Consider the following 259,414-nt stretch of genomic DNA (forward strand, 5'->3'; position numbering starts at 1 on the left):
TGGTTTCAAATTCAGTGCCCCTTCAAGAGCTTAAGACAAATCTATATGAATACTGAGCTGGCTTCGGATCTAATGTCACATTCGGTTTAGGTTAATGGGGTTTCACCTATTAAAATAGTAATTACTTAAGCTGTCACCTCTGAAACAGTTAAGAGACCATAGCTAAAACTTGCTGAATTCTTAATCAAGATGGGAGATCTGAGACCTTCCTTTCACACCTCCACCAGGGTTTCCTCAGAATCAGTCATCTGCTTTCTCAGACCAAAATGTCCATGGCTTGTTGTTCTTTTTTCAACCTTTATTTTTTTTTTGGGTGGGGGGAGGTGCCCCCAGAAGTTGTAAGTGGGTGTTGGACCCCCTGGAGTCGGAATTACTAACCGTGGTGAGCTGTCTGGTGCGGGTGCTGAGAACTGAGCACAGGGCCTCTGCAAGAGCAGCCAGCCCCATAGCAGCCATAACTGCTGAGCCATCTCTCCAGCTCCCAAATGTCTGTTTCTGAGGTAGAAAAATAGGAGGTAGAGAAAAGAAAAGGCTAAGGCTTTGCCTTAATTATAGAACCACTACTTTTGGCTATAAAAGAATACTGTCTTACCATCCTAGGACCAGCTGCTCTTTGGTAAAATTTCTCTGAACCTCACTCTTTTCTTCCTTCTCCTTCCTAAGGAAGAATGATTTTCTTTTATGATGTAGGATGAAGAAAAATCTTAGCATTTTTCTTTTAATCCTCTCTATTTAACCGAAGCCATTAGATGGTCCTGAAGGAACAGTGAGGTCTGTCATCTGACCTCCAGAGACAGCTTGGTTCAGCATTAGATTCTATCAGTGACTCCCCAAGGTGCCACCAACACTCACCTTTTATATAAAATAAATCCAACTCGCCAGGAACAGTAGGAATAGAGCTAACACCAGTAGTTAACGAAAAAAGAGGTGAGAAAAGTGTATCTGGATATTATAAAGCATTTCTGTCATTAAGCAAGTATACGGTATGACCTTTCTGGCTCCCATCCTTCTCAATAAGGCAAATACTTAATTTGGAAATAAGCAAGCATTCTCTAAAAAGTTTTTTTTTTTAATTTATTTATTTTGTGTGAGCACACTGTTGCTGTCTTCAGACACACCAGAAGAGGGCATATAGATGGTTGTGAGCCACCATGTGGTTGCTGGAATTTGAACTCAGGACCTCTGGAAGAGCAGTTGGTGCTTTTAACCACTGAGCCATCTCTCCAGCCCCCTCTCTAAAAAGTTTTAAGCATACTTCTTATCATTATGGATTTGGACACTGTCACCCAGGAGCCACAGCCCCAGAATCTTACCACAGAACATTTCAGTGTAAACTGTCAGAAACATGTTAAAAACAAGAGACCTGGGACTGGAGAGACACGTCAGCAGTTAAAAGCATTTATTGCCCTTGCAGAAAACCTGGGTCCACCCAGCATCCATGTGGCATCTTACAACCACTTGTAACTTCAGTTGCAAAGGATCTGACATCCTCTTCTGGTGACCATGGGCTCTTGCTCATACATAGTATACATAAACTCACACAGGTAAACATACATAGACATAAGTAAAATAAATAATGAAATAAGAAAATACTTTTTTATTTATTTTATGTATATGAATGTTCTACCTGCATTTACACCTGTGTGCCAGAAGAGGGCATCAGATCCCATTACAGATGGTTGTGAGCCACCATGTGGTTGCTGGGAATTGAACTCAGGACCTCTGCAAGAGCAGCCAGTGCGGCTGAGCCATCTCTCTAGCCCCCAATCTTTTCCTTTTGTGAGACGGGGGTCTATCTATGTATCCCTGGCTATCCAGGAACTTGCTATGCACATCAGGCTGGGAAAGGTTGCTGGCTCCCTGCCTTGGCATACCTTTGTCTTTACTTCCCTCGTTCATGTGAGGGGTCAATGGCACCCCCCACACTATACCGTTGTTTCAATGAGAAAGTTTTACATAGGCAACTCAAACTTTACATGAACAACACAATAAACAAGGAGTAAATGCAAGCTCAGTCGGGGAGCTCGCCACAGGGAGCAAGTTTAGAATTAATCAAGAGTTGTGTCAAACACTAAACCATATTTACAAGTCTAATTTGGAACGTGTAAAGTTCCTACATGGAGAAGCTGGGGGAGAAGCCATGAAATAAAAGATATATCTACACAGATATAAACACCCACGGTTTTACACTTTTTCTCCCCATTTTTTGACAAAAGGAACAAATCAAAAGGAAAAGCCGGGTTCCAGAGAGTCCGTCCTTTTACAACGAGTATGTAAGAAAGCACGCCCAGCAAGGGCTTAGACTCAAGGAGACTGACTTCACTCTCCTTGGCTACACTTGTTCCTGACTACTTAACTATGGAATGCCTGAGACACAGGCATGAAAATCCAGAAGGGAAAGAAAACACAGCTCGCTGGACTGATCCATTATATACAAGGGCTCCAGCGTCTCCATGCACTTTCATGCTTTGCTCTTCACTGGGTCCTTGCAGACCTCTAACCTGCAGCAGCAGCAGCAGCAGCAGCAGCGTGCGGTCAAGCTGTAAGACATGAAGGACAGCAGTGTTTTGATCCAGTGCACACTGGGTCCCTCACTTCATCCAGGACAGTCACACATGGCAGCTCTAAGCAAGTCCCCAGGGGCCAGCAGCTGTTTGCTTTGCGCAGTGGAAGTCTGGGCTTTTCCCCCTCTCTGGATTTCTCCTTGCGGCCGGCTGTGCTGTCAAGCTCTCCACTGTTCCCCCTGGGCCCCAGACAGCTGCTTGGCGTATGTGTGTGTAATTTATTGTTCTGCTGCCGCTGGCTCGTCCCTGGCCTCTGGCTTCTCGGCCTGCGACTCAGGAGGGATGAGAAACTGGACCTCCTCTGTGTTGATGGCGACTTTATCTGGCTGAAGCCACCTTTTGAAATGTTCCAAGGTGCTAAAAAAGATCAGAAGAAGGAATGGCTGGGTCAGATCTCACAGATTAACTACTTGATGACCGGCTCAGTTACTCCAGTCCTGCCTCCTGCCCACCACCGATGTCTTCCCACCTCGGCTTTTCCCTGCTGACACGGGGAGAGCCATGCTACTAATACTCTGACAGCTGCACATCCTGGCAGCTCAACTGCATCATTTACCCCCGAGTGGGCACTTTGGCTCTAAGCAGCGCCAGGGCCCCTTCAAAGCAGGGCCTCTGAAGGCTTGATGGGAAGAGCTGAAGAGCTCGTGCCTCAGTCTCAGCTTTTGTTTCCTCAAATCTGAAGAGGAAAAAAAATTGTCAAGGGGACGAAACACTCAAATAAATATCAAATTATGGGTGAGACAGAAAATCTGAGGTCTTTTCTACCTAAGACAGTGTGAGGCTCAATTACACAAACAGAGCTTATTTGTAAGAACTGTAATTTGGGGGTTTGGGGTGGGGTGACACGGAGATTGAGATCCCGAGATAGAAACCCAATGTTCCCACCAAGGAATGGGCACTAGGCCAGGGGGCATTTTCATTTGTCTGCGTAGAGAGGGGAACTGACTGGTTGTCAGATTCATGTCTCCCTCCTACTTCCTTTAAGTACCCAGGATCACACATTCAAAGTAGACTATAAATGGCTACAAGTACTGTAAACCTCACTCTGTGCTCATCAATAACTCACAGAAGCCAGGTATTGGTGGCTCACTCCCAGAATCCTCAGCACTCAGGAGGCTGGGGCAGGAGGACTGTCACAAGTTCAAGGCTAGCCTAGACTACAGAAGGAGACCATATGTGCCTAACCAGCCAATGAAACAAACAGCTAAACAAACAAAAGCAGAAAGCCGTAGGACTATGGTTCAACAGTAGCATCTTTCACCAGACGATTCTCCTACCTGGCTCTCACGGAACACATGATGACCTGTTTAAATGCACAGCTACAGTTTCCCAGAGCTTGCTCTGTATACCAACAGCTGTGTTCCCACAAATGGAGGTAAGAGGAACAGAACCCAGGTCAGAGGTCGGGAGAAGCAGTGGGATGGTGTATGTCCATAAACACAAAGAGAATCAGGTGAAAGAGACGTTTATCCCTTATCAACTGCCTGTTTCATGGAACTGTTCAAATAGTTTAGAAAAGGGAAAATCAGAAAAAACACAGGGAAGGTCACACTGTTTCCTGTACGATCACATAAATTCTGTGATCTGGTTTCAGAAAGAGGAAATTCTTACTTGACTATGCAAGAGAAGGTCTCATCATCTTGGAACTGGAATAGAAGGATATTTTCAGGAAGACAGGACATTATGCCAAGTTATGAACAGGTCAGGAATCTATGAAAAATATATTAGTTTTTGAGCCTTCCAGGGGTATTTTGGCTGCACTGGTTTCTGAAGGACCTGAGGGTATGCCGACTCGAGGCATGAGGACTCGAGTGAAAGGGCTTTGTAAGTTAAATCAGGGTAACTATCAAGTTTTATTTAGACATTCGTCTTGATTCAGGCAATAGCATCTTCACATGACACAATGGGACTCTCAAAATCAACATCAACTATGTGTTGGGAGCTTACGTCATATCCCGCTAAGGCCTTTACTTAAAATGTTAGTTGTTATTCCTTCCATCAATTTTTAAAATTGCGTTTTAATTTTTTTTTAAATTTAATTTTAAAAACGTGTGATGTACATGTGTGGTATGTGTGAGTGCAGGTCTGAAGACCCTTGCGTGTACACTCAGAGGTGAGAAGGAGACATCAGGGTCTTAATCCATCATTCCCCGCCTTATCCCCTTGAGACAGTGTGTCCCACCGAACCTGGAGTAGGTTGGTGATTTTACGGAGGGTTACAGTTAAGGGGCTGCTTTGGATCTCATAAAAGACCTCCATCATTAAAACAGTGTTGAAACCGAAAGACCGTGGGGACTTTTGAAGTTGGACTGAAAGCATTTTGCGTTACGGTTCAGTCACCAGTCTGTGAGCGACAGGGAGTGAAGTGCGGTGGTGTGAATGAATGTCTCTCATATACTCGGGCATTTGAACACTTGGGTCTCCAGCTGTTTGGAAAGATTAGGAGGTCTGGTCTTGCTTGCAAAAAATGCACCCCTGAGGGACAGCTTTGAGGTTTCAAAACCTCCCGAAATTCCAAGTTTACTCTCTCTGCTTCCTGTTTGTGGCTGAAGTTGTAGACCCACAGCTTTCAGCTTCAGCTTTGACTCCAGTCACCATGCTTTCCCTACCATGCATCCCTGCTGTGACGGCAGTGGACTTTTATCCCTCTGAAACCATAAGGTCCAAATAAATCCTCCCTTCTGTGAGTCGCCTTGGCCATGATGTCTTATCACAGCAACAGAAAAGCAACTCAGACACTCTCCCCCAATCACCAGGCACGGTGTTAGCACATAATAGATACTTGACAAATATCTGTTTGTCCCATACGCATTACTGGGCGGCTGGACTAGGACAGAAGTTCTCTGGTACTGAGGATTAGAGGATAAGAAGACATGGTTAGCTGACACTTCAGTACCTATTTCTCCAGGGCACAGCTTGAAGACAGCAGCTTATCCTCAACTCTATTCATCTGTGGCCAAGAGGTAGCTGAGGGTACCTAAAAAATCTACTACTGGGGGCTGGGGATTTAGCTCAGTGGTAGACGCTTACCTAGGAAGTGCAAGGCCCTAGGTTCGGTCCCCAGCTCCGAAAAAAAAAGAACCCAAAAAAAAAAAAAAATCTACTACTGGTCCATACAAGGTCATACTGGACAACCTTCCAAGGGATATCAGTAGTAACTTGTACCAGACCTCTGACATCACTCTACCTGAGTTCTTTAGTGAGTGAGAAGTGTTCTTAGTGAAGCCGGCTGTCAGCCAATTACCTCTCATCGGAATCAAGTCCATCCACAAAAAACTCTGAGGCTAACTTCTCCTGGAGGAATCGATCCCAGCATTCCTTCTTAGCTTGGGCCAGAGTTCGAAGCATGTCCTTGGAAGTTACTTCCTCGTTTAAACCTTTGATTCTTCTTAGTTTCTTCTCTGAAGGGAAAAGAAATGGAGCGTGGCATAGAGACTATGAGATGACATTTTAATCAAGTCTGAAGTACAAAACGCTAAGTGGGCAATTCTCTCCAGTGACAGCACAAGCTCCAGGTTACCTTGTCTCAGATATCCAACCAAACAGACCCCCGCACCCCCAAAATCCTTTTACTGATGAATACAGACCCTGCAAAGTAACTCATTTTTAGAGAAAAAAAAATGAAAGTTGTCTGAATATGCTTCTTTCCCACGTCTTGCACTATATTGAGTAAATGTTTAACTCTGGAAAAAGGAAGAACCACAGGCTCTCATAAGTAAATCAATGGCACAGTTTCTTTGTTTGGTTGTTTGTTTGTTTTTTCCTGAAATCACAGGATCCCAGCAGGTATCTCTCTAAGGAATGCCCGTTTCCGGCATGGCATGTGTATTCTAGCTCCTGTTTCCAACTCCTTGAAAATAACATCTCTGAGGCGCACGTGGGTTTTTTTGTTTGTTTGTTTTCTTCTTGTTAAAAGGACACAACCCTCATGAGAAAGAACTGAGGGGATGGAGAGCCCCAACGGGTCACTAGATGCTGGAACTGACGCAGTAGGAATGCAGTAACAAGAGGCCTTCAGGATCTCTATGTGGGACTGCATTCCTGATTAAAGAGAAATATCGCCCAACATTTCAAAAACTTGCTCAATTTGTGGCCTGGATGTTGGCGCCTGATAAAAGCAAACGTCTTATAACCCTTTGAGAGTGATTCACTGGACTTCCTGGTGCTAGACCTTTAATTTCTCTTCTTTGTGTTTTAATTGTTGAGGAGACCCCTTTAGCAGTACTCAAGAAGTGACATTATCATTTCTTCCCGCCTTAATTTACAGGTCACTTCAACTATATGATTCAGTCATGTTGTAGTCTAGGACAAGCCACAAATGCCACAGTGATTCCGTAAGACAGGTGACGCCATGTGTACCTTGCTTTGAGTAAGTGCGCTCTATCCTGTTCACTGATGAAATCGCCTTTCTCAGACCAAATCCTGATTGTTAAGCAAAGTGTGAGTCTGCATGAGTCACAGAACAAGGTTCTCCAAGCAAAACAGCTGCCCCCTTCAAATCAGATGCCTGCTTCCAGGAGAGCATCACCAGCAACCTGTTCGCTGCTGACATTCCCTTAGAGCAGTGGTTCTGAGCCTGCTTAATGCTGTGGCGCTTTAAAACTGTTCCTCATGCTGTGGTGACCCCCACACAAATTGTTTCAAGTCTACTTCATATCTGTAATTTTGCCTCCGTTATGGATTGTAATGTAGATATCTGATACCCATGTGAAAGGGTCATTTAATCCTCTATGGGGTTGTGACCCACGGGTTGAGAACTACCTTAGAGGAAGGAGGCTGTTGGACGTTCATCTGTGATTCTGGTTCTCCGGCCTGCACTTACAGCCATTCTGCCCTACCCGCATGTGGGTAGCCTCACGGGGTGCTACACTGTATGAGCCAGGGAAGGGAGTTCCAACTATGCAGCTACTAGGAAGCCATCATTCAGACTGCGTGAGGTCTTTCAGGGTTACCTGCTTTGAGGTCATCCATTCTCCTACAAGTAACCCCTCACCCATGCTCTGTAAGTGAGCCCAAGGAATCTCATTGGTTCCCCGGGGTGAAGTATGGTGTTGTAGTACTTAGTATTGTGGTTGGGACCCTAGAAGGAAGGGGTAGGAAAGGATGCTCAAAACAACAAGCAGATGATAGCTGTTTGAGGGATGGCGGTTAATCTTAAAACTAGGAGAAATGTTGTAATCCATAGTCTTGTTTCCATTTCTAAACACGTGACATCAGCTAACAGCTGCTGACCAAAACAATAAACACCTTGTATTTCTGTAAGTCACCAGCAGGAGCCCACCCAAGTAAAACACCTGCAGCTGATAAACGTTAATATTTGTTTCCTTAAGGATATAAAAAGGATAATGCATTTATCTGGCTGGATTTATAATTGTTACTCTTATTGGTAGATTCTTTTTGGCACAGGCTTATTTAGCAATAAAAAACAATCTTCAGATTGTCTGGTCTTAGTTGTCATGGAGATGGGTACTCTTTGGGGCTAGAATGGGCTTCTGGGTGTGCTAAGTTCCCAAGCAGATGTGGTTTTAACAGGCAGGCAGAGCCAGGTACTGTCACACACCCAAACCTGCCTGCCATTATCACCCAGTCCTCTCCTGGGCTGCAAAAAGGCTCTTGGCTTCCTTGAGAAGGAAATCTTTTTTTCCCCTTAAGATTTATTTATTTTATAAGTGTTCTATCTGCATATACACCTGTATGCCAGAAGAGGGCATCAGATCCCATTATAGATGGCTCTAAGCCACTATGTGGTTGCTGGGGTTTGAACTCAGGACCTCTGGAAGAGCAGCCAGTGCTCTTAACCACTGAGCCATCTCTCCAGCCACAAAATGGAACTTTTAATTTCCAGTTAGTTTCTTAACTGATTATAGAAAGGCCAGTAGTAGAGTTTTAACTTTCCGACCAATATTCATCAATCATCACCATCATTTCAAGAGGGCTTCTTAAAAGGCCAGGTCACTTGTTATCAACCAGCCAAGGAATCTGGTTCTTCCCCAGACCAATGCCCTCCCTGTTCCTTATCATCGTGCAGCAGATGTTCTGTCTGCCACAAACGGAACTCTCAGGCCCCTCAGCCACAACTGTGAGCACTGCTATTCCTGCTGGCTTCCTTATCAATTTCACGTGGACCCCACATCTTGCCTTCCACTTTTCCACCACATTTTCCTCAGGACTTTTTCTTCTAATAGTCCTTACTGGAAATCCTCTGTCATCCCATTTCTCAGCACTCATCTAAGCCCTCTTCTGGCTCGTCCTTGTGTCCTTCTACAGAGGATGTCCTCCTCAGTAGCAGAGTGACTGCCTCACAGGGGACTCATATTTGACTCCCGCCAACCGTAAAAATAACAAAAGTATTTAAACAGGCCATAGGACTAGGCTTCTACAAATAATAATTCCCAGATTTAGTTTCACAACGCATGGATCTCTCCACAATGGAAACCACGTGAGGAGATGTATTTATCCTGATTTAAACAGTTACACCACGTACAGATGAACTGAAACATTACATACCACCAATCAAAGCAACAAACACCCAGTTCCTTTAAATTACTAGTAAGAGCTCACCCACAAAACAAAACAAAAGCCCTGCAGGTGATATATGTTAATAGCCAAGGGATTTTCAGTTTTTCCTGAAGGAAGCAAAAAAGAGTGATGTCTCTATAACACATAATTAGCTTTTGTCTTTTAGAAAAAGGGGGATGATTATTTAACACACTGCAAGAAGAGTGGTGGGTGTGGCAGCGGTAGAATTGTCAACCTACTACTGTTTTTGTCAGTGAATTCTCTACAAGGTAGGTTCACTTAACAATATGTTAAGGGGGCTGGAGAGATGGCTCAGTGGTTAAGAGCACTGGATGCTCTTCCAGAGGACCTGAGTTCAATTCCCAGCAACCACATGGTGGCTCACAACCATCTGGAAAGTGATCTGATACTGTCTTCTGGTGTGTCTGAAGACAGTCACAGTGTACTCAGATACATAAAATAAAATAATATGTTAGCTCTTGTTCTCTCTTGCTCTTGCCTTCCTGCTCCTGCTCCTTTTGTCCCTTCCCCTTTCTCTCCCTGTGCTCATGGTGGCCTCTACTTTCTTCTCTTCTTCCTCTTCCTTCTCTTCCTCCCTCTCTCTCTCTCTCTCTCTCTCTCTCTCTCTCTCTCTCTCTCTCTCTCTCTCTCTCTCTGCGCCTACCCTTTTGACTCCCCTTCCCTGAATAAACTGTATTACTACAGAGTCGATACATAGAATGTTTGCATTTTTTATGCACCTATTTAAAAAGTATATTTAAGTGGGGTTGGGGATTTAGCTCAGTGGTAGAGCGCTTGCCTAGGAAGCGCAAGGCCCTGGGTTCGGTCCCCAGCTCCGAAAAAAAAAAAAAAGAAAAGGAAAAAAAAAAGTATATTTAAAAGGGCAGGGAAACCGGAGGTGTTTAATTGCCTAGTAAACCCTATCACGCAGGAGTTGAAGGATCAGAAATTCAAGGTCATCCTCAACTATACAGTAAGTTCAAGGCCAGCCTGGGCTACAGGAGACCTTGTCTAAAAGCAGAAGTATTGGGTGGGGAATAGACTATGGATATGGCTCAAAGGAAGAACTTTGGTTTGACTAGTATGTCTGAAACTCTGGGTTTGAAAGCAGAATAAATGAATAAATAAATATGTCAGTCAGAGTCAGCCTGTGGTAGTTTGAATGAAAATGGCTCCCGTAGGCTCATATATTTAATACCTGGTTACCTTGTTGGAGGAGGTGTGTCAGTGGTGGTGGGTGAGCTTGGAGATTTCAGAAGATTCATGCCATTCCCAGTATTCTCTCTTTCTTCCTCTGTCTCTGTCTCTGTCTCTGTCTCTTTCTACCTTGTAAGATGTAAGCTCTCAAAGCCCCTAAACCCTAACCTCAACCCTAACCTGACTTTATTCTGCCACCATGAACTCTGACCCTCAGAAATGGTAAACCCTAAATTAAACATCTTTCTTTTTCCACGTTTTTTTCATTGTGATGTTTTGTCACAGCCATAGAAAAAGTGTCACTGGGGTTGGGGATTTAGCTCAGTGGTAGAGCGCTTGTCTAGGAAGCGCAAGGCCCTGGGTTCGGTCCCCAGCTCCGAAAAAAAAGAACCAAAAAAAAAAAAAAGAAAAGAAAAAAGAAAAAGTGTTGCTGACACTACCCTAGACAGACTGACAGTCCCCTTTTCCCTTGCATGAAACAGTTTTGATTTCTTGTGTATGGGTTCTCTAGATATTTATTCTATGGCCACAGTACAGGATACTGAAAATGTGTTCAGGAAATGCTTTCTAAATGGCCAACAGGGGCCTGGAGAGATGGCTCATTTATTAAGAATGCATACTGCTCTCTCAGAGCACTAGAATTTGGTTCCCAGCATCCATGTTGGGGATCTCAAAACGACCTGTAACTCAAGATCTGAAGGATTTGAGACCCTCTTCTGCCCTCCAAGGGCACCAACCTGCATGTGCATATACACACATACAGACACACATAAACACTCTTTTAAAAATTGCTATCAGAGACAGAATGACTCTTCTGGCAACATGATTCCATTCCCACCAGTAATCTGTTTAATGGAATCGTTTTTTAAGCTTCAGCCATTGGAAATCCCCATGTACTTAGTACAAAACAGTTTTGACTTACTTCAATGGAAATGGGCAACCATTTATAAACAAGAGGGTTTCTACAGGATGCCAGAAATAAGACAGAATTTACATGAAATGGTCTAAAGCAGAAGTCAACAAAAACAGTTTTAAAGATAGTACAAGAAAAGGCATGGGCTAGGTGGGAGCTCCTTTCCAGCAAACAACCTGAGACTTCCCCTAAAATTACATCTGGCCCACATGGCAAGGGCAAAAAAAAAAAACCCCTAGAAAACACAGGGGCTGGGAATGGGTAGGGAGGAAAGGAGATGAGAGAGAGGGAGGGGGGGAAGGGAGAGAGGCAGACACAGACAGACAGACAGAGAGAAATAGAGACAGACAACTCACCTAGAGATGCTAAATACACTTCTGAATCATGCAAGGGAGCCCAGGGCTTTAAGGCTGGCTGGACAGCAGAGTCTGCTGCCGCCATACTGCCTTCACCTGCAGGATGGGAATCCATAAAGGAGTCCGAGAAGGCATTGTTGGAAACATCTTCTTGGGCAGGATTTGGCAGACAAGAGCAGATTTCGGCCCAGAGATCACGGCCAGATTTTGTAGCTGAAGAGTCAAGGCTCTCAAACATCTTCATTTGGAGCTGGAAAACAAAACCCAAGTGAGTAAAGCCTAGTTCAACACAGTACCATACTGGAGACGGTGGTGAGTGCCTTTAAACCTGGAACTTGGGAGGCAAAAGCAGGCAGATCTCTGTGAGTTCCAGACCAGCCAGGAAGTCTCAAAATAAATACATTTAAAAAAAATAAATGAAAGAAAGAAGAATGCAGTACAGTGGTTGGGGAGATGACTCGGAGTTTGGTTTTCAGCATCCACAAAGAAGTTCACAACCATCCTTAACAAAAGTTCCGGGGCATCCAATGTCCTCTTCTGGCTCTGTGGACACCAGGAATGCATGTAGTGCATAAACATGCATGCGGGAGAAACACACATAAAATAAAAATATTTATATGTGCATGTGTATTGTAGACAAGTCGTAGTACACACCTTTAATCCCAGCATCCCAGAGGCAAAGCAAAGGCAGGAGGATATCTGTGAATTTGAGGCTAGCCTGGACTACCTAAGTTTCAGGTCAGGGCTACATAGTGAGACGCTATCTCACACTCACACACACACACACACACACACACCACAAATTCATAAAGGAGTTTGAGATGTCCATAAAGGAGCCCGGGGCTTTACAGTTGGCTGGACAGTGGAGTCTGCTGCCTTGCAATGGCTTCACCTACAGGATGAGACTCCATAAATGAGTCTGAGACTCCAGCTCCGGCCCTTGCATTTTATATATTCAATGAACACAAGACCTCGTGTTCCCACTGTGCACCAGTGGCTAGCTACTCTGCCTTCTGCAGACCTCCCTCATACAGCTATTCTACCATTCGTCAGTGAGGATCTGTCTTCAGTGGGACACAAACTGGCAGTCTTAAATAGTCCCTTACTTGTGAAAACAGCAGAAATGGTGCTTGGTGAAAGTGTTGGGTCCTATCATAAAGGAAGGTTATGTGCTCATTACAGTAGCAGTGGGCTGTGTACTTCAAGTTCCTCCACACCCCTATTCATACTTTTTTCCACTTTATTACTACTACTTTAATTGCCCATATTTTTGCAGTGAAGTGTGCTAACTCAATAAATGTATGCAATGTGTTCACCCAGATAATTAACCATGAATGCAAATACTGAGAGAGAGGCATTTTCATCATTTTATACACAGTTAGGTGTGGTGGAGCAAATCTGTGACTCCTGCACTCAGGAGAGTATGAATTCCCGGAACTGGTGAGGAAGATGGAAGTAGAACCGGAAAAGGATGAGGAAGAAGCAGGAAGAGGAAATAACAAGATCAAATGAGCAGTTTGCTCAAAGCTGCATTGCTGGTATATGATGGTTTGCTTTCAAATCCTTATTTTCACCCAGCACCAACGGCCTGCTTGAAAAACACACTGAAAGTCGCCCACACCGAGATGGGAGAAGGGCTCTGCGCAGAGCCTAGGGGCTTCCATAACCATCTAGGTTTATAGACTCTGTCAATGCCTTCTTTTAAGAGGGCTTTTAAAGATCAGGAAAGATGACAAGAGCAAAGTCTGAATTCCAGCTAAGTCCAGCCAGCGCGAGGGCCCAAAGTAAAAAAGGTCAGATATGTCACTAAGTCCTTAGAATCTCCACTGAAGTCCTCTACACACCCAAACCCCAAGTCTGTTCTCACTCGCCCCCCCCCCCCCCCCAACCCCCGCGTGTCCCTGACTCCGGAACCTTCAGAACCGTAGAGGAGACGGTGTGTCCAGATACCAGGCCTCAGTCGCCCGGCCCAAACAAATCACTCGCCTTGATGATCCAGTCCCTAATGCCCTCAGTTGTGTTCCGCTGTCAGGCCATATTAAGAGATGCTAAACACTGACACCGCTGCCCCTCACCTACCGCAATCACCTGCCCAGCAGTTTCCAAACACCCGGCTCAGGTTTGTCGCTGGCAGTCAGGAAGAAGCAGGGAGGGGCGGAGTCTCTGAGTGACGGAGCTGAGGAGCCCTCCAATTGATGTCTGATTTTCTGTCGTTCTGTGAGTTGATTGGTAAAATAATTAATGACGCCCAGAGGCGGGCAATCGGTGGGCGGAACTAGTGGTTGCCAGGAAACGATGGAATCGCTTATCCAGAGTTTAGTACCTTCACTCTCCAGGACCGGAGTGATTCTTTGCAGGCTGCAGAGTTCCAGTTTTCCACCACCCATCCCCCAGTCGTATAGGGAAGTCAGTTTTCTAGACTTTTCTTGTTCCCCAGAGATTATGATTTCTAAAGCCCTACTGAAAGAAGGTCCCTGCCTAGCTTGTAAAACTCGATGGTCCTCAAAGCCCCAAGGCTCTAAGCGCACCCCTTTTCAACTGCCCTTGCTTGGATTGTTTTCAGAGTACATCCCAATATTGGGTGAAAATACAGATCTGGGGGGCAGTAAATCGTGTATCAGTTACCACCCAGACAATTCTCTGAATATTTGTGTTACTTTTACCTCTTAACTATCTCAAGTTAGAGCATGCCACAGTGACATAGGACATCCGGGACTCAATTCACTGACTCCTGAGACTTCATTTAGTTGAAGAAAACAAAACAAAACAAAACAAAACAAAACAAAACTAAGCTCCTACTCTGCTGTGTGTATTGTAAGTGTGAATTCAGAACACATAAGACTAGTTATGGAGGAGCCGGATGTAGATCGCTCCTGAGAGACACAGCCAGAATACAGCAAATACAGAGGCGAATGCCAGCAGCAAACCACTGAACTGAGAACGGGACCCCCGTTGAAGGAATCAGAGAAAGAACTCGAAGAGCTTGAAGGAGCTCGAGACCCCTTATGAACAACAATGCCAAGCAACCAGAGCCTCCAGGGACTAAGCCACTACCCAAGGACTATACATGGACTGACCCTGGACTCTGACCTCATAGGTAGCAATGAATATTCTAGTAAGAGCACCAGTGGAAGGGGAAGCCCTGGGTCCTGCTAAGACTGAACCCCCAGTGAACGTGATTGTTGGGGGGGCGGCAATGGGGGGAAGGTGGGGAGGGGAACACCCATAAAGAAGGTGAGGGGGAGGGATTTGGGGGATGTTTGCCCGGAAACCGGGAAAGGGAATAACACTTGAAATGTAAATAAGAAACACTCAAGTTAATAAAAAAAAAAAAAAAAAAAAAAAAAAAAAGGACTAGTTATGGGCCCCAGCTTAGTGGAGGAGAAGAACCACCAGACAGACAGACAAATCTACAAGTGGCACCCAAGACTTATGGAAGATGATGAGAAGAAGGAAGTGGGACACACACACACACACACACACACACACACAGAGAGAGAGAGAGAGAGAGAGAGAGAGAGAGAGAGAGAGAGAGCGACAGAGACAGAGAGACAGAGAGATATAGAGAGAGTTATAACACCTTCAATAGCCAGCTGTAATAGTGCATGCCTGTCACCCTAGTATTCTAAAGCTGAGAGCATGAGGCTGTGGAGTTCATGACTAGCTTGAACTATGTATTTAGTTCCTGGTCAATCTGAACTGCAAGCGAAGATCTTATCTAAAATTAAACTATTGTACAAAGCTTCCAATGACTGTTAACTTGTTTCTTTAGTTATTCCTATTCCCAATGATTAAAAGATGTTGGGGTAACTTTTTTATGTGTATGTCTTCCATTTGTTGTCTGTAGAAGCTAGAAAGGGGTGTTGGATCCCCTAGAACTGGAGTCAGAAGTGGTGTGAGACTCCTGATGGGGATGCTGGGAACTGAACCTGGTTCTCTGGAAGAGCAGCAAGCACTCTTAACAGTTGAGGCCCATTATTCCCAGTTTCTAAAGCTGTTACCCTACCACAAAGAAAGATGCCGAAAGACTTCAGCCAATCACCAGTTACCAGTTACTTGGCTGAGGAGCTGTGTTCCAATTCCATCGGTTGGCAAAGGTTGCAGCAAACTACTGTCATGAGCAAGTATCACCACAGAGTGCTCTGTTCCTCACAGCTGTAAGCATTCTTAGACTATGAATTAAGAGAAGTGGAAAGCAGAGGGACTAGAAAACAACAAAATAAATAACAGACAAGACTGCAGCAATGCTACTCATAGAATAAAAGAAAGAAGTTGGGTGTTACCTGGCTTACAGAAAGGAGCATGAGAATGAGGTTCCCAATGCTTCATTAAGGTGTGCCAAGCCTTCTTGTGTCACATACATTCTTTATACTCGTTTTTTCCTAGACAAGATTTCTCTGTGAATTCCTGGCTATCCTGCAACTCACTTTGTAGACTAGGCTGAACTCAGAAAACCACCTGCGTCTGCCTCCCAGTCACCAGGATCAAAGGTGTGTGTGCCACCACCCCCTCACTCACATTCTTTTTTTTTTTTTTTTTTTTTGGTTCTTTTTTTCGGAGCTGGGGATTGAACCCAGGGCCTTGAGCTTCCTAGGCAAGCGCTCTACCACTGAGCTAAATCCCCAACCCCCTCACTCACATTCTTGATTTCTAATTTGGTCTTTCAGATATCTGGATACCACAATGAGATGCCTTTAAACAGTAGCTGTGAATGACCCAGTTGCTGGAGAAGTACACCTTCTTAAATTTACAATCATAAATTAACAACTTAGAACACTACCAATTCATTCAAGTCCTCCAAATCCAATCCACATGCTGGAGTCGGTTGTCCATCGACAGTAGTTCAGGCTTTCTTCTATTTCTATTTTTTATTCCATCTTTAGCAGGTACATCTTTCCCTCCCAGTTCTGTATCACATATCAACCCTCCTCCCAGAAATGCCCAGGAGTGTGCTAGATAAATACAGACTGATCTCCTGGCTGTCTCTTGATCTTGTAAGGTCAAAATGAACCATCACAGACAGTTTCTGGTTTTCACCTCTTGAAGGCAATAATGTAATGTCAGAAGTTCTCTACTCAAAAGAGGGAGACAGGATCTGGGGGTTTAGCTTAGTGGGAGAGCATTTGCCTAGTTCGTGTAAGACCCTGGGCTTGATCTTCAATACCACAAAAACTCAATGATATTTTAAAATTTTAAATGTTTTCAGATGATGCTAGATGTCCACAAAGTACAAGGAATGCTGGCATGTTGTAAATTAGTGCTTCTCAATCCTGCAGACAAATCACTTGACAATCAGGCTGGAGAGCATATTTCTGTTTAAAAGTCAAGAAGAGTCGGGAAATGAGGTTTTTGACTTGTTTTTACACCCAGCAACTTTGCTAAGCACCATAATATGTGCTTTAATTGAATTAAATTATTAATTATATCAACTCTGTTCTAGAACAGTCCAGTATGAAAGACAGGCTCTAGGTCACATGAGACTGAAGAAAGAAAGAGGCAGAAAGACCTCAGTTCAATTTATTAGAAACTTGTGGATGGAAGTATGGTCCTTTTTGGCAATAAGACCAGGGGATACCTGCCAGAAGAAAGGAAATGTATATTCTGGTAAAAAAAAAAAAAAAGTGAGTTCAAGGTAGAACATACCTGGTTTACCTAACTCAATATCAACATCATCTGGCATTGATTGTGCTGGGATCTAGTTACAAAGCTCCCCATATAATTTAGTTTACTTATAGTTACTAGGAAACTATGTGATGAGAATCAACTAAAGTTACTCGGGGGCAATCATGGTTATCCTCACTGTGTCTATGACCAGGTCAAGCTGAGTCTGTACAAACTCCGTGAAGCAGAAACCCTGCTGATGTAAAATTTTCTTTGGATAAAATGCTTCCCTCCTTGTAAGTTTCTTCCTTTCTTCTCCCTGACTTTGTCTCTATTTGTCTGTTTCTGTATGTCTTTCTGTCTCTGTCTCTGCCTGTCTCTGTCTCTGTCATATCTCTGGTTAAAAGGCAGGAACCACCATGACCAATTCTCAATGTAAATTTCTTTTTCTTTTTTTCCAGAGCTGAGGACCGAACCCAGGGCCTTGAACTTGCTGGGCAAGCCCTCTACCACTGAGCTAAATCCCCAACCCCTGTAAATTTCTTTTTTTTTTTTTTAAGATTTATTCATTTATTATATATAAGTACACTGTAGCTGTCTTCAGATACACCAGAAGAGGGCATCAGATCTCTTTACAGATGGTCGTGAGCCACCATGTGGTTGCTGGGGATTGAACTCAGGACCTCTGGAAGAGCAGTCGGGTCTCTTAACCACTGAGCCATCTCTCCAGCCCTGTAAATTTCTTAATGAGGCAACTCACTCATAGTGTTTTCTTTTTGAAGCAATTATGTTCTATCTACAACCAGTGTAAAATTCAACCTCTATTTTTAAAATTATGTAATTAGGAATCCGACATTCAGCATAAGGATTTTGACAGCTTCGGATATCTCAGTCTGCTCTGAAGTAAAACCACAAGGACATCTTCTGTCCTTCACTTCATTTGGTGAGACTTTTGTTTATGACTTTGAACTCACTAGGTCAAAGATGACCTAAAAATTCTGATCCTGCTATGTCTACCTCCTTTGTGGGACTTTTGATACACAGAATAATTTATCTAAAAATCTTCTCTTGATCTTCTCCAGAAGGCTAATATATAAGATAAGACTAGTCTAAGCTGGGCTGGAGAGATGGCTCAGCCATTAAGAGCACTGACTGCTCTACCAGAGGTCTCAGCAACCACATGGTGGCTCACAACCGTCTGTAATGGGATCTGATGCACTCTTCTGGTGTGTCTGAAGACAGCGACAGTATACTCACATACATAAGGTAAATAAATCTTTTTTTTTTTAAAAAAAGAATAGTCTAAGCCAAAATTAACATTTTGTATAATAAATACCCATGAGAAAGTTCATGTTCACATTCTTGAACTGGGCTAGACACTTGACTTGTTTTTAGATATCCGAATATCTACCTTTTTGGAGGCATCCCACTGTGAAGGATAAGGGGCTTATTGACTATTTTCAGGCACTCTGTAAAATAAGACAGACTTAAACCCTCTTGGCAGAAGGAAGGCTCCCTTGTAGGATTCTGGATCTTGAGATAGGATCACAAAGAAGCTGTGATATTTGGTGATTTTCAAGGGGAAAAGGGTTGTGGGGGCAGAGTAATTTGGCACAACTGTGCATCTCACAGTGGCAGCATCCAAGCGGGTTTCTTCTCAGGCAACCGCTGGTTTTCAGATGCTTTGCTTGCCTCACTTTGGTCTCTTTGCTGAGTCTATACTTCAGCTCTTTTATGACTCCTATGAAGCACTAATGCCCTTCTAGTAATCCCCTCTCTGATGAAGTTAGCAAATTCAGGTCTCGGCATTTTGCATGTAAGAACCCTAGCAAGCAGGGGAGATAGCTCAGTTGTTAAAGTGCTTGTCATGCAACACAGACCTCAGTTTGATCCCCAGAACTGACATTTAAAAGGTGGGCATTGTAGTACATGTTTGTGAGAGACCCTGTCTCAATAAACAAAATGGTTGGCACCAGAGAAAGGTCCTCTGTGGTTGACTTCTGACCTTTATGCACACTCACACATACACCTGCATGCAACTGGCACACATACACAGAAGACTTTGGCAAAAAAATTTTTTTTGACCCATTTGCAGTTCTAATGTGCACTCAGTTCTGGGTAAGAGTTCATGGAAGTCAAGTAGGAAATCTCTAATTCTTTTCATGCTGTTAGTAGGAAGGGCAGGTATGAAAAATATTGCTTCTTTGGAGTGTGTGTATATATATGTATAATAATAGCTTTATCGAGGTATGTAACATACTATAATATGCAGACTTTTAAATTATACAACAGTAGTAGTGGGTATAACTAAATGAATGAGTGCTTGAGATCTAGGATTTCCCTACACTTCCCCTCAAAAGTAAAAGCAAAGTAGACAAGACTGTTGCTAGTACAGTCATAGTTGTAGCAACTTTCATTCCTTTTTAAGGAGATTTATTTATTATATATAAGTACAGTGTAGCTGTCTGACACATCAGAAGAGGGCATCAGATCTCATTACAAATGACTGTGAGCCACCATGTGGTTCTTGAAATTTGAACTCAGGACCTCTGGAAAAGCAGTCAGTGCTCTTAACCACTGAGCCATCTCTCCAACCCACAACTTTCATTCTGATTGATACTGTTTTTTCTGCTTGTTTACCTTCTATTTAAAATAATAACAACAATAATAATTACTATTATTTTGCTTGCCCGCTTTTATTTTGAGACAGGCACTTGAATAACCATAGAACTGAAACTCCTGATGTTCCTGCCTCTGCCTTCTGAGCGCCAGACTACAGGTGAGCTGCCTTGCTGGCGCTGCCTGTTGTAAGTACACCTTTTTTTCTTTTTAAAGATTTATTTATTTACTTTGTGTGTGTGTGAATACATTACTTGTATGCATGTATGTGCAACACATGTATGCCTTTCTGATCCTCTGTAACTGGGTTGCAGAAGAATCTAAGCCATTTTGTGGGTTTTGGAAATTGAACCCAGGTCCTCTGCAAGAGCAAGTGCTCTTAACCACTGAGTCATCTTTCTAGCTTCCTTAAGTACACTTTTACAGACCCAGGAAATACCATATCTATATGAAATGTGCACCATTATCTCCATTCAAGTCTTTTACGTGGAGCACTTCCGAAGATTTCCTTTAGAAATACCGTCTGAACTCGTGGATAAGGGGAGTCTATCTGTGACCTCGGGTAGAAGGGCACTCTGGGGAAGAAGTTCCCCAGACACCTAACTCGAAACAACTCACTAATTCCCTTCTTGCAAACCCCGCCTCTGCACTGGGCCTTCCTGATTGGTTGCTGCCTTATGACGCCATCATATCGCGACCCCGAAGCGGCTTGCCATGCTGTTATGTGGCGAAGTGTCCCGGGCTGCCTACGGTATATTGTGCAGTGGCAGGTGGCGCTCTGGTCCCACAGCTTTGTCCGGACTTGGGGTAGCTGTGGGAAGGCGATGACTGAGGCACTCTCTGCGCAAGCCGAGGCAGCGGGCGGACTGAAGGCTTTGATTGAGCAAAATGGAGATACTGGTAGCGACACCAGGGGAGAGCCGCACCTAGAGCTCCTAGAGCCAGCGACGGTAGGGAAGCAGGTCCCGGAGAGCGGGGAGCAGGCCCAGGGAGGCGAAGAGCAGCTCCCGGGGAACGGAGAGCAGGCCCCAACTCCAGTCGCCGACTCAGGCAAGAGGAAAAAGCGGCGGGGCGCCACTGGGGAACGGGTCGTGCCGCCCCCGAAGAAACGGCGGACTGGGGTGAGCTTTAGCGACGAGCACTTTGCAGAGACCACCTACTACTTCGAGGGCGGCTTGCGCAAGGTGCGGCCCTATTACTTTGACTTCCAGACCTACTGTAAAGGTCGCTGGGTGGGTCGCAGCTTGTTGCACGTCTTCAGCACCGAGTTCCGATCCCAGCCACTGGCTTACTACGAGGCCGCTGTCCGGGCAGGACGCCTGCATCTCAACGAGGAACCAGTCCAGGACCTCAACATCGTCCTCAAGGTGGTATTCGATGGGACTAGCCAGAATCAGAGAAAAGGAGGGAAGGTTATGGGATTTTTGTTTGTTTTCTCAGACACACCTTATAAATAAGGGAATAAAGTGATGGTAACTCAGAAACAATCTCATTATCCCTCGGGACTCTTTTAGTCCCCGCTTCCCACGTCCCCAAATAGGTAGATAGCCTTTCCATGCTCTAGAACTCAACTTGTTCATCCTCCCCAGCAAGGCTGTTTGTTTCAAAGAATCAAAACTGGAAATTTTCTTGTTCCTTTTATATCTGCCTTGTGGCAAGGGCACTGCCTGCTCTCTACCCTTCATGATAAATCTCTGTACAAATAATAACAGCAGATACCTCATTCATGTGTTCTTAACTGCATCAGGAACAAAGTCAAGCATTTTGTGCGCTCTAACATTAAACACAAGTGGCTACGTTGGGGAGCATGCATTGCTTCTCCCTTTTGTGACCAAACTGAACCTCAAAGTAAAGCAATAGTCCGATTTTCAAAGTGTGTGCTCATATTAACACTGAAAGTATTTGTCATAAGTCCTGATGTGTATAGAATTAGAAGTCAAGTCAGGGATAGATACTAAGCATGTGCTTCCCCCCCCCCCCCCCCCATGAAACCCGTGTCATTAACATTGGCTCACAGAGATTTTAAGGAGAAAAGAGGAGGGGTTGGGGATTTAGTACAGTGGTAGAGCGCTTGCCTAGCAAGCTCAAGGCCCTGGGTTCGGTCCCCAGCTCCGAAAAAAAAAAAGAAAAGAAAAGAGAAAAGAAGAATTTCAGGATTTGGGAATAACCTCTCCCCTACAGATTTTGAAAACCATATGTTTTTAAACCGAGTCCTAGAGAGGTTAAAATGACTTATCCAAAAGTATGTAGTGAGCTTGTGTCAAATCTGTGTGTAGAGCTTAGAGCTCTGGACATACAAGTTAGTGTCATTTGTTGAAAGTTCTAGTTGATAACTAATAGAAGTTTCCTTTCTAGGGCATTTACTTTCAAATATATTTGTATCAGGATGGTGAGATGGTTCAGTAGGTAAAGGTCCTTGCCAGTAAAACTCACAACCTCTTGTTGTCTTACCACACTCACTTCTTTTTCTATCAAAGGCTTTACTGTGACCATTCCTCCATGTCAATAAGGAGCTGAGAACTCGGGTGTCTAATTGACTATCTGTAGGTTGCTGGTCCTGGGCTGAATGTTACGTATGTTTTTGACAGGACAATGATTTCTTGCGGAACACAGTGCACAGACATGAGCCACCAGTCACAGCAGAGCCTATTCGCCTGCTAGCTGAGAACGATGATGTGGTTGTTATAGACAAGCCGTCCTCCATTCCTGTCCACCCCTGTGGCCGCTTCCGACACAACACGGTCATCTTCATCCTAGGCAAGGAGCACCAACTAAAGGAACTACACCCGTTGCATCGGCTCGATCGCCTCACCTCAGGAGTGCTCATGTTTGCCAAGACAGCTGCGGTGTCTGAGAAGATCCATGAACAAGTTCGGGATCGGCAGGTGAGCCAGGCTTTTGCCTGCTGTAGACTGCTTCCTGGGTACACAGAGGGCGCATGGTGTTCTAGACTGAGGGGCATCTATAACCTTCCTCCTCTGAGGAGGCTCAGCTCCTAAAGTTCCAAAGACAATTATCCTACATGCTTCAAAAGGTCTTTGGAGATGGCTTTTACTGCTCCTTAGTAGTTTGCTGTTCTGAAAACTTTAGACATTGTTGATTTGGAAGAGAGCTCACTTTGTAGGAAGACTGGATAAAGTTGAAAGAGGTGTGAGTAAGAGTCTTACTGGTGGTTCTGCATCGGGATCCTAACTCATTTGTTGAACACATGCCAGACTTAATCCCAAAAACCTTAGAACCTAATTTACGAAACACTGATGGTAGTCTTGTGAGGTAAATGTTTTCTGATTTCATATTTTCTTTTACAAAATTTTCTATTAGGTGTATTCATTTTATTTTATACGAGTGTTTTGCCTGTGTGTGTGTGTGTGTGTGTGTGTGTGTGTGTGTGTGTGTGTATGTGTGTGTGTATGTGCGCGCGCACACGCAGAGGTTAGAATGAGAATAGCTCTTCTGGAACTGGAATTAGGGATGGTTGTGAACCACCATGTAGATGTTGGGAACTGAACCCAGGTCCTCTGTGAGAACAGCAAGCAATCTTAACTGCTGAGCCATTGCCCCTGACTTCATACTTTCTAGATGAGGTATGGGATATACAGAGCTTAAGCAACTTACCCAGAGTAGTGAAACTGACAATGTGGTGTTAGAATTTGAATCATCATCTCTAAGATACAGTGGTGTACCTGCAGAGAGGACTTACAGTTTGTTTTCATTTTGGACTGACTTTTTTCCTGTTTCCTCTTGTGTAGCTGGAGAAGGAATATGTATGCCGGGTTGCAGGGGAGTTCCCTGACAAGGAGGTAATTTGTAAGGAACCCATCTTAGTGGTATCTTACAAGGTAGGAGTGTGCCGTGTGGATCCCCAGGGCAAACCCTGTGAGACTGTGTTCCAGAGGCTGAGCTACAATGGCCGCTCCAGTGTGGTACAGTGCCGACCACTTACAGGTCGCACTCACCAGATCCGAGTCCACCTCCAGTTCCTGGGCCACCCCATTCTCAATGACCCCATCTACAATTCAACTGCCTGGGGTCCTTCTCGAGGCCAGGGTGGCCACATTCCAAAGACGGACGAGGAACTGCTCCGAGACCTGGTTGCAGAACATCAGGCCAAAGAAAGCCTGAGTATGCTAGATCTCTGTGAGGGTGACCTGGCTCCAGGGCTCATAGACTCTACAGCTCCCTCTTCAGAGTTGGGCAAAGACAGCCTGGAAGGGTTGGCTACGGCAGCCCAGAAGATAGATGGGATGGTGGACGAAGCCTCTCAGCATCCGGACACACCAGGGAAGGCAGCTAAGGCAGACGTGAGTCAACAAACAGATCCGCTCTGTGCCGAGTGCCGGGTGTTAAGACAGGATCCCTCGCCCCAGGACCTTGTAATGTTCCTGCATGCCCTCCGCTATAAAGGGCCAGACTTTGAGTACGTCTCACCCATCCCAGCCTGGGCACAGGCTGACTGGCAAGAAGACTGAGGGATGTGGCCATTGGAAGAATGGCTTTTGGGTTGGAACAAGGATGGGCCTTGAGGCAGGGACTGCTCCCATTGGTTGGAACTCAGGGTTTGGGAAAGAGCGAGGTTCTTCCACAGTAAGGAACCTGCTTGTACTTGCTACCTCCTTCCTTCTGGCTTGTTTGGGGCTTTCAGATCTGTACATATACCATTTTTTATCTAACACCTTTCATGTCCATTTTTACTGGTTTCTTACAATCCCTCCACTCTCCCCCAGTGCTTAGGATAGGGTGTAGGTCCATTGTCAAGGAAGGCAAGTGCTCTACAGCCCCTAAGTATTTTTGAGTTTCTGGAGCTCAGGCCGACCTTGAACCCTGACTCCTACTCTGCCTCCAGAGTGGGAATACAGGTGTGAAGCCCCATGCCTTGCCTTTTTTTTTTTAAATTGAGATAAAATTCACATAGCATAAAATTAACTGCTTTAAGATAAACACTGGATTGGCATTTACTGTGTTCACAAACTTGAGCAACCTTATCTCAAGATTTCAAAACTCATCTCTCATCCCTAAAGGGAATCTGTACCTGTTAGGTACATTCTTCCCTTTATCTCTCTCAGCTCCTGGTGAACAGTTTATTCTTTATTCCACAGAAATGGACTCAGACAATCTGTGTCTTTTTCTTTTTTCTTTTTTTTTTTGTTTGTTTTTTGTTTGTTGTTGTTGTTGTATGTTTGTTTTCTGAGACAGGGTTTCTCAGTGTAACACTGGCTGGTCTTGAATGCACAGAGATCCACCTGCCTCTGCCTCCTGAGTGCTGGGATTCAAGGGGCAATGCCACCACCTCCCGGCTACCCAACACATCCTTTTCTGTTTGTTCTACTGATTGTGTCTCTCCTGGTGTGTGTGGAGTAATCTCTCACAGTGGAGTTTACTCTTTCTGTTGTGTTGTTTATTATATATTCTGGACATGAGGCCTCCCTCAACAACAAAAGAATTAGCAGCCCAATTTTAAAATGTCCAAAAGGATTCTGGTTAACACACACACACACACACACACACACACACACACACACACACACACACGTCGAAGCTGGAGGGCAATTCTACAGTCTGGTTAAGAGCACTCTTTGCTCTTTGAGTGGCTCACAACTACCTGATATCCCAGCATCAGGGGATCCTTCCCCTCTTCTGGCCTCTGCCAGGGCTATATAGTAAGGTATGTTTCAAAATAGCAACAAAGACAGATGCAACTTAACAAAACTGACATGTTTTAGAATGGCATATTCCCTGGAGTCAGGACTGTTAACCACTATGGCACTTACTCAGTTCAAAGCCCTGCCTTCCACAGGTAAGCATTGTGTATATCATGGCTGTCTTTTCACTCCAAATTAACTCTTCTCTCATGTGACGAGTATTGTTATTTTCAAAACCACAATTTATCAGCCATTAGCCACATCAAAATAATTGGATAATGTCTTTCTATTTGCGTGTGTATGAGGATCTATGTCAAACAAACAAGAAACACAAACACACACAAAGCCAATTTTTCCAAATCTGGAATCTGGGGTAACTCTTCCTTTCCTCCATCTCCTTCTCTTTTTTCTCTTTGTTTTTCTTGAGAGCATCTTGTTACATAGCCAGGGTAGCCTCAACATTACTGTGTATCCTAGTTGGCCTCACACTTTACTTTCTTAGCTTTCCAATTGCTTGAGTTATAGACAACCATGTACAAGCTTGGCCTGAACTTTTTTGTTTTTTTAAATCCCAAATGGCAGAATTAAACACGTGCACCACCACTCATGCTTTTGATGATTTCTTGTGTATAATAAGATATAGACTATAAGCAAACATGCACATACAACCATCCATTGCGAGTCTGCCTTCAGCACTAAGTCTTAGAAGAGCTGCGTGGAGTGTCATCAGCTAACCACTGACAATTCTTCCCTGATAAATTCATAATCAACAGGGAATGAGTCTTCCTGAAGCTGGATCTGGAGGATGAAGACCCATTTTTTTGCACTCAAGCAGTAAACGCTGTTAGTCTTAACTAGGTATTTTTGTATCAGTCCTTTCTCATGGTCACCCAGGGACTGGGGGTTGGAGTATCCTGAAATAGTTAGGTTAGTGTGAAGTAACCTTGCTATTTATTGATAGGAGTGTTTTGAGCAGAGGCCTGTTGATGGGGTCTAAAAGGTAAAAAGATGAAACTCTTCTCTCACGAACCTGGAAGTCGCCACTGATCCAGTAGATGGCGCCTCTCACTCTTTTATCAGTCTCTTCTCTTTCTATTACTAATTCAAGTAATTTCCCCCTCCCGTTCTTTAAAATAAAGTGGCATTGTTGATTATTTTCACTCTCTTAGAATATGGGAGCCAGGTACTGGTAGTTATGAGTCGGGAAATCATCAGGAGAGAAAATCTTAGTAGTTTCATAGCAAGCCTCAGTAATTTCACAAGGTAACACCCGAGTTTACAAAGGCGTGGCGGTGAGAGGTTCAGGAGTGAGCCTCTTGAAACTGGATACCTGTATCACACCTGCCAGGCTCAGAACATCAGGGAGAAGACCGGGAAAGAACAGAAGAGCCAGAGGATAAGGAGGGGTGCCTTAAAAAGTCTGGGAGTGACTTTGCAGTTGCACAAGTACAACCATAGTTACTGCTGCAAGCCAAGTGCAAAACTATGTCCACCGTCATTTAAACATGCTTGAGGAAGGGGCTACTGGCAGTTAATGGTTGCTGGGAGATCGAATGTCATTTTCTTCAGTGATCTAACCACTGAAAAGTTACCCAGGCACCAGAAAATCACTTCCCAACCATGCCCAAGCAAGCAGCCTTATTTACCTCAGTGCATCACATATCCAAAGACAAGCGCAAAAGTAGGAGGAACCTCTTGGCAAGAAGGGTTTTGGTGAAAGAGGAAGTGGGAATGAGAGAGAGAGTAAATGTCTAAAATGTATTCTATACATGAAGAAATCCCAGGATAAATATTTTTTAAATGAACTTCCAATTCATTTTTTCACTCTTATGTTTTATTTTAAAGATTTATTTATATTATGTATATGATTATTCTAGCTGAATGTACGCCTGCAGCCCAGAAAAGGGCATCAGATCACATTATAGATAGTTGTGAGCCATCATGTGGTTGCTGGGAATTGAACTCAGGACTTCTGGAAGAGCAGCCGTCTTCTCTTAGAACTGCTAAGTCATCTCTCTAGCCCTGATTTTTGTTTTTAATTAATTATTTTTATTTTGTATGTGAGTGTTTGGTCTACATTTATGTATGTGCACACATGAATACCTGGTACCCAGGGAGTTCAGAGCCCCTGGAACTGGAGTGACAGCACCTGATGTTAGCTGCCATCTGGGCACTGGACACTGAACCCAGTCCTCTGCCGAAAAAGTAAGTGCTTTGAACTGCTGTGCCATCTCTCTAGATTTTTCGAGTGTATTATAAGTTTTCAAAACACCTGAAGATTTTTCCTTTGTGAAAATAACTCACCTGGGGCTGGAGCGATGACTCAGCAACTAAGAATATAGAGAGAACCCAGGTTTGATTCTAGTACTTACCTGCTAGGTCACAACCATCTGTAACTCCAGTTCAAAGGCATTTAAAGCCAGCTTCTGGCCTCAGTAGGCACTGTACACATATGGTGTGCAGGCAAAACACCCAGACACATAAAATACAGATAAAATGTGTAAAAAGGGTCTGGAGTGATGATGACTCAGTAATTAGGAGCAGTGGTTAAGAGCACATACTGCTCTTCAGAAGACTTGAGTTTGTTTCCCAGCATCTACATGGAAGCGTCAATTATCTATAGCTCCATTGCTGAGGATCCAACACGCTCCAGCCTCTAAGGGAAGCAGGCATGGACATGTAGCACAGATGTGCAGCCAGGCGAGGCATTTCTGCACATAGAGTAAAAGTAAATAATGAATTAGGAATAACAAGCATAGAGCCCAGGCTCATGTTCCTCCTATTTCTACATCCTTAAATGCTGAGATTACAGGCCTGCAACTGCCCCTCCTCCAGCTTCAACTAACTTTTATTTGTAGAAACTGGACCCAAAACAAGCCATCAATTCTAGAAGCTGGTAAAACTCAGGAGATGATTCAGCCTACTCTACTGGTCTGCAGAGGGCGTGCAGCAGTAGCCGCTGACTTAAGCACTGCCTCCTCATGATGCTGGGTAAGGGCAGAGGACTCTGTTTAGAAGATGTGCAAAGGCTCAGAAGCAAGCGAGAGCAGACCGACAGAAGGAGATGGGGATGTACAGCACACAGGGCTAGGGATGCTTGTTGATGAAAATGACTTCTGTCCTAGTTTCTTTTCAGTTGTGATAAAGCACTCACCAAAAGCAACTTTTGGAAGCAGAGGGTGTATGTACTTCAGCTCATAGGTTACAGTCTAACTTCAAGAGAAGGAAGGGTAGGAACTTGGAGAAACTAGAGAAATGCTACTTGCAAACCAACCAGTCAACCTATAATCCATATACATACATATGCATATTTATGCTCAACAAAAATATTTTAAAATTGTGGAACAGTAATTCATGTATTAATTTTTTTCAATCAAAAATTTTTATTCATCTTTTTTATTTATATGAGTACACTGTTGCTGTCTTCAGACACACCAGAAGAGGACATCAGATCCCTGATGGTTGTGAGCTACCATGTGGTTGCTGAGAATTGAGCTCAGGACCTCTGGAAGAGCAGTCAGTGTTCTTAACCACTGAGCCATCTTTCCGGCCCTCATGCATTTATTTTTTAGACTTTTCTTTTAAAGGCAGAGTCTTATATAGCCCTACTGCCTAGGGAATGGTGTCACACAAGGTGGGCTGAACCCCTCTGCACCAACTAATAATTAAGAAAACCCACAGAAAAATCTACTCTGGGCAATTCCTCAGCTAAGTCTCCTTTCTCAGGTGATTCTAGGCTGTGTTGAGTTGACAGTTAATGCTAACTGAGATCAGAAGGAGAGACAATAAAAGTTACAGGTTAAGGAATGGGAGAGTAGAAGCCTGTTTTAGGAAGAAGGTAGTGCCAGGCCTGATGGTGCAGGCTGGACGGTAAGCCAAGCTACTCTGGAAGTTGAAGCAAGAGGATCAAAAGTTAAAGTCTATCCAGGTGGTCGATGAATCTAACATTGTGGAGGCAGTTGGATCTCTGTGAGTTCAAGGCCAGTCTTGTCTACAGAGCAAGTTCTGTGGCAGTCAGGGTTATACAGACTCAACAAACAAAACCAACCAACCAACCAACCAACCAGCCCAAAATCCACATATATACTTATACATACTTATGCACAAAAGTATTTTAAAACTGTGGGACAGTAGTTAATGTATTTATTTTTAGACTTTTTAAAAAGACTTATTAATGTATATATAGGTACACTGTCACTGTCCTCAGATGCACCAGAAGAGGGCATCAGATCTCATTACAGATGGTTGTGACCCCCTAGCTGGTTGACTGGGATTTGAAATCAAGACCTCTAGAAGAACAGTCAGTGCTTTTAACCACTGAGCCATCTCTCCAGCCCCAGACCCTCTCTCTAATTTTTTTTTTTAAAGGCAGAGTCTCATAGCCCAGGCTGGCGAAAAACTGACTAAATAGTTGAGGATATCCTTGAACTCCTGATCTCCAAGTGATGAGACGACAGACATGTGTCACCACATCCAGACCCATTTTTATAAAAGTCTAATGGCAGGTCTAATGATGACCATAGTTTTGAAGTAGTAAATACTGTCTTAGGCTGCTTTCTGTTACTACAATAAAATACACAAAACTGAATGATTTATAAAGAACATAAACTTCTCTGGGTGTGGTTATGGTGGCACATCTCTGTAACCCAGGCCTAGGGAGGCTGAAGCAGGATGTAAAGAGTGAGTCTCAGGCTACTCTTGGCTTCACAAACAGAGGAGTCTGTGGGAGGCACTTTGTCTCAGTTCTGGAGGCTGAAAAATCTAAGAGAACGATGCTCTGTCTGCTGCACTAGGTCAAATTTATTCTGTTTTGTTTTGATTCTCTAGACAGGTTTTACTGGCTCTGTCGACCAGACTGGCCTGGAGCTCAGAGATGCCTGCCTCTGCCTCCTGAGTGCCAAGATTAAAGGCATGTACCACTACCCAGCTTGGGCCAAATTTTTGACACACGAAATTTGACAGACACTTTCAAACCATAGGAATTCTAAAGCTGTCAAATAATATAAAATACATGATTTCTATTGGAGGCAAATTCACAGGCAAGATTAATATCACCAAAGCTCACTGCCTTATTTAAAAGTATTTTTAATGAGAGATTATGAGAATGATTGCCTCCATCCTTCTCCCCACACCTCCCCACCCCACCCTCTCAAAAAATAGCCTACTAAATTGCCTACAAGGACCCTGAAGGGATGTATGTCCCACCAGGACAGAAAATGAACAGTAAGACATGGCCGAAGAGAAGTGACCAAAAGTGCTCAGAGTGTGGGGGTATCAACATTCCCAAGGGATTTGGACCCAAAATGGAGGAACCAGGAGAAAGGCAACTGCTTTCCAACCATCAGCGCCACAAATCTTGCTGAAGCACCTGCCAGGTGCTGGGTTCTTGAACATTGAGCATTCCCAGTGAGGGGAATGTAAAACCGCCACCCCAGGGGATCATTAAGAATCTTAACGATCTGGTACCTTACAGGTTAAAAGTCAGAGTCCAGAGATCTGGGTTACACTGTCCTGTCTGCGCCTTAGAAGCTGTATAGCCTTGCACAAGTTAACCTATCAGTGTCACAAGTTAACCTTTCAGTGTAAAACAGCAACAAACAACAACAGAATATAAAAATATCTGTCATGATCACAGGGTCGCAGAGTTGGAGAGACATAAGTCATATAAAATGTACGGTGCTTTTAGTTATGTATAAAAAATTAAAGGTTTTTAAGTGTGAGTTGGATGAATTTGCCTGATGATTTTACAAGAGGAAAATCTCTGTTCTTTTTTTTTTTTCCTAATCCTCTTCTCTGGTTAAATCCAGAAGACTCAGCTCCTCGTCTTCTGGAAAGGTAGTCATGTTCTTGTTCTTCAGTAGTTTCCGGATCGTATCAAGATTTCAAATGTCACAGGTATCATCTTAATGTATACATTGAAAACAAACCCCACAGCCTGCTTGAGGGCTGGAAGAAGTAGCGTTTGTAATGCAATATGGTACTTCCGGACCAGAACAGGTCTTAAAAACCCTAAAACAGCCAGTGTGGTGGGTTAGTTTTGTAATCCTAGCATTTGGGAAGGTGAGACGGGATGATTTTGAACTTGAAACCTGCCTAGACTCCACGATGAGACCGGGTCTCAAAATAACAAAAAACAAAACAAAGCCTTCCGAGTAAGAGCTCATTAAACAACTGAAACCGTTCATGTCAGAGCTAGGTCAATTCATGTTACAGACCACCACGGAACACGAGAGCTATAGTTATATTCTTTGTCCTATTATTTTACTTTGTAAGAAATTAAAGTCATAGAAAAAGTCTCTTTATCTGCTTTTTTCTTCATCTGTGAGTCATAACGTTCCAAAAAATGCCTTAAAAAATCTCAATTCCTTCAACTGATTTTAAATATCAAATTTCTTCAAATTCCAATATCATATACAAAAACACTTCCGTGCGGGACTAATTGTGTTAGATAAAATCTGATTGGAATTAAAACCCGAATATTCAACTATTTCCATCCTGTAAATTATAAAATCACATTAAGCAAAAGACACCTTCGACGAGGATGGGATTCGAACCCACGCGTGCAGAGCACAATGGATTAGCAGTCCATCGCCTTAACCACTCGGCCACCTCGTCCCAGAAGCTCACTCCTTCCTGGCAGCTATAGGGAGTAGTAACAGACTGATGTGACGCAATATGGGAGTCGCCATTTCGTACGGAAGCCAACAGTGCGATTGTTTACTATGCAAACAATCGAAAGAAGATGGCCGTTCTCAGAATAATAGAGGCGAAAAAATTCTGTAGAAAAGGAGAAAAACCAGAAGGAACTTAAGTGAGCGCAGAGGAGGACAGAAAAGTCTAAGTAAGTCTTAGGGGTGGGGCCGGCCTGGGGCCGAAGGGGTGGGGCCTGCGCGGCGTGCGGCATTGAGCATGCGCATCACTCTGGCGGTTAGATTTGAATACTTCACGAACAGTGGCGGGATGTTGTGAGGTGACGTCCAATGCGGAGGAGCGCGCGGACCCCAGACAAGTCAAGCAGGTGCTCTGTGGCGGGTTAGAACGCTCTTTTTTGTTCTGGGGTCCTGAGAGGGCTTGGGTTTTGTCTGAGCGCTGAAGGGCGGGCGCGGGTTGCTGAGGGTCGCTCAGTCGGCCGGGCGATCTCAGAAAGGCCCTGCAGCCTACCGGAACGCACGAGCACCAACGGCCGGCTCTCCTCTTCGCCTGGAACGCCGCGTTTTGCGTCTCCTTTCCCAACGCCGCTCCATTCCCGACTGGGGCTGGTTTCTGTTCTCTGCGCGGTGCACTGTGGGCGTCCGGGCTCGCCCCACCCACCATCTTTCGTCAGGTCTTAGGGTTTCGCTCCACTGTCTCTCTCCATCTCCCTGTGGTAAGTGTTTCTGACCCAAGCTCCCCGCTTCGGTGGTTCTAGGTTCCGTCTGAGCACAGTAGTAAGAGTTAAGGGTTTCTGCAGGTCTAACATTAATAAAGACATCATCGGTGTGTTAGATTACATAAAATTCCTTTTCCATCGTCAGGCTTTGGATTTAAGCCCTCTGGATGGAAAGAAAAAATATTGTCGACTGTATTAGACGTTGTGGTTTGACTAAGGATAGCTACCCTAAGCTCATATATTTGAATGCCTCGAGAGTGGCACTGTTTGAGGAGATGAGCTTTGAGGTTTCAAAAGCTCAGCCTGCTGTTTGTGGACATTTTCGGCTACTCCTTCAGCATTGTGTTTGATGCCAGGTTCTCTATGATGACTGCTGTGTAAGTCTCTGAAACTGTAAGCAAACCCCCCAATTAGCTGCTTCCTGTTAGAAAAGTTTTGGTCTTGGTGTCTCTTCATAGCAATAAAACGGTGACTAAGGCAGAAGTTAACAGGGATATAGCATGTGGCTAAAACCAAAGTAGCAGCTTATTCTAGACACTAAGGTTGACGTTAGTTTTCATTTCAGTTAAATTGGTTCAGTTGAGTTTCTTGTATGTCTTATAGGTTCATTGTCTTGTGCTAAAGTAGACTTCGTGGAGATGGCATTTCATTGTTTAGATTGTTGGAGGGATGATTTATCGATATGGAAGGAAATAATATTGTCAGATCTTTGGTCATTAAAGGTTAGGTTCAAGCAATGTAATTCTTGACTATATGAATGATATATACATGATGACAGATGTAAATGGAGTAAAGTGTTTGGAGTGGCGATATAAATGATGTGTTTGATGCTGCGAATAAAAGAAGATACTGACTCCAGATACCGCATGGGATAAGCCTTTCCAATAGAATTTTCTGTGATAATGATATTTTATATCTGCATTGTCCTACATGGTATCCATTAGCAATTATTTTTGGAACACTTAAAATGTGGTTATCAAAGAAATGTAGTATGGTTACCAAAAACTTGAATTTTAATTTGTTCCCTTTTAATTTAATTGTATATAATCATTGAATTTGAGAGCATAGGTCTAGAGTCTATATCAGTGGTGAATGTGGAAAATATTTGCTGTAGATTTTGGTTGTGTAAATTCAGGAATGGACAAAGAACCAGGTATTATTTTAGAATTTGCTTGCTGCTGCAGATCAGTAGTGGTCTCTGCTACATGATATTTTGCTGCTGTTGTTTATTTTCTTAAGTTAAAAGAAAGTTCTTGAACACTGCTTTGGTCCTCTGTTGATGATCTGCAGACCCCTGGATTATTTAAACAAGTGAATCTCAAATTTTTGGTTCAAACAGTCCAAAAGAAATACTTAATAGCTTTATTTTTATATAGCTATGTTCGTTAATATAATGAGTATGTCCCAACAACTTGGTAGCCATTTGATAAATGTAAGTTGAAGGAAAATATAATAAACTTTTTTCTTAAGTAATCAAGTTACTAATTAAGCCCATTAGCTTTTATTCATACCAATTGCCAAAACTTTTACTTCACAATGATACATTATTATAATTGATGGTAATATCGATAGATACTATTTTGAATTATTTCACACAATGCCTGCTAGATTTCAAGAATGAATGTTTAAAAAACTAGTACTATTAAAAAACCTCTATAAATATGCTATAAGTATAACCCTAAATGCCAAATGTATAGTTTTCTAGACAATCAATAACTAGTGTGAATGTGATCAAAAGCATTTTATAAGTAAGGTTCATTACAATGGTCTGGGGGGTTGGCCTGTTTTGTTAAAAGTGTAACATATGTGTTATATAATAAAATACACATTTAATGAAATTAGAGACTTCCAGAAAGTTTTGAATCTCATTGGTTAAGTGGTCTAGTCCACAAGTTGGAGAGGAATGATTCTCAAAGACTTTCAAACAACAATGTTTAGTTTACCCTGAATTAATATTTCCTAGTACTGTTTTGAGTACAGAACTTGAAACTATTCCTATAAAAGGATAAGCTGAACTTGAAATTATTCCTATAGAGCAGTGGTTCTCAACCTTGCTAATACTGCAACCCATTAATACAGTTCCTCAGGTTGTGGTGACTCTCAACCATAAAACTATTTTGTTGCAGCTGGGTGATGTGGTTGGCACACACCTTTAATCCCAGGACTTGGTAGGAAGAGGCAAATTCCAGGTCAGTCTGGATTATAGAGCTAGTTCTAAGACAGGCAAGTCTACACAGGAAACCCTGTGCTGAAAAACAAAAACAAACAAAAATTTGTTGCTACTTTATAACTGTAATTTTGCTACTGTTATGAGTTGTATAATCTATGATATGCTGGGTATCTGATATGGGACCTTTGTCAAAGGGGTTTTGATCCCCAAAGGGGTCGCAACCCAGAGGCTGAGAACCACTTCTATAGACAAATGTACTAGTAAATAGTTGTAAGTGTAACATGCTTACTTGTGAAGGATACTTCTTCAGGAAATCGTCATTGAGTTCTTACCATTTAAAAGCACTTCTAGTCTGTAACAGGAAACTTAAGACACACTTTATTTTCATAATTTTATGCTGTGGCAAAGGTAGTTGGAGAGGTGCTAGAGACACCTGTTAATATATAACAAGTTCTAGAACAGATTTTTGAAATGCAGTTGTAACGCTCAGAGAAGATATGCATAGTGCTACCAAGAAAACTTTGCCTTTTTTTCCAAGAGATAATAGCTCTTTATTAATACACTAATTTGGGGAAGAACTCTGCATAGAAGTAGAAAGCTAGTGTGGCTACTAAAATCAGGAAGTAGTAAGGAATAACAAAGTCTAAGAGGCAACCAGAGACCATATCCCCTAAGCCTTATAGGTCCCAGTGAAGAATGTCAAAGCAAGCCACTGAAATATTTTAAGTAGAAATTTCTTTAAATACATAGATTTATGAGCCAAAGAGATGGTTCAATAGTTAAGAGCACTGGCTGATCTTGAGAGGAAGAACCTTGATTCAATTTGTTTTTGTTTTGTTTTGTTTTGTTTTGTTTTTTAATGATTTTTTGTGTCTCACATTTATGTACCCCAGTGCTTTTGCCCTTGAATCCTCCCCCCAAAATAAAAAATACACACACAAATAACAACAGCCAAAAAACAAAGCAAAGCATAGAAAACATCTCATTGTGGAAACTGTAGTGGTATGTCATAGTGTACCCTACAGAATTTCCCTCTGTCCACACTTTTCCCTTGCAAATGTTCATTGCAATGAGTCACTGGTCTGGTTCAAGGTCTCTGGCTTCTGTGACACCATCAATATTGAATCCTAATTGGGACTTCTTCCATTTATTCTGTTGTCCTGTGTCATGGAGATCCTGCAGCTTTGGAACGGTAGGACTGACCCTTATAGATTCTGGGGTGGGGCATCTCAGAACCTTGGATCTGGACCTAAGTGGTAACAGCTGGTCAGCTCACCAGTTCTCCCTTATCCACACCACCAGTTCGAGCTTTCTAGCCCTGCTCTGGCTAGGCCAGCCAATGCCACCATCAGCAGGAGGCAAGGTTAGTCTTTCTGCTTTCATACCCTTGGGTCCTGCTTCTCCATATCCCCACCATCAGGGCCAGCTTTAATCTGCTGCCTGGGCAAGGCTCAGGGCCCACTCTACTGAGTGAGGCCAGCTGTGAGAGATGAGACCACCTATCTAGAGCACTGCAGCCAATGAGGGGCAGGACCAGTTTGGCACATCCAAGTGGTCCCCGTTGTCACCGACCAAGGACTTCCTCATGTTTTCTAGTGAAAATATGAGCCACAGACATGGACACCGACCCCTGCTACAAATCCCTTGCCACTGCTTAGGCACAAAGTCAGAAATGGCCCCAGTGGCAGGGCTGGTCACTCACAACAGGCTACTTTTATCTTCCCTCAGGTATGCAGTTCCATCCTTCTTCATGGTGTTCAAACTGTCCCACTTCTCTCTCTCTCTCCCATCTGACCACCAAATACATATACATTGTGGTGGTTCCAGCTGCAGGCTGGCCACGTGACTGGCAGGTTCCTGGGTGACATCCTCCATCTATACTGTATGGCCTGTCTGCAAGCTGGTGTCTGTCCCCTCTGTGCCTGTGCACTGGAGGGCAGGTCTATGGATGTCATGATGGTCCACAGGTCTCTGTCTTTCTTCTTCCTCCCTGTGCTCTCTGGATTTGATTTGATTTGATTTTTATGAGTCCTAGGCATAAAACAGCTTTTGATTATCAAGCTAGGATGAGCAAAGGGTTGCCATCTACTTGGCCCCTGCCTAATATAAGAACAATAACACCAACCAGGTGTCTCTTCGCCCCTTGGCAGGGGGTTGATTCAACTTCTAGTGCTTACCATGGCATCTCACAACTGTCCCTAACACAACTGTCCCTAATTCCAGTAGTTCTAGGACATTCCGTTTCCTTTTCTGGTCTCCACAGATAACTAGGTGCAAATGTGCTGCAATCAAAGCACTCATGTACATTTTGTTTAAAGCATCCAAGATCCAAGCCTGTTGTGGTGATCCTTGCTTTAAACTTCAACACTCAGGAGGCAAAAGCAGAAAGGTCATCTGTGAGTTTGAGGCCAGTATGGTCTATATATAATGAATTCCAGGCCAGGTAGAGCTACATAGTGAGACTATCTTTTTTTTTTTTTTTTTTTTTTGGAGCTAGGGACCGAACCCAGGGCCTTGTGCTTTCTAGGCAAGCGCTCTACCGCTGAGCTAAATCCCCAACCCCATAGTGAGACTATCTTAAGACCCAAAAAACGGATGGAGAGATAGATGGCTCAGTGGTTAAGAGTACTGGCTGCTCTTTCAGAGGACTTGGGTTCAATTCCCAGCACCTACAGGGCAGCTCATAACTTCTGTAATTATAGTTCCAGGAGATCTGACACCCTCACACTAATGCACATAAAATTAAATGAATTTTTAAAACAAACAAACAAACAAACAACAACAAAAACTCCAAACCCAAATACTTATTTCAGACTTAAATTCAGACTTACTATGAAGATCTGTCCCCTAAATTTGGCTTTTACCGTATGTGGAAAAAAAAAGTGAAATAAAATATTATCTTTGGGCTGGAGAGATGGGTCAGGGGTTAAGAGCACTGACTGCTCTTCCAGAAGTCCTGAGTTCAATTCCCAGCAACCACATGGTGGCTCACAACCATCTGTCATGGACTCCATGTCTTCTGGTGTGTCTGAAGACAGCTACAGTGTACTCACATACATAAAATAAAGAAATATTAAAAAATATTATTTTTTAGGTATATATTTTTCCTTATTGTTAAAAGTAAGAATATTGACTATTAGTAGTTCATGTATATGGTATTGATTTAACGTTATGATAGAAATGGCTAGGAGTAGTTATCAAACCTGAGATGTCTTTTCTTAGCTGAAAGCTAGGTTCTAGTTAATGCATGCAGTGAAAAAAAAACTTATATGTATTTATTTTGTGTGTGTGTTATACTGTACATGTGGAGGTCAGAGGCAAACTTAATGGGAGTCTGTTTAGGTTCTCTCCTACCATGTGGGTTCCAGCAATTGGGCTTGGGTAGCCTAATGACAAGTGCCTTTTCTTGCTGAGCTAGCTTACTTAACTGAGTAGATTTCCATTTCCAATGCTATCCAATACATATTGAGTAGCATTCCAATTTGAATAATTGACTGCAGTATTAAAACATTAATATTGTTGGATTTAGTTGTACTTTCCAGTAATCAAGTTTGCTTAGGAGACTGAGATAGGAGAATTAAAAGTTCAAGGTCAGCCTTGTACAGAATGAGTTCAAGGGTACCCAGGCAACTTAGAGAATGTGAATTGTGCTGTCACCCTTGGGTTTTCAAGAAAAACTGAAAACCTAATTATTCTATGAAATGAAAAAAATCCTGAGATTTTTGCAATTTGGGCAATTAACTAAAAAAATTAAGCATCATTGCTTGGGTTTGTGCTTGTGCTTGGTTCTTCTTGAGGCAGCGGAGGGTGAAGAGCATCGGCGGGATTAAGATTTGGTTTTATGGGTTGGGGATTTAGCTCAGTGGTAGAACTCTTGCCTAGCAAGCGCAAGGCCCTGGGTTCAGTCCCCAGCTCAGAAAAATAGAAAAGAAAAAAAAAAAAGATTTGGTTTTATGAGATATTTAAGTTTGCTGTTAATAATAAAACATTTTCCTATCTTAAGTCTAAATCACTTAGCTGCAGTAGCTGACCTGCCTTCTGAGTTCCTGAGGCCAGAAATTGTTTAGCCCCTCATCTTAGGAAGATCACTTGCTAGTTATTAGCTTGCTGACTCCTGACATATCATGTATATGTTAAAATTTAGGGACAGGTATGGTGGCACATGCTTCTAATCCCAGTACTTGTAGCAACTCTCCTGCCTCTTATCTCCTGAGTTCTGGGATTATAGGTATGTGCTATGATACCCAGCATATTTTCCTAAGATATATCTACTATTTTAGGTATCTTTTTGACTTCCATTTAGAGGTTGAATTATTATATAATCCAAGTATTGTATTATTTGATTGTCATGCAAACTAGGCCAGGTTTTTATTGGAAAGTTCATATCATCGTGCTCAGAATTAGTCTATAAATTTTATTTTGATTTGGGCGGGGGTAGGGGTAGGGATGGAGGGCAAGAGGGATGGCTTCTTGATAGAGCCCAGACTGACTTGAAACTTGATATGTAACTGAGACTAGCTTTGAACTCTTACTCCTCCTGCCTACACTCCCAAGTACTAAGATTATAAGGATGGCCATAATACCTGGCCTAGATTTTTACTTTGAGTATAAAAATTCCAGTATTAAGTATAACGTGGTACTGTCCTAAATTTCTCATGTTTTAGAGTTCACAATGTAGTGTTTGCTTCTTATTTTTGATCTTCTTTACAGAATAACTCTAAAGTCATACCCAAGGTCCTACTCTCTCATAGACTGTATTTTTTCATCTTTTTTACTTGTTAATACTATGTGTCTTTTTTTTTTTTTCAGAAAAACGTTTTCAAAAATGGATGGGATATATTCAGAGGCTAATGAAGAGAAGTAAGTTGATTCAGTGCTATTAAAATGTTATTTTCTAGTACAGAAAGGCCATTTTAAATTAGTTAAGAACTATCAGTAATGTCTGAAATTGTTTTCTGTTTTGTTCCAAGTAAAAGAAGTCAGTGTTACAAAGTGATAGCCTTTCTGCCATATGTCTGTATAAGTTCATTTAGAGTAAGAACTTAGGACCTGAAGGACTTTCATAGACACCACCTCCCATCTTATTGAGGCCTTATGAGATGAATTGATTTCTCTAAAATTGGTACCATAAACTAGTGACCTGTTTGCAGCCTACCAAACATTTTTGTTTGAGATGGAGTCTTACTATAAAGCCCTGGGCTGGGCTGGGCTGGGCTGAAACTCCTATGTAGACCAGGCTGGCCTCAAACTCAGAGATTCACCTGCCTCCACCTTCAGAGTACTGAGATGAAAGGCATGTGCCACCATACATATATACTTCATTTTGCAGATGATTACTAAAATTACAAATATCTCAAGATTTCATATAATAATTAGGTTTTTAGGGTTTTGTTTTTGGTTTTGTTTTGTTTTGTTTTGTTTTTTTTGAAAAACCATGTTGGCAACAAATCTCATATTCTTCCTTGGAAGAGTTAACTAGTAGAATGTAATGGCAGTGATCTTTAGACTAGGCAAGAAAGAACCACCACTAAACTATACTCCCAGCTTCTTCTAGGCCCACCTCTTTGGTGTACTAGAGATTGAATTTAGGATTCCATACCTGCTAGGTGAGTGTTCTACCACTGAGCCTTGGCCCTCAGTCTTTTATGTTGTAGTGTGAGACAGGGTCTTATTAAATTGCTAAAACTGTCCTTGCACTTACTTGGTGTCTGAGTCAGGCACCACATTTGTGATCCTTCTGCTTCAGCCTCTGAAAACCACCAGGCTTGACCACAGCATGCTTTTTAAATGCAGAATTTTATGTCTTATAACACATAAGGGATGAAGTGATGATAGCTTTTAGAAATTCAGTTGTTTATCTACAGATATATAACTTTCCCTTTTTTCTTTTAGTGACAATACACAGAGGCCTGTTAGAAGACAGCATTCCTCAGTAAGAAATGTTTTTATTTAAATTAATAGATGTTACTTTTTTTTTTTTAAAGATTTGTTCATTTATTATATACAAGTACACTGTAGCTATCTTCTGGCACACCAGAAGAGGGCATCGGATCTCTTTACAGATGGTTGTGAGCCACCATGTGGTTGCTGGGAATTGAACTCAGGACCTCTGGAAGCACAGTCGGGGCTCTTAACCACTGAGCCATCTCTCCAGCCCCTAGATGTTACTTTTTACTGAATACAATTATAGGAATTTTGATTGTGTCTTTACCTTGGCATCCCAGCTATCTTCTTACTGCTTTCTGGATAAAGACTCAAAAATAATCTGGTTATACACTTCAGTAAATGTACTAAAATCCATATTTTTATACTTTTTTTATAATTTGATAAATTTGTTAGCATATTTCTATAGCAATGTGATATTTTTAAGTGTTTATGTAATGAATTTTATTTCAATATTTTATGTGCTTAAATGTATAACTTTCTTTTTAACACACACACACACCTATACACACACACACATTCAAACTATTGCAAGACAAAAGTTCACCCAAGTTGGTTTACATAGCAAATTCATGTTAGATTATAAAACTGAAAAATACAAGGGTATAGGGTGCCTATATACAAAAAATTACTCATAAGGGATTCTAACACAACTCTGCTGGGATTTTCTTTCCTTTTTTCTATTTCAACTGCTTTTGGGTAGTTTTTGCTAACAGACATAATTGATGTAATTATCTCTGAGCCCTGATATATCTAGCGCTTATTTCTATGTTTAAGTTCTATGTGAAGAGTTTGATATATTTTCTTAAGATACGAAAATAGGACTTAGAACTGAATTGTGTTAATGTAATTATCCTATTAGAGCATGCCCTCATTCCTGAATTGCACATTATGAGAAAACAAACTGCAGACTGTTAGATGGTCTCTATACCCTTGAGTTGGTGTGGAGCATTACCTAAAACACTTAGATAATTTTGTTCAAAAGAATTTGGGTGAGTGGGTCAGGAGAAGGCATAAATGTCAGATATTTAAATCAGTTACATATCAGTGCATAATATGACTCTGAAGAGTCTCAGGGATTTTAATTGAAATTTTAGCTCTTGACTCATATAACTTAAATTGACTAGTAGCTACATCAAATTTTTTTGACTAATTCTAATTATTGACTCTAGATTTTGAAACCCCCAAGGAGTCCTCTTCAGGACCTCAAATGTGGAAATGAAATAGTTCAGGTAAGTCTCTTGTGCAAATGCTTTGTAATTTCAGTGATTTTATTTTGGAGGATTTGGTTGGCTGAGATTAGGTTTCACTTACATAAAACGGAGAGACCTTGAACCTGTGACAGTTCTCCTGCTTGAGCTTTCCAAGTGCTAGGATTATAGATTTCTGTCATCATGCCTGGCTTCAGAGAGCATGATGAATTTTATTAGTTATGTGAGGAGATAATACTATAAATGATTCCCATTTGAATGTGTACAAGTAAGTATCGCTCCATGTCCTTGTCCAAATACTTCTGGGCTAGATATGGACTCAGTGATGAAATGTTTACCTACTGTACATGAGGCCCTGGGGCACAGTGCTTTTTAAAAAGTCCAAATTATTGAATAAGTTGGCATTTATAATTTTACAATTCCATTTGTTGCTAATAATTTAACCTCTGCTAGGATTAGAATAGAGAATAGTACTTTGACTCTTTAACCTAGAACAGGATCTACTACATGCCTTTACCTGTTGAGCTATGTGGTCTCCATGTATAACTTTTTACATGGATGTTAGGGATTGAGAATTTAGTTCTCTCACTTATGTGGCAAGCTCTTTATCTACTATCTGTCATGCCTGCTGTGACTGGTTAGACTTTTGTCCATATAGGCTGTTTAATATAGATGGCATACTATTCCTGGTTCTTTTTAAGATATATTTTTAATTTATGTGTATATGTGAATGCCTGCACACAGTAGGTATTTTATATTCCTGGAGCCCACAGAAGTCAGAAGAGATGACCAGATCCTCTGGAGATGTACATGCAGCCAGTTATGAGCGTCCCGATTGGAGTGCTAGAAACCACACCTGAGTTCTCTGCATGAGCTGTACATATTGCTAACCACTGGGCTGTCTCTCCAGCCCCTCAGAGACACAGTCAGAGCAGCACTAATCACAGTAGTCAAGAGTAGGAAAAATCAAGTGTCCATCTAGTTTGTTTAATAAACAAAATGTGCTATTTATAAATAATGAGATTCGGTATTAAAAATCTGACACACAACAGCATGCAATCATTTTAAAGAACTAAATGAAAAGAAAAAGTCTCAAAAAGACAAATTCTATTTGTTACCACTGATATGAGGTATTGTCAAATTGATAGAGGCCAAAATAGAATGTTAGTTGCCAAACATTTGGAGGAAGGATCTAATGTGTATTTTGTTTGTTTGTTTGTTTTAATTTTGTGTGTCATAGGCACTAATGTGTGAAAGTGTCCATGGAGGCCACAGAGGCATCAAATAACCTCCTGGAGTTATAGGTGGTTGTGAACCTCCTAGCATGGGCAATGAACTCTGATACGTAAGAGCTGTGTGTGCTCTTAACTACTGAGCCGTCTCTCCAGTCTCAATATGTATAGTTCTCTTTCTGTAATGTGGAAGTCTTGAGAGTAGTTATACAGCAAGATGTTTTCATCACTGTTAAACAGTATACTTTAAAGGTGTTAAGATGAGGGCGGTGAGATGACTTCAGTGGTTAAGAACACTTTCTGGCCTTGCAGAAACACAAATTCAGTTCCAGCTGGGAAGCCCACAAGTACCTGTAACTTTAGTTCCAGATGATCTGATACCCTTTCCTGACTTCCATGGCACCTGCATGTATTTGATACACATAAACTCACACAAGCACACATAAACACCTTTTGTTTTTAATGGTAAAGATGGTAAATTTAACTTTATGTGGTTTTTACCACTAACAAAGAAATGTAAGTACTTATCAAGGCAGAGTGGTTAAGATGATACATTATGTTATAGCTGGGTATGATGGCATAGGCCTGTAATTTCAGCACTAGGAAAATGAAATTTCAAATTCATCCTTGGGCTTTATAGCAAATTCAATGTAGCCTGGACGATGGACTATAATAACTATAACAGTCACAAGAGATAGTAACTTACGTGCATTTCACTATAATGAAAACTTTTTAGATGGACATGGTGCTGCATGCTTTTAATCCCAGCACAAGGGAGGCAGAGGCAGGCTGATATCTATGAGTTCTATCTAGTCTGGTCTACATAGAGAGTTCCAGGCTAGTCATAGCTACATAGTAAGACCTTGTGCTACAAACAAACAAAAAGCTGTTTATTTGTACTTTTAGAAGAATGCATTGTAATGAGAAAACCAATAATAACTCTTACTGAAAATCATGCTCTAGGAGTGGTGATACATAACTAAAATCCCAGCAATCAGAAAGTTGAAACCCAAGGATTATGAATTTGAGATCATTATGGGTTATATATTGAGGTCTTGTCTCAAGACAAGCAAAACAATAATAAAAGAAAATACATATTTACATGAGCCACTGTTTCCATCCGTAGTACTGCAGCCACACAAAAAGAATTTGGAAAACCATATTCATGTTCATTAAGTGCTTCTATATCGGGATGTTTGGAAATCTTACATTATTAATTCAAAATAAGACTTGATCCCTGCTTCTAACAGTCCGGAGAGCTAATTCACAGTGATTTATGTTAAGAATTGTATCCTATACTGTTTTCTCTTAGGAATCTAATGCTCCGAGAACCAGGAAAAGCTCTCGTCGGGTCAGCTTTGCAGATACTATAAAGTAAGTTGAAAAGAAAATTAAGTAAAATGTTATAGGTTTTCTCCTGTCAAATACATTGGTGGTAACTTATTTGGATAATCTGTTTTTGTTTTGCTTAAATTTATTTTCTCTCTCTCTCTTTTTCTCTCTCTCTCTCTCTCTTGTGTATGTGTGTGTGTGTAGGTATGCACATGTAGAAGCCAGAGGTTAATTTCAAGTATCTCCTTCACTCTCTTCTCCTTACTTTTTGAGACAGGGTCTCTCTTTGAACATAGAACTTACTGACTCAGCTAGACTGGTTTACAGGACTCAGGGAGCCTCTAGTCTCTACTTCCCAGCACTGGAAGATTTATTATGTGCACCCTGGGAGTCTAAACTCAGGACTTCATGTTTAGACTGGAAGCACTTTACCGACTGAGCTAGCTTCTCAGAATGAGAGTATTGCTTTATTTTGAAAAAATACTTTTTACTTAAAATTTATTAATGTGTGCACTTATCATTCCCTAGCATGTGTGTAGAGATCAGGGGATAACTTTTTGGCAATTACTTCTCTTCTTCCACTTTGGGTTCTGGGGATTGAACTCAGGGTGTTAGCTTTCACATTAAGTACTTTAATATGCTGAGACATCTTGCTGGCACATTTTTTTATTCCTTTTAAAAAATATATTTATGGGACTGGAGACATGGCTCAACAATTAAGAGCACTGGCTGCTCTTGAGAGGACCTGGGTTTGATTCCTAGCACTTAGATGGCAGCTCAAAACCATCTATAACTTGAGCTCCAGAATACTAAGCTCTCTCTTCTTGCCTTTATGGGCATGATATACGTGGAGTCCACAAACACCCATACACATAACATAAAAAAAATTAAATGTATTTCTTATTATTAGTGGGAGTGCTACGAATGTCTGATGTATCTGTGTGGGTGCAAAATTGTTTTTTTTTTTTTTTTTTTTTGGTTCTTTTTTTCGGAGCTGGGGATCGAACCCAGGGCCTTGCGCTTCCTAGGCAAGCGCTCTACCACTGAGCTAAATCCCCAACCCCGCAAAATTGTTTTTTAAATGTTATTCAGCATTTTCTATATATGAGAAGCAGAAAGAGTCCTTAAAGGCAGTAACAAACGAATAACTACTAATATTGCTACTATTTAACATAGTATTAGAGGTTCCAGCCAACAAAAGAAGAAATTTTAAAAATTAGAAATATGGAGGTTGATGCTATAGCTTCATGGTTAAGAGCGCTGATTGTCCTTCCAGAGGACACAGGTCCTGTGTCCATCACCCACATGGCTGTTCCTAATTGCCTATAGTTCCAACTCTAGCAGATCTGATGGTCCTCTTTTAGTCTCCATGAGTACCAGGCACACATGTGGTACATGAACATTCCTGAAGGCATAAGTAAACATAAACATAAGCTTAAAAATCAGAAACATGGGATAAATGTATTACCTTTGCAAAATAGTTATAGTGTGTTTCCAGTTGTGTCTTAAGTATGTGGTTATAATTTTTTATTGTTTCTTTCATGAGCTTAATTTTTGCTGTCTTAACTTTCTTGACTTTTTTGTGTATTTCTCTTTTGTATTCTTTCACAGAAGTAATTGCTTTATGTTTTGAAATCCATAACAAGCTAGATATATGATTTTAGACTGCTTTGGCACATAGTTCTGGCGAATGTTTTCTTTTTGTTATTTTTTTTAATCTTATGATTCCTTTTATAGGCTTCTGTTTTGTTTGGTTGTTATGTAGAACAAGCCTCTGACTCACAGACATTTAGGAAGAGATCATATTTGTTTTATGTTCAGAAATGTTAGCAAAGCCCTAGGGTTCGATCTGCATTCTTTCTCATTCCTCATTTATATTTCTCCAACCTTTTAAAGTCCATATCTTTCTGTTATTGGGTTTGTTTGCTTGCTTACTTACTTGCTTGTTTTAAGATGGAGTCTCACCATTTGCCTTGCTAGTCTGGAACTCACTTGATAGCTTTCAGAGGCTTTGAGTACCTGGGATCTACATGACTACCCTATGGACACTGGCATGTGCTTAGTAACATGTGTGCATGCACACACATATTACATACTTACACATTATAAAGTGAATGTAAGAAAACATTACTGAAAGAAGAGGCTCAAATATATTATTTGATTTATTATCAACCGCCACTACTAAGCCAAGTGTGATGGCACACATCTGTAATTCCAACATTTAGGGGTCTGAAGCCAAGGGTCACTCCAAGTTTAAGGCCAGTTTGACTACATAGTGAGTTCAAGGGTTACCTGAGCTACAAAGTGAGACCCTGTTGTATGTGTTTTAGCTCTAAGGGAACATTTTTTCCCAATATAAGTGTTTCAGCTTTGAGCGGAAATCCCCATTGTACATGATACGGTTCTGAGGGGAAAGGTTTCCTCTATGTGAGTGTTAGAGCTTTGAAGGGAGAGGTATCCTGGCATTTGGGGGCCAAGGTATACCACAAAGTCACTGTACAACAAACCTCATACAAGAGATTTGTTGGGAAAGACACAGGAAGGAAACTGTCTCTGCTGGAGCAAGAAGCAGCATTGAACTGAACAGGAAATATATAGGGTTTCCTGGGGGAGAGTTTTCCAGGGTGGAAATTTCCAGGGAATGGTGGGTTTTGGTAGGTTTTCAAACCCAGAAGTAGGTTCACATCTTTTATTCTACACCTATCTCAATAAATAAATAAATAAAACCACTAGTAAATATTTCTAGTATGACAGATACTATGTTAAATACATGCATTGTCTTATTGGATATGCAAAACAAAAAAACCTAAGTAACAGATAGAGATTGTCAAATGATTAAGATTATTTATGTTGGGCTGCAGAGATGGGTCAGCAGCAGCTCAGCACTGACTGCTCTTCCAGAGGTCCTGAGTTCAATTCCCAGTAACCCAGTGATGGCTCCCAACCATATGGAATGGGATCCAATGCCCTCTTTTGGTGTGTCTGAAGACAGCTACAGTGTACTCATAAATGAAATAATTAATCTTTTTTAAAAAGGTTATATTGAATGTGTTGGTGCAGGTCTGTAATTCCATTATTTGAGAGGTGGAGACAGGAGTATCAGGGGTTTGGAGTTAGAAGCTATCCTAAGACTCTGTTTCCAGGAAAAATGAAGCAAAACATTTATTGGAGAATAGCAGTGTTACAATGAGAATATACAAGCCAAAGTGAAGCAAATGTATATTCAAAAGGCTGCTTAGGTGCAAAGCTCATTGGGTTTTTTGATGTTTTTGTTTTTGTTTGAGATAGGGTTTCTCTGTGTAGTTATTGATATTCTGCAACTCACAAAGATCTGTCAGCCTCTGCCTCCCAAATGCTTCGACCTCCTGAGTGCTGGGATTAACGGCGTGCACTAGCACAGCTGGGCAAGTTCATTGTTAGAGACAAGAGGCTGGAGTTGGTACCATCTCATTGTTGGAGGTGTACTACATTGCTGGCTAAAGGCTATTGGGAATCCCATTTAAATAGCTGTATTTTAGAGTTTGTTTTAGTTTATGCTTTGAGGGACTAAAGGCTGTCCTTACAGCTGGAACCTGAGGTGGCTGCTCTTCTAGAGGCCAGAAGAGGGCGCTAGGTACTCTATATCCAGAGTGCATTATTACTTGTAGAATTAGATTGTATATATTTCTAGGTCTTTCTGGTTGGTATTGTTTTTATTCTTTGATTTCCAAATTTGCTACCTATACGCCCTTTTAAAAATTTTGGTTTTTTGAGACAGGGGCTCACCATGTAATTCTGACTAGCCTGGAACTCACTAGTAGACCAGGCTTGCTTTAAACTAATGGAGATCCACCCGCTGAACCACACTCCCCCACCCCAAACACTGGGACTAAAGGTGTGCTCTACGGCATCTGGCCAGGAGTTAGGAGGCAGAGTCAGGTAGACATCTTCATGTTTAGGGACAGCCTCTTTTTGTTTTGTTGGGTTTTTTTGTTTGTTTGTTTGTTTCTTGGGATTTTTTTGTTTGTTTTTTGTTTTTTCAAGACAAAGTTTCTCTGTGTAGCCCTGGCTCTTAAAGCTTATTCTGTAGACCAGTTTGACCCCGAACTCAGAAATCTCTCGCCTCTGCCTCCAGAGTGGTGGGATCACAGGTTTGTGCTCCTTCTTCCCAGCTCAGCCTGTTCTATATGGCTATAGGTTAGGCTAGGTAAAGCTCCACAGCCAAACCCAGCTCACTAAATAAACCAGTAAAGTAAGACGAGTCTGTGGAATACATCAAATTATACAACTTTAAAATTTATTAAAGAGAGAAGCAAATTTGCACTAACAAAAAGCACTTTATGCCATCAATAATAAAACTATAGGAAATTTTTTTTAAAAAAATAAAGGTTTTTCAGTATTCTTTTTCTGTTCTAGAGTATTCCAGACAGAGTCCCATATGAAAACGGAAAAAAATTCAGAAATTTCAGGTAAATATGTAGTTTCAGTCCCTGCTAATCTGTTTTCTTTATAACTTTTCTGTGGTTATGTAATCATAACTTCGCTCTCTCTCTCTCTCTCTCTCTCTCTCTCTCTCTCTGTGTGTGTGTGAAGAAAGCATACATCTGAAGATATGTCGAGGTCAAGAAACAGTTGAGATTCTATTTTCTTTCCACCATGTGGTCTCCTGAGACTGAGTTTGGGGCCTACTTGGCAGCAAATGCCTTTGCCTACTAAGCCATAGATGCAGCTCTAGCTTACTGTTTAAATATTTGCTCTTAAGGGATAGAGAAGTAGCTCTGTTGGTAGGGTGAGTCTATACCTACATGAGGCCCAGTGCAGCCTAGTTGGGGAGGATGCCAGGAGTAGTAGTGCACACCTTGTACTGGTTACTTTTCTGTTGCTGCAATGAAGCACCATGACCAAGCCAGTTTATGGAAGAAATAGTTTATAATAGAGTCTGTTGTGGCAGGATAGTGACAGGCACAGAGGCTAGGGTTGTGGCTTAGAGCTTACATCTTGAACTTTGAACATGAAGTAGATCCAAATGGCATTAGGTGAGCCTGTTTTACTCTGAAAGCCTGCCTCTAGAGACATGCTTCCTCTAGCAGGCCACACTTCCTAAACCTATCAAACACTGCTACCAACTGGGGACCAAGTATTGAAATGCCGAAGACTATGAGGAACATCTCTCATTCAAATACTATGCCTATAATTTTATCACTGAGGAGACTAAGGCAGGAGGATCCCTGGAACTCATTGACTAACTATGCTCACCAAATCAGTGAGCTTCAGGTTAAGTTAAAGATACCACCTCAGAGGTAAAGTGGAGAGTGATAGAGGACAACATAGAACATTGGCCTCTGGCTTACATATAGGTGTCCACACCTGTGCATGTATATGTATACACACCCACGTAAATATATACATGTAACAGACACAAAGTATATCTTTAGCTGGTTGTGTGGGAACTCAAATCTGTAATGCCTGCATCTCAGGGCTGAGGAAGAAGGATAACAAGTTCAACACCAGCTTGGACTTCATAGCAAATTCTAGACCCCTTTGTACTTAAAACTATCTCAGGAGAAAAAATTAAGGTCACAAGATCCTCACTAAACAACAACAAAAAGTAGGGAGAAAAATAAATGAATTATTCCTTTAATTATGAGGACAGAAAGGCTAAATGATAATTTCTTTTTCAACTTTTGCTGTTAACAATCTTATTTATCTTTTCTAATACTTGATCAGGTACCTTTGAACAACTTTGTATTTTTACTTTATTTTTAGAGACAGAAGCCAGAAAAAATGTGTTGACCCTACAGTAAGTAAAAGACATGTACTAACTATATTTAAATAGTTGTTTAGATTTTTGTTATTTTAGCATTCCTTCTGTCAGGTATTTAACATTTTCCCTATATCTGAGAAATAAGTCTATAGAGTAGTCTTAGTAGTGATGACAAACTCCATTTTCCTGTAGATTTTCTTAAATTTATCATGTAGTGTAAATTTAACTTCTGGAAGTTTATTTCACCCATCAACTTGTGAATGTTTTAAATGATGACTATGTAAGATTCACTGAAGTTTATTGTAATAGTAGGCAATGCAAAGGATCCTAAAGATGGCATAAAGATCCTTTATGAGGGCATAAAGGAGCTCATTAAATAAATCACACATTTTTCTAGAACAACATGGACATATGCATGCGTTCATATTTACTTCTGTGTGCATATATTCACTACAAATGTGTAACATGTTTATAAGTACATGTCTTTAACTTTAATACATGCATGAAACATCTCTGAAGAGAATTTTGATTTTTTTTTTGCATTTAATTTTATTGGATTTTTTTATTTACATTTCAAATGTTATCCCCTTTCCTGGTTTCCTGTCCATAAGCCCCCTATACTCTCCCCCTCCCCTTTTTCTATAAAGGCATTCCCCTCCCCGTCCACTCCCCATTCCTGCCCCCTATGACATTTCCTTACACTTGGGGTCCAACCTTGGCAGGACCAAGGACTTCTCCTTCCCTTGGTCCCCAACAAGGCCATCCTCTGCTACATATGCAGCTGGAGGCATGGGTCAGTCCATTTATAGTCTTTGGGTAGTAGTTTAGTCCCTGGAAGCTCTGATTTTTTGGCATTGTTGTTCCTATGGGTTGCAAGCCTCTTGAGCTCTCAATCCTTCCTCTAACTCTTCCAACGGGGGTTCTGTTCTCAGCTCAGTGGTTTGCTGCTAGCATTCACCTCTGTATTTGACATGCTCTGGCTGTGTCTCTCAGGAGACATCTATATCCAGTTCCTGTCAGCATGCACTTCTTAGCTTCATCAATCTTATCTAGTTTGGTGGCTGTATATATATGGGCCACATGTAGGGCAGGCTCTGAATGGCCGTTCCTTCAGTCTCTGCTCCAAACTTTGCCTCCATATCCCCTGCCATGAATATTTTTGTTCCCCCTTTTAAGAAGGAGTGAAGCATCCACATTTTGGTCATCCTTCTTCCTGTGGTCTGTGGATTATATCTTGGTTAATTCGAGTTTTGGGCTAATATCCACTTATCCGTGAGTGTATACCATCTGTATTTTTCTGTGATTGGGTTACTTCACTCAGGATGATATTTTCCAGTTCCATCCATTTGCCTGTGAATTTCATAAAGTCATTGTTTTTGATAGCTGAGAAGTACTCCATTGTGTAGATGCACCACATTTTCTGTATCTATTCCTCTGTTGGAGGGCATCTGGGTTCTTTCCAGCTTCTGGCTATTATAAATAAGGCTGCTATGAACATAGTGAAGTATATGTCTTTGTTGTATGTTGGAGCAGAATTTTGATTTTCTTTTGTGTTTGTGTTCTTGTTTGTTTTATTTTATGTATATGAGAGTTTTGCCAGGATGTGTGAATGTGTACTATGTGTATGCAGTGTTTGCAGAAGCCAGAAGGCATCAGATTCCCTAGAACTGGAATTTCAAACAGTTCTGAGCTGCCATGTGGGTCCTAGGAACATTGGTCCTCTGGAAGAGCAGTCAGTGTTCTTAACCACTGAGCCATCTCTTGTCCTGCTTGCTTTTTTAATGTTAAGGTTTTGGAAAATGAATTGACTTACAGTCTTTTGTTTCTGTTTTGTTTTTTAAGTGAGAAAGCATGCCTTTAATCCCATCACCCAGAAGGTAGAGCAGGCATATACCTGAGTTCCAGGCCAGCATGGTCTACATAGCAAGTTCCAGGACAGCCAAGGCTACAAAGACCCTGTCTCAGGAAGGGAGGGAGGGAGGGAGGAAGAGAGGAAGAGGGAGAGAGAGAAGGGGGGGGGGGAGAGCATATTTTTATGTTTTTAGTTTAGCACACTATTAAGACCATTTAAGTAAGGGACTGAAATTTTCTACTAGTTACCCTATGAAAAAATTTCAACTTCCTCAGTTTTTTGTTTTTTGTTTGTTTGCTTGCTTGCTTGAGAAAGAATTTTACCATGTATAGGTCTGTCCTGGAGCTCACTATGTAGACCAGGCTGGTCTAGAATTTGTAGAGATCCACCTGCCTCTTCCTCCCAAATGCTAGGATTAAAGGCTGCATTTACAATGCCTGTCTGTCTTCCTAAGTCTTTCAACTGTTGTGGTTCTTCATAATTATTTGGAATATAATATATGACATTTTCTTTTAGGAACAAGAATTTAGATGATAACTATTGTGCAATTACTGGTGAGTATGACCAAGATATGTCTCTTCTTCATATACCTTTTGCTTCATCTAGACTGTTTGATGCAGGCAAAACACTCATACATAAAAATAAATAACATTTATTTATTAAATAACATATATTATTAAATAAATAATAAATTTAAAAAATTAGCACATACACAAACGTGGTATACCCCTGTAATCCTGTCATTCTGGAGGTGAATGTGAGAGGGTCAGAACTCTAAGGTCATCCTTGGTTACATAGCAAGTGTAAGTCCAACCTGGGATACACGAGTTAAAATATAAACAATAGTGCCAGGTGTGGTGGCACACACCTTTAATTCTAGCACTTGAAAGGCAGAGGTAGTTGGATCTCTATGAGTTCGAGGTCAGTCTGAGCTATATAGTGAGTTCCATCCAGGCCAACCAAGGATACATAAACATTGTCTCAAAAAACAAGCAGATAAAATAAAATTGCTAATACAGACAAAATATTTTTTTCCAAAACAGATATAATAATCACTGTTTTCTATTGTTAGAAAAGGTTCTTAGGGACTACAATATAACTCAGTAATAGAATGCTTGCTTGCCATGTTTTGGGTTTGATCTCCAGCATTGGAGGAGGAAAATATCAGTTCAAAATCTTTTTTATTTAATTTTTTAGTTTTCTGAGACAGGGTTTCCCTTTGTATCCCTAGCTGTCCTGGAACTCAATCTGTAGACTAGGCTGCCCTTGAACTCAGAAATCCACCTATATGCCACCTGAGTGCTGGGATTAAAGGCATGTGCCACTACTGCCAATCTTAAAGATATTTAATTATTAGTCTGTATGAAGAACTTAATAACTATTATCTTAGGTTTTTGTTTTGTTTTGTTTTGTTTTGTTTTGTTTTCAGAGCTGAGGACTGAACCCAGGGCCTTGTGCTTGCTAGGCAAGTGCTCTACCACTGAGCTAAATCCCCAACCCCTTATCTTAGGTTTTTATTGTTCAGTTAAACACCATGACCAAAAACAACTTGGCAAGGAAAGGGTTTATTTTTGTTTGTAGTTGTAGTTCATTATGATGGGAAGTCAGGATAGGAACTCAAGACAGGAACAACATGGAGGCAGGAACTGAAGCAGAGACCAAGGAGGAACACTGCTTACTGGTTTGCTCAACATGGCTTGCGCAACTTGCTTTCTTATGCAGTGCAGGTCCACCTGGTCAGGAATGCCACGACCCGCAGTAAGCTGGGCCTTTTCACATTACTCATTAATCTAGGAAAGGCCCTGCAAACTTGCATATTCTCAACTGAGGTTCCCCTTTCCCGAGAACTCAAGCTTATGTCAAGTTGACAACCAAACAATCAGGATACTGGTAAATACTTCTAACTGATTACGGTCTTAAAAAGGGAAAAGACTCCTGGCGTGCTGTCCTGGCATGCTGTTTTTCTTACAATAATCTTTTTCTTATTGTTCTATAGGAATGAACACTTTGCTTTGTGCTCCAATTCAGACTCAGATGCAACAAAAGGAGGTATGAGATTGTGCAAGTATCTTCATAATTTAATCTCTCACAGTTAAAATAAAATTTTATCGTAATGGTATAATTTTGAAATAACTTACCAAAGTGAATCATCATAACCTATTAAAACTTCCTATATTTTCAGTTGAGGACAGTTAAGTCATTGCCAATTTAAATAATACCAAGACCTTTCAAACTTTAATGAGCTCATGAAATATCACAGAATTTTATTAATTATAGAGGGTTTTTTTTTGACTGAAGATATAGCTCAGTGGTAGTTTATCTAGCATATGCAAGGATCTATATTCAATACCCAGCATCACACACACATGGAAAATATGTATATGTATTGTGTAGGTAGACAGACAAATCTGTGTCCAGTTGAAAAGGGTAAACTCTTCAGAGATGATATATATTTTTTAAATATTTATTTTGTTACAAGATGTATGAGTGTTTCACTTCATGTATGTATGCACGGTGTACATGCTGGGTGCCCAAAGACTCCAGAAGAAGATACCAGATTCCCCGGAACTGGAGTTAGAAACAGTTGCTGGTACTGAACCCAGGTCCTCTGGAAGAGTAGAGAATGCTCTTAACTGCTGAGGCATTTTTCTAGCCCCAAGAATCTGTACTTATAACCATCTCTTGAAAAGCACTGACATGCAGGTATACAGACTGTACTTTAAATAACAAGGAATTAGAGACTATCTTCGAAAACAAGACCTCTGAAGTATAGAGTGTAATATGAATTAGCCATCGGCCTATGCTTCTCTAACATTTTACTTTGGGTTGGAGTGACTATTCAACACAGATGCCTTTTAAGATTTTTTTATTTAGGGTTGGAGTGACTATTCAATACAGAATTTTCATTATGGTTGCATTTCATACATTCAGTGCTTTTTATTTTTTTAGTGTAGAAGACATATAATTTATTTACAGACTTCAGCTTTTAAAAAAATGTTTGAGACAGGTCTCCAGCTCAGTCTGGCCTGAAACTTATTATGTAACTAAGGATGAATTTGAAATTTTTTTGTTGTTTGAGACAAGACCTCACTGTGTTATGTAGCCTTGGCTATCTTGGAGATACTATTTAAACTTGGTTGACCTCAAAAGTCACTGAGATCCCCTACCTCAGCCTCCCAGAGTGCTGAGATGAAAGGCATGCACCACTATGCCCAGCGCCCTTGAACTGCTTGCTGATCCTCCTGCCTCCATTATAGGTGTGAATTAACATATCTGGTCTATATTGTGCTGGGGATTGATCATAGGGTTTTATAATAGCATGGTAAGCAAGTACTCTACCAAATGAACTATATCCCTATCCCTAGGGAAAAAAATATAATAACAAATTACATATAATAGACTACACCAAGTAAAGCAATATAGCTTGAAACCATTACTAATTGTGCTTATATAGTACATGTTAGGGGCTGGAGAGGTGGCCCAGCAATTACAAGCACTGTCCACTCTTCCAGAGTTCAATCTCCAGCAACCAACCACTTGGTGGCTCAGTCATCTATAATGAGATCTGATGCCTTCTTCTGGCATGCAGGTGTACATGCAGATAAAACACTCATTCATAAAATGAACAAATCTTTAAAAAATGCATATAGTACATGTTATAACATACTTTTTTCAAAATTTATATTTTGGGGCTAGAGAATTGGTTTAGTTGGTAAGTGTTTTGGCTGCTCTTCCAGAGGACCTGGGTTTAATTCCTAGGCACTTACATGGCAGCTCGCAACCAGGTATAACTGCAGTTCTAGGGAACCTTGTGGTTTCCACAGGCATCAAGCAAGCAAGTGGTTCATAGGTACACATGCAGGTAGAAGACCCTTATACATAAAATAATAAAATAATAAGATACAAAAAAAATTACATTTGGTCTAATTTTTATATTTTTTATTATAGTTTTCAATTACAGACTGCAACCCTGAAAGGAAACATGCAAATGATCAAACAGTCATCTTTTCAGATGAAAATCAGATGGATCTGACAGCAAGTCACACGGTGATGATTGCCAAAGGTCTTGTAGACTGTACCAAACATGAAAATTCCACAAAAATAGATACCACATCCTTTCTGGAGAATTTAAAGCATCGTGCTGCGAATTCAAGAGTTAAAAACGATTTAGCATGTCCAATAATTTCTATAAATCAAAACATTTTTTCAGAAAAGAAAAATTCTGACAACTTCATAAAAAGATTGAAAATGGGGAAATATAATACTTCTTCTACAGAACTTGATAAGGAAAATGCTGAAATACCTGTTCATTCCAAAGACTCAAACAGTGCCTCTTCCACGTGTCAAATACATGCATCGCTTAGTGTCGATGAACATAGTAGTAATAAGACTAGACTCTTTACAGAACAAGATGATGGGATGAATTTGACCCAGTGTCATACAGCCTGTATTCAGACTTGGATTCCTCCATCCAGGGAGGCCACCTTGGGAGAGGTTAAAGGTGATAATACAATTTATGGCAATGAGTGTATGGAGTTGACAACTAACTACACGATACAGGTGTTGTCATCAGAAAATAACTTACCTGAAAGAGAAAATCAAGCTCAAAATGATGTGATTGATGTTACAACAGTCGATGGAGCTACAGCTCCAGAGAAAAAAACAGCCCTTAAGGATAAACTAAATGCTGCTTTTCACAGCTCTTTCCCAAACCCTGAAAATAAACTTCATATTACCAAATGTCATCCTATAGAGTCAGAAACTCATACAGTCACACAGATTTCTAATCAAAATGCCAACACATTGGCTATGACCTCAGAATCTGTATGTTCTAGCCCAGCTATTCAAGGGTATAAAACAATTTTTTACTCTAGTAGCAATGATGCAATGGAACTGACTAAGTGTCTATCAATTATGCAAGAGGAAAAAAAATTGCTGAAGACTGATGATAAGTATTCTAAAATATGTACCAATTCAGATGCTAGCCCACTCAGAGAGAAAACTATTTATTCAGAAGAGGATAGCATGGACATTACCAAAAGTCACACAGTTGCAATAGATAATAAGATATTTAAACATGATCAAGAAAACATTAAAAAAGAAATAACAGCTCTACCAATATTTGAAAAAGAAATGATGCTCCAAAATCTTAAAACTATGTCCAAAGATGAGAAAATGAATGTGAATTCTATTACAGTTCCTCAAGTATCTAAAGAAAGTTTACAACAGAGTCTGACAAATGCCTTATCTATTTCATTGGCTGATAAAACAATGGAATTCTTAGCAGGTGAAGATATGGATTTGACTAAAAGTCACACAACTAAGTTAAGTCAAGTTATTCCTACAACTTTTGACTTAGCATCAAAGAATGTCACCAAATCTTCCTCTCACAGCAAAAGCCCTTCAGATGAGTGGGAAGGCCTGGAAAAACAAATTGTGCTAGGCCAGCATTCTAAACTTCCTTCACCACAGAGGAAAGATTTAGATGATCCTGACTGTTCTCATCATAAGATAATGTATTCAGAGGAGGTACAAACTATGGATCTAACCAAGAGCCACACTATTGTGATTGGGTTTGGTTCTTCTGAGGTACAAGAACACAGTAAGATTAATTTAGAACACAAAAGCAGCCAACTTACAGCAGAAAACAGACAAACAGCTGTGAACATTCCTGGAATAAACTTTAGAGTAGTAACAACTAATGATATGGACATGTTAAAGGACAGAAGTATACATAAGCCAGAATTGCTGGAGGAAAAGCAAAACGTCAAAATTTATGGAAGAAAAAGTATGGGTGGACTGAAGATTGATAAAACTATATTATTTTCAGAGGGTAATGAGGATGATATGGATATCACTAAGAGTTGCACAGTCAAAATAAACCATCGGTCTTTATTAGATAAACATGATTCTCATTTAGTATCTTTGGCAGGAACTTCTAAAACCATTTTGCATGCACGTGGACAGGATGAAATGGAAATTAATAGAAATCACACGACTCCTTTAGAGTGTAAAATTATCTCACCCAGTGATATAACTTCTGGTGATCTGAGTAAGACTGTGATGTCTATAGATGATCATGAGGAACTAGAAATGACTAAGTCCCATACTGTTTTCATTGACTACCAAGCAGAGGCAAAAGGTGTACTTCCAGACAGACTTGACTTTCAATTATCCAAAAAGAAAAGCCTACAGAAGCCAAAAATGACATCTACTCATGCTGAAGAGATTGTTTCCATCTCAAAAAATAGTGAAAGCAACTATCTACCAGCCAAAGGCAGCCAGGTAACAATATTAGAGGAAGGATCTAATAGTGGGCCTGGGGAAGAAACTAATGATGCACAAAAGCCTGGATTTCTGAATGAACCTCTGTCAGGCAAAACTCAAAGAAGAGAAAGCCTTAAGCTCAAAAATAAGACTATTACATTTTCAGGAAATGATAAAAGTAATAGAGATATCACTCAGAGTTCTGTGGTAGAAATAAATAATGAAACTAACCTGGAAGATAGAAAGGGCTTCAGTTTTGTGCCATTGGCAGGAACTTCCAAGCCAGTTTTATCTGCATATCGGCCAGAGGACATGGAGATCTCTATAAGTCAAACCTCTGCTTCGGAGTATAAAACTATCCCACCAGATGAAATGACTACTATACCTATGGATAAAACTGTAATGTTTGTAGATAATCTCAGTGATCTGGGTGTCACCAGATCCCATACGTCTTTCATCGATTGTCAAGCCAAAGAGAAAGTACTTCATGAATATACCAACTTGGGAATACCAAAACCACAAAACTTGAGTGGTTCTGAAGATAATTCCTGTATTCAAGAAATCACCAAAAAACCAGTAGCTGAATACAAACACCATATGACAACTGTTATTCCTTCTAATACATTATTTAGTGATCAAAGTACAATGAAAATCAAGATGCATAAAGCTGATATAGATGAAGAGGGCATAGGAAAGGAAGTGGAGGCCGATACATTGAAACAAACTAAACTTGAAAGGTGTCTGTTAAATAGAACTGATGGAAAAAATGTGGATTTTACAAGTAGTCATATAGCTGATGTTTGTACATCCAGAGACAAGTATTCCTCTTTACCAAATGTTATTTCTTCTTCTGATAATTTAGATAGTAATACTAAGTCCTTGTGTGATAAAAGTAGGGAGAAAGCTTATAATTGCCAAGTGCCAAATGAGTTTACTTTTGCAGATAATTTACCAAGTAGATATCACCTGGATTCTGAAATACCATCTGTCTTTGTATCATGTCCTTCAAAAGAAGTTACTCAAACTGAAAGTGCCATAGCACTACTTCAAGATCAAGATCAAGAGCCTCTGGGACTCTCAAAGTGTGCATCTCTTAAGTGTGCAAAGGATCAAATGGAGGCCTTTGTTGATGTTAGTGTTGCTTCTCAGCCTCATCTCTCAGCCCAACAACCTCCATCAACTCAAAAAGGGCAGGATGCCGCCAATAGAGATGAAGGAATGCTATCTAAAGCTGGGAAGAAGACTTTACCTTTTCTTATAGGAAATGTCTCTGCACCCACATGTGAAAATGCGTCCAAAATGCCTACTAATGAGGAACACTTTGCTGTAACCTATAACAAAGAACTGGAAAAAAGTATTCAAACAGATAAATGTAATACAAATGTACACAACCATAGTAACTCAGTCCTGACAACACAAGTCATTCAAACACATGCCAGTGCCGAAGCAGCATCAGACTCTATAGTTCCATCTAATGGTTCCTGTTTTAGTAGTGCCAAACCAAGTCTGAGTAATTTGAATAGAAAAACTGGGAAGGTTTTAGACTTTAATACTGTTCATATATTACCTCCTGCAGAACAGTTACTTGAAGCAGGAAATCAGGCACATAGTATGAGTATAGTACAAGGTACAGAAATACATAGCCTAGGTTCCAGCAATGACAGAGATAAAGAAAGTAAAACTCTGCATAATGAGGCCGAAGCTACATCTGTACCACTAAAAGCAGTTGTTAAAGACAAAGCAAGAAGATGTTCATTGGGAATATTTTTACCCAAATTACCAAACAAGAAAAGTTGTAGTATCACTGGTGTTGATGATGTGGAACAGATTCTAGCAGATGCAACTGACTTAACTCACCTAGAAACTCAGCCAGTCTGTAGTCAAGATCCGGGCATTGGCTCTGTTGCAGCCAAACTGAACTTGAGTCCATCTCAGTATATAAATGAGGAGAATCTCCCTGTATATCCCGGTGAGATACTTTCATCAGATTCTGTCATCCTGGACATTGAGGAAAGTGCTCCGATCGACACATATCATAAAGAGATTTTACCATCTGAAAACAAAACAGAAACCTGCAGGGCCCAAAAAAGAGCCTGGGTTCAAGAAAATGAGGTTAAAAATGAGAAAAAAATCAGAACACATGATGGTGCACAAGATCAAGAGGTAAGCTATCTTGAACCAAAAAATGTTCTTGAATTTTAAGTTTCTAAGCAATAGAAACTATTTTTACTTACTGTAGATAAGTGAAACATTCCTGTGTAGAATTATTAGAGGGCACCTGGTAAAGAATTTAACATTATGGCGTGGTGGCCTATACCTGTAATCCCAGCACTCTGAAGGTCAAGGCAAGAGGACTACTGTGACTTTGAGGCTAGCTGAGGTTACATGACAAGACCTTATCTAAAAACAACAATGTGGCAAATACCCACAAAAATAGAATTAAAATTGTATAAATGCCAAATATTATAATTGTGTCTTGACTTTTGCGACAGTATCTTACTTTATTGTCCTGAATAGGCTCAAGCTTGTAGACAGACCTCTTGCCTCTACCTCCCAACTGCTGAAACTACAGATGTACTCTATAATGCCAGATCAAACTTGTATGATTCTACATATCTAGTCACTCTTGCTGGTGATTTGTCACTATCGCTTTGTGTATAAGAATCTCTTGGGGTTGGGGATTTAGCTCAGTGGTAGAGCGCTTGCCTAGCAAGTGCAAGGCCCTGGGTTTGGTCCTCAGCTCTGGAAAAAAAAGAAAAAAAAATCTCTTGGGAGGGTTATATGTAGTTTGAGATGTGGGGGTGGTGTATGAGGGAAAGGGCACAGCACTTGTATGCAGGTCAGAGGACAACTATGTGAAGTTGGTTCTCTCCTACTTTGATATGGATTCTAGGGATCAAGTTGAAGTCATTAGACTTGCACAGTATGTGTTTTACTTACTGAGTCATCTCCCTAACACATTTGTTTCTTTTTTTTTTTTTCCGGAGCTGGGGATCGAACCCAGGGCCTTGCGCTTCCTAGGCAAGCGCTTTACCACTGAGCTAAATCCCCAACCCCTAACACATTTGTTTCTTAAGGTAATGTCTAACTATGTAATCAACACTGATTTCATCCTCTTACATGCTGGGATTATAGGCATGTGCTATCATGTCTACCTTGAAAAGAGTCTTCTATGTTATAAATATTTGAGGTATAAAAATTTTCTACTATTCAAAATGTGAAAAGCAAAGCTTGACAAGGTTTGTTTGGTATATCAAGACATGTCAAAGAGCTGATTTCTCTAGTGACTGGAAGACTACCTAGGTTAAGCCTAGGTTGAAAATGAACCAAGATTTATTTATCTATTTATCTCTTTCTTTGTTTTTGGCTTTCTCAATGTAGCCCTGGGTGTCCTAGAACTCTCTCTGTAGACCAGGCTGGCCTTGAAAGCATAGCCATCTGTCTGCTTCTGCCTTCCAAGTGCTGTGATTAAAGGCATGCACTACCACTGATGGTAATTTGTTTTATCTATTGAAAGGCTTTTTATTTATTTACTTATTTGTTTAATTATATGAGTGCTCTGTTGCATGTATACCTCCATGTCAGCCTGAGTTGTAAGTTGAAGTAAGGCTTGTGTGCACACATGCATGTGTGTGTGTGTGTATACACAAAATTGATATAAATAAGTACAGAAGATGACTCAGTGGCCCTTTGTTGCTGGAATTTGCTCTGAGGTGTGGTGATGAGAAAATAGCCTAAGCTTTGAGAAGCCAATAATAGTAATATACCACTTAAATCTGACTAGATTTTATAAAAATTAGTATTCTGTTAAAATATGGTATATCTACTATACACTAGATCAGTGGTTCTTAACCATCCTTAATGTTGTGACTATATTTATTTTGTGTATATGAGTGTTTCGTCTGTATGTACATTTATACACCAAAAGAGGACATCAGATTCTATGAGACAACAGTTATAGATGGTTGGGAATTGAGCTCAGGACCTCTGAATGAACAACCAGTCCTCTTAACCACTGAACCATGTCTCCAGCTCCCAGCTTTGACCCTTTAATAGAGTAGTTCTTCATGTTGTGTCCCCAACCATAGAATTATCTGCATTGCTACTTCAAAACTGTAATTATGCTACTGCTATGAATCCCTGTATTTTCTGATGGTGTCAGGCAACCTCTGTGAAAGTGTCCATTCTAAACTCCCAAAGGGATGTAGCTCAGTTTTTAAGACTTTTTTTTTTTTTTTTTTTTTTTTTTTTTGGTTCTTTTTTTCAGAGCTGGGGACCGAACCCAGGGCCTTGCGCTTCCTAGGCAAGCGCTCTACCACTGAGCTAAATCCCCAACCCCTTAAGACTTTTTTAAAAACACCTTTTTAAAGGTTATTAATCTTTTAAATCTTAGGCCTTAGCAGAGCAGTCTCCCAGCTACTCTAAACCTACTAATCCTGGTTTCATGTCCTGCCATGTGGCCACGTGTACCTCTCTGCTCAGCTCTGGTCCATGCCTTCACCTCTGTGTCCCCTGGCTGAATCTCCCAGCTCTGATTCTTCTCCCAGAGTTCCCCTCTCTGCCCAGAGGATCCACCTTTCACGTCCTGCCCAGCTATTGGCTATCATATCTTTATTAAAGCTAATTAGATCTAATTCTTGATTACCTTAGGCAGGTGAGGAAGGAACAAATATTTACAAAGTATGAGACTGGTGATAGGCCATAGAAATAACAATACTAAGATCTGGCTAATATTTGGCTCTGTATAGGTGCAAAATTAAGAATTGAATATACAGAGATATAAATTCATATACCATATCCTAACAAAATTAAACGCTTTTGTTTTGAGGTGGGGTTCTCATTAAGTAGCCCTGGCTAGCCTGGAATTTGCTATATAGACCAAGCTAGCCTTGAACTCAGAGTCATAACTGCCTGTCTTCTGAGTGCTGGGATTGAAACACTGATACTTGCTGTGATGGCTAACAGGTTTAATCCCAGCACTTTTGGAAGGCAGAGGCAGGTGGATCTTTCTTGAGTTTGAGGCTGACCGTCTACAGCTAGTTCTAAAACAACCAAGGCTACACATAGAAACCCTGTCTTGAAAAACCAAAATAAATAAAATTCTACTCTGCATTTCTTTAGTATACGGTGAGAAATACATTTTTGTATGGGTATATTTGCATGTTAGTGTGTATGCATGTGTGTATAGGCAATAAGTCAATGTCAGTTGTCTCCCTTTATCATTCTCCACCTTATTCTGAAACCAGGTCTCTCACTAACTCTAGAGCTCATCACCAGTTCAACTATGCTGGCTGGCCATTGAGCTAATCTCCACCTCTCTCCCTCCCTTTTCTGCCCTTCACTCCTGGGATGATAGGTGCATGCCCCTGTGGACACTAGGGATCTAAACTCACATCTTCATTGAACTCTCTCCTTAGACTGTAGTTTCTTCCTCTTCTAAAGTAGCTCCACTATTGGTGACTAGCAGCTAAATAATTGGATAAGTTGATTTATGGTATCTTTCTATAACTGAGATACAACTAAGAAACAATTTGTTTATACTGTGTACAACACATTAACTACCATTAAGACTTAAACTGCCTGATATTCTACTTCTTTTTTTAAATTTTTCTTTTTTTTTACTTTTTTTATTTTGAGACCCAATTTTTCTGTGTAACCCTGACTGTCATGGAACTTGTTCGGTCTATAGACCAGGCTAGCCTCAAATTCACAGAGATCCACCTGCCTTTTCCTCCCAAGTGCTCCCAAGGGCATGTGCCACCACTGCCCAGAGATATTCTACTTCTTTAATAAGTTATTGTACAGTAGTTATGTAGATAAATTTTGTTAGAAATAGTATTTTTGGCTGGATGGTGATGTAGTGGGCCTTTAATCCCAGCACTCAGGAGCCAGAGGCAGGTGGATTTCTGACTTCAAGGCTAGCCTGTTCTACACAGCAGGTTCTAGGACAGAGAAGGCCGAATAGAGAAACCCTATCTCAGAAAACAAAAAGGTTTTGCTAGTGTTCAAAATTTAGTCACAGTAAGTACCAAGCTCATAACTTTATGCTGATGTTTTTTAATTATGTACATGAGGACACATTTGTGCATACGTATGGTGTGGAAGGAGGAACATGCCACAGCACGCATGTGGATGTCATGAGAACAAAATTGATGTTTCAACTTTGTGTGGCCAGTTATCTTCTTTTCCCTTTTTTTTTTTTTTTTTTGGTTCTTTTTTTCGGAGCTGGGGACCGAACCCAGGGCCTTGCGCTTCCTAGGTAAGCGCTCTACCACTGAGCTAAATCCCCAGCCCCTTCTTTTCCCTTTAAATGGGTTCTGGGGATGGAACTCAGGCCCTAAACTTGCATAGTAAGTGTCTTTACTTTTAACTGGTTCTTATGGTGATGTTTGTTTGATAATTCCAGATTTTTGATCATTATACTGAAGAGGACATCAATAAAAGTATTAACAATGTATTTCTAAAAAGCCTGAGCAGGACACCGTCTAGTTCTAGCAGCTCTCTGGATTCAATCAAGGCTGATGGAATCTCTCTGGATGCCAGCAGTAAGACTTTTATAAAGGCTAAATAATAACATTATTTGATCCTTGATTAATAAGTGTATTTCAATTTAGGAAGTATATGGATGTTGTATAAGTCCTTTCAGTGTTGTCAAGTTGATAATATTTCACTTTTGATTTTTTAAAAAAAATTTAAAGAAATGACAAGTGTTATATTATAGAGGAATAGTTGATTTCCTCCAAAAGCTTATCAGTGGGGAAACACTGAATGGAACCTTATGAAAAACTTCCCAGAAACATCCTAGTACATGGGATGCATCAGGTTTATGAACACATAAATCTGAAAGATAATTAAAATTTACTCTACATTTTAGTGTTCGTTCATTTGTTTTTGGTACAGGATCTCATACCTGTAGTTTTGGCAGCCTAGAATTGTGATGTGGACCAGGCTAGCCTTAAAGTCAGAGGTCTGCCTGCCTCTGCCTATCCAGTGTTGGGACTAAAGGTGTGCACCACTATTTCAAGCCCTACAGTTTAGCTTTGACTTGCTTACCATTTACATACGTTTTGCTTTGTTTCTAGCACAGCGTAATAGCCAAATGGAATCACAGTTTCTTGGTGACACTATCTGTGAAGAGAGTTTGAGGGAGGTATGGCTATATATTTCTTATTTTAGTTATTTTTACATTTATTTATTTGTGTGTGTGTGTGTGTGTGTGTGGGTATTTGAGTGCATGTAGTATTTGAGTGCATGTATGCCAAACTACAGATGTGACAGTCTGAGGACAACTTGCAGAAATTGATCTCTGTTTCCATCATGTGGGTCTCAGGGGTTGAACTCAGTCTGTCAGGCTTGGTGTTGAATGCCCTTGTTAGCTGAGCCATCCCATGGGCTACTATTTCTCACTAAGATTTTTATTTTGTTTCTTTCTTTGTATGGAAACATCATCTTTCTTTGTGGCCCTGGCTAGCTTTGAACTCACTATGTAGATTAGACTGACCTCAAACTCCCTGAGATCTGTCTGCATCTGCCTCTGAAGTCCTGGAATTAAAGGCATGTACACCGCCACATTGGCTTATGTTTTGCCGTGTTTTTTGTTTTTTCTGAGACAGGATTTCTCTGTGTATCCCTTACTGACCTGGAACTCTCTCTCTATACCAGGCTAGCCTGGAACTCAGAGATTTACCTACCTCTGCCTCTCAGAGCACTGATATCAAAGTCATATACCACCACCCCTCACCTTTATTTCTCACCTTTAATACACTATTTTTAAGTGTCTTTTGTTAGTTCTTTTTCCTATTTATTTATTTTTTATGTATGTAAGTATATTGTCACTCTCTTAAGACACACCCGAAGAGGGCATCAGATCCCATTATAGATGGCTGTGAGCTGAGCTACCATGTAATTGCTGGGAATTGAACTTAGGACCTCTGGAAGAGCAGCCAGTGCTCTTTCTTAACTGCTGAGGCATCTCTCTAGCCCTATTGTTTTTTTGTTGTTGTTGTTGTTGTTGTTGTTTTGTTTTTTTTTTTTTTTTTTTTGAGACAAGATCTCAGGCATTAGTTAAGGCCAAGTATTAGAATTACAGAAGTGTGCTACCATACCTGGCTTAGTTTTTGTTTTGTTTTGTTCTTAAGGTTGCCTCCATATGTGACAGCTGACCTCAAACTTAATATGTATATCTGAAAGTGACCTCAAACTTTTGATCTTCCTGCCTCTACCTCCTGAGTGTTAGGATTACATACAAGGGCCACATGCCAAATTTTATGTAGTACTAGGAATCCAGCCTAGAGCTTCATGAATGCTAGGCAAGAACTTTACCAACCGGGTTGTATCTCCAGCCTTAGAATTTTTAAAATTATAAAGTATTTCAAATGTATAGAAGGCTCATTTTCTTTGTTAAGGATTCAACATAGTAGTTATATCAAATATTATCTTAGTCTGTTCTCTCTTGTAATAACTGAATACCACAAACTGGGGAGTTTAGACAGCCAGCTTGTGGTTCATTAAGCCTTGTCAGGTATATATAGTACTGCCACAAGTTCAGCATGTGATGAGGCTGCCAGACTGGAGGTACTGTGCAGAATCTCTGGGTGACCCATAGCATCTCATGGCTATAGCTTACCAAGTATCTCACTGGCTATAGCTTATAGCTCATTTTCTTCTTACAAAGCCATTAATGCAGTCCTGGGCGCCATAATATTATGACTTCATCCAGTTATCTTCTGCCACATACTATTGACATATGACCTTGGGAATTAGTGTGAGTTTTGGAGAGATCAAGCACCTTGACTTTAATAAGTAGAAATTAAGAACAAATGTTTTGTACTTTGAAAACTATATTGAATAACCTTAAAAATTTGTTAGACTGGGTTTGGTGGTTGGCACCTTTCATTCCATCACTCTATAGAGAGACCAAGATTGTGAATTCCAGGCCATACTGAGCTGCATAGCAAATTTGAACTACAGAGGGATATCTTTCGGGTTTATTTTAAGGATTTATTTATTTCATATATATGAGTGCCTTATCTGCATATACACCTGCATGCCAGAAGCGGGCTTCAGATCCTATTAGAGATGGTTAAGAACCACCATTTGATTGCTGGGAATTGAACTCAGGACTTCTGAAAGAAGTTTGGTTATTACCATAACTTGGTAGATAAAGCTGTTTAGAAATGAATGGTGTTGGGGTTGGGGATTTAGCTCAGCGGTAGAGCGCTTGCCTAGCCTGCACAAGGCCCTGGGTCCGGTCCTCAGCTCCAAAAAAAAAAAAAAAAAGAAATGAGGGGCTGGGGATTTAGCTCAGTGGTAGAGCGCTTACCTAGGAAGCGCAAGGCCCTGGGTTCGGTCCCCAGCTCCGAAAAAAAAAAAAGAACCAAAAAAGAAAAAAAAAAAAAAAAAAAAAAAGAAATGAATGGTGTTAAAGTCGGAGTGAATGTACTTTGAGTGAGCGTTCATATAAAGTCCTTTTCTTTCTTTTTTTTTTAGAAACTGAAGGATGGACAAATTACAATCAAAGAGTTCTTCATACTTCTTCAAGTTCATATCTTAATACAGAAACCTAGGCAGAGCACTCTCCCAGCCAAAGTAAGTGCAATTTCTTGGCAAAATATTCATCCTAGCTAAAATATATCATACTTTGTTGTTGTCATTGTTGGTGTTGATTAAGTTAGGTTGCACCACAGCAAGCATTTATTAAAAGATAAAATCATGAACTGGGGATGTAGCTCAGTTGGTAGAGGCTTGTCTACCACGCTTGAAGCCTTAAAGCTGCCAAGTCTAACAACCTGAGTTTGTATCCCCTCACACTGATGCACTTGTAATACCAGCTGTAGTCTCCAGCATTCCAGTGATGCTTTTGGAGGCAAGATCTCAGATCAGTATCCAGCTTGCAGCTCTCCCAGTTTGACATCCATGAGTTTTTTTCCTCCATCAGTGGTTTAACTAACATCTTCAAGTCTTGACGAATGTCAGTAGAGCCAAGTCATGCTCAAGAAGAAAAGAGACTTGAAAAATCTTAGATATCACAAGAAATGGGTTATATGTAGATCCTGGGGAATGAGGTTCATAGCTGTGGGCATCTGTCCCAAAATTTGGATGACTGTGAGTCTCTGAAGAGTAGAAGTGGGAAACGTGTTTGGTGGGAGTGGAGATGTTTCTAACCTTCGTAGACAATGTTTGTAGCTACCTCATATTTCTGTGTGTTGTAGGAACTCAGCTGCCTGCACTGGCAGAGGGTGCTTTTATAGTCATCCCCAATACTTGCTGTTTATGGAGAGGTTCAAGCTAAAGTTCTGTAACCCACAAAGTATAATTAGGCTGAAGAACTCCTTGGCCAGAAATACCAAGTGTTGTTTATATAGAAGTTGTACACTTATTCAAAATGAGTAAAAATGGCTTGTACCCAGAATCTCTAATTCAAGATGCAACAAATTACTCCGCCCACTAAGTACAACAATAAAAACTATCCAATCTGTTCCACAGTGCATGAACCTTTTATTCACTGGCACCTCTGCCATTTACTAGCATGATTGTAGGCTTTACCTTTTTAAAACTTATTTTTCTTTTATGTTTATTGATTTTTTTTTCATGCATGTTCTGTGGATCACATTTATGCAATGCCTGAGGAGGAGAGAAGAGGTCATTAGGTACCCTGGGGCAGCAGTTAACAGATAGTTGTAAGCTGCCATATGGTACTCGGAACCAAATCTGTGTCCCCTATAAGAGCAACAAGGGCTCTTAACTAGCAAGCAAAAAAAGAAAGAAAAAGAGATTGGCCTTATATTGAATGGAGATGTCATGTAATATTTTTATAACTTTCTTTTCTTGTTCTTTTACAGAGAACCTTGATTTCATTTAGTACCAGTGTTTAGAAAACACAATCAACATTTTACTATCGCCATTTTGTTTTGAGTCAGTACACATAGTTTTGATTTTTATGCATTAAAAATTTTTTTTTTTTTTTTTTTTTGAGCTGGGGACCAAACCCAGGGCCTTACGCTTGCTAGGCAAGCGCTCTACCACTGAGCTAAATCCCCAAGTTTTTAAGAACTCTAAGAAGTTCTTAAAGAAGATTGTAGCCGGGGCTGGGGATTTAGCTCAGTGGTAGAGCGCTTACCTAGGAAGCGCAAGGCCCTGGGTTCGGTCCCCAGCTCCGAAAAAAAGAACCAAAAAAAAAAAAAAGAAGAAGATTGTAGCCAATTTTTAACTTCAACACTTACAGGCAAAGACATTGCCCATCTCTGTGAGTTTAAGGCCAGCCAGGGCTTCACAGTGAAACCATTTCTCAAACAAACAAACAAACAAACAAATAAGAACCTGATAATTGAGCCAGTGAGATGACATATTGGGTAAAGGTGTCTGACACTAAGCTGACTGCCTAAGTTTGATTCTGCAGAACCTACATGGTAGAAGAAAAGTGACTTATACATCCGTGCTGTGGCTTGCAAGCCACACATATAATAAATAAATATAATTTAAAATAAAAAATAATTTTGACACTATGCTGGATGTGGTGGCCCACATCTATAATCCCTGTTCCTGATAGATACAACCAGGAGGATTACAAGTTCAAGGTCATCCTTGACTACATGTATATTTCAAGGGCCACCAACTCTCTGTGAGACCTTGTCTGAAAAGAAATAGCTGGAGGGGCCCAAGGAGATGGAATAGTGGTTAAAAGCAGTCTCTCCTGTTGCCGATGATCTAGGTTTGAGTCCCAGCTCCAATATGGCTGTTCACAACTGTATAGCTCCATTCCCAGGGGATTTGACAGCCTCTTCTGGCTATTTAGGGCACCAGGCATTAATGATGGACATACATACATACATGCAAACGAAATATACACACCTAGGTCATGGGGACTGAACACAGTCCTCATGCTTACTTATCTCCCAGCTTTTTAATAGATAAGTCCAAGGTTTAGAGTGTTGAAATAACATATTATGTGCTGTACTGCTTGTAAGTAATGAATGAAGTGGTATTTGATTTTTTTATAGTAATGAAATTAAAAGGCTTATTTAGGTTAATTTTTTCCAAAACAAGATTATGTTTATTTGTCTTTAAACTAGAGTTGTAAAACATAACAAACTGTTCTTTAATGGGTGGATGGATTGGTTGGTTGAGATAAGGTCTCTAGTTTAAGGTACCCTGGAATTTACTATGTAGCAGAAGATGGCTTTGAACTCACAAAGACAAGGTCCTTTTGCGTCAGTCTCCTAAATACTGGATGGCAGGCATGAGCCACTACTACTGCCTTTTTGTTTTGTTTTGTTTTTTGTTTTTTCCTCCTTTCTAAGTAAAGTAGTTCCTGGTTAGCTTAATTTTGAGGTATTGATTTTTAAATTACATTTATCTATTGCATGTATATGTATATGTGTACATGCATGTACATGCTTTGAGGTCAGAGGACAATTTATGGGAGCCACCTTGCTAACCCTTGATTTTTCTTAAAATAATTCATGATTATTTTTAAACCACTTTCAGTCCTATAAGTCAATATTCTTAGCTTAACTGAACATCTGTGGAAGAGTGGATTTTGAACCAAGAACCTCATGTTCCCTATACTGAACTGTTTGTTTGACTTTAAGAAATAGACACTCGGGCTGGGGATTTAGCTCAGTGGTAGAGCGCTTACCTAGGAAGCGCAAGGCCCTGGGTTCGGTCCCCAGCTCCGAAAAAAAAGAACCAAAAAAAAAAAAAAAAAAAGAAATAGACACTCTAAAACTTGAATTTGTTCTTGTATCTGTTTTTGTCCTTAAAATGCCAATTTTGAGCTAGGTATAAGTCAGGTACTTCTATAATTCCAGTACTTGGGAGGATCAGGAGATCAGTGAGAGTTCCGTATAGACCCTCTATTTAAAAACAAAAAACAAAAAAAAACAAAATTGTACAAGAACAAAAATCAACATCTGGTTTTGCCAGACATGGTGTTATAAGCAAGAGGCCAAGATCACACGTTCCAGGCCAGCCTAAACTACATAGTAAGGTTCTATCTTAGATTTTAAAATAAAAAGGTATCAATTCTGATTCATTGATTCATTGATTACTTTTTTTAAAGTTTACTATAAACACATTACCTACCACAGAAGATCTGATGTTGAGACAATATGTTTACGGACCCAAGATACAAATTTACAGAGAAGATTGTGAGCTTCTTCGACAGAAGATTGAAGAGTAAGGAAGTTTACATTTATTTCCCTGTAATTGTGTTTTGAGGGTCTGTGTGGTATTTTAATTAGAATAACAGCACTGTGAAAAAAATGAATGGAATTAACAACCAGTATGACAGGAATAGAAACCCAGTTCAACCTACAATATTGTATAGCCTTGAATAGTTATTTACTTTTCTTTTCCTCTTCATAAAGTAGTAGTGATATCTATTTAATGGATACCATGAGCAATAGCCATTATTTACACAAAATGTTTTATATCATGAATGAATATATGATGAATAAAAAGATAAACTGAAATTATTATGTTATGATAAAAATTAGTTAAAACAGAACATCTTCAAAAGAATATAATATGCTGCTGTTCACCTCCCATGAAAGACAGGGTTTCTCTGTGAATCCCTGGCTGTCCTGGAACTCTCTATGTAGACCAGGCTGGACTCAAAACAGGATATCCCCTTACCCTTGCTTTGTGAGTGCCAGATTCAAGTTGTAAACTGCCACACTTTAATTTTGGGTTTGTAAACTGGGTGTTATGGTTCATGACTATAATACCAGCATTTAGGAAGGGAGGTGGAGAGAGGAGGATCCTGAGTTTAAGGCCATGAGGTTGTAGAGATGACTTTAATGGTTAAGAGCACTTGCTGTGCGGTCATGAGGGTAAGAGCTCTGATTCCAATATCCACATAGTAAGTCAGACATCACGCCCATTTGGCCTTCAAGCCCAAAGATACACACATCTATTCATGCAAATAGATAAATAAATCTTAAGAAACAGAAAAGCCAGGCCATTCTGGTCTACATATCTTTTCTGCAAAAAATAATTGTATATATAACTTGATATGCTGGCATAGGCCTTTTCGTTTTAATACTTAGGAAGCAGAGGCAGGGCAGATCTCTGAATTCAAGGCCACCCAGGGTTGCAAAGCGAGATCTTGTCTCAAAAATATAGTAATAACAACTGTATAGTATTCAAAATCAAAGTTATTTTGGTGTTTCTAATTTTTGCTACATGTTCCCTCAATTTACATACATAAAAGAATATAATTTTACTTAGAAGATAGCTCAATCTTGGATCTTTGTAAGTAGTAAGATTTATAATTATAAATCTACTTTTCTTAAGATAAACTAAAATTCAAAATAATGTTTATTTCATGCTATTTTAGTACTTTCCAATTACTTTTGACACAATCTAAAAAATAACTTTTAAGTGTCATGGTTTTTTGTTTTGTTCAATTTGTGTGTGATACTGGGCATTGCTTGACTTAAGGACTTAGAGAGTGCTAGGCATTTAATTTCCCTACTGCTGAGCTGTAAAAATCATGTAAAAATCATGTAGTTTTGAAGTTATTTATTTTATGTGCGTGGGTATTTTGTCTGCATGTATGCATGTGTGCCTAGTACCCATGGAGGCCAGAAAGGGCTTCAAATTCCCTGAAATTGAAATTGCATGGTGAGCTGCCATGCGGGTGGATTTGGAACTGGTCCTCTGGAAGAACAGTCAGTGCTCTTAACCATTGGACCGTCTCTCCAGCCTTACTTATGTAGTTTTAAAAGAAATTTAAAATAAAACTGTTAAGTCAGTATTTCATCTGGATATAAGGCATATACCTATAATCTTCATACTAACGAAAAAAGATGGTGAGTTCATAGCCGTCCAGTGATAACTATATTCCAGGTCAGCCGGGGCCATGTAATCAGACCCTATCTCCTGAAGAACAAACAAATGCAGCGAGGTCCTCTGGTGTGGTTAAAGGACCTGAGGTCAGACCTCTAACACCAGTGTGAAAGCCGTGAGAATAATAGCACAAGCATCTTTAATTCAGAACCTCCTACCGGAAGATGGGAGGCAGAGACAAGAGACTCTAGCTGTTCAAGGGTCATGTAACCCGCTATATACAGCATCAGAAAGCAAAGAAGGGACTTGGGCCTTAAACAGCTGGTATCTGAGGGTGTCCTCTGACCTCCACACATGCCCATAGACACACTAATGTGCACATATACACACTGTATACTCACACAATCAAGGGGAAAAGAAGGAACAAACAAAAATTATGGTACACCAATTTTGTCTGATTCTACTTGGTCATTCAGCATATCTATCTATTCAGCACTGCCACAATCTATATTAGTTCTAGGGTTCATCACTGAATAAGACAGATAAGATTCTTAATGTTGTAAAGTGTGAACTGGCGGAACCTCAACAGGTGGCTCAGTGAGGAAGAGCATAAGCGGCTCACGGCCGCCTGCAACTCCAGTTCAGGGCATCGATGCCCTAATAATTGTTTAGTTTCTTTCATGCACCTAGTGTACATAAGCTCCTTCAAGTACACACAAATATAGATAATACATAAAGCTTTAAAAAAAAAAGAAAATTAATCTAACCTTAAAAAGAAGCAGCTCACCAACCAGAGCTCCCATGGACTAAACCACTACCCCAAAGGCTATACATGGACTGACCCATGGCTCCAGCTGCATATGTAGCAGAGGATGGCCTTGCTGGGCACCAATGGAAAGAGAAGCTTTGGTCCTGCCAAGCTTGGACCCCCAGTGTAGTGGAATGTGGAGGAGGGGACAGGAGGGGGGTGGATGGGGAAGGCAACACCCTTATAGAAGAAGGGGAGGAGGATGAGATAGGGGGCTTATGTCAGGGAAACCAGGAAAGGGAATAACATTTGAAATGTAAATTTAAAAAAAAGATCCAATTTAAAAAAAAAAAAGAGTTGGTTTAGATTTGCTCTGTTTGATTTTTTTGTACCTATGTGTCGAGGTTATAGTTCAGTGGAACATTTTCATAAATATGCATAAGGGTATACCTAATTCTCGGTATCACAAATATCTTTATTAGAGATTTACTTCCTCTATTTATTAGTGAATATTGAAATTATAGCAGCTTTCTTATTGAACAGTGTCTCATTGTGCCAGGCTAGTCAGGAACTCATGTTTCATAGCTCATACTATCTAAGAATCACAGCTTAACTTTGCTGTGTTTTATAAATTCTATTTTGTTAAAGTTTGATAAACTTTGGGGTAAATTGAGAACTTTTACTTAAAACACCAACTACAACTTCACAGCAGTTATACAATGACATCTTAAACTTGAAAGCAATGTGTTTCCACTTACAGAAAGCAAATAGTGTGATGTAGGACTCCTTGTTAGAAAGCTTTTGATTTGTAACACTTCTTTTTTTTTTTTTTACTTTAAAATTTTTATTGTTTTAAATTGTGTGTGTGTATGAGAGAAGGGGGAGGGGGAGCGAGTACAGATGCCCAAAGAAGCCAGATGTTGGTGTCTCTAGAACTGGAGTTAATAACATTGTGAGCCGTCCAGCATGGGTGCTGGGAACTGAACTCAGGTCCTCTGAATAGCAAGCTCTTAACCACTAAAATTAGTACTTATTTATAAGTACTTTTCTATCTTGTTCTTTTGAGACAGTGCCTCAAGAGACTAAAGTCTAGGCTGACTATTCTGGGCAATCTTCCTGCCCTGGTCTCTGAAGTATTAAGAGTACAAGTGTATACCATTCCTCAATTGCAAATGCAGCCGTCTTATATAATTCAATATGTGCAGTATCTGCTTTGCATAAAACAATAAATAATACAGGCAATGGACAGGTAGTAGTAGGAAGGTGCCTTCCTGGAGGGGGTTGGGATTTTGTAAGTATTAGCCTTGACATATGTAGTATGGAGAACCAGGGGCAGTCATTTCTGGAAAAGCCAAATCCCTGTACTGAGGGGGAAGGAAAAACAAAAGAAAACCAAAAAACTCTAAGAGCAGATGGATGTGCAGAGTAGTACAGTGGGTGTCCAGGTGTGGGTGGGGAGCCTGCAAGGGTGGGAAGCTTGAATTTTCAGAGTGATTGGCCAGAGTTATGGAGAGGAGACCCTAGTGAGTGAGGGCTGATATTATCTGTCAAGGTCTCTAGAGGATCTTGGTTAGCTGCTGGCTGAGTGAAGATTGGTGGTCTGGTGAAGTGAGCCTGAACTGCCTCCAGAGGCTGCTGCACTTGCTGGGATGCTGACCTCTTGAGTTTAGAACCTAAGCTGCAAGGAAGTGGTGGATCCCAAAATGTATTGGGGAGACAGAGCAAGCAGAAGGAAACCTTCATGGGCTGTGGGAGTAAGCCATTGAGGGAATTTTGGGAATTCAAGGGTGGGAGGACGAGAGTTTGGGACCCCTGGCCTGATTTACCAGGCCCAAAAGGCTGAAAGTTTCGGGGGCTCAGCCTAGAGCTGTCCTAAGACTCAAAATCAAGTCTTTGCCCCCTTTTTTTTCTTGCTGAAGACCCTGGAAACTAGAACCTTAGTAATTGGGTGCTACCCTCTCCTACTGCCTTCTCCAACCCCTCCAAGTCCTGCCATCCCCCAAAGGTACCAAGGCCCCCTGGGTTCTCCAGTGGACTCTGGCCTCTCTGACCCTGAGATCTATCCCTCTTCCCAGCATCATCGGGACATTGTCTGTCTGTCTGTCTGTCTGTCTGTCTGTCTGTCTGTCTGTCTGTCTGTTTTTCAAGATAGGGTTTGTTTTTGTAGCCCTGGCTATCCTGGAACTCATTCTGTAGGCAAGGTTGTCCTCGAATTTACAGAGATCAGACTGTCTCTGCTTTCCAAGTGCTGGTACTAAAGGTGTGCCTAACTACATTAGGCTCATTATGACATTCTTAACTTTTGTTCTTCAAATGTTGAATAATCGTCTAGCTATGTTTTCTGAGTGAATTAGTCCTCCTGTGTAGAAAAAAAAAACCCTAGAAATAATTGTTTGGCTGTATGTTTAAGCTGGCTTATTCAAGCAGAATTCTAAATCTTGTACTAACATTGTTTATTTTAGATTGAAGGTATCTGCGTTGAACCAAGATAAACTATTGGTGGATGTAAATAGGAACTTGTGGGAAAAAATGAAAGACTACTCTGACGAAGAGGTATTTTTGTTCTATTTTCTGAATAAGAATTGACACGTTTTGATACATTTGGAACTGTTGCCTAGCCTACTGTGGTGGCACACTCAACCTTTAATTCTAGCATTTGGAAGGCAGAGGAAAGTGGATCTCTGAGTTCAAGGCCAGCCTGAACTATAGAGCTAGTTCCAGTATAGCCAGGACTACACAAGGAAACCCTGTCTCCAAAACAAACAAACAAACAAACAAACATATAAACAAAAAAGAACTGTTACTTGATAGTATGGAGTTCTTTAGTCTTAGATCTAATGTGTTGCTGTGGTCTTATCTAATTATTACCAAGTAATTGTTAAATATAACCTTTCTAATGCTTGATGTTTAATTTAACATGTAAGAAATATATAGGATGTTCCCAGCCTTTTATTTGCATTTTCCTTAGATTTAAATGAAGATTTTCTTTAATTGGTTAGCTACTTATTAGTTCATTTTACTTATGTCCTCATATATAATCATGTTTTGTTAATTAAGAGCCAGTCATTTTCTAGTTTATAAAATGAATAAGTGAAAGAATCAAAACTGAAGTTTTTATATTTTTAAATCGATACGCAGATCCTAAGTGTGGTGGCAAGCACCTGTGATCGCAGCTCTTTAACGGCAGGAGCTGGAAGAACATGCGTATAAGACCAACCTGGTCCATATGACTTCAGATCTACCAATTTGCAAATGAAAAGTTCTTGCCTTAGGATCAGAATCTAGATTAGGCAAAGCATAGCACAGGCAATTGAACAGAGCTTACTTACCTTATCTGACTTTTTTTTTTTTTTTTAGTAAAATGTATTCTTTAACTTTCTCATACAGCTGAAGACCTATGGAATTTACCTTAACAAAATAAAATCACGTTATACCAAGATGACGAAAGTCTTCACTCACCAAGGAAAAGTGGATCTGTATAGCAAATTGGTGCACTCAGCTGAGGTAATTTGGGATGGTTGACATATAGTAATGTATAGTAGATATAAAATATGAAATGCTTCTTAGGAGATATATAAGTGAGGCTTGGATAAAAGTTTGTTTCTAAAAAGTGAGGTTCTAGTAACCAAAAACTTCAACCTTGGACATTAGAAGTAAAATGAAATATAGTTACTATTATGGGCTATGTCTCATATATTGTCCATTTTACATATTGAAATAAAATACTTGTGATTCTGTGTCCCTATGCATACAGAAGGCAGTATCATCTTCTTTATATCCATATTCAGTTGCATATGTTTGTGCATGTGTTTATCCTTTTTCTTTTACAAAGGCTTTACACATGGAGCTGAGAGTATAGCTCAGTGTAGATCATTTGCTTAGCATTTGTTCAGTCTCCCATTTGAGAGACAGAAGTAGGGCGCTCATGCCGGTGAGCGGGAGCATGTACACGTGTACATAAGACCAAGCACAATAGCCTAGCTCTGCTTAGTAAGTACCAGCAAATACGTACAGGAAGTATGGTATACAGTGTCATCTGTATAGAAATAAAAATGCAAAAATAGCTGTGCCTGGTGCATAGACCTACAGGAAGCTGAGCAGGAGGATTGCCATAAGTTCTGGATCACATAGCAAGAACCTGTCTCAATAGCAGCAGCACAGACAGAGCCATCCGTTAGAGAAAACCAGCCCTTCTCACACAGTGAACTCAAGGCAGTTCATGAAACACGCATAGAAAAGAAATGCTATAATAAAGAGAAAGACAAAATTCATTTGTCTTTTAAAATTAAAAATTTTAAGTCCAGACTAAAAGTCGTAACCTCAAGATTTGCCTTCATGCCAGTGTGGTGGCGCAGGAAGTCCAAGGCAGGAATATCACAAGTTCAGCGTCAGCCTAGGCAATTTTAATTGTAAGCCTGGCTTTAGTTGGAAATAAATGGATAGGGATAAAGGGCAGCAGTAGATCATGTGACCAGCATGTTCAGTCACTGTTATTGCCAAATTAAAAAGGGAAACAAGATTTGCCCATTCACAGTCGTGACAGTAATTGAACTATTAAAGGATTCTTCGGAGCTTCAGCTTTACAATCTATAACGTTTTTGTGTTTAGACTGAGAAGAGGAAACTTCAGATAAAAATCAACGAGATGGACACCATACTTAAGAAGATCAATAACTGTCTCACTGCAGTGGAAATAGGTAAAGTAATGCTTTCCTTCAGGGGCTGAGGACAGAGCTCAGTGACAGACTACTTACCTGGTATGCAAAAGGCCTTAGGCTCAACTTCTGAAAGTACACAAACTTAAAGGATAATTTTCTATAAATGGTACTATAAGTTAGAAAATTTGGTCTTAACTATGCTATTTTAGCAGCCTGAGTTCTTAAATTGGAACAAAGTAATACCCTTTTTTTGGGCTAATGAGTTAGTTCAGTGCATAAAGGTACTTGCCATCAAGCCTGATGAGCTGGGTTTGATTCCTGGGCCCACATGATGGAAGAAGAGAACTGGTTCTCATGTGTTCCCTCTGTTCTCCATAGGCATGCTGTGGTGCACACCCCACACCCCAGAATAAATCAGCGCAATAAAAAATACTAGAAGCTGGTTTCCTATCATCATCCATGATAGTAAAGAAGAGATGTCCAAAGAAATAAGTTCTTTTGCAAAGCTCTTCATAACCTATGCCATAATCTTGTATGGTTTTGTTTATTTGGGGGACAGAGTCTGTGTAGCCCAGGGTGGCCTGGAATTTGCCTGAGCTACTCTTGAACTTGTGGTCCTCCTGCCTTGCCTCCTAAGTGCTGGCATTACAATGTGTGCCTCAATGCTCAGTATTCTGGGGTTTTGATTTTTTTTGTTTTTCAATCACACTTGTTTGTGTTCGTTTCTTAGTGTACGTACTTTTAAGGTTATGTATTTATGAGATTTTTTAAATTTTACTTTAAGTGTATGAGTGTTTGCCTACATGAGTTTGCACCATGGAGGCTAGAAGAGGGTGTCAGATCCCCAGAACTGGAGTGACAGATGATTGTGAGCTGAAGTGAGTGTGCTGGGAATTGAACCTGGTACTCTGGAAGAGCAGTCAGTGCTCTCAACTACTGGGGCAGTTCTCCGGCCCCACCCACACTTTTCTCTTGTGTGTGTTCCCAGGGTGTGTGTGCCACGGGGGACATATGGAGGTCAGATGATAGCTTTTGGGTGTCAGTTCTCATATGTCTCCATTCTGGGTTTCTGAGCTCTAACTTGGGCTTACGTTACTGCTGAACTGTCTCATTGGCCCATGTTTTTAATAGATAAATTATCTCTATGTGGAAATTACTTAACCATCTTCTTTGGCCACTTCAACTCCCAACTTTTAGTTTTGCTTTCCTTTGTCCTCTCAAAGATCACAAAATTCCACATACTCATACTCACATACTCATGTTCCTAGTCTTTAGTCTGTTTCCTTTTTTTGACACTGCTGATTGTTCTTTTCTTCCTAAAACATTTATTTAACTTACCCTCTGAGGCATTACAACACCTGACTCTAATTCTATTCTTTACTTCTGGGCTGTCCTTTTAGCTCCCGTATGGGCCTCTCTTACCCAAACTAACCCATCAACACCTAGGCCAGGTATGACTGCCCATAACTCTAGTTCCAGGGGGTTCAACATCCTTTTCTGGCATCCTCAGGCATACACATATACACACAGGCACATGCACATTTGTGCACACCTGTTACTGTACACACACACACACACAGATAGACATAAAATAAAAATAAATTGTTAAAAAATTGTAAGCTGTGCTCGCTTCGGCAGCACATATACTAAAAAAAAAAACTATAAGCTTCATGGAGGTAAAATTAGCATGTTTTCTTCCATTTTTTTTAACATCTCTAGCATTGTGAATTGCATAGAAAAATTGTCTAATACATGCATTCTGCATTTAATTGAAAACAAATATATGAATATCATAGTTTTAAATTAACTTACTGTCTCTTTTCAAAAACACATAAATTAATGATTTCTATTATGTCTTCACAGTAATCTTAAATTACTGATTCCTTCCCTTTATCATTTTCATTCCCATTGAATTTATTTACCTCACTGTCATCTTTAGCGTGTGCCTAGGGGTATGGCTTAGTTTGTGGTTTGCTTAGCATGCACAGAACCCTGAGTTCCATCTCCAACAGCATCTCCTGAAGTCAGATATGAATGCACATGCCTGTGACCCCAGCAGTCTGAAGGTTAAGGCAGGCAGAACAGAAGTTCAAGATCATCCTGAAGTACTTGAGGTTTTCAAAAGGAGAAAAACAAAAAATAGTTGTGTATTGGTGGCTCAACAATTGCAGTCCCAGCATTTGGGAGGTCAAGGCGAGAAGACTGCCTTGATTTCAGGACTGGCATGTGTTGCATTGTTGTGTTCTAGGCTAACCTGAATAGTATGAGGTCCTTCAGAAAGGGAGAGAGAAGGGCTAGAGAGATGACTAAACAGTTTGTGAACACTGGTTACTCTTCCACAGGACCTCAAATTCTATTTCCAATACCCACATAGTGGCTATAACTAAATTCCCAGGGGACCTAATGCCCTCTTCTGACCTCAGAGGGCATCAGATATGCATGTGGTACACAGACATACATGCAGACAAATCACCCATTTACAAATAGTAATAAATTTGTTTAGAAGTCTCTCTACACCCCATATAAAGAGCAAATAGAAATAACAAGGCTGGGGGTGGAGTTCAGTGGCAGAGTATTCTCAGGTCCATGGATTTGATCTTCTCAGGACTGAAGAAAAAAAAAAAAAATCCACAACAGAAGAAAAACCCAACAGCTATGCTTCTTTTCTCATTACTTACTTTACAAATTTGCTGAGTTTGTTCCTTTTGTATGATAGTACTCAGAAATAAGAACATACTAGTAACCAAAACCAAACATGATTTGTGCCCTTGTGGAACTTTTTTTCCTCAGACAGGGTAACATGTAGAATATACTGACCTCTAAAGTGCTCCAGAGTATCCTTAAACACCTGATGCTTCTTCCTGTACCTCCACAATATTAAGATTACGTATATATGGAACTTTTAATATGAAGTAACTATTGACACTAAACAAATAAGCTGGGTGTGGTATTATACGCTTGGCATCTCAACCTGTAGGAGATGGAGACAGGAGGATCAGGAGTCTGAGGCTAGCCTATGTTACATAAGACCTTTGTTCAAAAAAACAAAAACACCGAAACACCCTTCCCTCAAAAGTAATTTTATAGTAAGTTTTGTAGAAGATCTTATAAGTTACTGAGATACTTCAATAGAAATCTGATCTAGTTAAGAGGTCAAAGCAGCCTTACCTATACAGAAGAGACTTTTCAGCTAAAATATGAAAGATTAATAGGAGTAAAAAGACAAAAAGAGAAGCCAGGCATGGTTCACATCACTAATCTCATAACTTGAAAAGCTGAGGCAGGAGGATTGCAGTGTGTCTGAGGCCAGCCTGAACTACAGAGTAAAACAGTTTCTTTAAAACACGTACACAGATAAATGTGTGTTCAAGCGCATACACAAAGAACAACAGACTATTAAAAATTAATACACATAGAAAACTCATAGCAATTACATGTGTTTGAAGATAGAGATAAAGTAACAGAGAACAAAAGGGAATGTCTTCTAAAAGGTAGATTTGTTAAAGACTAGGCATAGAACAGCCTCCCAAGGAGCTCTAAATAGTTTTATAAGAAGTGAATTAGCCATGTGTTTATTAAGCACTAATGGTGGTAAAGAGCTTGGGTTTGGATAGATAAGTAAATGCAAGCTGTTTGTCCTGGTGCACATCTGTAATCTCAAGCACTATGAAGGTTGAATTAGAGTCTGCATAATGAATTCCAAACCAACCTGAGCTACATAGTGAAACCTAACCTCAAAAGAAGGTGGGAAGTATTTTTGAGGTAAAATTCAAGCTTGGAGTAGGTACTTTAATCCCAGTCCTTAGAAGGCAAAGACAGGAGGATCAAGAGTTATCATCAGCTTACTCGGTGGGGCCAGCTTGGGCTACATGAGACCCTGTTGCAAAAAGGAAAAAATTGTCAATGCTAACTTGAGACAAACTGGGCAGCTGGTGCCCCTGTAATTTTAGCTACTTGGGAGACTTTGGCAGGAAGATTGCAGGGCTATGGCTGGCCTCAGCCAGACTCTCGGGTACTAGGGAAGCATCGGCAGTGCTTGCTGCATGAGCTGACGATGACCCATTAGAGGAGACCTGACTCGAAAGGGTCTGCTGACCTCTAGTGCTCACCACTCCCCCCCACAGAGAGAGAGAGAGAGAGAGAGAGAGAGAGAGAGAGAGAGAGAGAGAGAGAGAGAGGATAATAATAATAAATGTTTTAAGTATAAGATGAGATCACTGTCATTTGCTCTGAGTTCACTTATCTGATACCAAAAGTCTTTGAAATAATAGCCCAGGTCTTTAATGGCAGATGTGTATTTGTGAAATATTCCCAATGCTTCATTTGACCTCTAATGCTTGATGTTTACCTTAGAAACTAAGAATTTGGAGGCTGAAGAGAAAGATGATGCCATGGAAGATTGGGATTCTGAAATACGAGATGCAGAGAAAGGTAACTAAAGGTTAACTAAGGTTAACTAAGGTGTTAAAGCCAGAGAGAAATGCACTGTTGAGCTCATTTACGTGTTAGATGAGATTAGGTTAGGTCAGAATTTTCAGTAAAGTAAGTGATGTGTTTCAGGTTTCTCCTGGTGTCCTCTTTATGCTTGTTTTGTTTTTGTTTTCATAGAACTGGAAAGGCTGAAAACTGAGGAAGAGGAGCTTCAAAGGTCAGCTAACCGTTGAATGTTAAAAAAAAAATATGATGTTGCCAGATATGGTGGCTCATACGATTTGATCCCAGTGCGTTTTAGGCCTAGCCAAAGCTACATATTCATTCTCTCTCTCTCTCTCTCTCTCTCTCTCTCTCTCTCTCTCTCTCTCTCTCTCTCACACACACACACACACACACACACACACACACACAACACACACACACACACACACAAACAGCAATGCACATAAAATTTGAATTGACAAACATTAACTTGACAGATAGTAATGTTCGACTGAAATTAAGTTGACAGAACTCTGGGTATGTTGGTACATGCTTATAATCTTAGCAGTCAGAAGGCTGAGACATAAAGATTGCTGTAATTCAAGGTTAGTATGTAGACTTTGAATTCATAGAGATCTGCTTACCTCTGCCATCAGTGCTGGGGTCAAAGGTGTGCACCACTGTAGCACCACTGTAGCCAACCTCTGCCTTAGCCTTTAAGACAGAAGTTCTGATTGAACCCGGAGCCTACCAATTGGTTAGACTGACTGACCAGCAAGACCAGGGTTCATCTGTCTCTGAAGCACCTGTCCCAGCACTATTACAACACCTTGCTTGTCTTTCCTGGGTGCCAGGGATCCAAACTCAACTCCCTAAGCTTTCACAGGGGAACTTTTTATCAACTGAGTCATCTCCTCATCCCTGAAACATTTTGTTACTATTCTGAACTCACTAACAAATACTTGTTTTTCTGTGAATACCTGATTTTATTTGCAGAAAGTTCTTAGAAGTAGAGACACAGAAAACGCAGACCCTTGCTCAGATAGAATTTATAAAAGAACAAACAACTGAAACAGAAGAATTATTGGATCAATTGAGGTAAGAAAAAGCAGATGTCACCAGTTTCTGGTCTATCCTGTACCTTATATGTTGCTATAGATTTTTGGAGGATTTGGGGGTTTATTATTAATGTTTTAAGTTAGATTTTACCTGTGTTGCCCAGGCTGGCCTAGAATTTCTGGGTCCAAGCAGTTGTCAGCCTCAGCTTCTGAAGAATATCCACATTCTAACACCACAATACCCAGCAATTGTTATGGCCTTTAAACACCTAGAGCTGCAGTTCTTACCTTCCTTATGCAGCAGCTGCCCTTCAGTAAAGTTCCTCACATTGTGTGACTCCCCCAGCCATAAATTATGTTATTGCTACTTCATAACTGTAATTTTGTTACTGTAATGAATTATAATGTAAATATCTGTGTTTTACAATGGTCTTACTTAACCACTGTGAAAGAGTTGTTTGACCCTCAAAGACTGAGAACCGTTAACCAACCTTTCAAAAAAGTCATTATACTTCAAACCTAAGGTAAAAAAACATATAGGGCCATGAGTTAGGTTAAAATATTTTAAAATATTTTTGTATTTCTGGAAAGCTGGTTCAATGGTTAAATATACTGTTCTTGCAGAAGATCTAGTTCATTTCTCAGTACCCACATGGTAGCTCACAACTGCCTATAATCCAGTTCTAGGGGATCTGATGTTTAACATTTTATCAAATAGATCCCCTTCCCCTCCAATATATGATTCGAGATCGAGTCATATACATAAGATTGAATCAAGTGTTGTTGAACATAGCAGTAATCCCAGCACTTAGGAGCAGAGGAAAGAGAGTTGTTGTAAGTTCTTTATCAGCCTCATCTACACAGCAAGTTCTCAGCTAGCCAGAGTATACAGTAAGACCTTGACTCAAAACAGAAAACAAAAACAAACAAACAAAAAAACCAAAGGAACAAGAAAAAGCAAGACTGTGTAATCATATATTTTTCCCAGGGTTTTGTTTTATGTTGTTTTTCCTCAAAAGGTCCTTATTGCTCACAAAGATTCCATTGGTGATAGGTTTCCATGTGTATGTGTGAATGGAATCATAAAGTTTTGCATTATCCTTGCACAAGGGTTAATTTGTTCTTATTTTAGTATATGTGTTGCCAACGTGCTTGTCTGGTGTTTTGAGATACCATCTCACTGTGTAACACAGGCCAACCTAAATCTCAAGATGATCTGCCTACTTCAGCGTCCCAAGGGCTAGGACTGAAAATGTATGTCCTTCTCCCAACCTGACCATTCAAATTATTTAAATAAAAATATTATTTTCCAATCCAGTGGAGAACAAGAACAGTAGCTACTATTGGTTCTATTTGAATGATATCATAAATTCTTTATTTGGGCTAGTAATTTCTTGGATTGAACCCCCAGCATTGGGAAGGGACGAAGGAAGGAAGGAAGGAAGGAAGGAAGGAAGGAAGGAAGGAAGGAAGGAAGGAAGGAGGGAGGGAGGGAGGGAGGAAAGAAGGAAGGAAGGAAGGAAGAATAGACTTACTTGTTTTTCTTGTTTATTCTCTAGTTTTTCTGAGTGGGATATCATCGAGTGGAGTGATGAACAAGCGGTATTTACCTTTGTTTATGATTCAATAGAACTTATCATCACTTTTGGAGAGCCTCAGGGTAAGCAGTAAAGCTAAAATGATCCTCTACAGACAAATGAATGCCCTAAAGATAAAAGCCTACATTCTATTGTAATAGTAACTATTGACATATGACGATACTGCTGAGAATCTCAGAAGAATACGTTACTTTAATGATAATAGTTTGGGGAAGTTTGCTAGAGTTTGAACCCAGGAACTCCTACATGCTAAGTTTAAGCTATCCCAGTACAAACACATTTTGTGTTATAGAACTAAGACTATAGTAGAGCAGAGTGTGGTGGCATGGCTGGACAGGGTCACCTGCTCCCTGGTGAGACCCTGTCTCAGAAGACAACGAACAGTAACAATGAAAATACACTGGTTTTGAGTTCTTTTAGATAATAAAATTATCTCTAACCAAATAATATTTTTCCCGTGTGTGTGTGTGTGTGTGTGTGTGTGTGTGTGTGTGTGTGTGTGTGTTAGAAAATTTACTTGAATGGCTGTTATTCTTGATTGATTTTAGCCTGAGAATACAGCTCAGTGGTAAAGCACTTAGACTGCTATACCTGATTCCTTGGGTTCCATCTGGAGCATTGGCGGGGAGGGTAAAATTGTAATCCCCTAAAAAGTTCTCTATATAATAAGCCATCGGAGTAGCTAGAAATCTGTAGACACTACATAGTTACTGTACAGAATATGTCATGATCATGTCTTTTTTTTTACGTTTTAATTTTAATATGTCTATGTTTTCAGCATGTGTGTATATGTATGTGTGTGTGGGTACCCATAGGGATGAGAAGAACCTGTTGGATGCCCTGAAGCTGGGAATCACAAGAGATTGTGAGCCTGATGTGTGTGCTGGGAACCAAACCTCTACACCTCATATCTGTTTTCCTCATGCACCTGTAGTACCTAGGACATAGCAAGTAATAATAAACCATTCAACATAAAGAGTTGGAATCTGAGAAGCAAGGAGAAGCAAGAAGTAACTTAAAATTTTGACGAATTAGCAGCTAGTAGATTAGGAGATGTTGGCCCCACCGTTCTCATAAGGTTTTACTTGATGTTTTGTTTGTTTGAGACAAGGTCTCAGAATGTATATATACTTAACTGGCCCCAAATTCAGAGATCTACCTGCCTCTGCCTCCTGAATGCTGCTGCTGTGCACCTTGTGCCTATTTGATTCTTGAGGGGAAAATGTTTGCACAGAAATCATAGTCGAGGGAGGAGCTCTTAATATTTTCAGTTGTAAAATATAGTCTCTGGGTACTGATGGTAACCCAGGACCCAGACTTGTTGGCTTGGCTTTTTTTTCCTTCCTGTTGTTAGTGTTGACTTTATTTCCCATAATTTGTTTGGGTTTTTTTTTTTTTGTTTGTTTGTTTTATTTTGTTTGTGGGGTGTGGTGTTGTGCTTTTAGTTTATCAAGATAAGCTCTCTATTTAGCCATGGCTGTGCTAAAACTCATTCTGTAGACCAGGCTAGCTTCAGACTCAGATTTGCCCAAGTGCTAGGATTAATGACATTTACTACTAAGCCTGGATCATAAATTGGTTTGATGTACCCAAGCCTGAAGACAGGCACAATAGCATAGTCCTTTAATTCTAGCACTCAGAAGCTGTAGCAGATGATCTCTGAGTTCAAGGCCAGGCTGCTATACAAGTTCCAAGACAGTCATAAGTACATAGAAAAAAAATCTACCTCAAAAAAAGGAAAAAGGAAAAGAAGCAGCAGCAGCAGCAAAACTAAGATACCCCACCACAGTCCTAAAGTTTCTTTTAAAATAAAAACAAAAAACAAAAAACAAAAACTGAGCTGGTCATGGACGTAGAGGTCTTCTTTAATCCTGTCACATAGGAGGCAGTGACAGACAGATCTCTGTGAGTTTTAGGCCAGCCTGGTCTACAGAGATAGTTCCAGGACAGAACGGCTCTGTTACACAGAGAAAGCATGTCTTGAAAAAGAAAAACAAAAATCAAAAGAAGAAGGAAAATGTTATGAATAAATAAACAAACAAACAAATAAATCTATGTTTTACACTTTAATTTCTTTCAAGGGCCTACTAAGCCAATATTATTGAATGATATCAGGGGATCTTTGCCATATACAGAGAAAAATGTGATTCAGAAATAACCTTCAGTGGAATTCTAAAGTATTGGAAAACGTTTAGGAGACAGCTCAGTTAATAGAGCGCATGCCTGGCATTCATGAAAGTCTAGGTTCCATCCTCTGCACTGCATAAACCAGCTATGATAGTATATGCCTATGATTCAGGAGGTGAAGTTAGGACAAGAGCATCTGAACTCCAGAGCTGTCCTCAGCTACACACGATTTTGATGCCAGCATAGGTTATGTAAGGATGTGGAGGAAATAAGAAAGAATAATCTCCTATTTTGTTTCTCCTTAGTTGGTCTCCCTTTCTTGGACAAGGCTTACAGGACGATTAATGAACTCAGTTTTCAGTCTCTGTTAGACGGTAAGTTCTAAATATTTAAGCCTCTAAATTGTATTGGTAATCTACAGGTATAATAATGTCCTTAAAATGTGTTTTGAGACATAAAACTGCTTGTATAGTATTCTAAATTCTGATTAGACTTTAAGAGAAATTATTGTATTACTTCTAGATATTAAATAATGATTAATAAATATTTTTATTTTTGAAATTAGCACTATGGGTACTCAGTCTATACCATATATTATATTATTTATATCAATGCTATAAGTAGATATTATTTTCTGCTTTACCAGTTAGGAAACTACAGATCATAAAAATTAAGTGCTATGGGGCTGGGGATTTAGCTCAGTGGTAGAGCGCTTACCTAGGAAGCGCAAGGCCCTGGGTTCGGTCCCCAGCTCCGAAAAAAAAGAACCAAAAAAAAAAAAAAAAAAAAATTAAGTGCTATGCTTATAATTACTTAGATAGTAAAGAAAGCCTAGCTTTGAACTCAGAAATTTCATGATCCATTTAAATTTATGCTTTCACCAAAAATTTGTTATATATGCTTAGGCTTAAACTTTTATAGAGTGGCTTCTATAACTCCATATGTTATGCTCATGTTTGAAAATAAAAAAATAAAGAAGGCATCTAGTTTGAAATGTTTCTAGCTTATATAACATTATATTCATACAGTAAGGTGATGAATAAATAATATCATTTTCATTTTTTCCTTATTCAGAAGATAAAGCGCCTCCTTCCTCCCTCTTGGTCCACAAGCTTATTTTCCAGTACATTGAAGAGCAGGAGTTCTGGAAGAAGAAGTGCACAACACAGCATCAGGTGCCCCAGGTAAAGTCTACTGAAGCTTTCAGATCTTGCCTCTTAGTCACAAACAGCAGAACTGAAATTCTACATATGTAATAATACCCTGAAATTATAAATATATTCAGTTGTCCACATGTGGGGGATTATAATAGCCTCTGAACCTCAAAAGGTTTTCTTTTTGCGTGTGTTGAGCAATGGGATTAAAGGCACATGTCACCATTGATCATTTTATTTTACTTCTTTAGTTCATATTCAAAATAATGTAGTGTTGTTTTTGTTCTTGTTCTTTGGGGTTTTTTTTTTTGGTTTTTTGTTTTTTTTTTCCCAGAGCTGGGGACCGAACCCAGGGCCTTGCACATGCTAGGCAAGCGCTCTACCACTGAGCTAAATCCCCAACCCCTTTGGTTTTGTTTTGAGACTATGTCTCTGTAGCCTAGTCTGATTTGTGTAGCCAAGGTTAACCATGAACTTTTTATTTATTATTTATTCATTCATTTTATGTATATAAGTACACTGTTGCTATGTACAAACACACAAGAGGGCATCAGATCTAATTACAGATGGTGGTGAGCCACCATGTGGTTGCTGGGAATTGAACTCCAGATCTCTGAAAGAGCAGTCAGTGCTCTTAACCACTGAGCCATCTCTCCAGCTCAACCATGAACTTTTGATCTACTTGTCTTCAGTGCCCAAGTGCTGGGATTCCAGATATGCACTATGATTTACGCAGTGCTGGGAATCAAACTCTGGGCTTTATGCATAGTAGGCCCAGACTTTTTATTCATTCATTTATTTATCTATTTATTTTATGTATATGATAATACTGTCACTGTCTTTCAGACATACCAATTAGGGCATCAGATCCCATTGTGGATGGTTGTGAGCCACTGTGTGGTTGCTGGGAATTGAACCCAGGACTTCTGGAAAAGCACCCAGTGCTCTTTCTTAACTACCAAGCCATCTCTCTAGCCCCAACTTTGTTTTTTTAAGTTTTATTTTTTTATTTTATGTGTTTAGGTGTTTTTCCTACATATATATCTGAGCCAGATGTGTGCAGTGCCTGAGGATGCCAGCAGAGGGCGTCCGAGTCCTCTTAAATTGGAGTTACACATGATTTTTGACCATCATGTGGATACAGGATTCAAACCCAGATCCTTTAAAAATTCAGCTAGTGCCCTTAACTACTGAGCCATCTCTCTAGCCACTAGAGCTGGACTCCTGACTAAGCTTCATCCCTAAGTCCCAAAATAAAGTGTTTCAGTATGATCTTTTCATACACACACATACTTACAAAGTCTATTTGTTTGTTTATTTTTCTAGATGCTTCAAGAACTCTCATTGGTAGTTAACCATTGTAGGCTTCTTGGAGAAGAGATTGAATTTTTAAAGCGATGGGGACCAAATTATAGCCTAATGCATATAAATGTGAATAATACTGAGTGAGTATGTTCAGTTCCTAGGCTCTGTTATAATAAAGTATAAGTTGAGTGGCTTAAATAGCAGAAACATAATTGACTTAATATTCTGGAGGCTAGAAGTCTGTGGTCAGTATTAGTAGGGGTGATGACATCACTAGCCATTGAAAGACCATGTTTCAAACGAAAAGGTTGAAGGTGCCTGAGATCTGGATCACATGCTCACCTCCAGCCGCGCCATGAATATGCATACTTGTGCAATCTTTCCCTGTCCTGTGCAATAACTATCACGGTGTCTTGCTCCAGATGCTTCCCTTTTTTATTTTTCCTATTTGATAAGGACACGAAATTATAGCCACATAAGTTTCTTACACAAGTATAAAAGAAAAATCTGTTTTTACTTGTGTCTGTCTTTTATAGATTACGGCTTCTATTCTCCAGTTCTGCAGCATTTGCAAAGTTTGAGATAACTTTGTTTCCCTCGGCCCATTATCCCTTGGTCCCACTACCATTCACCATTCAAAATCACCTTGGGAAGACTGGGTAAGTAAACATTCTCAGCAAGAGGTCCAACTACTTTTGTACTCTTCTTAATTCATTCCAAAAGTCCTTGAGAGTGTCAGCAAATACATTGCAAAATGTGTCACTTGTTTCTGTCTTCCTTTTCCAGTATTTGTTCTTTTTAAAGTCAGTGGTATTATTACTGTTTCGAGTGGATGCCAGAGTCCTGTCTTTTATGATGGCTTCAGGTTTTCAATGCTTCTCTGTAAAACAGGCAAGATTTTATAACTGGAGATGTGCTCAGTTGGTAGCATGCAGAAAGTCTTGGCTTGCATTCTCAGTACCATGTAAATCAACCATGGTGGTGCTGCACACCTGTACTCCAGCCACTTTAGAGGAAGAGGGAGCAGGATCAGAAGTTCAAGCTCATCCCCATTAGACCATGATCTACTTTAGAATTATTTTTGATAATACTGTGATATATTAGAAGCTGTCCTTCTTAAAGTCATCAGCAAACAATAGTTTAGGATTTGTAGCTGACAAAATTAACTTGGAGACCAGATGGCTCAGTTGGTAAAGAGCCTGCACAGAAAACATGAAGACCTATGATCCCATGCCTAGCACACAGGTAAAATCAGGGTGAGGTTGGTACACACCCCTAACCCCAGTTCTGGGAAGGGTAGAGACAGCCCAACCTGAGAATCACTAGCCAGCCCATCTAGCCAATCAGTAAAAGACCTGTCTCAAAAAATAAGTTGGAGAGCAACTGAGGAAAACATAGTTTGTCTACCTCTGGTCTACACCCACACACACAGGAACACACATGTGCATGCATGCAAACACAAAAACAGGGTAGGGATTGTGGAAGGGGTTGGAGAGATGGCTCAGTAGTTGAGAATGCTTGCTGTTCTTTCAGGAGTCCTGGGTTTAGCTCCTAGCACTCACCTAGTGGTGACATATTAGAACAAAGAGTACAGCAGCCTACAACCATCTGTAACTAACTCCAGGGCACTCACTGCCCTCTTCAGGGTGGCGCCAGCACCTGCCCTCCCATGTGCCCATTCCTATACACACATAATTAAATCAGAATCTTTTGTTTTTGTTTTTTTTTTAAGCCATTAGTGGGGTTGAAGATATAGCCAAGTGGTAGAATGCTCGTCTAGCCTGTACAAAGGCCTAGGTTTAATCTCTAGCGTTATAGGCAAACAACAACAAAAAAAGCAACTAGACCAGGATATTTACAATTATATATAGAATTGGTTATTCTGCCTTATTTTAGAATACAGTTTCAAGTAATGTTCTGCTTATTTACAGAAATATACATTTGTGCTTCCTAGGAACTTAAGAGAGAATGTCCAAGGACATGAGTAGCCCTGAATTGGAGAGAAGTATAAGTTTCTCAGGAAAAGTAATTAAAATACCCTTTTGTCTTTTCTAGCCATGATGAAATTGCTGCCGTTATCTCTAAAGTGCCCTTAGAGGAAAACTACCTGAAGAATGTAGTCAAGCAGATTTACCAAGATCTACTTAAGGACTGAAACTTTTGCCATAAACCACAGATCACAGCTATAACAACCAAGAAAAAAATATCCATTTACCCAGGCATAGAGGTGAACTCTTGAAATCTCAGGATTCCAGTAAGAGATGATCAAGGCCAGCCTATGAGAACTGGTTGAAAAACAGAGTACTTAAATGGTACATCAGAGTCAATATTGATATTTACCCTTTGTCTTAATATCATATAAAACTAGCAAAATTCCTCCCCATGATGTCATAGTTAATTTGTATCATAAGTTTTAAAATACCTAGTCAAAAATGATGAGGTCTCAAATAACATATTATCTACTTGCTATTATACCTATAGGTTAAATGATCAGACGTGTGAAAATTTTCCCCTAAAGTAGCTTATTGATAGAACACTTATCTTGTGTGTATGAAGCCCTACATTTAATACCACAAAAAAAAATTTTTTTTTAAGAAAGTCGAAAGTTGTGCTCTTGCCTTAATACAAGCTCTAAGAGTAACATTTATGAGGAAAGATTAGTAATTCCTCCTACCTGGAGCTGTGTATTTATGGTTTTTGCATAGCAGATCTATCTACAGTAGAAACATTTCTATCAGTTTCTCCTAGTAGATACCTATAGCACAGCTACTCAGAAGACTGAAACGGGGGGACCACATGACCTCATGCTTTAGGACCACTCAACGTAGTCAGTGGATTTGTCTCAAAACCAAAAGAATATGTCTATTCACAAACTACTCATACTTCTCCATTTCAGAAAGCTGTTAAAGAAAGTAGAAGCACTCAGCTATTGGAATGGTTGCCATATTTTCTTGAGAGTCTTGGTATTTTCTTTACAGTGTTTATTAATGTTTTCTCTTTCTAATGTGTACTCTTTCCAGGAAAAGTTCACTAATTTTGGCCTGATATATTATGTAAATATATGACTGGTTTTGTATTTGTGATGTATGTGATAATGAAATAGTATGCCTTCAGTGCAGGTCATTTCCTTTTCTATAAAGAATGCTTTACAGCAAGATTTTCAATCTTTTTTTTCTAGTGGAATTTAAACAATATCACATTGCATCACTAGTTTCTCACAATCATAAAAAACTTGCTTTCTGAAACCACATTTTTCTCATATACAAAAACAATATATAGATTGTTTAATAAATTAACAGTATTGTCTCTGAAGCAGAAAGTGTGAAGGACTTCCCCCACATACTTGTCAATTGTAATCACGCTGACTTTGTTTACGCTTAATTCTAAACTGTGTTTACATTTTTTAAATTAATTTATCTTAAATTTTTTCTTTTTATATCATGGTAAAGCCATTTAGTTCCACAAATGTTTTTATCTTATTTTTCTGCTAGGTTGTACTTATGATCTATACATCAAAAGGTCACACACTCTGAAGGCTTTCAAAAGTCAACTCAAAACCCTTTTGACTTAGAAAGTAAGCCAAAGTAGCCATAAAAAAACTTGTAAAGTCATCAGTATGATTTGCTTCCTATAAAATTTAATTCATCCTTCTGACGAATTTTTTTACCTATATATCTAAAAATTAGAGGTTTTCTTTTATTTTTTCTCTTAAACTTGAAAAAACTGCTCCAAGAATTTTTCTTATAATGGCTTATAATGGTTTTTTGGCTTTTGATAATGTAATTATGTTTATATAGGTGTTTGTGTTTTTCAATGTTTATAGTTTTGACAACTTTCATAATTTCTAAGTTTTTCTTTTCATTTAAAGATTTTTTTCATTATTAAAGTACATTCATTACGTGTAAGCCTTCATAATTTATATCTCTATTAAGAGTATTCTGTAGTGGGACTGGCGAGGTGGCTCAGCACTTAGGAGTACCTGTTGTGCCTAGCGGCTTTCATCCAATTCTAATCTTGGGAAGCAGAGGCCAGTGAATCCCTGAGTTCAAGGCTGGCCTGGTTTATAGAAGGAGTTGCAGCAGGACAACTAGGGCTACACAGAGCAACCCTGTCTCAGAGAGGGGGTGAAAAAACAACACTTGCTACTCTTGTAGCATTAGTTCCCAGTACCCACGTGGTAGCTCATAACTGTCTGTAACTTCAGTTCTAGCACATCCAATACCTACCTCTTCTAGCCTCCATGAGCACTAAGCACACACCCGGCACACGTGCATACACCGGTAAAACACTCATACACATGAAATAAAAATATGTCTTCTTTTTAAAAAAGGGTAATCTTGCCTGGTATAGTGGTGCAGGTCTTTAATTCTAGCATTCAGGAGGCAAAGGCAGGTGGACCCCTCTGAATTAAAGAGACCAGCCTGGGCTACAGAGCCTAGTCCCAGGATAACCAGGGCTATACAGAGAAATCCTGTCTCCAAAAAAGCAAACAAAAACATGTATTTTGTAGAAGGTGTCTGGTGGTACAGATCTGTGATTCTAATTGTTTGGATACAAAAGAGGACACATTATATGTTTAAGGCTAATCTGAACTACAAAAGTAATTTTCAGACAGCCTGAGCAACTTAGTGAGACGATTCTTAAAAGTAAAAAAAGGACTGTGGCTATAGCATGGTGGTAGAGCATTACCCTAGCAGGCATGCACACACAACACCTATGTTTAACCTTCAATATTACAAAAAGAAGAAGGGAAATACTTAGCCTTTTGAGATAGCACAAGTCTGATGTCTGTTCTAGAAACCTCAAAGGTCATCTTTATTGAAACGGCAAGTGCCATGCCAACCTAGATGCAAAAGGTGCTGTCTCGAAATTAAATAACTAAATAAGAATTAATTAAATAAGTGATCTAGCTTATTTGTTAGAATGCTTCTCAGTATAGGTGACCTTAAATTTAATTCCCAACTCTACAAAATAAAAGCCATTAGCCTTAGTTCATAAAATTTTCAGGGTCAGCCTGGACTGACCCTGGAAATTATGAACTAATTATGAAATTATGTTAGATCCTGTCTCAAATAACAAGAAAAAAGGAGGAAATGGAAGAAATGAAGAACTCAGCTGAGGGGGCTGGAGAGATGGCTCAGTGGTTAAGAGCACCGACTGCTCTTCCTGAGGTCCTGAGTTCAATTCCCAGCAACCACATGGTGGCTCACAACCATCTGTAAAGGGATCTGATGCCCTCTGGTGTGTCTGAAGACAGCTACAGTGTACTCATATATATATAATAAATAAATAAAATATTTAAAAAAAAAAAAGAAAGAACTCAGCTGAGAATGGTTGCCCGTTCTAGATTCCCAGCACTCAGGAAGCAGAAGCAATAGGGTCTCATGGTGAGATCTGTCGAGAAAAAGAACACATTGAAATGGCCCAGCAGGTAAAGGCATAAGTTTGGTCTCTGAAATATACATGGTTCAAAGGAGGAACTAACACTAAGTAAACAAATAATTTTTTTTAATTTAAAAAGAACGCAGAAGAGTGATGATTGCAGTTAAGAGTTACAACTGGGGGCTGGAGAGATGACTCAGCAGATAAGAGCACTGACTGCTCTTCCTGAGGTCCTGATTTCAATTCCCAGCAACCACATGGTGGCTCACAATCATCTGTAATGGGATCTGATGCCCTCTTCTGCCGTGTCTGAAGATAGCTACAGTGTACTCATATACATAAAATAAATAAGTAATTCTTTTTTAAAAAAAGTTAACTGCCCTGTGTTTGAGAAATAGTTAGCTGTTCAGAGTACTAGCTTCTCTTGTAGAAGACCTGGGTTTAATTATCAGCACTCTTACAGTAGCTTACAGCTTTCTGTAACTCCTGTGCCAAAAAATCTGATACCTTCTTCCAACCTTCGGAGGGACCAGGCACACATATGGCACACAAACATACATGTATGCAAATAATTTATTCAATAAAAATAAAGATATAATAAAAATTAAACAAGTATTGTCACACGGCAGAATGATAATACTATAAGTCAGAGGAACTTCAGTTGGCCCTGACAGTCTTCCCACTCCCCTGCCTCCAAACTGAATAGCAATAGAGCTGCCTGTAGAGACCTCGCATAATAAACCCCCAAGTGGCTTATTTAGACCACCCTCCCTACACATACTTACTTTTGTGTTTGAGGGGTTTTGTTAGTTTTGTTTTGTGATAGTCATCTATCTATTCCAGACTTGGCCTGTAACTCATGTAGCCAAGGATGATCATAAACTTATCTTAATGCCTCCATGTTAAACACTATATATTTGTATATATTTGGGGAGGGCAGGGAGGAAACAAAGACTTTCTGTAGCTGTGTCTGTCTTGGAACTGACACAGAGCTCCCCCGGCTCTGTTTTTTAGTTTTTTAAAGCTACATTCTAGCCCGTTTGTTTGGTATATAATTGGGGAATAGAGCCTAGGCTACCTTATCATCAACAGCAAATCATAACTTCTTTTTATTGCTGTTGGGTTTTCTTTTTATTGTTTGGGTTTTCTGAGACAGTTTCTTGATAAGTAACTTAGACTTATTGTGAAATCACTTTGAAGCTCAAGGTTGGCTTCAAACTTCAAACTCCCTCAGCCTCTTAAGTGTTCCTCACCATGCACTACTTCGAAGGGCTTTGGGGGTTTTTTGTTTTTGTTTTTTTGAGACAGGATTTTACTGTGTCACTCTGGCTGGCCTGGAATTCAGAGATCTTCCTGTTTCTTTTGGAGTGCTGAGATTAAAGGTATGCACCCCAATACCCAGCTTTTTCCATGACTCTTAGTTTCTCTGACTCATTTGTTCATGTGTGCAGTGAGGGGGAGGGTGTGTGTGTTCACCAAAATGCCATGGTGCACATGCTGTGACAACACATATAGATGTTAGGAGTGCTAGCTCTGGAGTTAGTGCTCCTTGGCCGGAGAGGATCAAGGAGCTTTGCCTGTGCTTCCCACCTCTGTAGCCATGTTGATAATATCTGTCTAGATTTAAGAGGGTTTGATGGATAAATTTCACCTGCTGAGTCAGTTCCCTAGCTTACATCATTTTGTTTGGGTGGTTGGTTTTGAGATAGGTTTTTACTGTGTATTCCTGGTTGGCATGAAGCTTACAATGTGATTTATTTTATGTACCTGGCCCTTTAAAGATTCCCCAATAACTAGTCAGCTGACTCTTTAGCAGTGCTTAGCAGTTAGAACTGCCTGAGCAAATGACCTTTAGCTTTGACTGCCTCTTGGACTTCTGGGAACAGGAGAGGATATAAAAAGCCAGAAGATGCTTGCAGAAAGATGGTGGGGTCCAGTAGATGGAGGATTAGGGTCCAGGAGACAGGCATTGGATTGGAGAGAGAGAAAGTAATTGAGCCAGGAAAAACTGAGCTGAGACAGAGAAGATTCTGATAGGAGACAGGAGGAGAATGGGCACAGATCCCAGATGATATACTGAAAAGAAAGATTGAAGCTACAGAAACTTCATATGTTGACCATGCATGCTGTCTACAAATTCAGAGAACCACCTGCCTATGCCTCCTAAATGCTTCCCACCTGTAATCCCAGCACTTGAAATGTGGCGACAGGTGACCAGGCGTTTAAGATCAATATCCCCTGTAAACATTCCTTCTTGGATGGAAGGGTATCTTGGGATTCTGAAGTACAAGGACTGCAAGAACTCTGAGGGAAGATGGTATCACAATGGAATGGCATCCCGAGACACTGGAGCTCAGGAAGCACACAGCTCTGAGAGCCTCAGCAGAGGCACTGCTGCTCCTATGGGAGGGTATCCCCAGCTAGATGGTTCAGGAGCCTTAGCCTACCCCCCTCCCCGCCCCGGCCAAGCACAGGAGCTCAGGAGCCTCAGCCCTGCTCCACTGCTTTGCCTCTCACCTCCTAAAGTGCTTCTTGACTTCTTCCCATGAGAGAGTTACTCCAGGCAGCCAATACCATAAAAGATTTATTGGAGGGTCCAGGAACGGGAGGGATGAATCCAGGAGTGGCTGCTTCTGCTCCTGGGAGAGGATAGAAGGGCATTGAACAAGGGGAGGTGGGGACAGCTTATATAGGATTTCTTAGGGGGCAGAGCTTTTCAGAGCTGAGATTTCCAGATTTGACAGTTGGCAAGAGTCCGAGTTCTAGGTTTGGGGAACTCAAGAACTGGTGGGTTTACCTGTTCATGGTTTGGTGGGTTTACCTGTTCATGGTTTGGTGGGTTTTTGTGGGAAGCTCAGAGATTGGTAGGTTTTCTGGCTCAGGGATTGGTGGCTTTTTTTTTTTTTCACCCTCTTTTTCCTGCATCAGGCTTGTGGGTTAGGATAGGAAGTCCTTCTCAGCTGCCAGTGGCTTTGGCCGAGGTGCCATTTCTGTGGAGCTACTCAAGAGAAGTCTGAGAAGAGACGTTGCCACTGTGGACAGCTCCTGTGGTGCTAATTCATATCATAGGCTGAGGTAGGAAAGGAGCCACCACCGTGGACAGCTCCTTTAGCTGTACCCCTAGATAGTGGCAGGCAGAATTGGGAAAGGATGTGTTGCCACTGTGGAAAGCTCCCCATGATAGCAGCAGGTTGAGACATGGCTGTTTGGCAGGTGATGGCATTTTGACAGCTCGTGTTGAGGTGTCTTATGGGTAGCTGTAGGTTGAGGTAGGAAGGAGCCAGCAACTGCTTTGACAGCTTGCCCAGGGTCTCTATTCTACTACATAGCAAGTCGAAGGCCAGCCTGGGCTACACAAGATCCTATTTCAAAAACAGGCTGGGGATTTAATTCAGGAGAGTGTTCATCTAGCATTTGCCTAAACTTACTGTGGTGCATACCTGTAATCCCACCCCTCATGAAGTAGAGGCAAGAATATCAAACAAAAGTCATTCTTGGCAATAGAGCAAGTTTGGGCTGTATGAGACTATCTTTAAAAAGCTATTCCCAAACCTATAATTACAGTGGTTATACTTTTTATTGTCATTCAGACAACTGGTCAAGTTCTTTCGGCCATAGACACCACCAGCTACTCCCTACTCCCAAACTGTGATATGAACACATGGATCTTGTCAACAAAATTAACAGAGCAAATGTAGCAAGGCTTGTGTTGACCCAGAATTGCTAGTGAAAAAACTTAAGAGGCCAGGTGTTTTTTTAACAAAATCTCATTTGTGCACAGGGATTATCCCAAAATTTCCCCTTTATAGTACAATAAAAGTCCAATTTCTATAATAACAATTAACTACATACAATAAGAACAATAATGAGAACTGTTAGGTAGGAATTACATTCACAACCTCTAGTCATTTCTGTTTAGCAACCTTGGAGAAAGTACCCCACTATCCTAACTTGGAGAATCTAAAGTTCTGTACTTTCTATCATAATTTGTATTAATCAACCTAAGAACATATTGTTCTTATTGTATCATGGTATCAGTTGTGCTAAGGTCTGGGGCCGTAGCAATGAAAAGATGGCTATCTATGCAGCTATCCATTTAATAAAAGATTTTGCCACTATTGATTGGTGACACATTGATTATCATATACTAAATTGTTTATTTGTATCTATTTCAGTTTGTGGAGGGCAGAACAATGAACCCTTAAGGATGTCTACATTGTAACCTTGAAATGTAATAATGCTACTCTATTTGGCCATAGAGATTTTGCAGATGTATTAGCCTGGCAGGTATGCTATCTCACACCCAGCACTCAGGGGGCTAAGCAGAGAGGATTGTTCCCCAGGCTACATACTGAGACTGCCTTTAAGAAGCAAAAAAGAAAAAAAACAACAACAACAACAAAAAAAAACAACATTTTTTTCAGAAAGAAGATTACATTGCTGCTGGTTCAAATCTGATTTTATTAGAACTTGCTTCCCTGAAATTTCAGGTCATTATTGGGTTGTAGATGTGGGTGAGTTGAGTGCTTACATAGTTCATGAACCCAGAGTTTGATGCTCAGTACCACATACACCAGTCATAGTGGTAAATCCCAGTAATCTCAACACTCAGAAAGATCCAAGTATCTTCACCTACATAGCAAATTTGAGGTCAGCCTGGGCTACATATACCCGTTAAACAACAGACATCACTAAGATTGTGTAGTTCAATATTATTTCCAATTACAGTTATATTTTCAAGAATTGTTGCTTCTCTGTTAGAAATCTAGTTCATCTTTTTTCCCAGTTCTTAGGGGTTTTTTTTGTTGTTGTTGTTGTTGTTGTTGTTGGTTTTTGAAGAAAAGTACTGAGTAGTTTAAACATTATTTTAAAAAATGGACGTTGGCCACTGACTCATTCTATTTTGGAATGCATGGGTCGCTAATTGATCCAAAGCAACATCCATGCTGCTGGGCATCTAAAGAATTGGAAAGATCTGAAAAGATACCAGAATACAAAACAAGTTTTTCGTTTTGTTGGGTATTTGTTTCTTCTCCTGCTTTCTGTCTCAATTTACCTGAGAATGAATAAACCTTTTTGTGTTTGACAGCCACTGGTGGCCTTTGCCTCTTAGATTTCTAAGCTTAGATTTGCCCAGATTGCAATCCTAATTTCCAGGAGCAATTCATTATTACCTGCTATCTACTAATCAGCTTGGTTGTTCCTACAACCAAAATGCTTTTTTTTTTTTTTGGAGCTGAGGACCGAACCCAGGGCCTTGCACTTGCTAGGCAAGCGCTCTACCACTGAGCTAAATCCCCAACCCCACCAAAATGCTTCTTAAACTGTTCTGTCATTGTCAAATATTTAACTCAAACCTCTGTCTCACCTGAAATATTTTAGAAGTTTCACGAAAGAGATGGCTGCTGCCACCAAGCCTGACAACCTGAGTTGAATCTTGAACACACACGTGGTGGAAGGAGATGACTGGCTTTCAAGTTGCCTTCCTGCCCTCTATTTTCGAACACCCATACACACACAAACACACACACCATCTTTTTAAAAAATGTTTTTGATGTCCTCATCTCCAGAAATCTATACTTTGATGTAACAATAGTGTAAAGATAAAAATTTTGTCCACTTTAAAGCACCTCACAATCAGCTCTGGTGGCACACACCTGTACGGGAGAAAAAAAGCAGCTATATGGTAAATTTATCCAGAGAAACTTATCTAAGGTGTCTCTCAAAATATATACATCAAGAATGATGGCTTTTTCATGTAACCCCAGCCATTAGGGAGCAAGTCCAATCTGGGTTACAAAGAATCAGTCTCAAAAATAAGTACCTAGGGCTGAAGAAATGGCTCAGCGGTTAAGAGCACTAATTGATCTTCTAGAGGTCTTGAGTTCAATTTCCAGCAACTTTGTGGTGGCTCACAACCATCTGTAATGGAATCTGATGACCTCTTCTGGTGTGTCTGAAGACAGCTACAGTGTGCTCATATTAAATATAAGTAATTTCCAGCTGGGCATGCAGCCACGTTGTTGAAGTGCTTGTGTGGTATGCTTACAATGCCGGGCTCAATCCCCAAAACAGTAGTAATGCATCACTCCTACAATCCCAGCACAGGAAAAAAAAAAAGGTGGGGGAAGGATTAAGGTCATTCTTGGCACTAAGAGTTTAAGGAATATTGATATCTTGTCTGAAAACACCTAGATGTATAAAGAAAAACACAAAGTTCCTGGCAAACTACACAGACCTTTACTTGATTCAATTTTGCGCCTACTCTTCTGGAGCCCCAATAACCACTACAAAGCGAGAGAGGGAAAAATACACTAGAGAGTTATTTCACTTTAGTCTTTGGTAGTTTTAATAATGTATATATTTGGATTCTATCCACCCTCCTAGACCGCCTCTCCCAACAAAGTTTTTTTCACCTCGCTGATTCCCACACTAGTTTTCTTTTTTTTTTTTTTTAAGATTTTATTTGTTTATTATATAAGTACATTGTAGCTGTCTTCGGACACACCAGAAGAGGGCATCAGATCCCATTACAGATGGTTGTGAGCCACTATGTGGTTGCTGGGAATTGAACTCAGAACCTCTGGAAGAACCACTGCACCATCTCTCAAGCCCACACTAATTTTCTAGTCGCTGGCTCCGTTCGCAGGTTTTATCTTTATTCCAGCTTCTTCACGTCTGCCGCCTACAGACACCAGAACTCCCAGCTGCCAAAGAACCGCATTCTGACAAAATGGTACAACGCAAAGACCTTTCCGACCCGAGTCCACACCCGATGCGCAAGAATTTTTCAGAGGCGCTTCCGCAGTAGTGCATTATGGGTTATGTAGTCCTGGACCGATCACTTCGTCTTTGCAGACTTGTAGTCTTCAATCAGGTAACAAGAAAGGCTTGGTCAGAACAGTCCTAAAGAGGGGAAGAGTGACTTACGAAAACACTCGGCTTCAAAGCCGTCAGGCCTGTCCGTCAGCAGAAGCGGAAGTAGGTATAAGGCGGGTCGGAAAAAGGCGTGATGACGTTGCAGCGATGCGAGCGTGAGGATTTGGCGGGATTTCTGAAAGTCGCGCGCCCATCGCGTATCTGCGCCTGGGCAAAGCTGAGGCGTTCCCAGAAGTGTGGTTAGGAGGACTGAAACTTTCATAGAAGAACTGACAGGAGCTGCGAAGTGTGTTTGAGCCGTGTGACGGGAGTGAGCGTGGTGTGTGCAGAACCGACTGCCGGAAGGAGCGAGCGGCCCACGGCTGCGAGACAGGTGAGTGTGAGGCGCGGGCGGACTCCTCCCCACTGCCGCTCGGCATCTTGAGCCAACTCAAGGCCAGTGCTCCCACAGTCAGCTCCACGGGTCCCCTCTACGCCTAGAAACCGGAGAAAGGCGGAGCAAGGCGACCAACCGACCGACGCTAACTGACGCACTGAATTCGTTGTGGAGAGAACCGACCTGCACTTCAAACTTTTGTTTTAAGACCCGAGCTCACTACCTAGGCTAGGCTTGGTCGGGCTCGAACTCCCGCCTACGGCCTCCCAAATGCTGAAATTTACAAACTTTCAGGTTCATTTCTGTGGTCCGGACGCAGGAAGCTGAGATCCAGAGAAAAGTGCTCACAGCTGTTAAATAGGGCCAGAGCTAACACGTTCTTGGTTACTTTAGTGCTGTAGTGGCTGGTCTCTCTGGAGACTGAAGTAGGAGGCATAAGCAAAAGCGTAGTAAAAACTGAGAAATATAACACAAATTTCTATATAGAATCCTGGCTAGATGACTCACACCTATAGCACTTGGAAGAGGCAGGAGGATGACAGTTTCAAGACCAACCTGAGCTAGAAATGGAAGAGCTGTCTCAGAAGAAAGAAAAGTGAAGTACAGGGGCTGGACAGATGGCTCAGTCGTTAAGAGCATTTGTTGCTCTTGCAAAGAAGCTGAGTTCAGTTCCCAACATCCACATGGTGACTCACATCGAACCATAACTCCAGTTCCAGGAATCCAGTACCACCTTCTGACCTCATGTACCAAGCATGCTTGTGGTACACATAAACGTATGCAGGCAAAACACTCATGCACAAAAAAATAAATCTAAAGTGAAGTATAAAATACAAAGATCGCAAGTGTACACATGAATTATTACAAAATTAATATACCTCTATAATCACTAATAGAATGCTACCATGCTAAAAACCTCCCATTATCCTGGTTTTAGTATTTTTCCCTCACTCTGATGGCTAAACAGTGATTTCTAAAACTATTCACTAACATGGGCTACCTTTAAAAAACTGTATTTAGGCGGGGTCAGACTTTGTAACCCAGAAGCTAGTTTGAAACTCAGGATCCTACTATCTCTGCCTTGTAGGTGCTGGGACTGTGGGAGAGGGTTACTGTGCAGACCATTTTTTTGGTGTTTTTTTTTTTAATCCAGGATCTTGTTTTTTTATCATAAGCTGACCTTGTACTCACCATCCTGACTGCTTCCCTTGCTGTCTTTGCCTGTTTTTAAGTCTCATGTAAATATGCTGGTGGTATGGAATGTTTTATTGTTACACAAGCTTGCCAACACTTGATTTTTTTTAATAGTTTATTTTATATGCATTGGTGTTTTGTCTGCATGTATGTCTGGTTGAAAGTGTTTAATCATGGAGTTATAGACAGTTGGGAGCTGTCAAGTGGGTGCTGGGAATTGAACTCAGGATCTCTGGAAGAGCAGCCAGTGCTCTCAACTGCTGAGCCATCTCTCCAGTACCAACACTTGGTATTTTATGAAGGTCATCTAGTATCTGATGAACTTTGGATAGGGAGTGGGGGCTGATTTTTGAGATAATCTACCTATGCAGCCCAGCCTGACCTTGAATTTGTGGTAGTCTGCCTGCCTCAGCCTCCCAAGTGCTAGGGCAGTCATGGGCCTTCATACCAGGCTCTCTCCTCTTGTGGTTCTAATTCTCCTGATGAATGGGATGCTTGTTCGTGGTTTTGGTTGTGGAGACATCTCCCTCTTGAATCTGATTTCTCTTGTCCTTTTTTTTTTTTTTTTCTTATTTGAATGAGTTCTCTATGTTCGTAGTCTGATTGTCCACCTCTGACTATGCATGTGGCAAATAGTTTTTCTCTACAGTTTTGATTATTTTTTCCTTTTGGAGATAGGGTTTTAGGTAATCCAGGACAATCTCAAACTTGCTATACAACAGAGGATGGCCTGGAAGCTCTAGTCTCCCTACCTACCTCCTAAATGCTGGGATTACAGACATAACTACCATGCCTGGTTTTATGCATAGCATAAAATTGATCTACCTCCCAAAGCCCAAAGTTGTAAGTTCAAATGTAGTCAGAGCTAAGGGTTTATTTCGGTAGTTACTTAACCCGTTCAGGGACCTGAATTCCATCTTCAGCTCTGACAGTAAAATAAATATACTCAGTGTCTTGTTTGCTTTGTTGTGTGAGGACTCACTCTAGTGCCTCTTTTTCATATGCTAGGCAAGGCCTGTGCCCCAGGCTTCTGTATTCCCAGCCTGTGTTTGCAAGGCTGGAGGTACTGTTCACTGTTAGTTGTTGCTTTGTGTATCCAGCTCAACATTTCCTCTATTCCAAGAAGAGATTCTATTTCGGAATTTTACTCACCCTCTAGTATGGGAAAGCTTAGAACTTGCTGCCTTATAAAAATATTTTTTTAATCTGTTTTGAATAAGCTATCCTTGGCAGCATGCAGCACACCACTGTAAGTTAGATATGTCTGGGTTGGTTTTCGTTTAAGCTTACTTTTATGTTTGTGTTTGAATGTTTTGTCTCTGTGCCTATAAGCATAACACTCCTGTCCAGTGCCTACGTGGTCAGAAGAGGGTGCTGGACCTCCTAGAACTGAAGTTATAAACACTCATGAGTTCCCATGTGGGTACTAAGAACTGAACCTGGATCCTCTGCAAGAACAGCAGTTGGTCCTAACCTGTGGCTAGGGAGGGCCAGCTCCAGTCCTTCAAAGGTGTGTTGGAAACTGAACGTGCAGGTCTTTATTACCCCAGAGTATCTCTCTAGTGTTCACTCACACTGATGCCTCTATTTTTTAGTAATGGCTATGCAAATGCAGCTTGAAGCAAATGCAGATACTTCAGTGGAAGAAGAAAGCTTTGGTCCACAGCCTATTTCTCGGTTAGAGGTATGTTCTCAGTTGCTAAGTATTTACTTATAGTGCTGTAATGCATTCTTCTATGTAATGGAACAAAATAACCTTTACAGAAATTAAATTGGGGTTTCAGGAAATTGTCAAGGTTTCTACAGAAAAGCATAGGATTGTTGCTAGAAGTCTCTTCCTACTCTGTTTTCTAAGAGCTGAACTTTAGAAACTAAGGCCTAGGATCCCAAAGTGGAATCTCAGTGTTACTTATACTAAGTATAAAAATGCTAATGGGGAATTAGTGGTGTAACCCAGGAATGCAGGGGGCAAAGGGGATCAGCCTCTCCACTGGCCCAGGCTGTCATTAGGCTGAAGAGTGTGGGGTTGTTAAGATGTCAGACCCACCTCCATTTTAGGACTCAACATTAAGAATATGAAGCATTAGCTGGGTATGGTGGCCCACTCACACCTGTAATTCTAGCAGTTGGAAGACTGAGGCAGAATTCTTTTGGAGCCCAGCCTGGTCTAGATAGCAAGAAGTTCCAGGACAACAAGGGCTACATAGTTGAAACCTGCCTCAAACAAGCACAAAAAAAGGAGCAGCAGCAGAACAAACAAGAGGCTTGGGGAGATGGCTCTGTGGATAAAGTCCATGCTGTGCAAACAGTGAGGGCCTCAGTGGATCCCCAGTACACACAGAATCCAGGCAGAGTGGCAAATGCCGGTAATCTGAGAATCACTGGGACTTTTAGGTGAGCCAGCCTAGCCAGTCAGTGAGAGCCAGGTTTAGTGAGAGACCCTGTCTCCTAAAGTAGGGTTAAAAATGGCTGAGGTAGGCATCCTGGCCTCCATGGAGTTAGAGGTGGTTGTGAGCCACCAGAATTGGGTTCTGGGAACAGAATTTCAGTTCTCTACAACAGCAACAAACACTCTTAACTGCCGAGCCAGCTGGCCTTCATTTTGTTTGTTTAAGATTTATTCATTTTTCACAGGAAGATGAAATATATTTTTCTACCCAGTAACTTTTTAAATAGGACTTTTAAAGGCACTGAGGCTAGTTCTGCACAATCATTGTTTAATATATTTGTTTAAATATATTGAAATGAAGACTTCTTGAGGGAAATGGTGCTGGGTAAACCATTTTAGTTCCTAGCTCTTCATTATAAATACACAATTATTATCTCTAACAAGCTGTGTTGTCTGTCGATTATTTAATTCATCTTATTGGGGCTTTTTTTTTCTCCTTTTATTATTATTTATCTATTTATTTATTTATTTATTTATTTATTTATTTATTTATTTATTTATTTAGAGAGGGCCTCTACATAACCCTGGCTATCCTGGAACTCACTATATAGGGCAGGGTGGCCTCTAATTCACAGAGATCCTCCTGACCGTTCCTCCCTAGATTTTTTTATTTTATTTTATTTGAGACTGGGTTTCACTATGTGGCCTTGGCCGGCCTAGAGCTCACTATGTAGAGCAGGCTAGTCTGTAACTCATACAGATTCATGTGCCTCTGCCTCCCCTGCTGGAATCCACCCCTGGCCTAGATTTATCTATTTTTATTTAATATGTGTTCTGGGTGATTTTTGTCAGCTTGATACAAGCAATAAAATATGAGAAGAGAGAACCTTAATTGAGATATAAGATCAGACTGCAGGTAAGCCTGTAGGGCATTTTCGTAGTGATTGATATGGGAGGGCCCAGCCCATTGTATGTTGTGCCACCCCTGGACTGGTAGTTCTGAGTTCAGTAAGAAAGCCATGGACAACAAGCCAGTCAGCAGCACTTCTCCATCCCCTCTGTAGCAGCTTCTGTCTCTTAAGTTCTTGACCCTGTTTAAGTTCCTGTCCTGACTTTCTTCAGTGATAAATGGTCATGTGGGAAAGTAAGCCAAATAAACCTCTTCCTCCCTGAGTTGCTTTAGTCATAGTGTTTATCACAGCAATGGTAACCCTAAGACAATACGTATGCGTGTTCTGCCTGCATGTGTGTATCTATCCAGCATTTGAATACCTTGTGTTTGAGGAGGTCAGAAGGCATGGGATTCCCTGGAACTGGAGTTAATGGTGATGATGCCACATGGGTCCTGCAAGAACAACAAATGCTCTTAACCACCGAGCTACCTCTATAGACTCCCATCCCCATAATGTTTTATTTTAATGCTTTTGGTTTTGCTTTTTAGTAGTCCTAGGCTTTGAACCTGAGGCCCTTCTGCATTCAAGGCGAGTGTGCTGGTTAGTTTTTAATAAACTTGACACAACCTAGAGTCATCTGGGAAGAGGAGACCTCAATTGAGAAAATGCCTTCATTGGATTTGCCTGTAGCTAACTAAGTCTTTGGGGTGTTGAAGGACATTTGATCACATGGTGAACCCCAAGATTGCATTATTTACTGAAAAAAAATCTACTTCTAGTTATGGTGTGGCTCAGCCTTAGAACATACTGTTAATCCATCTGGCTGGAATACAGACACTCCTTTAATCCCAAATATTGAAGGTAAAATTATTTTGCAGAAGGAAGCACCCTTGTTTGAAGGTGGTATCTAATTGACTGCCAAAGTCACAAATCAGGGAAAGATTTTTCAGAATAATATATGCCCAACACTTACAACAAGAGAGAGGAATACAAGGCTACTTAAGAGAGAAGGTAGGGAAAAGAAGGCAGTTTTACCAGGACAGTTGTATAGGGACAAGTTGCAGAGAGGAAATAAGCTAAATACAGGTCAAGACAAAATGAGTCAGCGAATATGAAGGAGCCAGAAGATTAGAACATACTGCCAAAGTTAGCATGAGGGCAAGCAGAGCAATTCAGTAAGAAACTGAGAGAAGCCAAATTGAATCAGTCAGCTTGGAGAAGTGTTTGAGCCAGCTGAGTTGAACCAGCCAGCCAGAGTTCAGAAAGAACAAGAAAGGGTGTGAGCTTATTCAGTAGCAAGTCTCAGACTGAAAACTTCCTAGGCCTAGATAAGATTGTATGAAGGCTTCCAGAACTGGGCCTAGGTTAGCAGAGGCAGTAAGCCACAGAGATAACAGTTACATCAGGTGATTAAAAGTTACTTTTACAGTGGGGGCATTTTCTTAATGATTAATGTGGGAGGGCCCAGCCATGGCACGTGGTCCCAAGCTGTGTACAAAAGCAAACTGAGGAAGCCATTACACACAAATCAGTAAGTAGTGCTCCTCCATGGTCTGTATTTCAGTTCCTGTCCCATCTTCCCTTCAGGACAGACTGTATGCTATAAAGTAAAATAAACACTTTCTCCCCAAGTTGCTTTGGGTCATGGTATTTAAAAAAGCAATAGAGGGGCTGGGGATTTAGCTCAGTGGTAGAGCACTTACCTAGGAAGCGCAAGGCCCTGGGTTCGGTCCCCAGCTCCTAAAAAAAAGAACCAAAAGAAAAAAAAAAAAAGCAATAGAAAGCAAGTTAGGACAGCAAGTATTCTACCAGTGAGCTTCACTTTTAAGACTAGGTTTCGGGGTTGGAGATTTAGCTCAGTGGTAGAGAGCTTGCCTAGCAAGCAAGGCCCTGGGTTCAGTCCCCAGCTCCAAAAATAAAAAAAAGAAAAGAAAAAAAGACTAGGTCTCATGTAACTTAGCATGGCCTAGAATTCACTGTGTAAATGAGAATAACCTTGATTGCTAATCTTAATTTCACCTCCTGAGTGTGATTATAGGTGTGTAACCAGTATTACCTGTCGTTTTGTGTGTTGTATTTTACTTTTTAATTTTTAGATTTACTATTTTTTGTATATAAGTGTCTGGCTTTCATGACTCTGTACACCACCTCTGTGCCTAGAGCCCAGAGAGGTCAGAAATGAGCTTCAGATCCTCCTGGAACTGGAGGTGAAGGCAGTTATAAGCACCATGTGGGTGCTGGAAACCCAGGCTGGCCCAAAAGTCACGCCTGTTTCCCAGGGCCTCCTTTTGTGTGTGTGTTGGGGGTGTGTATGTGTGATTTTTTTTAAAATTAGCCTGTGTTAAGTTGCATAATGATATGTTTTGTTATGTTTATGATGTATTGATTGGCTCCCTGTCACCTTCACTTGCCCTCCTCCTACTGATCCCTTTCTCTTCCCAGCACATCCCCTTCTTTCATCTGTTTCTGTTTGTTTTGTTGACAGTTTTTGGTATGGAGCTCACTGACTAGGCTGCCTGGCTAGTGAGTCTCAAGGGTCTACCTGCCCTTGCCTCCCCAGGTGATGGTAAACACTGCCACATCTCACGGTCTCTCCAGCCCAAAACTATAACTTTGATAATGAAAACATTGATAATTTGGTGTTTGGGGTTTTTTTTCTTTAGACATAATGATATTTTTGTACTATGTAATTCAAATGTTGATTTCTGAGCTTCCATATCTAGTTACAGTATTCTATCTCCTGCCTCAGTGTTGTATGAGCATTGCTCCCATTTATTCTTTGGTCAATAAAGCTAGTCAATCAGCCAATGACTGAGCAGGAGAGAAGATGGGGCTGAACTTCCTTCCTTCCTTCCATCCAAGGGAGAGGGCATCAGAGAGAGGAGGTAGGAATTAGCCATGGGGAGACAGTCTAGGAGACACCATGAGAAAACAACTAGAGCGGAGAAAGCCATAGAATGCAAGTATCTCCGAGATTCTGGCTCGGAAGTGGCCAGATTAGCATAGAGGATTAAAATAGAGTAATAAAAAAGTTGTCATGTCATTACAGATTTGGTAAATAAAAATACAGTCCAGTCTTAGTTATTTGGGATCTAGCTGGCTTAAGAGGAAAATTGTAACACACTTATTAAAAAACCATTAGCAGGTGGGAGGGGGAGTTTAAAAAAAAAGCCATTAACAGGTTTTAGTTTTGTTGAGACAGTGGTTTTTTTTTTGGGGGGGGGGGGGAGTAACAGCCCTGGCTATCCTGGAACTTACTCTATAGACCAGACTATTCCCAAACTCAGAGCTCCACCCGCCTCTGTCTTCCACCTGATAGTATTAAAGGTATATGCCTTTAATTTGTTATTAATAACTCATGTGTAGTCAAACTTTTCAGGGGTTTTGCATATATTTGTGATCTTCAAACATGTCTCTGAGTGTAATTAATTAATATCCGCATTAGACAAGAGACCTAACTTTATTCATTGTTTTCTTACAGCAATGTGGCATAAATGCCAATGATGTGAAGAAATTAGAAGAAGCTGGTTACCACACGGTGGAGGCTGTTGCTTATGCACCAAAGAAGGAACTGATAAATATTAAAGGAATTAGTGAAGCCAAAGCTGACAAAATCCTGGTAAGTACCTATGTGATGGCGGAGAGGCGGAGGCATTAGTGAGAATAATTAGTACAGGGTGCTGTACAGTGATTGGTCCTTAGTCCCCTTCCTCCCCCTTGTCACCTGGTTTCCATTCTGGAAGTGACTGCTGACAGCTTTTATTTTAAAATCTCCCCCCCCCCCCCCCCCCCCCAGAGCTGGGGACCGAACCCAGGGCCTTGCGCTTCCTAGGTATGCGCTCTACCACTGAGCTAAATCCCCAGCCCCTTATTTTAAATTCTTATTTCCTGTGGAGAATTGCAGTATCGTGGAAATTGATATAAATACTGCCAAAAACACATTCCCACCAGCCCACAGTAAAGTTGTTTATCTTATCATTTTGAATGTGATCTCACCTCAGAGGGATATTTAAAATTATTATGTTATGTATATGCTGTTGTGGTCTGTGTAAATAAATTTTTATAAATAAATTTTTATTTATTTATTATATATAAGTACACTGTAGCTGTCTTCAGATACACCAGAAGAGGGCATCGGATCTCTTTACAGATGGTTGTGAGCCACCATGTGGTTGCTGGGAATTGAACTCATGACCTCTGGAAGAGCAGTCGGGTGCTCTTAACCGCTGAGCCATCTCTCCAGCCCTAAATAAATAAATCTTTAAAAAAAAAAAAAAACTGTAGAAAGAGAGGCTGAGTACATGTTTCAGTGGAAAGTACTCACCTAGCATGTGCTAGGCTCCAGTTAATAGTCAGTACCACCAGAGAGGGGGAAAGAGAATGATATTGGTAGAATGTTGATATAAAAGTCACATGGTGACTCAAGCATGCTCAAAGTCATAGGTTCCATCTCAACAGCCACTGAAATGCCAAGATAACAGTGCACATCCACAGTACCTCTTAATGTTTTTATTAACCTATATTAATACGTAATATTCCGGGGGCTGGGGTGCAGTGTGAAGGGTCTAGAGAGATGTTCGTGGTTAAGAGTATAATCTGATCTTGCAGACGACCTGAGCTTAGTTTCCAGCACCTATGTTGAGTTATCTTACAACTTCCTTTAAGCTTCAATATAGAGATTTGTTAGAGGGCTACCAGTATGCCTTTTCTGGCCTTGGGACGGATGTGTGAGAAGATACTCAAACATGAGACTCTTCTCTGCCAAATATAAGATCAAAGGCACCAGCTCTCCTCCCCTCCCCCCCCCCAAAATTCCACTTTTTATTCACCTTTTTTTTTTTTTTTGAGCTGGGGACCGAACCCAGGGCCTTGCGCTTCCTAGGCAAGCGCTCTACCACTGAGCTAAATCCCCAGCCCTTTTTATTCACCTTTAATCCCAGCATTCAGGAGATAGAGGCAGGTGGATCTCGGAGTTCCCTCACAGCCAGAGCTACATAGTGAGACCATGTCTCAAAAAAAAAAAGGGGGGGGGGGGACAGAAGGAAATTGAAGGCAAGCATGGTGATACACACTGTAATCTCAGCAGTCTGGTTTATGTAAGTTCATGCTGACATTCAAATTCTAAATACATGGATGATTTTAGGATGTATTTAATTTACGTGTGTGAGTATTTCACTTGCCTGTATATATGTGCATCATGTCCTGGTGCCTGCAGAGATCAGAAGAAGGTAGTGGGTCCCTGGCTCTGGAGTTTTGGTGATTGTGAGTTACCACGTGGGTTCTGGGAACTGAACCTGGGTCCTCTGTAAGAACAAGAACTCTTAACCACTCTCCAGCCTCTAGATGTTACTGTTGATTGCTGTTACTGTTGCAAAGATTTATTTCCTTATATATGTATGAGTGTTTTTCTTGCATGTATTTAAGTGTACTATATGCATGCCTGGTGCCTGTGGAAGCCAGAAAATGGTGCTGGGTCCCCTAGAACTGGAATTATGGCAGTTGTAAGCTTCCATGTGAGTCCTCTGCAAGAGCAGCAAGTGCTTTTCACCACCGAGCCATCTCTCTAGACCCCCAGGTGTTTAGTTTTATTGTCCTGTCATATTGACTGATTTTTTTTTTCAAACTAAAGTCTCATTTTTGTTGCTAAGTGTTATTTGTATATACTTGGAAAATAAACAATAAAGAGAAAAGCTGCGAATAGCATCCTGGTTTTACAAGGCAGGAGAATCTGAAGGGATGACAGATAGGAAGTAAGGTAGGAAGACATGCTACCTTGTCTTTTCGGCTCCTGTGGTGGTGCGCTCCTGTCATACTAGCATAAGAGTGTTTTCCTGTTGTGTTCCTGGGCTTGTCTTACAACACATGTAGGTTGAGCATCTCCACTACAAAAATAAGGTTATATGCACAGAAGTCTGAATTTTTTTTTTTTTTTTTTTATCAAAAACCTCACACTCAAGAAGATTCAGATTTTGGGATATTTGGAATTTTCAGTGAAGGATATTAAACTGTTAGTCTACCCAAGTGCCCAAAAATATACAAAACTCACAGTCTAAAGCATTTTGGGTCCCAACTTTCCCAGATAGTGGTTTCTTTACCTGTGTACCTGTGTTACATTACTACTTTAACCTGTCCTATTGTTTTCTTAGGCTGAGGCAGCGAAATTAGTTCCAATGGGTTTCACCACTGCAACCGAATTTCACCAACGCCGGTCAGAAATCATCCAGATTACTACTGGCTCCAAAGAGCTTGACAAACTACTTCAAGGTATAGTAACCCCTCATCCTATTTTATAAACCCTAACTAATTAACACAGATGGGAGGTGAAAACAAAGCCAGACTATTACTATAGAATTCATCCTAGGGGAGAATACTACATAGAGACGTATGAATAGTAGATTTCTTCAGGGTCTTGACTGGCTGATTCTGTAGGTTTGCTTTTGTAAAGATTTTTTTTTTTTTTTTTCGGAGCTGGGGACCGAACCCAGGGCCTAGGGCTTGCTAGGCAAGCGCTCTACCACTGAGCTAAATCCCCAACCCCTGTAAAGATTTTTAGTTTAGATTTTTCTTTGTTTTGAGGGGAACTGTTTTTGGGGGGGGTGGGTTGTTTTGTTTTGTTTTTTGGTTTTGTTGTTGTTTTGTGGGTTTTCTTGTTTGTTTTGTTTATTTTTGATTCCTTGGCTTGTATCAACAGATCTAAGATTCAGGCTGAATCGAATGTATTTTGGACTGTAGGAATATCAGCTTCTCATAGATCCTTTATTACAGTTAGGAAAGATTAAGGTAACATCGGAGAAAGCCAGGTGACGTGTACCCAAAACTTCCTTGTATATTTCTTTATAACATTCTACAAATGTAACATTTTTAAAATAAGACATTTTTATTTTTTAATTATGTTTAGTGGTTTTAGGAATTGATTCAGGAGCTAACAATATACTTACATTCCCCGTCTTCTGCACCTATACTCCAGGTGTGAAGATTTGACATACGCATTAGTTACTCATTCTGGCTCTGATTTATAAAATACTAAAATTACCTATCTATAAATTAACTTTTGGCTTTGTTTTGTTTTGTTGAAACAGTGTCTTTGTAGCTCTGACTATATATAAAGAATTAGTTCCCCCTGTTTAAGGAAATAAGTATTATATGTATATTATATCTTAAGTGTTAATTTTTTTTAAGGATTTATTTATTCATTATATAAGTACACTGTAGCTGTCTTCAGACACACACCAGAAGAGGGCATCGGATCCTATTACAGATGGTTGAGCCACCATGTAGTTGCTGGGATTTGAACTCAGGACCTCTGGAAGAACAGTTGGTCCTCTTAACCGCTGAGCCATCTCTCCAGCCCTGTTTATTTTCTAATTTTAACACAAGATTGGAAACTTGATGGCTGGTAATGCAAATGGTTGTCTTACAACTCTGATGACCTGAATCCAATCCCTAGAACCCACAGTAGAGGGAGATAACCCATTCTCCCAAGTTATCCTCTGCCCTCTACCTGTGAGCTGTGGCACATGCCTGCCCAACCTCACACATGTCATACACACAGTACAATAATAACAAACTTAGAAACAGAAGAAGTATATGGGAAGGGGGTGAGCCCAGAGACTCACATCTCCTACCACTGAGCTATGCTTCCTGCCACAAAACACTGTTTAAATACTACTCAGTGTAGTACATATTAGTATGTATGCATGTATGTATGTATGTATGTATGTATGTATCTGTTTGTTTATTGTGTAGTACCAGCTAGCCTGAAACTCACAGAGCTCCCACTGCTTCTATTCCGTAAGTGCTGGGATTACACCTTGTCTGGGAGGTTTTAAACTTTTGAAAACATAGTTGTCCTCATTGTTGAAAAGTTTTTAAGTTTGGTTCTTGCTGTTTTTCTAGTTATTTGATTATTTACTTTTTCTTCCTTCTTGGGATACAAAATAGCCTGGGTTCAGGAATCATGCAGAATTTGAGTTTTAAACCCTCTAAGAAGATCCCCTTCCCTCCAGGACACAAAGGCTGTGTAGAGAGACCATGGCTCCTGCCTGAAATTCCAGCACTTGGGGTGTGGAGGGAAAGGGGTTAGATGTTTAGTGTTATCCTCAGGTATGGGATGAGTTTGCGGCTAGCCTAAACTACATAAAAGCCTGTCTCATTAAAGATAAATAAAAGAATTCTCATTTCTAGTATTTACTTAATGTGCCTATGCCTGTTTTCTTCAAGATGAGGATAAGTCTTCTTATCGCCTAGGCTTTTAGAACTACATGAATGGTACGTTTAAGTAAATTGGACAAGGAGGTTCACAAAAAAATAGTAAATACCAGGTTATATTAAAGCAGCTGAAGCCCTTGTTGGCTTTTCTTGGTTGAGTTCTGTAACTTCATTATGGTAGCAATTACTTGAAGCTGTACATGCAATAAAATTGCCTGAGAACTATAGCAACACCAAATGAGTGCATATGGAGAGATGTGAACATACTGAGGGCTAAGGAATGTAAGGCTAAGCCTGGGAGACTCAGGGATGAGTGCCCAGACCTCCAATTTACAAATAACCTATACTTATTTAAAAATAAGTGTGACTTTTATTTTTGTCGATATTGGGAGTTGAATGTAGGCCTTTTATCTAAGGAGCATTCTACGATTGAGCTGCATTGCCAGACCCAGTGTCTCATTGTACTGTGCGGATTGGTCTTGAACATCCCAGGCAGGTTTTAAACCTTAGAACTTTCTGTTTCATCTTCCCACATAGCTGGCTTACGGGTGTGAACTAGTAAGCCTAGACAAAAAGAAAAGAAGCAAATTAATGAATTGCTGATTATTGAAAATGGGAGTTTAAATTATGGAACATTAGTATGCTCCAAGAACAATTTCCTGATTGTAGTTTGTAAGCAGTTATTCTATGTGACGGACTTGTCAATTTCATAGGTGGAATTGAGACTGGGTCTATCACAGAGATGTTTGGAGAATTCCGAACTGGGAAGACACAGATCTGTCATACATTGGCTGTAACATGCCAGGTGAGTTGTTGGGGTTCGGGCTAATCAGATCAGCAAGTATTGGTTGACCCATGATACCTGCAAGCATCTGTTAGGATGGATGTAAAAGGTACTTCCTCAAGAATCCCATATGTGGTTAGAGGTTAATTCCTACTGAAAAACATTCCACATCAGAGAAACTTTCCAAATGCTTGATTCAGAATATTTCCTACCATATCTTCTTTCCCTGAATTTACTTGCCCTTCTTTCATTGGCCTGTTTGGTTGGTTGGTTGGTTGGTTTGTTTATATGTGTGGGTGAATTGCTCCCATGGATGTCTATTCCTGGTACCACCACCTTACCCTGAGCTGGAGTTAACAATAGTTATGAGCTTCCATGTGGTTGCTGGGAATGAAACCCCATCATCTGGAAGAGTAGCCAGAGTGTACTTAACTGATAAGCCATGTCTCTAGCCACACAGTCTACACTTTATGTCTCAAAAAATATATGTATAACAATAGTAACCTGACATGATTCATTAACACTGTATCTGGTCTTTTTAAATAGAAATGTTTTCTCTATAACTTTTTATTTTCTGTATGTGGCACACATGTGTATTTCTGAGGGGTATATGCCTGTGTAGGCTTAGAGACCAGAAGGTACCAGGTCTCTTCCTCTATTACTCTCCACTTTGCTTCTGAAAGGCAGGGTCTCTCCCTGGACTTTTACAGCTCCTGTTTTTTGACTAGACTAACAGTCAGCACACTTGGGTTATTCTGTCTCTATTTTTCATAGCACTAGAATTGCAAAGTCCTTTGAGACTATACCTGGCTTGTTAAATTAGTCCCGAGATACAAATTCAGGTCTTCAGGATTGTATAAGAAGTACTCTTAACCTCCTCTAGCCAGCTACCCATGTCATTTTGACAGATATTATGTAGAATAGATGTTTATATCTATGGTTTCTATGGCAACTCTGCATACACTGCTAATTCTTTAAAATGCAAATAGAGTTCTAGCCTGGCAGTGTTTATTAAGTAGTAAGGTGATTCTGTTGACACTAAACAAAGTCTTCAGTAACATTCTAGGTGCTCACAGCAATAGGTCTTTCTTACTTTTTCCCCCAAGAATGCTAATTCATTAACAGTCAAAACAGTTGCATGTTATTAGTCTAAGAGCCAGAACCAGAATATGAGCGAGTGTTGGATCACTACTTAAATTCAAAATCTGTTATCATTGTTCAGATTTTCCCAGCTTAATGAAATGAAACCTCACTGCATTAGATCTCTAATAATTTAAGTTCTAGAATGCTTCACATTTGTCCAAGAATAAATAGATGTCTGAAGAACTTATACTGTAGCATATTAAAATAGTAAGAGTGATAAAATGACATGCATCTCTATAAACTAGAGATGAATCACAGCACTAAACTGTATGGAAAACTCCTAACCCAGCCAAGCATTATGGTGCAAACCTATAATCCTAGCACTCAGGAGATCATGAGTTTGAAATCAGCATAGCTACACAGTGAACTCTGTATTAAAGCACCACTAAGAACATCCACCACCTGCTAACTTCATAATGTCTGCATCTCCACCTTATTCCTTGGAGACAGAGTCTTTCCTTGAACCTGGAACTTACTTGGTTTTTTGTTGTTGCTGTAAAACTCAGCATGCTGAAGTAATCCTTCTCTGCTTCTGGCAGTGCTGGGATTAGGGTCTTAGAGCCACCATACTCAAGGTGGATGAGTTTATTTTGAAACAGTGTTTTCATGTTGCCAAGGCCGGCCTCAAATTTACTGCATAGCTGACCTTGAACTCCTGATCCTTTTCAGAGCCATCATTGCCAGTTGTCAAATGATTGACCTTTGAACTAATCTGTCTTAACGTTCAGTTTTATCTCATAGTTTGGACTGTTTCAAAGCCGTTCAACTCCAGCAAAACACTAACTTCATGTTCTCTGTGTATGTTATTAATTTGTATTTCTATCCAAAGAGAATATGTCCTATTGCCTCTAATTCTCCTGTTTGTTTGTTTTACTATGTATGTATGTCTAGGGCTTATGTAAGCCAGAGTACTATGTTGGACCCTGGAATTAAAGTCACAGGGTTGTGAGTCACCAGGTATGTCCCGGGAATGAAACCTGGCCCTCCGGAAGCACAAGCAGTGCTCTTAACCATGGAGCGGTCTTTATAGGTCCTGCTGCCTTCTTTTCTCTTTTAAATTATGGCTTGTTTTTATGTGCTTTGCCTAAATATGTCTGTGTGAGGGTGTCAGATCCCCTGGAACTGTAGTTACAGACAGTTGTGAGCTGCCATGTGGGTGCTGGGAATTGAATCCATGTCCTCTGGAAGAGCAGCCAGTGCTCTTAACCTCTGATCTCATACTATAACCCAGGCTGTCCTGGATCTTAATATGTGGTCCAAGCTGGCTTCAAACTCATGGAGATGCCTCTGCCTCCTAGATGTGAGCTACTATTCCAAGTTAATGATCTTAAAGGGTTTTTTGTTTGTTTTGTTTTTTTAAAGATTTATTTATTTATTATATTTATATATATACTATGTACACTGTAGCTGTCTTCAAACACACCAGAAGAGGGCATCAGATCTCATTACAGATGGTTGTGAGCCACCATGTGGTTGCTGGGATTTGAACTCAGGACCTCTGGAAGAGCAGTCAGTGCTCTTAACCGCTGAGCCATCTCTCCAGCCCTTAAAGGTTTTTTTAATTATGATAGTTTTTATGTTTTGAGATTATAATATATGTTATATAGTATAATATGTGTACTATATATATGTAATATATAGGGCTAAAGTGTTTTAACCCTTATTTAGAGTGGAGGAGGTTAGATTTATCATGGGGAACTTGGAGTCTGTATCAGAAGAGTGGGTGTTTCCACCGTTTCTTTTCCCCCCCGCAGCTCCCCATTGACCGAGGTGGAGGTGAAGGGAAAGCAATGTACATTGACACCGAGGGCACCTTTAGGCCGGAGCGGCTGCTGGCGGTAGCTGAGAGGTGGGTCATGAAACTTGAATGTGTTTAGCAAGTTTAACTTGCCTGAAATGTCTCGTTACGCTACACTTCAGTTGTGTGTGTGGTTGAAAACAACAATCTTTAATGGAAAACATTCTTTTTTTTTTTTCCTTTTTTTATTTACATAGGAAAACATTCTTTACTCGGCAATCTAACTATCTCAGATGGAATAAAAAGCAAGATCCAGGGCTGGAGAGATGGCTCAGTGGTTAAGAGCACTGACTGCTCTTCCAGAGGTCCTGAGTTCAAATCCCAGCAACCACATGGTGGCTCAACCATCTGTAATGGGATCCGATGCCCTCTTCTGATGTGTCCAAAGACAGCTACCGTGTACTCATATACATAAAATAAATCTTTAAAAAAAAAAAAAAAAGCAAGATCCAACTATATATTTCTTTCAAAGAAACACTTTAAAGTTGGTTGCAAATAAAAGACTTGAAAAGATAATCAGGAACCCTAAGAGCAATTAAAAGACTGCACCAGGCTACCCCCTGATCCTTTGGTTTTCAAGATCAGTTTTCTCCATGTAGCCCTGACTGGCCTAGAACTCACTCTATAGACCAGGCTGGCCTAGAACCCACAGAGATCCACTGTCTTTGCCTTCCGAGTGTGGGGACTAAATGTGTGTCATCACTGCCTAGTGAGGAAACACTTGTATGTGTATAGGCGTGGACAGGCCCATACATGATGATATGCATGTGGAGGTCAGAGAACATTTTCCGGGAGTCAGTTCCACCATGTGGGCTCCAGGAGTTGAGTTCAGGTGTGATGGCAAGAGTCTTCTGAGCCTCTCACTTGCCCAGGCAGAACATTGATCATTAAAATTAGTTTCCCAGGAAGGTGTAGTCATTATAGACATCGTTAAGTTGTTTTATTTTATGTATATGAGTGTTGTCTACATGTATGGCTGTGTACCAAGTGTGAGAATTTCCTGTGGAGGCCAGAAGAGGTATCGGATCCTCTAGAACTAGAATTATAAATGGTTGTGAGGCATCATGTGGATGTTGGAAAGTAAGCCCAGACAGGTCTCTGCAAGGGCAGCAATCACCAATATCTTTTCATCCAAGAGGGCATCACAAAAGTCTAAATCATGTCAAAATTCTAGCGATTTTTTTTTTTTGCAAATTGATAAATGCAAGGTTCATATGGAAAAATCTAGAGCTCCATTTATTTATCTGTTATTTATTTGCATGGGGGAGGGGTGGGCATTGCCTGCTTGTGTCTGTTCACCAGACACCAGAATATGTACCTGTTGCCTTCAGAGGCCGAAAAGGGCATTAGATATCAAACTGGAATTTTGGTGACTATTATAGTTGAGCTGATGTATGAGTGTTGAGAATCATACTTAGGACCTAGAAGAACAGCCACCGTTCTTAAACCACTGAGCCCTCTCTGCACCCCAAGTCCTGAACTGAAAACTCCTTATAAAACTACAGTAGCTATTACAGGTGGTCATGACTTAAACATAGATTTGCAGCTAGGTATAGCACAGTGGTAAAGTACTTGTCTGGTATATAAAAGACCCTAAGGTCAATTCTCAGTACTGGAACCAAAAAAAAAAAGGTGTGTGTGGGGAGAGTTACTCATTCAAGAGACAGAAGCAGCAGCTGTCTCTGAGCCGAAGGCTAGCTTAGTCTGAAAGCTACATAATGAAACCGTCTCCAAAAAAACAGAGCAGTAAATAGATAACTAAACTATGGATCAATGGCCCAGAATATAACCTTCAAAAACACTTGCACCAACATGCCCAGCCCCTTGGTTTTGCTTTTGAGACAGGGTCTAACCATGTATCTCAGGCTTGATCAACTCTTACGTAGCCTGAGGTATCCTGAGCTTTCTATACTTTCCTCTCTGCCTCTGGTGGTTAGCTCATGATGTGTTATCATCCCTGCCTTATTTGAGACTCTCGTAGACCTAGGTGGCCTCAAATGCACTGTGTAGCTGAGGTTAACATAGAATTCCCGATCCTTCTGCACCTTCAAGTTATGGGAGTTATAAGCTTGTAAGACCATGCAAGAGCTGCATGCGCTCTACCACTCATGATCGACGACCCCCCCCCCCGTCCGTCACTCCCTACCTCCCTCCCTCTCTCTCTCTTTCTCTCTTTCTCTCTCTCTCTCTCTCCCCCTCCCTCCTCTCTCCCTTCCTCCCTCCTTCCCTCCCTCTCTCTCTTGCCTTCTGAGTGCATGGGTTAAAGGTGTATACAACTTTGTTTAGCCTTTGAGTTTCTTTCTTGAGACAGTCTTACCATATATATAACTCTTTATGAGAGAATCATGGACACACGCTCTCAAAGAATTAGCGCCCATTTAAGTAACTTAAACTTAAAAAGGGAAATCGTACTTTGCTACTGTGCACGTTGGTGCACACTCCACAGCACATGTGTGGAAATCAGAGAACAACCCACAGGGCTCTGTTTTCTCACTCTACTACATGGGTTCTGGAGATTGAACTGAGGTAGTCAGGCTTGGCAGCAAGTGCCTTTACCTACGAAACCATTTTGTCAGCCCTAACATTATCTTTTGAATTATTACAAGACAACGGCTGTAAACAACAGAAGGTGACTTGGGTCAAAAGTGACTGCACATGTTCTCGTTGGCGTGTGGATGAAAACAACAGTACTCAGTGCTTGTCTAGCACAAAACACACCAGAAAGTGTTCATAGCCATGTAAAAGAAGGTGTCTCACGAGCACCTGACAGACAGGCAGGAGAGTCTCCGTGGTTTCCAGGCCAGCCCAAGATACAGAAACCAGGGGCTGGAGAGATGGCTCAGTGGTTAAGAGCACCCGACTGCTCTTCCAGAGGTCCTGAGTTCAATTCCCAGCAACCACATGGTGGCTCACAACCATCTGTAAGGAGACCCGATGCCCTCTTCTGGTGTGTCTGAAGACAGCTACAGTGTACTTATATATAATAAATGAATAAAAAAAAAAAAAAAGATACAGAAACCAGGAATGATGGATTCTCTGCCATGTTTCTCCCTGCACTTTGTTCTGTGTCAGTCCTTCACCTCTGCCTCAGTATCCTCATCTCAAGTAAGAACTAGTAAAAAAAGTAGAATCATCTGAACATTTCTGGAAAGCCTTTTCTCTCAGTGAAGAAACCCTTTAATGCCAGCAAGGTATTTAACTAACACTTGTATTGTATTTGGAGAGTTGAGAATTTCAGAGGCCTTGAACATGGTGAGACCCTGTCTCAAAAATGGGTTTGGCATATGGCAAAGCAAATTTTATTTCCACTTGTTCTTCTCCAGCATTTAGACTCTAGCCAAGTTTTAGAAATGCAAAAGGAAGAGAATCCAATCTATTTTAGATGTGAGGGGAGGCTGGCAAAGTATGGTTTCTAGATTCTTGTTATCCAGCTACTGTGGAGGCTAGGTCTTGAGATGACTATAACCTGGGAATTTCGGTTTAACCTAGAAAACACAGTCATTACCTCCCCACCCCCACCCTCACCCCCCAAAAAAAAATCTCAGAAAGATTTACAACAGGCACTTGGTTAAATCCTCAGGTGAATACATCAAACTTACTGCCTTCAAACAAGGAGTCCCTCCTGTTGTTACAGATTCAATAAGAATGAAATTGTTGGGCCAGGCATATTGAGATACACCTTTAATTCTACCACTCCAGACATAGCCAAGCAATTATCTGAGTCCCAGGGGATAGCTGGAGTGACAACATAGTAAGAGCCATAAAGAGACATAGAGAGAAAAAGAGAGTGCCTTACTTCACCTGTCTTTGTGTCTTAGGTTACAAAGTTGAGAAAATACAGATCATACTATGAAAACAGGAAATACATAGTTGGCTGTTTTTAAGTGCAAAAGAAAATAATCATCGAGGCCTGAGAAATACTAACATAATAAATGACATTCATTTAACATAATCTTTGAATGGTTTGTTATTTTTGTTTATGCTAACTCTTGAGTGTAGTTCTTTGCTTTTCTGACTTGAAAATTTCTCATAGTTTGAAGGCCTCAGAGAATAAATTTGATGTATCCTTAGGTCTCACTTAGTTTAAAATAGTTGTTGCTGTCATCTCGAGTTGGCTTGGCCACACTTCTACTAGAGCAGGAAGCCTATCTGTGGGTCCTAAAGCCAGTGGGAGTACTGCTGCTTATCTTTGTAGATGAGAGAAATATTGGGTATTAATTCTCACCTGACTGAGCACTGTCTACAGCCTAAAATCTCCTCTTCTCTAGATACGGCCTCTCTGGAAGTGACGTCCTCGATAATGTAGCATACGCTCGAGGGTTCAACACAGACCACCAGACCCAGCTCCTTTACCAAGCGTCAGCCATGATGGTAGAATCCAGGTATGTCCTCAGCAAGACACTCAGTGTGCCTGTGGCCCTTCCCTGAATCTGGATGACAGTTTGAATAGAAATGAAGGGATTCACATTTTAAGGGTTGATTTTCTTTTTTAAACAGGATCTCTCTATCTAGTCTTGGCTGTCTTAGATCAGGCTGGCCTCAAACTCAGGGAAATCCTCCTGCCTCTGCCTTCCCAAGTAGTAGCATTAAAGGCATGTGCTACCATACCTGGACGCAGGGAGTTTTGTTGATTGATTCTCCTTTTTTTTTTTTTTTTTTTTTTAAAAAGATCTATTTATTTTATGTATATAAGTAGCTGCCTTCAGACACACCTGAAGAGGGTATCAGATCCCATTACAGATGGTTGTGAGCCACCATGTGGTTGCTGGGAATTGAACTCAGGACCTCTGGAAGAGCAGCCAGTGCTCTTAACCTCTGAGCCATCTCTCCAACCCCCGATTCTCCTTTTTTTTTTTTTTAATATGAAAAACAATTAAAGATTTATTTTTACTTATATGTGTGTTTCCGTGAATGTCTGCCTCATGTGTCGAGGTACAACAGGGCATCAGATTCCCTGGGGCTGGAGATAGAGGTGGTTATGAGCCAGCTACCTAGTGTGGGTGCTGGGGAAACAAACTTGGGTTCTCTGAAAGAGCAGAAAGTATTTTTAACAACTGAGCCATCTCTCAACCCCCAATTTCCTTTCTTTAAAAAATATTCTCTATGCATTTTGTGTGTGCTATGATTGTGTTTATGTGTACACACACATTTATATGAGAGTGTGGACATGCATATGAAGTGGCTTATGTTCAAGTTGGAGGACAAGCTTGGACAAGTTCTCACTCCACTTTATTTGAGGCCTCATCTCTTTATTGGTCCCTGTTGTGATAACCAGGCCAGCTGGTCCACAGGCTTCTAGAGACACTTGCCATCTCACTGAGACTACAAGCACATGCTACCTTGACTAGCTTCACATGGGGTCTTGGGATTCAAACTCAGATCCTCCCACTTATATGGCAAATACTTTACCCACCATATCATCTTCTCTGCATCTTCAGTTCTTATATACTTTAAGATTCCAGTCACATCACTCATAAAAATTCTTTTCTGTAATGCCTGAGGCCCTGTGTTTACTCTCAAATATAGTGAAAAACAAAAACCCCAGGGCTTCTTTTGGTCACATCTGCCAAAACCATCAAAAGTCACCATGATCCACAACAGATCCACCATGCAACAGATTGAACATTTTATAAACATTTTAAGAAAATGTGTATAAAGGCGTGTGTGTGTGTGTGTGTGTGTGTGTGTGTGTGTGTGTGTGTGTGTGTGTGTGTACGTACTCGCCTGCTCATGAGGTCACATACTAGGAAGTCAGTGTCAGTTACTCATGTTTTATCTTGAGGAGACTGAAGCAGGACGATCATACATTTCATGACTTTACAAGTATTTGCTGCTCTTCCAGAGGACTGGAGTTCAATTCCCAACATTGACATGCATGGCAGCTTACAACTGTTGGGTATTTGACACCCTCACATAGCCACGAATGCAGACAAAAACACGAATGCATATAAAATAAGTTATTTTTAAAAAGGTATAGGGTTGTAAGGGAGACAAAATTGACAATTCTTGTTTCTTATAGGTATGCACTGCTTATTGTAGACAGTGCTACTGCCCTTTACAGAACAGACTACTCAGGTCGGGGAGAGCTTTCAGCCAGGCAAATGCATTTGGCCAGATTTCTAAGGATGCTGCTTCGACTTGCTGATGAGGTAAGCTATAGAAAAGAAATGGAAAGTGTTGATTTTCAGTGGCTCCAAATTCCAGGAGTCTTTTGAGGACATTAGTGCCTTGTATTACCAAAGATGAGCATTAGTTGGCCATTTCTTTGTTGTGAGCATTAAGGTTCTTGGTATGTCTGTGGTCACAAAACTGACATTCTTTCCCGTATCAGTTTGGTGTAGCAGTGGTAATCACCAACCAGGTGGTAGCCCAAGTGGATGGAGCAGCCATGTTTGCTGCAGATCCGAAAAAACCCATTGGAGGAAACATCATCGCTCATGCATCAACCACCAGGTATGGTGATGGCAAAATGGATGTCATACAAACTATGATACAGAGATAAAACACACACTAATCCTACTAAAAGTGCGACAGTGCTGACACTCAGGAAGCCTCACTGAATTTGTTGTGCTTTGGTCGATGTTTGCTTTGCAGCTGGAGAGATGGCCCGGTGGTTGCAAGCCCTGTTGTAGATAGAGAACCTGAGTTCCATTCCCAGCACCCCATGAGAGGTTCTCAACCTCCCATAACTCCAGTTCTGGGACCTCCAATAACTCTGGTCTCTGACAGGCACCTACCCACATACACGTACATGTAACTAAAATCTCTCGGTTATGAAAAAGGATGCATGAATAGTTGATATGCTTCCCTAATTATAAAGTATTTGTTTCATAGAGCTTTTCAATAAGGGAGTCATTGGCAGAAATGACCCCTCCATTCTGGAAGTACACTGAAAAACTATCCTAAAAATCCTTTTAGGAAATTGCATGTATCTGAAGCAATTAGTTCTATTATAGGAATAGAATTGTTTATAACTTGGTATTTTTGTTTGCGTCTTTGGGTCAGGCTATACCTGAGGAAAGGAAGAGGGGAAACCAGAATCTGCAAAATCTACGACTCTCCCTGTCTCCCTGAAGCTGAAGCCATGTTTGCCATTAATGCAGATGGAGTGGGAGATGCCAAAGACTGAGTCACTGAGTCCCTGTCCTGTGAGAAGTCTCTAAATGCTGCATTGCTAATGGACAGGACTGCCATTGGGCCGCTTCACAGGCTCATGTCTGACTGACTGCCGGGAGGGCTTCCAGGAAAACAAGGATGGTGTCAGCTGATAGCAGAAACAGGTCTGATTGGAGATGTCAATCTCTTCTTACTGTACTAATAACTTCTGTATTAATAACTTCTTACTGTATTAGTAACTGATTCCTTTGGTTTTGGAGGAGAGGTAGGAAATGACAGGTGTGGGACAGTCTTATGTCTTCAAAAGAAGCAAACTAGAAAGACCTGAGTACTCTTTTCACTTCTCAAGAATGGTAAAATAATGCCTGAGGCTCTGTAAGTGGGAATGGGTGTTTACTCGTTCTTTTTCTCTGTAAGTAAGATGCAAACTTAGAAATTATATGCCTGAACTGTCACATATTTAAAATTTATTTTTTGGTTGAGGAGTCTTGACATGTGGCATGTTAGGCTAACAGCCCTCCAGTTGCATGCTTGTTCTTTTAATTACTGAGACTTCACCTAAGCGAGTTTATTCTGCTGCTGCTAAGTAGTTGTGTGCAGTGGATGTGTTGTTTGCTGGAGATATTCTAGTGCAAACTGAGTACTGCAAAGCAGCGCTTCCAGAACAGCTCTCCCTACTGTGCAGCTATGGTCAGCTGCTATAGTCGTAAGCTGTGAACCCTAAAGAAAGCTCTACACTCAGGTTACTGCATTGTATCCTTTAACCTAAGAATAAGAATTCCAGGCTGATTTACCGTATCGTTCCTGTGCTCTTTGTTCTTATTGTATAAGTTTTGTGTTGCAGAGGTCTGACATTATCCAAACAACTCACTTTGGGAGTATTTCCAAAAACTGTGGTCTCCTTTTGAGTCGTTGAGTCTCATTAATAAAAGAATTTCAAAACAGATTAGGAAAGAAGCTCAAAATCAATTTTATTCAAGCTTGGGAGAAAAGCAATAGAATAGGTAAGCTGAAAGTGTTAGCAGCTGCTAAGGGTTGAAGAGATGAAGACTTTTGTTTTTAAGTTAGGCGAAGGGCTAAGAGAAACAAAAAACCTGAAAGGCCAGGGAAGCACTGGGACCTCCATGGACATGGCTAAGCAGTCAAGATTGCCTGCTGGCTTGTTCTGTGGAAGGACGGAAATTTAGTTCCAGCACCCATATCAGGTAGCTCACAAACAACTTTATCTTCAGCTCCAAAGAAACCTAGCACCTTTCTGACCTCTGGGAGCATTACACGTGTGTCTGTGAGTGTGTGTGTGTGTGTGTGTGTGTGTGTGTGTGTGTGTGTGTGTGGAGGGGGGTGGTGGTAATTAGTTATGGATGCTGAGATAAGAACTGGGCCTGGCCCTCTGTAAGAGCAGCCAGTATCTGTGAGCACTTATAAAGTAATGAAATAAAGATTAGGAATTTTTGCAGTTGGGGATTTAGCTCAGTGGTAGAGCTCTTGCCTAGCAAGCGCAAGGCCCTGGGTTCGGTCCCCAGCTCTGAAAAAAAGAAAAGGAAAGAAAAAAAAAAAAGATTAGGATTTTTTGTCTCAAACCCAAGTTTTATAGTATTTGATAGGAAAAATTTACCCCTTTAGAGATAGCAGTTTAGAGCACGTACTGCTCTTCCAGATAACCTGAGTCTGATACCCAGTTCCCATGAGAGGTGGCTCAGAATGCTTAGAACTCTAGCTTCAGACCCGATTCCCTCTCTGGCCTCCTTCAGGCACACAAGGCATGCGTTCACATGTGAGTGTCTTAAGTGTGCAATGCACTGTTTTTGTTGTCAGTTTCCTCTGGAAGGAAGGAACTCTGAAGTTGTCAAAAATAACAGAAACAGAACATACCTTCTAATCAAATTTAGTTTATTTCTAATTTGTACCAAAAAATATTCCAGGTACCTCTTCAGATAGATCACTTTCAAAATATATTTATAGACCCTTTGCCAGTGCTGTCATCCCAAAAGCTGCCAGAACTCTGGAAGTCCCGTGGTCCAGCCCTCAGCCCAGGAATATAGGTAGAGTCTCCATGATGGGTGGTAAGAGAGCAGTACCTGGGCTGTGCTGGCTCCTTCTTTCCTCATAGGTAAGGTATGACATTAAAGGACAATAAATACGTGTTGAATATTAGCAAAAAAAGATTACAAGTCCTATGCTTTGTTGCCGTGGCTCTTTGAAGTTCATCTACCTCACTGGCAGCTGGAAGACAGTTCTGCTGCTTCGTTCTCAGCTCTTGGCCTTCTGGGCTGTGTCCACACTAAACCCTATGGCTATACTGTCTTGATTTTTCAAGAATTCACTTAAGAGGAAGAAAGCAGAAACCTTAGCTGCAAGTACATTCCCCAATTTAAATTGTGGTAGATTAGTGATAACATGAAAAACTGAGGGATGATGGTGGTACAGTCACATCTCCAGGGGCCAAGACATCTTGCTTGTGAACTCAGTGAGTCACAGGAGGAAAAGCAACTTGATTTTCTCTTCCGCATTAAGTAGTGGCCCCCAGTAATTGAAATGTGATTATTTTCCTAAAATTACTTCCAGTTCTTCCAGGTCTTTTTGGAAAGCTGAATCCTAGAATACAAAGGAAACAAATCTAGTATAGAATCAGAATTAAGCTTTTCCCAAATCACCAGAAGTTGACAAGGGACCCTTTTTTCTGTTTTACTGAGCCATTACCAGTCTTCCTCCTAACTCTCCCCATGATAGCTTAGAGTCTGTGCAATCTGTCTCCTCCCTTGGGAGAGACTGCATGTTGGAGACTCTGCACAAAAAGGTAAACTTTCATTCCTAAGAAAGGTGACTCTGGAGAAACCAGTATTTAAAGGCTCTTTAAAAACCTTACCAGCGTCCGGGAAGATTTGCCATTTTAGTTTTAGGGTGTGAGTGTGCAGAGCTCAGAACCCACATCAAAGCTAAGTGCAGTAACAGCCATTGTGGCCAGTACTCTTAAGGGAGACAAGACAATGTAGAGGACGCCCTGAAGCTCTCTGGCCAGCTAGCTCAGCATGCACAGTGGCCAATAACAAACTGAAGGTGAGAGCTGACACCCAAAGGTTGTCCTGACCTTATGAGTCATGGCCTCCCCGCACAAAGCAATACCACCCAGGTTGTGGCATATTGATATGCTCCTAGTACTTGGGAGGCTTGTGGTCAGACAGAAGCCAGCCTAAACTACATTTTAAACACTGTCTTTTAAAAAAAAAAAAAATTTTTTTTTTACCTCATTAGTGATGTTTGGCAGCTCCTGAGCCAAATTCAGCCACTTTCTAGCTTCAGAGTTTTTTCCTAATTCTCTATAGCACTAAGAAAGAAAGAACAGAAACTTAAGAGATCAGAAAGACCCAGAAGCTGAGCATGATGGGGCCACCGTTACTCTCAGCACTCAGCAAGCCTAAGCAGGTGGGTCTCTTGCATGTTGAGGCAGCCTGGTCTACACATCAAGACCTTGTTTCAAGAGTAAGAAAGGGGGGGAAAAGATATGGTGGCTAATATCTATAACCTCAGCATTTAGGAAGCAGGAGTGAGAGGACTGCTGTGAGATAATGGTTGTCTGAGCTATTGGGACTCTTGTTACTAGCCCACCACTCAATAATAGCTCTCGAAAGCATAGCTTCCTGGCATAGATGGCTCAGTGGCTAAGCATAGACTGTAAGTTCCCAGCATTAAAAGATCCCATAAATACAAAATAATATTTCCTTCTGTGTTAAAGGTGGATTTACCTTAGAAATATATACCCGTCCAGCTTTTGAAAACCCTGGCTGAAGCTCCTCAGCCTGGAAAAAGAAAAACACTTTGTTAAGAGGTTCATAAATTCAATTCAAGCTGAAGTATAGGTGCTAGAAAGCTCTATATCTTCCCCATCACGGGTCCCAGGAACAAGCCATTGTAGCTTCCACCCACCCTTCCCTTCATACCTTGAGGAAGCTCTGCAGGGCATCCTGCACAGTGGCACTAAGGGGGCTTTCAAACAAGGCTGTAGCTGTTTTTTTCTCCAACCAGCTCAAATGAGAAACCTGCCGTCCAAAAGAAAGGGGGGGGGGGTGTTAATGAACTGGCATGTGCCTGTAACCCTAACACACTAGGTACATGAGAAATCAAATCCCATCTCCAAAAAATCAGTTTCAGGTTACCAGGACTGCTCAGCAACATAAGGCTGCCAACCCTAGACCTGAGCAGTACTCATGGGTGAAGGAGAGGATCAACTTCCTTAGGCTGTCCTCTGACTTCCACAGGCTCCCACTGTATGTGTGCACCCACATACGAACACACACAAATGTATATGAAGTTTCTTGGATTGGGACATGTAGCTTAAGTAACAGAAGGCCTAGCACATGTGACTTCTTAGATTTAGTCACCAGTACTATCACAAAATTTCTTTGGGAATGGTAAATACAAAATGTTCTTCATTAAAAGCAATACCTAGACTTGGTATCATTCACCTGTAACCACAGCCCTTAGGCTGGGCTACATACAGCAGGGTCATCTACCAACAGCACGGGCAGTTCAGAGGAAATAAAAAGGCAGACCAAGAAGAACTTGAAGAACTTGCTGGAGATTGGTGTGACAGGAACATCTTGGGCCTTAGATTATAGCTCACCTGGTAGCACCACCTGCCAAGAAGAAAGTGACCCCTGGGGTCTTCTGGCTGAAGTTCAATGGCTTTGTCCACATGTTCCTGAGGAGAAAATACAAGCTAACATCAAACCCAGAGCTGCTCAGAAAAGAACAGCAAAGCCCTGAGGCTGTGGGAAAGCCAATCTAAGGGAGCAAGGAACCGGACTGGGCCAGCACAAGGGAAGGAGAAGCCTGTCCTCACCTTGAAGCTAAAGCCACTCTGGATACGCTTCGAGATGCCCTCATGCTCAGCCAGCTGACCACAAAGCACTGCATACCTAAGGGGGGAAGCAGCAAGCTGAGGGACAAGGACTAGACTATCAGTGCAGAGAATGTATAGTTAGACTTCCACTCCACTTAAGCACAATAGAAATGTATTTCTCATCTGTAAGTAAATCTTTCTTCTTAGACTCATGGTCTCTGTTAATAATTAGTGGTATTTTCTCCCTGCCTGGACACCAACCACCCAGAGTAAATCTCCTTTATTTTGGAACATTTAGTCAGGTGAGATGGCACATTTCAGTAATTACACCACTCACAAAGGCAGAAGGCTTGTCTCAATTTGAAGCCAGCATGTGCTATGTAGCAAGTACCAGACTAGCAAGGGCTACCATAGCAAAGCCCCTGTGTAAAACAAAACATAGACAAGGTCTTGGCCTGGATCTTTAAATGTCCCTATTTTCATAGAGCATAGTCACAAGTATCATTACAACTTGGCAACATAGCTAGATTACAGCTTAGTGATTTGCCATAGTGTAAGCTCCTGAGTTAGACTTGAGCACCACAAACAATCTGAAAAGTAAGCATCAAACCATAAGAGGTCTAGGTGCGTTCTTGTTACTACCTTCTGGCAGTGTATTTAAAGGTCTCTCTAGTTTAAGAAAGACAGGTATCATTAGGCAGGAAGAATTATATTCTCAGCATGGTCAAATGAGATATTCAAGGATTTCTGTTAACTTGAGATCCAATGGAAAAGAGGAAGAAATCTATTTTAGCCCTTCCCCCACATCCTCCCTGCCAGGGGAACAAATCAGTCTTTGTCTTATTGAGGCTGGGAAATGTAGCTCAGGGGTAAAGTATTTGCCTAGCATATGTAAGGTCTTTGTTTAGTGACAAGTGCCATTTGAAAAGCCAGGAGAATCCAACCTTTTTATGTGCATCTGTGTATGGCTATGTGCATATGAACACATGTCCACTGAGGCCAGAAGAAGGTATCAGATTGCATGAGCTGGAGTTACAGTCAGTCTTAGCCACATGATTTGGGAGCAGGGAACTAAACAGGAAACTTCTGGAAAGCACTATGTGCTTCTAACCACTGAACTGTCTCTCTAGCCCTTAATTTAAAAAAAAAAAAAAAAACTTAATGTGTGTTTGTAGACACATCCCATAACACACAATGTGGAGGTCCGTGACAACTTTGTGGAGTCAGTTCTCTCCTTCCACTGTGACATGTATTCTGGGGATGGAACTGGTCCCCAGGCTTGCCCTGCAAGTGCTTTTATCTACTTGAGCCATTTCACCATGCCCAAAACAAACTTAAGGACACTATGGACAACTGAATTCAGTAGTAGGATGCACTCTCACTGTACAAGACCCTGACTTCATTCCCCAGCACCACACAAACATAGACACCAGAAGACCTTACTACCTGAGCTCTGCCCACAATACTCAGTACTAGAAGCAGTTGATGTCATCCCATGCCCAAGTTTCCTCTTCATATATTTGCTAAATATCTTGGGGGCAGGAGGTTGTATTGGACTCATTTCCAAACTGCTGTTCCCTAGGACTAGGTTTTCATTCTTGAGAGCCCAGGGAAAGCAATGATACCTAGAAAGTTACCTGGCTTCTGAGCAGAACCTTTGCACGGAAAGTTTCAGCCATAGATGGAAAAATACAGCCTCTCAGCTTACATCTGAGGGTAGAGATTTGAAAAGCAGAGGACAGTGGAAGAAGAAAGAACCTTTTTTTAAAAACCAAGACAGATGGCTGGAATCAGGGCCCAGGACATGAGGCTTTGGCACTTGCCTGTTGGCAGAATGTCTTCTAGAGACCACAAAAGGACTCACTGTGAGAGTCTTGGGTTTATTTTTGTGTGGTACTGAGTATGGAACCCAGGGCCTTGTGTGTGCTAGGCAAACATTCTAACACTGCACTATTCCCCCAGGCCAATAAACTAATAAATTAACTCTTGAACTTCTTGGGTATAAGCTCTTATCTTTTTCTCATGCAAACCAAGCAAAGAAGCCAATGTCTGCCACCAGCCAGGGATCACAGATGAGGAAAGAGCTTTTGCAGGATAGGAAATGCAAGTTATCCCAGCTTCCCTTGAAGAGCCGAGAACCAAGTCTGTGGCCAGAGTGACTCTTGGAAAGATATCCAATCCTCTTAGCCCCAGCAGAATGCAGCTTGTATATTTCCCTTGCCTTACCCTCCAGAGCACACCTCCCTGATCCCTGACTGGAGTTTGGTGAGGCCCTCAGAAATTCAGAATAGTGTTCCCCTTCCTGGTTCTTGAAGCAATTGCCTCTAGCCAAGTTAAAGAAAAGGGTCTAACTCTGCCTCTTCCTAAAACTGCAGGATATTATTACCACAGGTGGCTTGCAGCACTCTCATCTCCTTTCTTCAGAGCAGCCTCTGCTTCTTCTTTTCCTGGAAGACAGAGGCATATCCAGAGTTAACACAGGCCCAAGCACCACACAAGCAGCCATCCAGGAAAAATGAATGCCCACTTTGACTGCATACAGCTTCTCCCATCTCTCCACCAGTGAAAGCCTAGCTCTGTGTTTTGGTTTTTGTTTGGAGGTTTGGGCTCTCCATGTAGCTCAGACTGGCCCAGAACTTGAGATTCTGAGATTTCCACATGATTTCAGATACTGAGATTACCACATGAGCTATGCCTGGCTTTAACTTACCATCTTTTTATACCTACTTGATGTTCTTGAAATCAATTTTTGCACTTCAAATATGAAAAAGGAACCAACAGAAACTGTCTCCGACAGACTTTATTCTGTAAAGTCTGTAAACAGGCTTAAGGATGTTTATGTATCACTAAGATTGTATATATTGTTCATATTTTATTCATAAAGGTATTTGTGATTTGATAAAAATTCTTTGTTTTTTTATCAAAACAGGGTTTCTCTGCATAGCCCTGGTTGTCCCGGAACTCAGATCTACTTGCCTCTGCCTCCCAAGTGCTAGGATTAAAGGTGTGTGGCACCATCACCAGGCTAATAAAATTCTTTAAAAAGTCAGTTGTGGAAGCAAAAGCCTATAGTCCAAGCATTCAGAGACTGAGGCAGGAAGGTCATAAATTTGAGGTAACCCTGGACTACATAGTGAAACTCTCTTTAAAAAAAAAAAAAGGATTGGGGATGGCTAGAGAGATGACTCAGCAATTAAGAGCACTGGCTGCTCTTTCAGAGGACCCAAGTTCAATTCCTAGCACCCACATGGCAGCTCACAACAGTCTGTACTCTGGTTCCAGAGAATCCATCACCCTCACACAGACACACATATAGGCAAAACACCAATCAGTGCACATAAAAATAAATCTTTAAAAAAAAAAAAAAGTCTGGAAGAGAAGATCTGTAGGGAACGGGACTAATGACTAAGTAGATAAAATGCTTGCTGTGGAAGTGTGAGGACTATAGTTTGGGTCCCCAGCATCCATGCCCTAGATGGACACTGCAGCCTACCTGTAATCCCAGCACTTGGGAGACAGAGATGTCTAAGTGCCTGGCTGGCCTGGAACTCTGTAAACCGAGCTGATCTTACACTTGCCATGGCCCCCTCCAGTGCTGAGATCACAGCCGTATCCAGCTCAAACTTTTAATAAGAATAAAGTTGGGCTGGAGAGATGGCTCAGCGGTTAAGAGCACCCGACTGCTCTTCCAGAGGTCCTGAGTTCAATTCCCAGCAACCATATGGTGGCTCACAACCATCTGTAAAGAGATCCGATGCCCTCTTCTGGTGTATCTGAAGACAGCTACAGTGTACTTATATATAATAAATGAATAAATCTTTAAAAAAAAGAAAAAAAGAATAAAGTCCAGCAGGCAGAGGGGAGAAATGGTCAGAGGAAACCCTTTGGGTTGTTGGTACCAAGAGATCAAACTTCAGCACAAATGCTGGTCAGAAACGTCACCTGAAAACTAACAAGTAAAACAGTCTTTAAAGTCTAGGGATATTTTGCCTACAGATATGTCTGTGCACCACGTGTGTGTCTCATGCCCACAAATGCCAGAAGAGGGCATCTGATCCCCTAGAACTGGAGTTACGATTGTTGAGCCACTATGTGGGTGCTGGAAACTGATCCCAGGTCCACTGGAAGAGCCAGTGGTCTTCACTGCTGAGTCATCTCTTCAACACCCACAACCTTTTCTTTTCCGAGTGTGGTGGTTCTGCCCTAGGGGGCAGAGGCAGAGGTAAAGGATTGCTGATAAGCTGGAGGCCAGTCCAGCTTACGTAGTCAGTTCCAGGACAGCTAAACCTGTCTCCAAGAATTTTACTTTTAAGGCAGGGTCTCATACAGTTCAGGCTGGCCTCAATGATCCTCCTAAATGCTGGGTACTGGTCTATGCTACCAACACCTAGCTGAAAGCAGAAACCTTTGAAGAGAAAACTAATAACTGGACCTGACATTTTCAGGGCAACTTAGGCTGGCCTCACACCCACATCGGTCATCCTGCCTCAGCCCCCAGAATGGGGATTGTGGTGTGAGCTGCTACACCCAGATCATCTTTTTTTCTTTTTTTTTTTTTTTAAGTTCTAGATTCTCTCACTTCGTGACTGACAAGGCCAAGTCCTAAGGCTGGCACAGTTCAGTTGCATGCTTTCTTCCAAAATAGAGACTTAGGAAACAGACTTATGAAATAGATCCTGGAGACTTATATAAACCAGCAATAATCTCTCAAACTGCTTCTTGGGTGCTCATGTACGTACTACAGTCGTCTCAGAACCTCTGCCCTGCTGACTCAGGATTCCTAAGCAGCAGGCAAAAACTTCCTCTGGTTAAGATATGGTGTCCCGGGGTTGGGGATTTAGCTCAGTGGTAGAGCGCTTGCCTAGGAAGCGCAAGGCCCTAGGTTCGGTCCCCAGCTCCGGAAAAAAAAAAAGAACCCAAAAAAAAAAAAAAAAAAGATATGGTGTCCCTTCTTTCTGGTGGGGAAGTCATAGCAAAGACTAATGTGACCACAGGTTAACATTAAACAGGACAAGCACCCATGCTAATCGGTCACTATGATGAGCAGAAAAGCAGACCTTGCTATCTCAAAAACTTTATCTTCAGAGGAAGCCAAGGGCCTTGGAAGCCAGTTTGTCCTTGCTGAGTACACTATTCCTGTCCTGACAGATCTTTGTGGTTCCCCTGGGCCTCAAGCAAATGGGCCAGCTGTATCTGCAGTCAGCTGGTTACATTCCCATCGGGTCCCTGTCAGCATTTACCATTTAGGGCATATGACTTCTTCTCGCTCTCCTCCTCAGTAAGCTCAGTCATGTCACTGTAGGCCCGGGCCAGGCGCCACAGAAAGTCTTGTCGGCTCCCATACTACAGACCAAAAGGGAATAAATGAGTCTCCTCGCCTATGAAGAATGGGGGCCCTGCTCTCCCCCCACAGGTAGGTTTGATTCCAAGACAGTGGTATAATCACTAACATCAGGCACCCCCTCCACGACTGGCACAGTAACTGAAGACATTATCTCTAGTTGACAGCTAGCACAATCACAGGATAAGAACATAAAAAGCCAGGAGGAAAGGTCAACTCCAAGAAGATATGAGATATAGCAAAAGAAGTTTAGGCTGACATGAAACTGTTCATTACAAAGGAGAATTCTGCTAGGCACAGTGGCATGCACTCAAGAGGCAGAGGAAGATGGATCTGTAGGAGTTTGAGGCCAGCCAGGGCTACTTAGTTAAACCTGCCTCAAGGGGTGGAGGATGGTGTCTATTTTAGGGGGATTTACATAATAAATTTGGCTTGTGAGCCTGAGGGAATTGTTGAGTGACCTACACAATGTCACTTGTAATAGAGATTTCAAGTAGGGCATGTAGACTCGACTCTGTCTCAAGGAAAACTGAAGGAACAGGGTGTGGTGGGGTTAGGGAAGTCACAAGTATTCCAGTCCTTTGCACTCTTCCCCCGGTAAAGAGACAGGGCTCCCTGGAATGTACAGGAGGCAGAAACCATGCAAGAAGCGAAGGGACAGGCAGTACACTAGCTTCAGGACCTAGGAGATGCGTGCAGAAGCAGCCATCTCACCCCTCTCCTGCCCCGTGTAGCTTTGTCAGGTAGAAACTCCATGGATCTGTTCCCTGGGAGTGTCAGATTCAAGGAAGGAGGGCAGCCTTACCGCCAGCTTATTGTTGAGCAGCAGCTGGAAACCTTCCTGCTTGTTCTGCTCACTGCCCTGGTGCAGCTCATCCGCCTGCTGCAGGAGCAACTGCACATCCTCAAGACCTGAGGAGTCATCATCCTCCAAGGCAGCAGACGCGGGACTTGAAGCTACCTCCATATCAAGGTCCAGAGAATCCTTCCTCCCCATCTTCACGGTCTCACAGCTTACTTCATCTTCAGCATCCTCACTCTCCTTGTCAGAGTCCCGCTCATAGTCAGATTCTGCATTGGCTGTCGTATAACTGGCAGAGGATTAAGGGACAGGGTTAAAGAAGAGGATTATTTAGCTCGAAACTAGGGTTGTTCTCCAGCCACAGAAGGACTATTTAGCCTTGTCCACTGAGCCAGATCATTTCTTCTACAAGGGCAGAAACTAGTCCTTAAGAGAAGACTTGGGGCTGGAGAGATGGCTCAGCGGTAAGAGCACCCGACTGCTCTTCCAGAGGTCATGAGTTCAATTCCCAGCAACCACATGGTGGCTCACAACCATCTGTAAGAGATCTGATACCCTCTTCTGGTGTATCTGAAGACAGCTACAGTGTATTTATATATAATAAATAAATAAATCTTTAAAAAAAAAAAAAAAAAAAAAAAAGAGAAGACTTGAACTACAAGCTAGGGAGAATGACCAGAGAAGAAAATTTCTAGCCAGCTGGGTATTGTGTGCTGGTCAGGATCAATATACAAGCCTCTGTTCAGCTACTACTCCAACCGCAGAGGGAAGCAAGGAGAAGAGAACAGTTTAGAGCTAATCATCCTTATTCGCTAAATACGTCTGCCAGAAGCTACCTGCGTGGGTAGTAACACATCTATAATCCCAGCACTTGGGGAAGTAGAGGCAAGAGAATCAAGAATTCAAGGTAATCTTTGGTTACACAGAACACTTGAAGCTATCCCGGGCTATATAAGACCAAACAAAAAGACCATCTCCAAAACAAGACTAGTGAGATAGTTTAGTGGGTCAAAGTGCTTGATTTACAAGTCTGATGACCTAAGAAGTCCAACTCGTGTTTGTCCTCTGACCTCCACGCATTTGGCAAGTAAATGCCCATGTTCATTAGACAATAAAAAACTCAATATAATAAAAAAGAACTATGGCTGGGTCAGGTGATATGTGTTGATACTAGATTATCTGCCTGTCATGCACAGAAGGCCCTGGGTTCAATCCTAAGCACTAAGACAACAGAAAAATTGGGGAGGTGGGATGGAAATGATCTTAAAAATACAGGTAGACCTGATCAGAACTATACTGATGAGCTAGGGATTGGATATCAATATATAGGATATCAGGATATTGATCCTTATCAGCCAAACACATCTACCAGGAGCTACCTGCATGAGCAGTACCCACACATTTCTTCCATTTCTTTCTCAAATTTCTACCTGAGACCAAGTCTACAATCAAACCTCAATGGCAGTAAAGGAAGCCCGGGAAATGTGGAAGAGTGGCAGAGGTTTTCCAGATGCAAACAGCCGAGGAAGAAGATACAAACATCCTCTAGAATAATGTCTCTGGGGCTGCTATAAAGCAGGTGGTTTCTAAGAGCCAACACCACAGAGGAAGCCAAGTATCTTAGTTCTCTGTCCACCAGCAGCTAACAAATGCTAGTTAAATCATATAAGATATGGGCCTGGGACAAAGTAGGATTTCCAGGGGCCAGAAACAGACACCCAAGAGCCCTCCAGAAGCATGAGGAAGAGTTTGCATTTCATTTGAGAGCCAACCTTCCTCCCTGGAGAGAAGAATAAAGGCAGGTTGCCTGTGACCACAACAGAAATCAACCAAACAAGAGAGTCTCTGCCCACATGAGACAGCCTAACATCTGGCCGAATGCTGTAGGCAAAAGCACTGCCATCTAGAAAGCCTCATGGAGAGGCTCCACAGGCACCAGGGAGTAGGCTGTTGGAGCCCCAGTCTAAGCACGTGGCTACTACTGCTTAGAGCAGCTTCTATCTGAAAGGCATCCAAAGCATCAATTACAAGAACCTACATGAGCCAGGCAATGGTGGCTCATGCCTTTAATCCCAGTTTAAGGCCAGCCTGGTCTACAGAGAAAGTTGCAGAACAACCAGAGCTACACAGAGAAACCCTGCCTTGAAACCAGACACAGAAAACCATGCATGATATTTGAGGGTCATCCTAGTATCTTTCCTCCTGGGAGCTTGCAGTAAGAACTTGGGAGATTTAAGGACCAAGGAAAAAGTATCAGACTTCAAACCAATCTGAGTACTGAGGAATGAGCCTTTACAAGTGCAAGCTAGGGAAACTCCAGCTGAGCTTGGACAATATCCTGCCCAAGTGAGAAAATCAAGCCAGGGTGCACTCTGCCTAGCCAGGGCCAACGTAAAGTAGGCAATGCAACTGCTGTGAAGAGCTTGAAATCTCTGTGACTTTCTTTGCTACAAGAGGAGAGCTAGGCTGAGGAAGTTCAAACATGAGATTGTGCCTCCAGCACTCCCAGGATACACTGCTCTGGCTCTGTTGCCCTTTCCCTGGGGCTTAAAGGCCAGGACTCTAATAGCCAAGGAGCTAATGGGGTGAAAGCGAGCAGAGCACCATGAAGCAGGAAGTTGAACAAGGGAGAGCTTTGCACCTCAGCTCTACCTCAAGTTCTATCACACAAGCTCAAGCCCCACATCATGGCTTTTAAGGGCCTGAAAAGAGATTTGCTATGCCAGGGTTACTCCTACTACTTACGACATTCCCTTACCTTCTACCTCCAACCCTTGTGAAAATCTACCAGACGGGATTTCAGTGGTTACCATGTCCCAAGGCTTCTGAGGTAAGTGCTCAACAGAAACAGTTCCCACAGTGGACAGGAGACTAAGCTACTTGTTTTTAATTCCTGACAGAGAGCTGAGCCCAGGACACTGAGACAGGAGCAGGCCTAGGTCCTAAGCCTGGGACTCTCAATAGTAAAATAAGCCATTAAGACCTGAAGGAAAGAAGACAAGGAGTGAAGATAGAGGAGAACTTGTGGCTGGGGTGCCAGGGAAGCTGGTATTTAAAGGCATGTTGGGTTCTTCAGAGAAAATATCAAGCCACGTTGGGTACAGTGCCTATGAACTTACAGGGAATAAGTTCATAAGCCTGTACAATGATTCTGCTTTTGCCACCGACAGTCAACATCTGGAAGCACAAACTTGTTATTGGAAGAAAGAAAGAATACAGACAGGGTAAGAGACAGTTTAGCAAGTAAAGTACTAAGCATGGTGACCTGAGTTTGAGCCAAGGACCAGCATGATGAAAGGAAAGAATCCATTGCTCAAAGTTTCCCTCCACACTTGTGTGTGCACACACAAAAGAAATTAAATAAATGTAGAAAGATTTGTAAATAAAAATAAATTTTAAAAAGAGAGACTGCGGTTGGTGGTGGTTGGTGATGGTGGTGGCAAATGCGTTTAATCCTTGTGCTTAGGAGGCAGAAGCAGGTAGATCCCTGAGTTTGAGGACAGCCAGGACTACACAGAAGAAATCGGTCTCAGAAAAGAGAAGAAACAGAAAGTGTAGCCCTCAATAGAATAGCCTACCAAATCATCCCTTAGAGGAACTCCTACTTCCATAAAGTGCGCATGCTTAAAGCCACTTCGGAGTTTGTGACCTCCTCCCAGAATTTCCCTTTCACCTATATGGCACCTTCCATGCCAAAAAAAAAAAAAAAAAATTACTTGCTATGGCCACTGCCCCAGCCAGCAGCGGGCTGAGCCAGAGCTTGCCCACCAGCAGCTTTTATGTGTCACAGGGTCAGTCAGGGGCTGAGCCTAGCGTGGCTATAACTAAGAAAGCCATCCACACCTTTGCTGCCCTACCTGCCCCACTGAACACCACATGCAGCATAGCTCAGCCTGACCCACTGACTCCAGGAGTTAACTCGTTTATGTCACTTCTTGAGACACAGGGCCTTACTAAGTATTCTAAAGTAGCCTCAAACTTACTACTGTAATTCTAGGCTGGCCTTGAACTTCTGATCCTCCAGCCTCAGACTCCTGAGTGCTGAATTACCAGCATGTACCACTGTCATGGTTTGAATATGCTTGGCTAAGGGAATGGCACTATTTAGAGATGTGGCCTTGTTAGAGTAGGTATGTCACTGTAGCTGTGGGCCTTAAGACCCTATCCTAACTGCCTGGAAGCCAGTCTTCTCCTAGCAGCCTTCAGATGAAGAGGTAGAGCTCTCAGCTCCTCCTGCACCATGCCTGCCTGGACACTGCATGCTCCCATCTTGATGATGATAGACTAAACCTCTGAACCTGTGAGCCAGCCCCAATAATGTTGTCCTTTATAAGACTGGCATTTGGTCTTGGTGTCTGTTCACAGCATTAAAACCCTAACTAAGACAATCACCATACTTGGCTGAACCTACAAGTCTGTATAATTTCTTTAAATCATCAGTTAAGAGGGATGTTGGTGGTATTCTTGTTACTGCCCAGTAGTTTTTCTGTATTAAGCTTTTCTTTAAAAAAATAATAATAATAATAACAAAGTAAACAAAAGATCATGAACAGTCTGAGTTTTACATTTTGAACTTGAGAAAAGTTCTCCTTCTGTTCTTGCCTATTAAAAAAGTCAACCAGGGGCTGGAGAGATGGCTCAGTAATAAAGCACACTTGTTGCCCTTGCAGAGAAACTAGGTTTGGTTCCCAGCATCCACAAGATGTCTCACAACCATCCATTAGCTCCAATTCCAAGAGATCTGATGCCCTCTTACCTCTGCAGGCATCAGGCACACAATGCTGTACATAACACATGCAAAAAAAAATTCATACACCTAAAATAAATCTTAAAAACAATTACACTCGGGGTTGGGGATTTAGCTCAGTGGTAGAGCGCTTGCCTAGCAAGTGCAAGGCCCTGGGTTCGGTCCTCAGCTCCAAAAAAAAAAAAAAAAAAAAATTACACTCAAACAGTTGGAGAGATAGGCAGTTTAACTCAGCAGTTAAAAACTCTTTTTTTTTTCTTGGAGCCGAGGACCCAGGATCTTTCAATTGCTAGGCAAGCGCTCTACCACTGAGCTAAATCCCCAACCCATGTAAAAACTCTTAATTGTACTTGCAAAACATCTTGGTTCAGTTCTCAGCACTCACATAGTAGCTCACAATTTCCTGTAAGTCCAGTTCTGAGAGATCCAATGCCTTCCTTCTAATCTACACAGGCTCCTGTATGTGGTACATAAATTTACACAGCCACAGACACACACATAAACACCAATCCTTCAAAACAGGCTCATGGGCTGAAGGATGGCTCAGCCGGTAACAGTGCTTGCTGCACAGTCATAAGGACCTCAGTTCAAATCCCCAGAAGCCAGATGATTTGTGTACCTGTAACCCATGCTATGGGAGGCAAAGACAGGAAGCTCACTGGGACTTGCTAGCCACCAGTCTAGCCCCAAGTCCAGTGAGAGACCCTGTCTGGAGGAAATAAAGCAAAGGGTGATATAACAGAATCAGATATAAGGGCTTAGTCCTCCTCTAACCTCCAGGTACACACGTATACATAGATCATACACATGACTGACTCAATCATCAGTCTCCTTCCAAGTGACCGAGTTCATCAGGTTTTGTAAGCATAACCTTAGTCCCAGTGCTATCTGTTTTTTCTTTGCAACCCAAATGTGTCACTATTGTCCCCTCCTCTAGCATGGTCTAAGGAAGCACCCCTGACATAGCATTGTTAGGTAAACTGAACAGACTAATTCTATCTCAGCACTCAGGAGGCAGAGACAGGTGAGTTTGCGGCCAGTCTAGTCTATAGAGTGAGTTCCAGGATGGCCAGGACTACATAATAAGACCCTGTCTGGAAATAAAACAAAACAAAACAAAAACCCAAAAATCTAGTTCTATTACCCCTCAAATACACAATTAGAAATCAGACCTCCAGACAATAATAAAAGCAAACAAGGGCTGGAGGTCTACAACAAGATTACGCTTGTTTGGGCTGGGGTACTCATTAAAGGGTACACAGCATATGTGAAGCCCTGAGTTCAAGAGGCAACGAAACAGAATCAAATCTGCCAGTAAGCCAAGCAGTGTTGGCACACGCCTTTAATTGGGAGGCAGAGACAGGTGGCTCTCTGCGACCATCCTAGTGTACAGATGGAATTCCAGGACAGCCAGGGCTACACAGAGAAACAGTCTCGGGGTGAAAGAAAAACATCTCCCATTAAAGACCAGTGGCAAGGACATGAAAGAAAAGGGACAGTAAATTTATTCTTAATTTTCGTAGGGAAAAACAAACGAAGGGCTGGGGAGGTAACCCATGGCAGAGCACTTGCTTAGCACATGGGAAGGGCTGGGTTGGTTCCCAGCATGAAGAGAAAATAGGAAGAAGCAGGAAGAAATAACAGCCCCCAACAAGACCAAACTACTCCTGCATTTCTCAAGCCGTGTACTGGGGCACCTGAGTCAATGGCGAGAACTACAAAGGCTACAAGTCCCATTGTATGCCTACAGACGCCCTATGTGCCCTGAAGACCACGCCACTCCTCAGACCACAGACATGCCGGCCAAGGGAACAAGAGGATTCACAGAAGGTGGGCTAAGTCTGAGTATAACACTGCTCTGAGTGTCAAAGCTCACCTTCTCCATCTGAGAAACAGAAGAGCAGAACCTGGGTCACAGAATTACCATAAGGATGAAGTTAAAAAATTCCACTAAGGTGCTTAACACACTATTTGAGGAAATAAAAAAATAAATGGCAGCTAGTGTCACAAGGTGTGCCCGTAAGAGACAAATCTGCCCAAGAGCTTAACTTGTAGCTGCCATAGGCATGCTCTAGTTACCTCAGCCACTCTGTCCTGACAATGTCACTATTCTCTGACTTGTCTATTCCTTAAGGAGAAACAAAGGTCAACAGAGGTCACCCAGTGGAAAAATCAGCCTCTAAGCACCACACACATAGATGCCCCCACCAATGACATCAGACCGTCCTTGAGACCAAAGTTTCTGAATGGCGCTGTAGTTAAAATGTGAAAGCCCTGGCCAACCTTGAAGGAGACCGTCCTGTGTGCCGCTATCTTACTTCACAGTAAATTCTCGAGAGCTGAGCACTCGAGAGCCACCTCCCCAGGGCAATGTCCAGATGCTGCAAGGGTGAGTGGGCCAGACACCCTGAGAGGAAAGTGATGCCGGGGAAAGAGAGCACAGGACAGGCCTACAGATGGGACACACCCTGCTCAGTCACTCAGGGAAAGAAATGAAGTTCTAAAGCAACGCCTGTGATGACACAGAAAATGCCTTAGAACAGCCATGAAAAGAAGAGGCCCCAGGCTGAGGAGGTGGCTTAACGTGGAGAGCACTTGGTGCTCTTGCAGAGGACCCAAGCTCAGCCCCAGAACACACATGACTGCTTACGACAATCTGCATCTGTGGTTCTTGGGGGATCTGGTGCCCTCTTGCAGGCACCAGGTATAAAAGCAGTGCACTTACACATTGGCAAAATATATATATATAAAACAAAATGTGTTTTTAAAAACAATGCAGGGGCTGGAGAGATGGCTCGGTGGTTAAGAGCACTGGTTGCTCTTCCACAGGTTCTGAGTTCAATTCCCAGCAACCACATGGTGGCTCACAACCATCTGTAATGGGATCCGATGCCCTCTTCTGGTATGTCTGAAGACAGGGACAGTGTAATCATATACATACAATAAATAAAAATAAAAAAAAATAAAAATAAAAACAATGCAAAAAAGTCCACTCATAAAAATAGCAGATGTGCCTCATAACCACCACTGACATCCCCATGTCTGCATGACATGAACTGGGAAGTTGCTTCTTCAGCCATACCCCGACTTTTCTTCACAATTATTTATGCACCTGGTTTTGGGTTCTGATAAATACTTTAACAAATACAGTGTAGCTGCAAGCACAGCTGCCCCGGGGAGAGACAACTCACCCTCCTTCACTCTCCGCATCTGTGAGTGTAGCCCCTGAGGAGGCGGTGAAATACACGGAGCTGGAGCCAGTGGAGTCACTCCTCTCCCTGGCAAAAGGGAACCTGCGCCGCCGAGCCACTCTCTGGTTCTCCTCCATATGAGATCTGGGAAGCAGATGTACATCAGGGCCACTCAGCCTGTCCTCCCTTCCTCCCCCTCATTAAGGGATCAAGAGGAGAAAACTCTGAGTATCTGCTCTCAGGAGAGTAAGGGCAGCACCTCAGGCCATGAGGCTCGCTGCTTCAGGAGGCAGCAACATAATCAGGAAAAGGAAGGAACCAGATGTGCAGCCTCCTCTGCCTGGGTTAGCAGCTATAGACTGGGCTTTTTAGAACCACCGAGAGCAGAACACACTCCAATTGAAAAGCCACAGGAGGCAGGAAAAGCTGAGCAAGAGACCCAGGCACTCACCGAACCTCCCCGACAATCTCCCCAGCCAGGCCTTGCAGGCTTCTCTGAAGCTCCTCTACCTCCCGTCGCAGTGCCATAAGACTGGTCAGCACAAAGTCCAGGCGGTCCAGCACCTTCTCCTGTCCTTCTTGTGGGAGGCTGGACAGCATGGCAGCATCTCCAGCTTCACCTGGGATAGCCCGCAACTGTGTCACTGAAGCAAGGGGAACAGGAGACAGAGATACCCATGAGATATAGTGAGAAAAAAAAAAGTTCAAATCTAGAATTCTTAAGCATTTGCTTCTCTTCTCTTGCTGTTTATTATTATTATTATTATTATTATTCATTTATTTTTATTTTATGTATACTGGTGTTTTGTCCACGTGTGGGAATTGAACCCAGGTCCTCTAGTAGAGCATTTAGTGCTCTTAACCTCTAAGCCATCTCTCCAGCCCTCTTGTTGTTGTTGTTTTGTCTGTTTGTTTTGCTGACACAGGGTCTATGTGGCACCAGCTGTCTTGGACTACGAAGGGTTAAAAGCGTGAGTCATTATGCTGGGCCACTTGCATCTCCAGAAGTTCGATTTACAGAAAAGAATTTGAGCCTCAGGGTTGGGGATTTAGCTCAGTGGTAGAGCGCTTGTCTAGCAAGCGCAAGGCCCTGGGTTAGGTCCCCAGCTCCAAAAAAAAAAAAAAAAAAAAAAAAGAACTTGAGCCTCACCTCACAGCTAAGTCATAGACAAGTTCCAAGTCACTATCCAGAATAAAAGAAAGCAAACATAAAAATCTGGACCAACAAAATGACTCAGTGGGTAAAAGTACTTGCTTTTAAGGCTGACAACCTAAGTTCAATGCCCAAAACCTACATGGTGGAGGAAGGGAACCAGCTCCAGCCCGCAGAAGTGCTGTGACACGTTTACACACTGCGGTGTCTGCACATGTATACACAGAGAGAGACACAGACACACACACACAAAACCATTAAGGTGTCGCAAGCTCTAAAGAAATGCTATCTGCTTAAAGAACCTTAGAGCACAGCAAACAGTGTAAATGTCTACAAGGGTGTGGTACTTAGAAAGAAGGGAAGCTGCTATGCTACAGTCAAAGAAAACCTTTGGCCAGGAGTGGTGGCCTCAGAGGTGGAGGTAGAAGTTCAAGACTAAGCGCTTACCTAGGAAGCGCAAGGCCCTGGGTTCAGTCCCCAGCTCCGAAAAAAAAGAACCAAAAAAAAAAAAAAAAAAAAAAAAGAAGTTCAAGACTATCTTCAGCTACATAGTGTTTGAGTTGTAAAGCCCTATCTGAAAAAAATACAAAAAAAAAAAATCTTTAGCCTTATAGTGCCAATACCAACTACCGAGTAAATCAAAACCTGGGTTTGTTCAAATCAATAATTAATATCATCAGAGCAGAGTAAAAAGAAAATGAGCAGTCACCAAGAAAAAAGTCCATGGGGGGAAACTGGCCAAACTCCATAGGAAAAACAGTTACCAAGATGAATCTGTTCATCCTGAACTAAGCATGAATTAGGAACTTGGTAGACATTTAAAGCAATTAGACTAGAATACACAATATGGAAGAACTCAAGAAGGCTGCCCCATGATACAGACAGGCATACATCCCTTGTAAAGGAAGTCTAGGCCAGCAGTGTGCAAGGTCCAGCAAGGAAGATACCTAGAATGTGTAGGCTTTCTCCCAACCCCAGGGGAGGCCAGACTACTAATGAGAATTACAAATGAGCAAAGTACAGGATGGGAGAACATTACCACTATGTTATCAGACACTGCCAGCTGCAAACTAGGGTGATAAGTCTGCAGACACTTGCAGAACTAATATTTCCAGTTAGCACTGAGTCAGAAGATATATGAGGGCAGTGGCCAGAGAAAACATTTTCAACCAGCGTGGAGTGAGGGGAGCTACACGAGCCTCTGTTACCCAAATAAGGGGAGTGATTAGAAGCCCTAGCTGCTTTGCTGAAATGACTTAACCTGAAGACTTTTTACAAAACGGAACCCATTGCATCTGCACTGCTGGCTCTCGACCACTTGGCTTCAGTTACATGAGTGTGCTTTCAGCCCATGTTGTGGAAAGTACACCGGACCAGATGACTAGGTCCAGCTTCGCCGATTACTCTGTAACACCTTGAGAAAGTTACACGATCCTTGTGGATTTTTCTTCATAAAAAGGATTTTTAAAACTTGGATTTCTCTCCAAATACCCTTCACATTTGGATACATATATTCACACCTCTGAAGCTTTTAATTCTTATGGGATTGTTTCTCTTTCCTTCTTTCAGACTCTTCCCCTGTTTAACACACCTCTCACCCAACACTTCTCAAATGCGTTCGGTACACAGTCATGAACATGACCAGAACTAAAAGTGAAAGCTACGGTCTTCTTGCATCAAGCTTTCCTGGAATCGGAGGAAAGGGCATGGCTTTCCTTTTCCATAAGTTTTCCTAAAAGAATGAAACTCAGCCTTGCCACTGCCCCGCCAACCTGCTCTGCGAAAGATAGCCGGAACCTCAGTGCCCTCAGTAGGTAATGACCTGTACTCTTACCCTGGCGTCCACGCTCTGAAGTCTGCGCATAGTCCAGGGAGTTGGGCAGACTCTGGCTCCGGCCATGGCGTTGGGTCCGTTTCCATCGTTGACTGTAGAGGACACACAGGAATCCCAGGCCGGCGGCAGTACCAAGTAACAGTCCCAACCCGGCGCGGGAGCCGCCCAGGGCCCCCAGTCTAGACATAGTGTACCTGCAGCCCGCGTGAGAAACAGGAGCGAACCGAGAGAGTCATGAGCCAGGTCCTCCATCCCCGAGGCAGAACCCGTTAGCCACGGCCTCACCAGGTCCAGCCCTCAGGTGCCGCAACCCCCGGCACAGACAGACGCCCTGCCAAGGGGCAGCAGCGCCGGTCCAACGCGCCCCATCCCAGTGCAGTCGGGCTTCTGCGCCACGGGCCTCCCAGAACATGGCAGCCACACAACCGGCTGCACACTCTCAGCCTTCCGGCGCCCCCGAAACCCACGACGGTCCGCAAGAGACCAACTCAGACCCTTACCCAGCCGCCAGCCACCATGGCAGCAGCAGCCACCACGGATTCACGCTGTCAATGATCTTGACGTCCTTAATCCGCGTCACCAGCTCGGCGCACGGTGAGAGGCGCGTGGAGATGACGCACAAGGCTCTGCCTCCCACCTGGGTTCTGTGGGCGGGGCTACATCTGCAGTAGGACGCTGTACGATTACCAGAGCTGGCAAAGCCGATCTGTCTGCTGAGTGGACTTTACCCTGCCGTGGGTCCCTGGGTGCTGTGCACAGAATGTGCTCTGCAAATCTCACGCTGCCCCCACCTCTTCTTAATCCGGCTGATTTAGTCGTTTACGGATTTTCTAGTCAAACCATTTGCTCAAAACAACAGCGCCACTGCCAGATGAAATTAAGAGTAAATTGTCGGGACTGGGGATTTAGCTCAGTGGTAGAGCGCTTGCCTAGGAAGCGCAAGGCCCTGGGTTCGGTCCCCAGCTCCGGAAAAAAAAAAAAAAAAAAAAAGAACAAAAGAAAAAAAAAAAAGAGTAAATTGTCGGTTATCGATAAGAAGATGTCCCTACATCCCTGGGACTCGATTCTACTAGCTTTCAAAAACCTGCTTCAAGCCAGGGCGGCTGGACTAGGAGGATCATTGCGAGTTCGAAGCTAGTCGGGAAAAAAATTATATATATTATATATTCATTCTACAGAGCAAATAAGGGGAGTGATTATATATATTATATATTCATTCTACAGAGCAAGCTCCAGGACAACAACCAGGACTACACAAAGAAACAGGGTCTGATACATAGCTTTTCTGCTATCATCTTTGTTTTGTTTGTTGTTGCTTTATTAAGTCAGGGGATCGACATACAGCCCAGACTGGCTTCCAAGGTCTCACAAATGCTATGCGAATGCTGTACCCTTAAACCACAATACAAATCTTTTTTTTCCCCCTTGGGAGGTGGGGGGAGCAGTACTTTTAAATTTTGAGACCAGATCTCAAGTTAGCTTCGAACTGACTCTGTAGCACAGGCAGACCTTGAATTTGTGATCCTTTTGAATCCCCAGTCTACCAAAAGCTAGATTATAGGTCTTTGCCATAAAGTGAAGCTTTTGGCATTTCTGGTCTTCTGCTTTGGCCTTCCAAATTCTGAGATTACAGATTTGTCTAGCTACAAATGTATTCATATATATATATATATATATATATATATATATATATATATATATATATATATAGTATCTCACAATGTTAGAGAGAGACACAGGTTTTGCAGGACTTACCTAGATAGTTCCATTGTCTTTTTGTTTGTTGGTTTGTTTGGGGTTTTTTTGTTTTTGTTTTTGTTTTTTTGTTTGTTTGTTGTTTGTTTGCTGAGATGGAGTTCTTCTGTATGGCCCTGGCTGCCTGGGAAGGTTTTTTTTGTAGACCAGGAGGTCTTTGAGATCCTCCTGCCTCTGTCTCTCACCTTTAAAATTTTGGAGCCAAGTGGTAGTCATGCCTGTCTTTAATCTCAGCACTGAGGAGGCAGAGGCAGGAGGGTCTCTGAATTTGAGGTTGTCCTGATTTACAGAGTGAGTTTCAGAACAACCAGGACTACACAAAGAAACCCTGTCTCAACCCCTGTTCCCCCTCCCCCAAATCACACTGTGGCTGAGTGGACATTAGCTATGGCAAAATGGGTAAAGTGCTTGCTAGACAAAGCGTAACAATGCATGTTAAATACCAGAACCCATGTGACAGCATGAGTCTGTAATCCCAGTTCTCCTGCCAGCAGGAGGGCTATGGACATGGGAGACCTTCCAGGGCAGCAACAGAAACCCAGCCTCAACAAGACAGAAGGCGAGAACAGACACTAGTGGTTGTCCTCTGACCTCCATACTCACAGGTTTTGGACACACGAATAAGAACTAATATTTTAGTTAGCATAGAAAATAATGGGTTTCCCCCACATGTGGCCCATACATATACAGCCACCCAATTAGACAAGATGGATGAAGCAAAGAAGTGCAGACCGACAGGAGCCGGATGTAGATCGCTCCTGAGAGACACAGCCAGAATACAGCAAATACAGAGGCGAATGCCAGCAGCAAACCACTGAACTGAGAATAGGACCCCCGTTGAAGGAATCAGAGAAAGAACTGGAAGAGCTTGAAGGGGCTCGAGACCCCATATGTACAACAATGCCAAGCAACCAGAGCTTCCAGGGACTAAGCCACTACCTAAAGACTATACATGGACTAACCCTGGACTCTGACCTCATAGGTAGCAATGAATATCCTAGTAAGAGCACCAGTGGAAGGAGAAGCCCTGGGTCCTGCTAAGACTGAACCCCCAGTGAACTAGACTGGTGGGGGGAGGGCGGCAATGGGGGGGGTCGGGAGGGGAACACCCATAAGGAAGGGGAGGGGGGAGGGGGATGTTTGCCCGGATACCGGGAAAGGGAATAACACTCGAAATGTATATAAGAAATACTCAAGTTAATAAAAAAAAAAAAGAAAATAATGGGTTTCATTGTGACATTTTTGTATGTATATACAGTCATATTTTATTCACATTCTGCCTGTCATTGTCCACTTTCTCCTTATTCTTAAAAATGAGACATGTTACTTTTATTCTGTAATGTAGTCACCCAGGGTTGGAGTGAATCAGTCTGGTCTCCAGGACACTCCCAAGAACCACTTCCCTGAGCATTGAGCAGCTTTAAAGAGTCCTGGGCTAACAGAGCTGATCTGATGGGAGCCTGCCAGGAGCCCTGGTCTCCTGTTCTCCCAGTCGCTGGAATCTGTCCTGTTTCCTGCCACAGACCTGTGAGTGTGGTGTGGAAGAGAAGAGACGGGGAGTCCAGAGCTACGGCTTCCCCTCCTTATGTTCTCTGCTGGACTAGGTGTCTTCCACAAGATGCTGAAACAGGCCATGTGATATCAGTCTTGTGTGGATTTTTCCCAGGAGTAGTAGCGACTGATGGACCTAGTAGAGAATGACTGTATGGAGAGTGACGGTGGGGAAGTCCAACTTCCCTCCAGCCCTCGACTTTATCACCATGATAACCTGGTAGCATCCAGGCCAGAACAAGCAGAAGCACAGATGTTGCAGACCCAGTTGCATCAGGACCTTTCAGATAAAGTCTGAGACTCTAAGTGATCAGGCAGAATAGCATCAGGAAAGCAAGGCAAACTAAAGTCGGCAAAAAGCTGTGACTGTGCAGTTTGGAAAACAGGGTCTTAGCACAAACTATGTGCTCAGAGCGAAATCTTCATGAATGTGGTACGCATGGGAGGGATTTGATGTACAATACAGATGTCACAAGTAATTTTAATAGAAGAAACCCTAGTGGTTTTCATGTACATGGGCAATCATTCCCTCATTCTAAATGTGAAGAAACTCTTTTTTTTTTTTCTTTTTTTTTTTTTTCCGGAGCTGAGGACCAAACCCAGGGCCTTGCGCTTGCTAGGCAAGCGCTCTACCACTGAGCTAAATCCCCAACCCCATGAAGAAACTCTTATTAGAATGAAATACTGAGAAAGGAATGAATCTAGAAGAAAAATTGACATGTATAAAAACTAAGTAAAATGAACAAAAATTGACACATAGTAATTGTGCATATTTGTGGGACACAAGGTAGCACAAGAGCCTATTTCAAAAAGAAAAAGAGGGGCTGGTGAGAATTTTGTGTAGGCAAGGGTGCTGGCTGCAGAGGGTGAACACCTCAGTTCACCCGAGTTTGATTCCTGAAAACCACATAGTGAAAACAGAATTGATTCCTGAATGTTGTCTCAAAACTTGTCCTCAGAACTCTACCTGTGGGCCAGGATTGGGCATGGTGATGCATCCCTGTAATCCCAGCCCAAAGCAGGAGAATCAATCCAGGTTTGAGGCCAGCCCAGCCTACATAATAAGACCCTGTCTCAAAAAGACAAAGGAAGGGCGAGACAGAGAGAGGGGAGGGGAGCAGAGTAGGCTCACATGCTAGATTCAGCCCCAGTGCCCCAGTGCCCTGCTGCAGAAGCCATCCACCAAAGCTGACAGGAAGAAGGAGACAGGGAGGCCAGGCAGGGAATTCATTTCCTCCTGGATATTAAAGATGTTATCTAGCAGGAGTAAGGCTGCCTGGGCGGCTGGTGCTGGGCTGGGCTATTCAGACAGAGATCTGTGCTAAGGTGCATCAGCAGGCTGGTTTTGTAAATGCAACAAAGCAAACCACCCCACCCCCATCCTACCCCCACCCCATCTTAGGTCTCCTCAGCCGGCCACAGTCAGCTAAGAAAGGAAAGCAGAACAGTCTCCGAACTCCTGCCCAGCCCAGAACATCTTGTCATCCAGCTGGCTCTGCCCAAGAGGCGACACTATTGCGCTTCACAATGCAATGGCAGCCTTACCTGGTATATAACTTCTAAGGTTTTTAGCACACACAAACACGTGCACACATACACAGACACACACACACACACACACACACACACACACACGTGCACACACACACAGGCATACACACAAACACACACAAGGTCTCCGAACTGGGGAGATAGATATTTAGTTAAGTGTCTATCATGCAAGCATGAGGACCTGAATTTGGATCCCCTGTACCCAAGAAAAACCTGGCCAAAGTGACCTGGAGCTGGAGTAGGATGGGGACTGAGGGCAGATTACGAACTCATAGGCCAGACAGCCCACCTGAATGGATGAGCTGCAGCCTCCTTTGGAGACCACATCTCAAAAAAGACGATGTAAGGACTGGAAGGGCAGCCCATGAGTGCATGGCTTGGAATGCAACCTGCAATGAATACTTGCCATGAAGAGGAGGGTTTGGATGCCAGAGCATCTGTGGGAACAAGGCAGGTCCCAAGCACACTCACAACCCCAACTCTGAGCACACAGCTGAGAAATCAAGAGCCACAGGCTGGGGAAGAGACCCTGTCTCAAAGGAATAAAAAGAGAGTGACAGGAAAAATCAGAATCCTCTCTGGCCTGTGTATGCACACAGTTCATATATTAGCACACATAGGTGCATGCATACACACACACACACATACACACACAAATAGATACTTAAAAAATAAAGATTCAGAGAGGAAATGCCCAGCATTGACCTCTAGCCTTTAAACACATGTGCAATATCCACATAAATGCATGCATGCATACATACATCACACACATACACACACAGGCACACACACACACACGTTCTTATTTTTACGGCTCAGCTGTCACCCTGTAGGAAGTGCCTAGAATATATAAAGCCCTGAGTTTGATCCCCAGCATAGCTACTGAGGTGGCTCACTCTTGTTATCTCGGGATTTGGAAACCTGAAGAGAAGGATTGCTCAGAGTTTAAAGCCAAGCTGACTACATAATGAACTCCAGGTCTTCCTGGGCTATATAAAGTGAGACTCTGACTGAAACAAGGAAAGAAAGAAAGAGAATTTGAAGTCTCTATTATCTCTCTCTCTCTCTCTCTCTCTCTCTCTCTCTCTCTCTCTCTCTCTCTTTCTCCCCCCCCCCCCACACTCTACCCATTCCTTAGTGTCTCAGAGGTAATGGCTCCCTGCACAGTGTACTTACTTCTCCTGTCCTTTTTGTCACTTGACCACACATTTTGTGGAAATAAAAGGAACACACTTTGGAAGCAATCCTGAAGAATCCTGTCACGTTGGACTGTGCTGACTCCTGACTATAATCTCAGCACTAAAGGCTGAGTCAGGAAGATTGCAAGTTCTAGGATATCTTGGGCTACCTAGGTAGACTTCCTGTATGGAGAAACAGAGAGGAGAGAGAGGGAGGGAAAGGGATAGAGGGAGGGAAGAATGGAAAGAGGGGGAAAGGGGAGGGAAGGAAAGAGAAATGGGGAAGGGTAAAGGGAGGGGATGTAGAGGCTTTCAAAATGAAGTCAGGATGCTTCTGAAGGCTCAGGACTCAGGCATGTCTCAAGCTTCCGCCTAAGAACTTGAGCCCAGCTCTTCAACGGCAGACCTCTGGAGCAGCAGATAATTACAGTGCACCCAAAGATTTGAGATGCTTTTTTTTTTTCTCGGAGCTGGGGACTGAACCCAGGGCCTTGCACTTCCTAGGCAAGCGCTCTACCACTGAGCTAAATCCCCAACCCCAAGATTTGAGATGCTTATCAGGACGCTCAGAGATATTTCCACTGGTTCACACAGTCCTCAGTTCTGTGGGTCACACGGTCCCTGTCAAACAACTTCTGCATTCTTTCTCAGCTTCAGAACTTGTTTCCCTTTACCTCTTTATCTTATTTTTTACATTATTATTATTATTTACATGTGCGTGTGTGTATGTCTGTATATGTGCCTGTGCTGAGGTTAGGGACATCCATCCCTTGGAGCTGCAGTTCAGAGCAGTTGTAAGCTGCCTGACGTCGGTGCTAGGAGTTGAACTCGGGTCCTCTTCAAGAACAGTACAATTGTTCTTAATCACTGAGCCATAGCTCAAGCCTCTCTGTTTTTATTTTAAGACAGGGACTTGATAGCCAAGGCTGACCCTCAACTCAAGGTGATCCTCTTGCCTCAGCCACCCAAGTGCTTACTTAGCTTTTAGTCATAGCTATAGTTTGGCTCAGTGTCCCTCAAATGTAGGTGGCAATGACTGAGTCTGGAGGGTGGCATTACTGGGAAATGATGAAAGTAAAGGATGTGGGGCCTAGGGAAGGTCTCTGGTCATGGGGTCAAGTCCTTGTGGAGAGCAGGAGGCCCAGCCTCAGTCTGTAAGTGGCCTCACCCTGAACCCGGAGTTCACATTTTCTCATTCAGGCTGGAAACAGCAAGGACCAGCGCTCCTCCTGTCTGTGTCCTCCCTGAAGACGCTGCAGGCGTCTGTGGAGACATCCAGCTTGTTACAAGTGTTCTGGGGTCCAAGCTGGAGTTCTCATGATGGCACAGCCACCTGTCACTGCTGGGATGTTCTGTTTTGTTTTCGTCTTCTGAAAGTCTTATGTAGCCCAGGTTGGCCTCGATTTCCAACCCTCCATTTTTTTCACCTCTTGCAGGCTGGATCATTTTTGTGCTTTATAAGCTAAGTGTCGCCTGTGTTTCACTGCAGTGACGTGAGGCTGACTCGTACGCTGATCTTGTAATGAGTTAAGAGCTTTTCCTCACTGTGTGCTTCACTTCCCTACTTGCTTTGAACTCTGACTTAGAGCCTATCCAAACCAAGTCTCCCAAACTGCGGTCCCCAAGACCCCAAAATAAGGGCCTTTCTTTCTTCCTTCCTTTTAACAAAGAGGATGAATGTTTTGTTTGTTTCTCGTGGTGTTGCAAAGCCAGTGTTTCACAGTGGGAAAACAACAGCCATCACAGCACATGGCCAGACACCTGCAGCTGACGCTGTACGACCCGTCCCAGCATGCCCAGGCATTTCCAATGAGAAGACACGAAGGCTCTGACCGAAATCCAGTGGTGGAAATGGGCAAGTTACAAAATTACCTAAGATACACCACTGTTACCTGAATTATGAAATTCTTATAACCAGTAGGTAGGGTGTCACCATGTAACTGTGGCTGGTCTGGAACTTGTTATGTAGACCGACCTTGAACTAACATCTGCCAGTTGAGTACTGGGATTAAATGGTGGTCTGTCACCAAACCCAGCTTCATAATCACTTTTCACTACAGATGATCTTAAGAATTCTAAACACCAGAGCTTAGCCCCTAGTCTAAGTACTTAGTATGGTGATTGTCAAAAATCTGTAAGCTGTGTTTATCTGTGTCCATTAGGAAGTTGGGGGTGGGCCTTAAGTAGCATTGCAAGAAGAGTTCCTTTCCTTCACGATTGCTAAGTTATGTCAAGTCCTCTAGTCTCCACTAATTTAAGACAAGCATGCTAGAGCTTGTCATGTCCCAGTTTTATCTGGGAGTGGAGGGGCACCATGGTCACTCCTCAATGAACTTCACGTATTTCTCATACACTTCTTCACTCATTAATTCATCCAGCTCAGAAGGGTCACTCAGTGTCATCCTGACCAGTGAACAAGCCCTGGGTTTTTGGCAAGTGTTTCATTGACTTTAGTTACCTCTTCTGACCGAGGAGAGTAGGAGTTCACTGGCAGCCTTCACACTCTCCAAAGAACCAAATTCTTCTTGCTTTTAATCTTGTCCCAAATTCAGGCACACAACAGTAAACTACATCTCCCAAAGCTTCCTGTGCAAAGTTGCAGATTCCTGTACCGTCCTCTGCTCTTACCCATTCCTGCTTCTCTTGTGAATTTACCCACTGACAGCAAAGTATCGAGCAGACAGCACAGTGCTTGGCGCCCAAGGCCGAGGCGGACAGGAGGCCAGGGCAATGCACAGGCTGCATGCCACAGTCGGCCCATGCTTCTCGACACTCGCAGCAACACAGGATCCTCAGGACCTTGGGTTACTGCGCTTCACCTCCAGCACCGGGCCGGCAGGAATGGGGTGGGCCAGAGTAAAGGGAACATCAAGGCCCAGCAGGGTCTTTCATGTTTGTATGTTCTAAGCTTAAATTGATACTTTTATCTGCTTCAAATCACAAAACAAAATACTTAGTTTTATATACCTGAGAACTTTGTGTAAGTTCTGTTTTGTTTTTGCTTTTAGATAGGTTCTGTCTATATAGCCCAGACTGTCCTTCAAGGCTACGGTCCAAGCTTCAAGCAGACCTGACTCTGATTAGCTTCTGAGATGAGATCAAGCATGTTTAGGGTGAGGGAGGATTACATGGCTCTTCTTAAAATTGAAGGTGTTTATGCCCGAGATGAAACTAAGTTCTACTTAGGCAAGAGGTGTGCTTATGTGTACAAAGCAAAACACAATACAGTGACTCCTGGAGGCAAACCAAACAAAACCAGAGTGATCTGGGGAAAAGTAACTCAGGCCCATGGAAACAGTGGCATGGTTCGTGCCAAATTCCAAAGCAACCTTCCTGCAAAGGCCATTGGACACAGAATCCGTGTGATGCTGTACTCATCCCAGATTTAAACTAATGGAGAGTAAATAAATAAAAGTAAAAATAAAATAAAATAAAAAAGAATTTGGGTAAGGAGCCACTAGCCACTCCCTCAATTCCTCCTGGGGTAGCAAGCAGAGGATTAGAACTGCCCAGCTTTGATGTGTGTGTGTGTGTGTGTGTGTGTGTGTGTGTGTGTGTGTGTGTGTGTGTGTGTTGTGAGCAGGTCCAAAGTGTTCCTAGGTGGGTGGCCAGAAGTGTGCGACCCATCGGGAGCCAAAGTGGGACTGGGATTACAGGTGTGTATCGCCCCTGTTTATCTAGGAGAGGTTTGATTTTGTCACAGGGGTGAAATTTGATTGTGACAGTCACAATTTTGATCTCAATAGAAAATTTCTAGGCAGATAGCCCAACCACCAGCACTTCACCTATACTTGTTGTTTTCTTCCTCTTCACTTTTTGTGGGGAGGAAAGTCCTTTGTTTGTTTTTTTAATTATTTATTTATGTGAGTACACACCTGAAAGGGGCATTGGATCCCATTACAGATGGTTATAAGCCAACATGTAATTGCTGGGAATTGAACTCAGGACCTCAGGAACAACAGTCAGTGTTCTTAACCACTGAGTCATCTATCTCTCCAGCCCCTAAGGTTTATTTTTGTGTATATATGAGTGAGCATATACCTGTGGAGGCCTGAAGAGGGCATTGGCTCCCCTGGAGCAGGAGTTAGAAACAGGTGTGAGGCACCTGAAGTGGGAGCTAGGAACTGAACAGGGGCTCCCTGGAAGAGCAACAAGTGTTCTTAACTTCTGAGCCATTTCTGCAGTCCCATGGGGCAGGGGAACTTTTTGAGACAACATTTCACACTTCAACACAGGCTGGCCTTGAACTTGAAGCAATCCTGTCTCGTGAGTACTAAGGCTAAAGATGTGAGCCACCATCACACACACACCACCACCACCACCACCACCACGGACTCTCACTTTGTTACCCTAGTTGATCTTTTATTTCCAAGTTCAGTGATTCTCCTGCCTTGGTCTCTGAAGTAGCTGCAACCACAGCCATGCACCACACACTTAGCAATTTTCACAAATTCTAAGTTTTGTTTCTTTGCTATCTGTAGGGCAGTGTCTGGTGGTATAAAGATGTAGTTTAGGTTCAGGGGGTAGGGTGTTTGCTGCCAAGCCTGAGAACCTGAGTTTGAGCCCTGGGACTCACACAGTGAGAGGAGAGAGCTAACTCCTGAAAACTGTCTTATGACCTTCAGAAGGGAACCAAGAGACAAGACACAGAATAAAACATTGTATTTCTAGGACTCCTAAGGCTTGAGGATCTGGTTGAACATCTCTGTCCCCTTGGAGTGCCTAGTGAAGTCAGTCGCCAATGCTGTTTCCCTATTCTTTTTGTTGGGGGGGGTTTGTTTGGGGGTTTTGTTTTGTCTTGTTCCTTTGTTTGCTTATATATTTTTTGTGGTTATTTTGAGACAGATTCATCTCTCTCTTTTAGTTACCTTTCTGTTGCTGAGATAAAATATTCAAAACAAATAAACAACAACAAACCCAGCAACTTAGGGGAGAAAGGGTTTATTTTATTCTAGCTCCCAGTTCCGACTTACAATGGAGCTTGGGATCAAACTCACTGAGCCATGGAACCGACCAAGGAACACACACACACACACACACACACACACACACACACACACACACACACACGTAGTTCTTTACAGGTTCCAGATGAGGCTTTTATTTTCACTACCCCAGTACTGGGGGTTAAATTTAGAGGCGTAGCCTTTGCCCTCTACCACTGAATTACAGCACCGCCCTTTCTGTCCCTTTAATGAGCTCTTTGTTAAACGTGTCTTATCCTTCTCGCTAAATTGTTGGGGTGCGAGAGCTGGTACGGGACAGGAAGAGGATCATATAAATAAATCAGACCAGTTAGGTAAGAAGTTCAGGTTTCCAGGCCAGGGGCGGGCGTGTTCCAGAGTGTTTTGGTCGTCTTTGCTTTTTAGGGAACCAATCAGAAGAATGTTGAACTGTCAACTTCTAGATGAGGGCGTGGAACAGCTAGTTGTGAACTCGCCGCCCTCCCTTGGGTATCAGGCTCAGGGATCGACGTTCCTGTGCCCCAGGTGTTACCCTGTGATCTGCGCGTGCTCCAGAGGCTCCCCGCAGGAGGAACGGGTTCCGCGCCTTTACAGCAGGCTGGCACCCAGCCAAGAGCGCAGATGATGCACGGACTTAATCTGCAGGGCCATAGGCATGCGACAACCAGCAGCTACACTTGAAAATGACAAACCCTGGGACGCAAGACTGCGCAAGACCTGACACTCGCGTCTAGCCTAACTTCGTGCACTTAAGTTCTCAAGAGACAGGTCCTGGTGAGGACACGCAGTCTTCGCTTCTCTTTAGTCCCTAGCGCAGTTTTCCTTCTGCTACGTTGTGGGGACAGGAGGGAACCGGCGGGCATCCGCCGGACTTTGGAGCCTGAGCGTGGAGGTGTTGCAGGAAGAGGGCAAAGGGGCAACAGGCACCCTGGACGCCATGGCTACTACTGCTAGTGGAGTCCGCGGGGACACGCCCGCTTCCAGGTCTCTGGGGCGGCGGGACCGCGGCGCGCGCTCCTGATTGGCCCGCGCGTTGTCCGCACGGCCGCCAAGCGCCGCCCGCGGACAGAGCAGGGAGTAACGGGGACTGTGGTCGCGGGCAGCCCCAGCCACTCACCATGCCCTACCTGCTCATCAGCACTCAGATCCGTATGGTGAGTACCTGGAGTGGGTGACTGCGACAGCGATTCTGAGGGATTTTCCTGATGGTGCAGCAACCGACCCACCACGCCCCAGCAGCACGGACACTGGGCAGGGTCAAGCGACTGGGTGGGCCGGGGGTTCCTCGAGGACACCCATGACCCGCTTCACAAGCGCTGCAGCAAGGGCCCGCAGGCAGACAATGGCCACGCTAACCCGCGCGCACAGCGGCTGCACCTGTAGCCCCCTCCAGGCAGGGCTAGTTCCGACGCACAGAGAACTCAGAGGTGGAGAGGGCTGCAGGCGGTCTGGGGAGAGCACCACGGGGGAGTCATGGATCACGCTTTTCTAGGTGAAGTTTCCTCAGGTGGGGGCGTGGGAGAGAGGTGGTACTGGCTGCTTTATAAGTCCCCCTAAATCCCCTTCCAAAGGATACCTGATGTTGCCTCTCACAGCTCAACAACGCCCAGCAGTGGGTACAAATCTAGCTCCCGGGGGATAGCTGGGAGTAGTGGGCTCATCATGAAATCGGAGAGGTCTTGGCAATGCCCAGAGGGCAGTGGAAACCTGTACAGTTATTGAAATCTGGATTGCTGGGCACTTTCGCCTGTCTTCCTCCTCAAATAATAATTATTCTTTTAATTCTTTCCAAGTTTTGTGTACGCGTGTGTGTATATGTCTCATGTAGCATAGGCTGGCCTCAAGCTCGTTATGTGTTGGAGGCTAGCCTAGATTCTCATTTGCTGGCATGTCCCAGCAGGCATGGCTCTCTTAAATTATAGAGATTTGCTGCTGCTGTTGTCATTTGTTTGTTTGTTTTGTGGGGGAATTTGAGGCAGGATTTCTCTGTGTAGGCCCATCTGTCCTGGAACTCTGTAGACCAGGCTGGCCTCAAACTCAAGGGATCCACCTGCTCCTGCCTCCCGAATGCAGGGATCAAAGGTGTGCTCCATCACTGCCTGGCTGAGACTTGCCACATTTCACTTGTGTGCTCATCGCCTGACAAGCGCTGTGTTGTTTCTGCCTTTAGGCTTTTATGAGTAGTGCTAGGAACATAGGACTTTTTCTTGTTTTGTTCTTAATTTGGGGGTCAATTGTAACTTGGGAAGTTTACCTACCTGGGTACAATTTTTTATGTGGACACAAGTTCTCATTTCCTTCATTCTCCAAGTGATGCCAATACACAGGAAACCTGGCTGGTGGCCCCTGGCTTGAAAGCACCACTAGGCAGGCAGTGTTTAGAGACAACGGGCAGGTTTTTGGGAAGTCAGAGAGGACCCACCGTGCTCCCCTCTCAGCTGTGCTCCACCTCCCCTTCACCTACAGCTTCCCCCGGGGCGGGTGGGGAGGGGAACTGTGCACGCCTGCCTGGCACCCGGCTAAGCAGCTGCTGTGGCTTACCTTGCAGGAAGTGGGTCCCACCATGGTGGGTGATGAGCACTCGGATCCAGAGCTGATGCAGCAGTTGGGGGCCTCCAAGAGACGAGTCCTGGGAAACAACTTGTAAGTCGTAGCGTCCTTCTGCACCTTCTTCCCTCCCTGGCAGCGCCTTGTAATGCTTTTCCCTTCACACAGCCATTAAGCCCAGAGGCAATAGCCACTGGAGGGCTTGCTCTCATCCTCAGTGCCCCTCAGGGCCCAGAGTTTACCAAAGAGAGTTTCCCACAAACACCCAGCCTTCCTTCACAAAGCAGCTCATCCTCAGTAGAAGTCTGGGTCAGCCTGTCCCAGGGATTTGGGGCTCTGGAAATGAACTGTTCTTGCCTTGTCCTCTCCCCTAAATCGGATCCCATCGACAAAGCCAAGCTTGAAGGGCGGGCTGAGTAAAGGAGCCCAGCCCCAGGAATAGAGCAGGACACCTGGGTCCTCTTGGGTTCCTGGCTTCCTTGTACTTGACCTCTTTCCTCAGACTCTTTCACATCATCTCTTTGGTTAAACACTACTGCTTCCCTTTCTGCATCTCACCCTGAATTAGGGTTCTACTGCTGTGAGGAGACCCCATGACCAAGCAGAGGGTAGAGGGTTAATCCATGACAGTCATGGTGGGGAAAATGGCAGCAGGCAGACAGGTGCTGGGGCAGGAGCTGAGAGCTTTATAACCTGATCTACAGGCAGCAGTAGAGAGAGACAGTGACAGACAGAGACACACAGAGAGACACAGAGGCAGAGAGAAAGCCTGGTATGTGCTTTTGAAACCTCAAAGCCCACGCCCAGTGACTCACTTCCTCCAAGGTCACACCTCCCAATCCTTCTAATCCAGTTCTCAACCTTCCTAATGCAAGACCCTTGAATACAGTTCCTCATATGGTGATGACCCCAATTATTCTGTTGCTAATTATTAATTGTAATTTTACTAGTGTTATGAATCATAATGTAGGTATCTGATATGCAGTATATCTGATATGAGACCCCAGTGAAAAGATCATTTGATATCCCCCAGGGGGTCATCACCTACAGGTTATGAACCTCTGTTGTAATTATTCTCAAATAATTCCACTCCCTAGTAACTAAGCATTCAAAAATATAACCCTATGGGGCTATTTTCATTGGAGTCATCAAACAACTTAAAAAAGAAAGCACTAATTGGGGGCTTGCATTGAGTGAGCCCATAACCAAATGGCAGGGAGCACGGCAGCAGACAGGCCTAGCACCAGCTCAGTAGCTGAGGGCCTACATCTAATCTACACACAGAAGACAGACACTGGGCCTGGAGTGGCCTTTTGAAAATTAAAAGCCCATCCCCGGTGACACAGTTCCTCCGACAAGGCCACACCTTCTAATCCTTCCCCAAACAGTCCCACTAACTAGGGACCAAGCATTCAAACATATGAGCCTTTAGGGCCATTCTCGTTCAAACTACCTCACCCTCCCTACTATTGGGGGAGAAGCACCAAGTGGGTTCAGAACTGTCAGAGGCCCAAATGCAAGAAGGGAAGAGACAAACAGATCTCAGCCCCTTGGTCAAGGCACAGAGAAGTCACTCCTATCTCTTGCCATTAGAGTTTGCTTCAAGATGCCAAGCTTGGGTTAGGATCCCTTATCTGCTTCATGCTCTTTACAAATCAAGGGAATTCAAACTTTCTCTGTGACAGCAAACGGCTCATGGATCCAGGTGCTATCAGGTGCTAACCAGGTGCTACCAGGTGCTAACCAGGTGCCAACCTTTTTGCAGCTGCAGGATTGCAGGGTAGCCAGAGAGGGGCCATGAAGGGCAGACTAGTCCAGTGGGTACTTAGACTAACACACAGCAGCTGCAAGGCTACCCTGGAGCCTGCTCTGCTGTTCACGGCAAGCAGAGCTGACCAGCCTGTTTTCACGTGTCGACTGAAAGAGTAAAGGTATTTTCATCACACTGTTAAAGCAAGAAGCGTGTAGCAAGTAACAGAACAGAGGCTGTGGGCTTCACCTATCACCAGGCAAGTGCCCAGCAAACAGGCCTGGCCCTGAGTAGACACTAGCTTTGTGTGGGTGCTCACTGCATTACCTCACGACACTCTCCTGGTCTCTTTACAGTTATGAATACTACGTCAATGACCCTCCTCGAATAGTCCTGGACAAGCTGGAATGCAGGGGCTTCCGAGTGTTAAGCATGACAGGGGTGGGCCAGACGCTGGTGTGGTGTCTGCACAAGGAATGACCTGCTTGAGCTGACTTGTGCGTAGGGTATATATTCTTTGGAGGGATCGCCATGTGCCCTGTCCATAATCTTGCATCACTGTCTCCCCTGTCGCTCTCTTTCCAAATTGTCAACTTCCTTGCCCAACACTGATGGGCTGTGAACAGCCTCAGGAACCTTGCTGCGGTTGGTTGGGTACAGCAGGCCCTGCCCCGGCTCCTTCAGCTTCCCCCAGCTGGACCTGGCCCTGCCTCTTGCTGTAGGCCATGTGCAGAAGGCAAGCTACCCTGAGGATGGTCCCTGGATCCTACACAGCTAATCCAAGCCAATAAAGGGCTCTCACAAGTGTTGTTCCTCAGTTCTGTGTGCAGTGACTCCTGAGATGCACCATTCTCTATTGGTCGATCCCCGCCCATGCAAGAAGATAGAAGCCCTCGAAGATAGAGCCCAGCCCAAGAGAAAGAAAAGTAGACTGTTTTTTAAAAAGTTTATTGGTGATGACTCAAAAGGGTGTGGGGTGGGAAGGCTGAAGTCGGGGCTACGTGGGCCGCCCCTCATCTTCCTGCTGCATCTGGGCAATCAGCTGCTGGCGCTCAGCGGCCTGGCGCATGCGCATCATGACCAGACTCTCATAGTCCCTTTCTGACAGCACTGAGCCCTGGGGACAGAAGAGACAGGAGTTAGGACATCAGGGCACAACCCCACAGATTACAGACTCAGTACAGGGCCATGTCAGAGCCAAGTCTAAAAGCCAAGGAGGGAAGGGCAGAGGAAGGGAAGGACCCAGACATCTTTCATTCCAACTCCGCCAGGAGCCTTCAGAGAAAGCAGCCCTGTGCTCCCCAGGCTGCTTCTCCACTCCCCTTCAGCTCCCTGCAAGCTCCCTTTACACTGGAAACCATCTACCTACATCCTGCTCTGATTCAGTCCTTGTCAATCACTTCCCCATGTGTGGGCCTGGCCCTACCCCTTCATTTCCTCTCAGCCCTTTATCTGACACTCTTCCCCTCCACCCACGGCTAGCCTGGCAGGTTTCCAGCAGAGGATGTCTGTGGTGCTGGGATCCCCAGGCTCTGCTGGACAGGGACCAGAGCACTTCCCCATGGTCTGCTGAGGGTACAGAAGGAGGCCTTGCCCCACACACAACCTCAGAGAGCCCCAACCTAGCCAAAAAGGCAAGCATGAGTCCAGCTTGCCTCTAAGGACACAGACCACATCACTATAGTGCAGGGTCCTTCGCTTGCTTTTATGATCTTGCGAGCTATGCAGGGGACGGAGGAAGGCTGCCAAGGAGCCAAGGCTGTGAGAAGTGAAGCAGCCTATGGCAGGCAGAGCACTGCACTGCCAAGCTCACATTCTGTCAAGAGCAGCGCTGAGTCAGACCATTTCCTCCCTGAGCACAGCTGGAGCTGTGATACCACTGGTGATTCCATAGCTGATTAGAGATGGAAGCCCATCTCTCTAATGAAGGCAAGCGGGACAGGGCTTGCAAGCACGGTGTCCTGCAGGGGACACCCACATTGGTGCCCTCCCACAGAAGAAGGCTTGGAAGTCAGTGACCCAGGGAATAAGCTGGGAGTGGCTGAAATTAGGCTGCCCTGCCTGTCCCTGGCTAACTTGTTTGTAGTAAAGGGGTGCGGATAAAGAGGAAGTGATATACAGCCTGGTCCCCTCTCTACCTCCCCCACCACTAGAAATAGCCCCTACCTTCCCTCTAGCCACTGGCAACTCCTGGCAGCCTCCCTATACTGCTCCCATCCATTAGAGGGTCCCCAAATGAGCCAGAGAGAGAGGCCGGGGGCATCCTAGGAGCAGCAGGGCACTGGCCTTCTGCTGGGGTGAAGAAAGGAGAAAGCTGAGCAGACATTCTGATGCCCAGCTGTGAGGATGCTCCTTCCCCAAGCTTGTATTGCTCTCCCAAGAACACTTCAAGTCACCCTGGCATGCCCCCAGCACCTTGGGAGGAGCAAGCCCTGTTGTTAACTGTTCCCCGTTTTTAACACACCCTCCACATCCTTCTCCACCATTCCTGTGGCCTGGCTAATGAGGGCCTGTCACCCAGCCTGGGGGCTGAGTCACCCACACCAGCAGGTCTCCTCTCTCTCTCTCCCCTAACAACTGTTCCAAAAGTTGCCTTTCAATTAGTACTACCTCCTTGGGCTCCTCCCAGAGACATCTGGGGCCAGGGAGCCAGGCAGGCCTGCTGAGGTCATGGTGGCTGAGCACTGACTAGAAAGGAAGTAACCCGGTGACACACCAAGCAGGGCTGTCCCCAGACCAGTCCCAGAAGAATCTGAAGCGTCCTACTGCCCTGGGGTGTTGGTCACAGCTGCCCCAATCTCAGCCTGTGGATGCTGCAATTACCTCAGAGCCTGAAACTGGCTTCCCACCTGACTGAGTCAGCTGAAAACAAAACACATCTCTACCACACGCTGGCACAAACAGCCAACCCACTAATCAGAGTCCCCAGATGCTGGCAGACAGAGCACAGCTCTACACTGGCCAGGAGATCGACACATGCCAGGGACCACCAGAGAGCGCTTGAGCAGGGCCCAGCTGCTGCCTGCCTGAGGAAGGAAGGAGGGTTCCCCTGCCGGCGCTCCAGCCCTGCCCACCGAGAAGCTCTCCCTCAGCCGGATCTGCTCCTGTCCTGCCCTGTAAGTACTGCTGCTTCCTTGCTTCCTTTGGGGTTTTCCACATGCCGCCAATCAAGTAACCAAGCTGCTCTTCTCCAGGTGGGAGCTTGCAGCGCTCTCATCTAGAGGAAGTCTTCCTCCTGCTAGACTTGTCTCACCACCCAAGACAAAGACGAAGGTCCACCTTCAGCAGAAACGCACAGCCTCGGCTGCGAGCCCTTGAGGGGTGTCCCCCTGGTTGCTGGCATTCGGAACTCCAGCACAAAGTCACTTGCTCAGCCCCTTTGTGGGGCTTCCCAGATGCCAGACTCACTGGATGACTCTCAGGAACTCCATGGAGACTTGGCGGAAAGGCTCCTTCCGCAATGCCTCCTTTTTCAAGCGAATCACCCTGGGGCGGCCTCGGAGGCTGCAGCGGCAAGGCAGCGTACTTAGCCAGGCCAGCACTGCTGGTGGTGACCACGAGGAGTACAGCAACCGGGAAGTCATCCGGGAACTTCGAGGGAGGCCAGATGGCCGGCGCCTGCCCTTGTGGGGGGATGAGCATCCCCGAGCCACCCTACTGGCCCCACCCAAGCCCCCACGCCTCTACCGAGAGAGCTCCAGCTGCCCCAACATTCTGGAGCCCCCAGCAACCTACACCACTGCCTACTCGGCCACCCTGCCTTCAGCAATCTCCCTGACAGGGCCCCTCCACCAATGCTCAGAGGAGGGCCTTTTGGACACTCCCCATTTCCCGAGGACACCTACTCCAGATCTCAGTGACCCTTTCTTCTCCTTCAAAGTGGACCTTGGGCTTTCACTCCTGGAAGAAGTTCTACAGATACTAAAGGAACAATTCCCAAGCGAGCCTCACTTCTGAGCCGGTAAGGGTAAGAACTGGGGTGACCAGGAGTGGAGCCTGGGACTCAGGGAAGGAAGGGACAATGTGGACTAAGGAAGAGGTGGGGACCAGAAGCCACAGTTCTCCCTGCCCTCTGGCTGCTGACCAATCCTTCGCGTCGCCCAGAGTGAAGGGACAAAAGCCAGCCGGGAATGTATGGGAGTCACTTTCTGGCAGGAGCCCCGGAGGAAGCTGGAAAGGCCAGGAAAAGGAAGCCACAACCTGCAACCACAAGAACTAGTCAGAGGTCAGTGGAGAGACAGGGCAGCACAGGGGCGAGCCAGGGAGTAGGCTCAGACTGGGCAGAGCAGACAGTGGCATGCATGGACCAGCCTCTAAAGGTCGCATCAACAGAGAAGTCACAGGACAGTCTAGGAAGATGTAGTCTAACTGAGATGAGAGGAAAGTGGAGAGGTCCGAGAGACAGGGCTAGAAAAGTTACCACTTACTGCACAGGACTGTTTAATGAAGGAAAAGCAAACTAAAAATTCAGCTCCAGAGGCTGGGGGATTGCTCCCTGGATGCAGTGCTTACTGTGCAAGCAGGAGGGCCTGAGTTTGGACTTCCAGTACCAGCATTAAAAAGGTGGGTAGGTGCGCTAGCCCATCTGGTGCTCGGGGTGCAGAAACTAGGGATCCCGGGGCAGCTGGCTGGCTAGATAACAAAATCAGCACAGTTCAGGCCCAGCAAGAGAGCCTGCCTCAGTAAATAAAACATGGAAAACAACTGAGAAAGACACCTGAGATCAGCCTGTGACCTCCACTTCTCACTCACTCACACACACACACACACACACACACACACACACACACACTCACACTCATACATATGCACCATACAGACCCAAACACAAATAAAAATTCAGTTACTTTTCATCCTAGTCAATTTTTTTTTGAGACAAGGTCTTGTATGTAAGTGAGGGTTGAACTTCTGATCCTTGCACCTCCACCTCCTAAGTGCTGGGATTACAGATGTGTGTCACCACACCCAGATTTTTGGCACTGGGAATCAAATCTCGGGCTTCATGCATGCTAAGCAAGTATTCTACCAAGAGCCACATGCCAGCCCTCTAGACACATTTTAAAGATGTTTTTAAAGATTATTCTTGGGGTTGGGGATTTAGCTCAGTGGTAGAGCGCTTGCCTAGGAAGCGCAAGGCCCTGGGTTCGGTCCCCAGCTCCGGAAAAAAAAAAAAAAAAGAAAAAGAAAAAGATTATTCTTAATTGAGTGTGTGCATGCCTGCACGAAGTATATGCATGTTCCTGCAGAGGGCAAAGACTTAATGCTCCTGGAGCTAGAGTTACAAGCAGTTGTGAGCTACCTGATGTAGGTGCGAGGAATTGAACTCAGGGCCTCTAGAAGAACAGTAAATGTTCTTAATTGCTGAGCCATCTTTCCAGCCCACTTAGGCACATTTTACATCAACAGCCACACCTGACTGACAGCTACTGACAGAGCATAAACACTGACACTGTTAAACCAGCGTCCACTGGATGGCGCTGGATGGCCAGACACAGTGTAACCATCAGAAGCATGGGTAAGGAAAGGAAAGATGCCAGCCTTGGGCTGCAAGTGCAGGAGGGGCTGACAGAGCAGGAGAGGTAGGCAGAGGAAAATGCAGGGGAAAGGCCCAACATCATTAGCAAACAGAGCACGAGACTCAAGCTACCCACAGATCTGTGAGCGATCCCAGCGCTCGAGGAAGAAGCTCCTGGAACCGGCAGTTGTAAAGGAGAGCTCTGGGGACTTCCACAGGCACTGTGGATGGGAGCCTCTGGGAAAGGCTGCAGAGACCGTAGAGAGGAGAACCTCACCAGGGAAAGGACAATGCACCACCAAGAGGCTCCACAACCCTCCACAGGCCGGGGGCGGGCGGTGGGGGCTTTGCCTTGCCCAAAACAGACTAAAGCTATGAACTGTGCTACTACCCTGTCCTGTGGCTTGGTCAGATCTGAATTTGGAGCCCAGAAGCACTGGACCATGTGGGTCTGGCCTTCAGGCCACTCAAGTGTGAAAGAAGGGTAAAGGAAGCTGTGACACACACTGCCTCACAAATCCACATCTGTGACATCTCTTTCCTGCTCTCGTGCAGAGGCGCCCAGATTAAAGCCTCCTCTGGAAACAGGAGGCAACCAATAAAGGTTTTTCTTATTTGACCTACAGAGTATGATCTTTGATGTGAAATGCTGAAACTTACTAGTGAGGAACGAGGCTTCTTTGATGCTAGAACTTTGGTTTATTTAGAAACAAACACGGCAATATGAATGTTTTCATGTTAATCCCACGTGTGAGAGGGGGCTGCTCCAGATCGCCCACAGCAGCTGACTATGCTTTGCCTCGAGCTCAGCAGGGGTGTGGTTCTCCCAGCTGCAGATAGTTTCTACGATCCTGTGACATTTGAAATTCGGGAGCCTTTTCAGAGAGAGTATAAATGGCAGGGCCTTGAGAGGCAGGGTAGTTTGTTAAGCAATCGTGTGCAAAGAGGAAACAGCAATGAGAGATGTCCTGACTGATGAAGCTTCCTGGTGCCCTAGTCAGGGATCTCGCTCCTCCCCTCTCTATCCTTCCTTCCTCTATCTAGTGTTAGAAGGTTGAGCAGGTGGAAGGAAAGGGCTGGAGAAGGATGGAAGAAAGAACCTACAAAGAGCAAAGACAGCTACAGGATCCTGAGCTCACCCACACCACTTCCTGTTCCTCCTCCACCAGGACCTGGGACACTGAATGAGAATGGCTGCCACAGATTCATGCGTTTGAATGCCTGGTCCCCAGTTGGTGGAACTTTTTGGGGAGGATTAGCAGGTGTAGCCTTGTTAGAGGAGATGTGTCATTCCAGGCCAGGTTCTGAAGTCCCAGTTAGCTCTCTCCCTGCCCTGTGGTTGTTACTTCAGTTTGTAAGCTCTCAGCTACTATTCAGGTGTCCTGCCTACCTGCCTGCTGCCATGCTCCCTACAGTAACGATAATGGACTCTACCCCTCTGGAACCATAACCCCCAAATTAAATGCTTTCTAAATTGCCATGGTCCTGGTGACAAAACGGTCATAGCAATAGAAAAGTAGCCAAGACTGACACACTTCCCCAAAGGTTCCAATCTCTCAGGCAGGTATCCTGAAAACTCTGAGAAGCTGTGGACATGCTGACAGGTACCCAGGCTGTTTCAGAGAAGGAGCTCCTGCCCCCAAAACAAACATCTCTCCAACAGGAACTCATGCCCCAACCTCTGCAGTCAGGCTAAAAAACTGGACCAAGAAGGACAGAGTGAACAAGTCATGGTGTTCTAAGGATTGGGGGGCAGCCCCAGGCCCACAGTTGCTAGAAAATTAGCACTTCACCACAAGTGGGGTTCCAAATATAGCACCCTAGGTTCAACATGGGACTCAATGTTATTTCTTGAGTCAGTTTGTGAGTGGGAAGATGGAGGCACAGCTGAAAAACAGAAGTGTGGGAAAACACCACTGCTCTGGCTGCCTGCCTTCTGCCTCTTCCCCAGCACTGGGTCTCCTGAAATCCTTTACACCATGGCCAAGAACAAAAGCCCTCTTAGTAGGTTAAGGGCTCCAACAGGAGATACATGTGAACGGTAAGCAAAGGCCAACGGGGGGCGGGGGGGGGGGAGGACACAAGGTAGGATAGGGTCCTCCGGAGCCTGGAGAGAAAAGGCATGAACAGAGAGTCCGCCTCCTGCCTGAGCTGGTGAACCCATCCCCACCCCCACCCCATTCTACTCGTATCCAGACTTGGGAAGAAAGAGCATGAGGATGGAGCAAAAGAAGGCCCAAACCCCAAGCAGACCCAGCTGGGTGACTCCTGGCTTTTTACCTTCGACAGTCCTGGGGGGCTGGGGTCCACTGTGCCCTGGGGCTGTCCCTCCAACCAGGAAACCTTCAGAGGGTTGTCAGCCAGGCCCACTTCATTTCTGACGGCCAGCTCCTGCCAAACAGAGTATCCAGTCTCTGTCCCATCCAATCCAGGTTTAAGGGGCTCTTTCTAGCCCGCAGAAAAACTAAACCAACATTCTAATCCTCCAAGCAGATCTGGGCGACTTCAGCGACCTGCAATTACTGGTATGCTGAAGTTCTGACCCTGGTGGGAGGGAGGAGGAGATGCACCTTCTGACTTGAAAACATAAAGACCACTCAGGGTGAGGAGGCCACGCTGGTGCGGAGTGGAAGGTGCGGGGTGGAGGCAGCCGGAGTAAAGTTAGCCAGGGCATTTTCCCATCCAATCTTGAAACCAGGGGAGCTTTGGGGAGATTCAACTCTTGAGCTGGCCTAACGATCCAGTGGCAGTGTGGTCACCCAATTAGGAGGACCCATGAAACTGGGACCCTGCTCAGAATGATGGGACTGTCAGTGGCCCCCAAGCCCCATACAGCACTCACCGCCGCTCTGACAGTTGCAAACTCCACTATGGCGTTGCCTGCCTTCTTTTTGGAAAGTACCAAGTTGAGAACCTCCCCATACTGTGGGAACAAGAGAGCCATAGTAAGTTTAAATGGACATACAGCATGGCCCATTAGACTACAACACAACCTTGGAGCAAGATTGGAGAGGAAAGTAAGTTGTTTTCCTTTCCCCGTGGTACATAGGACAGGGAGAGATGAGCAGAGCACTGAGACCTAGGCTAGCACACAGCTCAGCTGAGAGACCTAGGCTAGCACACAGCTCAGCTGAGAGACCTAGGCTAGCACACAGCACAGCAGTGGTCTCAACCTCTCAAAGCAGAGGGTGTCCAACAGCCACCTCCTCTCCCCAGCACAGCCAGCTAAACCTTGGGCCTCAAGGTAAGGGCTAGGCTGAGGCAGGGAAGGAGAGCCGACATATAATTACAAATGATGGGAGAACTGGCCTAGGGGAGTCTCTACACTCATCCATGGTTAGGAGACAGGCAAGAAAAGGTGGAGTTCAGGGTATTTGGGCTGCCTCGGCTAGGAGATGGGAGGTGGTGATGTCCCTGGAGCATACCTTTTGTAAAAGCCTCAGGAGGATGTCTCTGGAGTAGCCACCCTGGGACTCATCCTCCTTCTTGCACTTCCACTTCAGCTACAAAGACAACACCAGTATCAAGCACACCAGACCACACAAGTGAGCCCCACACTCTAGGCAGACCTGCTGCTCTCCAGGGTCTGGTAATTTAGGCCGCCCAGACCACATTCCCTGTGGACACAGAGCAGCAGCCTGACCGGTCTTATTGGCACTGTGTACTCTAAGTACCCGCCTCAAACGACTTGGAGGTTGCCTTGCCCACACCTGCCGATGTTACAGTCACTGGTGTGGCAAGCTCTGAGAAGCAGCCCTAGGGTCCGGGCCCAGGATGATGGAAGGATGGGCAGTTATCCAGGGAAACGCCTGCTCTCGCTGAGTTGCCAGACTGTGATCACAGATACTGCAGACTCACCTTTAGTTTGGGGGTTCCTTTGCCTTCTGTATTTTCGGTTCTTCCTGAAAATATTGGGAAAAGAAGAAAAGTAAAATTTTGGAGTTCAAGGTCTCACAAAGCCGGAGGACTGGCCTATGAAGGCTCTTCATGTCCAAGGGTGATGCCTCCCCTGTCCTGGTAAAGGGTCTTGTGGGGAAGCTCCATGCTATCCACCCCATTGCCTCTCAGCCACTTCATGAAGGTTGCCTGTTCGCTCTCACGAATGAAAAACTAGGAACATGCCCTAGAGGTCAGAGGCAGACACAGACCACTCGGTTCCTGAGGCCAGGTACCCCAAGGCCTTTCCCTGTTGGGGGAATGAAGGGAAAGGGGATGATAACAGGATATTATTTATTTATTTATTTGTTTATTTTTTAAGATTTATTATATACAAGTACACTGTAGCTGTCTTCAGACACACCAGAAGAGGGCACCAGATCTCTTTACAGATGGTTGTGAGCCACCATGTGGTTGCTGGGAATTGAACTCATGACCTCTGGAAGAGCAGTCGGGTGCTCTTAACTACTTAGCCATCTCTCCAGCCCGATAACAGGATATTTTAAAAAGGAGTAGGGGATACAGGATGGTAGGATACAAGGTAGATAACTAAACCTACCAAACTGTTTAGGATAGTTAGCAAGTTAGTAGTTAGTCACCTATAAATAATCTTGCTTGTAGTCTTGTTAGGTACTTACTAGTTTACTTAATTATGGAAATAAGCTTTATTTAGTCTCTTGTAGATGTTTTCAAAGTTTAGCTGATAGTAAACAGCTAGAAACGAGCATTGTTTGTTCAGATATTAGATAGATAGATAGATAGATAGATAGATAGATAGATAGATAGATAGATAGAGGATAGATAGAGGATAGATAGATGGTCTAAATACTTCAGAGAACTACAGAATATAGCATTTAAGCTGTTTTCATAATAAAAGGTTTTTCTGACAGAGAGACCCTGGCAGCACCCCAATCTATTTCAAAGAAGATAATGTTCATTGAAGAATCTCCACCTGGAGTTTGCTTCATTTGTGGCAAAGATGGCCACTGGGCAAAAAACTGCCCTTACCTTAACTGATGACAGCATACTGTCCAAACTGTGGACAGGTAGGGCACTGGAAAGTTGACTGCCTAACTTCGCAGAGACAAGGTAGGCTAGTCCTTCAAAATTCTTGCTTTGCAGAAAAGTATGTCAATCTTCTGTGCCTATCGGCCAAAGATGGATGCCCCAGTGACACAGAGGAACCCTGGATGACTGTGTGGGCAGGCAGCAGTCTCTGTCATGTCTACAGCTTGGAAAGCTGCGCTCTCTGCACGTCCGTTTACTCAGTCTCTGATGTGGCTAGTTATAGTCTTACAGTTTTCCTTATTAAAGACATTAAAAATTTTATGTTGAACAGGATCTAATAAAATGTTCTAGGGTCTAAACTCACCAGGTAGGACAGATAGTGGGGTACTTTCTCCAAGGTTGTCAAGTAAATTGACAAAGACTGAACATTGTAAATATAATTCTTTTTTTTTCCTTTTTTTCCCCCCATGTGAAGAGGTTTAATGAGTGAAGAAGAGAGGAGAGGAGAGGGCGGCCATGAGCACGTGGAGGGAAGGGGGTGGGTGGATAGAGAGAAGGGACAGGGAAGAGGGAAAGAGAGCAGAGAAGCAAGAGCATAAATATAATTCTTTTTTTTTTTTTTTTTTTTTTTTGTTCTTTTTTTCGGAGCTGGGGACCGAACCCAGGGCCTTGCGCTTCCTAGGTAAGCACTCTACCACTGAGCTAAATCCCCAGCCCCCATAAATATAATTCTTAATTGATAGTTCTCATAATTGTTCTTATTGTATATAGTTTATTGATATTAGAGAAAAGGTTTTTTTTTTTGATTAAAAGGGGTTAATATAGTGGGAATTTTTGGTTTCTTTAAAAACCCAGTTATGGTATGTGAATATGTTTTTGTTTAAATCCCAGGTGTGGGACAAGAGGCTGCCTTACAGCAAGTGACTGACTTGCCTTGTGTCTTAGCAGGGGTGTGATGCTCGCCAGCTGCAGACAGTTTAATTGTGGGGACTCTGGAGAGCCCCACAAGGCCTGAGGTGGAGGCTGCTGCTCCCCCTGCTGCTTCTGGTTGTTATTTGACCAGAAGTTGGAGATGTCCTGATGAGGAAGATTGACTTGCCCCACGGAACACAATGTTCATAATCAGCAGGAATTAGCCTATGGAAGACTGTGTCCCTTTCCCCTCTAACCTTTCTCTCCTACCCAGTGTTAGGGGTTGGGAGGGATTAGGGTGAATAAGGGTGGGAAGGGTGACAGGTATAAGAACCCAATAAATTAGCAAAACAAATAGCCAACATCCCCTCCAGATCTGCTCTGGAACCGAGACCTGTAAAAAGCACAAATCGGTGTGCCATATAGGGTGCTGTGGAACACCATGGGTATCCACAGGGTCAGGTAGGTGGAGCCTCCATAGCCACTCCATGAAGCAGCCAACTTCAACTGAGAGGCCACTCAGTACCACGAGATAAGTGCACTCCTCTCACCTCTCAGCCTCTGTTCTCGGTCCTGGCGGATCTGCTCCTGGATCAGCCTTTGCTGCTCTTCCAGTTGACGGGAACCCTCTTCTCGAAGGCGAGCAATCTGCAGAGCAGGAGGCGGAGGGGTGACAATTCTGGGCGGACCGAGTTCCAGGTTGGCTCACCTTGTAAAGGTCCCTGAGAGGCTCCACCTGCAGGCTAGGGCTCAGCAACCTGCGGGTGGGACAAATCACCCAGCTCCCACAGAAGAGACAGCGAGCATGCTCTCCCTACACACCAGCTACTCACCCTCAGGCCGGGGCGTCTGGATGCTTACCTCCTGCTCTAGTGTGGTGGTGCTCCTGCTCTCCTCCTCTTCCTCAGTACCCTGGGCCTGGGCCTGCCGCTCCCTGGCTTCCAGGTCTAGGCATAAGGGTTGAGTGGACCAATTTCTAGTCTCATGTCAATTATGGCCTCAGCCCACCCCAGCTCTGGCTGTTTTCCCAGCACCTCAAACAGGATGGGCACCATACAGCAGCCCCCCCTATCTCTTGCTGTGCCCAAACATCCCCAGCTACTTTTCACTGCAAAGGGACATACACAGAAGAGACATGGGCTCCAGCCAAGCAGCCACAGGGGTTTAAAACAGCTCACGCTGACCAAGCAGGTTCTGTCCATGGAGTGAACAGAGTACACAGGTGCGTGCTGTGCCAGCGGCAGGCACAGGGCCTTGTGTCAGAACTGCCTGTGGGTGGAGCTGCTTGCCCTGTCACTGTGATTTGGCACTGCACTGCAGCCTGGGCCGTGCCTCAGTTCATCTCCCATCCCTGAACTCAAGTTGTCACTGTGTCCCTTCCTCACTCTCCTCTGCCAAGCTTCACTGTGGCCTGAGTTCTGGTGCCCTCTCCTCAGACAGGAGATGCTGCTGGCATAGTCCACAGCCCAACAGAAGACTGTCAGGCCAACTGTCGTAACAAACCTTTCTCTCGGGCTTGGGACTCACTCTCCTCTCTGCCTACCTGATTCACCTGGAAGTTCCCTCCTTTTGCCTCTTCTGGTGTGTCTGAAGATGGTTATCGTGTACTCATATAAATAAAATAAATCTTTAAAAAGTTCAACTCTACTTGGCTCCCTTGGAGCTCTGGAGAAGCGTCCCAGAGTACAGGGTGGGTAGGCAGGGGCTGGACTGAGTAGAAAAGGGGGAGCCTCCACTGGAGGTCAGAACACTGACTTCACCCACGCTCAGGTAGGTCCCCATTCCGGCAAGCGTCTGGACTTTAGAGATATGTCTATTGTTACTTTGATGTGCACAGGTGTTCTGTCTGCATGCACTCTCTGCATGCCTGGTACCTACAGAAGTCGGAAGACAGTACCAGATTCCCGGAACTGAGTTACAGATGGCTGTGGGCTAGGAGTCAGACCTGGGCCCTCTGCGTGAGCCACATCTCCAGCCCTAAGTGGCTTAACTTTAGTAATAAATCTAGTAAACTGATAGCATTTCTGAGAGTGCCTTTAGGACCCAGCTTTGCCAAACAATTTTGCCAGGACCTGGGAAAGGCTCTAAAAATCAAGGTAAGGGAGACTCACAGCAGCAAGGGAAGCCAGAGGCCAGCCAGCCTGGCAAGGTCACCTACCAAGCTTCACTTTCTTCCTTTTCTCATCAAGTCTCTGGGTCCTCTCTGCAGCCTGCTTCCTGGCTTTCCTCACCTTGTCATATGCAGCCTGACCAGAAAACAAAAACAAAACAAACAAACAAAATAGAGTAGAGTCAGCTAAAGAAAAAGGGCAAAGCTCCAGGCATTTTCCTGGCCCCTGCCCCAACCCAGAGTTATTGGATTTCTCATATCCTAGAGTTAGTGAAGCCTGTCCCACCCACCCCCACCCCAACCTCCCTCTTAGCTTCTGAGATTCACAAAATTAGGTCCATTCTAGGCAGCAGTAGTCTCTAGTGCCTGGGGACAGCCAGTTAAAGACTGTGGTACTTACCCTGGCTGCAGCATCAGTCAGTACCTCCAAGGCCTGGGACAGCTGGTGGAAGAGTTCAGCTACACACAAGGACAAGAAAGAAAGAAATGGAGTCAGATGTGACGATGCTGTGCTTCCTCAGTGGGATTCTTCAAAGCAGCCAATACCAACACACAGCAGGCCAACAGCGAATGGCAAGTGCGCTCCCAACCGACGGGATACCCCCACCATCTGAAGCCAAGCCTTTCACCACGCGAGGCAGGTCACGTGTGTCTACACCCACAGAACAGTCAGGCAGAGCTGAGTTCAGGGGAGCTCAGGGGAGTTCCTCCCCAGGTCCTGAGAGTCTCACCTGCTCTGGGGTTATCTGGATTTTTGTCTGGGTGGCAGGAGAGTGCTTTTTGCCTGTAGGCCTTTTTCACCTAGAAGAGTCAAGGAAACAGAATCAGTCACCCTCCCTGAGGGACAAGGGAAAGAAACCTAAGCGTTGTAATAATCAATCTTTGCCACCTAAACGAGCCTGTGGCTCCCTTTCCACAGCCCCCATGACATTTGAAATAAAGAAGGCAAAGGCCATGGAGGGGCTGCCACTGACATCCAGCAGTCTCCTCACTTGATCCTGGTCTCACTCTTGGTGGGCACGGAAGCTGCAGCAACCTCCTGACAGAAACTGTAGCTGCTAAGTTTTGCTATCCACACTTCTTTACTTTTCTTTACCTCGTGTTCTTGCGTGTGCTTGCGTGTGCTTGCATGCCACAGTGCGCAGGTGGAAATCAGAAGACAGCACGTGGGGTTGGTTGGTTCTTTTCTTCCACCATGTGGGTTCCCAGGATGATTCAGGTGGTCTGGTGAGGTGCCTTTACTCACTGACCCATCTTGGCCACCTTATCTGTTACACTTTAAAATATACTTTCCCTCTGACAGCCTAGGAATTTAAACTTGGGAGGAACGACTAAATATATAAAGAAGCTCAATGCGACAACAGTTAGTAGAACTACCCAAACCTCTACCTCCGGGGTGCCCATTAAAAACACGACAGTACGGGGTGGGGGATTTAGCTCAGTGGTAGAGCGCTTGCCTAGCAAGCGCAAGGCCCTGGGTTCGGTTCCCAGCTCCGGAAAAAAAAAAAAAAAACCAAAAAAAAAAAAAAAAACCACGACAGTGGCCGGGTGTTATGGTAGCATGTGCCCATAAACCCAGCTCTCAGGAAGCAGAAGCAGGAGGTCAGGAGTTCAAGATTGTCCTGGGCTATATCTAATGCGTTGCAAGCCAGCCTGGGTGACATCTTGAAATCAAAACAAAACAAAGTAACCACTATAGGGGCTGGGAGCAAGGGGCTGGGGGCTGGGGACCGGAGAGATGACTCAGTGGGTGAGGGCACTTGCTGTCAAGTCAGACATTATGAATTCAATCCCTGGAACCACAAGTGGAAAGAGAGAACCAATTCCTACAGGTCGCCCTCCAACCGTCACAACCACACCATAGCACATACACATATGTACTCCTACACACAACACACAATAAATACCATTTTAAATTCATTTTTTGGGGGGACAAGTTCTCTCTACATAGCTCTGGCTGGCCTGGAACCCACACAGACCCTCTGCCTCCTGAGCCCTGAGACTAAAGGTTATTAAAGGTGAGAACCACTACATCCAGCTTAAAAAATTAGGAGAAGGGCTGGAGAGATGGCTCAGTGGTTGGGAGCACCGACTGCTCTTCCTGAGGTCCTGAGTTCGAATCCCAGCAACCACATGGTGGCTCACAACCATCTGTAATGGGATCTGATGCCCTCTTCTGGTGTGTCTGAAGGCAGCTATAGTGTACTCATATACAATAAACAAAATCTTTTAAAAAAAATTAGGAGAAAAAAATCAGTACTCAAAACTATGTATACAATAACATTCTAGGGTTGGTCTGTTTTTCCTTTTTTTTATTTGTTGTTCAAGACAGGGTTTCTCTGTGTAGCCCTGGCTGTCCTGGAACTCACTCTGTAGACCAGGCTGGCCTCAAACTCAGAGATCCACCTGCTTCTGCCTCACAAGTGCTGGGATCAAAGGTGTGCCCACCACTGCCTAGCTTGGCTTTAACAATGAAAGTAATTAACTCTGAACAGTTACCGACTCCTGGTCAGGCACACAGCGCTTTTTCCTCAGAGCATCAGAAGCACTCTGAGAAAGTGATGAGGAACGACAAGGCCTGTAACCCAGGCTGGGAGGATGAGGCAGACAGGCTGTTCGTGTTTGAGACAACACTGGGGTACAAGGTGAGCTCTACAGACTTTGTCTCAAAAAAAAACAAAAAACAAAAAAACAAAAACAAAAAACCAAAAAAACCCAGAAAACAAAAATACCCAAAAAACTATTTCTAAAGGATGGGCGGGGATGGGGTGTGGTAGGGGGAATCGTAGGCACAAAAGGGGTGGGGTTCCAACAATGATTTGATGTGATGTAAAACCAAGCTAACTGAATTTACTGTGTAGTCCAGGCTGACCTTAAACGTACCCTGTTCCTGCACAGCCTCCCAAGTGCTACAACTACACCCACCTACCACCAGGTCAAACTCTAGCATTTCTTCTATTTGCAAAATTAAAAGGCAGGGCCTGGAGAAATGGTTCAGTGGTCAGGAGCAGTTGCTGCTCTTATAATAAACTGGGCTCAACTTCCGAGCACCCAAGTGGTTACTTGGCTGTAACTCTTAACTCCAGGGGATCTGGTGCCCTCTTCTGGCCTCTAGAGATACTGCATGCACATGCACAGACATGCCTGCAGGTAAAACACAAAAATAAGTGAACCAAAGCTGGCAGAGGTTCTTTCACATATGGCCTGCTTAGACGTTTCCAGGAAAAGGTGGTACAGAATCACAGAACCCCACTCTGCTTCTGAGGTCTCTGCATCTCACTTGTGTTCTGTACAGGTTACCTGCTGCTTAAACTCCAGGGGGAGCAGCTCAGCACTCTGGCTTCCTGGCTTCTCAGAGAAAACTAACATCACCTCTGCACTCAAGTGAGCTAAATAAGGACCTTCAGAGGCAGGTGGTCAGCATCTCCCAGGGGAGTTCGCCGGACTCCCAACTACGTCAGTACGGAGCCCGTGATTTCTGCGGTTGTGCTGCCACCTGCTGGGCGGAGCCAGTCCCACACCTATACCTGCCAGGGCTAGTCTGGTTTTCCGGATTGAACTTGGGCAGTGAGGGAACATTCATCCCTGTTGGTCCATCTTCCCAACTGCCTACCTATGCACACCCCAGACCACATGCTCATTACCCCAGCTCTCGTATTTAAAACATACAACAAGCTAAACATGAAGGCCTCACATCTGGAACCCCAGCTGTCAGGACACTGGGGCAAGAAAATCGGAAGCTCTGGACTAGACTAGGCTACAGAATGAGAACATAACTAAACACTCCTCCCCTCCAAAACCCAATACAACAATAAGGAAAGTGACGGCTTGCCAGGTGGTCTCACAAGTGCAATCCTGACCTCTGGGTTGCCTGGAATCTTTTTCCTCCACGGAGCCCACAGCTGCATTGCCCTTAATTGTTTTACTGGTGTTCTTGAGCCGGGATTTCACTGTGCTGACCTAGCTGGCCTGGAAGTTGATATGTAGATCTGCCTACCCTTTAGCTGTCAGAGATCTCCCACCTGTCTTCTCAGCTATAAAGATGGCCACCACCAGCCCCTGCCCCCACCTTTTATTTTTAAGCCAAGCTTTATTAACCATTTTCATATATATGCATATGTACATTTATATGTATGAAAATATATACAGTATTTTTTCCTAAGACAAGGTCTTGCTATGCAGCTCTGGCTGTTCTAGAACTCACTATGTAAACCAGATTGCCTTTGAACTCACAGAGATCCATTTGTCTCTGCCTCCCAAGTACTGGAGTAAAAGGTGTGTGCTACTATACACACACACACACACACACACACACACACACACACACACACACACATTTTAATTATCTTTAATCTTTTTTTTTTTTTTTTACAATCCTGTCATCAGCTCCCTCCCGGTCCACCCTTCAACAGTTCCTCATCCAATTCCTCCCCTACCCCTCCCCCTCCCCCTCCCCCTGAGGATGTCCCCACCCCTTTTCTTTTATATTTTAAGGCCCTTTATCTGTTTTATTTTCAGTGACCTGAAACTCCACAAAAATATATAAAGAAGCTGGTATGTGGGTGTGGTGGCACACACCTATAATTCTAGCACTAGAGAGACAGAGAGGATTGCCAAGAACTCAAGAGTTCAAGGCTTACGTGGTCTACATGATGAGTTTCAAACTATGTAGGTTAGGATTACATGGTGAGACTTTCAGAAATAAAACAAAAACTATATAGGTGGAGGCAGGAGGATCAAGGGTTCAAAGTTACCTCAGTTAAATCGTGAGTTTGAAGCCCCCTGTGTCTACATGAGGCCCCATCTCAAGAGAGGGAAGGAGGGAAGACCATAAAGAAACAAATTCATAAAAACAAAGGGCTGGCATGGAGGCACACTCATTTAATGCCAGCACGCAGCAGGCATATCTCTGTGAGTTCCAGGCTAGGGAGGGCTACAGAGGGAGACCCCGCCCCCAAAAGAAAAAATACATAAAATATGACTAATAACAAGAAAAACTTTGATCTCACAAAAATTAAACGCTATTTTCAGGGGTTGGGGATTTAGCTCAGTGGTAGAGCACTTGCTTAGCAAGCACCAGGCCCTGGGTTCGGTCGTCAGCTGGGAGGGGGCGGGGCTACTGACAAATAGAAAAGGACGTTAGCCTTGTGAGCTGGTTCAGGAGTTCAGAGCACCTGAGAGGGATCTTGGCTCAGCTCCCAGCACCCAGACTGCATGGTTCACCGTAACTCCAGTTTTAGGAGATCTAACAGCCTTTTTTGGCCTCTGCAGTTGGTACACATGCATATACTCAGATATACACGTAATATAAATAAATAAGTAAATATTTTGAAAAGAAAAAAGATATTTAATTTGGATCATAGAACTGGACCCTCAGGCCTAAGCAAGGGTCTTCTTTTTTTTAAAACAGGGTTGCATATAAAACACATCTGCTTAGAGCTTACTTCATAGCAGATGCTGGCCTTGAACTCCAGATCTTCCAGCTTCTCCTTCCCAAGTGCTAACTAGCAGTATGTACCACCAGGGTAAGTTTGTTTTTGCTTCTTCCTTTTTTTACTTTTACTCTTTTTCTTTTTATAAGCTTTTTTAAAAAAAGATTTATTTCTAGGGACTGAAGAGCTGGCAGTGGTTAAGAGCACTTGCTGCTCTTGCAGAGGACCTGGGTCCAGAGTTACCATAGCCCGGTCTTACAGGCACCAGGAACACAACTGGTGCACAGACAAATACACAGGCAAAGCAAACAGATAAAATTAAATGAATCTCTTTTTAAAAACAGATAAAAATCATTTTTATTTTTAAATTTTATTCACTTATGTATTTGTTTCATTTGGTCTTTTTGAGACAGGGTTTCTCTGTGTAACCCTGGCTGTTTGGAACTCACTCTGTAGACCAGGCTGGCCTTGAACTCAGAGATCCACCACCCTCTGCCTCCCAGGTGCTAGGATGAAAGGCAAGAGCCATCACCACCAAGCTAAAATAAATTTAAAACTTTTAAACATTAAAAAAAAATTTAACAATTAAAAATCAACATGGACAGGCTGGAGAGATGGCTCAGGGGTCAAGAGCACTGACTGGACTTCCAGAGGTCCTGAGTTCAAATCCCAGCAACCACATGGTGGCTCACAAGTCTCTGTAATGGGATCCGATGCCCTCTTCTGGTGTGTCTGAAGACAGTGACAATGTACTCACATAAAATAAATAAATCTTGGGGTTGGGGATTTAGCTCAGCGGTAGAGCGCTTGCCTAAGAAGCGCAAGGCCCTGGGTTCGGTCCCCAGCTCCGAAAAAAAGAACCAAAAAATAAATAAATAAATAAATAAATAAATAAATCTTTAAAAAAAGATCAACATGGACAAAACCAATCCTGTTGTGGTAGATGTTATTACCCTCCTGTGACACATGAGGAAACTGGCATAAGGAAGAGTTGATGCAATTATTATATTCAACAAAACCTATTCTAGCCAGAGATACAACTTAGAGGTAGAACACCCACCTAGCATGGGCGATGCCCAGCATCACACACATACAGAATACATCCAGTCAAATCTGTGGAAATGCTAGTGACGCCCAGCCTAGACACACCTTTTACCCCTCCCTGGCAGATAAAAACATAGAACTATTCACAGAAGAGGATTATAGTTGATATTTACTGTCTACAATGAGTTTAAGTAGTATAAGAACAATACTTATATATGACATATATTTTCAAATTTAGACTCCTCCTTATACTAACAGCAAGACTTTAGGCAAACCACTGAATCTCATTTGGACTCAGGCTCCCAAGCACCCACCCCTTAAGGCTAAGGGAGACGCTCCACACAAGTGCCTAAAACTACAGATGGTGCTGGGCACGTGCATCCCTGTGATCCCAGCATCTGAGAAGCCAAAGTGAAGGGATCAAAAGTTTACTCTACACCTCGAGCAACTTCAAGGCCTGCCTGAGCCAAATGAGACCTCAACAACAACCCAAAGCTGGGTGTGGTGGCACACACCTTAGATCCCGGCACACAGGAGGAAGAGGCCAGTGGGATGGAGTGGAAGACCCAAGCAAACAAACAATAACCCTTCCCTGCTCCTTCCTTGACAGCAGTCAGTCAGGCACTACAGCAGTCTAGGAGCCTGACCATCAGCCAGAAGTCCAGGAATGGACCCAGGTGAACCCAACCTGCATGGTCTGGATGGACAGGAATGGTTTCAGCCCTGCTGGAGGAAGTCCTAAAGTTCAGCCCGTGGAGCTCTGAGATAAATTCACTGAAAAATCACACACACACACACACACACACACACACACACACACACACACACACACGTTCATACATGTGTACACATGTGCTCACATATTCTGGTTTTTTTCAAGACAGAGCTTGGGTATACGGCCTGATCTGCCAGTGTGGCCACAAACCGACACCCAGGGCGCTGGCCAAGTCTGTCTGGATTAACTAGTTATTACTATATTTGGCTGCAAAGCCTGCCCTGGGCAGAGCCCATCCCTGTCACTGAGGCTGGAAGGCTAGTTTTGAGTTAGAACCAGTTGCCTGGACTTTGGTGCTTTCTTACAAACTGGATCCCAGCTCTGTCCAGACTGGAAGCTGAAGAATTTCTCTCCAGGTACACAACCCTCCTAAAGCCATCTGGCCTGGATTCTCAATGCTGCTTATTCAAGCTGGGGGCCTGGCAACCTTTATTCTCAGCGACTTCAGAGGCTGAGGCAGGAGTAGTAAATACTCAAGGCCTAGTTGGGTGTGCTGGCTCATGCCTTTAATCCCAGCACCCAGAAGGCAGATCTCTATGGGTTCCAAATGAGTTCCAAATCAGTCAAAGCTACACAGGAAAACTTTGTCTCAATGAGACAAAACAAAACAAAATTCAAAGTCTAAGTGGGCAATTTTGTGAAACCTTTCAAAATAATAAAGATATTAATGGCTGCAGATACAACTTTACTTTTGTCTTTTGTGTCGACTTTGCTTTTTGTCTTACTATGTAGCCCTGCCTGGGCAGGAACTTGCTATGTGGACCAAGCTAGACTAGAACTCACAGAGATCCACCTGCCTCTACTTCCCAAGTGCTGGGATTAAAGGAATGCATCACCGTGCCAGAAGGTTTTGGGTTTTTTGGAACAGTCTAATGAATCTCATCAAATTCAACTACATTGAATTTCTAATCTCCTGCTTCCTCCTCCTGAGTGCTACTTAAAAATATATCATTTACTTATTATTAGTGTGTGTGTGTGTGTGTGTGTGTGTGTGTGTGTGTGTAGCTACCTGTCAGAAGGAGGCATCAGATCCTCTGGAGCAGGAGTGAGGCCGCTGTGGGTCCTGGAAGCCAAGCTTCCTTCTTCTTTTTTTCTTTTCTTCTTCTTCTTCTTCTTTTTTTTTTAAGATTTTATTTATTTATTATATGTATGTAGGCGAGGACACTGTCACTGTCCTCAGACACACCAGAAGGGGGCATCCAATCCCATTACAGATGGTTGTGAGCCACCATGTGGTTGCTGGGAATTGAACTCAGGACCTCTGGAAGAGCAGTCAGTGCTCTTAACCGCTGAGCCATTTCTCCAGCCCCAGAACCAAAGTTTCTTAGGCCTTCTGTTAGAGAACTGGGGCTCCCTTGAAGAGCAGAAAGTGCTTTCAACTACTGAGCCATCTCTTCAGCCCTGCAGGAAGGTATTAGGATTTTTACTGGTGGTGGTGGTTCAATTTGGTTTTTGAGAAAGGGTCATCAGGAACAGAACAGTGAAACAAACAGCATCCAGTAGGCATGCAATGAAACCTGTGGCATGGAAGGGGCAAACATTCATTTGCTTTCAATCAAAACAATTAGAAAGCCTCAACTAGGGCTGGAGAGACGGCTCAGTGGTTAAGAGCGCTGACTGCTCTTCCAGAGGTCCTTGGTTCAGTTTCCAGCAACCACATGGTGGCTCACAACCATCTGTAATGGGATCTGATGCCCTCTTCTGGTGTGTCTGAAGACAGCTACAGTGTACTTCTATATAATAAGTAAATAAATCTTTTTTTAAAAAAAGAAAAAGAAAACCTCAACCAAGTCAATGAGTTCAGGCCCACAGAAGGGTCTCTTCCACCAGCACTCACCACTACGTCATAACTTCCCATTCCACCCATTAACACCAGAACATGCCTTTATTCCAGCACTCAAGAGGCAGAGATAGGTAGAGCTCTGTGAGTGTGAGGCTAGCCTGGTCTAACAAAGTGAGTTCTAGGATAGCCAGGGATACACAGTGAGACTCTATTTCAAACAAACAAACAAACAAACAAACAAACAAAACGTAACAAAAGTCTAGAAAAGACAACTTATTGAGACAATACCAGGACAACCACAATGTGAACTAAATGTTACCTCCCCACAACCCACAGGTAGAAGGAATAAGGAAGCCACAGCGCTCAGCCCTCCCAGAGTGCCAAAACTGGTTCTACAGATCACATCAGCCCAGCCCAGTAGAAGTGGCCACAGCCGGAGCTCCAGCCACTCAGGTGATTTGCCCCAGGCACCCAACAGGACCTCTGACAATCTTCCTGTCTCCAATTTCACCTCTTGAGGTGAAGGATCTCCTGACTCACCCAGAAAAGCAAAGGCTGAGGGATCCAATAAATAGAAATAGCCATCATTAACTTAAAAGAAAGGTGCCCTGCGAAGAACAGATCATTATACTTTTAAAGGCGGCTGTCCTTTCTTGCAGTAAAACTTGGAGCCAGGGAAGTAAGAAGTACAAGTAATCAGACCCAGTTCTCTAGAGCCAGGCCACTTGGTAGCACCCAGACAAGGACACCCAAGGAGGCAGTAGCTACAGGGACAGAATGAACAAATGATTGATTCTAGGTGACTCAACTTGAACGCCATTAGCAGTTCTAGTTCAGAACAGTCTGTGAGCACAGCCTGGACACTCACCTCTCCCCAAGCCTAAAGAGGTAGACATCTCATTCCCTTGCTAGCAGGATACCAGGAGTTATGTGACTGTCCGATGTCAGGCAGAAAGGAAGGAAGCACAGGGCTCTGGGCACACAGATCTAAGAATCCCCTCCGTAAGAGTTCAAGGCCAACTGAGCAATATCATGAGGCCCTGTCTCAAAAAATAAAACAAACAAGGATGGGAAGATGGTTCGGCAGTTAAAAGCACTAACTGATCTCCCGAGGACCCAGGTTCCATTCCTAGCACCCAGTCAGCTTAGCAGTCTCTAACTCTGGTTCCAGGGAAAAAGACTGCCTCTTCCGGTCTCTGTGGGCACCAGGCAGGCATAAAGACATGGTACACAGAAAAACATGCCAGCATGTTTGGTTTCCTTTGTTTGTTTGTGACAGGGTCTCACTGTGTAGTCTAGCTGGCCTGGAACTCACTGTGTAGACAGGCTGTCCTCAAACTCATACAGCTCCATTTGCTTCTACCTCTGGAGTGCTAGTTTTAAAGGTATGTGCCACCATACTTGGCAAAATTAAATTGAATTAAAAAAAATAAAACAAACCAACTAGGCATGCTGGCACACCCTTGTGATACCAACATTTAGTATGTTGAAACAAAAGGATCCAAGGTTCAAGGCCAGTCTTGGCTCATACAGAGGCACCGTGGGCTAGAAGAGACCTGGTCTAAAAAGTAAAGAGCAAAAGAACCACAAAGGAAACTGAAGAGCAACGTCCCCTCTGCCTTAAGATCGGCCACTATCATTCCTTTCATCCACACAGAAACAATACTGAAGCCTTCAACTGTCTGGCCACTCACGGACTGCGGGCCACTCCCACCAGACACAAGCAGGGAAGCAGCTATTCCACACCAGCCTCCTCAACTCAATGTCCCCGAAATGTGAGCCTCCTGGTGGGCTTGAGGTGATTTGGGGGATGCCTGGACCCCGCACCAAGGTCTCTCTCATGGTAGCCATGGCCCATGGTGTGATTTTAGAACAGGAGCCTATTCCTCCAGGAACAACATGTGTTCAGCCTGGCCTCTATGGCACTCAGGATAGTGGGTGGGGAGCTCAGTCTCTCTTTGGTCTTCCCACTTCACTCTCACTTTTAAGTCCTTCCTTCCTTTAGTCCTCTCAATACTCCTTCCTGGTCCTAAACTTCCATTCTAGTCCTGGAATGAGCCCTCCTTCTCACCCTCAGATGCGACTCTTCCCTCTGACCTCTCTTTCTTCCTACCTTTCCTAAGCACCTCGAGTTCAGATCCCAAACCCTTTCTTATCTTGTCTCAGGCTGTCAATTCTCAACCCCCAGATCCATGAGACAGTCTGGGTCTGGCTGTTCCCACTCTCCCCATTGCCTGCTGTCACCCTCGACCCCTAGAGATCTCAACTCCCAGACCAAGAGCCATTCTGTCCATCTTGCCTCTCTTGGGAGCAGAACTCTCTCTGAGCTTGGGCCTTCCCACATCGAGTTCATCAATCATATCCCCTTTCATAAACATGACAAGTTTCCTTCACACACAGACACACACAGACACACACAGACACACACACACACCTTTTACTACTGAAGATCAGCAAGAGTAAGGAAAGGGCTACACAAATGGAAACTGTTTGGAAAGCTGCCTTAGCTGAAATGGAAACTGTGGTGTCTAGCATTTCCCAAGCTCCCAGCTCAGGTCTCACCTGCTGGGCTCACCCAAGTCAGGTGGCTTTACTTGCAGGGAGTCACTCATACAGAGGTGAAGGGAGCGCAGAGCACTGCCCTCGACACTCCTGGGTGTGGACAGGGGCTCTGGATTTATTTGTTGCCTTATGTGAGGCAGATCAATTAACCTCTTTGAGATTTGGTTTTCTCATCTATAAATTGGAGTTAATAGTCCTTGCCTGCCTCCCAGCCCTGTTCTGAAGATCACATCAAATGAACTAGACATGGGAAAGCTCTCTGGTATCACATAAATGTGAGGCATTACTGCGAATACTAATGAGCAGCTTCCAAACACAATGGACCATGCATTTTCTTTAGTAGGCTACTGAGTAACTTCAAAACTCCAGAGCTTCTGCCAGAGTTGAGTTAAACAGAGACTCACAGGACTTGGGGCTGCGTACTAACACCACCCATCATGCCTGGACCTCGATGAAAAGAACCAGTATCCTCCAGTGAAGTGTTCTCAGTGCCTAGCCTAGAAGGGTTCTCTTTGGAGGCATGCAGACAACATCCCAAATCCACAAATGACCCCTCCCAAAGAATCCAATTTAGGTCAAACCCCACCAAATTTCCCAGATTCATCTCCTGTCGAGTCCTCAACACTAGGCAAAGCCCTGTTCCATGCTTTGCAAGACACAGTTGCCCCCTGCCGACCTTCATCTTACCTTGTTCCTTCAGCTCTTTGGCATCTGGCCTCAAAACTGTTTGTTTTTTTAAGATGTATTTATTTAGCCAGGTGGCGGTACATGCATTTAATCCCAGCACTCAGGAGGCAGAGGTAGAGGCAGAGGCAGGCAGATCTGAGTTCAAGGCCAGCCTGATCTACAAAGAGAGTTCTACAACAGCCAGGACTACAGAGAAACCCTGTCTCAAAAAACTAATATATATATATATATATATATATATATATATATATGTGTGTGTGTGTGTGTGTGTGTGTGTGTGTGTGTGTGTATGTGTGTGTGTGTGTGTATATGTATATATGCATATATATACATACATATAATACTTTGCATGTATGTCTATACGTCAGAAAGGGGTATTAGATCCCATTATAAACAAGTATAAATTGAATGTGAGTGCTGGGAATTGAACTCAGGACCTCTGGGAAAACAGCCAGTGCTCCTAATTGCTGGGCCATCTCTCCAACCCTTGATGATTTAAAAATTTCAAAGAAACAGTGTCGAGCTGGGCATGGTGGTACACGGCCTTTACTCCCAGCACAAGGGAGGCAGAGATGGGAGGATCTCTGAGCTCCAGGTCAGCCTGGACTACGTAGCAAGCTCAGAGCTACATAGATGAGTCTCGAAAAACAGAAACAAAAAACCAACAAGAAATAAGAAATAACGTCGGTGCACCACATTCTATAGTATCAAAACGTGTGGCTTAAATAAATTGATCAGTAAACGTATAGAGAAATGGCTCAGCACTTTAGAGCTCTGGCAGCTTTTGCCAATTGCTGGAGTTCTGCTTCCAGCTCCTACATGGAGGCTCACAACTGTCCACAGCTCTAGTTTAGGGGAAGCCAATGTTTTCTTCTGGTCTCTATGAACACTAGGCATGTATCTCTCTCTCTCTCTCTCTCTCTCTCTCTCTCTCTCTCTCTCTCTCACACACACACACACACACACACACACACACACACACACACACACACAGGCAAGATACACATACAGACAAAATAAAAATAAATCTTAAAAAGACCTACTAACAAGTACAGTTGGTTGATGGAGCACATCACACTTGGGAGTATGAAACTGGGAGATCAGAGCCAGTCTCAGACATAAAACAAGTAGAGGGCAGCCTGGGCTACATAAGACACTGTCACCAAAGTAACTAAATAATTAATCAAATATGTTTTGTTTTGTTTTAAAATATTTATTATATTTATATAAGTACACTGTAGCCTCTTCAGAAGAGGGCATCAGATCTCATTACAGATGGTTGTGAGCCACCATGTGGTTGCTAGGGATTGAACTCAGGACCTGTGGAAGAGCAGTCAGTGCTCTTAACCACTCAGCCATCTCTCCAGCCCCAAAATGTGTTTTTAAGAACTTCATTTTAGGGCCAGAGTGTTTAGCCAATGCGCTTCCCTTCCCAGGCATCCCTTCCTGCAAAAGGTATTTAACCTGGTTCATCCTGAGTAAGCTGTATGAATTCTCATCCACCATGAATAAAAGTTTGGACAAGCAAGCACTGTCTCCTTCATCAAGGATGGCCTGGAGCCTTCATCGTAAACAGCCATGCCTAGATCTCCTGTAGAGGCCTCACTTCCAGCCCCTCTGCACTTTTGGCACTCGCTCAGGGCCAAGCTAGATTGGAGTTAGAGAACCACAGCATCTGTCCCAGATACCACTGTTTCTCCCCCGGGGAAACACGGATTGGAGCCCCTGTCTTAGACTGTATTTTTGCCTTCCCTGAGTGTCATGTTGGTAGCCCAGCATCCCAGCAGAAAGGTAGAAACTCAGACCAACAGTGCATACCCTTCAAAAGGCTTCAAATGAAAGGTTAAGTTGCTAAAAAACAGCAGGAAAAGGGCTGGAGAGATGGCTCAGAGGTTAAAAGCACTGACTGCTCTTCCAGAGGTCCTGAGTTCAATTCCCAGCAACCACATGGTGGCTCACAGCCATCTGTAATGTGATCTGATGCCCTCTTCTGGGACGCAGGCATACATGGATTTGTTTCTTTTTTTTTTCTTTTTTCTTTTCTTTCTTTTTTTTTTTAGATTTATTTATCTACTCTATATAAGTACACTGTAGCTGTCTTCAGACACACCAGAAGAGGGCATCAGATCCCATTACAGATGGTTGTGAGCCACCATGTGGTTGCTGGGAATTGAACTCATGACCTCTGGAAGAGCAGTCAGTGCTCTTAACCACTGAGCCATCTCTCCAGCCCCTTGTTTTTCTTCCTCCTCCTCTTCCTCCTCCTCTTCCTCTTCCTCTTCTTCCTCCTCCTCTTCCTCCTCCTCCTCTTCTTTCTTTCTTTCTTTCTTTCTTTCTTTCTTTCTTTCTTTCTTTCTTTCTTTCTTTCTGGAGCTGAGGACTGAATCCAGGGCCTTGCACTTTCTAGGCAAGCACTCTACCACTGAAGTAAATCCCCAACCCCTTGTTTTTCTTCTCATTCCTAAACTATTTCCCCTGTATAGTTCCGCTGAGCCTCCTTTCACCTCAGTTCACGAGTGACAGACAACACTGAGCTGACAAACTCCAAATGACTCTCTATTCAGGACTCACCTCCCACCCTGATTGCCTGGGATACTGTCTATGGTGATAAACTCCATCAATTGATTTGCATATAATACTGAACTCTGGTAAAGCTCAACTTTATTTTACTTGATCCTGTCTCCCTTCTGCACTGACCCCTGCTTCCACTGAGAGCCACTGGAGGCCAGGGGACAAGCCGCAGTACTTGGCTCTCTCCTGCTACATGAGTTCTAGGAATCAAACTGGGCCATCAGGCTTGGCAGCAAGTGCCTTTACCTACTGAGCCATCTTGTCCGCTCTTATTTTGGTTTTCTGTGACAGGATCTTAATATGTGGCCCTGGCTGGTCTGGAGCTATGGATAGCCTGGAATTATGGACAGGAACCAGGATAACCCCAGGTCTGCAGGCAATTTTCCTGCTTGTGCCTCCCAGTTGCTGAGATTACAGATAAGTATAACTCACAGATAAGTATTTAAAATTGTAATGAATTAGGCATGGTGGTGCTCAGTATTTAGGAAGGAGAGTCAGGAAGATCAGTCCTGCCAGACCAGCTTGGGTTACATGAAACCCTGTTTCAAACACCAAAACCTAGAACTCACAACAAGGACACAGTTGCTAGAACTACCTACCTGGCAATGTGCCAGGCACGCAACAGGTGCCGTTCTAAGTGCTTTGCATGAATCCAGACTCGCAACGATGTAATCAGGAGGAAGTCATGACTTCCACAGGGCAAATGGGGAAAACAAAGCACAGAGAAGTTAACTTCACGGTTAGCTGTGGCTAAGTCATGAACCATGCTCAGGCAGTCTTGACTCCAGAGTTCCTCTCCTTAGCCACAACTGCCTGTGAGTACTGACACATTTACGGTTCACAGCAGTGCAGGCCATTCCACACTGATATCTATCCACCTTCAAACCATGACAGCTACGATAAGTAGTAGTTCTGGACCTTACTGAAGACTGGTTAGAAAAACTCCCACTTTCTGCATGGCACGTGTCTATAGACATCATCACTGGGTTAGAAAATGTAAGCTTTGGGGCTAGACATGGCTCAGCAGTTAAGATCTTGAAGAGGACCTGACTTCAATTCCTAACACCCACATCCGGTGGCTCACAACCACCTGTAATCTAGCTGCCTCTGGCCTTCACAGGCACCTGCATTCACGTATATACAAACAGCAAATAGGCACACACATGATTTTTTTTTTTTGTAAAAAAATAAAAGTTTAAAAAGAAAATGTGAACTTCTGCGAAAATCACCATTAGCCTCCAGATTTCAAAGTACATAGCCACAGAGGCAAGGAACAGAGGCTAGAAACAAAACACATGGTCACTCATCCGGGAAGACTTCTATTCACCTCTGCATAAGCACCAGACACAGTTTGACACCCAGTAGGCACTTAATGAAAACGCTTACAGTCTATGAGATGGATCTGTGGAAGACTACAAGCTTGCTGTGTACAAAGCCCTGGCTTTGATTGCCACACCAGAAAACAAAAATACAAACAAACAAACAAAAAAAAAAAACGCTTACAGACCCTGCTTCCACCCTCCTCGCATAACTGACTGTGTTTCTATCTGAACATGTAAGAAGGAAGGAAAACAAAGTTTGGCTTTGTGAAGGGTCAGGGTGTGCCTGCCCTAGGCCAGGCACTGGGTACCTGGTGTGCTGCTGTCCAGTGTCAAGGACTCAAGCAGAGAGGTGGAGGAGACCTTATACCTACTTGGTATAAATGTAAGTCGGTACAGCCTTTCTGAGTCAGTGTGCTGTATGAATCATAATCCTGTGTACACATTAACTTTCGGTCTACTAACTTCGCTTTGCCTGAAAACAGCACTGTCTGCTCATGCAATCATTCACCAAGTGTTTACTGAACATCTGTCAAGCGTTAGGCATTGTTCTAGGAGCTAGAAACAACAGCAAACAAAACAGGAAGCCCTGGCCAAGATTTTCACACCCGGGTGGAGAGGCCAACAGTGTGCAAACGGCATTAACATAACATGCATGGGGGGGGGGTGTCGCAGCTGGAGCAGGACAATTCATTGACACAGCTCATTAGGGAAAGCAGCTCCCAGTGGTCAATCAGATGGCCAAATGCCCAAAGCAAAGAAAGTTCTAGCAGAAGTATTAGGTGTAAAAGTCCCTGAAACACGTCTGTTAGGTGAGTTGAAAACAAAGAAAACACAAACAGAAAACAAAACAGGCTCTTGCAGAGAACCAGTGTTTGATTCCCAGCACCTAAAGGTGCCCACAGCCATCTGTAATTCCAGTTGCAGGGATTTGACACCTCAAGCATTGCGTGCATGTGGGTACACAGACATACATGAAGGTAAAACACCCATACATATGACATATAAATGAATACATATTTTTAAACACCTGCATAGGTGGCCAATTCACTGTTCTCCCCAAAACAGAAAATAGGCAGTAAGTGGTTTGGGAGAGAAGCCATGTACAGCCACTGCAGATGGCAGTACCACAGTTCCTAAAAGACTACACACAGAATCCACCAACTCACGGCCCAGCAGCTCTGTGCTGGGGTTATATACAAAAGTCATGTTTCTGTTTTTGGTGGTGCTAGAGATCAAACCTCAGGGCAAGCTCTCTACCACTGAGTCACACATAGAATACTGGACTCAAACAGATCTGTCCCTAAGAGCCTTAAACATAGTTCTGGAAAGGCAAGACAATCCAAATATCCATCCACAGATTGAATACACATCCATACCATGGAATTCAGCCTTAAAATGGAAGGAAATTCTGACATAAACCAACCACAGCATGGTTGGCTCCTGAAAACACTTCACTAACTGAAATGAGCCACTCGTAAAATGACAAATACTATCTGAGGTGAACAGAATCGTCATACTTCACCCGCTGGGAGTTCACAGACAGCCCTGCTCCACAAGAACCCGATGAAATACCACAACTAAGGCAACATATAGAAGGAAGGGCTTATGTGGGTTCTGGTTCCTGAGGAGAGTCCATCTCCATCATGAGGGAACAGGGCAGCAGGTGTGTATGGCAACCAGAACAAAAGCTGAGAGCTCATGCTTTGAACCACAAGCAGGAAGCAGAGAGAATACGAGATGATTAAAGGGTTGGGTTTTGACTTCCTCCAAGAGGCCGCACCTCTTAAACCTCCCAGTACCTTCGATATTGGGGAACAAGTGTTCGAATGTCCGAGACTATGGGGGACATCTCATCCAAACGCCACAATTACTATGTGGCAATCGTATACTTAATATTTAACATCTTGAGGGATCCTCATGCCTTTAAACATAGCCATACCACATGAAATCCACAAGGTTCCAATTTCTCCACATCCTCAAATACACATGTGTGTGTTTATCTTGGCTTTGGAACCCTAGCTAACAGCAAGCAGTGTCTCATTTGTTTTTTTTTGTTTGTTTGTTTGTTTGTTTGTTTGAGACATGTAGATCATGTAAACTAAACTGGGCTTGAATTCACAAGAATTCCACATGTCTGAGGTTCCTAAATGCTAGGATTAAAGACTTAACCTACCATACCCAGCCCAGCTATTTTTTGAGCCGTGGCCTCACTAATCCTGGAGCTCAGTGATTTGGCTGGACTGGCTGGCGGGCGAGCCCCAGGATCCTCCTGTCTCTGCCCCTTCTAGCACCAGGATTACAGGTGTGCACTGGCAAACTTAGGTTTTCTTTATGTGCGGGGACTGAACTCAGGTCCTCATGCTTGTGTGGTAAGCACTTTATCTGAGTGTGGCTATCCACACAGAGCTACAGGTACCCGGGGAAGCCAGATGCACATCTCCCATTCCCATCCCTGGAGCTAGAGTCACAGACGGTTGTAACTTGTGTGACAAGAATGAAATTCAATCCTCTTTACCCTTAACTACCGAATCACCTCTCCAGCCACACTTTGACCTAAATTTTTTTTTCTTTTTTTTGGAGCTGAGGACCGAACCCAGGGCCTTGCGCTCTACCACTGAGCTAAATCCCCAACCCCTGACCTAAATTTTAAATTGAGTTGTTTTGTGTTTTTTTGTTTGTTTTTGTTGTTGTTGTTTGTTTTGCTTGCTTGCTTGCTTGCTTGCTACAATGCTTTCTACATGTAAAAACCATTCTGAGTACATAGCCATTAAACAAATAGTCACAGAGGGCTGAAGAAATGACATAGCAAATAAGAGGGTGTATGGCTTTTCCAAAGGACTGAAGCTAGGTTCTCAGCATCCACATCAGGTAACTCATAACTCTAACTCCAGATCTCACTCACATTCACGCACACGCACGCGCGCGCGCGCACACACACACACACACACACACACACACACACACACACACACACACAATTAAAAATAATAAAATAAGGGCTAGAGAGATGGCTTAGCAGTTAAGAACCCTTGCTGCTTGGGGTTGGGGATTTAGCTCAGTGGTAGAGCACTTGCCTAGCAAGCGCAAGGCCCTGGGTTCGGTCCCCAGCTCCGAAAAAAAAAAAGAATAAAAAAAAACAAAAAAACAAAAAAACCCTTGCTGCTCTTGCAGAGGACCTGGGTTCAATACCCAGAACCCACATGATGGTTCAAAACCATCTGTAACTCTAGTTCCGGGGAACCCAATTCCTCTGGCCAATGTGAGCACCTGCATTCAGGTGCATATACATAGTCACACATGCATAGTTAAAAACAATAAAGCTAACGCTAAAATAAAATTTTAAAAGCTAAATTTTTTTTTTTTTGTCTGTTTTTCGAGACAGGGTTTCTGTATAAACTTGGCTGTCCTGGAACAACTCACTCTGTAGACCAGGCTGGCCTCAAACTCAGAGATAGATTCCGAGTGCTGGGACTAAAGGCAGAGGAGGAGGGGGAAGAGGTGGTGGTAGTGTTGGTGATAATTTGGGTTTGAAGAGATGACCCAATCTGTAAAGTGCCTGTCCCGTAAGCAAGAGGATCGGAATTTGGATTCCAAGCATTCCAGTAAAAAGCCTGGATCCCAAAAGCAGGGCATGGAGAACACACCTTTAAGCCAGACATTAGGGAGAGGCAGATTTATCTCTGAGTTCGAGAAACTAGCCTGATCTACATAAAAAGTTCCAAGACAGCCAGGGCTACATTGAACTTGCCTCAAAAAGGGGAGAGGAGGCGCCTTTTGGTGCTTACAGGGATTTCTACATCCACTTTGACTTCAGCCAAATCTTCAGGAAGCTTTTTGAACAGGATAACCACAACTTTACTAAAGAATCGAGTCGCCCAGAGCACTCTGTAGACATTCAACCCTTGGACACGGCAGTCCAGAAGCGTAATGATAAGATCTTTTTCTTTCTTTCTTGTTTTCTCCCCTTAAGACAGCTGACCTTAAACTCCACAAGAAGCTGAAGTTGACCTTAAATTCCTGACTCTCCTCCCTCCAGCTCCCAAGTACACTACAGGCTTGTACCACTATGCCCAGCCTGGTGGGCATTAATTTTTATCCAATGAACTCTCCTGTGTGTACTGTTAGAATTGCCATCACAACCTAAGAGTAAATTACAGAAACCTTAAGTACATTTTGATCTGTCTCTCCACAGGCACCTTGACCAGCATTAGAGATAAGTGGAACTTCCCAACACCTGCTATAACCTTCAATTTAACCCGCTAATCAGCACGCACTGACAACACTGGAACATCTGATACTTAAAAAGAGGAAACGAAAACCATGTTCTCTAAGTTCTAGGCCTCAATGTCAAATCCACAAAAAAAGAAGAGGGGCTGAGGAGGGAGTGAAGAGCCTAGGGACTTTTCTTCCGAGGCTCTACCTAATGTTAAAATAAAAACAAAACACCTCCAGATACACAGGTAAAACGTTCAGCGAACAACGCTGCTGCGTAGGCCTGGTTCTCAGGTTCAACCGGCCTCCTCACATTATGGCAGCTGGAACAGCAGTCACAGAGCTCAGAGTCCTCAATGCCTCCCTCCTTAACGAGGTCCTCAAGCCTTTCAGGAAATGCCCAGAGGCCCCCTTTTTAGTCATTGGCTGTCCCTCAGGATAGGGCGGAGCATAGAAAGCCGGAGCCAGGCGCGAGCCAGGCGCGAGGACCGAAGAGCTGCTTTGCCTATCAGGTTCTCACCTCTTTGTCTGCCGCCTTCTCTTCAATGCCCAGCAGCGCGTACAGATCCATTTGTAAGAGCTCTTTGGTCACCGCCATGGTTCTAGCCTAACTTGAATTGATACTTCAACTCCCAGGAGTCTGAGCGTGCGCGAGGGGGCGGGGTTACTAGTTCCGAGCCAGCCCAACAAGAGCGCTAAGCCTCCTGGGATGGCGTACCCCGACTCAGGTCTGACTGGCTGTAGACTGTACGCACAGTGGAGAATGGACTACGACTCCCAGCATACCCGACTCCGCTACCGCCAGCGCCTAGATGAGCGGAGAGTCAGAATTCCCGGCGCTGGGCCGGCCCTGGAAAGCGCAGATGGGCGTGTAGGACTTGGCAACATAGATTGAGGGTCTGAAAGGCCTGCGCTGCGCTAGTGAGAGGCTAACCTACAGATTCTGCGGCGCCGAGAACTGCTATGGAGAGCAGGTGCTACGGCTGTGCTGTCAAGTTCACCCTCTTCAAGAAGGAGGCGAGTGTACTCCCAGAGATCTGAAGGGCCATGGGAGGACGCGGGGCAAAGGGAAGGGACTTGCAGGCTAAAGACTCAGTTTGACGGCTTTTTTCCAGTGGTTTTAATGAAGTAACCCAATTAACGTTTCTGTAAAGAGGCGAATGCCCACCCGTTTTCAGAGTTAAGATGATGGTCTGATGAGGTCCGGTGTGATGGCTCTGTGGGAAAAAGCACTTGCTGCTTACCCCAGTGTCCTCAGTTTGAACCCCAGGACCCACACGGTGGAAGGAGAGAACTCCTAAAAGTTATTCTCCGATCTCCACACACATGCCATGATATGCACATGTCTGCACGCATACAGTCACAAAGAAATAATGTAAATTAAAAAAAAAAAGTGGCGGGGTTGGGGATTTAGCTCAGTGATAGAGCGCTTGCTTAGCAAGCGCAAGGCCCTGGGTTCAGTCCCCAGCTCCGAAAAAAAAAAAAAAAAGAAAAAAAGAAAAAAGAAAAAAAAAGTGGCTTCGGTGAGGTGCCGGAGCTGAAAGTACCCTAGAAATTGTAAAAAGTGTACAACTGTCAGTTTCCATCTCTGTTTTTAATACCCTGTGACTATGTCATACCGTGCCCGTTGCTCTGTGTTCTGAAACCTGCCCCACCCACAGCTTGCTCTTACCCAGGTTAGATTGCCATACTTCGTCTCCTCCCCAGAGCACAAAGAAAAAGCCTTCTTCTCAACACTTGCCAGGGTCTCCTTGTAAACTGCACGGGAGTTAATGGGAAGGAAGTGGGATGAATTCATGGTTTGTAGGACTGGAGCACTTACATATCAATTTTGGAGTTCAAAACTTCAGCTGCCCCGCCTTATTCAAAGAATGATCTAATTGAACAGTCATTTAATTTCTCTGGCCCCTGTTAAAATAGAGATGGTGGGCATCAGGATCAAATATGATAGCCTGTGTAAATCATGGTGGTTATATCAGATGATGCATTTTAGGGTCGAAACTTCGTGCCTGGCACACGCTAAGTACTTAATTAATTGAAGCTATTGTTACAACCCTATCCTGAGGCAAACCTCCCACCAGCTCTGCCAGAGCAGAGAAAGCATGGGATCTGCACTCAACACTGATTCTTTTTGTTGACTAGCCAGTGACCTGCCACACAGGGCCTTGTTTGTCTTTGCACTACACACCCATGGTAAGAGATTGAAAATGGTAGAAAGCATGTGAATTTTGCCTAAAGTTTTATCTAATTTGAACCAGACTCTGGATACCAAGGAATCCCTGAACCCATCTCTGCCAGGACCCTAGGGATCCCATTTTTTCTTCTTCCTTCCACCAAAATCTGGTCACAACTTCAATTCCTTCTTTCTGTGAGTGCTTAGAGAGTCTCAAAAGAATTGCCGACAGGGCTGGGTGAGACACGAATCCTCCTGCTTCATGTTTCTTATAGTACGGCTGTAAGAACTGTGGCCGAGCCTTCTGTAATGGCTGTCTTAGCTTCAGCGCACTGGTACCCCGGGCTGGCAACACACAACAGAAAGTCTGCAAGCAGTGCCACACAGTCCTGACCAGGTGAGAGATGGGCACGGGCCATGGGCAGACAGACATGACAATAAGCATCTGGTCAGGCCTTGTGCTTCCTAGCCCGAGGTCTGCCTGGGAAGTATTTGGGGTAGAAATCACCAATGTCCTCCGGTGTCCTCTCTCTAGAGGGTCTTCTGACACTGCCTCCAAGTGGTCGCCACCTCAGAACTATAAGAAGTAAGTACTTCAAAGAAGACAAGCGGGGCTGGGAAAAGACAATATCACCACGTCGTTATCTCTCCTTCCAGTCTCCAGATCAAATGGGTGCAGGACAGAGAATGCCCACGTCCGGGCTCCTGGCTTCCCTCGTGGATCCTGACAGCCGCTCATTAACCAGTTATCAATAAAGGCATTTGGGAGCTCTTACCCTGTCAGTCTTCCCTCCTGCTGGTCATCTGGGTTGGGCTGTGGTACCATAGGAATAGAGGCCCAGATTGATTTGAATGGGTACCTTCAGTCTTCTCTTTAACCTTAAGGGTCTCTATCTCACATTCACCCAGACGCGTGGCAGCCTTGGAAGCCAAGAAAAAGTCCAGCGCTTCCCAGAGCCAAGGCCTGACCCACAAAGACCAAGCCATTGCTGAGCGTCTGGCACGGCTTCGTCAGGAAAACAAGCCCAGTGAGCGGGAGTGGGTCAGGGGACCTAAAAGGCACACGCCGGGACTGAGGACTGAGCTTCCTCTGACCCTTACAAATCCTCTCCTTGTCAACCGCAGAGTCAATACCCTCACAGGCAGAGATAGAGGCGCGGCTCGCCGCACTGAAGGATGAAGTCCAGGGCCCCATCCCTTCCACACAGGAAATGGAGGATCGGCTTGCAGCACTGCAGGGCAGAGCCCCACCTCCTCACACCATGAGACCGGTGAGTGTGATGGGTTAGGAGAAAAGGATCCTAGGGCAAGCACCCTTCACAAGCCCAGATACATGTATGGTCGTGTGCTTTGCAGGGATTGGGAAAGCCTCCCACCCCTACCTCCTGAGCATTAAGCCTGCTCCTAAGCCAAAGAACAAGGGCCGAGCGTCAGCAAAGAGTGGATGCTCAGTCCTGGTGGGAGCTGCCAGACGGACTCGTCTCTGTGGACTTGAATTCATCCCTTTCCCTGGCCTTTGAAAACTCTTCAGCCTCCACTCTTGACTCAGTCTTCTTCTGCGCTCTTGGTGTGGCCTTCCCCACACCCCTTTCCCCACTGAGCTTCCCTCCTCTGCACAGGTACACCAGGCACCAGATACCAGGACCCAGGCCCAGCAGACACAGGATCTGCTCACACAGTTGACAGCTGAGGTGGCCATTGATGAAAACTGGCAACCAAGAGTCTCAGGTAACTTGTCCCCTTGGCGTCCCAAGTCATGTCCTGCCTCTTCTGCCCACCCTTTTGGGAGGTGAATGTAAGTTAGAGAACGGTCAACACTAAAGAGCTTCTGTTTATTGAGCGCTTGCTCCAGAAGGAGCCAGCGTGGGCCTCTTGTACTGGCTCAGGAATCACGTGGGGAATTCCTCTTCCACCACCTACATGAGTTACTTCCCCAACCCTTTCTCATCTGTAAACTCAAGCTATGTGTGCTACAAGCCTATGTCCTGGGAGAAGCTGTGAAGAATAAATGAAACAGTACAGTAAGTGCTTGGGACTGTGCCTGGCTCATACTAGTACTCAGCAGGCACTCTCTGCAGGGCCACAGTTCAGCTGTTCACTACCCCCATGACGTGCTATGCAGCGCTCTGACATAGAAGACCTTGGACAGTGGTACTGAGGTCTGCGGAGCAGTAGCTCCAACTAGGGGTGATTTTTAGCTTTAGGCACCTTTAGATTTGGTTAAAGACATTTTCTTTTTTTTTTTTTTTTTTTTTTTTTTTCCGGAGCTGGGGACCGAACCCGGGGCCTTGCGCTTCCTAGGCAAGCGCTCTACCGCTGAGCTAAATCCCCAACCCCATTTTCATTATCACAGTTCACAGGCTACCACTCCTGGCTTCTGGTAGGTGGAAGGTGGGGATGCTGCTGAGTACCCTATCATGCAGTGGCCAGCTCCCCACCCCTGAAAAGACATATGCCCTTAAGTGTATCAGAAGAACTAAGATTGATAAATACTGCAGAGCGTCTCTGTGGATGACCTCACTCATCTGATGTGTGCATTACCATCAAGGGTCTCCTGCCCATTATGTAAGATTGCTATTTCCGTTGACTTATCCCTGTTGGTCCCAGAAAATGCTAATTCCAGCCCTGAAAGACAGGGTCTAGCTAAACCTTAGCCCCTCACAGCTGATCCTCAAGTCATAGCGTAGCCACTCAGTATGTGGAGGTGTACTTTTGCTTCTGTCTTCTCTACTCCTGTTCTTCAGCCCTTTAAACTGGCAACACGAGATGACAGAAAAACGATGACATTACAGGAGGCACCTTCCTGTTGTTTAGTGGTGTCAGGCTCCTTGGGGACAAGATTGCTCTTCGCTTTCGGGATACCTAATTTTGTCTTCTTGCTTTTTTCTCTGCACATTACTACATGATAAATGGCAACCAACAACAACCAAAAACCCACCAACAGCCTCTCAGGGCTCCAGCATCTATGTACTCTTTGCAAAGGCTCCAGAGTTCCAAATGTCCCATAATCGCAGAAACATTCTGCAGCTGACAAGATCATACCCCTGCCAGAGCACAAGGCAAATCATAGTCAGCTGCTGTGGAAAATTCGAAGCAGCCCCATACTCCCCATCTGTGATTAAAACAAAAATTATAATATTTTTGTGTTCTTCAAAGAAACCAAAATTCCAAAATTGTCACTCCCAAGGTTGATGCCTTTGAAAGATATAACTAAACTTACCAGTTTCCTCAGGCATGATGGTTTACTCTGCAGTCATAGAATGTGAGGTAAAGGCCATCAAGGGGAGGGGGAGGGGCACCAACCCAACCACAAAACCTTTGACCTACAGTTTGTCATGCCTGCCAAATCATCATCAGAGCGTTTGGAGAGACTTCACCCAGCAACTGATGGGAGCAGATGCAGACACTGTAGACAAAGGGGGAGCTCAGAGAGCCCTGCAAAGGAAGGGGAGGAAGGATCTGAGGAACTAGAGAAGTTACGGGCACCCCAAGAGAATAAGACTCACAGAAAGGACGATTGGGACTCATGTGGGCCTGCAGAATCAGGGATCCTGTAGGGGTCTGACTTAGGTCCTATGCATGTATGCTCTGGCTGAATAGGTTGGTGTTCTGTGGGATTCCTAACAGTGGGATCAGGGGCTATCTCTGGCTCTTTTGCCTGCTCATGAGACTACTTCTTGCCTCCTTCCATGATGTGGATGGCTAATGTCCCTAGAAGGGCTTCTCTTTTCTTTTTTTTTTTTTTTTAATTTATTTATTTATTATGTATACATCATACAGCTTTCTGCCTGCGTGTATTCCTGCAGGCCAGAAGAGGGCACCAGACCTGATTATAAGTGGTTGTGAGCCACCATGTGGTTGCTAGGAATTGAACTCAGGACCTCTGGAAGAGCAGACAGCGCTCTTAACCTCTGAGCCATCTCTCCAGCCCGGCTTCTCTTTTCTAAGGGAGGTTGAAGGGACTGGCATGGGGCTGAAAGAATGGGAAGTTGAGGCAGAGAGGCTTGGCAGGAGGGGGGAAGAGGGAAACTGAAGTCAGGATGTAATATGAGAGAAGAATTTTAAAAAAGAAAGTGTTCCAGTCAGTATAGACTCAACAGCAAACCCCTGTCTGTAAAATAAATGAATAGATGTGGAGGTGGCACACACCTTTAATTCCGGCACGTGGGACCCACACTTGGGACCAGCACTTGGGAAGCAGAGGCGGGCAGATCTCAGTTCAAGGCCAACCTGGTTGGCAAAGTGAGTTACAAGAAGGCCAGGACTACACAGAGAAACCCTGCCTTGAAAAAAACAAAAATAAATGGGTAAATAAAAGTCTAGTACTGAGGAAGGAAAATGAAAATGTATGGTTAAAACTAGTTGAGAAATGAGTTCAGTGGCTTCTGGGATGAGGTCTTGGGGTTCTTCTACTTTCTTCCTTACTTACTACCTTACCCCTCCCAGCAGCCCCTCCCCAGAACAGCCTCAACAAGGGAGGTACAAGGAACCAGCACACAGATTCCCAGGGGCAGGCGTCTCTGGAGGAAGAGAAGAACAAGCTGCTGGCTGAGGCATCAGTTGAGCTACAGGAGGAGAACACCAGGCAGGAGCGGATCCTGGCTCTTGCCAGAAGATTGGCTGTACTAAAGGGACAGGACCCCAGCAGAGGTAAAGGCTCTAGCCAGCATCCTTATCCAGGCCCCTGGCCACGACCCACTGCCGCCACAGACTATTAGCCCTGACCACTGCCACCACAGACTATTAGCAGATAGAGGGTCCCTGGCCAAAGCACATGCCATGTGCTATGCAGAGCTGTGACACACTGTGGCATTGGAACCTTCAGTTCCTTCTGGTGCTAATGCTTCTCATTCTGACCTCCACTCTCTGGGCTGACAGTCTAGCCTTGCAGGGCAGGGGTAGGGAGCAAGCAGCTTGGTTCTCAACTCTGAACAAAGTACCCCCGGGCACCAGCAGTCCTAGAAGGCAAGAGGAAAGCCATTTGGTGATATCTCTCACCTCACTTCTTCCTGTGTTCCTGCCCCCTCATTCAAGTAACCCTTCAAGACTATCACCTCCCAGACAGTGACGAGGATGAGGATGAAGAGACAGCCATCCGGAGAGTCCTGCAGCAGGTAGCCCTGTTACCCCCTCCCCCCCAGTCACCCTGTCCTGCCTCTGCCTCATTGCTCAGTGTTGCACCAGCGGTCTGGTCTCATGCACTAGCCTCTGCTCCAGGGCCACATGAGCGGTCACTCCTCAGTGCTCCTTCTTGCTGGGGTCCTGTTCCTCCTGATATCTTGAGATAGGAAATATACAGACGTGGGCAGGAGGTAAAGGGCAAAGTGTAGTGAGAATTCTGTACAAATGTGGTTTTTTTTAATCCCACGTGTGAGATGTGGAGCGCTTCAGACTCTCCTCACCAGCTGATTTGTCTTGTGCTCTAGCAGAAGCGTGGTTTTTCCAACTGCAGATAGTTTCTGTGATTGTGTGGTTTGTAGTAGCCATGATCAAACAAAAGGAAATACATTAGATCTAGGTCCATCGGTTGGTCGGTTGGTCTGTCTGTCTGTCTATCTTCCTCTCTCTCTCCCAACCCCTCCCCCCCCCCCCCCCGATATCCTCTCTCTCTTATCTAGTATTAAGAAAATAAACAGAGGGGAGGAGAACCCCCAAGGTGCTAACAGATAACAGATTAGCTGCATGAAGAGCTGAAAAGCTAAGGCACAAAACAGACAAATGGTGGGAGGGGAGCCTGGGCCTAGAGCAGGAAGTAGTCCTTTTCCTCCCTGTTCACAGCTCACTGAAGAAGCAGCTCTGGATGAGGCAAGTGGCTTTAACATCCCTGAGGAACCAGCTCCAGCATCCCAGGCTCAACCCCACAAGGCCAAGACTGAGGTGAGGAAGGCCTCACACAGGCTCCCCTCCCCACACTTCCCACAGGCAGCCTGCCACCTGCCTCACTGCTCCATCTCTATTTTCCCTACTCCTCTTCTTTCCTAAGCCCCAGTCTCGCTTCCAGGCTGAGGAAGAAGAACTCCCCTGGTGCTGTATCTGCAATGAGGATGCTACTCTGCGCTGTGCTGGCTGTGATGGAGACCTCTACTGTGCCCGGTGCTTCCGGTAGGTGCTGGTTGAGAGGAGAATGTTCTTGATTTGAGGGCTGCCAAGATGTCTGCCATTCACCCCTTTGTTCTGCAGGGAGGGCCACGATAACTTTGATCTTAAAGAACATCAGACTTCTCCCTTCCACCCCCGACCGCCTTGCCGAGAACACTGAGAATAGCCTAATGATCTCCTGAGGTGGCAGTGCCACAGGCAACCATCAGGCTGGGAAGACACCTGGGCTAAGTCTCCAGGCATCCAGGGGGATAGCAGACCCTGCTTTACTGATGTGAGCTTCACAGCCCCTGGGAGGGAGGAAGATAATGGCCCTTAGAGGGAGCAGATGAAGGAAGGAGTCAGAGCCCTCCTCTAAGGCTGACCTCAAACAGGCAGATGGGGAAGCCCAGACTGAAGCTGTGGCTGATACTTGAAACCTGGTTCCAGTGCCCAACCCTGGGCCTGTAGAGGATCTAATAAAATGTTGTCATTGGTCCCAGATGGTTTTCCTGTCTTGGGGATTGAGACCAGGCCTTTGCACATGCTAGAGATGATGCTACATTCCACACTTGCAATTGTGTTTGTTACTGGCACTACTGGGCATTGAACCCACATCCTCAGACATGCTTAGTGTGTGCTCTTCCAATGACCTGTACCTCCAGGTGCCCAACACCTTCTCTATGTCCCTCATGGTCCCTGAGCCTGGGGCATGTGAGAGGTGCTAAGCAGGTTGGAAGGAGGGGTTAGAAGCAGACTCCTGCAGAATTCATGAAAAGCTTGAGTTATTCTGTACGCTCCTAGCAAGAGAGTCCCACCTCCTGGTGGCCTCATTCCGAGTAAGCATGAGTATTCACATTAGGGATTGTATTTTGTACTCAGCACAGCTCAGCTTAACCAGAGACCTTTCAGGTTGGATTTCTATCTGTCTAGTACTTAGTAATGAACGTAGGAACAGTGCATCCATACCCTGCTTCCTCCTCACTTACAGAAGACCTGGCTTTTGTCCCAACTTGTGCTCCTCAAAGACCAAACAACCACTCGGCTCAGATTCTGGCCATCCCTTCCTCTCCTCTGCATATCCTCTGTTTCTTTCCTTTCTGCCCTGCACCGGGGCTAATCCAAAAGGAGAGCACACTCCAAAGAGTCCTGCTACACCGTGTGGAGGAGGGATCAACCTCCCTGGATGCTTCCATGAGATGTTTCCTGTTGCCTCGGCAGTGGAATTCTAAACTTGACTCTGCCAGTTAGGCTTTTCTTTTGGTGACACCAGGATACCTCGTGCTTTACCCACATGGCCTTGCGGCCTTACTTTTCCAAGGTGTGGTCTCTTTTTTTGCATTCCCAACACCAGTTGGCATGGGGATGGAGGATGATGGTGGGTGGATGGTCATGGATGTGTGATGTTGGTCTTCTTTTTTTTTTTTTTTTTTTTTTTTCGGAGCTGGGGACCGAACCCAGGGCCTTGCGCTTCCTAGGTAAGCGCTCTACCACTGAGCTCAATCCCCAGCCCCCGATGTTGGTCTTCTAAGATATCACTTCCACTCTCCCATTCCCAGCATAGATGGACACCACACTCCCTTAATCTGGGCTCCCAAAGGTTTTATCTTGGCTGCCAAGGAAAACATTGGACAATAGCCACAACTGACCCCCAGAGAGCCCAGATGAAAGCCAACTGTGGGTGCCCTCATACATGGGCTATACAAGTGTCTCTCTCTGTCTTCTGCAGCCCTTTTCTATATCAAAGGCCTTTCAGCCAGTATCCAGGTCAGGGCTGTAGATGGTGGCCAGAATCCTGTGGATCCTGGCAGTGCTGAGGCTACAGAAGATGGTCCCTCCAAGATTATTTCGAAGGCCTGCTGAGTCTCCGAAGTCTCTTGAGTTGACTGAGTAGCTCAGAGATAAAAGGCTGAGGAGAGAGAACTGAGATCAAGGCAGGAAATCACAGGCACTATGCTGCCCTTCCTTAATCCCTCTTTAATTCTCCCCAGAGCAAGAGATGGAAAGAAGGATCAAGGGCCAAGCATTCCTCTCATAGGCTCCTCTCTTTCTGTCGTAGCCCGTCCCCCACTTTAAGACTTCCTCCTAATGCAGAGCAGAATGTGCCTTACCTCTCTGTTGCCTGGGCAGTCTTGGAGAATGGCCTGAGGAAAAGAGAGCAAGTTGAACCAAGCCATGGTACTCCCCACAAGCCCACCATCTCCCAGGGATCCTCCCCTGAAACTTGGTTCTAGGCAGCTGGCAATTATCTCTGCTGTGTACAGCTAATACAGTAGGTAGCACTTGTCATGCCACCCGAGAAAGCAGGCCCTCGGCCCCATGCCCAGCTTCCCCTGCATCCTACCTCCAGCTGAGTCCTTTGCTCGTCTGTGGACAATTCCATTAGAGCTTCCAGATCGATCTCGGGCTCAGAAGTATCTGCTTGACCCTAGTTGAGAGTAACAGAGGCGTCTGGAATACCTGGTGCTAGAATGGCAGTTACTGACAGGGACTCACCCACCTCCTCATCTGCTGATCTTCATATTGATCCCCTCCTCAGCTCACTCAGTGACCATTGATTTTCTTATTGGTAAACGTTTACTAGGTACCTACTGTATTCTAAGCAAAAGAGTTAAGAGGTCTTCACATGTGCCTGTACGCTCAGTGCTTGGGCTAAGGACAGATGATCATGAGTTTCAGACTAACCTAGACGTCATAGTAGAAAAGAGAGGGGGAATGCCTTGTGGACACTGCTCAGCAGATAAGGACACTAGCTGCTTTCCCAGAGAGCCTGAATCACATCTCTAGCACCTCACAGAGGCTCACAGCTGTTCACACTTCCAGTTCTAGTGCTTCCTGTACCTTTTTCTGGACTCCCTGAGTGCTCATATTTGGAGAACAGATACATATGCAGTTGAAACACCTACACACACAAAATAATAAGATTTTTTTCAGAGTGCGGTGGTAAACAACTCTAATCCCAGCACTCGGGAAGCAGAGGCAGGTGGACACCTATGAATTCAAGGCTGGCTGGCCTGGCCTGTAGAAAGACCAGGGGGTTTTTTTGTTTGTTTGTTTGTTTTTCTTTTCTTTTTTTCAGAGCTGAGGACCGAACCCAGGGCCTTGTGCTTGCTAGGCAAGCGCTCTACCACTGAGCTAAATCCCCAACCCCGAAAGACCAGTTTTAACAACAAAGTCTTATCAGTAAGTCAACATCTGTGAAACATGCAGTGTAAGCGGATCTAGAGAGACAAAGTAAGATCTGTTCTTGCCTAGGGCTGAAAACTCACAGAGGGAATGATAACTGACTGCAAATGCACCAGGACCTGGGGGATAAAGTATTCAAAGTTGTGGAAACCTTTGCTTAAGCCCATGAGATACAGAACACCATGGCATTGTACACTCTTAAAGGTGTGTGAAATAGCTGGACATAGTGGAGCATGACTTTAATCCCAGCACATAGAAGGCAGGGGTAGGAAGATCTCTGAGTTTGAGACCAGCCAGATCTATATAGCAAGTACCAGACTAGCCAGGGCTATATAATGTTTGACCTCGCCTCAAAAACAAACAAAACAGGTAAATTGTGCAATAAGTGTCATATTAAAAATCATAAGAACACTATTTCTAAAAGTTAGTCATGAGCCACTACATAAAAGTTGTCGACATGAAGCATAACAAGAAATGTTTAGTATCTGGGTCCCACAAGGACAGAATACACTGAGGTTGTCCTCTGAACCCCACCTCTAACAATAAAATAAGTTAAACCAGAAAATTTAAAAGTTACAGTCTGCCCCATGTGTCAGTTTAATCTCTATGCGTTGGAGGCAACCTAGACTAATAGGCCAGCACAGCCAGGACTACACAGAGATCTATCTCAAAACAAAACAGTTACAGTCACAGACGCTGGAGAAGAAAGCTCGGCAGTAGAGCAAGGACTGCTTTTCCAGAGAGCTGAGCTGTGTTCCAAGCACCTACATCTTCACAACCCCATAACTGCAGTTCCAGGGGAATCTAACCCCTCACTTTCTTGGGCCCCTGCATTCAAACATGCCCATGTCCACATACCCACACTTGGTGGTGTGATTTTTTTTTTTTTTTTTTTTTTGGTTCTTTTTTTCGGAGCTGGGGACCGAACCCAGGGCCTTGCGCTTCCTAGGTAAGCGCTCTACCACTGAAAATCCCCAGCCCTGGTGTGATGTTTTATAAAGGGCAAAATACATCCACTATATTTATTTTGGTCACTGTAAAAAGGCACATGTTATTTCATGTTGGTTTGTATTCAATAAAGGTGACTTTGTAAATTATGAATAAATTATGAGTAAATAAAACAGATCAAATAATGTAGCAAAAAGAAAAGAACCCTCATCTACCTTCCTTCTCTTTCCACTGTTAGCACTCAAGAGCTTTTGCTTTTTTTAAAAATCACTATTGCTTGAGTCAGCCCCACTCCCTGAAGCTCTAACTTCCTCCCACACTTCTTTCATGTATAGTTAACTTCATTCAAAGCTCATGGACTTTATATGTGTTTGTCAAGGGATGGCAGCTGGGCGGTGGTGGCATAGCACTCAGGAAGCAGAAACAGGCAGATCTCTGCTCAAGGCCAGTCACAATAAACAGATATATAAACAAACAGGGAGATCAATAAATGAAAGCCTGTTGTATGTCAAAGATGAAAGTGAGTCTTAGGAGTATAACACCAAGACAGACAGACAATATGATCCTGCATTGAAAAGCCTACAGACATCTGAAGGAGCAGTTACAATAGATGGTAACAGACATGCCTTGATGAGAGAACACAGGAGCCATGAGAAGGAAAGTTCACATATTACTACAGGAGCCATGGGAAGGAGAGCTCACACATGACACAAGAGTCATGGGAAGGAGAGCTCACACATGACACAAGAGTCATGGGAAGGAGAGCTCACACATGGCCACAGGACCAATGGGAAGGAGAGCTCATACATGGCCACAGGAGACATGGGGAGGAGAGCTCACACATGACCACAGGACCAATGGGAAGGAGAGCTCACACATGACCACAGGAGCCATGGGGAGGAGAGCTCACCAACCCAGGGCTCAAAGATTCCTGGAAGAAGCCATCTCTGAAATCTGGAACATACGAAATAACTAGATACTGGGTAGTTCTGTCAGTGGAGTGCTTGCCTACCATGTACAAAGTCCTAGACTAAGGCCTCAGGACCGGCATAAACCCAGAATACACTTGTAACCCCAGCACAGGGGAGAGAAACATAAGATCACACCCTTGGCTACTAAATGTGAGATGATGCCCTGTCAAATAAATAAACAAATAAATAAATAAATAATTTAATTAATTAATTAATAGAAGTGGGAGTTTCTGGTTTCACTGGAGACCCAGTTTCATTATGTGATGTTTTTCTGGAAACTGTCTTGTGAGAGGATGTTTTGCTGAGAACAGACATTGTGGTATTTCTTTGGAAGCTGTCTGGTAAAAGGTCATGTAATGTTTTGCTAGAGCAGATGTGTGAAAGGACTCATGATATTTGGGAAGAGTATAAGTATAATCCAACTGACAGATGCTCTGGCATTGATTCAACTTGCTTTCTTCACTGATCTCTGCTTGTCATAACCTCATAGAGAGGAACACACCAAAGAACTTCTTGTTGTGTTCTGGCTGAATCTTGCCACCTCAGCAGAGCCTCGAGGTTTCTTCTAGATTGAGCTGCTAGTGCTGATTCCTGTTGGTGTTTTGCTAGTAGACTGGACTACAGACAATAAAGATTAGACTCCCCCAAGGAACTACTTCTAAACAGGTCCACATCCCCCTTATCCTATTAGCCAGCTTCCTCCCCTACCTTTGGTCAGTGGGCTATAAGGGAGGTTGAAGCATTTAAGAACCCTTAAGAAAAATATAAGCCTACAATAAGTAAACAGACAAACAAATAAACGTCACCAAATCTTGATGCTTAGGGTCAGGAGTGAGTGGTAAGCATTAGATTATTCTCATAATGTAGTTAACTAGAAAACCACCCAAAATATACAGTCAGATGTGAGAGCACACACTTGGTCTCAGCACTTGGGAAAGTGAGGCAGAAAACTGGTGAAAGCTTTAAACTAGCCTGGGCTACATGTCAAGTAACAGGACATCAGGGTTACACACACACACACACACACACACACACACACACACACACACACACACACACACACACGGGGCGGGGGTGGAGAAAGAGAAAGAGAAACACACAAGCAGCCAAGGTCAGTCTTGCAGTATATACCTTTGACCCCAGCATCCAGTAAGCAGAGCCAGATTGATCTCTCCTGGGTTCTAGGCCAGCCTACTCTACATAATGAATTCTAGATTAGCCAATGCTCTACAATGCTCCCCCTACTGGGGAGGGCTCAGCAGATGAAGGCACTTACCACAGATTCCATAGTGGGAGAAGAAAACCAATTCTCTGAAAGTCATTCTTTGATATCTACATGTGCATAATGACACACTGAGACACAAATCACACAATAATAAATTTCAGGAAAATGAAAACCAGCGGGTGTGGTGGACCATGCTGCCTGTAACCCCAGCACTCAAGAGTCAAGGCAGGAAAATCAGAAGTTCAAGGTCATCCCGGGCTACATAGAAGGTTTGAAACTAGCCTGGCTACAGGAGACTGTTTCAAATACTACAAGAGGTGGGAGGCTGGAGAGATAACATCTACAGTGCTTGCTACATATGCGTGAGGACCTGAGGCAAATTCTCAGTATCCACATCAAAAGATGGCCTGTGTCAAGTGCCTGTAATCCCAGAGGCAAGGCAGAGCTAGGAGTATGCCTGGAACTGGCTGGTCTGCTAGTCTTGCTTACAAACCAGCAAGCCCTGAGTTCCAGGGAGTGACCCTGTCTCAAACATACAAGGTGTGGACAGGGCCAGAAAGATGTCTCAATGGTCAGGGGCCCACATCAGGCAGCCCACAAGCTTCTGTAACTCCAGGATCCCTCACTTTCTCAGCATAGACACTGCCCGCCTGTGCTAAGTGAGATGGATGAAGGTAAAACGATCCTACACATAAAATAGAAACAAATGTCTTAAATGTGTTCATTTTCTTTTATGTGTATAAGTGTTTTGCTTGCATGTATGTGTGTGTCAGAAGAGTGTCTGTGGCTGACAGAGAGTGTGCCACATCCCCTGGAACTGGAGTTATGGATGGTTGTAAGCAACCACGTGAGTGCTGGGAACTGAACCTGGGTCCTGTAATAACAAGAAGTGAGCCTAAACTTGGCTATCTCTCCAGTCACAAAAAAATGTAATTTAACAAAGAGTAGACAGCTCCTGAGGAGAGACATCTGAAGTTGACCTATAGTTGACGTGAGTGCATACACACACACACACACACACACACACACACACACACACCAATAATAATAAATTAATAATAGAATAAAATGTGAGGCATGGATATACATACCTGTTATCCCAATATTTGGGCTAAAACAGGAAGTCAGCCTGAGCTTCATCCCTCACAGGGCATTTTGGGCTACAGAAGGAGACACTGTTTCAAAAAAACAGGTGGCTGGAGAGCACCTGGATTAGAGCAGTAGCTGCTCTTCCAATGGATCTGGGGTCAATTCCCAGCATCCACATGGTGGCTCACAACTGTTTGTGACTCCAGTTCCAGGAAATCCAACAACATTGCCGGGTTCTTCGGGTGCCAGACAGAAACATTCGCACATATAAAATAATATTAAAAAAAAGAAGTAGCATTTCCAGACATTGGACAATAGGAACTTGGGGCTATAAACCAAGAAAGAATAGAAACGAGTAAGCAGCATCCTTCCTGGCTTGTGTATCCCCGGCTCCTGCTTCCAGGATCCTGCCATTTGGCTTCCCATCCTGACTTCCTTTGAGAATGAAGGGTGATGTGAAAGTGTAAGCCAAATAAACCCTTTCCGGGTTGGGGATTTAGCTCAGCAGTAGAGCGCTTGCCTAGGAAGCGCAAGGCCCTGGGTTCGGTCCCCAGCTCCGAAAAAAAGAACCAAAAATAAATAAATAAATTAATTTTTTAAAAAAAGAAAGAATAGAAACAAGAGATTTCTCTCCAGAAGCAACTGTAGATCCCAAAGGCCAGAAGACCCAAGTGATGTCACAGAAGCCATGTGACAGAGATCAGCCCTGGAGAAGGTGGAGGTAGCTAGAAGTCACTGGTCTGATTTCTGGGAAGGACAGTTATGGTCGGCAGAGGAGGCACTCTTGAGTTTGGGCTGAGCGCTACGATGGACGTTCAGGACCAACTAGAGGGCTAAAGGCACGGAGGTGGACTGTTCTCACACCTAGTCCAGGACTGGACACGAGTCAAGTCTGAGCAATGAGCTGAACAGTTACTGTTGAGCAGGAACTCAATGGAGACCTCAGAAAGGTCATTCTACACTGGGAGCACCAATGAATCCCTGGATTAAAGGCAACTTTGGACTAGTCCAACAAAGTTTAGGAAAAAAGTCTCAGATCCACAAGTAATACCACCAAATAAAACAAAACCCAACACTCCTCGAACTCCTTGAACAAAGTTTCGTTTTGTTTGTTTTTGGTGTTTTGTTGTCGCTGTTGGGTTTTTATTACAGCTACCTTGACAGGTACCTTGGCTCAGATATTAAGACCACACTAGGCAGCTCAGAACTGCCCATAACTCTAGCTCAGGGGATTTGATGTCTCCGGCCTGTAAGGTTGTCCCCAGCACTCATGTACACATACTCACACAAAGACATGTACACAAGTAAGAATAAAAAATGAATCTTAAAACATTCCCAGTTACTTAACATTCAATTCACAATGTCCACAACCCAATCACGTTGGATACAAGTCAGTGATGGAGTACTTAAAAAGCATGGGAGAGAAGGCCTGAGCTTATTTCCAACACCACACACACACAGACACACACACAAATACACAGACACACACACATTCACATATATGTACACACACTCACACATACATACAGAGACACACAAACACAACACACACACACAAACACGAATGCAGACACACACAAACACACACACATACACACAGACATACACAAACAAAATATACAGACACACAGAGACACACAAACACACATACAGACACACATAAACACACATAGACACACAGAGACACACACACATACACACACACACACACACACACACACACACAAACACAGAGATAAGACAGACCACTAATCTCAGAAATGGCAGACATCATGGAGTTTCTAGGTAGGGAAACAAGAAAAATAGAAGATAAGAAATCCAACTGAAGTCTAGCCGTGTAGTACACTCTTGGAATGTTAGCACTCAGAAAGGCTGAGGCAGGAGAATCAGAAATTCAAAGCCCATCAGGAAAATTTAGTAATCCCCTGTCTCAAAATCAAGAGTAAAGGACTGGCCAAAGGGGTGTGGAGAAATGCAGCTGAGGTGGTAGGGTGCTTGCCTGGCACGCACAGGCTCTGGGTTTAGCCCAAGTACCTCATAAACCAGGCATGGGGACACAGGCTGCACCTAGCACCTAGGAGCTGTGTGAACGGTTAAGAGTTCAAGGCCGGGGCTGGGGATTTAGCTCAGTGGTAGAGCGCTTACCTAGGAAGCGCAAGGCCCTGGGTTCGGTCCCCAGCTCCGGAAAAAAAAGAACAAAAAAAAAAAAAAAGAGTTCAAGGCCATTCTCAGTTCCATAGAGAGTTTGAAGCCAGTCTTGGCTACATTATATCCTATCTTAAGAAAACAACATAACAACAACAAAACCCAGACAGACTGACTGACAGATTGACAAAAAATAGATGGATTAAATGGATGGAACTTAGCAGTAAAGGTCTTGTTTTGTCTCCTATACAGGAGGTTCTGAGTTTAATCTCCAGTATGTTCCATAGCAATAAATAATAATAATAATAATAATAATAATAATAATAATAATAATAAAACCTATAAAACGGTTTGGTGTGGTGGCACATGCCTATAACCCCAGCACTCAGGAAGCAGAAGCAGGAACATTGCTGAAAGTTTGAGGCCAGCCTGAGCTACATAGTGAATTCTAGGCCAACCAGGGCTACACAGCAAGACTCTGTCTCAAAACACCAAAAATAAAAATAAAAGAGGCATGGAGGGGTTGGGGATTTAGCTCAGTGGTAGAGCGCTTGCCTAGCAAGCGCAAGGCCCTGGGTTCGGTCCCCAGCTCCGAAAAAAAGAAAAAAGAAAAAAAAAGAGGCATGGAAAGCCTCTAGAAGTCATCATGTTTTAAATAAAAGCTTTATCTGATGGAGTTAACAGCATATTTAATCCTGCAAGAAAATGGTTAGAGCAGCAGCCCAGGGTGTGGCCTCAGAGGGGGAGGTAGAACAGAGCCTTGGCCTGCCCACCATTCATCATCTAACACTTGTGGGTCAGAATCTCAGAGGGCAGGGCAGAGCCAGGGCAAGGGGGTCCATGCCGTAAGGCCAGCTATCCTGAAGTCTTGATTTCAAGGCTAGTTTAGGCTATATGCAAGATCTGTCTCAAAACTAACAAAATCGCTGTAAAGAGAGGACTCGGGGGCCATGACAGTGGCCAAGTGGGTGGAGGCGCTTGCAGCCCAAACCTGACCACCTGAGTTTGATCCCTGGAACCCACATAAAAATGGGGGAGAAAGCCAACTTCACCAGGTGGTCCCCTCTACACACTGTGGCACAAACTCCCGCATTTATCTATCATGTGCGCACACATCCATACAATTTTTTTAAAAGTTTGTTTGCTTTTATAAAAAAGACTCCTGACCCCCAAACCATTACTATCCCGTTTATGTATCTAATGAATGCTGAACACGACTGGTGCTACAGTAAAACGTTGGTAATAGAGGACTGCATCACAGACCCAATAGTTCTTTCAAATCTCCTCATCCCTGGTGCCAGGGTCTTGCACATGCTAAGCACATGCTCTACCATGGAGCTCCACCCTCAGTCCTTCACATATGTTTTGGAATTCCCAGAGAATAACAGCCCTGAAATGGAAACGTTACGGGTTTTTTTTTTTTTTTTTTTTTTGGAAAGTCAGTTGTGTCAGATGGTGCACTGCTGGGGCAGACGCGTGAAGGAGTGTTTTCCTGAAGCAGACACAGGTGAGATGTTTTGCTAGGGCAGACACATGAAGGAACATTTGGCTGAAGCAGACACAGGGAAAAGGTTGCTTTGCTAAAGCAAACATGTAAAAGGACACATGATGTTAAGAAGGACCAACAGACAGCGGATGATGCTAGATGGCATTGATATACCTTAACGGTCACCCTTTGTCATGAATTCATAGAAAGAAATGCACCAAAAAGCTGTTCTAGCAGCTTCCTCAGACTCGGGCCGATTGGCAGGGTGATTTCAACTGAATCAGACTCACATGCAGTTTTGCCAAATCAAACAACTTTGCTAACTCACGTGGTGAGGCAAGATCCACGGGAGGACCCGTGATGATTGGCGGGTGTATAAATAGCGGGTGTATAAATCAGTGTCCCAGTGGACACTGATGGGGCGTGCATGGCTAACTCTGCAACACATCATTGTTCTCACGTCTTCACTGATCTTAACTTCATTGACAGAAGCACAGCAGAAAGCTTCTCCTGGCGGCCCTGCTGGCTCTCGTCACTCTGCTGACTTGGGCCAATTTGGCTGAGGCCTGGCAGTTTCTGCTGACTCGTGTTTGCTACCCTGACTCTACTGAACTGGACTGGTGGGATATCCTGACAACACAGATCGAATTTGCTCCAAAGAACAATTTCTAAACAGGTCCACTTCCCCCATGTCCTAATAACCATCCTTTTCCACTGCCTCTGTGGGTGGTGGGCTGGAAGGAGGTTAAAGTATTTAAGCTGTTACATGGAGCAGTCTTCTTCTTCTTTTTTTTTTTTTTAAAGATTTATTCATTTATTAAATACAAGTACACTGTAGCTGTCTTCAGATACGCCAGAAGAGGGCATCAGATCTCATTACAGATGGTTGTGAGCCACCATGTGGTTGCTGGGAATTGAACTCAGGACCTCTGGAAGAGCAGTCGGGTGCTCTTAACCACTGAGACATCTCTCCAGCCCATGGAGCAGTCTTTTGCCAGCCATTGCTTGATTTTAAACCTCTCTCATCTCAGTCTAACCCAGACCATGGAGACTAGCAATGGAGAACAGCCCAGATGAGCTAACCATGTCTCGTTCATTGACAATACTTGGGGTGTTGTTGTTCTTGTTTGAGACAGGGTCTCACTATATAGAAAATACAAAAATCTGTCTCCCTGTGTCTGCTCCTTGATTGCTGAAATTAAAGGCATGCACCACCATGTCCAACAATACTTTTTAAAAAATTATTATTGCGTGATGGGGGAGTGCAATGGTCAGAGAACAACGCTGTGGAGTTGGTTTTCTCCATCCACCTTTACACGGGTGCAAGGGATCAAACTCAGGTCATCAGGCTAGTGTGGCAGTCACCATCACCTGCTGAGTCGTCTCAGTGGCCCCCAAAATACTTTCGATTTACTTACATATTTTGTGATCCTCAGATTGGAACTGAGGTCTCCCACATGCTGGGCTACTGCCCTGCACTGAGCTATATTCCCAGTTCTTTTCGTATTTTTATTTCAAGATGGCGTCTCACTAAATTGCTCAAGCTAGCCTTGAGCCTGTAATACCTCCCCGTCAGCCTCCTCAGTAACTGACTTTGCAGGCCTGTGCCGCCAGATATGACAACCACACATTTTAAAAATGTAGTAAGTTGTTGTTTTAAAATGTAACTGCCTCAGCAGGAGTGTGTTCCAGCTGTCAGCAGGAAAATCCAGCATCATAGAATTATAGAAGTTCACTCTTGGTGACGTGTCCCTGCTGATACGCACATTAACTTTAATGCAGCACTTGGCTGGCAGAAGCAGTGCTCTCAGTAGATATCTGAGGAATAAGTGGTAAGGGAATGGGAAAAGTCAGAAGAAGAAGTGAGTGTGGACAAACCCTTTTGAGGGCCTAATGTGAAGAGGTTAAGAAGTAGGGGATAGAGATAGTGTATGGGGCCTGCTGTGAAGGAGAGCTCTCCTTAAATGTACAGCTGATTAACTCTCTTCCCAGAAGCCAAATCCTCAGGTTTCTTCTAGAGAACAGAAGTCCCAGGGCCCCCAGATTGTGTGTATCCCCAGATTTAGTTTCTCACAGACCCCAGGCCGGGCTACACACCCATAGGGACATTGGTTCTCTGAGGAAGGAATGTTGAGTGTCATTAAACAAGAGGCACATCCCTGTAACCATTCCCAGTGGTACCGCAGGGCAAGGTGGGCAGGATAGGCCATGGAGGGGTACTGGGATAACAGAATGGAAGCTGGGTACGCTCGGAGTTACCTGACCTCTGTCTAGATGCCCAGCCACTTGGAGCTTCCCAGGCACTTAGTTGCTTCCTGGGGCACCAGTAGACATGTTGCCATGAAACAACGGGGCAGGTGTTGTATGCCAGTCATTGCCTGGGAGCAGTCCTCCCACAGGCCTTGTTTGCCAGTATTATGGGCACATTATGATACTGCCTCCCTCCTCCATCTTCCCCTTGTAAAGTGGGTTCTTTGGCTGCTTCCCTCCTCAGTTGCTTGGCAGGACTTGCCCTGAGATGTCTGAAATATGAGAATTTTTCTTTCAAGGGCACATGAAACACTTCGAAATTGAAACTTAGCCAGTAGGGAGAAACTGGAAGCAGTAAAGTGGGGGTGGCTGGCAGTACCCTGCAAAACCAGAGTAGCCCGGGACCAGGAAAGCTTACCTCTCGTTTCCAACTCTGAAACATCTCTCTACCCTCTACAAGCAGGCTAAGGATGCTTCAGCAGACAAGAGCAATGTGTGTACTAGGCAGTCACAGGATGTAGTGAACTGCAACACTGACCAGGCCCTGTCAATCATCCTTTTCTGCTCTCCTAGTAGGACAGCTGACAAGCCTCACGTGTAAGAATCACAGGCCTGAACGCAGGACCCAGAGATGGAAAGAAGAGGGAGGGGGGAAAGGGAAGGAAGAAGGGAAGGAAGGCAGAAGATAGTCACGTTAACAAACGCTCTTGTGAACAATGAGAACTCCCGGTCTTGTGGGTTAGTCTCTGAGAACCAACCATGGGGCTTCTAACCATCCAGTAGTAGATTTAAATTCCCATTGGCTGGCTGTTCATATAAATACCCAAACTTTCTAGCCAGGGGTCAAACTATAGTCCTAGTCCATGACCCCCTAGCTGCATGACTTTAAACAACTCATTTATATATCCCAGTAGCCTTGAATTAACTAAGTAGCTGAGGATGACTGTGAACTTCTGACCCCCCAGCTTCTACCTCCTATCAGAGCGTGCCTCCATGAACCATGTATACAATGCCAATGCTGCGGATAAAAGCCCAGGCTTCATCCAAACACTCTACCAACTGAACTGTATCTGCAGCCCTAAGTCTCCATTCTCTCTGCTTTAAGATAACAGCTACCCAATGGGATCTGGGGGAGGGTTAAATCAAATAATGCATGCCCAGGCTTGCATTGAGGATAAGACACTGTAAGAGGTCAAAATCTTGCTCTTGATGGAGCAGTTGCTCCTGCTGTGGGATCAGAGTCGGCAGAGTCTACGTAAGAGACCTACTTACTACTTGCCCCATGACCAGGGGCAAGACCTATCCTTCCCCAGGTTGAGGCTGAAGAAAGGCAGCCGGAGCCACACAGTCCAAGCCAGTTGAGGTCATGGTGTCAGTGTTTTCCTTGGCTGTTCTCGCTGTCTGGCTCTGCATTGCCCGTCCTGAGATAGTGCGGCTGGTGCACATCTGTGCTGACAACGTGGTATACACAGTCAGCACTTTAACCATTGCTATGCAACTTGGAGTCTACATTTTGAATTTCATTTCATCTTAATTCACTTAAAGATAAAAGCCACTGTACTCATAGGGACAGTATTGGACAATGTGGCTTTATGCACGAATGTACATTGAAGAGACATAAAGCAACAAAGTCTGGCCAAGCATTTACTCTTCAACTGTCACTTAAATCTCAGAAAGTCTTAGCAAAGAGATATACTAGGCATAGACAGCCCCACTATATAGCTCAATTTTCATAAGTGAAATCAGGCCTTCTCCATAGCACAAAGCCTTAAAGAGATGGTTGAGACTTTTCTTCCCTCTGAAGAGTATTTCACATCAGCCCTCCAGCTCCTTCGGAAGCCCCTAACAAGCTCTCTGGACCTCAGGACCCAAGCCCAGATCCACAGTCTCCAGCAGCCCCCTCACGCTACCTACCTGGAAGAGTTCCTGAACCTGAGCATCTACCCATTGCTCCATCTCCAGCCAGCGCTGCAGATGACCCCGGTCATACTTCACCGTCAGCCGGCTGGGTCTCCGGGACCTGGGCAACTTAGAAATGTCCAAGTGAGTCTTTGACTCTGAGTCTGTGGATGATGCCCTCCTTCTCTTCTCAGAAGACCAGCGGACCTTCTTGTCTGGGTTGTCTGTGTCAGGGTTGGGAGATGTACAGGAAGCAGCGCTTGACGACAGCATGGAAAGATCGGACTGTGCAAGGAGCTGGGGGAAACTGCCAGTCCAGGCAAGACCATGGAGGAAAATGAGGGTTCAGAGAATGGAGGAAGAGGCCCACAAGGAAGAAAAGAGGTGGGAAGAGCGCCAAAGTACCTGGGAGGGGCAGGGGTCAAAGATCAATAGGCCTTTAGTTAGTGCTGGGAATGAGTCTCCTAGCGTCTCTCTGCCAGCCCGTGGCATTTAGAGCCAAATCCCAGCCTGTGTTCTGCAGCTGCCGGAGCCCACAGTAACATAAACCACAAACAAGCAAAGGTCGAGAGGCTAGCAGGCCTTGAGAAAAGGAAGGAAGGCGCCTTTAAGTCCTGCGGGGTGTGGGGCTCCCACCTGTCTTCCATGGAGACTCTAGACCATGACCAGACTCACTCATCTGAAGTCCCTCAGCATCTTACCTTCTAGGAACTAGGTGGTCCACAGCAGGCCTGAGCGGCTGTGGTCAGACAATTCCGGTTCCTGCAGGATTCCTACTCAGGGTGAGGCACCACCGAGGGCAATATCAGCCAGTGGATATAGTTCGCAGATGGCTACTTCTGACCCTGTGGGCCCTGCGCCCCATGTCTGGGTGTGTCTGGATATTGGCTCTGCTGCTGTGATTGTTAAAGGCAGATGTATGCAGCCTGGCCTACATCCCGTTCTCATTCTCGGAAGCCAAGTTTACTGTCATGTGACCCCCCCTGATTCAGCTTCTCCCTGATAAGATACCTGCAGGCCTGACTTCACTTAGGTGTCAAGACTCAGATGGTAAATGGGTTGCCATCAAAAGGTACTTACAGGGGTTGGGGATTTAGCTCAGTGGTAGAGCACTTGCCTAGCAAGCACAAAGCCTTGGGTTCAGTCCCCAGCTCCGAGAAAAAAAAAAAAAAGAAAGAAAGAAAGAAAGAAAGAAAGAAAGAAAGAAAGAAAGAAAGAAAGAAAGAAAGAAAAGAGAAGAAAAAAAAAGGTACTTGCACTTATTCAGTCCTTTATAAAAAAAAAAAAAAAGTTTTTTTTTTTCAGAGCTGAGGACTGAACCCAGGGCCTTGAGCTTGCTAGGCAAGCGCTCTACCACTGAGCTAAATCCCCAACCCCCCCAAAATTTATTTAAATAATGTTTGAGAAGACAGGGTTTTTGTGGTTTGTTTTGTCTTGTTTTTCTTTTTAATGAATAGCTTGGAAAGACAGATTAAAAAAAAAAAGTTTTTCTCCTTTCTCCAGATGTAACCCCCAACTCCTACCACCAGTTTTGGCTTTAGTTCTCTTGAGATAATGATTGTCCTTTTTTTTTCTTTCTTTCTTTTTTTTTTTTAAGGATTTATTTATTATATAAGTACACTGTAGCTGTCTTCAGACACACCAGAAGAGGGCGTCAGATCTCATTACAGATGGTTGTGAGCCACCATGTGGTTGCTGGGATTTGAACTCAGGACCTCTGGAAGAGCAGTCAGTGCTCTTAACCGCTGAGCCATCTCTCCAGCCCCATGATTGTCCTTTTATGTGGTGTTATCTGTTGTGTGTGTCTGCATGTGCTGAGGAAGCTCTACCACTGATCAAGAACTGTTGCACCTTGGGTCTTGTACACGTTAGTTTAAAACATATGCTTATTATTATTGTGTGTAATGCAGGCAAGCACATGCCATGGAACATGTGTGGGGTCAAAGGACAGCGCTCTCCTCCCTCTGTGTGACAGAAACAGCCTCTCCCTTACTGTGACACTGTGTGCTCCCAACTAGATGGACTGTGATCTGGGTGATCCTTCTGCCTCTGCCTTTAAGTCACTGATAAGGGTGCTGGGACTGCAGATGTGTAGCACTGGGGACAGCTTTTATATGGGATTCAAGGACTGAGTTCAATCACCAAGCTTGCATAGTAAGCACTTCTATACACTGAGCCTGAGCCATCTTGTCAGCCCTATTCTCTTTCTCCTCTCTCTCTCTCTCTCTCTCTCTCTCTCTCTCTCTCTCTCTCTCTCTCTCTCTCCCCAACCAAAAAAATCCATATTTAATTTACTTTGTTTTGCTGTAATAAACACAAAGCAACTTGGGGAGGAAAAGGTCTATTTCACACATAGCTACACTGTGAAAAGAAGCCAAGCTAGAAACATAGAAGCAGGAGCCGACACAGGAGCCTTGGAGGAGTCCTGCTTGCTGGGTTGCTCCCCATGGCTTGCTCAACCTGCTTTCTTATACCATCTAAGACCACCAGCGCTGGCACCACCAACAGTGAGCTGGGGCCTCCCCCACAAATCATTAATAAAAACAAAAGTCCCATTGGCTTGCCTAGGCCAATCTTATAGAAGTATTTTCTTTATTGAGGTGCCCCCTTTCCAAACGACCTGAGTGTTGACTAAAAAAACTAACCATCACCGAGCCCCACATGGATGCTAGGAACTGAACTCTGGTCTTCTCCAAGAGTGGAACGGTCTCAACACTGAGCCATCTCTACAGCCCTATCTTGAATTTCCGATCCTCCTGCCTTCACATCTCAGGGTTAGGCCCACACTGGTTTATGCAGTCCACATCTTCTTGCACATTAGGCAACACTCTACCAACAGAGCTACACCCTGGTCCCTGATTTTTGTATAAACTTCTCTTTAGATCTCATAGCGCTGCCTTAATGATGTCCCCGCACTCAGGGTACTGACTTCAACTACTGCATGTCGGCTCCTGAGAACAGCCTTAGGAAACAGCCAGTGCTGGGCGAGGTGGCACACATATGTAGTCCTAGAACCCAGGAAGCAGAAGCAAGAAGGTTATGAACTCGGTCTGGAGAGATGGCTCAGTGGTTAAGAGCACCGTCTGCTCTTCCAGAGGTCCTGAGTTCAATCCCCAGCAACCACATGGTGGCTCACAGCCATCTGTAAAGAGATCTGATGCCCTTGTCTGGTGTATCTGAAGACAGTTACAGTGGACTTATATATAATAAATGAATAAATCTTTAAAAAAAAAAAAAGAAGGTTATGAACTCAAACCCAGCCTGTGCTACATAGCAAGATCTTGTCTTTAAAAAAGCCAGGCGTGGTGGCTAATACCTATAATCCGGGTACTTGGGAAAATGAGGCAGGAGGATTGCTACGCGCTTAAAGCTAGCCTGAGCACATAGTGCACTCTGGAACTGCTTGGGCTAAAAGTATGAAAGCCTATCAGAAGGAGGGAGAGAAGGAGGAAGAGGAAGAGGAAGAAGAAAGGAGGGAAAGGAAGAGGAAGAAGGAAGGAGGGAAAGGAAGAGGAAGAAGGAAGGAGGGAAAGGAAGAGGAAGAAGGAAGGAGGGAGAGGAAGAGGAAGAAGGAAGGAGGGGGAGGAAGAGGAAGAAGGAAGGAGGGGGAGGAGACTGAAGAACTAGTTGGGAGCTAATATTTAAAAGAATTTAGTAACAGATTAAAACACACCAATGATCAAACCTCATAGACACCTGCACAGGACATCCCGGACTCATGCACGGGGCTTCTCCAAGTCTTTCTTTGTTTTTAAGATGGGGATGGTGAGATTCTATGTGAACTTGCAGCATGGACACTGTGAAGTTCAGTGCCAAAGGGAGACAAGGAAGATTCCAGACTGGCAGAGGGAGAACTGTCATGATTTCCTGGCCTGGCACAGGCTCAAAATGGGCAGCAGACAGAGCCCAGCAGAGCCAGGCTGCCTGGAATCTCCCCTCCCCTGTCCAGTACTGGGGACTGAGCCTTGCCTGCATCACACATTCCAGGCAAACATCTCTGGGCCACATTCGCAGTCCCTGCGTGTTCTTACATGCCCTCTCCTTCTCCATTACAGAAGCTTAATTATAAAATAAATATGTTATAGTAACTTTTCTAAGATGGTGTCTTAGTTACTATTCTATGGCCGTGCCAAGCATCATAAACAAGGCAATTTATAAAAGGAAGCATTTAAAGCCACCCTGGTGGCATGCCTTTAGTCCCAGCGCTCAGGAAGCAAAGGCAGGCAGATATCTGAGTTTGAGGCCAGAGGATCTGCAAAGTGAGTTCCAGGACAGCCAGGGATACACAGAGAAACCTGCCTGGGGCTAGAGTTTGGGGATGGTGGTGGGGAGGAAGTATTTAACTGGAATTATGTTTTCGTAGAGTCCATGATGGCGGAGCACACGTGTGACAGGCAGAAAGGCTGAGGACTCACACTGATTCCAAAGTAGGGGGCAGAGGGAGACACACCAGGGGTGGTGCAAGTCTCCTGAACCACAACACCCACCCCAGTGACACACCTCCCCAACAAGACCACACTTCTCAATCCTTCCCAAACAGTTCTACCAGCTGGGGACCAAGTATGAGCCTCTGAGGGCCTTTCAAACCATCACATGGGCACTGTGGGACACATCTGTAATCTCCAGCACACAGAAGGCTGAGGCAGAGGATCCATGTGAGTTCAGAACCAGCCTGGCTATACAGTGAGACTGTTTTACAAGATGACAACATAACACATTTCCTTATGCTGCAAATAACATTCCACTTACTGCCCAGCCCAAGGACCTCTTGCCCTGTAATCAAACAGCTCTTAAAAAAAAATCAGGCCAGGCAGTGGTGGTGCACACCTTTAATCCCTGCACTCGGGAAGTACAGGCAGGTGTACATCTTTGAGTTCGAGGCCAACCTGGTCTACAAAGTAAGTTCTAGGACACCCAGGGCTGTTCCACAAAATCCTGCCTCAGAGAAAAACAAAAAACAAACAACAACAAAAAATCAGCTAGGGGTGGGGTGAGCTAGAGAGATGGCTCAGAGGTTAAGAGCACTGTCTGTTCTTGCAGAATACCAAGGTTCAATTCCCAGCACCCACATGGTGGCTTCACAACCATCTGTAGCTGCAAATCAAAGGGATCTGACACCTTCTTGGGACTTCTGTGGGCACCAGGCACAAATGTATATGTACATACATGCAGATAAAACATTCATACAGGGGGTTGGGGATTTAGCTCAGTGGTAGAGTGCTTGCCTAGCAAGCGCAAGGCCCTGGGTTCGGTCCCCAGCTCCGAAAAAAAAAAAAAAGAAAAAATTCATACACATAAAATAAAATAAGTACATCTTTGAAAGTACACAATTATTTGGAATATTTTATTAGTTTTTTGTTTTTTTTAGGGAGAGGGGTTGAACAAGGTCTCACTATATAGCCTTGTCTATTCCAGAGTTCACTATATAAAACAGGCTGGTTTGGGATTGATAGAGACCTGCCTGTGGGTTGAGATTAAAAGTACAGACTATTATGCCTGGCTGGAATATTTTAAACATTCTATTAAAGTCAGGGTCTCATGTATCCCAGATGGGCTTCAAACTCCCTGCATTGTCCAGGACACCCCTGAATTTCTGATCTTTCTGCTTCACTCCCACTGTCTTGATTACACGTATGCATAGCCATTAGCCATGCCTGGTTTATGTGCACTGGGACTGAAGCCCAGGCTTTCTCCATGTAGGGAAGCATTTTATTAACTGAGCTACGTCCCAGCCCTCTTCCCTCTTTTTTTTTTTTTTTTTTTTTTTCCTTTTCTTTTTTTCGGAGCCGGGGACTGAACTCAGGGCTTTGTGCTTGCTAGGCAAGTGCTCTACCACTGAGCTAAATCCCCAACACCCCCTTCCCTCTTTTGGTGGTGGTGGAATTTGTTTTGAGTGTGTGTTCTCTCTCTCTCTCTCTCTCTCTCTCTCTCTCTCTCTCTCTCTCTCTGTGTGTGTGTGTGTGTGTGTGTGTGTGTGTGTGTGTGTACACTTGCAGAGAGGAAGCATCATCGCAGATATAATCCTCAGGAACACCATCCACCTCCTTTAAGACAAGGTCCTGTATTGGCTTGGAGCTCATCCATTATGCTAGGCTAACTGGCCAGTAAGTCCCAGACATGCTACTTACCCAAAGTGGCCCTGAACTTACAATCCTCCTGCTGGGATTTTAAAAAAGATTTTATTTTTATTTTTAATTATGTGTATGTGTGTACCAGTGTGTGGGTATAGGTGTACACAAATACAAGTGTCCCAGAAGCCAGCGCTCTCTGGAGCTGAAGTTACAGGGAGTTGTAAGCTACCAATGCAGGGGATGGGAACCAATGCTGGTCCTTTGCAAACACAGTATGCAATGTGAACTGCTGAGCCATCTCCCAAGCTCCTTGTTTTAAAGTCAAAGGTCTTTTATTTTTATTAGAGTGCATTCATCAAACATAATGATGGTTGTGTAATGACATTTTCATTTAAACACATCATGTTCTTTGACCACATTCACTCCTCCATACGCTCCCCTTTCTCTCACCTTTTCTGCCAGTCCCTCGAAAAGCAACCTAATCTACTTTCTACTTCTCTACTTCCACATGATGTCGTCTATGCATATATAATATATAACTAGTGGGGGGGTGTTATTTTTGGAGGCTGACCTAAAACTCACTGAGGTTGAGGAGGTGTGGCCTTGCTAGAAGAAGTATGTCACTGGGGGCTTTGAGAGTACCTAGCCCTCCCAGCTTCCAGTTGGCTCTCTCTGCTTCTTGCTTGTGCTTGAAGATGTCAGATTCCTACTCCTACGTCCACGCCTGTTGCTTGTTGCTCTGCCCCCAAACTATGATGGACTCTCATTCCTCTAGATCCGTATGGTCAAATAAATTCTCCCTTCTAGAAGATGTCTCTGGTTAGGTTTTATCATAGTGACGGAAAAGTACTTAACACACGGTATAATTTTGAAAAATATTGCATTATTTCCCCCATAATTTATTATCAAAAATCCTTAATTGGACCAGCAGCACATGCCTATAATTCCAACACTTGGGAGGTGGAGGCAGGAGGATCAGCAGTTCAATGCTGGTCTTTCCAGCTGAAGAGATGGCTCAGCGGTTAAGCACACTGAGTGCCCTTCCAGCGGTCCTGAGTTCAAATCCCAGCAACCACATGGTGGCTCACAACCATCTGTAATGGGATCCATTGCCCTCTTCTGGTGTGTCTGAAGACAGCCACAGTGTGCTCACATAAATAAATAAAAAATTTTTTTGAAAGGACAGCTACAGTGTATTCAAAAATAAACTAAATAATTTTTTTAAGGCTAGTCGAGGAAGTCTGATATCAAACAGTCAGACGGTGAACTGGGATAAAATCTGGAGTGTAAAAAATTGATTAAATAAAATAAAAAAAGATGAATTTTTTTTTAAAAAGCTCATTTTCCTTATTTAGCAAGTTCAAAGCATTGAGGCTTGTCTGAGCTACATGAGATCCTATGTAAAAACTACCAAAGCTCGCTCGCTCTCTCTCTCTCTCTCTCTCTCTCTCTCTCTCTCTCTCTCTCTCGCACACACACACACACACACACACACACACACATACACACACACACACACTAAACCAAGGGTGGAGACAAATAGATTTCTGGGATTCTATGGCTAGTTAGTCTAGCCTACTTAGTGAGTTTCAGGCCAGTGAAAGACCCTATCTCAAAATAAAAAGTGGACAATATCTGGGGAACCACTGTCCCCTGGCCTCCAGACGTGTGAATGTGCACTTGCTAATCCGTACACATGAAAACATACATACCTTGTTTCTACACTAATCAAGAGAATTAATGGGCTTTTAGTTGGATCACTAAAAAATTAAGACAGGTTTTGAAATCATTCTGTAGCAGAGAGCTGGGTTTATTGGCCTGCATAACTACACCTAGATCATTAAGAAAATTTAAGCAAGACTCTACCTCTGAAAGATTTTTAAAAGGAAGCTGGATGGGACGGGGTGGGGGGATGAAGAGGTGGCTCAGTTCCTAGCACCCAAATGATAATTCATAACTGTTCATAACTCCAGTCCAGGGAGCCTGACACCCTCTGCTGGCATGAGTGTCATGAACATTAATACATACAGACAAAACAGACATACACATAAAAATCAATGAAAGTTTTATTTTTTTGAGACAAAAAATAAAACTCTCTATGTAGTCCTGGCTGTCTAGGAACTCACTATGTCGGCTAGGCTGGTCTTATGCTCACAGAGATCTGCTTGCCTCTGCCTTGCCAGTGCTTTAAATAAAAGCAACTGCCACCATTGGCTGGCTCAATTAAATAAATATTTTTTTGAAAGGGAGCTGGGATACAATGTAATCCCAGACCTTGTAAGGTGCCAGCAGGCAGGTTAGTCAGGGCTATCCTCAGCCACATGAGACTCTGTATCAAAACAACAATAAAAAGGTCAGTTTTACTTTGTAATAATGCTAGTCTTCTGTTTCAATTATTATTGACACGCTCTGTAGTTAAATCAGTCCCAGAAGCCAGGTGGATGAACCCAAGGGCCATAGACAGTTGCAAAGAGGCTGTGCAGAGAGAGCAGGAGAGAATGTAAAAGGAATGAATGATGGTATCTTGTGTTCTTGTCTTTACTATGGACATCCATGCTCTTTTAAGGGAATCTGGAACCTATTTTTAAAGCTAGGAAGAGGAGTCTTGCATGGAGGCACAGACCTGAAATTCTAGCAGTTGGAAGATGGAGTCAGGAGGTCCCCCTGGGGCTTGCTAGCCACTTAAATCTGTGAGCTCCAGGTTCTGTGAGACTCAAAATACAAGGTCAAAGGATAGAGATGGATCAGTAGTTAAAACATTTCCTATGCAAATGTACGAGACAGAATTTGGATCCTCAGAAACCCAAGTGTGGGATGGGCCAGATAGCTTGACTGGACTCCTGGGAGGAGACAGAGCGGATCCCCAGAGTGAGCTGACTAGCAAGGTGAGAAACCCTGTCTCAGTGGGTAAGGTACAAGAGTGGTGGCACATGATTCCTGACATCAAATGTGAGCCTCCACAGGAATGTGTGCATGTATGCACCCTCCTTCCTCTGCACACACACAAGGGTAGGCAGGGGTGGGGGTGAGGTAGGGGCGGGGAATTCAAAATAAGGCAGCAAGTAAATGAAGAAGACACTGGATATTAACTTCAGCAATAGCTTCCAGAGACTGCACATCCAAGACATTTACATCTAGCAGGCCTGACACAAGGTCCTAACAACAATGGAGAAGCAGAAGGGTGAACAAGTGTGCACAGAAGAGGAAAAGCGCAGGGGGCAGCCTCACACTATAACCTGTTCTCATGTTAACTCATCCAGTCCTTCAAGGATTAACCCAGTTCCTTTTTAATGATCTAATTACCACTAAAAGGCCCCACCTCTGGACACCACCGCAATAGCAAATTTCAACATGGGAACCAAACAGTATTGAAACCACAGTAATAGGCATCACAAAAGAAAAGAAAAAGCTGCTCATCACTTGAAAATGACTTTTTATTCAATGGCACAGTGAATCTGAAGTAAGAGTGGAATTTCCAGATGAAGTCAGAACGGCAGTTACACACTAAAGCCCAGGGGTTAGGTACTGAAGCAGGGAAGCTGGCCTGCCTTGGAGTCAAGCCCCACTCTGTGACCCAACGTGTTAGCTCACCTGTCTGTTTGTTCATCAGTGCAGTGGAAAAAAAACAGAACCTACTTCCTTGGCTTGGTCAGATTCCATTGGGTAATTTGTGGCAAGTGCTTAGCAACTCACTTTGGACGTTTTCAGTGCCCGATAAATGTGTTTATCTGTGCAGTGCTGAAGAACCAAACTCGAGATTTTGTGCACATAAAGCAAGTGCTCTACCAGCGAGAGTTTCATCTCAAGATCAAATACAAGTGCTTATTCTCCCCACCCCCCGTCTGTGGAGCAGGCTCTCTTTCAGTCTCAGCTGGACTCAAACTTGACTTTTTAACCAAGAGTGGCTTTGAACTCCTGATCTTCCTGTCTGCTGCTATCAGATGCTTGGATTACAAGCATGCATCACCACGCCCAGCTTTAAATATAGGTATTTTTAATACCATGTGCATGATGAATGTAATCATAAACTTTTGGCAATGTGGTATTATGAGAAGGTGATATGCTCCTGTGTTAGTACTACTTTCTTTTTTTTTTTTTTTTTTTTTTTTTTTTTTGTTCTTTTTTTCGGAGCTGGGACCGAACCCAGGGCCTTGCGCTTCCTAGGTAAGCGCTCTACCACTGAGCTAAATCCCCAGCCCTAGTACTTTCTTATGTATAAGCTATTGGGGAGGTAGGAATCAAACTGTGACAGAAGTCTTTCTTCCCCGGAACTGCACAGTCACCTTTCTTCCTGAGCTTATGAGCATTGCTATGCCAATGGAACCCCAGAATATCCAGAGAGCGCTTGACACCCACTAGTTTCTGCTCCTGGTATCTGTAATGTGAGTAGCTGGAGGACTTGCAATTGGTAAAGGAAAGTGATCCTTGGCTCCAAGATCTACCCATGAAACTACTTTGGGTGAGCAATGGGGAAATTGTTTTCATAGTTGGGGGAGGTTAAAACAATATGAAAAGACATAGAATCTTTCTTCAAGAACCTTGATTCTATTCCCAGTCCTCATGTAGAAGTTTATAACCCTGTTACTCCAGTTCTAGAAGGATCCAAATGTCCTCTTCTGGTTTCAACAGGCATGAGACAAACAGGGGGTGCACACAGGTACTCAACATACAGGCACTCATACATGGTACAGTTTTTAGAATCTTTGTTGTTGTTTTGGTTTTTTGAGACTGGGTTTCTCCATGTAACCCTGGTTGTACTGGACTCTGTAGACCCAGGCAGGACTCGAACTTAGGAGATTCTGTACCTCCACTGTCACCACCACCACCACCACCACCATCACCAGGCCAAATGTTTCATCTTTAAAAATACATATTTATGTGTGTGTGTGTGTGTGTGTGTGTGTGTGTGTGTGAATAAAAACCACATTTTCACAGGTGTTTGAGGAGGCCAGAAGAGGGTTTCAGACCCCTTAGAGCTGGAGTTGCAGGAGGCTGTGAGCCTTGAGATGTGGATGCTGGGAATTGAACTTCAGTCCTCTACAAGAGTAGCAATTGCTCTGAACTGCTAATCCATTTCTCCTGAGGGGGTGGCAGGGAGTGGGGGGAGGGCAAAATAGGACAAATTCTGCCAGATACAGTAATTCATCTCTGTAATCAAAACACTAGGAAATAATGCAGAAGAATGTGACTTTGAGGCCAGGACCAGAGATGCCTTTCAAGGCCTTGTCTCAGAAATAAGTTAATTTGAAAGGAAACAGGACTAATGAATGTAGATGCTTATAGACATCTGGGATGTGAAGAAAGGACGCCGTGCTTTTCACTTAGGAAAAGCGATGAACTTGGCATGAAGGTGTCCCCTGTTTGTGAGATATTAACTCAACCCTTCAGTGAGCTGGAGCCTCCAGGTGTCCAAAACGGGAATTTATGGGGAAGAGAGTGGTCCACTACTCATGGGGAGTTCCCCTTGGGATGGGAGAGTAAACCTGAGATTCAGGAAAGGGGGCAACTTACCAATAAAGGGAGAAGAGTTCAAAAGGAAATGTTAATACAAATGAGGGAGAGGCCCAAACAAAAGGGAATGAACTCCTATGGGTGAAACAGGGAAGCCAGGATACCAGGAATCACCTGTTGGCCAACTACCGCAGAAGGAAGGGCTGTCCTGAACTGCACCAGTGAAGCACGCATCCCAGGAGCTGGTTTTCACAAATTCAGCCTACCCAACTTCGGGGCTCTCTTCTCACTGGAAAACTGGAAATAGTGTCTCAAGGGCAGGCCACAGACAGCGAAATCGTTTGCATAAGCTTTCCCCGACATTTCTCTTCCAACCCCTTCCCAAACGCCTCTAGCCAAGGGCAAGGAATGCGGGCTCTAACCGGATAGGAAGGCCGGAGGCTGCCGCACCTGCGCCACCTTGCAGTGGCGTCGTGGCCCATTGTGGGCTTTCGGGATGCACTTCTGGTGTTCTGAGACCCAACGAGTGGCTGGACTCGGTGGAGCCAGTGTAGAGCCGCCTCCAGGGCACGCGAGCCTCACCCACGCCGCCGGGCGTCCGGATACCACCGGCGCTGCGGCTGGGTCTGGGGTGGCGGAGTGGCCGGGCGGGTCCAGCCGGAAGTTCTGCTGGGCAGGAGGGGTGGGAGCGCGCCCGGTGTGGGCGGGGCCGGCGGCGCAGGGGTTAATGCCAGTCCCGCCCCGCGCTCTGACTCAGTTTCACCAGAAACTAGGGAGCGGGGAAGAGGCAGCCAATCGTCCGCGCACCCAGAGCCGAGCGGAAGCCGGGCGGGATCTTCGGCGGGCCCACCCCGTTCACCTGCGCAGGTAGCCTGGGCGGACGGTAGGCGGAGGCCCAGCGGGGTCCGAGCGTGTTTGGCGGACATCCGCTCTGTGTTGGGGTACGCGAGCTCCCGAGCGGTGCTCTGCCCGACGTCGGGTTCGAGTGTGCGTGGACGGATAGGCCCGCGTGCGCCTCCTCGTTCCCAGTGCCCCGCGCCACTACCCGAGCTGATCAGGTGCGTCTCTTGTGTCTCCTCCCCTCTCAGGTCACAAGCACCCTCGGAACCCAGAGGCCCGCACTGTGAAGGTGACTCCCGCCTTGGGGAGGAGGGCGACGGCCCCTGGGAGCACGATGGCGGCCCGCCGCCTGGCGCAGGCCAGCATCTCTACGGTCTGCGTATGGCTCCTTTGCGCGCTTGGTCTCCAGGGCACTGAGACCGAGCTGCCGTCCGCACCCCCTGAGTTTTCCGGGGGAGCCGCCTGCTTGAACCGCTTTACCAGCGGGGTGCCGGCTTTTGTGTTGGACACCGAAGCTTCAGTCAGCAACGGGGCCACCTTCCTGGGTTCCCCGACGGTGCACCGCGGCTGGGACTGCGTGCGTGCCTGCTGCACCACCCAAAACTGTAACCTGGCGCTGGTGGAGCTGCAGCCGGACGGAGGCGAGGACGCCATCTCTGCCTGCTTCCTCATGAACTGCCTGTATGAGCAGAACTTCGTGTGCAAATTCGCTCCGAAGGACGGCTTCATCAACTATCTTACCCAAGATCTTTACAACTCCTACCGCGAGCTGCGAACTCGAGGCTTTGGAGGTGAGGAAGGTTGCTGGCCTGAACGGATAGGCAGGTTATGGAGACTTGGCAAAAAGGAGTTAGGGAGGAGAGCCCTTCCTTTGTCGACTGCCTTTGAAGTAGGCAGTATTTAGTAAACAAAGGGAATGGGGGATTGGAGAGGGACAGCTTCTCAGGGTCCAGGTTCTGGCTCCTGAAGTCAGGGTGTTCAGAGTTGATTACAGACGGGCTGTGCCTATGGGAGAATTGATGTGACTTTCTAGGTTTCACTACCTCTGTCCCTGATAGGCCGAGTCAGGGAATGTTGATGCGCCCAAGTGACTAGAAAGACACCCTAGGGGCTGGGGATTTAGCTCAATGGTAGAGCGCTTGCCTAGGAAGCGCAAGGCCCTGGGTTCGGTCCCCAGCTCCGAAAAAAAAGAACCAAAAAAAAAAAAAAAAAAAAAAGAAAGGCACCCTGACCAAGCCTTGCCGTGGGCTGTTTGAGGCCTTAACAGAATGAGCCTGTCCATGGGTCTCCTCCCGTGCTGGATAAGGGACAGATTAGTGGCTCTGCCCGGGGAATAGATTGGCCTTTTGCAGGTGAACCAATGATATAACCAGGCCCCAGACAATACAGACAAACGCAGGCAAAGGTTTTCCTGAGGGAGGGGGACTGTGTTGTGGGTCCAGTCTCCTAGAAGCTCTCTGGTGAGGGGTGAGGAGGGCTGTTGGGGTGAGTCAACTTGCTGGTATGTGTATCTGGTAGGTGAGGGATGTCAGCTGCCCCAGCAGGTGTGTGTGCCTGTCCACGTGAGCCAAGTAGGGCTGTACCTGCTTGGGCTATGGTAGGCCTGGCTGTCTGTTCACCTTGTTTACTCCGGAGAGGAGGCAAAGTGGGGATCGAGGATCCTCCTCTTTAGTCTTAGGACTGACTGGCTGACTGGGCAGTAGACTGTGAGCAGGGCTGCACCAGCCTGGTCATTCTCTCTGCCCATTCGGTTTGCCGGGTTTGGGACAGGGGTGGGTCACAGTTATAACTTCTGCTGCCTCTTCACATTTTACTCATTGTGCAGGTCCCCGCTGTCCCCACTCTCTGGAAGAGGTGCTACTTGTACCTGCTCTTTAGAGTAGTAGGAAACAGCCTCCTCTGTTAAATTATTTGCCGGTATAGTGGTGCACATCTTTAACTCCAACACTTTGGAGGCAGAGGCAGGCAGATCTCTGAGTCCAAGGCCAGCCTGGTTTACAGAGTGAGTTCCAGGACATCCAGGGCAACACAGAGAAACCCTGTTTAAAAAAAGAGAGATGATGGGGTTCTGGAAAAGAGAGAGAGAGAGAGAGAGAGAGAGAGAGAGAGAGGGGAAAAGAAATGAAAAAAGTTGTTTGCCCAGGATAACATCCCTAAATGGTAAGCCTAGACCTCACCTCAGGGGCCTACTCCAGAAGTACTGTTGTGTTTCACATAGGACCACCTCTCTAGTAGAACACTAGCCCTCAAATGGATGGTAACCCAGCAGCTAATAGAACCAAAGTGTGGAGTGCAGGGAACAGGATAGGGTTAACACAACAGACACCTTTCTCTCCAGGCTTGTTTTCTGAGCTAGTACCTATTGTAGACCAAGGGTCTGCTCTTCTCTCTTGATCTCTGGGAAGACTTGAGGTGAGGATTCTGGAAGGTGGAGGATGCTGTCTGTGAGGTAGGTTGGTCCATAGTGTCTTACTTGGTTAGGTTTGGAGCCTGTTCTACAAGGAAACAGCATTATAGTAGGTGGTGATGACTCCTATTGGTTGTGGTCTGAGTCTCTGGACCTGGGCTACTTAGTCCTAGGGCCAGCCTTCCTCTTTCGGAAATCCCAAGAGTGCTCCATTTGGCGTGAGATGGGCTAGAATGGGGATTTCCTGGAACATTTGAGGAGCTGGGTAGGGCTCGGGTGTTGTGTGCACTTCAGGCCATTGCAGGCTCAGGGATACTTTAGGAGGTCCAGGAGCTGCTTGTCAGTGGCTCTGCTGTCAGCCAAGAGATTAGAGGGGATGTGTCAGGAAACCTAAGCTGTTGGTTGAACGAATCCATCCCAGAATGGGTGGCTTGAATCCCTTTTCCCAGCTTGTGGCTAGGCCAGGCAAGAAGACTCCAGGCCAGTAACTTGTCCTTCTCTCCCCTGTACCTGTGTCCCCTCACCATGGCCTGGTGACCTAGGAGGAGGAGCCTGCAGTTCCCTGGATATGTCCTGAGGCCTGGTTTTATTGTGATTCCAGCCCTTTGCTCTCTCTAGGATAGGAAGAAGGGAGTGGTAGGTAGGGTGGGGCATTTGCCCCTTGGTCTTGGGGCAAGCAGATATGCGCTGGGTGGGGTGGGGGAAGCTGTTCCTCATTCAGAGTCTGATGCCTGCCTGTCATTTGGTTCCGCCTGATCTAGGCTTATCGCCCAGGGTCTGGTCAATACTGCCCAGCCACTGGCAGCACTGTTTCCAAGCAACCACTTTCTGTTCTTCTTTTGCCGTCTTGCTTCCCTACCTTTTTGTGTCCTCCTTCTTTTTTTTTTTTTTTTTTTTTTTTGGTTCTTTTTTTCCGGAGCTGGGGACCCAACCCAGGGCCTTGCACTTCCTAGGTAAGCGCTCTACCACTGAGCTAAATCCCCAGCCCCGTTTTTTGTGTCCTTGTTCCCTGCTTTCTCTTTGACCCCTTTTTTTCTTTGTTTCTTTTACCCTGAATCTAACCTCACATACTAAGCAAGGACCCACGACCAAGCCACACCCCTGGCCCTTTTTGCAAAACTTTGAGATGGGGTTCCCACTAGGCAGACATTGAACTAGCTCTGTAGCCCACATAGTTCTTGAACTTAGATCCTTCTGCCTGTCTTTCCAGTAATTGGAATTACAGACCTATGACACTAGGCCCGCCAACCCTGACTTCTCCCTGAGTCCCTGTGAAACCTTGTCTCTCCTGTCCATTACCCTGTCACATAGTCTTCTCATCTCTATGACTCAGCCCCTACAGCTGGCCTTATCTTGTTGCTCTTTGAGCACTCTTACATGCCACATAACCCTCTGTAGAGCCACCCTTGATACAATTCTATTGTAGGCTTAATATATACATTGTAGGCTTAATGTATACATTTGTGCAATAGCTCCCCAGTATTATTTATAATAATGAAGAACTGGAAACAACTTTCATGTATGTCAGCACATCTTTTAATTGAATACTGTGATGCTGTTTGAACAACAATAAAACCAGGCTGCCAAGATGGCTGAGTGGGTAAAGGTGCTTGCCACCAAGACTGGCAACCTGAGTTTGATCTCCAGTGCCTACTTGGTAGAGGGTGGAAACTGACCGCCATATGCTGACCTCCACACACATGCCTTGGCATGCCCCTGCCCACAACACATACACAGCATATACATACATACTAAACAAACAAATGTAAGGTAATACTAATAAACCCTAAGGCAAAGTTTAGGAAGGAGATGAATTTAAATACTTCCACCTGACATGATGGTTCGAATCTCAGCTCTGGGGAGGCTGAGGCATTCAAGTCTGAAAGCCAGACTGGACCACACAGTAAGTTTCAGGTCAGGTTACATAGTGAGACTCTGTCTAAATCAGAGAGAGAGGAAAATACTGTCTTTAAGAGATTCTCTCCTCTCCACCCCTTTCCCACTCTAGTGAAGACATGCCTTTACTCTAAGGAACGCTGGGGATGTTTGGTGTGTTGTTGGTTTGGTTTGGTTTTGCATTTCTTTGGTTATTTGTCAAGGTGTGCTTTCTCCTCATAGAGGTCAGAGGGTAATGTACAGGATCTGTTCTCTTCGCTGTGTGGATCCTGGGGATCAAGCTCAGGTCAAGCTTGGTGGCATTTACCTTCCCCTGCTGAGCCGTCTTACTGGCTCGAAAGTGGCATTTTAGATAAGAGTGTGAGCCATGAAGAGAGACAGCCCTGGGTTCAAATCTCACTTTTAACACTTAAAAACTGAATCACGACGCCAGAGTTCAGTTCCCAGCACTTATGTTAGATAAAAACCCAGCCATACCTCTCGTGTGTCAAATTTTCTCATCCAGTGAGAGTGAACCTGCAGGTTACAAAGGGAAGTGGTCTTGATGGTAAATATTTTAGGCCTTCTGTGCCATACACTGTGGCGATGGAAAAGCAGCCATGGGTGACGTATAAGTAGGGGCAAGACTGATCCCAGTGGGTTCGAGCCCAGGCCTTGTGCAAGCCAGAGCACTCTGCCACTCTGCCACAGAACTACACCTCCTGCCCAGAGTTTATTTTACCAAATTTTCACATTTCACAAAAGCTGACCTTCTTTTCCCTGTTTTTTTTTTTTTTTTGGTTCTTTTTTTTTTTTTTTTTTTCGGAGCTGGGGACCGAACCCAGGGCCTTGCGCTTCCTAGGTAAGCGCTCTACCACTGAGCTAAATCCCCAGCCCCCTTTTCCCTGTTTTTTATCCTGCTTTTTTTCTTTTTTTTAGGATAGGACGGAAGGTTAGTCTGAATTCTACCCACCCATGCTAACTAATGCCTGATGTAGCCTGCCCCAGTGTCCGGCACACGCTCACTACAGCCCCTAAATTAGTATGTCCCCACGTCTGTCTCCAGCCCTGGCCTCACTGGAACACCCACACTCATCTCCCTCTGAGCCAGTATGTGTGCAGCGTGGCTTAGATTCAGCTTTTCTGTGGATGGAGCACACTTCTTTCTTAGTCTGGTTTCTCTTCTGCTTAGCCCTCTGTCTTCCTTCCCCTTTCCCAGAGCCTTTCAAGAGAAGCTGGGAGTGTCTGCTTACAGGTGTTTCTCTGATCTTTCTTTACTTCCCCTGGCTACCCTGTGACTCAGACCTCTCCTGTTACATCGATCCTGAACCTCTTGCCCTTGTCCACCTGTCAGCCTTCTTTATAAAAACTCTTTCAATCAGATATTTAAATGCTGATGCCCAGGGCAAGGCTACCCCAGGTCCCTCCCACATCTTGGACCTCATGTGCATTACGGACGTCAAGGACTAGGGTAGCCAGGCTCCCATAACTCCACTCCACCGCTCACTTTCACTGTCCGGTCTCTTCCTGTATCGCTGTTTGACTGTGCTCCTGGTGTATCCAAGCACTCTGACTTAGTGTTTAGAAAACCTCGAGGTTTGTCTCAGTCTGGCCTCCTTACTGTCCACAGAAGCAGCTCTGCAGATTCCTAGTTCCTTTTCACTTTAATTCTCTTCGTTGTCATTATTGCTTTAGTGTGTGTGCATGTGTGGAATGTATGTGCACACGTGTGTAGTTAGGTTCACATGTACACCTGCATGTGGTGGATATCAAGTACTTCCCTTAATTATTCCTTTATTTGTAACTTAATAAATAAAGAATTATTTGTTCGTTTTGCTTTTTGAGACAAGATCTCACTACACAGCCTAAACTGGCCTTAGACTCACAGAGATAGATCCACCTGCCTCTTTTCACACTGAGGATTTGAACTCAGAACCTCCTGCTTTCATGACAGACACCTTACTAACTGAGCCAACTCTTCAGCACAGTTTACAAACACCCCGTTCCCCATAATCAAGAAAAAAAGTGAAAACAAAATCTGCCTTGCCTTCTGTTGAGAGCTTACCCTTCCTCTGACACCCCACCCTGCCACCGTCTCCTCCCTCATATCACCTCATGATTCTGGGTCTTTGTTTTTTAATTTGCATAACCAATTGTGGTGGCACATGGGAAGTAGAGGTGGTCTATTTCTGTGAATTCAAGGCCAGTCTCTGTAGTGGATTCTAGGCCAGCCAGGGATGCACAGTGAGACCCTGGCTCAAATACAAATAATTGTGTCTGTACGTATGAATGTGGGCTTGTGCACATGGACAGGGCATATTTTTCCTTTTTTGTGTTTTTGGTTTGGTTTTGGTTTTGAGACAGGATCTTGCTGTGTAGTGAAAGCTAACATGCATAGAAAAACTGGTCCAAATTTCATTATTCTCTTGTCTCAGGCTCTCAAGTGCAAAGATTGGAAATGGGTGCCCCCGGGGCCAGCTTCTCCATCTCTTGCTTTTTGCGGTGTGTGTGGACCAGACATTTGTGCATGGAATGTGTGTGTGGATGTACATATTTGTGTATGGATGTGTGTGTGAAGGTCAGAGGACAATCTCAGGCGTCCTCAGTGCTATCCACCTTTTAGTTTTTGTCTGAGGATGGATTTCTCACTGGTCTGGAATTTACCAAGTAGGCTAGGCTGGCCAGCCAATGTTCCCCAGATATCCTCCTGTCTTTGTCTCCCCAGCCAGCACTAGACTGTAAGTGCATGACATTTCATCCAGCTTTTTTATATGGGTTCTGGGAATTGAACTCAAGTCTTTATGCTTGCAAGGGAACACTTTAGTAATAGAGCATTCTCCCCATCCTTGTTCTCGTGTCCTATTCTGCTTGGCACTGTCCTAACCCTGGCGAGATGGAGGGCCTTGCTCATGTGAGTGGATAGCTCAGCGCTGTGCCACTTGGGTTTTTTACAATGTCAGTTATCCCGGGTAATGTCCTAGAAGTCCTTTACGCCATCAGTTATGCAAAGACTCCTTCCAAATAAGGCCATATTCATGGGTTCTAGAGATTCTGTGGGTGCAAGGATGGGGGGCGTCCACCCCAGTTTTAGCAGGAGTCCATTTCTGAGCTTATCTCTCTGACAGGACAGACCCCTAGCTCTCAGGTGAAGGAAGCCTCAAACTGTCAAGTCCGGGAAGAGTATGGCTCTTGGAAATTCCTCGAAGTTGATGGCAGAGGCACCCTGTACGACTTATGTGCCTGGTGCCCATGGAGGCCAGAAGAGGGCATCAGAAAACCTGCAACTTATGGATGGTTCTGAGCTGTTGTGTGGGACAAGAGCCAGTGTTTTTTGTTTTTTGTTTTTTGTTTTCTTTTTTTCGGAGCTGGGGACCGAACCCAGGGCCTTGAGCTTGCTAGGCAAGCGCTCTACCACTGAGCTAAATCCCCAACCCAAGAGCCAGTGTTCTTAACCACTGAGCCATCTCCCAGGACCATTCCACCCATAAGTACCTGTATGCCTATCTGTTTGTCAAAGGGTCGTCTTATCCATCCTAGGCTGAGTTCAGACTTTCTGTTATCCTAGGACAACCTTCTGAACCTCCGGCCTCACCTTCTGACTGCAGGAATTGCAGGCCTGTGCCACCACTATTTTATTTAGCACTAGGGAATCTCACCCTGCTGAATGCCAGTGCTAAGCAAGCAGCCCACCCACGGAGCTAGACCTGGAGCCCCAGAGGAAAGATGGCTTTTTTATCACGTGCTGTTTTGATTGGCTTTAGAAGAAATTGTTGCTTTAACTTTTTCAAGTAGTCACCTGCTTATTGTGGAAAATAAGAACAGACTCATCCCCCGACCCAGTGTGCACGCACACCGGCAGATTTTTTTCCCCCTAAATGGGATTAGATAATCTAGCACATAGCACTCAGTTACTTGCTTCAGCCACTCATAATGCAGCTACTCATAATGCAGCTGCAGAGAGGGCAAGGTTCTGGCTTTGTTGAGAGCCCTCCTTGTGCCTATGCAGGCCACTGAGTCCTAGGTTGGCCACCACCCCTCTCGTTTACCAAGAGAGCCTTAGTCTAACGATGGTTAATTTTACTTCCATTTCTCTCAGGTTCCCGGATCCCTCGAATCTGGATGGGCATAGACTTGAAGGTGCAGCTGCAGAAGCCCCTGGTACTGAGAGATGCAGACAACACAGACTGGCATCTACTGCAAGGTGACCAAGATGTCAGTGTTAAGGTGAGACACTGAGATTCCCGGCCTTCCCCACAGCCTCCTAGGACTCCTTCAGGGGCCGTAGGCCAACCGCTGGCTCATTTGGTGTTGACTAGAGAAGAGAGCAGGATTCCTTTGATAGCCAGTCTGTGTGCTCTCCTGAGGGTAGTGGGGCATGGCCGTGAGGACCTGTGGTTGTCAGACAACATCAGGAAGTGGCCAAGCCTCATGACCAGTGTTGTGTATAGAGAAACCATCCAGAAGAAGTTGAGCTGTGGGGACTTAAGGAGGGAACCTACCTGTTCCAACTGACAAGAACCGACTCAGACCAGCTAGAGGAAACAGTCAACCTGACTATCACCGTGCTAACTGCCGAGCAGACGGAAGGTGACTGGGGGAGGACACGAGGTGCCTGGAGCTCCCCTGACCCCACTGATGACCCTCTAGTCCTAATACACAAGTTCTCCTCTGTCTAGATTATTGCCTCGCATCCTACAAGGTGGGCCGCTGCCGGGGCTCCTTCCCACGCTGGTACTATGACCCCAAGGAACAGATCTGCAAAAGTTTCACTTTTGGAGGTTGCCTAGGCAACAAGAACAACTACCTTCGTGAGGAAGAGTGCATGCTAGCCTGCAAGGATGTGAAAGGTGGGTCTCACAAGATGTGAGGCAGCTTTAGAGCTCAGGTGACTTTGCCCAGGGTGGGTAGTTTTTCTGGCCAGGGAAGTGGACTTCCCATCATCCTTATTATTATTATTATTATTATTATTATTATTATTATTATTATTATTACTACTACTACTACTACTACTACTACTACTACTACTACTATTATCCATGCCCCCTATTATTCCTCTGTTTTTTCCCCCTAGGAATCTCACCTAAAAGGCATCATCCAGGTGCGTTTTACTTTTCTTTCCTTATTTCCTCCCCCATGTCTTGGTCTTCAGCTCACATGATAACCATGCCCCTGTAAAGCCTGCATTTACTCAGCTCCCACCACCTCGGTATCCAAACATCTGAGCCTTCCACCTCATCAGCTTCCTGTCAGGATCGGCCCAGTTTACAGATGGGGGAGCTGGGTTGGTGAACAGTAGGCTCGTGGGGAGGCCCAGGTAGATGATGGTCCCTTCTCACACACTCTGTGCCTGAGCATCACCTCACCCCCATCCAGTGTGCACCGGCAGCTGCCATAGCACGCAGTTCCAGTGCAGCAATGGCTGCTGTATCGACGGCTTCCTGGAGTGTGATGACACGCCTGACTGCCCTGATGGCTCCGATGAGGCCACTTGTGAAAAATGTGAGCTGGGGAACAGGATATAGGGCAGGGGTGTGGGGACACCCTAAGTGCTCTCCCTCACACCTCTGGGTCCCCGTGATTGGCCCTAGCCTCTGTGCTTTCACCTCTGCAGATAGCAGCGGCTTTGATGAACTTCAGAGTATCCACTTCCTCAGTGACAAAGGTGAGAGATTCCCTGTTCCTCTGGGTCAAAACAGGTTCTGGCACTGCTGTCCCCACTCCGTCCGACCGGCAGTTTCCCGGGGGTTTGCTATATACAGGCTGTGGACACCCAGAGGCAGGGCCTTCTGAGCTCTCTTAGCTCATTTTCCATACACCACTCGTCACTGGGTGCCTGATTTTTCCCATTACTGTAGATTTGTGGAACATATCACTAAATCATATGTCTTCAGGAAATTTTATAGTGTTGTCATGCATGGAAAGCCACCATGACTTGACACACTGAAAACCTCCCACCTAGCATCGCAAGGAATGGGATCGTGTCCCACCACCTCTGAGGATTGAGAGGGGAAAAAAACCCAACTACCCATCATGCAAATGTAACATGTACTAAAAATAAAGATAATGGTCTGGTGATGATGGCTTATGGCAGGAAGATCAGAAGTTCAAGATCAGCTTCTCAGTGCTAGCCTGCGATACACAGTGAGAGTCTCTATTAAAGAAAAAAATTGGCTGGGCATGGCGGTGCATGCCTTTAATCCCAGGCAGATCTCCAAGTTCAAGGCCTGTTTGTCTATAGGGTGAGTGCCAGGACAGTTAGGGCCACACAGAGAAAGTCTACCTCAAAGTAACAAACAAATAAAAACAAAAAAACACCAACAACAACAACAGTGGTTGTCAACCTTCCTGTTGCTACAACCCTCTAATACAGTTCTTCATGTTGTAGGGACCTCCAACCATAAAGTTATTCATTGCTACTTCATAGCTAATTTTGCTACTATTATGAATCATAACATAAACATCTGTTTTCCAGTGGTTTTAGGTGAAAGGTCATCCCCCCAAAGGTTGAGAACCCCTGCTTAAGCCAGTTATTCTTTCTTGCCTGAAGCCCACTGGGTGGTAGGAATCAGAGACCTTGACACAGAAAAGTTACATTGAAAAAGAAAACTATGTGGCCAACAAGATGTTTTGGGTTTTTTTTTTTGTTTGTTTTTTTTTTAAATGGCGATATAGGCACTTGCTTCTAAGCCTGATGCCCTGAGTTTGATCCTTGGAATCCCTTCTGCTGAAAAGCAACTCCGGTAGTTGTCCTCTGACCTCCATGTGCACATGCACATAAGTAAATAAATAACATAACCAAGCGTATCTTTAAAACGGTCTAAGTAGTAGTTCTCTTAGTGCTTAAGGTCATTATCCAGTTCGTCTCTCTTGCCTTTAGTGAAGCCACATCTGCCCTCATCCTGGCACAGGGGGTGCTGAGTGATAGTCATGTAGGGCCTGAAGGGTGGCAGCAGGGTGGCTCCTTGGGCTCACCACCCCTTTGCCTGTTCCCTTACGACAGGGTACTGTGCAGAGCTGCCAGACACTGGATTTTGCAAGGAGAACATCCCACGCTGGTATTACAACCCATTCAGTGAACGCTGTGCCCGCTTCACCTATGGTGGTTGCTACGGGAACAAGAACAACTTTGAGAAGGAACAGCAGTGTCTTGAGTCCTGTCGTGGCATCTCCAGTGAGCAGAGTGGCAGTGGTGGGGTGAAGAGGAAGATCTGGCTAGGCCCAGACTAGTCCCTCCTCTATAAGTGACTTTGATGGTTGTGGCAGAGGGTGGCAGGGGGCTGTGGCACTGGAACAGCTGAGTCTAAGGACTTGCCAACTGCTTTCTCTGTGTCACTTTGTAGAGAAGGATGTGTTCGGTCTTCGGAGGGAAAGCTCCGTTCCCAGTGCAGGTAAGCCTAGTCTGTCCTGTCACCAGGTGGATACCTAGATGTCGATTCAGGAACTGGCAGCATGGGATTGCTTGTGAATGCCCAGCCATGCTGAGAGGATCCCGAGGTGCACCGCTGAGTAGTGAGGCCTGACATGGGTAAAGGAGAGGAACAGTGACTTGCCTGCCAAGTGTCAGGTGTCAGAGCCCCTCTGGGCTTTCGGAAGCAGCTTTTCTGGAGGTCTAAGTCGGGTGTTCATCTGCTTCTATACAGGGCATCCATGGTCTTTGTCCATTCCACAGAGTGAGTGTGGTGGGCGTCAGACTAGGTAGGCCTCAGGAACACCTCATTCTGCCCTTCTTCCCCCAGGCTCTGTGGAGGTAGCTATTGCTGTATTGCTGGCCGTCTGCATCATAGTGGTCTTGACCATCCTGGGCTACTGTTTCTTCAAGAACCAAAAAAAGAACTTCCACAGCCCCCTGCACCAACCACCTCCCACACCAGCCAGCTCCACTGTTTCCACCACTGAGGACACAGAGCACCTGGTCTATAATCACACAACCCAGCCTCTCTGAGCCTGGGACTCTTGCCAGTCTCACCAGGTTCTGTCTTAAGACAGAAGCCAGACCTGGGAAAACTTGGGGACCAGAATCTTTCTACCTCTTCCTGGGCATACTTACTCTGTCTCAGGAGACAGATCTCTGGGCCTCTCAGAGGACTCTCAGCTGCACTCAGGCCAGTTCTGGAGAAGGCCCAGGAGTCTGGGAGAAGCAACAGCCTTGAGCCAGGAATACTATACATAGAAGGACCTGCTTATCCAGGAGCCAGAGGAAGTTTGTGTTTTTCATCTTGTTCAAAGCTGCCTGCCCCCATCCAATGACGCTAGGGCCGTGAGTGGAGTCGGAGGCCAGAAGCCACACACTGCCTTCCACGATGTCCTCCACTCTGCACAGGCCTGCACTGAAGGACATGGCTTTGTAGTTTATGCTGTAAATAATTGCTTTTGGGGCCCCAGGGTCATAGCTCAGTGGTAGCGTGTGTATGGTCACCCTCAGTGCTCTACACGGCACCACAAATTACATTAAATTAAAGAATAAAATGTTGTGTTTGTCCAGCTCTCTTCGTAGGTCCCCATTGTCTTAGTTTCCAGTGCTGACATAACTAACACTTGTCTGCACCACTGAGCTGTCTCTTCAGCCCTGTTTTGTCGGGTTGCTGAGGGGGGAGATTGAACTCCTGTCCAACCGGTTCGGCCTTTGGCCACCCTGTCCAGCAGGTTTTCCCCGCCTCTCCTGAAACTGCCCTGACTTCTCAGGGTGGAGAAAAGTGTCACCTTTGACCACCAGAGTAGAGGACCATGGGGGTGATGTTCTTGCTGTGCAGAGTTTCTCTCGTTGCCAACACCACACCTACACAGGTGGGGTAAGGTTCAACCATGGTTGGGGGCTTGAATCCTGGCAGACACCTCCATGTCACCAGACATCAGCCATCTCTGTCCATCTGAAAACCCTTGACTGAATTGCTGGAATGTAGCACCTCCCCAGGCTCCAAACTCCTCCCTAGTGGTCATTAGTTGAGGCCCACCACTCCAGTCACCCCTCTCCAGGGCTTGGAGGTGCCGAAAGAGTCAGACTTGAAGAGATCTCAAAGATCTACTGTGTGCCAAACACTGCCAGTCCGTTCACATTTAATACTGTCGGGAAACGCTGCTCAAATGTCCTACTGCCCCTGTTCTGTTAGGACACTCACAGGCCAAGAGGTGGACAGCAAACCTGGAATTCCCCAGTTCCAAGGCTCATGTGGTAGGACTGGATCTGAAGCCTGGTAGGGTGGCCCAAAGGTCCCATGTTCCAGGAAAGGTTAGGGACTAGTAAGCAAGCTTGGCGGCTGTGCTTATCTCTACCTTCCTGCCCACCCGGCTAACCCTCTGTCTCTGGTGCCTGTTTCTGTACCTGCTGTGCTGTGGTGGGCCACCTTTCTCCTCACTCAGCTAAGCTCAACCTTGGTGCTGGCCCAGGTGGCTGGCACGCCCTGCTCCACAGCCTGGGTTTGCCAGCAGGACCCTGAGCGCGTGGCATCCTTTCTTTTGTTTGTGTATCCGTCTCCCTGCTGGGTTGGGAGCTCCTGGAGTCACAGGTGGCAGCTGAGTCATCGCCGTCTCTATCGTGCCATGTTCCCTCTGTGACCTTTGTTAATGGCAGTTACCCAGCGAGGGCTGGGTACACGGCAGGGGTGGAGTTTGTTCCTTTTGTCTCATATCACAGGGCATGAGATTTTCTCACTGAGGCTCAAAAAGGACACGTTCTCCTTTTGATTCTTTATAAAGTACCGGCTGCCGTGATTTAACGACTCAGACTATCCAAATTCTAAGAGGGGTGATCAACACAGCAGGTGCCCAGCAAGTGCTAGCCTGAAACAGCCTGTCTTGGAATGGTAGATGTATGTGCCTAGCAGGCAAACACCTACCTGCATTAAGCAGCCTGCTGGCTGGCTAGAGGAGGTGGAATCTTGCAGCGACCACTAGGGGGCGGACTTACCATTCGCTCCTCAAACCTGCGCCTTATCTCTGGATCTCTGCGCTCAGTTTCATCCCCACCTGAATAATGCTTTGTCATGCCTTCCTGATTCCCACTTAGCAGTGGCAGTTACCTATGCCTCAGGTGCTGCTTTGCCTCAAGAAAAAAATCACTTTTGCCCCATGCAGCACTTGTCTCAAAAAACTTAACAAGTTTGTTAAGTCTTAAGCTCACTGTGGCTCTCATGGCCTTAACCTGTGTCTGCCCTCGAATGTTTGGAAATCATTAGAGCAGGGACTGGGTCTTACCCCAGTGTGCCCCATGCCAGGTTCTCAGCAAACTGCTGTTGTAAGAAGGCTGCTAGAGCTGAGAAGATTGAGACTGGCTGGAGACAGATGGGTGTGGCATGCTTCCCCAGCACTCATAGCCCTGGATTCCGTTCCCAGCACTGGGGAAGAAAAAGAGAAAGTAGGTTAGTGAGATGGGTCAGCAGGTAAAAGTGATAGTACCACACGTCTAATGACCTGGGGCTAATAACGTTTGATCCTGGGATCTCTCGGCAAAGAAGAAGGGCCAGGCTTGGTGGCACACTTTTACCCCCAGCTCCTGTGAACCAGTCGACTGGTCTACATCGTGAATTCCAGGCCAAGCAGGCTTACACAGCGAGACCCTGACTCAAAGAATTAAATAAATAAATACGAAGCAGAAGAGAGACGCATCTGCAGGCAATCCCCATCTCCCTGGACTCTGTGGCATGTTTATATCACACATACGATAATAAGATAATGTTGTAACTTACTTGTACTTCTGTGTAGGTGTGTATGTCTGCGCATGGGTATGTGAAGGAAGTCCTGACTGGAGTTACAGGCTGTCGTGAGCTGCCTACATGCAGCAGCAGTTGAACTTGGGTCCCCCTGAAGACCAGCCAGTGCACTAGCCACAGAGCCAACTGTTTAGCCCATTTTTCTTTTTTAAAATGAGGTTACAGATATGGCTGTGTGTGCGTTTAATCCTGGCACTTAGGAATCAAAGTCAGGCAGCTCTCTATGAGTTTGAGGCCAGCCTGGTCTACATAGTAAGTTCCAGGCCAGCCAGTGAGACTTTGTCTCAAATTTAAAAGCAGGGGTTAGTGGGAGATTTCAGTATGTCTCCGGGTGAATGCGCTTGCCTGAGCTCAATCCCCAGGACTTACACAGTGAAAGGAAAGAACCAACTCCTGAATCATGCCACTTGTAAATGTGTGTGCACATACACACACACACACACACACACACACACACACACACACACACACACTTTAATATTTTTTAAAAGATTAGCCTGGAGGCCAGGCAGTAGTGGCACACACCTTTTTTTTTTTTTTTTGGATCTTTTTTTCGGAGCTGGGGACCGAACCCAGGGCCTTGCACTTCCTAGGCAAGCGCTCCACCACTGAGCTAAATCCCCAACCCCAGTGGCACACACCTTTAATCCCAGCACTCAGGAGGCAGAGGCAGGCAGATGTTTTAAGTTCAAGGCCAACCTGGTCTACAGAATGAGTTCCAGGATAGCCAGGGCTATACACAGAAACCCTGTCTCAAAAATAAATAAGGATTAGCCTGGGCAAAACAGAAAGACTCTTGTCTCCAAAAAGGAAAATTAAGCCAAGAAATGGCTTCATGGGATAGGTATTAAGCAACAGAGTGAAGATTCTAAAGAGAAGTTTGGGTTTAATTTAGTTGGGATTTAATCGTCTTTATGAATATGTGCAGGTGCATGTGCACTTGTGTGTATGTGCAAGCGAGCGCTTTGGAAGCCAGGGAACTCATTTGAGATCAGGTCCCTCACTGGCCTAGAACTCACCACTTAGGCTGGGTTGGCAGGCCAGTGTTCCCAGGATTCCTCCTGTCTGTCTCCAATGGTGCTAGGAATACACACAGGCCCAGCCTTTTTACATAGGTTCTGGGGACTAGGTTCCATTCCTTCAGCTTGTATGCAAGCACTTTACAGACTGAACTGTTTCTCCAGCCTTTCTTTGGTTTTCCTAAGGCAGGGTCTCATTCTGAATCACCGGACAAGGGCAGGATGTGGTGATGCATGCCTTTAATTCCAGTCCTAGGGAGGAAGAGACTGGTGGGTTTCTGTGAGTTTGAAACAAGCCTGTTTTACATAGTGAATTCCAGGACAGCCAGAGTTACGTAACAGAAGAGTCTTGTTTTTTCCCCCCAACATAATATTTTTATAGATTATTTGGGAATCTCAATATCATGTACCCTGATCACACTCACTTCCCAGGTCTGCTCCCCAACCCTTGTGGCCCCACCCCCACAAGAAAAAAAGAAGAAGAAGAAAAAAGTTCAATTTGTGTTGCCCATATACTCATTGGAGCATAGTCAAATCTCCAGTGGCCAGTCCCTTAAAGAAGGGGTTGCCCTCCTCACCTGCACCCCTGCCAAAGCCATCAACTGTGGAGTACACTTCTGCATCCGGATCACAACTTTTAAGAGTGAGAGAGCCTGTCTTTAAGAAGGAAGGAAGGAAGGACAGACAGACCACTCTGGGCTACAGAGGGAGTTCAAACCCAGCCTGATCACTAAATGAGACTCTGTCTCAAAAGGTAAACAAGGGACGGAAAACAGATACAGCCCAAGGGAAGCACTTGCCTAGTGTGTGCAAGATTCAATCTCGAGTTCCTCAATAAATGAATGAATCAATCAGTGATAAATAATATGCTGTTTGTTTTTGTCAACTTGATATAAACCAAAGTCATCCAGGAAAGGGAATCTCAGCTGAGGGAGTGTCCCCATCAGCATGGGCTCTAGACATGTCTGCAGGGGCATTGTCTTGATTAATGGTGGTGGGGGAAGGATTCAGCCCTCTTTGGGTTCTGCCATCCCTGGGCATATAAGAAAAGTAGCGGAGCGAGCCATAGGCAGCTTCCTCCTGCCTTTGATCCTTCCTGGGTTCCTGCCTGTACTGTGACTGAGATGTCTAATTGTTTTTTGATCTTGTCGCCAGATCACAGTAACAGAAAGCAAACTAGGACAAATGGCGATTGTGATATGCTACAACACAGATGAAATTTGAGATTAGGATAAGTGAAAAAAACTAGGGCTTTTTTAAAAGGCATATTGTATGACTCCAACAGTATTATGCAACTTAGAGTATTCAAAATCAAAGAGATGAGGAATACAGCTGTGCTTTTAAGGGAAGGTGGGGAGAGATTTAAAGGATATAGTATTTCAGTTTTGTGAGGATAAAGAATTCTAGGAATGGATAATGGTGATTGCATAACCGTACAGTGCACTTAATGCCCCAGACTAGACCCTTAAGGAAAATTAAAGCCAGGCACAGAGGTGTACTCCTAAATCCTGGCACTAGGAGATAAAAGCAGAAAGACTGTGACTTTGAGGGCAGCCTGGGCTACACATAAAGACCCTGTCTCAAAAAACAAAGTTTTTCTTTTTTTCGGAGCTGGGGACCGAACCCACGGCTTTGCGGGCTAGGCAAGCGCTCTACCACTGAGCTAAATCCCCAACCCCAAGTTTTTCTTTTTTAAGATTTATTTATTTATTTAGTTAGTTAGTTAGTTTTTGGGGTTGGGGATTTAGCTCAGTGGTAGAGCACTTGCCTAGGAAGCGCAAGGCCCTGGGTTCGGTCCCCAGCTCCGAAAAAAAAAAAAGATTTATTATTTTATGTTATGCTTACACTGTTGCTGTCTTCAGACACATCAGAAAAGAGCATCGGATCCATTACAGATGGTTGTGAGCCACCATGTGGTTGCTGGGAATTGAACTCAGGACCTCAGGAAGAGCAGTCAGTGCTCTTAACCCCTGAGCCATCTCTCCAGTCCGAAAAAAAAAAAGTTTTATGCCATTTGAATTTTACCACAATAAAAAACAATTGGAAAGGTGAGCAGGTGCCTTTGAGTGTGTGTGTGTGTGTGTGTGTGTGTGTGTGTGTGTGTGTGTGGTGTGTGTGTGTGTGTGGTGTGTGTGGTGTGTGTGGTGTGTGTGTGTGTGTATGTGTGTGTCTGTCTGTCTGTCTGTCTGTCTGTATGTGCGTGTGTGTAGGTATATGTTGGGATGGAAGGTTCCAAGGATAACAAAATCGCAGAAGATCGGTAGACAGGGACCCCCACTTCTGAGCACTTGGGGATTGAGTAGGGACAGGGGAGGGCCAGACCCTAAGGAGTGGATAGAGGCCACATCACAAGAGGACATACCACAAGGAGAGAGTCAGAGGAAAGAGGAGAGAGTCAAGATAACCTGTGCAAAGGGCGCAGTAGCTATACTAGGAGGGCTAGCCTAAGGTTGCTGACTGGCAGCCTGCAGTAGTACTCTGTCCCCAAACAGTTCTTTAAATAGCCGCCAGTGTCATAGACTCAGGAAATTTCATTAAATGCATAAACACATGCATTCCTCACTTCCTGGGGGACCTGTCAATCCAGAGCGTAAGCATTCAGCTTTGGCACCATCTTCCGCCTCCCCTATACTGAAGACCAATCTCCAGAAGTTATTGGTCCAAGAAATCCGAACAAACAATGACAAAACAGTGTTGTTGTCTGGTGCGGCGGTGTGACACTGTGATCTCAGTGCCTGGGAGGTGTAAGCAGAAGGAACAGAAGTTCAAGGTTAGCCTCAACTACAAGCACGTTTGAGATGAGCTACGTGAAACCCTGTCTGAAAAAAAACTAAATAAAACAATTAAAATTTAAAATCTTGCTATTTCCCCCCAAACCTACCTTACTGTTTGAGCAAATAGCCCTGAACAAGGACTGGTTTTGCCCTGTTGAATAAGATCATTCCTCACCCAAGCACCAAGACTAGGGCCCAAGAAGGAGTACTTTCCCAGCAAAGGATTGTCAGGAGCCACACCTGGAAACCTTGAACCCAGAAGTCCTGACTCTCACCCAGGGAGGTGTGGGCAATCCAGGCTTTGAGAACTGTCACCTTCCTCACCTGCGGCAGCCCTGGGGGTGGGGCTGGGGCTGGGGCTGGGGGTGGGGGTTGTATCAGTGGAGCCCAGAACCAGAAAAACCGAAGGACCAGGAAAGAAAGTGGCCCGTTGTCATGGAGTTTTAAGAAAGCAAACAGAAAACCTGAAAAACTATTTACTCAAATGTCCACAAATTACCTCTCACCATCAAAATGATAAATGGTGTTGGCTCCGCCCACGTTTTCGTCAGTCTGCATTTTGTTATTTTCTTCTTTTGTTTTGTTTTGTTCTTTTGGTTTTTGAGACGGAGTTTCTCTGTGGAGCCTTGGCTGTAGACCAGGCTGGCCTCAAACTCAGAATTCTGCCTGCCTCTGCCCCCTGAGTGCTGGGATTTAAACCATGCATATGTATGCTTTGTCTGCATGTATGTCTGTGCACCTTACATGCCTGGTGATCTCTGAGGCCAGAAGAGTGCATTAGATCCTCTGGAACTGGAGTTACAGACAGTTATGCATTATGATGGATCCTGGGATTGGAGCTCAGGTCCTCTGGAAGAGCAGCCAGAGCTTTTAACCATCAGGCCATCTCTCCAATTCCTGTTATCATCTGAGACAGGGTCTTACTATGTAGCAGGGATTGGCCTGGAACTTGCTCTATAGACAAGGCTGTCCTTGAACTCAGAGACATCTGCCTGCCTCTGACTCTTGTGTGAGAGCTGGAATTAAAGGCATGTACCACCACATCCAGTTGTGATTTTTCTCTTAAAAGTAGAGTTCCCTTGGCCTTGATTTCCTATACTCCAGCAATCTTCCCCTCCTCAGCCTCCTGACCAACTGGTTCTATAATACCAGTGTGCATCACCGTACCTGGACTCAGCAGGCATTTTCAAAACTGTCTACAATAAATAGTTCTTACTTTTGTGGGATGGGAGGAGTGAGATAGGGTCTCACGTAGCTCAGGCTAGTGTAAATCTTACTGCATCTGGCCTGCATTCCTGACCCTCTTGCCTCTGTCTTCCGAGCATTTGGATTATAGACAAACGCCACTACACTGGTTGAAATCTATTACTTTTCTTATAAGCAAAAGTGTTCAGATAGAAAAGAAATAGATCATCAAACAATGACCTCTCCTTTGGAGTAGAGAAAGTAGAGATAGAAAAGAACCTAGAGTTGTGTCTAATGACATAAGCCCGTAATTCCAGTTGCTTGGAAGCTGAGGCAGTAGGATAGCAAATTCTAGGCCGGCCTGAGCTACAGAAGGGATGGCCGAGCTGCACTGCTGGAGGCCCAGGGAAAGGGGACACTCCAAGAATTGACTCTGGGCTGGGCAGAGGGACAGCATAAGTCCGAAGAGCCTTGAGACCTGCAATGCTAGGAGCTTGGTGATGTGGCAGTGCCACCAACAGAAATGGATGGGAGGCAATTTCAGGAGAAGCAGACAAAGAGCACAGGCCACAGTCAGCAGAGGGAGATGCATTTCTTTAGCATCCATTGCTTATTTACCTCTGCCTGGCCTTACAGGGGAATGATTCAAGGATGGTTAACAGGGTCTGTAAATTATGAAATAGCATGGTAAGGAGTAGAAACAAAAACAAAACAAAAGCAAAACAAGGACATAAAACAGAGGTCAGGAGTGAGGCAAAACCACTTAAGTCGTTGTGTCTGGGTCACATGGAGAAGCTCTGCTATGGTGCTGTTGAGACCCCTCTTGAGGTGAGGGGTCTGTGCTTGGCAGAGGCAATGGAGACCTTGGGTTTAGGGAGTGGTAAGCGTGCAACCCAGGAGTAGCAGAGATGATTATGAGAAAAATCAGACAGATGGGTAGATTTGTGAGAAGAGAACCAAAGAGAAGGGGCAGTGACTGAGGAGAAGGAAGAAGAGGATAAGGAGGAGGAGGAAGAAGAGGAGGAAGAGGAGGAGGAAGAAGAAGAGGAGGAGGAAGAGGAGGAGGCAGCAGGAACATGGTTGGCAGGAATGATAGTCAATGACCAGGGAATCACAGACTTTAGACCTTTCCAGGCTGGGGACAAGGTCACTGTCCATCATTGATGCTTGAAAGAGAGCAGGGGATAGAGTCATGGCTGGAGGCTCTTTGTTGTCAGGGAAAGTGAGAGGAAGCCTTGCCTTGGTTTCAGGCAGGAGGTTGAGGAGAGGCCTGGGATGGGTGTTAGAAAGAGCATCAGGCTGTGGGAGGTTAGAGGTGCAGGGAGAGGCCACGGGTAGGAGAAACAAGCACTGACAGAGAAGGCTACATGGTTGGTTCATCCTAACTTGGGTTGTCTTCCCTGAGACTCCTCTCTGATTAAACACCTCCTTACAGATGCCCCCCTCTGCACATAATTTATGGTTTTGGGTTGGCCATGTTGACTATGTGGTTTATCTGTGGCCCCAACTGGGAAAGAAATACAAGAAATAAAGAAGGTCGAGTTAGATGACAGGATTTTTCCTGTTCCACATTAGTGACATTAGTATTCAATGACAGGCTCTAGGGTCCTCTCCTCTCTCAGTCCAGAATCATGAGGCTTTCATTGTTGAGGAGCTAAAACCCAGAGAGGGGCAGTGACAGGCCTAGGGTCACACAGCCAGTATTTGGACTTATCCAGGCTGGGAAGCCAGTGCTCCAGTCTCAAAGTCTGCACTGTGGTAGTCTCACCTGTAGACAACTGTTCAGCTTTGGATTCTGTCCTCTCTCTGGAAGTGGGACAAAGAAGCTAAGAGCCAAGAAGCTGTCAGGGCTGGTCCCAAGCCCCAGGAGGCTGGGAACCAAAGTTCCACACCCATGTAAACACAGACCAGCTCTGATGCCTCTTAGTTGGCACTGACGAGCTTCCTCCAAATCAGTTCTCGGCTATTATCTCGCTTATCCCCACTGGTCCCCTGCGAGCCAGGGAGGGGCAGAGAGTATTAGCCCCACTTCATAACTGCTAGAAACTCAGACAAGAGGGAAGGCAGTAATTTACCCAAAGTCACCCAGCAAGTCAGGATGGGGCTATGGGGCTGGAGGCCGAATCAATCTCTCTCTCTCTCTCTCTCTCTCTCTCTCTCTCTCTCTCTCTCTCTCTGTGTGTGTGTGTGTGTGTGTGTGTGTGTGTGTGTGTGTGTGCGCCCACATGCTATTAGGGAGGGTAAGGGTCTTCAATGAACATAGCCTATTGCCTGGCATAGGGAGTGAGTGGGTTGTACACAGTCTTCAGAATAAAGGCTCTCCTGATTTGCAAGGAGAGCAACAGTCTCACCTCTCCTGGAAGGACAGCTACTAAGAACAGCTGTGTTAGCAGGATCAGGCTGCCCAGGAAGGCAGGCAGGAACAATGGAATCTAATCACACAGAGCACAGGAAGCAATAACGGGCAGGTATCCCTGGGTGGGGTCTGGCTACCTACTTTCTAGTTCCAAAAGGCCCCAGGGAGTTCCTAAGCCCACACTGGGCCTAATGCCCCTTTCCTGATGCCCCTCAATGCTGGGGTCTAGGATTGGTAAGAGGCATCTGGACACCTGGAGAGATAGACAGACTGTTGCAGGTAAGGATTAGAGACTTGGAGCTGCTGCTGCTGCTGCTGCTGCTGCTGCTGCTGACGATGATGATGACGATGACGACGATGATGGAGTTCATCTTCCAGAGGGAATACAAGTAGGTGATTGTACACCCAAGTTTTTATCATCCAAGGCCCTATAGCCTGATAATGAGTCCCACAGTCATCCTAGTTGGGGTCCTGTCCTTGAGCCTCACTCAGTTTGAAACAAAGCCCTAAAAATGTTCCAGCAGGAGAGGAGATAGCTCCATGATAGCACCTGTTCTCGCCCTCACCCCAGCTCTGACTCCCCTTCTGTTACTCCCAACCTAGACCCACCCTGACCCGTAGAACTCTGGCCTGTTCAGCTTCATCCTCCAAGAGACTCATTTTGTTTTCTCTTTTCTCTTTTCTCTTTTCTTTTCTTTTCCTTTCTTTCTCTCTTTCTTTCTTTCTCTCTTTCTTTCTTTCTCTCTTTCTCTCTTTCTTTCTTTCTTTCCTTTCTCTTCCTCCTCCTCTTCTTCCTCTCTCTCTCTCTGTCTGTCTCTGTCTGTCTCTGTCTCTCTCTCTCTCTCTTTGATACAGGGTCACTCTATGTAGATTGTTCTGGAATTAGCTACATAGACCAGGGTGGCCTCAAACTCATAGAGATCCTCCTACCTCCTCCCCCCAAGTGTTAGGACTAAAATTGTGTTCCACTACCAGGCTCAAGACCCATTTGTTAGAGCAGACTCTTCAGTCCTCGTGTAGAATTCTGACAAGAGGCCTGCACTCAAGATCAGGAAACCCATGACAGGCGGTTGATAGACATAAGATTGCCTAAGTATTGCTGCATACAGGGACAGAAAGCAACAGTGCCCAGACCCAGGAAGTCACTCCCTACTGTTCACAGTGACTCATGAGGCCCCTCTACTATATTCTGCTCACCTTACCCAGGATCTGGCCCAAGTCCAAGGAGGGCACTGCTGGCACAGCCTTGCTAAGAGCTGGGTTTCCTGGCAGCCAGTCATAGTGGGCAGGTCTGACCTGTGCAATATGATCTGTGGTTACAGCCTGGGGCAAGGGCTGGTTGCAAAAGGGGCTGGTGCTCCTGATGAAGTCTGCTTTCGGTCTCACGGTCTCACTGGTGAGCTGGTTCCCAGGAGAATGCAGAGACCAGAGAGGGTGCGTCACCTCAGCTCTGGGCACCACTCTGCTCTTATTCGGTGTGCAAGGACACAGCTCCTTCAGGTGTGCATGTGGTCCCGTTCACACCAATCCACGCTGAGCAAGCACACTCAGCACAAAGACGCTCACAGAAAACACCACCGATAGAATTGAGCTCTAACACAGACACACAGGCCCCGGGGAAGCAGAGCAACTCAGATGCTTAGACATAAGCTCAAAGACCCTCATGCTTACCCAGCTACTGGTGCAATACTAGATAACACGCACTCTTTTTTTTTTTTTTTTTTTTTTGGTTCTTTTTTTCGGAGCTGGGGACTGAACCCAGGTAACACGCACTCTTGAGGGCACACCTGATGCAAATACAGACAGATGGCTCAGCTAATACGAGCACTGGCTGATTTCAGAGGGTCCCTGTACCCACAAGGCAGATCACAACTATCAATAACTTCAGTTCCAGGGGATCGGACATCTTCTTCTGGCCTTGGAGAGCACCAGGCACATCAGATATGCGTGCAGACAAAATACCCATAAATATAAAATAGTTGAAACGTTTTAAACAGATGGCCATTCACATTTACATAGATCATGTATGTAGTTGCTAACTTTTGCACTGCAGAATGTTCGAATACATAGCCAAGACAGCCACACAGAGGGGTACATGTGTGAAACTGTATACAGGCTTGTCATTTAGAATTTATTGAATACTCATGATCCATTACTCAACCTCCAACAGAGATAAGCTCCCTCCCCCAGTTACACACACAGAAATGCATGCTCTCTCAGGAATTTACTTCAGATTATACGGGGCCCTGTCACCAAGACAAAGACAGAGGACATGTTTTTCTGCTCTCAATGACCCATGAATCCTGCCCCCCCACCACACACACATACAAAGAAATCAAGCAAGCAAGCAAAGGAACAGCATGGCTGCACTGGGGCATGCTAGACGAGAAGACAATGTAAACGTCCCCAGATGGGGATCCAGCCGGGGATGCTGACGTCAGGGTGAAGTGAAGGTCAGAAGACAGCTTGCTAGAATTGGTTCTCTCCTAATATGTGGGTCCTGGAGATTGAACTTGTCCTCAAAATAAAAGGTGAGGAATAAAGGGAGCAGCGTGTGGGCAGATAGCTGGGAATAGAGATCATCAGTAGATCACTTACACATGGTGCACAAGACCCTAAATTCAATCCTAAATATAGCCAAGGAAGGAAGGAAGAGATGGCGTAACTAATGTACTTCTGCTCTAGAGGCAGAGGCCGGAGGCCCTCGAGGTCTAGGCTAAGCTGGGCAATATAATGAGAAGAGAGACAAGCGTAAGTAAACACACACACACACACACATGAATGGAAGAATGGAAGGACTGTAGCTGAGTGGGTAGAGTACCTCCTTGGCACACACCAGGCAGTGGTTCTGTGGGTACTGAGTCTCAGTCCTACATGGCCTGGACATGGTGCTAAATTCCTATAATCAGCACTTGAGAGGTGAAGGCAGAAGTATCACAAGTTCAAGCTCAAGGCCAGCCTGGGCCTCATAAGACACAAAAAATAAAGATGGGGCCAGTCCAGGCTGGGGCTCAGGTCACTGCCATGCCTAGCCATCATAGAGAAGATTCTCTTTCTTTCTTTTCTTTTTTTTCGGAGCTGGGGACCGAACCCAGGGCCTTGCGCTTGCTAGGTAAGCGCTCTACCACTGAGCTAAATCCCCAACCCCGAGAAGCTTCTCTTTACTGTAGATGGGAACTAACACAGTGACCCACAACTGGACAGCGCACAGTGAGTGAGTGACCTAAAAGTAATGTCTTCATCAGTCCCCACCCTGGGCTCAGGGAGCTCGGAGGGGACAGAAAGATGGTAAGAGCCAGTGAGGATGGAGGGCACCACGGAAGCAGTGTCTTCCGACACAGCAGGACTGACACTTGGGAAGTCACAGAGGCTGTGTGCACAGTGTGCACAGGGCCGGCACAGGGCCAAGCCAGCCGGGATTCCAGTGCTGAGAGGGAGAATTCAACACGAGTTCCCATCCCTAGCCAAGAAGGTATCTCCAACTGATACCCACTCGCAAAGGAAAAATTAGTCTTCTCTGAGGGAGCCTCAGTGGGCGTGTTAGCCACACTTTAGGGCAGTCCTCTTGCCCAGTAAATGGCCAACACAAAACAGACACAATCGTGATTACAAGGCTCCAATACCATGTCCAGGGATCTGTGTTTTTGTAGATTTTCTGTCTCATG

The 259,414-nt window shown here is 44.1% G+C and overlaps 11 protein-coding genes, 1 non-coding gene and 1 pseudogene across 26 annotated transcripts; 7 read left to right on the forward strand and 6 right to left on the reverse strand.

The window, feature by feature from the left end:
* Window positions 1–1,060: 1,060 nt before the first annotated feature.
* On the reverse strand, window positions 1,061–13,697 carry Ccdc32 (coiled-coil domain containing 32). The gene is given in 4 exon segments (NM_001024245.2): window positions 1,061–2,921; window positions 5,809–5,965; window positions 11,550–11,799; window positions 13,629–13,697. Coding segments are annotated over 3 exon segments (540 nt in total). The 5' UTR covers window positions 11,794–11,799; window positions 13,629–13,697; the 3' UTR covers window positions 1,061–2,782.
* Window positions 13,698–20,455: 6,758 nt separating this feature from the next.
* Rpusd2 (RNA pseudouridine synthase domain containing 2) lies at window positions 20,456–25,699 on the forward strand. Its single transcript, NM_001135845.1, is given in 3 exon segments — window positions 20,456–21,136; window positions 22,358–22,654; window positions 23,519–25,699. Coding segments are annotated over 3 exon segments (1,662 nt in total). The 5' UTR covers window positions 20,456–20,491; the 3' UTR covers window positions 24,239–25,699.
* Window positions 25,700–31,941: 6,242 nt separating this feature from the next.
* On the reverse strand, window positions 31,942–32,023 carry Trnas-gcu4 (transfer RNA serine (anticodon GCU) 4). The gene has a single exon. It is a non-coding gene; the product is annotated as a tRNA-Ser (tRNA).
* A 315-nt stretch (window positions 32,024–32,338) lies between these two features.
* On the forward strand, window positions 32,339–94,285 carry Knl1 (kinetochore scaffold 1). 4 transcript variants are annotated; one of them, XM_087651993.1, is made up of 26 exons: window positions 32,339–32,774; window positions 39,757–39,807; window positions 40,840–40,879; window positions 42,063–42,122; window positions 44,646–44,707; window positions 49,061–49,113; window positions 50,411–50,444; window positions 52,777–52,814; window positions 54,257–54,309; window positions 56,209–60,690; window positions 64,934–65,072; window positions 65,610–65,677; window positions 68,017–68,115; window positions 71,588–71,703; window positions 76,528–76,618; window positions 77,453–77,569; window positions 78,674–78,761; window positions 83,076–83,153; window positions 83,331–83,370; window positions 84,135–84,236; window positions 85,756–85,856; window positions 88,227–88,295; window positions 88,996–89,105; window positions 90,402–90,520; window positions 90,917–91,039; window positions 92,436–94,285. In XM_087651993.1, the coding sequence occupies exons 2-26, from the start codon at window positions 39,773–39,775 to the stop codon at window positions 92,533–92,535; spliced, it is 6,417 nt and encodes a 2,138-aa protein (XP_087508119.1). In that variant the 5' UTR covers window positions 32,339–32,774; window positions 39,757–39,772; the 3' UTR covers window positions 92,536–94,285.
* Window positions 94,286–102,799: 8,514 nt separating this feature from the next.
* Rad51 (RAD51 recombinase) lies at window positions 102,800–127,485 on the forward strand. The gene is given in 10 exon segments (NM_001109204.1): window positions 102,800–103,014; window positions 105,807–105,895; window positions 110,975–111,112; window positions 113,640–113,757; window positions 116,415–116,506; window positions 119,383–119,477; window positions 123,695–123,808; window positions 125,446–125,575; window positions 125,758–125,879; window positions 126,432–127,485. Coding segments are annotated over 9 exon segments (1,020 nt in total). The 5' UTR covers window positions 102,800–103,014; window positions 105,807–105,808; the 3' UTR covers window positions 126,556–127,485.
* Window positions 127,486–128,411: 926 nt separating this feature from the next.
* Rmdn3 (regulator of microtubule dynamics 3) lies at window positions 128,412–149,033 on the reverse strand. The gene is made up of 13 exons (NM_001014046.2): window positions 148,951–149,033; window positions 148,451–148,644; window positions 145,915–146,107; window positions 145,464–145,607; window positions 137,529–137,814; window positions 136,623–136,725; window positions 133,769–133,829; window positions 131,383–131,458; window positions 131,164–131,241; window positions 130,481–130,579; window positions 130,286–130,339; window positions 129,787–129,867; window positions 128,412–129,137 (listed from the first exon to the last, which is right to left on the reverse strand). Exons 2-13 carry the CDS (start codon window positions 148,635–148,637, stop codon window positions 129,084–129,086), a joined length of 1,416 nt encoding a protein of 471 aa, NP_001014068.1. The 5' UTR covers window positions 148,638–148,644; window positions 148,951–149,033; the 3' UTR covers window positions 128,412–129,083.
* Window positions 149,034–156,803: 7,770 nt separating this feature from the next.
* LOC108350564 (glycine cleavage system H protein, mitochondrial pseudogene) lies at window positions 156,804–160,388 on the reverse strand (annotated as a pseudogene).
* A 139-nt stretch (window positions 160,389–160,527) lies between these two features.
* Window positions 160,528–164,562, forward strand: Gchfr (GTP cyclohydrolase I feedback regulator). The gene is made up of 3 exons (NM_133595.2): window positions 160,528–160,603; window positions 161,998–162,092; window positions 164,103–164,562. Exons 1-3 carry the CDS (start codon window positions 160,568–160,570, stop codon window positions 164,224–164,226), a joined length of 255 nt encoding a protein of 84 aa, NP_598279.1. The 5' UTR covers window positions 160,528–160,567; the 3' UTR covers window positions 164,227–164,562.
* A 116-nt stretch (window positions 164,563–164,678) lies between these two features.
* On the reverse strand, window positions 164,679–198,242 carry Dnajc17 (DnaJ heat shock protein family (Hsp40) member C17). 2 transcript variants are annotated; one of them, NM_001191740.1, is given in 11 exon segments: window positions 164,679–164,863; window positions 171,542–171,652; window positions 172,104–172,184; window positions 172,687–172,764; window positions 173,120–173,163; window positions 175,669–175,765; window positions 175,979–176,064; window positions 177,276–177,363; window positions 177,628–177,686; window positions 177,959–178,028; window positions 198,136–198,240. In NM_001191740.1, coding segments are annotated over 11 exon segments (912 nt in total). In that variant the 5' UTR covers window positions 198,214–198,240; the 3' UTR covers window positions 164,679–164,743.
* On the forward strand, window positions 166,661–169,880 carry C3h15orf62 (similar to human chromosome 15 open reading frame 62). 2 transcript variants are annotated; one of them, NM_001399847.1, is given in 2 exon segments: window positions 166,661–166,862; window positions 166,941–169,880. In NM_001399847.1, a coding segment is annotated over 1 exon segment (528 nt). In that variant the 5' UTR covers window positions 166,661–166,862; window positions 166,941–167,175; the 3' UTR covers window positions 167,704–169,880.
* A 208-nt stretch (window positions 198,243–198,450) lies between the features above and the next one.
* Window positions 198,451–206,368, forward strand: Zfyve19 (zinc finger FYVE-type containing 19). 8 transcript variants are annotated; one of them, XM_087653860.1, is made up of 12 exons: window positions 198,451–198,632; window positions 200,064–200,185; window positions 200,324–200,374; window positions 200,446–200,567; window positions 200,698–200,816; window positions 200,914–201,059; window positions 201,408–201,516; window positions 204,235–204,438; window positions 204,823–204,902; window positions 205,567–205,665; window positions 205,772–205,890; window positions 205,969–206,368. In XM_087653860.1, the coding sequence occupies exons 6-12, from the start codon at window positions 201,000–201,002 to the stop codon at window positions 206,045–206,047; spliced, it is 750 nt and encodes a 249-aa protein (XP_087509986.1). In that variant the 5' UTR covers window positions 198,451–198,632; window positions 200,064–200,185; window positions 200,324–200,374; window positions 200,446–200,567; window positions 200,698–200,816; window positions 200,914–200,999; the 3' UTR covers window positions 206,048–206,368.
* Window positions 206,369–207,451: 1,083 nt separating this feature from the next.
* Window positions 207,452–221,381, reverse strand: Ppp1r14d (protein phosphatase 1, regulatory (inhibitor) subunit 14D). The gene is made up of 4 exons (NM_172011.2): window positions 221,081–221,381; window positions 208,211–208,294; window positions 207,978–208,010; window positions 207,452–207,775 (listed from the first exon to the last, which is right to left on the reverse strand). Exons 1-4 carry the CDS (start codon window positions 221,336–221,338, stop codon window positions 207,710–207,712), a joined length of 441 nt encoding a protein of 146 aa, NP_742008.1. The 5' UTR covers window positions 221,339–221,381; the 3' UTR covers window positions 207,452–207,709.
* An 11,961-nt stretch (window positions 221,382–233,342) lies between these two features.
* Window positions 233,343–246,190, forward strand: Spint1 (serine peptidase inhibitor, Kunitz type 1). 3 transcript variants are annotated; one of them, NM_001433377.1, is made up of 11 exons: window positions 233,343–233,454; window positions 233,676–234,218; window positions 241,806–241,933; window positions 242,158–242,296; window positions 242,386–242,556; window positions 242,781–242,807; window positions 243,083–243,208; window positions 243,321–243,371; window positions 244,710–244,880; window positions 245,050–245,097; window positions 245,446–246,189. In NM_001433377.1, exons 2-11 carry the CDS (start codon window positions 233,762–233,764, stop codon window positions 245,649–245,651), a joined length of 1,524 nt encoding a protein of 507 aa, NP_001420306.1. In that variant the 5' UTR covers window positions 233,343–233,454; window positions 233,676–233,761; the 3' UTR covers window positions 245,652–246,189.
* Window positions 246,191–259,414: the final 13,224 nt, after the last annotated feature.

Source organism: Rattus norvegicus, chromosome 3 (assembly GCF_021556685.1).
Source record: "Rattus norvegicus strain SHRSP/BbbUtx chromosome 3, alternate assembly SHRSP_T2T, whole genome shotgun sequence".
In the NCBI taxonomy this organism is placed as follows: Eukaryota; Metazoa; Chordata; class Mammalia; order Rodentia; family Muridae; genus Rattus; species Rattus norvegicus.

What these genes read in the sequence shown, in the direction of transcription:
- Knl1 (XM_087651991.1), top strand. Translation starts at nt 32,389, where the DNA reads ATGCGGAGGAGCGCGCGGACCCCAGACAAGTCAAGCAG. An exon ending in AAGACTACTCTGACGAAGAG is followed by an intron (nt 76,619 to 77,452) that starts GTATTTTTGTTC and finishes TTTCTCATACAG; the next exon opens with CTGAAGACCTATGGAATTTA. An exon ending in AATCACCTTGGGAAGACTGG is followed by an intron (nt 91,040 to 92,435) that starts GTAAGTAAACAT and finishes TGTCTTTTCTAG; the next exon opens with CCATGATGAAATTGCTGCCG.
- Rmdn3 (NM_001014046.2), bottom strand. Translation starts at nt 148,637, where the DNA reads ATGTCTAGACTGGGGGCCCTGGGCGGCTCCCGCGCCGGGTTGGGACTG. An exon ending in GAGATTGTCGGGGAGGTTCG is followed by an intron (nt 145,608 to 145,914) that starts GTGAGTGCCTGG and finishes TCTGCTTCCCAG; the next exon opens with ATCTCATATGGAGGAGAACC. An exon ending in TTGGCAGGTGGTGCTACCAG is followed by an intron (nt 130,580 to 131,163) that starts GTGAGCTATAAT and finishes TTTGGACGGCAG; the next exon opens with GTTTCTCATTTGAGCTGGTT.
- Gchfr (NM_133595.2), top strand. Translation starts at nt 160,568, where the DNA reads ATGCCCTACCTGCTCATCAGCACTCAGATCCGTATG. An exon ending in TCAGCACTCAGATCCGTATG is followed by an intron (nt 160,604 to 161,997) that starts GTGAGTACCTGG and finishes CTTACCTTGCAG; the next exon opens with GAAGTGGGTCCCACCATGGT. An exon ending in CGAGTCCTGGGAAACAACTT is followed by an intron (nt 162,093 to 164,102) that starts GTAAGTCGTAGC and finishes GTCTCTTTACAG; the next exon opens with TTATGAATACTACGTCAATG.
- Dnajc17 (XM_087651994.1), bottom strand. Translation starts at nt 198,213, where the DNA reads ATGGCGGTGACCAAAGAGCTCTTACAAATGGATCTGTACGCGCTGCTG. An exon ending in CCACCACACTAGAGCAGGAG is followed by an intron (nt 175,766 to 175,978) that starts GTAAGCATCCAG and finishes CCTGCTCTGCAG; the next exon opens with ATTGCTCGCCTTCGAGAAGA. An exon ending in TTGCAACTGTCAGAGCGGCG is followed by an intron (nt 171,653 to 172,103) that starts GTGAGTGCTGTA and finishes TCTGTTTGGCAG; the next exon opens with GAGCTGGCCGTCAGAAATGA.
- Zfyve19 (XM_087653857.1), top strand. Translation starts at nt 198,579, where the DNA reads ATGGAGAGCAGGTGCTACGGCTGTGCTGTCAAGTTCACCCTCTTCAAG. An exon ending in CTCCTCACACCATGAGACCG is followed by an intron (nt 201,060 to 201,407) that starts GTGAGTGTGATG and finishes TCCTCTGCACAG; the next exon opens with GTACACCAGGCACCAGATAC. An exon ending in GGGACAGGACCCCAGCAGAG is followed by an intron (nt 204,439 to 204,822) that starts GTAAAGGCTCTA and finishes CCCTCATTCAAG; the next exon opens with TAACCCTTCAAGACTATCAC.
- Ppp1r14d (NM_172011.2), bottom strand. Translation starts at nt 221,338, where the DNA reads ATGCTGTCGTCAAGCGCTGCTTCCTGTACATCTCCCAACCCTGACACA. An exon ending in AGGTTCAGGAACTCTTCCAG is followed by an intron (nt 208,295 to 221,080) that starts GTAGGTAGCGTG and finishes ACTCTCAACTAG; the next exon opens with GGTCAAGCAGATACTTCTGA. An exon ending in ACTGCCCAGGCAACAGAGAG is followed by an intron (nt 207,776 to 207,977) that starts GTAAGGCACATT and finishes CTCTCTCCTCAG; the next exon opens with CCTTTTATCTCTGAGCTACT.
- Spint1 (NM_001433377.1), top strand. Translation starts at nt 233,762, where the DNA reads ATGGCGGCCCGCCGCCTGGCGCAGGCCAGCATCTCTACGGTCTGCGTA. An exon ending in GCGAACTCGAGGCTTTGGAG is followed by an intron (nt 234,219 to 241,805) that starts GTGAGGAAGGTT and finishes CATTTCTCTCAG; the next exon opens with GTTCCCGGATCCCTCGAATC. An exon ending in GTCCTGTCGTGGCATCTCCA is followed by an intron (nt 244,881 to 245,049) that starts GTGAGCAGAGTG and finishes GTCACTTTGTAG; the next exon opens with AGAAGGATGTGTTCGGTCTT.